This window comes from Scleropages formosus, chromosome 3 (genome assembly GCF_900964775.1).
Source record: "Scleropages formosus chromosome 3, fSclFor1.1, whole genome shotgun sequence".
Lineage (NCBI taxonomy): Eukaryota > Metazoa > Chordata > Actinopteri > Osteoglossiformes > Osteoglossidae > Scleropages > Scleropages formosus.
Genome location: NC_041808.1, coordinates 23,975,008 through 24,263,365, shown reverse-complemented (window position 1 = coordinate 24,263,365; position 288,358 = coordinate 23,975,008). Strand labels below are relative to the sequence as shown.

Below are 288,358 nucleotides of genomic sequence, written 5' to 3'. Positions count from 1 at the left end.
GGAGGAGCTCGGAGTAGAGCCGCTTCTCCTCCGCATCGAGCCAGTTGAGGTGGCTCGGGCATCTGTTCCAGATGCCTCCTGGACGCCTCCCTGGGGAGGCGTTTCGGGCTTGTCCCACTGGGAGGAGGCCTCGGGGCAGACCCAGGACACGTTGGAGAGACTACGTCTCCCAGCTGGCCTGGGAACGCCTTGGGGTTCCCCCAGAGGAGCTGGAGGAGGTGTGCGGGGAGAGGGAAGTCTGGGGGGCTCTGCTCGGACTACTGCCCCCGCGACCCAGTCCCGGATAAGCGGAGGAAGATGGATGGATGGATGTGTGAAACTTTTCTCCAAAGTGACTTGCGATGTTAAGTTACTTACACTGATTTACCCATTTATATAGGTGGGTCATTTTTACTGTACCAATTTGGGGTAAGTACCTTGATCAGGGTACAGCAGCAGGAAGTGGGAGTCAAACCTGGGTCCTTGGAGTGCAAGGCTAATTGCTGTGCTTACGTAGCTCGCTTAGAACTGTATGTAGTTACATTACTAGTGAAACAGCAGAGAAATTTCATTTTTTCCAGTAAAATGAACAAAAGCACGTGGACCGATGTTAAGAAAAAAATACATTTATGAACCTTCTACTTGACCTTTATTATCCCCGTGAGTTCTCGGAATGCATGTGCACAGTGAGACAATGAAAGCAACGCCAGGCATGCCTGTCCGTGAGCTCACGCCTGACGTTGGAGGTTCGATCATGTTTACTTTGAATCGCTCCAAGCTATGATTAATAAATCCTATCTGTTGCCTTTGGTGGCTTTAATGCATTCTACTGTTTAGTTTAGAACTTAGAACATAATCTACAAAACCCAAACATGCCAGCTGTGCTATTACATTATTTATTTGAACAGATGCCCAACTAGGTGCATAGTATATGTAGGGTAAGTTGGCCCGGTGAGCATCGCAGGTTTATTACACACAGTTTATTCGGGACAAGAACAGCAGCCTGAGAGCAGAGATTCACATGTTCACATTCCCTCTTGTAGCTTGGAATGGATGTCCTGAACTGTACTTTGTAATTTTCCTCTTCTTTATATCTGTAGACAATATATCCTCTTAATATTAAAATTATTTTTTTTTCACATTGGTGCCGTCAGCTTTGTAGACGCTCCTTTCTAAGTAACTGATTGTGTGCGAAGATGTGCTGAATCTCCATCTGCATGGAAAGAGCAAAAGTTTATTGCCTCAACAAATCTGTGAAATAATACTATTATTATCTGAAAAGCAATTTACAATCTAATTACCATTATATACAGGTATGTGTCACTTAACGTCCTTCCGCAGGACGTCCGACCACACATACGTCCAACGTCCCATAAGGTTTTTATAGAGTTGAAAAATCTCGATCGGCTAACGGGACGTAGCAGATGTAAGCGGCTGTAGCGCATCTTCCCGCAACGTGTGTATCCTATGTAAACAAAGCAATTGTGCTGCCAGGTGTATAACGGTACAGTACATATCGACACATAATACTCGATAGCGATATTGAACATCTATGTTACTGGCCAAGGCACGTGATCATCATGGTGCTGAGGGGGCCACGCTTCTGGATCTGGTCCTCACTCCACATCATTAACAATTTCTCCATATAAGATATAGGCACCTGTGGCACTTGTATAGTACATACTGTATGATGTTGGCACAACGTCCAAATCGCCTAACGTCCTGTTGGACAGAACGTTTCCTGGATGTGAAGCAACGCATGACTGTATACAGAATCTGTGAAATCAGTAAAAATCACAACTACAGAATTACATTTCCATTCGTCATCGAAGAAAGGTGCTCTGTTCCACATTGACTTGAGGAGTAGCCGATACCCCCATTGGCTTACCAATGATCTGCTTGAATTAAGTGATGAAGAGCTGTGGGCAGGATGGGGCAGAATGTCAACACTCTCATACATATGAAACACTGAGCACCTGCACTCATAGTACAGGTGGTGACAGCTGAACAAATAAGCGGTGGGAAATAGGTGAAATATTCCCTGCTTCTGGGAAGGAGGCCACATGTATTTTTACTCTTACTGTTGCAACAGGCACTTCCCTGCCAATTCTGAAAAAAAAAGTGAATGTCACACAAAGACATCCAAGCATTGATAATGGTGAAACTAATTTTGATTTATATCATTTAATAAGTTTATTATAGGTATATCCATGTTTTTCACAAACCCTAACTGGTATATTAACTGAGGAACATTTGTAGCTTTCCAATTGGAACTGATTGTGTTAATAATAAAAAGCTGGAAGTGTCCATAAGTTAATAAACATTGGACATAGTAACAGTGTAATGCAATGTAACATGTAATGTAATGTAATGAATGATGTAATGTAACAGTAATGCGATGGGTCAGTCAGATGACATATTTTTATATTCAGTAACTTTAAATGAGTTTCCAAATAAGATAATTGCGTATTGTATAGAGCATTTTTTAATTACTATTATTTTAGCTCTCTCTTTGGATTTTACTCCGAGGACATTTACATTTACATTTATTCATTTAGCAGACGCTTTTGTCCAAAGCGACGTACATCTCAGCAAAAGTACAATTTATGCATTACATTGAGAGAAGGAGACATAGCTGCAGAGCTGCAGACCCAAACTGTGAATAAATGCAGGAAAATCTATATTACGTAGCCTCTAGAAACTGCAAATTAACAGTACTGTGACTTGTTTAATTACAAACAAATTGAGTTACGAACAGACCGCCGGACCCAGTTGTGAAGGGCCAGTGCACTAATGTAATAGCTCATAAATGTGATTACTTAAGTACACACATATGTACAATATCTTCATGCTGCCCGCAGGAGATCCAGATGGGAATGTTTGAAAAAGGTGGGTTTTGAAACGTTTCCTCGACTTCTCCCTTCGTCACGTAATGAAATAGGAAGTGGTGAAAAACTGTTATTTTAAGTCGCTTCCAGAGGGATGCCGGGAAGCGCCCTCGTCGTGTTTGGGAGAAAGGAGCTTTAAGAGCAGTGGCACAGTCGCACACGTGTGCGCTGGCGGTAGGTGCAGGGCATCATTCAAAAAAGCCCTTAAATTCAAAAAGAGTTTTGGTTTTGTCCGTTGGAGGATCGGCTCCTGGCCCCTTTGTGGTCGGCCTGAGAAACCACCTCCAGGAACACATACAAAGCCTTTCTCTTCCCACTTTTCATGGTATTACCAATTTTCATGGACTTTATCACAAAGAGCAACTTGAATGACCGCTTTTCACGGTGGCTTAGGACCGTAATAAATTCCGATGGAAAGCCTCCCAGCTCTCAAGATCGCAGCGTTTTTTTTTTTCCGCTCGCAGCCTGCATGAATTATAATAAGAGTAAGAATGCTGTCAGAGATACAGAGAGCTTTTCACACCTTTCAGATTTCATTCAATATTATTACAACTTCTGGTTTTCTTGCTGCTGTCAGTGGTTGAGCGCTTACCAAAGATGACCCGTTAAAGATTAACTGTGAGCAGCTGCTCCTTCCGACTATAACCGAACATGCGATGGGCATAGCATGAGACGGGCCGCACGTTAAATTTTAAAATGAGACCACAACCGGCCCTCGAAATAGCATGAAAATTCAATTAAGGCTCACAATGAACCCAAAAGGTGGTTGGCTCTGTTGAGTGTGGTGCATCATGACATTTTGCACCTTAAAAGGGAGGAAAAAATGAAAGGCCTCATATTTCTTCGGCCTCCGCCGACATACGAAATGGCTCTGAAATGGCTCCCATTGTTGCGGGACTTTGGCGAGGGCGACCCGCTGTGCGCGAGACCACCAAAAGCTGTCAGGCTTCCCATACACATGGAGCTCTTACGGCGCAGCGCCCTCCTTCGAGTCGTTGGTGGTCCCACTGCACCATCTGGAATGTGCTAAAAGAGCAACCAAAAACCCAATGTTGTTACCAGTACGTGCAATTAGCTCGAAAAAAGCCGTGGTACAGCGTCAACGGTGTCATCATTTATGGAAAAAAGTATAAATCATTTGCAAATTATATGTGCTTCAGCTCTAATGGAGCCCACCCTCCAAAAAAAAGCCGTTTATGTTGGCTACCAGACAGCATCGGTGCATAAACTGCGGTTCGGTCTAAGTGGGGTCAGTGCGGGGCGACAGACAAGAAGTCATCGTCGCTCGATAGTGTAACACGCACCGCCCTTGTTTACACGAGCCGTCCTACTGTGCGCTTATGCGAAATGATCAGCAGGGTGGAGGCACTTGCTGCTGGAGACCCATCTCCTGGGAGGTGGACCATCGCTCTCCTAGCACCCAAGGCGAGTACACGACCGCGCTCGTACATCACTCTGACGGAACGGCAAAGACGGGCCTGAGCCGGGGGGCCGCCCCAAGGGAGGCCACTTTTGAAATCGCAAATTCACCAGCTCCTGTCAGCATGATACAAGGAGCCAAAATGAATATGCGCTTGCAGAAAGTTATTGAGGCGTGTGTGTGTGTGTGTGTGTGTGTGTGTGCGTGTGGTGGGATCGGGCAACGTCAAGTTATCTGAGCTGAATCAGTGAGCTCGATTGGAAGCAGGCATCATGGAAAGAAATCCTGTAGACAAAAACCCGGACAAGGCATGAAGAATGGTTCTTGTGCCTCTTGCGTTTCCACGCCGACAGCAACAACACAAATAAATAATAAACACACCGTACCGCAATTCAACAGGTTCTTCTTTTTTCGCCGCGTTCCAGCCGCGCACACTCACGCACGCCCTGTGCGGCCGTCTCCCTCCGCAAAACAGTCCTTTTTCGTCACGTTATAGTATCCGCTCTTTATAACGCACATACGGTGCCTCCGATTCGGACCTGAGATTTACGTCATTCAATCAACAGACGCTTTTCTCCTGAGCTTCTTGCAACGAACATTGCGTAATAACATGAGTTCACCTTTTCAACCCAAGGTGACTTACAACACTAGGCACAATACTTAAAGCAAGTTACCCAGTCACTCATTTTGTCCAAAGCAACTTACACTATTAAGCTACCTACAATTATTTACCCATTTACACAGCTGGGTAACTTTTACAGAAGGAGTTTAGGGTAAGAACATTGTTCACAGGCACTATAGCCAGAGGTGGGATTCAAACGTGCAACTTTTGGCTCCAAAGGCAGCATCAGCTTTAACCCCCTACACTACCAGCTGCCCCATATACCAATGGAACACACACTCACCCTGCGGGAAATTGTAGAAGGAGCAGTTCACTTGAAATCCACATCTTTGAGCAGAACTCCATTCCACACAGGGAACATGCAAACTTCACATAGACTGAGCGGGGATCGAACCCGAATCCTCTCACATAACCCAGACGCTGTGAGACAAGCGCATCGCTCACTTCGCCAGCGCGCTGCCCTATGAAGAGGGGAATCCATAGCAGCAGAAGTTCAAATCAAGGATTAAGTGCTCAGAATTAAGTCAAGTTCCCACAACAGTTTTCCTCAGAACCTTAGAGAAGAAAGTGGTAATATTTCATTTACCACCATGATATTGAGCCTTCAGTAAAAGGACTTTGTCTATAACTCAAAACTGCACATATTTTCTAAGAACTCCACAAGAGTGGAAATATATATAAATAATGGAATTGCAAATCAAATTGTGCCGTTTGTTCCTACTGGAAACTGGAAACGTTTAAGAACAATAAGGGGGGAAAAAGATGCATGCATCTGTGCTCTAACTCCCTAGAGACACTACATATTAGATGAAGCACAAGATCAAACGCAGATGTTAAAAAAAAAAAGATATTAAAAATTCACAAAAGAAATTTTATTTTTTACAATTTTTTTCAGATTCGGTTTAATACACCTTGCCTGTGGCTAAATAGCCTCCAAACACCAAATAAACAGTACATACTGAAGTTCAGCTGAAGGCTTGAACCACTATATGGCTTTTATAGGGATTCAATTATAAAGTACCTGCACATTCTCTGGGTTTAGGTTGATGGAAAATCAGCCCTCTGTGGAGATGAACTTTTGTTGTTCAGACTATATAAAACAACCAGGGAGCGCATTTAACATACTTTGACTACTTAACATCTTGTAGATAGTAAAGAGGCAAAATGAGCATTTTTAAACATGGGCCACATGAAAACCTTTGTCCAGACAGATATGTACAGTAGTATAGAGCTAGCTATCAATCATATGTATGGTTTATAGCAAATTATATAAATATATTCTTGACATAGCGTCGCTGCAAGTAGTACTGCCACCTCACAGTGCCTGGGTCACATGAGAGAAAGTGTGTTCGATTGCCTCCGCGGTCTGTGTGGCGTTTGCATGTTCTCCCTGTGTTTGTGTGGGTTTCCTCCTGGTGCTCTGGTTTCCTCCCACAGTCCAAAGACATGCGGTTCAGGTGAACTGGTGATTCTAAATTTTCCAGAGTGTGTGAATGGGTGGGTGACTGCATGTGTATTGCAACACTGCAATGGACTGGTGTCCTGTCCGGAGTGTACCCTCTTCAGCTGAACAGCCAGTTATTCTGGGATAGGTTTTGGTTCAACATGACCCTGCTCGGGACAAGCATGTATGGATGGGTAGAATAGGGGAGCGTGGTGGCACAGCGGGCTGGGCTGGGTCCCACTCTCCTGTGGGTCTGGGGTTTGAGTCCTGCTTGGGATGCCTTGTGATGGACTGGTGTCCCATCCTGGGTGTGTCCCCTCCCCCTCCAGCCTTGCACTCTGTGTTCTCGGGTTAGGCTACGGCTCAACCTGACCCCAGATGGGACGAGCGGTCTCTGACAGTGTGTGTGTGTGTGTGTGTGCGTGGATAGATAGATATTGTTAATTGTATTGGAGAAAAGCAATGACCAAACTAATTCACAGGGGGCTGAGAGAATGGAGGGCAGCAAGTGCGGTCCCACTATTTGTGCCACTGGTCATCAAACCAGTTCTAGGAAAGCTGTCACACTAATGATCAACCCGCTGGGCTCTGAACCGCTGTACTGGAAGAGCTGGAGGTGGACACTGGGCCTGGCTCAGTTGCAATTGCACTGGAGGCCGCATTTCTTTCATTATAGCGCATCCTGAAGGACATCCTGAAAGACCACTTCTGCTAATTGGTTACATGTTACATACAGGAAATACCTGATGTCAGAGGAAATGCTTTAAGAACCAAATCCATTTCCAAGAACTCTGTAAGAGTTTTAGGAAACTGGTTTGGTGACACTGCATCTTCAAATTGTCTTCCTGTAACTCTTAGACAATCTTAGAGGTTGTAATTTCAAACCAGTTCAAATACAACCTTAATTGTTAACCCATCCATTCATAGTCAAGAACCGCTTGTCCCGAGCGGGGTCGCAGTAAGCCGGAGCCTAACCCAGCAACACTGGGTGCAAGGCCGAAGGCGGAGGGGACACACCCAGGACGGGACACCAGTCCTTCGCAAGGCACCCCAAGCAGGGCTCGAACCCCAGACCCGCCACACAGCAGGCATCATGCCCCCTCAGTTGTTAACCCATGGCTATTAATTTGTTGCATATCAGATAATAAAACTGCAATTTCTTAGTTGCCAGCTGTCTTTGTCTGTTAGTGGCTAAAAATCCCAACAAAGACGAACATAAGCAATAAAAAACAAAGAATTTCTGAACCGAGATTACGTATTTCACATCTGAATGAGATGTCAAATTTAAAGGCACACCCAAGACAAAAACAGAACAAAAACATAAATTTTTGACCTCAACAGGATCTGTAAAGAACCCCATAAATTAATTACTAAGGGCAAAATGACCGTGTATATCCAAACTTTAGCAATGACATAATTCTACATTTGGAATTATGTCACTATTAAAACAAATGCGTGCAGTTACTTTAATTCCCACTTCTACACAGATCCATAAAAAAAGCCTTAAGGAGCCAAAAAATGGTCCCCTCATAGCAATTCTACAAGCATCATGCCTGGTATTCTTCATAAAAAGTGAAATTTATGACTGAATCAAAGTCAATTCACACAAACAGCAAAAAAGTTTAAACAATTCCAGAATCTTGCTTCTTTATTTTGATTGATAGGTTGTTGTTTTTCAGGCATATTGTTACAATTTGTTGCAAATCTATGCAGTACAAAATGCTTCAAATTGTAGCTTTATATCCTTAGTATAAAATGCAGTATATTCTTCCATTTTGGCTTAGATATTAGTTAGAAATTTCATCTACACGTCAATAATGTGTTTTCCTCCTCTCTGCCTTTTCGTACATTTAAATAGATGGTGTCTCTAGGATTGAGTTCCAGGATTCATGATATTTTAGTTTGAGCACGTGTTTTACGAGTCAAAGCCCCTTGTTCGCCATGGTTGTGAACAATGTAACTGACCCAGGTAAAAAAAAAAAAAAAAAAAAAAAAAGAGGTATACAAGGATTTTATTTGGGTGACAACCGTGATTACAGCATCCCTACATCATGAGTAGCTTTTCATGCCTTTGATTTAAACAGCTGCTGCTTTGCAGGATAAATCCTTTGAATCGCACACATACAGGGTCCCCCGCGAGGGTGGCACGGCAGCACAGCGAGGAGCTCTGCTGTTTCACAGCACCTGGGTGGTACGAGAGGACGTGGGTTTGATCCCCGCTCAGCCTGTGTAGAGTTTGCATGTTCTCCCCATGTTTGTGTGGGTTTACTCTGGGTGCCCTGGTTCCCTCCCACAGCCCAAAGACATGCTATTCAGCTTCACCCACAGTGTGTTCCTGGATGAGTGACCCAGTGTAAGTAGTGTATCTAGCAGTGTAAGTCACCTTGGTGAATAAGGTGTCTGGGCTCATAATGCTACATGGTATCCACTGGAAGTCACTTTGGGGAAAAAAGCATCTGCTAAAAAAATAAATGTAATATAATGTTATAGGTTTTTCCATACAACATCTGGTCCTGAAAGCAATCTGTCCATGATGCGCAACATGGGACTGCTGTGCCGGTGGCACTTCCCAGAGCATCGCGCTGCAGGAAGGCACTCGATGAGGTCAACACCGAGGTCCCACCCAGCCACCCACTGCATCAACGGTGCCTGTCAATGAGCCAAACAGCCTGTGCAGATAAAACAACATTATTACGGCGCAGCACAGGGTGAAGCCCTCAAAACGTGGCGACTCCTGATGTTCGTAGCCAAGTACGCTTTGCTGATCGATTCTTAGGGTGACCTTCCGAAAACAGCTGCCTTTGCACATCTCTCTGTTCCTGTTGTTGCGCTGAACCCTTGTCCAGACTGGTGGTGATACAACACCGGTTAGTCAAAAATCTTTTCTCAGCTGCTTTCTGTGCCAAACACACTTTACTTTACAAATGTCATGAACATGTCATGCATTTTTTTCTTTCTACTCACTACTGTCAATAATTTTCAGAGGACTGCGTGCACCCCAGCAATGGAAATCATTGCAATTGCATTGAACGTTGTGTAAATAAACGAGTAGTTGCTACTCTCTTCAATTAGCACGGACTGAAACAGAAAGGCGAACATCACATTTCAGCGCGCCTAGCGCACCGGCGCGATGTGGAGACGCCGAAAACGCGCGTGACTTCGCTGCGATGTCGGACACATGACTGACGCGGCGATGTGCCGCGCGCCGAGGTGACGTCATTGGAAGAGACGTATACATTCTGGAAGTGTGCGTTGTTAAAGCGTTGCTACGTTAAGTTGCGTAAACAGGAGTCACCTTTCTGTCAAAGACCGCGAAGGAAAATGAGAAGCAGTGTTTGCACCACGTGTTCTAAAATGCAATTTTTTCAAATATTTTAGTATTTCATACCTTAATTCCACTGAGGTATTTAAAGGTGCCGTTTCATCTTTAAATAATTACGTGTGAATTATGTACGAGTGACCCCTGGCACGGAGATAAGTGCTCACCGGACTGCGGCTGAACGTTGGAAACAACACGTGGGACGGGGGGGCGGTGGCTCGGCTCGCGAGCGCCGGTGCGGAGGTACGTCACAGGGCTCGCGTGCTCTCCTGTCGCGCGCGGCTTAAAAAGCAAGAAAGGGCAAAAGACACGCGAGTAATTCCTGCAGATCAAGAAGGACTCCGGCAGAAAGAAATCTTATTTATTTTTTGCATTTTGAAATTACAGGTCGCAACAACAAGGAGTTTGCAGAAACAAATTTTTAATAATGGGAAAAAAGAGAAAGGCAAACTAGGAGGATCAGAGAATGTGTTTTTTTAAAAAGAAACTTTTTTTTTTGGGTGATATAAACGATTAACTTTTTTCCTTTTACGGCACGTGTCAGTTGACGTTTACCTATTTCTTTCAAACGAACCTGGCTTAAAATATTATTATCTATCATTTCATTTCGTCGCCTGATATATTTTCTGTAAAAAAAAAGTATGGTACATACTGAAACATATGCTTCGGGATAACGTACAATAAAAGTTAGAAAGCAAAAAGAAAAGTTTTCGTTCTGCCTGCTTTGCTCCGAGATGAGACTCCTGCTGCTGCAGCTCGCGCTCGCGCTCGCGCTCGCCGCCGCCGCCGCCGTCGCCGTCGCCAACCTGTCCACGCCGGGCCGCGAGGCCGAGCTCCCCCCGAGGAGGAGGAGGAGGTGCGCGGACGGCGGCGCGCCCCGGCGCCTGAGGAACAGAGCCAGGGGGTCCCCCACGCCGGGACTCTGCCACGGGCTGTACCCGCGCGCGTCCTGCTGTCCCTCGTCCGGCGCGAGCGTCCATCATCATCATCATCGCAGCAGCACCCCGCGGCCGGACCCCACGGTACGGATACCGGCTTGGGTTGGCTTGGGCTCCCCTCCCCTGCGGCCCGCGGCACCACTTACTCGCTGCAGCAGGACTGCGGCCAGCAGGTGGCCTAGTGGTTAGGGGTTCGTGTGCCAAGTTACAGTCACTGTGGTGGAGGCTGCTGCAGCCAGTCCGATTCCTGCGATAATAATAGCACCCTGATGATCGAGCTACTTACTCTCAACTAACAGAGTAGAAATTACCCTGCTGCTGTACAAATCAAATGCCATGATGGGTAAGTAACTCTACACTACTGTCTCGAGTCTCGTCGTGAGTGACACTGCACAGAGGCGTAGTTAGCCGAAAGGGTTAATAATTACAGTTACGACGACTCGCGTTGCGTACGCAACGCACGGGGGCATGCGTGGCGAGGTTACCATGGTAATCCCTGTCTTCGGGTGTCCCCGGCTTAGACTGGACTTCAGGCTGTCTGAAACTTGGCGTCGATTCGCTATATAATTCACATATGATGATCATCATGTTTACAATATTATATGTGATAGCACCACAGAGTGTACCACTTGGCACAAATCCTGCTCTGTGTGTAAGAAAAACGGTTAAATGTGAAAGATGAGCGGCGTTTTTTATACAGCAATCATCGTTTTTGCCCAGCCAGGTACACCAGGTCCCATGATGATGGCATGGGTTTCGCGTCTGTTGTTGGGAAAAAAAAAACTGAGCGCATCAACATTATATAAAGAGCTGTGTACACCATCTGGGCTGTGTAGTCTAGTCCTCCTCCCGCACCTCCCTCTCCCTCTCTGCCTCTCCCTCTCTCTCTCTCTCTCTCTCTCTCTCTCTCTCACACACACACACAATCTTTCTTATGGCAAAACATTGAGAGCCTGTGTGTGTTCTGGGGTTTACAAACAGGTCAGATTGGAGACCATCAGTCCAAATCTGCGGGTTCGGGCTTCTCAGCCCCCCCAACCCTCATAAATATCTTTTTTCCCCACATGTACTACACTTTGTATTGTGTGCTTTTACTCACCACATTCTGGGGAAAAAGGAGCTCTGAAGGTATGAAAGACTGGTCTTCTTATCAAGTTCATCACATTCATGAAATCCCGCAATATCATTACGTAACACTCAGAGATTGCGCTCAGAGCGAAGGCCCATATCCTGAGCAGTGCTTCGCTCCGCTCTTTACTCAGTGGGTGAAGAGTTGCTGCAAGTCGCTGTTGTATGTAATTTCTAAATATTAAGATGAGCCGCAGTTTCATAGAGGGCAGCATCTTTTGCACCCAAAGAGACGGAGAGAGTGTGTTTCGCTGATGGATGGATGGATGAGCGACCCAGTGCAAGTAGTGTATCTAGCAGTGTAAGTCACCGCAGTGAATAAGGTGTGTGGGCTGATCACACTACATAGAGTTCATTGGAAGTCGCTTTGGAGAAAAGCGTCTGCTAAAAGAAATAATGTAAATGATGCAATGCAAAGGACCTAAGTTGAATCCAGCCTTCTGCTCCAGTACTCTTGAGCAAGCTACTTTTCTGAATTAATATGGTAAAATGTACCCTGCTGTATAAATGGGTAAACGAGTGTAAGAAGCTTACCATTGTAAGTGGCTTTGGAGAAATGTATCTTCTATGTGGATAAGGACATCTAAATTAAAAAAAAAAAAAAAAAAATGGAGTGGGAAGGACTAAAAGAAAGGCAGTCTGTGCATGAGGGGACTCGCAGTGTGTGTGTGTGTGTGTGTGTGTGTGTGTGTGTGTGTGTGTGTGTGTGTGTGTGTGTGTGTGTGTGTGTGAGAGAGACACCTCTTACTGGAGCATAAACAGTCCAGTGTCTCGGCTCATTATTGTCCCCACAGGTCCCTCTGTGGCCAAAGTATTGCTAGAATATTGTGATTTCTGCCTCGCTTGCATGCATTTCCACATCTGCTGGAGGGGTGTGCACGGAGAAACTCCTGGACATCTCCCGAAGTGCTCAGCGTGACGACACGGCTCCAGTGCGTCCCGCTCAGACATGGGCACACAGGCGCTGCTGTCCATGGTGCGAGACCGCACGCACGCCTCAGCTCCATCACCGAGCCGGGCTAGCCATTGTAATGGATAAATAAAATAAAAGTAAAACACCGTAATGGCAACAAAGCAAAGAAAAAAAACAGTAAAATAACAAAAAAATGAGTAATTAAGTGACTTTCCTAGAATTTGGGCTTCGTGTGTTTGATTGACTAGCTATCAAAGAGATAAATGATCATGCTGAGATGTCAACAAATCTGCAGTTATAATAAATTTTTTTTTTATTATTTTCTCATTGAAAGTTTTATGCAAACTTGCAATACTTCAGATGCTGAAATAGTGATAAAAAAACAATTTGAGGTCCATTTCCATTTTTTTTTTTTTTTTAATTCTGGAGAGCACATTCAAAAAACGTGATTGATGCTACACTGGACTGTCTGGTCATTCCAATAACTGGTCATGCGCAAAACTGTACAGGTACATATGGGATGGATATCGTTCCCCTTCTCCTTCCTGGAACGCAGATGAGCAGTGTGTGTGCGCTGATGGACTTGTGCCCCCTGCAAACATATCTGGTGTGTAAAGTGCCTAAAAGTGACTGACACGTAGGTGTATGAGTTCCACGAGTTCATGAGACGGGTCTCTTCGGGCGGACAGCGCTTCTGCTCCGCAGCTCCAGTGGAAAGACTAATCTTTGCACGCCTCGGCTCGCTAGCATTTCACCCGCGTGCCGTTTAAAGAGCTCCGATGATGAATTTGTTCTCCCCGTCCCCCGCCTGTGCTCTTCAGATCTTCTCGTCCAACGACACGCGGTGCTCAAAGTTCCTGGAGGAGATCGGGTGTGCCCGCTGCTCCCCGCACAGCCAGGCCCTGTTCCGCACCTCACGTGTCGCCGACATCCTCCCCGGGAGGCCCTTCCTGCCTCGGCTGTGCCAGGACTATTGCGCCAGATTCTACTACACCTGCGGAGCACACCTGCCAGGTAACAGCGCCGCCTGTGGGCCAGTCGCCGTATCGCAGTCATCGCTGGGCCTCGTGGTCGTTCGGGTGGCCGGACACGCGTGTCGTACGCGGTGAGGGCGTCCGTGCGTTTCTGCGGTGTCCTTTAGGCTCGCCGAGTGTTGGGCTGTTTGTTGCAGAGCGGAGCGTGACCTCGCTGTCATTCGGCGCTCCGTTGATCTTTTATTTTGGCCGTGACCGATGGAGCGGCATTCAGAGCCCACAGGTGCTTGGCTGCTATCCAGGGGTTCGACATTTATATTCACTGCTTCTTCTTTCAGCGCTGCCAGTGGAGAGCTGCCGCTCCGCCTGCGTCTCGCTCGGGGCCCTGGAAGTGTGTGTCGGTTCCCGGTTTGATAAATGCACCGCGCACCGTCTATTACAGGAAATGCTTGTGTCGTGGCTGTGCTGGTGGTCCTCTGGAGAAACCTCTGGAGAAACACAAGCCTTTTGTTTCTTATTTTTGGACTTGCAGAGAGCATGAGGTACAGCAGTACAATATGTTAAACTGCTATTACACACACACACACACACACACACACACACACACACACACACACAAGCGCATACTGTATACACACACACCATTTGTTTCCACCATATGCTCTCTTTCGCTGACCGCTTGTCCTGGTCAGGGTCACGGTGGTCTGGACCCTATCCTGGAATCTTGAAATCACTCGAGTCAACGCTGGTGAGGGTTGCATCCTGGATGGGACGCCACTCCGTTACAGCGTGGCCACACGCACACACACACTGACCCATTCACACTCTAAAGGCAATTTAGTGTCTCCAGTCCACCTAAACTGCATGTCTTTGAACTGTGGGAGGAAACCAGAGCATCCGGAGGAAATCCGCACAGACATGAGCAGAACATTATTCCATATACCTATAAATGCGAAACATTCATCTATCCATCCGTCAGTAATCGTATGCCCAATGTAGGGTCACGGAGGTCTACGGCCTATCCCGAAAGCAGGCTGTGAGGCAGGGTACGGGCCGGTCCGTCACGGGGCAATTTCGAAAACGGCAATACGTAAAGATGACGTCAGTGTGTCTTTTGGCGATTGGTTCGTGGTCTACCTGGAGAATGAGTGGCAGCAGGTGGCACGGTGGTTCGAGCTACCACCTTCTACTCAAAGCAGCCTCGAATCCCTGCTCTGCTGTACCTGGTGCGCTTTGCTCTCCTGCTCGGCAGTTTCGGAGCGGCGTAAAAGCGGACGCGAAGGCACGCCGTAGTAACAGCGATTTGTCACAGAGGTCTTTGATCGCGGACTGCCTTTGTGGCACTTTCCCCCTCGGATCGAGGATTTAGACTGTAGTGCAGCTGTTGACACGGCGTCCGTAAATGTTGGCCTTACACAATTCAAACGGCGCGGGACCGTGAAAAGCAAGGCCCCCCAAAAATAAGCGAGATAATCCAAAGAAAGAATAGAAATTAAAATGTCACAATCCCACCTGCATGCCAACACACACACACACACACTAAGACGTGCGCAAAATGATGCGGGCCAGAATCATCTGGCTGCCTTAGGGGATCGGGAACAAGGCTGCAAAGTGACGGCGCGGCGGGGGAAGATGTGAAGAGTTAATCCCCCGTCTCCGAGGGCAACGGAAGCCCGAGCCGGAGGTCTCGCTTCGCAGATCGGCGCGCGGAGACGAGTGACACATTTATTTTTCTACGCAGTTTGTGTACATGCAAAACTGCCAAAGTGCATCAGGAGGTAAAGTGCTTCGGCTGACCACCCAGGCTGTGCTGGACGGGAACCAGATGGAGTTATAACATTAGCCGTGGGCTGCGGACACTTCCTGGTGCTGAGAAAAAACAGCGGACGGCTCCGCTTTACCGTGCCGTTCGCTGCCGCAGTACGTTTAACTCGTCTTTCGCGCTCGCTCTGCGGTATCCGTGCAAGGTTTTCTCTTTACTCCATTTAGCTTCAAGCAAGGCTTTTCTTAGATCCGAGTTAGATAGAAGAGGTCCTTTTTTGGTGTGAAGAGGATGGCTTTGCTTATATACACACAGTTTTCGTTTTAAAATACCTTGTTCCGCAGATTTTGCAATATATCTATATAGTGGAATATAGAGTGGAACAAATTAAGGAATCTCATTAAAAAAAGTTATGCACGTTTATAAGTTCGCACAGCTGAAAGCTCACTTCTATTTAACAGATACCGACTTTTTACAGGTTAAAGGGGTATGCACTCCCTGTGCACTCCCTGGCCACTATATTAGGTACTCCAAGCTAGTATGTCTTTTGCTTCCGGAACATGATGTATTCAGAAACGAGGTTCTGGGCACATTTTGCAGGGTTCCTCCTCGTGCCACAGATGGCGTATTTCCTTGAGAGGTGGGGACTCTATAGGGTATTGGAGTAAAGTGAAAGCACTGTTGTTTATACAGCCGCCCGGAGATGCTGTGCACTTTGTGAAATGACTCATTCTTCTGCTGGAACTACCAGTTTGAGGGGAAGCATGCGGTCAGATATAACATCGTGCTACTTGGTGACGGGGGGCGTGGCGGCGCAGCAGGTTTGGCTGGGTCCTGCTTTCTGGCGGGTCTGGGGTTCGAGTCCTGCTTGGGGTGTCCTGTGATGGACCGGCGTCCCATCCCGAGTGTGTGTGTCCCCCCCCCCCCCCCCCCCCAGCCCTATGCCCCATGTTGTCGGGTTAGGCTCTTGCTCGCCGCAACCCTGCTTGGGAGCAGCAGCTTCAGCCAGTGTGTGTGTGTGTGTGTGTGTGTGTGTGTGTGTGTGTGTGTGTGTACTTGGTACTAAAAACATTTTCCAGTCTTCGGCCATCCAGTTTTGGTGACTGTGCATCTACCAGGACCTTATCTTCTTGTTTTGAGCTCACAAGAGATGAACGCAGCATGCTCCTCTGCGGCTGTAGCCCATCTAAATCAAGTTTCAACAGTTTTCCATCCTTTTACCCATCACATTACTCTCTAGAAATTCTTGATGGTGTAGCGTGCCAGAATCCCAGGTGAGTGGCCGTTTCTGACATGCCGGAACCAGCGTAACTGGCACCAGTGAATACGTCATGATCTGTCTACACAGTAATTCTGCTCTTCTCGTTCGCCCTCTTTGGTCATCTTTCTGTTCTCATTAAGAAACATAAGGGGTAGTAGGTCAGGTGCTGTCTGACACCTAAACATTCGAGTGTGCTGTTGATTGAGAGAAAAACATGTGGTTTGCATTTTTTTTTTTTTTGTTTCTAGTTAGGGGGGTGCGGTGGCGCAGTGGGTTGGACCGCAGTCCTGCTCTCCGGTGGGTCTGGGGTTCGAGTCCCGCTTGGGGTGCCTTGCGGCGGACTGGCGTCCCGTCCTGGGTGTGTCCCCTTCCCCCTCCGGCCTTACGCCCTGTGTTGCCGGGTAGGCTCCGGTTCCCCGTGACCCCGTACGGGACAAGCGGTTCTGAAAATGTGTGTGTGTGTGTGTTTCTAGTTAATCATGTTTGTCATGAAAGATTTCTAATATATGTGCTGTTACATTTATTCAATTAGCAGACGCTTTTCTGCAAAGCAGCCTGCAGTCCAAGTGGAGGCCAAGTACGTTATTCTCCGTGTGCACAGGGTGGTCTGATCTCATATGAGTCTCCAATATGTGCTCTCTATTCACACAGTAATCATTCAGTCCCCTTAGATGATATTACATTTATTTATTTAGCGGACACTTTTCTCCAAAGCGACTTCCAATGAACTCTATGTAGTGTTATCAGCGCACACACACACACACACACACACACACACACACACACACACACACACACACACACACCTTAATTACCATGGTGATTTATACTGCTAGATACACTACTTACACTGGGTCACTCATCCATACATCAGTGGAACACACTCTCTCTGGGTGAACCTGAACAGCATGTTTTTGGACTGTGGGAGGAAACCAGAGCACCCACAAAGAACAGATTGAGCAGGGATCGAACCCATGTCCTCTCACGTCCCCCAGGTGCTGCGAGACAGCAGCACTACTCGCTGTGCCACTATGCCATCCCACTATTGTTCAAAATGCAATATTACTTATTGTAGGACTACGATAGTATGAAGTTTTTCTCATAGTCCATGAAATCAGAAGTATTGTTGCAACATTTGATTCGTGGGCTCAGAGCTTTGCATTCCAGAGGCTTAAATTTGGGCTGTCGGTCATCATGAAAGTCAATGTGATCTCAGTTATTTCAAACTGTTTTTTTTTTTTTTTTTAAAACGTTTCTTCTTTTTGCTTTTAGAATTGTTCCAAGCAGATGTGGATGAGTTTTGCCAGTATTATGGAGGAAGAGAGCACAGTCTGTGCTTTCCAGATTTTCATCGAAAGCAAACGCGAGGCCCAACCTCCAACTACCTAGACTTGATGGAAGACTACGAAAATAAGGAAGACGTTAAAAGGTTTGCGTCGGTACACACGTCATTCTTCTTTCATGCGCGTTTGTGTTTGACCAAATGTGATCGTGATATCCGTTAAATGCCATCGATAGCGACTGGTACGTGGGCCCGATGGCTTTCGCCGCACTTTGTGTGTGGCAAAGAGGATCATTATTTCTGTATCCCCGTAAGAGTCTCACCGAGCAGCTGTTTTGACTGTTCTTATCATTAAGAGAGCAGCGACCAGCTAGCCCTATCACTCTCAGCCAGTTTGAGATTGCTAACAATGCGCTGGGGTATGGTGGCCTTCGTCCTGGGTCGTTCAAGAATGTGGTTTTCGTCCACGGAGAGGTCTGCTGCTATTTCGGTATTGCTGTGCGCTGTTCGACCGGAGTGCAGCAGTCGCACGGCTCTCCATCAGCCGCTTCTGGCAGAAGCTGATCATCTAGGGAATTTGTGCTCTCGTGAGCCATTGCTTATTTTGTTACTATAAAAGAGCACTCCTCTCAATAGCTCCGCATGTTTCCAGTTTTCAGCCTTGTTGAGGAGACACGCAGAGCCAAAGTGCTTGTGGGCCACATGTCCCCAGCATTCATTTAATCTGTGTAAACTGTCACTGCAAAGCGCCTTCTAACTCCGTGGCTCTTAATCAGACTATATGCTATACGTAACTAATTTATGAGTTACTCGACTTTTTCACACTATAAATAGAAAGGACTGTGGTAAGCAAAACGGTGCAGCCTGAACGTTTGCTACAAGACCAGTGTCATAAAGATCTAAATGCACTTCTTTTAAATGCCTATGGGTTTTGTCGTATTATTAAATGTAATGTAATGCTTCAGTAGGGGCCCGGTGGCGCAGCGGCTTTGGCTGGGTCCTGCTCTCTGATGGGTCTGGGGTTCGAGTCCTGCTTGCTGTGCCTTGTGATGGACTGGTGTCCTGTCCTGGGTGTGTCCCCTGCACCCCGTGTTGCTGGGTTAGGCTCCGGTTCACCGCGACCCTGCTTGGGACAAGCAGTTTCAGTCAATTTGTGTGTTTGTGTGTGTGTTTGTGTGTGTGATGCTTCAGAAAACAATTGTTCTACTGCTCTTTTCGTGATGCCCTACACAAGGCCTGAGTTTCTGCTTGCTCAATACACCTTTTGTGAATTGCAGTATAAAAAAATCAACATACTTTTATGCATTTGGCAGGCGCTTTTCTCAACTCTGTAGAGCTCTGAGGATGCAAGGGTGTAGTTCTGGACAGATGAAGAGGTTTAGATACAGACGCAGGATTATTAAATCACAGCTAGTTTGATTCCATTTTCCTTGTACATGTTACTTAATTAACTGCCTGCAGAAATGACGTACGCATACCTGTTATTTAGGAACAGATGCTGATGGACTAATTTACTCAAGCTATTAGGAGAGAAATGGCTCTGAACAGAAGGGTTTTGAGACCCTTGTTGAATGCTTGGTAGGGAATCAGCAGCTCTGAAGGACACAGGGAGCTCATTCAACAAGCTAAGGCTCAGGGTTTCAGTTTCAGACGTCTTGTAAGTGGAACCACCAAATAACCACATGTGAAGGAGCACACTGGTCTTGCTGGGGTGTAGGGAGGTATCAGGTCCTGCAGGTATGACGGTACAGAGCTTTCGACCACCTCGTAAGCTGTAACCAGATTGTTGAGCTAAACATGGGCAGTAAAAGGAAGCCAATAGAGAGAGATGATGAAGGGAATCTTAAAACAACTTATTTGAAAATCTAGATTTTGCTTTCGCCAAACGGCTGCTCTTGGTACCTGAACCATCGTGCTGTCACCACACAGGAAGCAGAAACCGAACTGCTACTGCGCCCTGGAAGTGGTGTCTGGCCTGCGGCAGCCGGCGGGTGCGGTGCACTGTGGAGACGGCTCGCAGCGCCTCTTCATCCTGGAGAAGGAGGGATTCGTGCGCATCCTCACCGCCAGCATGGAGCTGCTCAAAGAGCCTTTCCTGGACATCCACAAGCTGGTGCAGAGTGGGACAAAGGTGCTCGTTGCGTCTCGTTGCTCATCCATGCAGCCATTTGTTGGACCGTGTTACACAGAAGCTCCATTTAATTGCTTTGACAGAGGGCCATAAGAGGAGATAGCCAGTCTGATTTTCAGTTTTGTCCATTACAAATTGTGGTTTAATGGGAAACGGACCGCTCGGCGGTCTCGTCGATTCTGTTCCACAGCGTGTGTAAAACCGTGCGGTCGGATGCTGTAAAGTCAGCTGATCTACGCCAGTAGCACAGCTGCGTGTGTCCGCTTTACTGCGGCACCAACCGTGCCTCCGCCCTTCCCCGGCCTCATTTATACCCGATTCACGTGACGTGTCCAGCAGGGTGACATGGCTTTGAAATGACTTCAAGGTGTTTGAGAACAATCGCTACTCTCTCTTAATCAATGAGTCGATTTATATACTCGCTTATTATATATATATACCAGTTTAGGACGTGTTTTATCTAAAAACCCCGCTATTTGTACGTGGCTCCCGGAGATGAATTTCCACGCGCGTGCATATCCGGGTTGTTTTATTTTTCTTGTTTCTCTCCTCTTTTCACTCTCCCTCTGCTCATTAGCATCAGTTTGCATGTTGTTAGTTCTTTGAGTGGCTGGATGATGACACACATGCAAAAATGACAATGAGCAATAGAAACACACACACACTTTTTGAACCGCTTGTCCCATACAGGGTCGCGGGGAACCAGAGCCTACCCGGCAACACAGGGCGTAAGGCCGGAGGGGGAGGGGACACACCCAGGACGGGACACCAGTCCATCGCAAGGCACCCCAAGTGGGACTCGAACCCCAGACCCCCCAGAGAGCAGGACCCGGTCCAACCCACTGCACCACCGCGCCCCCAGCAATAGAGACATTAATGATTTAAAATAATGTACGACAGGAAACAAAAAAACAGGAGGCGGCATTAGAAGGAGACATTAACTTTGCGCTTAAATTGGAACCTGTGAAAATATTAAATTTAAATGACTTTGAAAGGGCAGCGGAAAAAAGAAATGAAATATTACCTTGCCGGAGAGCTAAGCGTGACACACACAGCAACCAGGTTTAGAAGTGGCCTAAAGGGTGTTGTTGAGTTCATACACTGTGCAAGAAAGTGGCCCTTTCCAAATTGGATAAAGGTAATAAGAGCTGGCAGCCCTCCCAGTTCTGAATTTATATATTTGTTTATTTGTTTAGTTTCCACATGGATTTACAATGATCGGACATGCAGGACTCAGGAATGCCTTCTGAGCCACTAGTGAGCAAATAAATTCTTCAGCTCCCTGAGTACTTTGAGCTGTACTCAAAAGTTAAGAGAGAATAAAAGCAAGTATTATACTTGTATTGTATGGTAATTATCTGTGTTCTTTATACAAGGACATTTAGGTCTCCTCTCCTGCCAGTGAAGTTTATTGTGAATTTGAAACCGAATTTGAATTGCAGAGAGGAAGAGTGAAAAGGCGCTCTGTGTGTGTGTGTGTGTGTGTGTGTGTGTGTGTGTGTGTGTGTGTGTGTGTGTGTGTGTGTGTGGTCACAGGGCACTGGGGGCCAGAGAGGCCAGGCGCTGCCCCAGGTTCGAGTCGCAACGGAGCAAAGGGCGTCATTAACTTCACCCTCTGGCGTGTTTCTCCTTCGACCGCAGGGAGCAGACGAAAGAGGCCTCCTGAGCCTTGCTTTCCACCCCGGTTACAAGGCGAACGGAAAGCTGTACGTCTCGTACACGACCAACCCGGAGCGCTGGGCTGCGGGGCCGCACGACCACATTCTGCGCGTGGTGGAGTACACCGTTTCCAGGTAGCGGAAGAATGCGTTTCGCTCCCTGGAGCCGCACAAATTGCGAAACCGTCTTGCAAAAATCGGTCCTGGAAATTGTTTTCGTAGGTTTTTTTCCAACTTATTATAAAGCACACAAAGCCAGTTCTTTCGGAGTGTGAAATCGCTTTTTATTTGTGTACTTTGCACGTGGTTTGGACCACAGTTAGGTGTTGAAACCATGGTTTTTTTTTTTTTTTTTTCCTATGTTTTGTTTTTGTTTGAAAAGGGAAAAAAAAAAAATGACAATGTATAATTACATGACTTCAACACTTTTCATTGTTCTGTTATTCTTTTGCTGTTTATAAATGTCATAACACCTCTTTTCAGGAATGAAAGTGTTACAGTCTCCAGTTCATTCCGTAAAGTGAATTGTGCTGTTATCATACATTTGGTTTTTAACTGATGCGTTTTTTGTGAAGTAAATAATAAGAAAATTATCCTTCACAGTTAATTTTATTCCGTGTACATAAAAATGTTGAATGTGACACGTCGTCATTTCTTGCCCAAGTGTAACTCGGTCGAGACAAAGTGTTTTAAATGTAAGATCTTTATTCTGGGAAAGGACTGGAACGATTAAAAGATAAAATGAATGATTTAAGGTTCTCGAAGAAAGCGGTGCCCTTTCGTAGTGAACAGGCTTCAAGAAGAGTCATTTTAGATCAGTGGATTGTGCTTTACACCCTATCAGATATCATTATTTATTGCATTGCTTAGTTTTTATTTTCATTTTGCGCATTATTTCCTGCATAGTTCTCCAGTTTTGTGTTATTAGGCATGCGTTTTGTTTCTGACTCCGCTCTCTGTGTTGGCCCAGGAAAGACCCCAACCAGGTGGACCCTCGGACTTCCCACATATTGATGGAGGTAGCGGAGCTGCACAGGAAGCACTTGGGTGGGCAGCTGCTCTTTGGGCCCGATGGCCTGTTGCACGTCTTCCTGGGAGATGGCATGATCACGCTGGATGACATGGAGGAGATGGATGGGCTGAGGTGAGCTCGAGGCTCCTCCAACGTCGCGGTCGGGATTTGCGTTTCAGCATCTTCATCCATTTGTTGAGAGCATCGCGTGATATGTGTCAGCTGGTGTTGCCTGGCAAAGCATTTTGTGCGCAATGTGGAGGAAAAGGTGACAACAGTCAACGTAATTAGTTATATGTTACATTTATTGAACAACGGTGCATCTGCAACGATGTCTCTATTTCTCCTAATGTAATGGACAAATTGTATTTTCTCTGGGGGGGGGGGGGGGGGTTCAAACCTGTGTCCTTCAAGTTGAAGGCAGCAGCTCTAACCGCTGCACCTCCAGTCTACGTCACAATCAGCTCTACGTATTCTGGGACAGACATGAATCATATGAAATCACTTATAAATCTGAAACTCTTTACCATTGAATTTCACGCACAACTGCCTTTGTAGCTGTCCTTTATTGAAATGTGGATACTGTTTTCAAAAGCATTTTTTCTCATGGGCTGCACGTTTCCTTCCAGCGATTTCACGGGCGCAGTCCTACGGGTGGACGTTGACACAGACAGTTGTAACACTCCCTACACAATACCCAGAAACAATCCATATTTCAACAGCACCAACCAGCCCCCCGAGCTGTTCGCGCACGGACTTCATGACCCAGGCAGGTAGGTAGATTCCCAGAAAATATGGGGGGAAAAATGTTCAAAGCAGGTCAACTCGGCCCTAGTTAAAATTACAGGTTGTGATAAAGAATATGTATTATGTATTATTATAAACATAAGTACAGGTCAACAATTTATCTTTTACATTATGTTTATAAAAACTAATTTATTAACCAGTGACATAATAACACATATGACAATGATAACATACATGATAACATATATTCTCATCCTGTTATAATTTAAAAAACAAAAATAATGTTTTAATTATTACAGAATATTGGTGTTTTGTTGGTGCGGAGAATATGACGGCATCTCATCCAAATTGTGGTTTGAGAGCATCGGTGAGAAAGCAGGTTCTCAGCATTGCCTCTCTTGCATGTAATAGGTGTGCCGTGGATCGACACTACATGGATGGAAATGGCAGTTTATTAATAATATGCACAGATTCCAGAGGCAGAAATTCTACCACGGGAAGAATACTGCAGATTCTAAAGGGGGAAGATTACGGTGAGTTACTGCGTCTTGATTATTTAAACCAACATGTTCGTCTAAATTATGACACCACAATAAGTCACATGTCCTGTGCTTACCTTATGTATATATATACACATATATCTATAAGCAGTATGATGAAGGGAGTTCACCAAACATATCTGTTCATGGGGCCCTTGTCTGTGCTTTTAGTGTTGAATATGTCTCATTGCGCAAAGTGTATTACTTAATATATATAATTACTTAATATATATAAATTATTAAAGCAGTTGTCTCCAAATTAATCGTATGTTTAACCGTTGGACGTTTTACGGGGACTGGTTTACACCGCATTTTTCTACCCAAAAAATGTTTTGGAAGTTCTTCGGTCCATCCACCAGTACATTACAGCAATATTTAAGAAAAAAGTGTTAATACATTTGTTTGTTTCACACTTTCCTCAAAAGTGACTTAGAATGTTAAGCTATTTAAAATGATTTACCCATTTATACAGGTAGGTAATTTTTTGCGAGAGAATTTCAGTCAGTACTTTACTCAAGGGTACAACAGCAGGGGATAGGATTCGAAGCTTCAAAAATCACAACACCTGCTGCCCCATTTCAGGCTATTCTGACACTAAATTCCAACAGCAGGAAAGTAGGGATTTGAGTTCCACATAGGTAATTAAATGTTAAGCACATACAGTGTAAAAACACTGTAAGGTGTTGAAAACACTGCCTGTTTTGTCACAGTGTACATGACAAAACACTGGGAAACATGAATCACATTTGCTGCTGACACTTCTTCATTCATGTTCGTTTCCAGAACATGCACCCGCGGTGTTCGAGCTGCCGCCCAGTTCTGCCCCTCCAGTAGGAGGGTTTGTCTACAGAGGCTGCCAGTCGAGGAGGCTGTATGGGAGTTATGTTTTTGGAGACCGCGGCGGGTGAGTACTGCGGAGGGAAAGGGCCAGAGAATGAGACAGCCATGATATTACATTACGCGGACACTTTTCTCCAAAGCGACTTCCAGTGAACGCTTTGTAGTGTTATGAGCCCACACACCTTATTCACCGTGGTGACTTACACTGCTAGATACACTACTTACACTGGGTCACCCATCCATACATCAGTGGAGCACACTCTCTCTGTCACTCACACACTATGGGTGAACCTGAACAGCATGTCTTTGGACTGTGGGAGGAAACCAGAGCAGACATAAGGAGAACATGCAAACTCCACACAGACTGAGTGGGGATTGAACCCACATCCTCTTGCGCTACCCAGGTACTATGAGACAGCAGCGCTACCCATGATGCCTTCCTTGGTGAAATGTAAAATAGAAAGGTTCTGCTCTGACCTCACAAAAACTTGACTTCGAAAAACCCTTTTTATTGCAATGAATAATTTTGATTTTTTTATAATAAATAAACCCCTAGTCCGCAGATTGCTCATCTTTCTGCTAAGGTCGGTCTGTTCCTTTTCGCACTGTCTGAAAGAGATGCTCAGAAAATGTGTTTCAGTCCCAAAAACCATCTAACATCCCAAGATTTAGCATAAAAATTCCCTTATATTTTTCTTCGGGTGCTCCGGTTTCCTCCCACAGCCTAAAGACAAGTTCAGGTCAACTAGTGACTCTGCATTGCCCATAGTGTCAGAATGGATGAATAACTGTGTGTGCGTGTGTGCGTGTGCGTGTTGCTACCCTCCGTTTGACTGGCATCCAATATGTGCCCTCCCCTTAGCCTTGCACCCAATGTTTCAGGGATAGACTCCGGATCACTCCAACCCTACTCAAGACAAGCGGTTATTGAAATTGGATGGATGGATGGATGGATGAAATTTTATTCATAAAATACCTAATTGGGAACTGCAGCTCACTGATTAACTATATGTAAAAGCTACCAGAGTCATGCAAATCCAGACCTGCTGGTACTCAGGTGAGACCTATTAATATAGATACCTTCGCAACGTCCAGCAAAAACTCCTATTACTGTATTTAACACAGTACTAAGTGAAAAAAAACAGTAGTGGAAAAAAAGAGCAGAATGATGGCTGATTTGGATTAATGAAGAAAAAATATTTCATCACACATGATCAAAATGCATAGTGACTCTGTGCATTCATTTGTCCCATAAAGCTTGACTTTGTACGCCGATGGTGTGAAAACACTGGCTGCGAGAGACAGATTCCCGTGGCCCAGCTAGGGAAACGCGAACACCTGCGTGAACCCGTGAGCGGAAAAGGTATCCCTCATTACGACGTGCCAGTGCGTTCAGGTTTAGGCCTTCTCTAATCTGCGTGACAATTTCTGCAAAATGCACGACTCTCGCAAAAAAAAAAAAAAAAAACGACGTAATTAAAAACACGTTTGAACGTGTCAGCCGGCGTTGGCGTGACTTTTTAGCCGAACGAGGGTCGCTATCTGTGTCTTTGATTGAAACGGGGCCCCCCTGGAAAAAGCATTGTTCTGTGTGGAGCAGGCGAGTTCAATTACATCAAGTAATAAATGACTTAACGTATCGTAATAAATGGGATTTACAGCGGTTTGGTATTTGAGTGTCTGTTTTTTGTTTTGCGCTTTGTTCAACAGTGAGAGCACATTTTCCGCAACTTTTTTCAGGCTAATGTACATCCCAGATAATGGAAGGTTCCCAAAGTTGGCCATACAAACACAGATGTGTTTGCAACTGAGCATTACTTTTGTAAACAATCGTTTTTAATGAGGTTGCCAATAGGAGGCCCTCCTAAGTGTTTTTCCATGCCGGCGTAAACGCTCCATTCACACAAAGGTGAGGTGAAGTTGACAGGCGAGCTGTGTCTCAATGATGTTGCGTGGCTCGACGAATCATTACTGTATGTGCCCGCATTGTTACGTAATAATTCATGCCTTTTTCTGAATGTAGTAGCTAATGCATGAGCAAATGGGGGGGAAATAACATGTCTGGTACATTTACTCTTTTAGCAGACGCTTTTTTCGCAAAGTGACTTCCGACAAAATCGATGTCGTGTTATCAGCCCACACACCTTATTCACCGCGGTGACTTACACTGCTAGATGGGTCACTCATCCATACATCAGCAAAACACACTCTCTCTGTGACACTCGCACACTATGGTGGAACCTGAAGAGCGTGTCTTTGGACTGTGGGAGGAAACCAGAGCACCCAGAGAACATGCAAACTCCACACAGACTGAGTGGGGATCAAACACATGTTCTCTCGCACCACCCAGGCGCTGTGAGGCAGCAGCACTACTCGCTGTGCCACCGTGCCACCCACTAAATAAGCTGCACTGATAGACTATTGCAGTAAGACCTGCCCTTTGCTCAGTTTTTCATATAAAATTCTTCAATGACGGTGCACAAGTCTTCGGTCTCACACAGACGCATGGATGCCGCAGTGCGTATCCAGTGTTCCTCACATTCGAGAAGCACTAACTTTCCTATGTGTGCTGCTACAGGAATCTACAGCTTCTCCAGAGGCACTGGGTAGGGCACTCCTGGCACGAGAAGCCGCTCTGCCTGGGCTCAGGGCGCTCCTGTTCCAGCACCCTGGTGGGCCAGCTCCTCGGCTTCGGCGAAGACGAGCTCGGTGAGGGCAGCAGTCGTGCGTCGGTTTCGTCGTATACATCCAGTTTCTCAATAACCAGGTGGTTTTGGAAAGAAAATGTTGAAGTCTTGATGGGAAAATTTTTGAGCACATATTCAATGCCAGTTATGCGTGCAACAAAAAGTAGCCTATAGGGTTCTTTTATCTCCATTTGGACAAATGTAGCACAGCAATTCTTTGCATTTTTTCCAAATTGGCAAGAAATTTTTTTTTTCAGCAGACAGAACAAGCAACGTATCTTTACTGATATTTGCTATCAGAACTTCAAAATGACGACTGGTAATAATTAAAAACTGCCGCTGAATGTGCTGTACGTTCTTGAAGTTGTGTTCCAAATCGGCTGCCTCATCTTACTGCGATTTTATGTGCTTTCATTGAATTATACGGAAAATTCTGCTCAGAAACGGTTCTTTGTCGTGTGAACGAACCGAGTGGCCACTGACATGGTGTATTTTTCTCAGTGATTGTCACACCATCTGATCACGGCGGCTTTTTCTTGCACAGGTGAAGTATATGTCTTAGCAACCAGTAAAACCGCGGCCCAGTCCGACAGCGGCAAGCTCTACAAACTGATGGACCCAAAAAGGTACGGTCCGGCTGCTTCCATTTGACATTATATACCACAATAATACACATTACTGTTTTCTGAGGAAATTTTTAATGGGACATTTACTCATTTAGCTGATGCTTTTCTCCAAAGCAGCTTATAACAATTGACCCTTTTATACAGCTGGGTAATTTTTACTTGGAGCAATGTAGGGCTGAGTACCTTGCTCAAGGGTACCGCAGTAAGAGGTGAGTTTTGAACCTGCAACCTTTGGATCCAAAGGCAGCAACGCTATCGACTTTCCGGAATAGAACGCCCGAAGAAAACTGAATAAATTCCAACGGGCTCTTCGAAGGGATATGTTCTGTATATAATGAGAGCCTATATGTTAATGACTATTCCTTGCAGAGCCAAGTTAACAGTAATAAATCCCAAGTTCCCCGGTGCACTTGGCTGCGTAGATTAGTCTACTGGGAGAAGCCGGTGTACTCTGGGCGCTTTCAGACCTTTGGCTGACATACGGGTAAAAGTTTTGATTTTATAGCATGTGTTGCATGGAGGAATCTGTGTAATTCACCTGTAAAGATGCCATGAGAGGGAATGACACCGTGATTGCTCCTTTTTGACTTTTGTTAAGACACTGACGGATTCAACTCACAATATTTAACTGGCGATATATGTTCTGCCGAAGAGGTTAGAGCGTAGAAATTGTGTTTCTCCTGTACCGCCTTCAGTAATGGTGTGATATTGAAAAGCAACCTCTAAACCCAGAGGGTTATGTTCCATTGGGGCTATGAGGGATACGGTGCTGCTTGAAAGTGTTTTAGCACAAAATGGTTGTTTAACGACAAGCAGTCTTTCTCATCTGACGTTATAGGTGTGCAATCACCAATTCAATATGTTGCTTTAGAGGAAATTGGGTATTGTAGAAAAACGGAAGTAGTGCGGCTGCAAAAATAAGTGAACCCCAAGTAGGTCGGTAGAATCATAATCGTTCATTCCTTTTACGAGTTCGTTTTAAGTTTTGGATATTTTGATATTTTGTACAAGCATAACGACCGTCCCTATAGGGCGCACATACTTTTGATGCATGTGTAAGCGGAAACCAAACAGGCACGAGGCTGGATGATGGACTTTTATGGACCATGTAATTGCGAACAGGGTGCCACAGCCAGTCCAGCAGAGCACACGTGTTGGCAAACCACGCTGCTAATTGATGAAAACATGTCTTAAGTATATTTATATTGAATATATTGTATATTTATATTGAGCAAACACTGGCATCTGTGCTCTCCGAACTGTGCAGACTGGTTTATCTTAGTGCATTGCAAAACAAGTCATGACGCTGATATAACAAACACTAACCCCGTCACACAGCCCCAAATTCCAGCACATGCTTTACGTGTACATCCCAAAAGCAAAAATGGTGAAGGGTAAATTCTGTGTCTCAGACTATCTGAAATGCATAGGTGCACTTTTACAGAACATAGTTCTGTTGCTGCACAAAGATCTTTATGATGTCTTCACCTATAAATAACGGCAACATCTGTAAAATATAGGTTTTTTTTTTATTGCACAAAAGTCATGTGGTTAAGGGTTCAGCTTAATTGTGCTACATAGTTTTCTCAGAATGCAACAGTAAGTCAAAATTACTGTCATAACCTACAAAAAGTGATTGACTGTTATATGGCCCCATACGTAAGCACACTCGGCAAAACACGAAATGAAATAAAAGCCAGACGCGCTCGATATTTAAATCAAGAGTAATGCACGTAAAGGGATATTCAGTCTTCTGACACATTGTGTTACATAAGATTAGTTTATTAATAAAGTTTTTTTTTTTTTTTTTACAAAAATGGACATTCAGAGTGTTCACTAGTACCTGCACTCTCATAAATAGCTGATAAATTTTGTTATTTCCGTTTCGATTTCACCGGATACGTGCATTATTCGCATAAGCCTGCTTTTCACGCCACCGCCAACTATTTCGGCAAGCGCGCTACAAATACACGAGATGTAAAAATCGTGGCATTTTTGACATTTGCTGCGGACACGGAGAATGTTCCCAAAGTGTGTCAATTCACAAAATCTCGTGTCTCGGCAAGTATGGCACTAGTAGTAGCAGCTACTTTGTTCGTAGCCTTGGGGGACAAATTAACTTGTTAGAAATGCGAGTAAAAATCTGTGTCTTTTTTTAAAAAAAAAAAAAAAAAAAAGGGGAACGACCGAAATGAAGTGATCTCGGTGAGGGACTCCGTTCCGTGCGCATACCATTCTCATTGAGCAGCCTATAAATTATAGACCCAAACCCCGAGCCTGCTGTCGGGGGAGGTGGGGGGCAGGGCAGGCGATCGAAGTGGCTGCGAGCGGTGCTGGGTGGCGAGCTTTAGCTCCGCTGCCACTCGAATGCCCTGTTAGGGCTGCGGGGGCCTGCGGGGGCCTGTGGGAGCCAAGTCCACGTCGTCTGCCTCCATGGCATTGTCAATCGCACAGCTCACTCCTCCCGCTTGGAGTGTTTAGTCTGCGGGTGGGAGATGGTTTTACGCCCAAATGCCATTAACAGGATCCCCTTACAAATAGGAAGGGGTTCGCTTGACCTCCGCTTGGAGCGATCCAGTAGGGTGGTCTCCGCCGTCCTGCCTCGCGTTGTCCGGGTTGCGCGTTCTGCACCGCACGTCGGCGGGGGGCCGAGAGACTTGACGCGAACATCGTGTTTCGATCACGAGCGCACGCTTCGGGCGCTCGCTCAGACGATAAAAATTGCCTCAAAACAAACATCGTCCCGCCGAGCCGACCGTATTTTCCCGTATTTATTTGTCAGTTGGGCGGCGTCGAATAATAAATAAGCCGCGGCGTTCCAAGAATTTTTGGGTCGCCGGCCCATGTGTGCAGAAGCGCTGTGACTGTTGCTGGAGAAGAGGGTCGTGTTCAAACCGCCTTTCGCACGTGTTCGGTCAAAGCCGTGCCGCGTGTCGCTGACCGCGGAGGGTGCCGACGGGGTGTCCGATTGACGCGCGGGGCATCGCTGGGATGGCCTTCTGTGGACTCCCTTGCCTTGCCACCCGCGGAGAGACCCCCTGTGGAACACAGGCGCCCCGTTACGGTCGCGTGTTCGTTCATTCTCGCGACGAAGCGTCCTCCCTGAGAGGGGCAGCAAATCGGCCGCCGAAATGCGGAGGTGCGTCGCAGCCTCTCGCGTGTTTAGCTTCGGAATTTGTCCGTTTTCCAGCACTTAATTCGTACTGTGTACAAAAGCCGGAGATTTTTTTTAAACAGAGCATGTGCTTTTTGTAAGTCCTGTTTCTATTCCAAACGCACTCAAAACAAAGCTCATGATTTCAACACGGTTCTGTGACTCTCTCCTTAGATGTAAGATACTTCTGCACATTGTCACATCAACCCCTTCTTTTGCCTTTCGATAAATTAATGCAAATGTCTAATGCTGCCGAGTCTTAATGTCAATGGCGTTGATTTCACACACACACACACACACACACACACACGTTGTCTGAACCGCTTATCCTATACGGGGAGCCAGAGCCTAACCCGGCAACACAGGGCACAAGGCTGGAGGGGGGCAGGACACACCCAGGACGGGACGCCAGTCCATCGCAAGGCACCCCAAGCAGGACTCGAACCCCAGACCCACTGGAGAGCAGGACAAGGGCCAACCCACTGCACCACCACACACCACATATAAAACACATTGAACACACAAAGTCTTGCAATGCACTGCAATGCAAGTACAAAAAAAAAAAAAAAAAACGTTTGTCATGAAAGTACTTGGCTTGTCAAGTAGTACCTGAAAATATCCACTTCCAAAATGTAGAACTATATGGACTGTCAAACAAGAATTTTCACGTTTTCTTTCCTTGACATACAGTAAGGCATCAGTGATTATTGAGCCCTTTTGTGGAGTTTAATTCCCTAAAAGTAAACGAATCTGCTGTTAAACCAGTTCGTTTTAGGAACACGACCGTACTGTGCGAGAGGTTAAATTTTGATTCATTTACACTTAAATTACACTTGTGTCTGTGTTCTGCCGGTGCAAAGTTTATAGTCAGTTTATCTGCAGTAATCATTGTCAAGCGTTTTATTATTCTGCAGTGGGCTGTCGGGAGGAATCGGGTCCGGTATGCACGCACATACGTGCTAGAATACGATTGTTCATGCGAGGACTGGAGCTAAAGCGGGGGGGGCACATCTTTCCTGCTTTCTAACACTTTGACCCACCCTCAGAAAGGCTCCACGCTTTTTTAGAATCGAGTATCTGCCCTTCCCATCCGGGCAATGGTTTCCCTCCCCCCTCCTGATCCTGACACACACTCCAAACTCCAACGCCCCGCAGGCCCCTGTTCCCCAAGGAGTGCCAGCGGCCGGCGGAGCCCCCCGAGCTGCTGGGGGCCGTCTGCGCCAGGCACTGCAAGAATGGCCGTTGCACCCCGACGGGCGCGTGCTGCTGCGGCTCCGGTTGGCACGGTCCCTTCTGCAGAACCGGTGAGCGATCGGCTCGCGGCGCTCCCACCGCGCTTCCGCTTCATTCGGATTCCTCTCCGCAATGCTTTTTTTAAAGCCTTAGAGGGCTAACTATTTCGTTAAATATAACCACGTTTTATTTCGTAACCCCAGACCCGAACGAGGTCTAGGGCCGCACCATGAGAGTTTGGCCTTTTCGGCCAACGCGATCAAGCCTCTGTTTGACTGTCTGACTTACGTTGTCCTAAGCTTGGGTGTCAAGTTTAAAGCATAAATTTAATTATAAATGTATAACTGAAGAGAAATTGAAAATGTATGAGGTTACTTTTTGAAGAAGCTAAGGTGTTTGTTGTGTACGTACTCTTCACGCGAATTCTTTTGTGTCTGTAATGTGTTCGGAGCGGATTGTTGACATGAGCTGGTGAATGCTGACCCTCGCCTGTTTGCCGGCCAATCCTTCACGCAGCTAAATGTGAGCCCGGCTGCCGCAACGGAGGGGTATGTGTGGAACCCAACAAGTGCCTTTGCAAGAGCAGCTTCTCCGGGGCTTTCTGCGAGAAGGACGAGCGCGGCGTGGAGCTCCGGGCCAGAGATGGCTTGCTGGACCAGATCATTGACATGACCTCCTACCTCCTGGACCTCACCAGCTACATTGTGTAGGCTGAGACCCCTGAAGGGAAAACCGTCTACCGATCCTGAAGCAACTGATCCGCCCGCTGCTCTTGAGCTTTTTCCTGTGCTGCCACCGCTCGTCCCAATGGGCTAAATCATCCAAAGTCAGACTTCAGAAAGCAGCAGGAGTTTCCTCTTCCGCGTTCTCAGCCGAAAGGTTGGGATGAAACAAAGAAAAGCTGTTCAGCGTTTCGGGGGCACACCTCCACACGCATCTTTCCGGTGCCTTCTTCTCGAAGGACTCGCTCTCGACGTTCAGCCCCGTCCGCCCACAGCGTCGCCACTTTCTTCGAGAGGGTCCTCACACGGAGAACGCTTGGCCTGCCTGGTGTAGTTCGCAGGATGTGACGCTTACCGACCTCTTCGACGCAAGAACGTTGCCGTGGAAATGTAAGCCCAACCACAGACACTTAGTAAGTCCACCTCAGCTCAGACCGGTCAACTTTTGAACTTCACATTTCATCAGCTGTTCAGCCACAGGATGCGGATGTTTGCGAGATCCCTCGGGACCAAGGGTGTTCCTCGTTTTGCTCGGGAGAACGTTCCGGTCGAACGGCGTGGCCAGCCGTGGAGAACGAAGGAGATGACGGCCTCCTCGGTTTTTCTCAGAAACGAATGAAATGTCAGCAGCGGTGACAGGAGGATGCGGCAGAACGTAAAGAGGAGGATGTGTTTCGGATTAACCGGCCGCAAAGGGAGCCGGACGGTCACCAGACTGCAGCAAAGCGGCGCGGGGCCACATCTCGCTCGCTCGGCTGTGGACTTTTAACTTTTCTGCCTTTCGGAGCAGTTTCCTCATATGACATCCTGTGGCTACACTACAGATAAATAAGACCTCTACGTGCAAAATAAATTAAAACTTTTCTTTCACCCAAGGCTTTGTGAAATGTCTGTAAAGTAAAATGTTTAGCTTAGCTGATGCTGCTTGTAAATAAATACAAAAATTTCGCAGATTTTTACTGAGCAACATTTAACAACTTTATATTGATTTTATACATAACAGATCATATCCCGCTATATATATGTAGAATGCGTTTATAGACTAACTTTGCTGTGCTTTCAAATGGCAGGTAAAAGTTGTAAAGTGCATGTGAAAGTTCTGTTTGGTCTATCAAAGACCCTTTTGCAGCAGCTTCAGTGCAGTTTCACTGGATGCGCCTCTTCCTTGGATTCAGCGAAGACCACACAGGCTGTTTTCCTGCTTCGGTCGCGCGTCTCGGTGCCCCGAGCTTCTCCCTGCGTACACGGGTGTTTCCGGCGTGTCCCTGCTTCGCCGCGCTCGACGCGTGGAGCCCTATCGGAGGCAGCGTCGAAGAGAGGGGACCCGGCGACGGGACAACGGCAGCGCGGCGCTCCTCCATCGGCCCCCTCATAAGCCCTCGCCTGCCGTTTCACACGGAAATGGCACTCTTGGCGCTCGGATGCTGACTTCTTACCAGCAGCAAACAAACAGGTTTTCAAACATGCATTGGATTGTGTACGTAATATAAAACGAAGTGTACTAATAATCTTCTTTTGTGGTTGGTTTTCTTGTGTACCGATGGTTCGAGCTGAGGGAGCGGGGTTCTTTAGAGCTCCTCGTTTGTTTCATTTTAATTTTAATCAAGTTCCTAGCTTTGTTTAAAAAAAAAAAAAAAAAAAAAAAAATCTATATAAACTTCTGACAGAAATAAAACCTGCAGTAAATAGACACTTTTACCAAGTTTGAAGCTCTAGATTTGGTCATTTTTCTTGATCCTTCCTGCCCATAAGCAGTGGGATTTTTTTTTTTTATTTTTTATATTTGTCCACATTAAAATACAGTAAACAGCAGCAAGTCTGTTAAATAAAAATTCTGTCAATTGTTTGTTTACCCAAATATACATCATCTTTTGGATAATGCAGAAAATGCATATTCTGTAAGAAGAAACCAACCTGTCTGTTCCATCCTTACTTAAAGGGGCCGTATATGTACCAGTTTTTATTTTACTATAATTAGCAATGCAGTGTTTTAATAGCTAATAATTTAGTCATATCAGATTTTATTGAAGCTTCTCCAGCGGACTCCTCCAATTTCATCGCTTTCTTTGGACACTTCAGGTCACGCCGCACTGGTGTACCGTTGCCAACTGCGAGGGTAGAGACAAGTAACCTGCAGATGCGTCGGTAGAAAATGCATTTAAGAACCTCCTTCAGTCTGAATAGTGTGCGTGCGTGCGTGCGTGCGTGCGTCACTGAATGTATAGCTCATAATGAAAGCTTTCTGTGAATAGTTTTCATACTTTTGGATAGTCTCACAAAAAATCGAGTAATATACATCCATCATTTTCTATTTTTGTGTCATGCTTTGATAGAAACGTGTAAATAAAATCAGACTTGAAATATCCTGGACTCTGTAAAGGTGTACCAGCAGGTTCGTAGATGTTTTCACTTTATGCAAAAGCACAGACGACAACGGGTGACAAGTGGAACGGACCCCTTTGGAGTTAAAAGTGCATCCCGAGTGAGAGCTGGTGAAAAGGCAGGCTTGCAGGGTGTCAGTGAAGGTGGTGGAGAGCAGTGCAGTACAGCTCGGCGCAGAGGCAGCCGTAGCCCCTTGGACGGTCCCGCCGCCTTTCCTCCCGAGCGTCAATGCTGAGGACCACCCACTGCATGTCTGAAACTTATTACTGGTAATGCACAAGGTTATTTGCAAAAAAACAGATGAATTCAAACCCCTGTGAAGTGGAACGAGGCATGAAGAGTTTGTTATCTGTGGAATGAATTTTTTTCGGGAGTTTTTGTCCACAACATACCCTGGGTAGAGAAATACAAGCTGTCTCTTGAGTATAAACATAAGGATCCTGGGTAATAAATATTTACACTGTTTCACTGGTGTGTACAATGTATACTACAATACTGCAGACCCACTGGCAGAACACAGTGGTAGGTAGGTACTGTTGAAAAGATGAGGAAATAAATGGTATCTTCAGTAATGCCTGGCCATCGGCTGGAATCCAGTTCGGTCTTTGTGGAATTTGCATACCCTCTCCGTGTTTGCGAGAGTTTCTTCTAGGTGCTCTGGTTTCCTCTCACAGTCCAAAGACATGTTTCAGGTGCCTTGGTGAGTATCCAATGCAAAGAGTACCTGTAGAGTATAAAGGAACGTGCGGCTGCCCTGCAATGGCCTGACGTCCCATCCAAGGTGCCCCCCCCCCCCCCCCCCCCCAGCCCTGCACGATACTATACTGTGGTATAGACTTCAGAGCAATCCTAATACTTTTAATATATGTTTAGTTTCATTTTTGGTTCAAAAATGCTTTTTTATTTAGCTGTTAATGTAACTCCTAAGCAACTTGCAACATCAGGTTTGTATACTAAACTGATTACAGTGATTGATTGATTGATTGATGGATTTCATATTTTTACTCTTTTAATATTTAAAATTAATTTAGTTCCCCGGAGTGACTTTTTACGCTAACGCTGATTTACTCGGTTTCGCTCGGTTGAGGGCAAGCGCTCTGGTGACGGGTACCATAAGTAGGAGGTGGATCCGAACCCGCATCCTTCGACAGGAAGGCAGCGGGTCCATCCATAGCAATCTGCTGACCTGTTAAACGTAGAAGTGATTTTGCACGATTTGAAACTTTTTACAGCGTGTGACGCACCAGGCATTCTGGGTTCAGGGAACGACCACGTGTGAGGTGATACGAAGTGGACTTACGGAGTGTTTTTACTAAAGCGGCAAACGCACGGGAACACGTCAGCAGACAGGACGGGGCGGCGTCTGCAGCCACACCGGTCTGAGCTTTGCGGTCTCGGTCCTTCATCACTTGGTGTAAATCCTGCGGCCGCACCTGATGTGGGTATGTCCGCGTGCCCCTGAGGGTACTGTCATGTTTTAGTGGTTAAAAAATACGACAGAACATTTGCAAAGGCGCAAGCAGGTGTGACTTCATTCACCGTGGGTGGCGCTGGTCCTGGGCGACAAGCGTGTGCCGCGTAAACTGAGCCCACCTGCGGAAGATTACATTTAGGAAGAGAAATATCCTGTTGTCGAAGACTTCCACGGCAACATATGAGCACGATGACAGGTATGTTTCGGCTGTTATGTAACCCAAGACCTACTTGTTGATAGCAATGCCTATAGGCCACGGCCCTCCGCCCGCTGACACCGATATAATTTCTAGGCACCGCGTAAAGTCTTCCACAAATATTTACAGTGGTTTCCAGTCATAAGAAAGAGCTCATCTGATTTCCGGTTTTGCTGCTCTGTTGGGCGTACATCCCTCTCTGTTTTTCCGTTTGCCGTTGCGTGTCCCAGCAGATGACACTTTGCTGTCCGTCCGTGACCGCGGATGGCGTACTTTGATATCTCCCCAGCGAGGCGCTTTCGTCCCCCAAGACCAGACCGCCAGACAAGCGTTCACGGCTGCCGTCCTCCCAGCTAGTTTGCCCGAACTCAAGCACAGAAGCCCCCGGTAGGTAGATGAGTGCGGATTAAAAGCGATCCGCACATATTGGTTCATTTAGGGATCGCCGCGAGGCCGGGTCACAGCTGCGAACCCATCTCGGCTTGTGGTTGTCACGGCGAAGACATTTCACCCCCGCTGTCTTGTTAGTGTGACATTCCACAGAGCGCGGTAAACAACCGATGTTGAAATGGACCACCAAGGCGTCGCTGCGCGGCCGAGGTGCTTCTCGACGCGGATACGGAGCGGGATCCTCCCAGACGCATTTTCGCGGTGCCACCGTGCGAGTTATGGAAATTGTTTGTTAGCAATTATAACACAAACTGGGTGCTCTTCCCTGCGCAGAGGGAAACATGCCAGAGTCAAAACAGACGGGCACACGCCGTCCTTGGGTTGCGCGCAACCTGCTCTGCTTAGATACACAGTTTAAACAGCTGAAAACGCTTCCCTCCTCACTCCTCGTTATTACGGAAAACAATAGACAGAGCTCCATACAGCTGTATATTTTAGCGAAGCCGCTCCGGTTCGGAACTTTTCTCAAGCGTGCGCCGGGAGAGCCCGATTTCCGAACCGCTCCGAGGCCCGGCGACTCCCTTTATTAGAGCCGTGCTTTTCTGACCCACATCTGCAGCGCTGAACCGCGTTACATAACTGGCTCGGAGCGCTGCGGAGCTGGAGGTATTTAAAGCATGTCATGGAACCCACAACCTGCTACCCGATGTACCTCATCTACCTAATTGCCTAATTTGGGACAGCAAAGCACCGTGCGGAAGGAGAAGTCGGGCCTCCCGGGTGACGCGCCACAGTCCGATTCCTCACACGGACAGAAATGCGGCACGGGAGATGCCGCTCCGCGCACACAAAGACGTGCGCCGCACACGTGCCCCCTGGGTTCGATCCGTACTCTTCAAACCGGATCTTTCCCCGCGGAGCCGGTCGGCATCTGCCCCGGCTACGTTTACGCGCGCGGGAGGATTCGTTTCCATGGCCGCTCTCTTGGGCCCCATCTTGAGGGACGCTGACTGTGTTTGGTTTAAATGTTTAGTCTTAGTCTTGCTTTATATCCAACGGTGTCCAAATAAATAAAGGAGCGGTTCTAGAAAATAAACCCGAGAGGCCGCAAAGGACGAACTGTATTCTTCCCCCGTCCGCTACGGTGGCCTTACGGCACGCGACGTTCTCGGGATCCCAGATGTAAATGGGCAAAGTTACATATGGAAGTCCTCGCACGTGCTGTAAGCACAAAGCAAGGAGGCCACTTAGTGTTGCTGGATGGTGTACGGGGGGACCCATCAGGTGTCCGCTTTTCCTCGTTCTGGCCATCGCCCCCTCGCAGGTATCCCGGCCGGCAAGTGTCCGCCGGTCCCCCAACAGTCCGTCATGTTGCAGCCACCTGCTGCAAACTTCACTGAGCCAGGAGCCGGGTGCCGAGTATCATGCCTCCTGTGAACCTCGGCAGTATCATCACAGCTGGGCGTCGTGCCACTTCAACGATACTAGCGTACACGGACTGTCAAATAAGTCTTTGCAACTGACAGATACATAGATAGACAGAAACAAAGTAAAACACGAAAGACAACAGGTGCTGTGCTGGATGAGACACTTGAGTTGGTAAAATGTGAGCGTCAGAAGCAAAGTGCAGCAGCCAGGCCGTGACTTGGAAGCGAGCGAACTTGCGCGCGGATTCCAAAATCCTCCTCGACTCCGAGCCTCCCGGTGAAATACAGCGGCGAGACGAGATGAGTGTATTTGAAGTACCAAACGAACCGTTCGGAGAGGGGGCCGCGCCGTCCGCTTGGATAAACATAATCACGTACGGAACGGTACTTAACCTCGAAGGACCCGAAGCCAACCGCGCCGAGGGCTTTCGGAGAAGGGGAAAGAAAGGGAGGACGGGGCCTGCGCACCGGCAAAGGAAGCGCCGATGGAGCCCCCGGCGCTCGCCACACACGGCGATGCACAACAACGCGAGGTCCGCTCCCTCCGCTCGGGTTCTAACGTTTCGCTTTTCAGCAGTCCGGCTTGTGTTTCGCTTTATGGCGGTGATGAATAGCGTCTGGGGCTTGGACACCAGTCAAGGCAGATCAAGTGTGACCGGCGAGCGGTCCCTGCTCGCTCCACTCTATGTGGCCTGCGATCGACAAAACCGCACGGCGCTGGCAAGGCTCCCCACCCCCCAAACCGTTAAACCGCCTCAAGCTCTTGCTGCTCCATCCTGCTCGAGAACTGAAATGTCCTTCAGAAGAGCGGCGAGGAATCTGGCGGACTGCAGTCAACGCGGCGCGGCTTCCTGCTACACAATCTCGCAGTTACGTGAAACGTGTGGCTCTCCGCGTGTTTTCAGGTGGATCGGCCGTAGGGTTCGCGTGCGCATGTCTTTGGACGTTGAGACACGCTGCAATACCGACCTCTTCGTCAACACACTCGCCTTCCGCGATTACCGCTTGCGTCCTTCTCCAGCCTAGAGGAGATGCTTCTGCGGCTGCGTGCAGCTGTATGAAACGCGAAGTATGAAACGCTGACTGTTACAGCAGTGGAATTCCTACATTTCTGTGTCACGAGGATCAGCAGAACAGCTTCCATTTCGTCACCTGAACCCAGTGTTGAGCTTCCATTTTTTTACAGGTGCATCTACTGAACACCTTCCATCCCTCCATGGCCCAAAGTATTGTGACCTGTGCACATTTTTCAAATAATGCAACATTTCCCCAAAAAACTGAAAATTCTTTTGGTTGTCTGGATGTACTGCTTTGGTTCGCAGACAAAAAACTCGGAATAATTTCTTGAACCGTAGCTTATTCCACAAGAGATCCTAAAATGGCCTAAGCAAAGTTGTTAGCACCTCTGCAAGCGGTTAGAAAAACTGATTTCAAGCAGGTGATTCTCCTTTATTTTGTAACTGAACTCACCTGTGGTGATATGCAATTGCCTGCAAAAGAAAAATCACTTTGTCAACTGGTTTGAACAGAGAAAATGACTCATTCTCCTGATTTTTTTTTTTTTTTGGCCACTTTACGTATGTACCACAGTGGAATGGAAAAGAAAAGAAAAGATGTCTGAAGACCTCGGACACAAGACTACAGACAAACGTCTCAAGGATACAAATCCATCTCCAGAGACCTTGATGTGCCTCTTTTCATTGCGTGTAATATTATCAAGAAGTTTAAAGATCATGGGTTGTAGCACACCTCCCTGGATGTGTGAAGATAGTACCTTGATCAGCGCTGACCTTCAGACACCAGGTACGACCGTCTCAAGTGGCCCCATCTGCCACCAACCCGGTGAAAGGGGGTTATATGCAGAACGACAGTTTCGCCAGCGAAGCCAGTCGGCATCTGCTCCGGTTGTGTCTGCGCATGTGAGGAGAACATCTGCAGCTTCTGCATCACTTCTTCCTGGAAGAGGGTCTTCGGTGCACGGGGAGCACATTCAAATAGCTTATTATGAGTAACTCCATTTCATCTTAATTGGGCTTAAATCCCCCCCCCCCCCAACCCCACCTTTCTGGGCACAAACCATTTAATGATGACCAGTTATAAGTGGGTCAGTCCTAGGTTGTGGCTGGCTGTGTCTGTCCGCTGTCAACACCTCCATGTACTTCACAAACTAATTCTGGCCTTTTACATAAATGGCTAAAACATTTATATAAGCCCAGGCCACTTTATAAAAATGTGACTTTTTTTTTTTAAATTAAAAAAAGGTAAAGCAGTAATTTTATCCAAATAAAGACAGGCAGCACTGGTCGACATCGCTGTGGAAAGGAGGGAAGTGCTCACTGTATCTTATACTGTTGTTCAAGAATTTAGAAAAGGCATTTGCATGGATAAATCAGATTCCATTTCAAAAAATCGAATGGTATTTTTTTAGGTGGCTCATAAGACGAAAGGCTTCATTTGAATCAGAGTAACTTTGGTACTTTGGATGTTTTTTAACACTTTTTAATCCAAATAAATTTTTACATGAATTTTTGGGGGGCACAGTAGCACAGTGGGTTTGACCAGGTCCTGCTGTCCTGTGGGTCCGGGGTTCGAGTCCTGCTTGGGGTGCCTTGCGACGGACTGGCGTCCCGTCCTGCCTTACACCCTGTGTTGACAGGTTAGGCTCCCCGCAACCCTGAATGGGACAAGCGGTTCAGACAGTGTGTGTATGTGAGTTTTTGAATAATTACTCTTTTGAAAGTCACAGTACTTTTTACCCACCTCCTATGTTGATTTGTACCTATTTACTTCCCATTAATTGGCTGATTAACCCATTACCGCATCACCGGACTCATTTCTCAGCATCCCTCCGCAGTTCACCACACGGCGCTCATAAAGCGATGGGACAGCAGCTTCCCGGACCAACTCGCAGTCCCTCCCTGTCGTGTCCCGGTCTTCCGACGTGACCGACCGGATGGTGACGCGCGATGAGCGCGTCTGAAGGCCGTACTTTCCAGGACAGAAACCGCGGTGCATTTACCAGGCAGCCGGCCCCAAGTAGCTGTTCCTCATTACGCTTGGCCCGTGTCTTAACACCTTCCTGAAAACAGACAGCTGTTGTTCACACACAAAGCCTCGCCATTTCGTCTTGGCCCCAAATGTGCTGGCCTTCACAGCTTGTAAGGAAACAACAAATGCTTGGTATTAGTGAGCAGCAATATTTTGCCAGACAGCATGTGCTGTGTGGGATTTTTGAAAGAAAAGCCATTTTAGTAGATAAGGACGTATCGCACGCACGGAAACCTTGAAGGAGACATCTGCGGCAGCACTCAATCACTCCATGTTACTTTTCTTTTTTACCATGCTGTGCCAGGACCAATCAGTCAAAACTCAAGTTTGATCCCAAAGACATCAATCAATCAGCTCATAGCTGGCCCCGCGCTGAATGGCGAACTATGCGCTTGTATGTGATTAACTCCTTAGCGCCGTACTGCACGGCACATGCGGCCGACAGACATAAACAGCGCTTTCGCTCTGGATCTCGAGGCTCCGTAAGTGGGAAACCCTTGTTCCTTGACCCATTTATACAGGCGCCTGTTTCACTGGTGCAGTTCGGGTTAAGAATCTCGCCCTAAGGTACAACGGAAGTTCCCTCATTATTCCTCAGGAAACCTTCCAGTCCGTTTCCAGCTGGACTACCTGTTCATGCATTGCGTCTGTGTGTGTGTGTGTGTGCGTGCGTATATATATATATATAAAACGCATCTTATAACACCCAGTAAAGCTGCAAATTACAACATGCTGTTTTTTATGAGAATCAATCTTTCTGTACTTCTTAATGGTTACAGGCAACTAACTGTACTGCTGGTACGCGCATGTAATTGTGGTGCAGGTCTAGCACCCTTTAATTTCCAAAGCGTATTTCGTTCCCATTCCTTCTTTCCTCTGCGTTTTGTTTTCCAGGGGTAATTAATGAAATGACCGTGTGCAGCTGTGTGGTCAGTTACCGACATGTTGGTGGGCCACGTCTGGCAGCCACTCTTATCCCGCTTCCAGCACAGACCCTTTTCTCCTTCAGCTTTTTGGAGAATGGCCACTGACAGACGCGCTCATGTCCAACAGGGTCCTTGAAAGTGCTGTATATCTTAGCGATGCTCAAAAATAATTTTACTCTGTTTTTTGACTTACGAGCAAGAAAACGGCGCAATAAACGAATCACGTAATTTCACCATCATTCAGCCCTTCTGTCTTCCAGCAGTTAAAAAGACAGCCGTCTCGTCGTACATATATGACATGTAGTTACAGGGGCTGGAACACGGCGCGCTACGTTCTGGAGAAGATGCTGGCAGCGGGCTGGATTTGGAGCTCGGTTTGTGGGCTTGAGCTCTTGGACATCATTGTTGTCTGCAGAGGTACGTTATTTTCCACTGTGGAGCAGCGGTTTGCTCCAGATCTGCACGATTCAGCTCCAAACCTACCATGCTGAAATAATCAACTTTTAATTCAAGGTAGCTTGAAAAAATGACCTACATTTCAGCACAACAAAAATGGAACATTTTCCAGTTACAGCAAGACTGCTTGTCAATGCCACTTCATCCATGATGCTGCGATACTACCACACCGTCGAACCAACTGTACAGTAACTGAAAATCAAATTTATACGTTGAGCATTTACTTCTAAAATGCATTTTTTTGGAAACGATTCAGAAGTAAATAATTCCTTGATTAAATGCTGACCTCTTGTGGATAGACCACAGCGACAAACACCACAGTACATGGGCACCTCGACTTAAGAATGCAAGTCAAACCGGAACTCTGCACGCAACTCAAATTGTCCTTGACTCAGTTCCTTCATAATTCCAAAGTTCCTTTGATCACTGAGCCACAATCAATAAAAGCTTCATAAAACAGACAGCCCTTGATTCATTCACTAGTTTGGTTTTGTGGAAAAGCTGTAATGAACTTAGAAAAAATTCAGCAAGAGTTCTTTTTGCTAAATTTAACAGAAGGAAGTGACTTTAATTACTGAACATTTTCTTTGTACACTCAATCATTTCCACAACCACCTACTCACTCCTAATTTATCCTATATGTGTGTGTGTGTGACGTTCATTAACTTCTGACTATTCGCAGGTACTCGTAAGGTTAATAATAGAAACATCCCTTGATTTATTTATGGGACAGGTTCTGTAAAAGTCATGGAGAAAGCTATATATATATTATATAGATAAATGTACATTTCTAATAGCACTTTAATTTTACACTATATTAAAACTAATTTGAAAAAACCAAATATCTTCTCTCCACAAACCCCTGATCATTTCTAGTTGTCGACTGATTTGTGCCACACTCATGCAACATTTGTCATCTTGTCACTGCTCACTAGTCACAAGCTGTAAATACTGTGAAAAGGAGGTGAGTAAACTGCCAACACCTGGAAACACAGTTCGCATTTGCTGAAGAGACAAATTCGAATTCGAAAAGGGATAAGTGAAGAAAATGCAATTAAAAATAATCAGTAAAAATGTCTGAAATTCAAAACTTGAATGTTCATAACATGAGAATCTAGTGCTCATTTTTATAAGATTAAAAAGAACAAGAAAAAACTGCTCAAAAGTAGTTTTAATTCAGGTCCACAGAATATTTCATAAATTAAAAGAACAACAGTTGTTGGCACATGATCACATCGTCATGCAAAAGTACAACTCTGATTTTATTACAGGAGTGAACAGTAGACAAAGAGGCAGGAGGCACCATGTCGTCCAAAACCGAAGGCATCATCTGATGGCGCGGTACATCATGAAGTCTACCGTGGTGCAACGCGGGAACTTGCCGACAGAGCTCTCCTCCACAGGTGTGTACACCTTGATCTGCCGCATGTGTGTATCGCGCCCATTCTGGTGGTTGGCCAACACGGCAATCTGGATCATGAAGGTGCGCACCGGATTGTTGGCCAAGTCTAGCAGGGGGATGTGGATCCATCCACTGGGCTCCACCATCTCTAGCTGCTGCAGGAGGTAGCGGTGAAAGAGAAGTGAAGGGATTACATACATTTACATTTATTCATTTGACACTTTTTCTGAAGTGATTTACGGTGCTCAGATACTTGAGTGGTTTTACCCATTCATACAGCAGGGTATCTTTTACCGTATCACTTGACTGTAAGCACCTTGATCATAGGTGATACAGCAGGACGTGGGATTCAAAACTGGCTCAGTCTAGTGCAAGGCAACAGCTCTAACCACTACGCCACCTACGGGCGCTGAGCCCCAGATGGATCCTCAGACCACAGTTGGAACAGACAGGGTCCAAAGCTCTGTTCCCCAAACCCCATCTCATCACACCACCCATGGAAAGGAAAACCATGGGCAAAGAAAACATCAGAAGTAACTTTTATGAAAGATTCTCAAATTAATCCATAAAAAGAAAAGCCCTGAAACCCCCGTTTCTGTCTTCTAAAGACAAGTCTGTTACACAAGTACAAGCAGTAACAAGTCAAGACTGAATGTTCAGACTCTTTTGGGTGGACCTCACACCAAGCTGAGGGTAATCTTTACCAGAAAGCTGTTTATTTATACATTCAAAAAAATCTAAATATTTATTGCTAAGTACTGCAACATACAGAGCAGTGGGGGGGGGGGGGGGGGACCAAGGGCTCTGCATGTGGTTACCAACCTAAGGATTCCCATGGTGCAAAACAAGAAGGAAAACAGTGCGTCTGAACGTGATACGAACGCGTTCGACTACAGCCTCTCGGCGCGCGGCCTCAGCCTCTGAAACCGGAACGCTGCTGATGTGTTCCAAGCCGCCGCGAGGCCGCTCCGGTGAGGCTCGGCAGCCAACTACAACACGGGAGACGATATTACAGGCTGCCACACACGTTGCTGAAAGAACAGCTTTCAAACACGTGTGCCCAACTGTGAAACCACCAAAGCCAGCATTACCCACAGTGCACCTCTCACTGTCGGGTAAAACACTGCCCTGTCCCCCTTGAATCCAGTACATGTCCTTCACTACACTGCACCACTCGCCATGAATCTTGGCTTTCATTACATATTTTATTGCACAAAGTGTAGCAAAAAAAAAAAAGAATTAAACTAAATGTCACTTTGATGGCCTTTTCTACATATTTTCACTGTGAATTCACCCACTTTACGTCGGTAACTGCAGAACCTGGATCTTGAGTGTTGATATGACAAGTTAATGTGGCCATGCCCATTGCCATCCTGACCCTATCTATTAATACTTACTTGTTTCTCAGTCCAGAATAAACAATCAGCACCACCGTACAGTGTGTGAAATACTTGGTAGGATTCCCAGAGCCACGGGTGCAATGTGGCCAAAGCCCCTGAGTGACAGATGACTCATTTCCCCACATCCGTTCACAGAATAAACCACTTCCCCTCCATCTCCTACACCAGTACTTTAGGATAGGGTTGGATATCGTGTGTCCTTTACACAGAATGAAGCCACAACTAAGTGAGACTGAAATGTGGTCGCCCTTCATCCTTCTCACACGTGAAGGCACTAAAGCGCTCAGCACAACACTGGAAGACAGGGGAAATCGTGGGACTTGTAATGCTGTACACACTCAGAATCACTCTAGTAAATGAGAAACCTCATTACACTGCTATGTGACTATATAATTAGTACTGTAACACACACACACACACACACACACACACACACACACACACACACACACACACACACACACACACACACAGGCTGAAGCAGCTGAACATCCTCCTTCACAGAAGTAGCTCACAGAAGGATTAGTTCTGAGAGCAGAGAGACTTCAGACTAATCTGGGACGGAATGCCTCTCAGCCACCGCTTTCCCCTGACAAAGGCAGGAACGCTGCTGCTCTTGGTACCCAACGAAAGCCATTAATTATTCTTTTGAGTAAAAATTGGGACACAGATGAGCTTCAGAGTAACATCTGCCATAAATCCATACTGCTTTAAATTACCAACAAAAATAAAGGTTAATTTCTGATATCTCCAAAAGCCATTTAAAAAAAAAATTTTATTGTAACTTTATTTTTAGTCTTCTTAATTCTTCAGGTTGTTGTCAAATCAAGTTTTATGACCTGAAGAGACTATAACTAATGCGCTTTAATGGGGTTAACAGCGTCTGTAATACGGGCCCAATCTGTACTTGTGCTTTTGGCAGCACTTTCCCCGCTATCCAGTGCCAAGTTGTCCAAGCTGTTCTCAATAGCCAAGAAACAAAACCACAGCAAAGAAGGAGCCAATTGCATCTCTTTTAAATTAATGGCTGAAAGGACGAAAGCAGTAAATTCACTCCATAACAAGTCCAATAAAGTCAGGAGAAATGTGCACTGGAGGCATCTGCAGACAATGCTGGGGTGGAACAGCTGGGAGCTATTTTAATCAGGTGCTATTGACTCTGTGGATTGTGGGAGCGCCGTCCAAGCACAATGGCAGAGCACGGAGATGGGTGCCTGTAATCTCTCGGCCGAAGGTACCGACTGGCCCGCTGCCACACAGCTAAACGGGTTCTACCTGCCGAAAAATTCTAGAGGCCTTCGCTGGCATCAGGCATACCGGAGCCACTTCTAAAGGCATTCATCTCTCTTGACCTGCAGAACCTTGAGCCAAAGCTTCTATGGTATGGGAACTCTGCATAGAGCATTTAAAATAATAAACAAACAGAAAATCACAAAAGACTAGACTGGAAAATTAACTTGTGTGAAATGCTGACCTCTGCTGTTAAGACTCGGGATTACAGAAAGTTGAAATTAATATAAAAACTTAAACCTAAAAATGAACACGTTTAAGCAGTTTAACCAGTAATACTAATTAGATTACTCAGATCACCTCATTTTTATTCCACTGAAAAACAGCGCGTGGCATTCTTACCCTGATTTCCTGGAGATTATGAAAATTATTTCCTACACGAACAGAGATCTTGCTTGGTGTGTAGCTCTCGTCTGACTTGTAGTCTGCATATATGCAGAGCATCTTTACGGTCGTTTTTCTCCTGTAAAAAACATTACAGGAAGCCCAGAAGAATTACACTTACTTACACATATGATTCTGAAATAGGAAACCACAATCCTGGCAATCAGCAGGATTTTCAGGCTTTTATTTCAGCCTCAACTCATTACAACTTTCAACCCATTCTGGGAGAAAGGATTTGGCCATATACATTTATATAATACATAATAGGTTGGTTGTGCCTTTTCAGGAGGATTTGAAGTGGGTTAAATTTTTATATTTTCATATCTGTTGGAGTACAATTGATTCACTCATCATGGCTGGCACAAAAGGCCAGACACCCTGTCAGTTGCTAAAAAAAGGGCTGCAGACCACTGCTGTTTCACAAAGTTCATTATTCCTGAAGAATTTAATTAGAGTGGTGCATTTTGGATTACGGAAATCAGGCTGCTCTATTTTAAGTGGACGCATTAGAAGTCTGCTATACAATGCATTACACTGTATCCAGAAAAAACAATCACTGACTGTGGCTAAAATCTTACTTCCCAATTGCTGTCTCAATCCTAAAACATGTTCACATTTATTAAGATATATATATACACACACACACACACACAGAACAGGAGTTTGGTAAGAAGGTAATCCAGACTATGAAATAAAGGCAATGCAATTTTTATTTAAATCACTGCATTTCAATATACAGGTAAGAGTAAAACTTGAATGCCTGCTAAAAAAAAAAAAAAAAAAAAAATGCAGTAGTTAGAAAATCAAAAATAATGCAGTATACTGAGCCACAGCTTGCAGGTGGACACCTCCCAACTACTATTCTAACAAATAAAGCAGCAGTCACCAGTTCTCACGTGGCTCACTTTACCTGAACTGAATGTTGACAAGGTGTGGCTGAGAGCCATCCGACTGCCAGTAAGTCTCCAGGTTGTCATCGCGAAGCTGGTCAACGCCAAAGCCTGAGGGAGGAATCGATACAAGGGCCGTGTTAGCAAAGGGGACATTGAAGAGAAGATGTCTGAGAAACACAGTGAGAGGTAACATCAAATGTCATGTTTTCAAGCCATTTTTATTTTATTATTCTTTATTTACCTGATGCCTTTGTCCAAGCAACTTACAATGATAGGTCACAGAAATTCGTGTTTGCTTATGAAATAATTATCCACAGAAATGTATCTGTGCACTGCAGCAAAGTGGTTAGAGGTGCCCGCCGAAAGGTCACAGGTTCACCACACCTCACCTACTGCTGCAGTACCCTTGAGCAAGGTACTTACCCCTACACCGCTCCAGTAATAATGACCTAGCTGTATAAATGGGTAAATAATTGCAGGCAGTTGAACAACGTAAGTCGCTCTGGAGGAAAAACGTCAACGGAATGTAACGCAGACGAGCGACTCACCGGGCTTACAAGATGATAAGGACCACACGGCCTGGGAGCCGATCTCTCTCACCGTGCCGGTGCGCTCCAGCTGCTTGGGGTCTGCACCCGGCGGTGTCTTGCTTACGGTGGTCATGTGCGTTTGTAGGCCCCTCGGGGGTCAGCCTGCCGCATCCGTCTACAGCCGTTAACCGTCCTCTCTCGGATCCGCTGGCCGAGAGCGGCGAACTCCACTCCCTTCAGCCAGAAACCAAGGGACTCCTCGGGACGGCCTGAGAGGTCAGCACAGCTTCCAGGAGCTCGCTTCCAAACCACTCACTGCACGGCAACAGAAATTTGGCATCGACTGCAATTCCCACCAAGTACTGCATTAAGTAAACATCACATATTCACAAAACGGGTCCCTTTGCAATCAATCTCGCACTGAGCATGACAACTATAATCTATCTAATAATAATAAATAAATCCAAATACATCATCACATCAGGCAGTCCATGATTGCAGACAAACTAGGGGACTGCCAAGAAGATACGAATTTCAAAGTAGAAAGGGCATCTTTAGACAAAATTCTACTGAAAACCAACCAGCTTTGAAACAGGTCTGGTTGGTTAGTAAAATGAAGTTTGCAAAAAGTAACTGGAGTGATGTGACACAGTCAGTCACTCACTGTTCACAGAGAGAGAGACGCCTGCTGCAGCAAGAGGCTGCGTTCTCGGAAATTGTTATGTAAAAATAAGTTATTATTATTTTCATTATCATTATCATCATCAGCATCACCTGTGTCGTCAGTATTCTCGCTGACATCGGAGTATTTACCGCCCGCTGACCCCGTCAGTGATACATGCTGCTAGCCGCATCTCCGCGCTCCCTAAACAAGCCTCACTTTGAATCTCCCACCGCCTCTTCCGTTTTGTCGCCTGAATGACGTAAGTCGAGTTCTTGCAGCCGCTTCCCTTTGAAGTCTGTCGCTTTCTGTGACGTCATTAAGCGCTTGCGGGGCAAGGCTGCCTTTTTCGGGGAAAAAAAATACCCCTTTCGACTGTGAAATGTTGTTGATTCTTAGTTCTCGGCATGAGAGTGAGTGAAAATATTACTAAAAGTTAAAAGTTCTTCGATTGTTATAACGTCGTTTAGGTCGCCCAGGGAAACACTGTATTTTCCTTTTTTCCTATATTTTGTCTCCCCCTGGCCTGGCCCTGTGTAGGAAGTAATAGTCAAAACTCCAAATGTTCTGGTGTAAACGCTCTAGACACTAGGATTTTACATTTTTATTGTTTTTAAGCGTAAAAATTATGAATCAAAATATGTGTTTCTTAATAAATCAATGTATAATCTTTGGTAATATCAATCATGCTCACAAACTAAATAGTCAATTTGGTAAACCCATATGTGAAAACTGAATAAAAAAGTAAGACGCTCTGTTGAGCTGTATGAACTAGGTTACGTAAAATGTAACTGTACACGCTGACAAATAGGCCAGAATAGGAAGTAAGGGAAGAGGGTTTTTTTCTCCAATGACTTGAGTAGCACTCAGCAGCGCTGCTGTCTCATAGCGTCTGGGGCCCAGGTGCGAGAGGACATGGGTTCGATCCTCACTCGGTCTGTGAGGAGTTTGCATATTCTCCCCGTGTCTATGTGGGTTTCCTCTGGGTGCTCTGGTTTCCTCCCACACTCCAAAGACATGCTGTTCAGTTTCACCCATAGTGTGTGAGTGACACAGAGAGAGTGTGTTCCTGGATGAGTGGTGCAGTGTACCTAGCAGTGTAAGTCACCATGGTGAATAAGGTGTGTGGGCTCATAACACTACATAGTGTTCATATGAAGTTGCTTTGAAGAAAGCGTCTGCTAAATAAATGTAAACTGTACACGAGTGATGTAATTACATATAATTGTTTGTTTTGGTGCTGAATTTTTTTTTTTTCCAGTGACGTCACCCCCGAGTCCTGGGGAAGCTCCCCGTCTCGCGTCGCTCATTTATGACGTAGGAGACGGAGTGTTCACGGAAGCGCGGGCGCTGCGCTCGGCTCGGATCCTCCAGTCCAGCTCGCAGTGCTGTTGAAGAGGAGGAGAAAAGCGCGGACGAAGTCCAGAGCTGAGTGTTTACAGTGAGATGAACAGGGTTGTCGGCAGGCAGCCCACAGGGACGCGCTCCCTCCTCAAGAAACTGACTGCCTGCTTCTTCTCCCCACAGTTTGACTTTGAGGAATCGTCTGTGTTAATAATATAGTATACGTGTCCACTTGTCACGGGTCCCTCAGCTGTGGCAGCAACGCTAACATAACACACTGACTGGATCTCTTGTATTTCCTTGAGTTGAAACCCGCTTATTGGTACCATCAGAGATATTTGTAGTCCAGCATGGCTTCATGATTTCTCCACTAACAATGTAGTTCTCCTTAACTTAATTTCAATTTTTTTTTTTTTTTGCTTGAATCCAGCCAACATACAGTATAAACTAGTATTAGTATCTCAGTGGTGTATTCTACGAAGATGTTATTTCGCTGAGGTATTTTCTTTTCAGACAGCTCTCTGACATCCGGTTGCATCTTCATAAGGGCAGGAATATGTCGTGTGCCAAGTCAGAGAAGCCCATCAGAATCACCGTCGACATCACGATATGTGCAAGTCCAAAAAATGCAGAGAGGAGTGGCAGCAGCAGGAGCTCCTAACACACACACACACACACACACAGAGACAGGGGAACAGTAGGGAATGCAGATGAGAGTGTACTGGTTAAGCCCCTCACCTTGTAGGCCAATGGTTCGAATCCCATGCTCTGCTCTAATTCCCTTGGTGAAATGCCTGTTCGGTGTTCTGTCCATCGTCAAGCTGCCCCGAGAAAGAGACGGCTCACAGATACTGCGGTAACTTCTTCGAGCTGCACGGGTGGAGTGTCTCATACATGGTGGATGTGAATCAGTCATTTTCCTCAAGTTTCCTTCATTACAGTCTGAGCTGAGCGTACAAGTGGCAGCACTCGGTGTCCTGCTCCAGTGTAACTTCATGTGAGATCCAGCAGCGTTGTACATATGACCACTGTCACTCTGCTCTTTAAACTCCCCATCTCAAGACCAGGAGACGTTCTAGGGCTGGTTGACACAAACGGGACTGGGAAATCAACAGCGTTAAAGATCTTAGCAGGAAAACAGAAGGCAAACCTGGAGAAGTATGATGTGAATTTAGATGTCCCTTTCCAGTCCCTCCTGAGACACAGAATTATACTGTACTATTTGTAATACACTAAAAAAAAAAAACACAAAAAACAACAGAAAAAACTGTTTTCTTCCAGAATATCACATAATCACAAAAGCCTGATGCCTAAAAATGATTTCGGTTGTCAGGCACCCCCAGACAGGCAGGACATTTTAGCCTGTTTCAGAGGTTCCTAGCTACAGGACTTCACTAAGATCCTGGAGGATGACCTGTACGCCATCATCAAGCCCAGTCAGTGGTCCAGAAGAAGAAATGTGACTTTAAATGTTGTCAGTTTTTTTATATTGTTAAGATATTGTGACAGCTAAGTCCATGTTGTGCTTGTTTTTAATAGTGGCTGTGTTTCTGAACCGTTAGGGGACTGTGGGATCCATTCTAGCCCGGAAAGATGATACCAAGACAGAGGATGTTGTCTGTGAGCAACTTGGTACGTGCTTTTGTCCAGCAGAATGACAAGAATTTGATATTGCGATATTAATTCGGGAGGCACGGTGGCACAGCGAGTAGCGGTGCTGTCTCACAGCACCTGGGTGGTGCGAGAGGAGGTGGGTTTCATTTCTGCTCAGTCCATGTGGAGTTTGCATGTTCTCCCTGTGTCTGTTTCCTCCTACAGTCCAAAGACATGCTACTCAGGTTCACCCATAGCGTGTGAGCGACAGAGAGAGTGTGTTCCACTGATGTATGGATGAGTGACCCAGTGTAGCAGCATGGAGGACCTCTCAAGAGGAGAGCTGCAATACTTTGCCTGTGCTGTGATCTGTATCCGAAAAGCAGACATGTGAGAGTCACCAAAGCAGTCTTTAAGCCTGATAAGGAGGTTAACAAAATATCTCAATCATACTGACTTCTGGTGTACTTCTTTATGAAAGTTGGTGGACCGTGTGGCTCTGCAGCAATGGGCTGTCTGTGTCTCCTTGCAGCTTTGTGTTGAAGAAGCCATCCACCTCCCTGGATGTGAAGCAGTGTCTGAAAGCAGCCATCACATTCGCTCCCTCATCACTCTAGATGAGCATGTGTGTGTGAAACGAGCTCACATCATCACCATCTCTGTTCACTGTACTCTTCGGTACCTTTGTCCTGTTTCTGGGGTGATGAGTTTGTGTTGTTATCCTTCAATGGCATACTGTGCAGGGCGTACCTTGCCTCATGGCATGTGCTTCCAGGATAGACTATACCTCCATGACCCTGCAGTGGACAAGCAGTTAACTTGGATGTATGGATGGATACTCAGCTAATGTCACATGTACAATATACTGTGTGTTAGTGTGCTGATCAGTACATATGTGTTCTGTTACTCTCGCAGCTACATCATTGTTGTTGAACATGACCTGAGTGTGTTGGACTACCTGTCTGACTTCATCTGCTGTCTCTATGGGGTGCCAAGCGCATATGGCATGGTCATCATGCCTTTCAGTGTCCGCAAAGATGCTTTTCCTCCTCACTGCAGAGGGGATTTTTTTCATATGTAGTCTGAATATTGGTTTAAGGAAATATGTGTTTCGTGTGTGTGAATGTTATAAGCAGCAATCAATGAAATGTAATAGTTGACTGGTTCCTTTTATTTGGCCTTTGTTCAGGGATCAACATCTTCTTGGACTGACACGTGCCCACGGAGAACCTGTGGTACCGGGAGATCTTCCTTGTCTTCAAGGTGGCTGAAACTGGCCCCGAGGAGAAGGTGAAGAAGCTCTGCCGCTACTAGTACTCCAGCATGAAGAAGTCCATGGGCTACTTCTCACTTACTCACTTACAGAATGGTAAGCATGGTTCACTGGGCACATTTTGTACAGCGCAGAACCAGCTGTGTGGTAATCCATGCACCGCAAATAGGTTTTCTGTTTTTCAGGAACTTGAAAAACCACATTCATCAGAATGCTGGCAGGTTGTCTCAAGCTGATTGATGGAGGTAAATTGTCTTAATTTGGCTTAACCTCACATACCTTTAACACCTTAAGATTATAAATTTGTCATGGGATTTTATACGCAGTGGATTTGTGGGACCTTTAAATGCGGTGTGAGCCACTAAAAGCAGTGGCTGATGTATTCGTTGTTAGTGCAAAGACAAAGAGGAGTTGGAGAATCTTTGATGGCTCTAACCTGTTTTCTTCCAGAAAAGCTAATTTTGTAACTAAATCTTGTCAAATGTGTTTTTTATGTTTCTCAGAAGACGAGATTATTCAGATCTGAGGTTTGAGCATTCAGGTATGCTCCAGTTACTCTACAGTTGTTGTTTTTTGCAATTCTCCTATTGGCTGTTCAGTGAATTTTTTCCATTATTAAAACTCCCCCTTCATCTCCAGGGGAGGTGCCCATCCTGAATGTGAGCTGCAAGCCAGAGAAAATCAGTCCAAAGTGTAAGGTAAGTGCCGTGAAATGTCGTGTGTGTGTGTGGTCTGTGTGTTAGGGATGAAAAAGTTGACTTGACCCTGTGTCCTTTCAGGGAAGTGTGTGTGTCTCTTCTTCATTTTGCCAATTTATACAGCAGGGTAACTGTTTTACTGTATCAATTCAGTGTAATTACCTTGGTCAAGGGCTCTACAGCAGGTGGGAGTTGAACCAGGGACCTTATTGTTACAGGGGAACAGCAGTGACTACTGTACTATACTTCCTGCTGCTCCAAAAAGTAGTAGAGTGAGTTGGGAGAGTATAGGTACTACACTAGGACAGCTCAAGGGAGTTGAAGCGGCAAAGCATGAGTTACAAGCCTGTGTCTTTAGCCACTACACCACCTTCTGTTCTATATAGCATTGCTGTCCCTCTCTTTTCCCCAGCATCTTCGCCTTATCCAGCCCATGTCTTCAGCCACAGGGGTGACGGCATTGCTCATCGGTTCTCGGGTTCCTTGCAGGTGCAGAACTTGTCTGGAGGTGAGCTTCAGCAGGTGCCTCCGGCCTTGTGCCCAGGGAAGTCGGCCGACAGACATCAAATGGTGTGGTGGGTTCCTGCCCTGCTCTTTCCTTGGAGCAGTGCACTTCCTGCTTAAAGTAATTTACAGTATATCCAGAACTGTAATGAAATACATTTATGCGACACTGATACTCATTGTGTCTGTGTGTTTGTATCCGACAGATTTATCTTCCATGCTAAGACAACGGCGTTCATAGTCACACACGATTTCATAACAGCCGCTTACATGGTAGACATCGTGTTTGATGGCATTCCTTCAAAAAGCATGACTGCACGCATGGAAGTAAAAGGCACCTAAACCCATGTCACCTTGCATGTCTGTTTTCTTTAAAGCACAAGTCGCACATTCCGCTCTCTAGGGCACAGAGGCTGCTGGCTGGAATGAACAAGTTCTTGCCCTATTTTGAGAACACATTCAGAAGGGACCCTAACAATTTCAGGCCAAGAATCAACAAATTAAACTATTAAGGTACAACAGTCACAGTTTATTTACATTGCATTCTGGTGATTTTTTTTTTTTTTTATATAAACAGGATGTGGAGCAGAAAAGTGGAAACTACTACTTCTTGGCTGACATATCACAAATGAGGTTTTGTGCTTCAAGAGATGTTCTGTTTACACAAACAGCATCACCAGTAGGGACAACTTTTTTCCTCAAAAGGAGAAGTATAACCATGTTAAGTGCATCTTATTAAACCATACATTGGACATAATGCGTTGGTTTTGTAAGCTTTGTTTGCAGTAACCCATTTTGAAAGTCATTTTTATTGATTTAATCAATTTGTTCCCATTCATATTTAGGAAACTGAACAAAATTTTAAATATACATTTCCCCCTTTTTCTTATTCAAGACAAATACTTTCACACCCTTATTAGGTGCCTGTGACTTGAGATGTGGAGAAAACTTTAAAAAAAAAAAAAAAAAAACCCAGAAGACACTGCCGCAGCTGAGAAAAACAAGCCTTTATTCTGTTTAAGAAACCAGCGTTGCTGTACTCAATACATCAGGCACAAAGTGGTAATGGAACAGAAATCAGAACTCAATCTGAAAAAGCCCAAGGTTCTTGCAGCTAATAGCAGAAAAACAAACACTTTTCAGACTATACAAGGCATCTTTGTCTTTCCCAAAGGGTTTCTAAAAGCACAATTCTATGAGGGGGGGGGGGGGGGGGGGGGGGGGGAAAGGCAAACATGCATAAATCTTGGGGGGTGGGGGACCTAACCATCCAAATAAATAGCAATGTAAACTCAGTCATGTAGGCTGGAACAGTTTGTGATTGTTCAGATGTGGGTCTTACTATAATTCCTGCAATGACTGGCAACTAGTGATGCCTGATGAAAGTATTAAGAATCACCAAAATGAAACCGAGTTCAACTACTTGAACCAAACAGGTACTATCCCGATACACATGTACAACAGTGAAACAGCAGCACGCTTCTGCGCCATCTCCATAGTCGTTATGATGAAATAACCACTGCGCATCTCAATCAACAGCAAAGAAGTCTTGAAAAGTTAAGGCCTGGTGCATAATTGAAGAAGAGGTAGTGTTCATCCACCTCTGACACCCAAATGCTCATCAGTGCCAGCAACTGCTCTTAAAGTGTGCATAAACATTAGGGAGCAAGGATTATGGATGTGTAGCCACATTGTATACAATACAGTGTTCACTGCTCTTTTCTAGCTGTGCATAAATATCGAATTGAGCCGACAGTAAAAGTCCCGGTAAGCCATTGAGCATCACCTTTAAAATCTGCACAAAAAGTACACCCAGAAATTCTCCATGTTCCCATTACATGGTTTTTATTGGATGAGGAAAAAAAAGAAAGTCTTTGGCTTCAGTCCAAACTGTATAACGAATTAGTTTTATAATCAGAAGCAAGTTCAACAAAAAAAAACTAAATTGAGATGTATGAAGTTATTCCAACCTCTTGAATGAGAATTTCAAGACAGAACTGCAATTCCTACATTAACATATCTCCAAAATGAAAGAATTTAAAAGAAAACCTCAAATAAGAAAGGAAAAGCGGTTTACAGCTTTGCATACTGGTCTTACGTGTAGTTGACTTCTCGACTACCACGGTACTGACTGTAGGCCCTCCCCCTGCCCCTTCCACTCTGACCTTTATCGAAGGACCCAGGATATGCCTCCACAGACCGCCGTTCTCTATAGTTGTAGTCTCTACGGGCACGGGACGCCCCCCTGCTGCTACCTCTCCAGCCACGACCGTCCTCGAAGCTCCTCCTCCCCCTGTACGGACCACTATAGTACTGCCTGCTGCCTCTGAAAGCCACCTCGTTCACCTCGCTTTCCTCGCCACAGAGCTCTCTAGGAGCACCATAGGACTGATGTGCACCCTCCTGGGGCACTGCTCCGTAAGCCAAAGGTAGGATGTTCTCGGTTCCTCCTGCCACGCCACCTGCTCCCTGAAGGTCCACATCGGACCGGCTGTGTTCTCCCAGAGAAACGTGTCCCTTGTGAGGCGTGCACACCCGCGTGTTAGCGAGTGTCACCTCAGCTCTGCTTGTTTCTACCGTGGTTTCACTGTTACTTGCAGCGGTCTTGCCTTCGCAGGGCAACACGACACGCTCGGCAGGAACAAATGCCTGCGCTGGAGAGGCTGCAGCGGAGACGCGGCCTTCTGCTGATAGCTCCGCCTCTGTGAGAGGCACAGGAACACTGTGGGCAGGGCTGTCAGTGCCCGGCCGACCCATCGTTTTCCCAATTTCAGCAACAGTGGTGTGATCAGCCCCGGCAGGTAGCTTCAGAGCCGAGTACCCTGGTAACATTGCAGGGTATGTAGCAGCGGAGAGGAACTGTGGAGGCAACTGCACAGGAGGTGGAGGTGGCGCAGTGGAAGAGATGGTCCCGGTGAAAGTAGCAGGCCGGGGCCACGGCATGCTCCCGGTGTGGGACTGCAGCTGCATGGTGGACTGCAGGCTGTACCCCAGTGCCGGCCTGCCCTCGGAGCAGAGAGCCAACCCCACCCCTGGGTGCTCATACTGGCCCATGGCCCTGCCACCCGTTGTGCCGAGAACAACCTGGCTGTAGTTTTCTGGCACAGTCATGGTACTACTGGGAATGGAGTTGACATGGAGGAGAGGTGTGGATGTGGGGGCATCAGAAACCCATGGGGGCACACAGGGAGCTCCAGAGGGCACTTTGGGCTGCATAGTATAAGCATTACAGTACGTCTGTTGCAGAGGGTAGATGTAGGAGTAGGGTGCCCACATGGGGCATGTGTATGCCTGCGAATTATACAGAGACTGCAGGTAACATGGTGGTTCCAGACTGTAAGGAGACAGCAGCAGGAAATGGCACAGAGCTCAAAAACTGTTCAACTTTCAATATAAAGTCCTTACCTTAACACCAAGGTTGAAGAAAAATCGGAGAACACTCTTGTCTATAAAAGAAGCATATATTTTAAAACCAGGAAACAACACACAAAACATAAGCGCCGGCATCATTCCACTTCTATACCTCTTGGGAGATCTTCTCCGTTGCGCATCAGGGAAAACTGTGGCACGAATACAGCCTCTTCCTTGTCATTCAATGGGAAACCTGGGTACAGGGGGTCCTGGTATGGGTATGGAAACTGGTGGAGGGGCATGGAGGACTGTCCCACAGAGCCGTGCGGAGGACAAGTGGAAGTGTGAGAATGGCTCTGGTGGTCAGACATCAGTGGCACTGTGGCAGGCACTGGAGATATTCTCATTTGGGGCATCGCACCTGCAAAGGAATCAAAAGACCAGTCGAGTAACCTTAAGTTTGCAGACTTCATGTGCTGTCAATGCAATCGAGCATCCAAATTAAGTACATCATTTTTTTTGCATTTAAAAAAAAAAGTATCCCCATCATTTCTTTAAATAAAAATGTCCTTACTGGTAGCCTCATATGGTGGGGTATCCGCAGGAAGCGATGGTGAGGAAAAGCTGGTGAGAACTGAGGGTCGTGTCTGTGGCACTGGCGTAGGAACCACATGAGACTGAAAAGACTGTGGCGTAGGAGTGGATGTAGGAGGAATGACAGAGTACTGAGGGGGATTTTGGGATGGTTGAGGACTATAGGCTGGTAGTTCTTGACCTTGCAGTAGTAGACTTGGACTACAGGTGGGAAGTCCAGGAGTCTGCTTTGGTAGAGTGGAAACTGAGGTGGGAGGATGCAAATCTTGGGCTAGTTGAGCAGGGCCAGAGGTGGACGACCCTGGAGCTTGAGCAGGTTGAGAGGTGGACGACCCTGGAGCTTCAGCAGGTTGAGCAGGGCCAGAGGCAGATGACCCTGGAGCTTGAGCAGGGCCAGAGGCGGATGATCCCGCAGTCTGAACTGGTCGAGCAGGGTTAGCATTGGGTGGTCGATTACCTTGGGTTGCCTGAGTGGAAGCAGACATTGGGGAGGTGGCAGCTCGAGTTACTGGAGATGAAGGTGAGGTAGGTGGCACTAAAACATGGGTTGGTTGAGTAGGACCAGCAGATGGTCCCAGAGCATGGCCATCAACTGAGGGAGGCTGTGCAAGAGTAGAAGCTGATAAAGAGGAGCTTAGAAGCTGCTCTGATGGTGAAGGACAGGCCTGGTCCGTCAGCACGCGAACAGGACTCTCCAGCTGGGATGTACCCTGAGGGAGTGGGGGGGAGGTTTTATAATTGTTCTTTTCTCCTTTCCAAGTTCTCACTACATATATGTAACAAAACATTTCTTAAACTCACTGAGGCCTTGTTTTTCTCCCGCTTTGCTCCAGTTTTAGGAGAATGAGCCTTTCTTTCTGCATGAAGAAAACATGAAACTAAATCACACACATCGTTGCGGGTATTTAGTAATTTACACTTATTCAGAAGATGCTTTTCTCCAGAGCGACAAATCTCAGAGAAAAATACAGAGAGTTCATTACATCAACAGAAGGAGTGACTTGGATGCAGATATGTGATTCTGAAGTACAGTTAATTTTTTGTTCCACCCTACCAATCAGTGTACATCACATGAGTAAGTCTGTTTAGTAATGGCCACCGAAAACACAATATGCTCGGTATAAGGGAGGACAGGACAGCATCAGTATTGCAATGCAGCAGATGTTCTGAACTCACCACCATCAGGTCGTTCCTGCAGGTCCCCCTTCTTCTTAGAGCCACGCTTCTCACCAGGCGTAGCTCCCGCCTTTCTGTTGCTCTCACCGCTTTGCCCACTGACCCTTCGCCCACTTTCACTGGTCTGGGTGGCAGGCTGGGGGATGCTCTGTTCAGAGAAAACAAGCACTGTCACACTCAAGTTTTAGACCTGTTCACACTGTTCAAAGCAAGCATGTGCAGTGTGCTGGTGCCAAGGGAAACTAAGCTTCCCAACACCAAGTCCTCAGGGTGTTGTATTAGTTTCCACTCAACCTCATACTGGAGCAGTTTTACAACCACCTTACCTGGAATGGTATATTAGATGCTAATTAAGATCTCCACCATGTAGGATTCCAGTTGAACAAGTCTTAGAACAATTGTACAGGAATAGGCTAGGTGATCCTGGTAGACTGAAGGAGGGGGGAGAGAAAAAAAAAAAAAAAAAAAAAAACCATAGCCAAATGCAACTTTGCCTTTGACTTACACCCAGTGCTGGAAAGCTCTTCTCATCCTTGTACAGTATCTCCCGCAGTGCCTGGGACTTTTGCTCTTCCTCCCTTGCAAGGCGCTCTTCTGAGGAAAGGCCAAAGCGGGTCTCCTGCGATGATGTGCCCGGAGCTCCTGTATCGTTCCTCCTGCAACAGTACCAGAAGTCATAATGTGACGGGGCAGAGCAGTCCATGGTCTGGGACAAAGCCAGTCCAGGAAGGTCCTCCAGCTCTCCTTACACCAGCAAGGGTGGTAAATGGGCTCATTCAAGACTACCAGGAGCTTCACTGGTCAGCAAGAACAAACACTGCTACAGCTCACATATCCCAACTCAGAACACCTTACCTGGCAGTGGAGTGTGTGCCCCTAGGCAATGCCTGCTCCTCTGTGAAGGTTTGTGCCTGCAAGGACCAGGAATTCTGTTTCTGCATTCTGCTGTGTGCCACTCGGGGGGCATTCTGCACAGTCGGTGACTGAACTTTGGCGGAGGATTTCTTCCCTCTGCTTTCCCACTCTGATCCTGCAGCAGTTGGAGAAGTGATGAGGATGTGCATCTCAAACTATCCAGGAGAAGAACTCACTGGAATGGATGGGAGGGTCTCACCAGAGCGGCTGCTGTTGGCTGTCCCATTGGCCAAGGCCTGGCGCTTCCCCTTCTCTGCCACGGTGTTCCACGCGTGCGGGTCATCCCCAGGAGGCCGCAGGTTCCACAGGGAGACAGAGTGCCTGCAGACAATCCTCTATGCTTAGCACCCTATTCAACCATGTAGCTACTAGCACATCTCCAACACTAAAACTCTACATCCATCCAGTGACACGGGGGGGGGGGGGGGGGGGGGGAACCACACACACACACACACACACACACACACACCTTCCTCCCGACTCTTGCTGTATAACAATAATTTGGGGTTGCCCAATCAGCAGAAAATAATTACAGGTTCCATGTAGCAGTGTGCTTTGCTCAAGTTATGCTGGAATTGGATCCTTTGATCCAATTGCTCTAGCTGCATACAGAAGTCCACAAATTGCTTTCTATACAGTCTGGGTGGCATAATCATAAATTAGCAGACAAAGAATATTTGCTGTAGGCAGGACCAAGAATATGCATCTTGCTGACTAGCATTACATACTTCTGTCCAAGCTCTTCGATGAAAACCGTGACTGGACCATTGTTGGGAGACACTTCCTGAACATACGCACTGTACATCTGCCCAGTTTTATCAAGACGCACCTGACATGAGAAAACCAGAAAGATGGGAGCAGGGGTGAGATTTTAGCAATTTCACATTCATTAAAAGTTACAAAATATATAGTAACATATGGACAAAAATAGATTGAATAAAGGTTTATTAAAGTCCAGAAGTACTATTACTCGCGACAAGTCAGTGTGCCACACCTTGCACTTATCTCCAGCAACATATTGCATTCCGGCAGCAATGCAAAAATCACGTTTTTGCTGAGCTGGGGGGGAAAAAAAAAAAAATAGGGCCCACATAAATGACTCAAGTCTATGCCATCATCATCACAGAGAGACCCAGCAGTTATGGCTGCCATGCTAAGCAGGTGTACAGTTTTTTGTACCTCGTTTTGACCTCAGCCATACATCATATTCCACATTTCTGAAGGTAAAGGGGTTGAGTGACATCTGTACTCTTGCGGACAGGACAGGGGGCTGCAACTTCCCCGATGCCTGTAAGGGAGAGGCAAATGCTATATTAATTTTCACATGCCTGCAGTGACACTAGCAACTGACAGCACATGCAAATCATATTCTGAATTTTATATGAAATATAAAAGTGAGCAAAAGCAATTTCAAATATTCCCCATACATAAGCATCAGTTCAACCAAACCATAAACCTACAGAACTATGATCACTTCTAACATGCATTTTGTTGTAGCATCGAACGTGTGGATCCTTTACCTTGTAAGGCAGGTTGCTGTTCGAAGACCTGAGATTGTTCATAGTGGTAGAAACGTCTACTTCCTTTGGCCTGTTGAACATGAGAGAAGAACGACCTCTAATCCACTGCAGGTTGTTAAAGTCCATTATTTTCAGATAACCGATCATAAAGAAAATTATCACAATAACTCAGTTCTACAGAACTGAAAAGCCACTGATCCGCATGGAATATAACCATATTAGGTAGAAAACACTAATATTTAGTTTTTTCCATAGGCATTACTTTCAAAATTAAATTTCTTCTGCCTTGTAATCACCATGTACCATTAAATTTAAAATGTAACAAATATATCCATAACATTATAATCAGACAGAGGACTGCATCAAATGAAAACAAAACTAAATTCTATCAGCTTGTATTTAAAGGGTGTATATGACCCCCCCCCCCCCCCAATTAAACAGCAACACCTGTCATGAGAAAGACCTGCTTTTTGCCCAGTCGTCATGGCAACATGTCCGTCTGGTAACTACCAAAAACCCCCTTCACATCTCTTATTACCTCCACTGGGAATTTGGAATATCACTGCAGCACTTCAAAAGGTCAGTTACACAGGTACAGGGGAGATTCTACTCAATGTCATGAATTAAATGTGTGAACACAAAAGGAATTAACTGAACTAGTGAATTTATGCAACAAAGAATCCTGTACTCTCTTCTAGAACTGAAGAGTCCAAACTCTGAATGAATGAAAAACAGTTTCAAATATGAAAATTACTTGTTATTAATAAAATTACTACTTGTAATTACTACTTTATGTAAAAATAAATGTATTCATTTGTTCAGAGGGCAAAAAGTGATATAGTATTTATAACCAGAGTCCTCTAATCAAATGACCTAGGTTCAAAACCCACCTCCTGCTGTAGTACCTGTGATCAAAGTATTTACCCTGAATTGATAAGTAAAATTACAGTAGTATAAACGGATAAATCAGTGTAAGTCACATTTTGTAAACCTAACTCTGAAAGCTGTTTTGGATTAATACATAAAACTTAATACATAAAATCCTAAATGCTCATACATCAGTAAACCCTTTTCAAGCAATTGTTTTCTAGATACTGATAAAGCAGAGTTTAAAATGTGTCTACATTTAAGTGGCACAAAAGAACCAGGAAGTACAGAGGCGCTCTGCTCTCACCAAAACATCTCCTCTTCCTCCAGATCAGACTCATCGCTGCTCCTGCACTCGGCCGCTACTTCCTCGTTGGCTTTGCCGCTGGCTTCCATGCAGCTGGCCACCACGCTACGGTCCACTCTGCACACTTTCTCGTACAGCAGCTCGTACAAGATGGCTGGGGAGAGATGCAACCATGATGGTGTCACCAAAATCCTGACAGTTATGGCTCCGAATCCCAGCTTTGCTCAGCTCTGTCCGTCCAACCACAATGGGAACACGGTGTACTATATTTAGATTAAAACAAGACCGATCCTAAAATGGCTAATCAAATTAAATACATGTCTGACCTCATTCTAAGCAATGATGTAACAGCCTTACAATCTGCTCTGAGAAACCGTGAAAAACACAGGAAAACTAAATTAGTCTTTTCACAAGTTCAAGTAGTCTACCTGTGTCCACGTGCTCACACTGTGATACAATTAAAGGGCAACCGGTCAAAGCGAAGCAAGTGATCAAATGAACACACACTTACACTGACACAGAGCAGCAACATTTATGAATTCTCGTGGGTACACACTGTCATAGTGATTCCCGTTCAGGAAACAGAGCCGGACCTACAAAGGAAGACATTTGCTGTGGTTATTGTGGCCAACGCAACGAGTTGGTAAGTGAGGTCATATAACAGCTCCAGGGCACTGTGTTTCTGTGTGTGTGTGTGTCAGAGAGAGACAGCAAGAGTGTGTCCTGAAATGGACAGCAATCTCAGTGGACCATGTTCTCCACACCAAAATTACAGTCACCAGAACCATAACGGCGCTGAAAGTGGACGGGAGAAATGACTGTTTCACCAAGACTGAACTGCTGCTTGGGATGTCAAGTATACAGTAACTGACAGATCACACCTGAATAATTTCCAACTTATGCAATAGTGCAATCACACAAACACACACACACACTGTTCGAAGCTGCTCGTCCCAAGAGGGGTCGCGGTGAATCGGAGCCTAACCCGGCAACGCAGGGCTCAAGGCTGGAGAGGGAGGGGACACAGCCAGGACAGGACGCCGGTCCGTCACAAGGCAACCCGAGCAGGACTCGAACCCCAGACCCGCCAGAGAGCGGGACCCGGCCAAGCCCGCCCGCCGCGCCGCTGCGCCCCCCCGCATAGTGCAATCAGAGGATGTATAATAAACAGCTGACCACCCTTGCAAACTGAAAGTCAATTATTTGTCAGCTCTTCTTACCTTATCACTGAAACTGTTTTCAGTTATATTTACAGGTGGTTTCCCAGGCTCTTGGAAAATGATGAAGTCATGCCTAGAACAATACTTTTACATCAGTATAATCAAAACATATGAATTTTTAAATAGGGAACTTTCTGTATTAGACAATCACCAGAGTTCATAATTACCAAATAAATACACACAGAAAGAAATATGCAAACTAAATAAATTTATACAAATAACTTACCATGGGTGTACAGAAATTGTGTTAAAACAAGAAATGACAATATATTTTTCACAAATCAGACAGAGCAGTTAAGTCTTACTTGTAAATGAGCGCCAAGGCACTGATTTCAACCTCACCGACCCAGTTCTGTGAAAAATAAAAACAGGTTCACATAAGCCTCTAGAGTCAGACACAAAAAATGAGCAAGTGACCGCTTAGATTTTAGAGCAGCAACATTATGCAGTTGAAAAATAAAATTAACTTCAAAAAGTCTCTAGGTATTATTTATTTTGAGAATTATTTTAAGACCAAATTGGGTAGCTGGTGGCATAGTGGTTAAAGTTGCTGTCTTTGGAGTGAAAGGTTGTCTGAATCTCACCTAGGGTTGTAGTACCCTTGAACAAGGTACTTATCCTGAATTGCTCCAGTAAAATTACCCAGCTGTATAAATGGATAAATAACTAAGTACCTTAACACTGCAATTTGCTTTGGAAAAAAGTGAAATGAATAAATGTAAAACTTCAAGTTGCATAATGGGGGAGCCTGCTTCGTTAACCACATAAACAGAACAAACACGAAAATGAAACCCTCAGAAGTATTTCATTTACCACAAGAGAATCTGATTTCTTACAGAACCCCAATGAGAACAGAGAGACATCTGCATTATCATCTTAAATTTTGTGGGGGTTTTTTTTTTTTGTAAAAGCGGGGAACAAAATGGGTTTCGGCCCACGCCACGTTCATAAGCTGAACTTGCAGAGTTTTATAGTAATAAAACATCCCCTTTAACACCGTGGTCATTAACATCTACCCTAATGTCAAGAAAAAGGGTGCAGAGCATTTGCAATACTTCCAAATTACGAAAATAAAGAAAACAACAACAACAACAACCGATTAAAGAAAGTAGTGCTACGAAATGCTTTTATTGTGTGGCTGTTCGCTGAAAGGGAAACTAAAAGTACTTATCGATAAGGACAAGCACTTTACGATCACGTGTCTGCATCCAAGCATCTCCTTCTGCTGATGCAGTGCACTTTCTGTATTTTTCTCCGAGACGTACGTAGCTTTGGAGGAAAAGTAAATGATGATGATGAGTTTGGGAACGCGCATCCCTGCTAGAGCGGGAGCGCGGACGTCACCTGCGGGTCCTCGAGGCGCTTCAGGTACTCATCAAAGTCTCCCTCGATGAACTGTGAGCAGAAGAGAGACAAAAGAAATGCGACGGAACTGCACGCTGCTTGCGTGTGATGTGCTACACGTGACTGTACAGCGAGCTGTGCTCCATGAATCCATGGGAAGAGAAGAGAAGAGGACACGCACCGACTCGTACTTGCTCCTGTTGCTCTTCAGATACTGCACACAGGTGGCTCTCACCTCCGTGTGGCGGCTCTGGCAGCGCAGCACCTGGGCGAACAAATTTAATGAAAATAAATATATAAAGAAAAAAAAAAAAAACCACAAACAAAAACGAAAGCGTCAAAAAAAAAATCTGATTATCTGTGACGACAACAACACGACGTTAACAAAGTTCAAGAGAGCAGAGCAAACTAGCTTCGGTTCGGAAGAACAACATGGGGGTCGTCGCTCCCCCCTCCCTCCTCCCCTCCGGGCGCGCACGTGCCACCCGGTGCTGGGCAAACTCTTGCAGAAAGAGGGGGAGAGAAGTTCCGCCAAGTAAGCGGACCCCGAACCCGAACCCGAACACACCCCCCCACACCCACCCACGCGGTGTTTTCGGTACCTGCTCGGCGACCGCACGGAACAGGCACGAGCCGTCCTTGGCGATCTTCTTGCGGTAGAAGCCCTGCGACCTCAGATACTCGTCCATGAGCTCCTCGAGCCCGCCGGGAGCGGAGCTTCCCGCGCCTTGCGCACCCGCGTCCATATCTCCTCTCCCGCCGGCCGCGCACCCAGGAAATGGCTCTCTACTCGAGTATCGCTTTCGTTTTCATGAAAACATTCGGGATTCTTTTTTCTGTCTCGCGAACTTTATACCCGACCGTCAGCAGGCGGTCATCAGCGTGCGACCCAAAGCCAAGACGGGCGCGCGCCAAGAAGCGCGGCGTTCCTCGCGCTACGCGGAAAATAGCTCTCGGTAACACTTGTGTCCCACCACAGACAAACGCACTCACATATACTCACAGCCCGGTGGTCGGTTTCTTACACCGTGTTCGCAGAAGAGAAACTATCTGGCCAGGCGGATCATGGGAAATGGAGTCCAAAATGGAGCCGGGTCACATAAAAGCAAAACGACAATTGCGCGACGAAAGTGAAAAACTACAGATGAGGAAATTACAAAGCACGACTGGAACACTTTTAAATGACATAATTATAAAACGACAAAAGTGTATCTCCAGGCCTTTTAAGATTATATATAGTACTTTTATTAATTTTGCAGAAGCTTTTTACTACAAAAGCGCCGTGCAGCTCGTTAGGCGAACGTGTGCTTCACGCCAGCAGCACTTTTTTTTTTTTTTTTTAAACATGGACTGCGATCATATTGTAGATATGGGCCCATGATTCACCAAAATAACAACAACGTGAAGTAATATAAAGCACCCAAAGTCTGTGTGCGAGCTCGCTTAAATCATGTCCTTCCCATATTTCAGTTGACCCCTTGCTTGCACGTATTCAGGTTCTGTTTTCCCAGTTGGCAGTGAAGACATTTTTACATTTAACTTTATTGACAATAACAAGCCGTTTCTCGTCATGTAACGAACAAAGAACCGCATACAGAAATATTACCGAAATAACAAAGGGAATGCAATACAGATGGAAAAAATAGATTAATAACTATACGGAATAAAAAAAAAATAAAAATGTATTGATCACAAATCGTTGTGATGCGGGTATGGTGGTGTAAACAAGAGAAGCACAGTTTCCATACTACTAGCTTTGGGCTTTTTCGGAGTTAAAATAGAGTTCTTGCAATCAATGTTTCATTTGTTTCGCGAACAGGAAAGAAATTTAAATTTATTTTAAATTTAAAATTTAATTTAACAGGGAAATTAAATTTTACCCTCATGTGTATTATTTGGCTAAGAAAATAATGCTGACTAGGTAGCAGCACCAGTATATTGTCAATATTGTCTCGCTCATATATATTCACAAAATGCAAGCAATTCATGTTTAAAAGTAAAGGGGAAGTGAAAAGAAAACCCAGTTTCCACTGCGTTAAGAAGGTCCGCTCGGAATTTGCGTGTTTGCCCTGCGGAGCCAAAACAAAAAAGAAGGGCCCTTTCCGAGGAATCTTCACATAAAGGGCGCATGGTGTCAACACCTCCCTGGTCTGTGAACGAAAGCATTTATTCGGATAAAATGTGCAAACTAATCTGCTGGAGGCTTCTTTCGCTTCGTTGGTCAGAGACGACAAGGGTAAAGTCCGCACCTTTTCCCAAGGGAGGCTGTCAGCAAATCCATTCCAACGCGAGGCTGAATTTAGCAAATGTAGCAACGTCCCTTCGAAACAAGGCCCCAGTGGCTCTGTTATTTCTATAAAGAATGAGTGACAAGTGTTTCTGCCCAAAAGCAGAAGACCAGGGATCCATGTGTGGATCAAGATTGTTGGTTTCTAACCACCTGAATGTACTGCGTTCCACAGACTATAGCTTATTCCTTTGGAGTACCATACTTTGTATCTCACTTGGAAATTTTTAATTTTTCACCCAGTTTTCAAAAAAAAAAAACATTTGTTTTTACATAAAATATACCTTCTCTTCCAAATTTGAGAGGGTATGTTTGCAAGGTGGAGACCAGACTAAGAGAATGTGCTTATGAAAAAAAAAGTTTGATTGAGAGTTGAGATTTAAATAATGTTATAGTTATAGATGAAAAGTAACTGAAAGCCACCTGTCTTAGACAAGACGAAACGTGGGATGAGATTCAAAAGAGAAGAAAAGGTAAGAAGGAATTGCTCAAGCCAGTTTATTTTGAAGGTGTTGTTCAATGTTGCAAAGTCAAGGACAGTCATACCCCCACATGCATTTGTGTTCATTCTAGTTTTTTTTTTTTTACATAACATGATCTGTTCTTGCGTACAAAATGTATTCAACACAATCTCGCCCACATCTTTAGCATCTTATCAGCTGTGTTGGCTATTGATTATAAAATCAAAAGCTATTGATTATAGAGCCATGCTACTGATCGGATATTATTTTATCAGAAGTGATAGCAAATACAGAGGTGGTTGCAACAGGTGATTGTGTGCATCATCTACATGCGGAGGTGGTGGTGTATGTAAATGGAAATGTATGTTAGTCTAGACAAGCTTTCTGCCTTTGTTAGATGAGTTCTTTCTCTTGATGACAGATCTGTCTGTAACCAGAAATTTTATTTCTTCAGACTTTTTTCAATAATCATGCACACACATATTTAAAGAACAACTTGCTTTATCATATTTACTCTCATGCACAATGTCACTTTTTTACTGTATTACCACATGCAGTGGACACTGTTAGTACATTTTTGATAGCCATTGATTCACTTTTGTTGATATTTAGGGAAAGTTCGGAAGTTTTGAAGAACTCTTTAATCAGAGCAATAGCTGCTGATATTTTTGGAGAAATCCCTATGGAAAACCAAAGTGTCATCTGCCAAATGACTAATGAGGATCTGTCGGCCAGCGATCAAAATACCTGTAATTGACTTTCCACCATGTGGGCTGCAAGCAGTTGAGAGGCAATAAGAAAGAGGATTGGGGAGCTTGGGCAGTCCAAAAACACAGTATTGTCAGCAGAACTGCACTGGTCTGGTCATTCCTGTAAGGAAATGTGAAATGGAAGAGTCAACCCTGAAAACATACTGTACAAAATATCTTAAAAAAATAGCTTTATTTTTAAATTTATAAGACTTATGATTTATAATACTCTCTCACATGCTTAGAGTTTCAGTGGTATGGAGTTATAATGATGAATAATTAATATTCAACTGAGAGTCACTGTAAGATGCCCACAATAACAGTCTGTGAAATCAACCCTGTTGGCAGAATTCTCGATATGAGGGGGGTCCGGTTACCTTTATTTCTTATGGCAAAAAAATTCTAGACCAAAAATATGTCACCTACAATTTATTAAAATAACAAAATGAGGTATGTTGATTCCAAAAGGCAGCAGCTTTAACCACCACACCATCTGCTTCACCAGCTGGTTTTATACCTTTTACAAATCTACAGTTTGGCAGTCAGTTTAATTCTAGTACCACACACCTGGTGTCTTCAGGATAGGCTGCAGATCACCACGACCCTGCACTGGACAAGCAGTTACTGATAATGCATGAATGGATAACACAAATACTTCTCGCTCTCTATTGTGCTTGATTCCTATGTCCTATCTGCAGTAAGGCCCCCCAAAAGGAAATTAAATGCAGAAATTGTGAAACGCAGCACTTTACAGATTATGTCCATAAAGGTGTCTCCCAGCTGTGAGGTCTCATTTTTTCAGTCTGTCGAATGCAGTTGGGACCGGTGGCAGGGCTATATATAGTATATATAGCAGGGCCTGTGAGCCCCCCTTCTGCCCCACTGCTGGAGGCCAGTTGTAAACAGCAGCTGTTTTTAGCTGCCCTTTGACTCCATGCATATAGCACCATGGGCGAGAACAGCGTACACCGAGAACGGGGGACTGAAGAGCACTTCTGGAAAGCTCATCCCTCTATGGGAGTGTTTCCTAAAGTTTCCTTAAACAAAAAAGTGAAAATTAAAATATATCTATGTTTACACCTTGCACCTGAAGGTCCACGGTTCAAAACTCACCTCCTGCTGTAGTGCTCTTGATACTTACCCTGAATTAGTACTGCAAAAATGGCCCTGCTGTATGAATGTGTAAATCAGTGTCAGTCACTTTGGAGAAAAGCACCAGCTCATGGAATGAATAAAGAAATAAATCTTCATTGCTCCCCGCCTAAGGGGGTGCGGTGGCGCAGTGGGTTGGACCACAGTCCTGCTCTCTGGTGGGTCTGGGGTTCGAGTCCCACTTGGGGTGCCTTGCGGCAGACTGGCGTCCCGTCCTGGGTGTGTCCCCTCCCCCTCTGGCCCTACGCCCTGTGTTACCGGGTAGGCTCCGGTTCCCCGTGACCCCGTATGGGACAAGCGGTTCTGAAAATGTGTGTGTGTGCTCCGCGCCTTTGGAAGCGGCCAGCCAAAATAACAGGCATGCTGCTGTTATTTCCACCTCTATACTTATATAGCCCAGATACACTCATGGGGGATCCACCGAGTCGAATTCCTCGTATGTGCAAACATACTTGGGCATTAAGGTCATCTTCTATCTTACCTTAAACATAAAATAACTTTTGGGTTTGCCTACAGAGAAATCAAGCAAACATAAACTTTTTTTTCTTTTTGAAGAACTCTTACATTACATTATCATATTGCACTTTCAAACAATTTCCATTTCTTCATTACTGATTGTGACTTGACAAATGAGAGCAGCGAGACCCTCGGCCTTCCAGAGGGTTCCGTCCAGGGCTGTGTTCACAACTTGACCAGCAGAGGACAGTAAAGCTGCTGAGTTGGACCCCACGGTGGCAGAGTTCACTTGGTGTGGGCAGGCGGGGTATCAGCGGGTCGCTCTACAACGTGGTCAACCGCAACAGTAATTGCCTCTTGGCTTTGCAAACTATGGACAAGAGTTTATGAAATTCACATTTCTACAAACCTTGTGCCTGGTGTCATTTTTTCTGTACACAGGGAATTTTGCTCACACTCCAGTAGTGTGCAATAAAGGAAGTGGTTGAGGGATCTTGTTTGTCCCCTGGAGTTTCACAGGGGAGAGACCTCATGCTGGACATTCTGATGGAATGATCTGGCGCTGAACCCGTGGGGGGAAGAATGAGACAAAGGTCATCGTGGCCGCTGCTTTACTACTGCATGGGTTAGGTGGTGTAAAAAGGCCCAGAGCAGCACCTGCAACCTTTAGGTGGGATGCAGATTGTTACCTGGACACAGCAGCTATCAAGTGAGCGATGAGACCCTGATGTGCACTTAACAGCCGTCTTTAAGGAAGGGATTGGCATGGTGGCACAGCAGGTAGCACTGGTGCCTCAGTTGGTGGATTCAAGTCTGGTTCACTTTGTGTGGGTTTCCTCTGGGCGCTCTGGTTTCTGAATCTGTGGTGAACTGCTGACTCAATGACCTCTAGTATGTGTATGTCATTGCCCTGTGATGGTCTGCAGTCTCATCCAGGATGGCCTGGCTCATATGCTGTGCTTCCAGGATAGACTCTGAGTTGGATCAGTGGATTTTGAAAATAGATGTTTAGGAGCATTCGTTTATTACGAGTCTTCAAACTTACCCCATTTATACTCTTGCTCATCAGTTAGTATTAATAAGAACGTGTCTGGATGATCAAATTTTCTTCGTGTGCATGACGTGGGTGAAAGTGAATATAAACATTTATTCATTTATCTGACACTTTTCTCCAAGGCAGCTTACTGTTGTTACTACTTGCAGTTATGTACCCATTCATACACCAGGGTAATTTTTACTGCATCAGTTCAGGGTAAGTATCTTTATCAAGGGTACTACAATAAGAGCTGGGATTCAAACCTGGGTCTTTGGAGTGCAACCACTGCACCCCCTGCTGCCCACGATATACATGGATTAGTTAAGTGGAGGAAACCAGCGTGAGTAGAAAGCAGCACAGGACACGACTCCTCCGCATGATCCATTATGTCCCATAACACTCTTCTAAAATCAAATCTGCCTTTTTCACATGATCACAATGTGTGTCTTTCATGCGTTTGCACAGTACGCTTTGAAGTGGCCCTTCCCTGACCACTGCCTACTCTTTACTGTGTGGATGACAGCAGAGAAAAGCTTCCGAGCACAAACAGCACCTCCCTCTGTACCGCTGTAAAATACAGCGAAAAAGGGGCCACCGAGGGAAGCAGTTGAGGGAGTGGTTTAGAGGGTGGCCAGGTCAGGGTGGGATGATGGGGGTCTCGCAAGGCCTCTTCAAGGACACCTCAGCGGCTCCGCAGAGGAGGCCCTCAATAATTCATGTGTCTTTGCATTTCTGTGTGTCTATATCAATGTATGTATGTAGTATGTACAGTTGCCTAATAAATAAAATTTAGATTAAGCATACGCTCTTCATGCTGTCTCCCTGCCATTGGTCTCTGTATACCGTGTGTGTGTGTGTGTGTGTGTGTGTGTGTGTGTGTGTGTGTGTGTGTGTGTGTGTGTGTGTGTGTGTGTGTGTGTGTGCGCGCACGCTTTTGTTGTCCTCCCACCTGCTTATCTGTCTCAGGTTGCTGAGAGCCGCCGTCTGGGAGATGAGCGTTCAAAGGCTTCCTTTCGCTGCTGGGACATCAAGGGGTCCCGGTAAGACTAGGCACGTCTCCACCGCTCCGGGTGTACCGGGGGGGGTGGGAGCTGTTCGGAGAGCCCCGCGACCGTGGTGCTCTTTTCGGTTTTTCGCAGTCGGCACGGTAAACACAAGAGCCGAGGCGCATTTCGCAGCGCGCCTCGCATGGCTGCGCCGCTGTGGCTCGGCTACGAACCAAACTCCGGGTTCCGAACGATCCTTTCCGGCGCTCGCCAGGAGAAGGGCTGTTCGCTCTGCATGTGCAAGCAGATTTTTAAGGATCGCTACCTTACTGGTGTCTACACTCCCCTTTGACAGCAGCTATCCTTTGCGGTCCAGCAGTGATTATACCACGATTATGCGCCGCGTGCGAGCGGCCTGGCGCTCCCAGTACAGCGCGGCCGCGTTCGGTTCTGCTCGAGGGCCCTTATTTTGGAGCTCAGAAACGAAGTGGGAGGCAGCTGGGGGAGGGGTTGTGGGGGCTCTCTTTTCTTCAGGATAGAAAATTGAATCGCTTCTAATCCAAGGCTTAATTGCTCGAACCGTCTGCCTAAGTGGATTCAGCTGCCCGAGCACCGAGGGCCAGGAATCCATCCGCAGGGAGCTGTAATCATATCCCGGCGACTGTGGAATTTCAAAGTTAAATAAAAGGAGTTGGGGCCCCCGGCGCAGGCCTGTCCAGAGCAGCAGCGGCACACATTCCTCCTTTGGTAACCCAGGCTGAGAGAGACATCAAACACGCTGCCCCTCGTCCCCGGAGCCAGCGGCTCCCTCCTCATTCTCCTCTGCCCTGTCGGCGGGACGCCGTCCCAGATAGGGGTGCGAACGGGAGAGACGCGTACCGGCCGTGCTGATCTCGGTGTGAGGTCCTGCTGCGAGACGGGATGGAATGGGGGCTGAAGTGTATACAGAAAGTGTCTATATGTACAGTATCTCTCTACAAATATGAGTACCTTGCTCAAGGGTACTTACCCTCAATTGCTCCAGTAAAATTACTCAGCCGTATAAATTGGTATCTTAGTGTTGTAACTCGCTTTGGAGACAAGCGTCAGGTAAACGTACAGGCACACAATGTATATTATAATAATAATTATTATTATATCATTATAATACTGCTACTACTACTAATAATAATAATTATTATAATTCTTCTTATTATTATTATTATTATTACTGTTGTTGTTTAGGGTCCAAGGGGTACCCCCCTCAGCCTTGCACCCAATAATTCTGGGATAGGCTCTGGTTCACCGTGACCCTGATCGGGACAAGCAGCTATTGAAAACGGATGGAACCGATTGTACCAAATTACAATCTTGGGTGCTGGACCCCCCCCTTCCGCCAACCCCGGTATACAGAAAACTAGGAAAAACGTTTTTGTCGTACTGTGCAGTGTTTTACTTAAGATAAAACATTTTGTCTTAATTAATATAACAAGGTTACTATCATGCCAAAGTGACGATACAAAAAATTACATGTATGATACATGGGAATAACCGGTCGATTGCACACTTTACGGTGCGCATCTCAGAATTTGATTTTACTTTTTAAACAAACCTAACGAAGAGGAATGTGCAGAACTGGCAAACTAGAACCGGTTTGGAAAGTTTGCAGCAGCAGTTCACAGGTTTGGAATTTCAGCCCAACTCTCCCCACTAGAGAACAGTAAAGAGGAGAGGAGTGGGTGTGTCCATACACTGGGGCCTGCGAGGTCAAAGGAGTTTGACGCTGGCTTGCGTGTGTGTGCGTGTGTGTGTGTGTGTTCATACCAGTCGGGGAGCACGCCTCCGCCCTCCAGCTTCCCCACAGCGGGGACCTTTGACGCGTCGCACCGATGCGTTGGGGAACCGTGCCAGGGTGCGGCGCTCTCTCCAGGGTCCCGGCCAACACGGCCACGGGATCTGCGGGACGGTTGCGTCGGTTGCAGCAGATGGGCCTGCTGCACCATGGTGCCAGGCGCCCATTGTCAACGTACCGCCACGGCCGGGGGGTCAAAGCAGGTGTTCCCACCCTGCAGCAGTAACAGGGTTTGTACCGGAGCGCAGAGCCGTGCTCCCACACGATGCTGACACCTTCCGCTGAACTCGGGCTCAGTCCCGTTTATTCTTATTACATTCATTTATGTGACACTTTTTCCAGCAAACATTTACCCCTTCATATAGCAGGGTAATTTTTACTGTATCCTTTCAGAATAAGTACCTGAATCGAGGGTACCACAGCAGGAGGTGGGATTTAAGACGGGGTCCTTCGAGTTCGAGGTGACACCTCTAACCACTGCGCCTCCTGCTGTCCTACTTCCTACAGCAGACTTTGAGCTGAGAGATCATTAAAGACGATTAAAGATACCGACTTTGAAAACGTCGCCAACACATTCGGTTCATAGGAAAGCAATAAATGCTGCAGCGCTCATTATATGGAATCCTCTGAAAAGTTATTGATTGCAGTAGTATTTTTTTTCTTTAGCATTCACGCTATGTATTTCATGCATGGCTCGTACGTTCCCGGCTCTTCTGCCTTGTTGTAATGACACGTCCAAGAACTGCTGAACCAATGTTTCTTGTTTAGTTGTTGCTCGTCGCACTAAACCAAATTTGCATAATGGCCCAAGAACCGGACGTGTCCTGCACTGATGTGGTAAAGGTCAGTAGCGAAGATAAGAGTCCCATGATAGTTAAGTGAAAGGGAGCTATAATTATATTTGCCGCATTATAATGTGGTGAAGTGTGTGCTGGAGATGTTTTTTGGTGACTTCTCCATTCGCTACATTCACTGGCCTGTTCAGAGACGCATGGGGTTTCATGCCCTGAGCCGGGAAGGTTTGGTCCTTTTGGGAAGGAGAGGAGATGGGACCAGGCTTGCGCAGCGGCGTTGCCATGACAACCGATGCTGAGGAGCCGGATTGTTTGCCACCTGAGAGCCGGCGCTTTATTCACGCTTCGACTCGTCTGTTGGAACATGCAGGTCGTCTGTTGAAAGCGATGGCAAAGGTGCGCAGACCCACAGAAGCACCGAGGGATACTTGCAAATCCTCTCGGGTGCGGAAGCGACCTGAAAATAATGAGCTGAATTCGCCCGGTGGCTCCTTGAAGAGCCTTCGCCAAAGTTTTGCGGCCTTTTGCAGGTCACACTTTATGGGGATCCACATAACGTCTCCTTTTTCACATGGTTTCCAAGTGTTTTGCTCTGGTTTTCTGGCGTTTTACAAACAAAAGAGAAAATTATGGTTCAACTAGTAAACATAACCGGTATCAGCAGCACACTTGTACACTGCATACAGGTATGGTATGGTACCAGTGTGAGGACACGACCTGGGCAACAGCTGTGTGGGACAACTCGAGCAGGGGTGAGAACAAGTGAAAAGGTAAAAAACTGGTTTCTAGCAAGTGGATTCGCACCGCACCCCTCCCCCGCCAGCCTCGCGCCCCGCGTTGCCGACTTAGGCTCCGGTTTGCCGCGCCGCGACGCGACCCCTCTCAGGACAAGCGGTTTCAGACAGCGTGTGTGCCTGACCAAAATGACCGCGCCGGAATGACCAAGAAATGCCCGACAATACCGAAATGCCAATATCCAAGTGTCGAATCGATCGTACCAAGCTAGAACATAAAAAAAATGACTCGGCCACATGTTTGTATTTCGCTGCAAAAATCGACCGACGAGGAGACGTTCGGACAATGCGCCACGACTGAATTTATGACGAATGTTCACTACTTTCAGCACAGCCCTCGTATTTGTATTTGTGCGAAAGCACAGTGTTATTATTATTTGTGCTAATAATAGTAATGTTGCCCCCGACCTCATTATACTCATAACTCGTGGTGATGGGGGTGTGTTCGTACATGTAACGTGTGTTAGGTATGTAAAAGAAACGAAACAAAACAAATAGTGGATTTGTACCTACCCACCCACTTGCCTACATTTATTTATTTAGCTGACACTTCTCTCCGAAGCAACTTATAATGTTAAGGTACCTACAATTATCTACTCATTTATATACACTTTTCTTTTTTGTACTGGTGCAATTTAGGGTTAGGGTACTACGGCCGGAGGTGAGATTCCATCCCGTGACCTTTGGGTCCAAAGGCAGCAGCTGTAGCCACTACATTACCGGCTGTCCACAGTTGCCCACCTACCTACTCACTTACCTACCTACCCATCCATCAATTTATCTACCTACCCACCTATCAACTTGTCTACCTACCTACCTACTTATCCACTTATCTACCTACTTACCTACCCACCCACCCACCCACTTATCTACCTACCCACCCATCAACTTGTCTACATACCTACTTACTTCACTTATCTACCTACTTACCTACCCACCTAATTACCTTCTTCCCCACTTATCTACCTACCTACCTACCTACCTATCCACCAATCAACTTACCTATCTACTTATCTATCAACTTATCGACCTACCTACCTGCCTGCCTACCTACCTACCTATCCACTTATCTACCTACCTACCTACCCACCTAATTACCTTCTTCCCCACTTATCTACCTACCTACCTACCTACCCACCCACCAACTTATCTACCTACCAACCCACCTAGTCAGCTACCCACCCGAGTCTCTGCAGACTGAACCAGCTGGACTGGAGCGCTGTCTCTCCGCAGTAATGTTGGCAGAAACACTGGTGACAAAACTCTGCCAGGAGATGGAAGAAGGTAGATTATTTCAGTTAATGGCTGCAGGTAGCGTAGCGACTAGAACTGCCACCTTGCAATCGGAGGACCCAGGACCGAGATCCAGATCTCACCTCCTGCTGTAGTCCCCTTGATTAAGGTACTTACACTGAATGCATACAAGAAATATGTCCCTCCTGTGCAAATGGTTATATCGCAGTGAGTTTGGAGGAAAACGAAAGGTAAAAGCTCTCATTAGCTGAAGGAGGTTTTTGATACACAGTTTGAAGACACCGAAGATGTCATTAGAGCTGGCTGTTATTTCACTTACAGGAAACGGAAATTCTGAGTCGGGGCTCCTGCGTCCTTCCGGACTCCCCCCATAAGCTGTCGATCACGGCAACGCGACCGCTCTTCATCCGCCACCTTAGCGAATGACTTGGTGTTGCAGGTTGGCAGCAGAAACCCCCCTCGCACTGCCTCATTTTTAGATGGCGTCGGTCCACTGCTGCTTGGTGTCCAAATGAATGACAGCTGTTGGCTGGCTTTCCCAGGACTCATTTTCGTTGCGTCCAGCTGCACAAGGTCCTGCCTTGTGTTCTCTCCGCGGGTCCACTTCAGTGATTTGGGACCGGGGGGCTTACGGTGAAACCGCACTGGGGGGTTGTTGGTCTGAGGCCCAGGCATGGCGCCGCATCGCAGCCCTGCTTCGGTAAAACAGGCAGCTGCAAATTGGTGGAGGAACAAGTGACTTTGGACAGAAAGAGTCGGCAAAGCAACGGCTGTTTTGCGCAACCATACACCCGCATGTTGTCTCACACACTTTCAGCCGCGCTGGTAAATGGATCTGACTTTTGGTTGCTTTGGTGAGCTGTAGCTGAGCTCCCATCATCCCACTCCGATGTGTGGTCGTGACCCTCCTAAAAGGGAGTCCTCGCAGACCTCAACATCAGCCGAATGCTCAGTTACTCAGCCTCCATCGGGACTTTCATACAAACGCGGCCCACCCGCTGACCTTGATGGGCCGGTCACCTTAGCGACTGTCTGGAGCGGCTCCAAAACACACCTGCATGGAGACACCAAGGTCATGTCTACCCCCACAAAGTGCCTCCCCCAGTGGGAGTGGAATTTGGCTCTTCTCAGACTCCCTTCTTGAGCAAAATGCCCGTCTCCTCGCAGGTTTTCCATCTTCTTCTTCGCCATTTAGATGTTAAGGGATCGGCATCCTGTGTTGCTCTCACGGCAGGTATTCAACCATGCGGCATCGTAGTTATTAATGAAGGCAAACTGCTTTTTTATAACACACACACATTGGCTGAAGCTGCTCATCCCGAGCGAGGTCACGGTGAGCCGGAGCCTAACTCGGCCTAGGCGATGTACATCTCAGCAAAAGTACAATTTATGCATTACATTAAGAGAAAGAGACATAGCTGCAGACATGTGACTCAAGTAATCCTAGTTTGTTGCCTACCACTTGCTGCACCGAGGTTCATCGTTCAAGTAGGTGCATAAAGCACAGGGTAGACAAATCCCGATACCCTCCTGTCATGGTGTCCTCCTGGAGTGGAAGTGCCGGACCCAAGTGTGGAGCACAAGAAGTTTTCTCAAGGGGAAATCCAAAAGACATGGTCGAAGAAAGAGGCAAATGATCATCGATGCGCTAACGTAATCCGAAGGAGAGTCCGAGAGTCGTAATCCAGTACGCAGGGAGGAAGTCGAAAAAAGCCAGGAAGATGTGGAGAGACAGGAGAAGGAACAGGGAGATGAGGACAAGGACGGGGATGGGGAATCTGTGAAGGCAGGAGAGCTGAGGTAAGTCACGCGAGCGAGTACTAAGGCTGAATGAGGTTCCGCATCAGCCTGGGCTCTGAGCTCTCCTTTTATGCGCCCGTCCCGTGAGCCGCCGCAGGTGATCCTTGTTGAGATGAAGCGGAGGGCGTGACACCTCGTACTTTTTTTAAAAATAATATTAAGATACACAAGCAAGCAAAAACAATGCCAGAGTAGTGGCTGATAAAAGGCTTTATCTGGTGATGCTCATGAAGTTACGGTGCATGAACATTTACACCGTACATGAGCTGGAGAGATTTTGGGCGAAATGGGTCAGGAAAAGGTGAGTTTTCAGACCCTTCTTGAATGTAGACAGAGTTTCCGCAGTTCTGAGTGAGAGGGGAAGGTCATTCCACCACAACGGAGCCAGAACCGAGAACCTCCTCGCTTTACCTTTTGCGCACTGGACCACCAAGCGAGCAGAAGTAGACGAATGAAGGGGTCTGGTTGGGGTGTAGCGGATGATTAAGTCTTGTAAATAGCTGGGAGCAGTTCTATTGATGCATTTGTAGACAGTAACTAGGGTCTTGAATTTGATTCTGGCAGCTATAGGAAGCCAGTGCAGAGAAATGAGTAGAGGAGATGCATGGGAATGCTTTCGCAAATCAAACACAATTCGTACAGCAGCATTCTGTAGAAGCTGCAGAGGTTTGATGGCAGTAGCAGGAAGGCCACACAGAAGAGAGTTACAATAGTCCAGACGGGAAGTCACCATGGCCTGGACAAGTAGTTGGGCGGAGTCAGTAGTGAGGTAGGGACGGATCCTATGAATATTATGCAGGATGTATCTGCAGGACCGGGTCGTGGCTTCGATATGTCGAGAGAATGACAGACTCTTAGCCAAGGAGCGAGGCGAAATGAGTGAGTTGTCCAGTTTGATCGATAGATCGCGACAGGAGGACAGGCCAGCTGGGAGGTAAAGAAGAACCCCAGACCCGCCAGAGAGCAGTACCCGGCCAAGCCCGCTGCACTACTGTACCCCCCCATTTCTATGATAACGACTGACGCAACTGTCCATTTTAATGGGGTTTGGTGGTATTTTAGCATAAACGGGTCTCTTCTGAGGCTAAGAAAACTATACAAATTTTTGGCATCGACACTAGTGGTAATTACATCTCCGATTAACGGGAATTCATCTTAAGATGGGTTTCCCTTTGTAAAGCAGGGGAAGACTGCGTGTGAGATATGCGAGCCTCGTGTTTGTGCTGTATGTGCTTTCCAACGAGTGCGCGTGTACATGTAAGGCGATGGAGCAATAGAGAGAAAAACAGCGCACCTGGAGCATTGCCCTCTGAGCACGCCCACTTTCCAACAGCTGCTTTTATCCACCTATCCACCTACGTGACACAAATGGTCAACGGGCAAATAGGTGACAGAGTTCTGAGAAGTACTTTGTCTTTGCAGGGGGATCACATATCTTACAGAAACTCCCAATGCACTAAAAACACTGACATCTTCGCTTAGGAACTTGATTTGTTTTTTGTATCAATTCAAATTTAGCCTCTGGCTGCAGAGGCACTGTGGGAAAGGTTACGCGGGGTCGCTACCTGTGGGACGCGAGCCTCTTTCGGAGGCGTCCGGCTCGGGGCCTTTCAGCGCTCCCGCTGCTCGGAGGAGCCACGTCGTCAAGGACGGGGAGCAGAGTGCAGCGCGCCCCCCGCCCTTCCGCCGGCAGGAACGGAGACCCTGCAGGAGTCTGAAGAGGAGCGGGTACAGATTGCGGGGTCGTGCCGAGGCCGGAAGTTGGCCAAAGGGGAGCGGTCGTCAAGGTGATCCGTCCGCAATTGGAGACACGCGGTCGACCGCAGAGCCCTTGAGCTCCTCACTGTCGCGGCATTTCAACAGCAGGCAGAGGTGTGGTTGGGGTCTGTGCGCGGAGATCGAGGGAGAAGCTGAAACATCGTCCCTCCGTTGCTGTCTTCTGCACGATGTGATCTTTTTCTGAGATTCACAGCAGTGTTCTGTGAGCTTCTTGTGATGCAGGCCGACCTGCTCTCCCATTCCAAAAAGACACGCTCGGTTTCCATAGGCTCACTGAACACGGCCCTCGGCAGCCTGTCTTTTACACCCTTTTGTTCTAATTAAAGGGGGTGCGGTGGTGCAGTGGGTTGGACCACAGTTCTGCTCTCCGGTGGGTCTGGGGTTCGAGTCCCGCTGGGGGTGCCTTGCGGCAGACTGGCGTCCTGTCCTGGGTGTGTCCCCTCCCCCTTCGGCCTTACGCCCTGTGTTGCCGGGTAGGCTCCGGTTCCCCGCGACCCAGTATGGGACAAGCGGTTCTGAAAATGTGCGCGGGTGTGCGTGTGTTCTAATTAACTAAATCCACCGATTAGCCTGCATCTCGAACCCATGCGGCCAAAAGGACGGTGATCGAGGACTGCTGGCATACGGTTAAGAAGGCAGTCCAAAGCAACGCCGGGGGTCACATGTTAACATTTACAGTCTGGCACTGAGAGTAGCAAAGCAGGTCCTTTACACGTTCCTCTGCTACCGCATTTACATTTATTCATTTAGCGGACACTTTTCTCCAAACCACCATACAGCTCAGTCAACAGAAGTGCCACGGCAACAGACGAAGAGATTCAAATACGGACATGATTGTTGAAGTCAGTCAGTTTGTCCAACAGCGCCGTTTTACACGAGTAACAGTATGCAGAATTGATAGGAAATACAGAGGTCATCGTGGCAGATGGTTTGACGTCAGGAGAGAAGTCGCTCTGAAAGAGATGCGTTAGAGACCATTTTTGAATGTTGAAAGGGATTCAGCAGCTCCGAAGGACAGAGGGAACTTATCCCAGCACAGCGGAGCTCCCACACAGCCCAGACCATTAACAGGCATCAGTTTATCCCATCACACGGCACCTTTTTAGGGTGAATCAGCGCGTTGTACAAAACACTATATTTTCAGTGAATGCAGTGTGTATGTCTACAGTGTGCTCTATCTGAACAATGATTGCCTGTTTCAACCGCAATGCCAAGGATCACATTCCCGGACGCTTTTTCTGGGCCGCGGCTCGGGGAGCTGCTCTGCGGAGCCCGGGCGTCCGGCTGGAGGAGGCAGGCGGCGGATGGGGAGGTGCGCCTGCCCATACGCCCTCCTTCCAACGGAGAGGAATCGCAGGGGGTGGCGGCGGCGGAATTCCGCTTTTGGCAAACGCGGGAAGGTCCTCTCGCGTATCCGCACGCTGCTCTCCCCCCCCCTCCTCCCGTGCCTCAAACCAGCTATAACAAACCGAGGCGCGCTGAACTTACAAATGGAGAAGAGCGCGCACTATTGATCGGCGGGTGCCGACCGCCACGAGGTGCGGCCAAAGGTCAGGGCCGCGCAGATCGGAGCGAATTTGGCGTAAATGACAGTGTCGAGGAGAGAAAAAAAAAAAAAAAAAAAACAGGGCTTCTATACGAGAGAAGAGCGGGAATCTCCACTGGAAAAAAAGCGATGATCTTGGTGTTGTTATAACCAGCATTCTAAAGCAGGTTTTTTTGTAAGGAGTCAGGCTGCGGAGGCCGCCACCAAACAACACACACTTAAACCAATACACACGTATTTTATTACGCTGTTACGATCCTTCCTCCGCAGCTCGTGAAACAGTTATTAAATTTCGGAGGTCCATCTTGCTGGACCAACAGCTGTGTGGAATTTTGAAAAGTTATCCATAAATGTAGCCGGAGAGCCGTGAGCACAAAGACGCCGCGTAGCCGCTGCTGGGCACCGTGAACCGGAGCGCCAACCTCGTCCGTGGGACGCGTGCGGTGCGGTGCGGTGCGGTCCGGCACCGGGGCGTCCGTTGGAGGCCTGATGTGATCTCCTGCTCCATAGCGCCTACAAGTGGTCTCACGAGGAACTACAGCTGCCAGGTAAGCAAGGCTCGTGGGTCCGAGCGCCGCGAAGGACACGTCGCGACCGAGCTGAAACGCGACTTTGTACCATGGGAGAAAACCCACGCGAACACGTAAACTCCGCACAGACTGAGCTGGAATTGAAAATGGGTCTGAACCCACAGCCCAGGAGCAGCGAGGCAAGGGTATGCGTGTTTAGATTCTCTCCCTTCAAACACACACACACACACACACACACACACACTATCAGCACCAGGCTTTGTGCTGTACAGTTTATACTATCCATATTCATGGAGCACATGAACATAAACAAGTTTTGACAAAGAAAGGGCCTCTGTGTAGGAGGACTGCCGTAATTTGGCCGAAACGCCGCTTCCCGCCTTGGCTGAGGTCCAGGCCACGCAGCGGCTGGCGGAGACCCGGCGCTCCGCTCCGCGGAGGGCACCACCTGGCAGCCTCCGCGATTCCCATCTGCCAGGGCCGGGGTCACGCTGGAGAACCAGGGTAACAGATTTCCAGATCCGCCCCGAGTGGGCGAGCCGTCCTCGGCGCAGGAAGTAGCAGTGCCGTACCCCCCGAGGTCACGACCTCGCCATCGACCGCAACGCGAGAGACCGGGGTGACCGCTCACCTGATTTCCGTGACCATCTGCATCACCCGGGCCGTGAAAACAAACGCAGGAAGCCGTCTTTTGCTACAAGTCCTTTTACTGCACATTTACTTCCCTGACGCTTTTTACTCCACTGCTACTTAACACCGATTTACCCCTTTATGCAACCTGGTCATTTTTACTCTTATCGATTCAGCACAGACACCTTGATCAAGGGTACAACAACAGAAGCTGGGATTCAAACCCACATCCTTCAAACCAAAAGGAAATAGTTCTAACCGCGAAATTAATGAAAGGGACTTTTTGACTCGTGCTAAACGTAGCCATTCTTGCTGCGAATGAACACGGGAGGCTGAATGTGAGCTTTGCGCAACTCTGACTGGATTCCAGCACCGCGTACAAAAGTCAGCGCGTTCCAGTCATCCAGGGTCCCCCAGGCAGAGCCCAACGGCTCTCCCAGCTGAACTGTGAAACTGCCAAATACGGCGCGTAGCGGAAACCGGGGGTTCGAGTCGCCGTGCCGGAAGCCGCAGCTTGCGAGGGTTTCAAAGGCTCAATTAACGCAATTAGGCAACTAACTGATTCGATCCTGCGCTTAAACACTTTTGGGGGAGCGAGGGGAAAACTGCAGACGGCCCACCGGGGACCAATACAAGGGCGATCCTCGGCCGGCGTGCTGGCTGGAGCTGCTGCCGTTGGACTTGTAGGAGCCAAGTTCAAATCCCACCTCCTGTTGCAACACCCTTGATTAAGGTATTTACCTAGAATTAATAGAGTAAAAATGACCCAGCTGTACAAACGGGTAAATTATTGTAGGGACCTTGTCGTCCTAAGTGGTTTTGGACAACAGCGTCAGGTAAAGAGATGAATGAATGTAAATGTGTCGTAGGTTCAAGATGTCAGGAATCCCACAGTTAGGGGCAGGGAGAAGACGTCGGAAGACGCGTACGAGCTCCTCACGGAAATTCACGTCCACGTACTGCCGAGGTAGAGCAACGGACGGGTCTACGCGCGGCTCGAATTCCGTCGACGGCTTTGCCGCCGGATTTCAAGGGTATCCCGTTACACAGCTTTGGCGGGGTGGACCAAGGTGCTCCGTGGCTCCAGGCGAACCGTGATAAATGGGCTCCTTAATGAGCGCAAACATTTCATCTGGTCTTCATCCGTTTCCATTAGCAGGGGCCCCACGTGCGGGCGAAGGCCGGGGGCCGCGGCTCTCGCTCTCGCGGCCTCTTCGCGAAGGCCGAAGCGCACGGCGGGACCCGCTCCGGCGATGAAGACGCTCACGGGCCGAGTCGCTCTTCGGGGCGTTCGCCACGTGCCCGAGACCCAGTTACCGCAAAAACGTGAGGGCCGGGGGCGTGACCCCACACCGGAAGGGGCGCGTTAAATGACATCTCGGGGAGTTAAAGCTACAGAAAGCACTTCATTCAAGTTCCTTTGTGATTTTTGCACGACTCTGCTAATTTAAGGTCGCCGGCACTTTACCTCTTGCCTCTGCAACGTATACCGGCCTTTGTGCGCAGCACCGAGAACAAAACGTGCAATCTTTGAGTCTTTAGCACATTGCTGCTTCCACACAACACAAAGCTGGGGAAAACGTGTAGCTGTCGTTTCTCAGATCATGCTGCAGGAACACTTAACTGCAGCAGAATGAAATGCGTTTAGCTGACAGAAGCGCTCCCAGGCGCATACTTAAAAATTTACGACAAGAGTGCTGTAATATGTGATGTAAGCTTTACTTCCAAATCCTGTTACATCAAGAACTGGCAATCGGAAAATAAAATAATGACAAAGTGTAAAAACAACAATAAAACAATGTACAAATGATCGTATTACCAGTCATAATCACAAACAACCCTGTACAGCCTTAAAGATGAAGTCATAAAAAAGCTTTATACAGTACATACCAATATTATACCAATATTACAATAACCAAAAGGTAAACATAAGACAGCATACTCTGAGCTTCTCTCGGTAATAAAACGCAGCAAAGCCGAATGACTGAAGTGCAGAACTATAAGTGCATAACCAAATGTTGCGTAACCAGTAAGATTTTAAAAAAGAAAAATAAATAAAAATAAAAAAAATTTGAAGAAAAAAAAAAAACATGCAAAAACTATGTGCTGAAAGCTTGAGTTTTTCGATACCATGCATCCGCTGAAGTGCTAAATCTGGCAGAGCATAACTGTAAAAATCACTTTGCTGCTTACATTTAGGCAAAGAAATTCAAAATCAAGTGTTTCGAGATGTCGGTAGGGAAAGGAGAGACAAACAGCTGCACGTTCCTCGCGCGTTCGACGCCGAGCGGAAGCCGTTTCGGGTCATACGTTACACGTAAAGGCAAACGAGTGCGGCGTCTTCATTTTAATTGTACGCAGTCTCACACTGCTGCCATCCACAATGTGGCACCAGAGCATCAAACATAAGAGAAATGGCTGAAAGGGAACCTCTTCGCCGCGCAAGAGCACCCAAACTAATAACAGGGTTGAAAAAAAAAAGAAAGAAAGAGACTCTGTGCTGCACATGAACAGCAAGAGGTGTGTGTGGGCTGGACGTTAACCACGTGGTGGCCCTGGTTTCCACAGCGTTCCACTTCCATCAGGACTTTACATACTTCTCCCAATACCTGTTTGAAACCCATGTCCTCTTTTACACAATCAGAATGATGTGTGTATGTGTATCTACAGTATACACACACACACACACACGACGGTCCCCGAGTTACGATGGTCCGATTTACGATTTTCCGATTTTACGATGGCGCGACAGCGATACGCATTCATTAGAAACCGTACTTCAAATTTTTATTTTTTTTCCTGGGCAAGCGATATGTGGTACGATACTCTCTCATGATGCTCCCAGTCTGCCATGCGGTCGCTAGCGTACGCAACCGATACTCCACAGCGTTTTGTGTTGCCAGCGTTTTTTTTCTTTTTGGATACCCCCTGTATCTACGTTGTGTTTTGTGCATCTATCATGTCTACGAAACGCCCATCTGTCTCCTGCTACTGGTGAGAAGAAGAAGAGGAAGGCAATTACTCTTGAGGAAAAACTGAAGATAATTGCCCAGCACGAAGGCAGCAAACCCGTAATGGCCATAGCACGTCAACTTGGACTTTCGCAATCGACAATCTCGACCATCTAAAAGGATAAGAAGTGATGATGTTCAGTAGGTTAGGTGTATTAAATGCATTTTTGACTCGCGATCTTTTTGAGTTACGATGGGTTTATCGGAATGTAAGTCGGGGACCGTCTGTATATAGTACACACACACACAAACGAACATATACATAGATACATACATAATGTGTACATAGACTGCATATGTGCGCATATGCAGAACAGTACAGGGGAGTATGCAGCAAATTCATTGGAAAAGAAAAGAAAAAACCCTGTTTGAAAGCCAGTTCGGATTTCTGGGGCTATTTTTTTCAGTGAACTCATCACTGCCAACAACAATTATCTACAAATTTGAGCCCGTTTGTTCATGTGGAATGCTGATCATGACTAACACCATGTTACTGCCCATCTTAAGGCTTACACCCTTGAATCAAGGAATAAATCAGTCCACGACTAAAGTAAAAGTAATATTATAGCATCCATATAACACTATAAAAAGAGCTGTGCAAATTTGCTGCGATTTTTTTTCTTTTTTAGCCTGAGCACTTGACCTCAGGGTCTGACCTTTCCTCTTTTGGGTACGGAAACGTAGTAGGACTTTGACTCATTTCTGCACTTTGCAGTGAGTCTCTGAAAAACTCAATTAGGCTTATTTTGTGTATCTGGACTTTAAATCGGGAAACAATTTTAATCCGCATTAATTTGCGAGACTACTTTGAAATTCAACACATCTCAAAGTGCTTAAGGAACACAAACGGAGGGAACGATTTTGCTGCGCTAACTTTCGAGCCCCTTCAAACCTAATGATGCTGAAATGTTTTCAGTAATTTATTTTAAACCATAATAATCTTCAGTGCGTGATCGTTATGGGAACAGGCAACGCGGTAATCGAATCGGGGAACAATATGAGTAGCACGGATGTAATAATAGAACGATACTAATAGAGCTACTCGCCTTTGCTCATGTACGTGGTTAAAAAAACTAAGTAAAAAATATGGTCCCTTATCCACAAGTACAATGAGTCTGGCAGTCTTGTAATAAATTCAAAATCTTTGCACTAATTTTTGCTTTACTACATGTGTCGGATCACGTTCACGGTGCATCTGGCCACCATACTGTCAGGGTTTACACCCCTCCTAACAGCACGGACTAATAATGAACGCACAGGGAAAAAAATAAGTGCTTTTCATGTTCTTAAACATGAAGACAATTCAGTTATGGTTCTGAACCAAGCAAGAGTAATAATAAAAATAATAACAACAACAATAATAATAATAATAATAATAATAACGAGGGCAGTACCAAGCTTGCCCACGGAGTAAGAAGTAAGAACCCATACAGCTACAGCTAACCCACAGCTACCGGGAACGGCCACTTAGTCATTGCATCTGCCCCTTTTCGACACGCGTTCTCCATGAATGTCGTTCTTTTAAGCCGCCATCACAAAGAAAAAGAAAAAGAAGGCCACCGGATAACCCGACTCTGTGTCACCAGTACATTCATTCAAGTCAATATAGTACAGTAATGTACAAAGGCTCCAAGGAGCACCGCTGTTGTACCCTGCGGCGACGCCCCGGTCGGCAACACGCCGCGAGCGGAAACGGCCTCCCGACGCCCCCCGCGGGCCGAGCCCCGCTCTCTCCGAATGACGGCGGTCCGCAGTCACGGCTGCGGCGGACGCGTGACCTTTAGGCACTCTGTCCGGCGACACCCAGCCCTATTTGCTTCGACCAACTAGGTACGTGCAGCGGGCCCACGGGTGACCTACTGGTAAAGGAAGCGTGTTTCCGAGGGCTACGCACCGTCACCTGGAGCACCACCCTTGGAGGCCGCGGTGTACCGACGGACCTCGGAACGCCCGGCTTCCGTAAGCGACCGTAGCACGAGCGGGACCCGATGCTCCAATTGAACCCAGGAATGTCTCCGTGGGAAGAAGACATGAGCTCGGTCAGCGAGACGCCCGCATCTGTAAACAAAGTGGAGCTCCGCCTCTCCGGGCGGTTCCAGGCTGCTGTCAGATAGAGGACCTGCCTGAGAACCCTCAAAAACACAGCAGGCAGTTCACCCCCACGTGACCTCACGGGACAGACCGCTCATCGCAATGCATCGTGTACGCGATTTTTAAAATCTTTCTCATCAGATGGTAATCTTGCATCATGTACGCAAAATTCTTAATTTTAACAATTTTAAATACATTTTAACATATTTTGAGCGTTGAGTCGTACGTTTGCAAATCATCGCCGCGGAGAAAGATGACCGATTACCTTAAGGAGAGGGAGGAGGCTGGAGCAAAGCATAACTCTGCATTTCTATTAAAAAAAAAAAAAAAAAAAAAAAAAAAAAAACCATCTTTTACGTTACGTACTTGTAAAACATTGTATGCTATAAATTTTTTTTGGTCAACATCCTGGTTTAATTTTCCTGATTAACTAACCAACCCCCCCCCGACATTTTTTTTTTTTTTTTAATATTTTGGAAAATATCTGAAAAATAATACTATGATGCAGTGGACTGTCCGGTCACCCGAAGTGCGGTCACGCGCAGATGAACTGAATGCCAAATTATGCCCTGCGTAGACTGGGACTTATTAGAAAGAAATTTGAAAATTTGTTCACTTTGTGTGTAAAGATCCAATCTTTGGAGCGTTAAATATACTTGTGGGACGTTTTGTATATTAAGCCCATATCAATAATCACACCAAAACTATTGGAACACATATGCGAGCATGCATCCTAATGCTTCCAGAAAGACGAACGCACAGAAACACATAGCGCTTATACATTTGCTTCTTCTCCTTCTTCTTTTCCTAAGCCGTTCGTTTTCAGTAAACGCAGTGGCTCATTCAGACTTTGAAAGACAGGTAACAAAAAAGAAAAATATATATCATATATTCATTGATATAGTGGAGGAGAAAAGCAGCTCTGATATAAATGCGTTAAGCACATATTTATAGCTTTTTTATACATTTATAAATGTGAATTTTTATGTACCTTGACTATTTTTCTATCCAGCATGTTATGTTGGCTTTGTTAGGGTCCGAGTGCCTGGGAGCACAGTGGGTGACGACCCCAGTCCGGGAGCGGGCGCGACTAGGCGCGGGGCCCCTACACGACCTTGGCCCGCTCCGTCAGCCCCAGGTAGGCCAGGAAGGAATGCTTAAGCGATGTGGGTGACAGGGGGTGGGATGGGGAGGAACAGCAGGAGGTGGGGCCAAGCGAGGAGGTTGAGTGGAACACATCCACTCCTGTAAACTGGTCCAGGGAGAAAAGGGTGGTGAGGGGGATCAGGTGGGCTGCCTCCAAGTTCCTGTACTTCTCGTAGCATGTGTAAAAGGAGGAGGATGAGGATGACGAGGAGGAGGAGTCCCTGGCAGAGAGGTAGCACGAGGCCGGCACAGCCCCCGCGCACAGCTGCTTCTCGCTGACAGACAGGGCGACGGAGCGCAGGGCGTGGGAAGCGGGAAGCCCGCTTTTCGTGGCGAGCCTGTCGCCGTGGTGACGCCGCACGTGGCGGCTGAAAGCCAAGGAGTGCGTGGTGGCAAAGGCCCGGTCGGGGCGGTGCAGGGTATCCCGTGTCGTGTGCCTCGCCCTCCTGCGCGGGCCGCCGTTGTTCCTGCGCTGTAGGCGCTCGCAGGATGAGCTCTCGGCGAGGTGGCCGCAGCGGAGATGGCCGTCCGGCCTGTGTGTCGCCAGGTGGATCTCCATGAAGGTCAGCTGGCTGGTGGTGAATGTGCAGACGGGGCACCTGGCCGCGCACACACACACACGCACATGCACACACACACACGCACACACAAGCACACGCACAGGAAGACAGGCTTAACACGGCTTACACACGGCACTCCATTTGAAACACATCCTGCGAGACGGAAGAAGGGGTAACTGGTGGAACCGGAGACACGGACAGACTGACCAAGGAAAAGGGTCGCCTTTTCCTGCATATTTATATGTGTATGTTTGTATGTACGTGTGTGTGTGTGAGTGTGTGTGTGTGTGTAGGTGTGTGTGTGTACGTGTATGTGTGTGTTTGAGCTTGTGCGGCAGTTAACTGAAGCTCAGACAGGATTAATGTGTAGGTAAATGAATAAATGAATGGCACTTACATTTAAATAGCACCTTTCATCTGCTCAGGAGCCCAAAGCGCTTCACAAACCCTGCAGAACAGAATCACCTGAGAAACCAATGATGAGACCCCCCTCTCCTGCTGCCAGCTCCCGTGTGGCCTTACCAAGGTTAATGCGGCTTTACCACCCCTCTGTACCTAGAGAAGTGCCCCACTGGCCTGCAGGTCCACCCCACAGATCACACCTCTAATCCCTTCGATAAAGACTATCCTGCACCTCCCTGGAAAAACCGCCCTTGAAGCATCAGAGGAACAACAGACTTGATGAAATGAGCCCTGGCACCATTTGGGCAAAGAATCAATGAACCCCAGCACTGACCGTTTGCCCCAACCCCCTCATAACCACGGGGGACGAACCACCCCCGAGTCGCATCGACGACAATTTACTAACAGCAGTAGAGCCAAGTGGGTCAAGCAGCTGACGGAGAGGGCGACCACACAGAAAAAGGCTGATGTCGGGTGCTGAACAGCCCCAGTGCTGCTTCCACTTTTCTTCTCAGTCTGCAAATCTACCGTTTGCCTTCTCTGTACCTGTCTTATATAGCTGATGCAGTGTGTGTATGAGCTGCTGTACCTGTGAGCAATTGCCCTACCTCCCTACCTATTCATCTACCAGTCCGTCCGTTCATCCATCCATCCATCCATCCATCCACCCATCTCTGTGCCCACAGATTGATGCCAGCAGCCCCCAGTGCCGGAGAGACTGCAGTCTGGTGTTGCTGGTGTATCCAGCACAGCCAAGTCAGAGACAAGAATTAAAAACAAACACTGCAGTGCTGCGTGGACACTTTTGGGAGGGAACACGGACAGTACTAGTTAATATATATGGAATAAAAGTTCTGCCGGAGGAAGCACTTGGTGCTGCTGCCTGCTGGGTCCACTGGGCTCAGCAAACGATTTTTTTTTCAGCTGCAGCTTGCGAATTGAATTAAAAATACTAGCAACTGGGATGTTAATGACCGAAACCTATCATGTCCTGTCATAGCCATCGATACCCAAAAGACAAGAATGTTGAGGAAAAAGAAACCTCAGACTAAATGTAGTTCTAAAACAGCAAACCATTTGTAGCAGTTACTCAGCCTTCCTCCCATTTAGATATCTTTGCTTTTATGGAACCATCTCGCTTCTGGTATGATCCAGTTTATCCTGATTTTCTCTGTCGCTCATTCCCAGTTCCACCGTATAGCTGTCTGCACAGTTGGCTAATGGCACAGCCCAACTGGAACTGGCGACGCTTGGCTTACTGGACCCAGTCTGCACTTGGGAAGAGCACATTTACCAGCTGAGCCATTGAGAAACCCTATAAAATACATCTTCACAAGATTTTTTTTTGAAACAGAACTATCCTCCAAATTGGTTCCTTGGAGGCATTTGCAACATGTCTGTCCCACAAGGTCTGCTGTGAAAAATGGTGATGACAGCGTGTTACTGGTGTTGGAAGGTCCTGCTAATTAACATAAATGGAAGGACATCTGTGGACAAAAAAGCAGAAAAACAAAACAACTTGGGTTTGATGAATTGTTTAAAATTTGTTTGGATGAGAAGGGGGGGCGGGGGGGGGGGGAAGCTTTGTGCTCAAGCGGACAGAAGTATTTTTGTATACTTGGACTCCTCATTATGCTCCTGGTGTAGGACGTTTTATGCGAGACCGGGCACTGTAATTTACCAGCTTCTTGGCCAGCTTTAGCGGTGTGGGTACGTATCTCTGCTCTAATGGGAATTTGTGAAAATAAATCTATATTTCACACACAGAAGAAAGCAGACACCTAGACAACCAAACAGCATGCAGTGAATCAAACAACTAATAGGAAAATTAATTAATTAAATTACTGAATGAATATTACATTTAAACATAACACAATACACTTGTTACTAGTTAGAGAGGTCACAAATGCTACCCTGATTGTGTGTGTGTGTGTGTGTGTGTGTGTGTGTGTGTGTGTGTGTGTGTGTGGGGGGGGGGGGGGGGGGGGGGGGGGGCACCGAGACAGGGTGGTAGACAGGGCAGCATGGGTAGCTGGGCATTGTTGCGATGCACAGATGGACAAAGTGGGGGTTTACAGATGACTAGGGTGGGTATATGGACGTGGTGTGTGCGTGGACAGAGCAGTAAAGCAGGAACCGAGTAAGTGGGTGTGGTTACAGTGCAGAGATGGAGGTAAGTGGGGGCGAGATTGGTGGCAGCATGGACACAGGATGGGGCTGCACAGATGAATGGACTGCTGAGGTGGATGGGTACGGTGGGTATATAAAAGCCAAGGTGGGCAGAATGTAAGTGGAAATGTGGGCAGATGAGTGTAGAGGAGAAGGAACTGGATACAGCTGAGTTGACAGTAGGCAGATTAGGTGGGTGGAAACCTGAGGGGGCTGGGCCAGTGGGTGTGGCAGGGCGCTGCCGGAGAGGGATCACTGCAATTAGACGGAGAAGGATTATGGGTAGGGAAGCTGGTCGGTGGGTGTGGTGCAGCTGTTGTCAGGTGGAGAAGTTGGGTAGGTGGGTATGGAGGAGGTGTAGGCAGATGAAGAAGGAGCGGCCGCTGTACTTGCTTTCCTTACTTGAGCCCTGCGGCGGCGACGGCGTGGCTCTTCTTGTGCTCCAGCAGCTGCTCGGGGCTCTTGGCGAACGTGTGGCAGATGTCACACTCGAAGATGCGCGCGAGGAGGTGGACCTGCAGGTGCCTCTCGTACATCGCCCGGGTCTTGCACGCAAAGTTGCAGAAAACACACTCGAAGCCTGCAGCGAGGGGGAAAATGGGGGGTTTCACAGGCGTCTCTTCAGGAAAGGAAGCGTGTCGCGTCCCACAATGCAATGCACAAGGTGCGATATCGGGAAGAAGCGGTGCTGCGCTGCCAGTCGCATGCATTAATGACGGTTACATTTTTTACCTTGTCATATGGTGCTCCATACACCCTCCGCTAAGTGAGTAAATAAAAAGCTTTGGGGATCCAAGGTTCTGGTGTATTAGGCTAAGTGCTCGCAGATGCGGTTAAGGACCCACCCAATTAAAATCCACTCCAGTGATGGAACAGATATGAGCCTGGCTGGGATAGATGCTCGCATTGTTTATAGCGGTGACAGACTGCCCCATTCCGGTTGTTATTTTGGCTGTACCAAGGGACATGGCCAGTTTGTGTCTCATCAGTCACTCAACATATTCACAGGTAATCAGACATAAAATATTGACATAAGAACCATTTTATTTCCCACTTCGCTGTCCCTTTGAGAGAGACTTTCTAGACACACACACACACACAATTATTCTAATCCTGTTTTGAATTTTGTCTAAGCAACTTATGACACACCTTTACACAGCTTTCTTCGTCAACTGTAACATTTTTTTTTTTTTTTTTTTTTAAAACTTAACCTCTTCTACAAAGTTTAGCTATTTCCAATGTTTTAGCAATTTATACAGTTGGGTAATTTTTACTGTGTAAATTCAATGAAGTACCATGACCAGAGGTACTATGGCAAGGAGTCGAACCTGGGTCCTGTAAAGTGCTGGCTCTAACCACTATGGCACTTGCTGCCCACCTGCAAAGATTAATTACCATCTCAAAGGTACAACAGCAGGGCCTCTCCTGGGACTACAGAGTAACCATGATGTTACATAGAGCACATGTCCTAGGACAGAAACATGAGCTTGGTACCTTTCTCCAAGTTTTCTTCGGTCCCTGATCCAGAGTGGCTGTTGGAACTGGACCGGCTCGCCATGGACGAGGGTGTGGCCAGCAGGCCCTTGAGCTCGTCGCTAGCGCGTGGGATGTCGCCACTCTCAGAGCCGCTCACCGAGTCGCTGAGCGCCGACAAGGATGAGGAGGTGCTCTTGGTCTCGCTCAGTGGGCTCCTGCAGCTCACACCTACTGGGCGCAAGAGGAGCAGACAATGAGGACCGATGAAACCCATCACACACTCCTGAGTAACAGGTCATGTTTCCTCTAGATGCATATCACAGACCAATAACTTACATTACATTTACATTTATTTACTTAGCACATGCTTTTCTCCAAAGCAACTTCCAATGAACTCTATGTAGTGTTATGAGCCCACACACCTTATTCATCGTGGTGACTTACACTGCTAGATACACTACTTACACCGGGTCCCTCATCCATACACCAATGGAACACACTCTCTGTCACTCACACACTCTGGGTGAACCTGAACAGCATGTCTTTGGAGGGTGGGAAGAAACCGGAGCACCCGGAAGTAACCCACGCAGACACGGGGAGAATATACAAACTCCACATGGACTGAGTGGGGATCGAACTCATGTCCTCTCGCAGCACCCAGGGGCTGTGAGACAGCAGCGCAACTCCCTGTGCCATCATGCTGCCCACAGTGGGTAGCAACTTTTAAAGTTGATACATCTATATCGACTTTGCACAAATATGTAAAAACACAGCATTCAAATAACGTAATGGGGTATCTGTGCTCACTGGTTCCTCAACACACAAGTAGGGTTAGGAGTGTGCTTGTCACTGAATTTGTTTGTAAAGCCAAAGACACATTTGCCTCTAATTTAGTCAATAAAGGCTTATTACAGAGGTCCCTTGAATTATTCACAGGTTAGGTTCTGTAAAAATCTCATATAAAGCAATAATAAATTTTTTTCTTTACAATTTCAGACAACAACATTAAAAGTAATTTAAAACGGGCTGAAAAAAATTCATTACTTCCACAACCTCCTAATCAATCCAGATGGCTGACTGATTCATCCTACAAGTGTTTCCAATATTCATTACTTTCAACTTACTTTATTATCCACACAAAAAAGTTAATAATACAAATGCCTCTAAGTTTATTTACAGGTTAGCTTCTCCAAAAGTATAACCAAACATAATTTTCAGAAATGCTGATTTAAAATTTTTTCGAACTTCAAGCTAATTTCAAATTATTTACATTTACTCATTTAGCTGACGCTTTTCTCCAAAGTGACTTACAATGTTAAAGTTACAATAATTACAGTTGTGATCTTACAATTATTTACCCATTTATACAGCAGGTAATTTTTAATGGAGCAAACCTACGAGCCTTGGATCCAAAGGCGGCAACTCTAACCACTACGCTACCAGCTGTCCTGTACGTACAAACTGCAATGTATTATTTAATGCCCATTTATCCCATAAGCATGTGCAACATTCCTCATCTAGGTATTGATCACGGACTCTCACAAACACCGGACACAAGTCGTAAACACTGGAAGGGATTTGAAGGAAGTCTCTTTACTCTTTATTGCCACCTAATGGCTGGTTGTGGAAATGCAAGTGGCCAACTGACAACCTGTGAGTGCAACTATTAAGCGTTTCCACCTTTCAACATGTCGAAGTCGACTGTATTTTTGAAACTGAATGAAGCCTGGTTTCTCGTGAGGTTTAGTAAACGGAGGCGAACTCTACACTGGGGAACAGGAAGATTAGCAGAAATGACAAGATTAATCGTACTATTAACTCTACACATCCACTTCACACAACCGCAATTCAGAAATAATTCCAAGGTCACTGACATGCACTTGCAACACTCAAGATCCACAGACTTCTTCCTCACAGAAAAATAATGAAAGTCTGCTCAAGCGTCACCTTTCTGCTGCTCTTATTTGCAGGCTTCTCCTACACTAATCGAATTACAGAGATCTCATGAATGCGTTTCGTCTCTTTTGGAGCGACTGTCTGAACAACGAAGAACTCCTGGCACGGTAAAGATGGTGTTGGAGGGACAATAACAAGTCTTTTTCAAGGCATCCTGGCAGCAACGGGGACACATCTATGTAGCTGTAGGAGGTACTGCTCAAACACCAACCTCAATGAGACGGCCCTCAAATGAAGGAATGTGCTGCCGAACGAGTTTATTTACATTTATTTATTTGTCTGTCGCTCCTCACCAAAGCAACTTATGATGTTAAGCTACATACACTGATTTACCCCTTTTATACAGATGGATAATTTTTACTTGAGTAATTCAGGGCAAGTACCTTGATCAAGGCTGCTACAGCTGGAGCTGGGATTCAAACCTGTCCGTTGAGTGCAAGAGCGCAGCTTTAACCATTACACCACCTGCTGATATTTCTCATTTTAGATAACACCCAGCCTCAACAGCAAGTAAGATAATCTCTTTGGAAAACATTCATTTGACGAAGCCATGTACATATACAAATGTGTCGGATTTTTTCTGTGTGCAGTCTGCATGTTCTCTCCGTGTTTGTGTGTTTCCTCCAGAAGTTGTGGTGTCCTCCTACAGTCAGCAAGACATGAGTTTTAGGTGCATTGGTGACTCTAAACTGAACTTTGTATGCGTGTGTGTGTGTGTGTGTGTGTGTGTGTGTGTGTGAGATTGCTCTGTGATTGACCGGCATCCTTTCCAGGGTGTACCTTGTCTCACACTCTATGCTTCTAGGATAGACTCTGGACCACCACGACCCTGGATAAGCAGTCATTGACAGATGGATGTTGGTATTTTTCAAAGAGGAAAAAAAACAGCAAGGATGCCTGGAGGAGTAGCAACCGGAGAGCTAAAGACAGGGATTCTGCACCCCTGCGCAGCTCCCGTGTCATAACAGTGTGAAGTCAGTGTGATGGGATGGGACGTGCAGCGTGGGCCGCTCTCACCTGCATGCTCGGCATGCACGTGCGTCTTCATCTCGCCCTCCTCTCCGCACGCGAAGTCGCAAGAGCCGCAGCAGAGCGAGAACATCCAGCGCTCGCTGTCACCGTGCAGCGCCATGTGCCCAGCGAGCTGCGCGCTGAGCTCCGTCTCCATCCCACACACGCGACAGCTGCGGGGACGCACACACGGAAAGATGTGGACCTCTGGTCAGGATGCAGGAAATGAGGCATCGACTTGCTCGCCTCCACTCGGCGCTAACGTCATAACAGGTGCAGCCCTCCTACCTACGGTACCGGTGTAAAGTGTGGGTCCACCTGCGGTAAACTAGTTGTCTACGTGGGCACTGAAGTGTGAGGAGATGATGCGCTGTGTCTTCCCAGCTCTCCTGCAGCAGCTCACACACATGTAGGACACCTGTGTGCTGCTTTTCTCTCACTCTCCTATACAGTTCCTCCCACACAGCTGTTACCAAAGTGTGCTCAAACTTTACACTGGTACTGTACCTCGAGGAGGCCACTCTCCAGCCAATCTCAGCTCCGTTTTTTGCAGGCGTGTGATGAGATGTTTTTGTATGGCAAACTCTTCTTGTGGAGCAAAGTGTCTCTCAAAGTGCAACCTGTCTGACATGACTGAACTTTCCCTCTGGACTCCGGTGCTGTGGACTCACGGCTGTGGAAAAGGGTGTGTGGCTGCATCTGTCTGTGTGCGAGTGTGAGTGAGAGAGAGAGAAAGAGGACAAACCTGTAGTAGTAGGACCAGCTGCCGCAGGCACTACCCTCGGCAGAGACGGCTGCATGGACGCTGGCGTGCTGGCTGAGGCTTGTACCGCACTTTGCCGTGAAGGGACACAGGTGGCACTTGTACTTCCGCTCTCCTGCAGGGACACACGCAGGGACACATGGCTCTATCGCAACACCAACACCATCTGGGAGGTTCTGGACCTCTGGACCATCCTGCCGTGCTCCTTCAAAGAGCCCCTTCCATCGTTTTGCTATGGCTGTGAAAATGCTGGTCAAACCCATACAATGAGAGTATCATTTTTACATTAATTATTTATATAATCTCCATCCATCCATCCATCCATCCTCAGTAACTGCTTATCCTGAGCAGGGTTGCAGTGCTGTGGAACCTATTGCGGAATCACTGGGTGCAAGGCTTAGGAGAGTATTCCCCGGAGAGGATGAGCTCATCTTCATTTAGATTTATTTATCTGACCCTTTTCTCCAAAGCAGCTTACAATGTTAAGCTACTTACAGTGATTTACCCATACAACGGTATTTTTTATGGAAACAAGTGAGGGTAAGTACCTCGAATACGGCTCCTACGGTAGGAAGCGGGATTCAAATCAGCAACCTCTGAGTCCAAACACAGCATCTTCCAGCACTACACCACATGCTGTCTGTACCTGAGTGCAGACACACTCCAGTTCTCTAAATTTTTCTGCACTTAGCTTTCTAGTGCTATGCAACAGCAGGTGGTATAGCAGCTAGAGTGTCACCTAACAATCAAGAGACCTGGATTCAGATGTCTGCCCTCACAGTAGTACCCTTGGTCAAGCTACTTGCCCTGAATTGACACTGTAAAACGTACCTAGCTGTACAAATGGGTAAATCACTGTAAGCAGCTTAGTGTTCAAACCTCACACTGTAAGCCACTCCAGGAAAAAGCACCAGCTAAATGAATTATCAATAATAAACAAACAAATAGCATTTACCGAAAACCCGGCAAGTATTACAAAGTGTGTTGGTATTAGTCCGGCTTCTGCACTCCACACTGTGTCCAGGCTCTAACCTATTACTTTTTTATTCAATCTAAATTTTGTGATCCTGTTTTGCTGTCATTTTTGTTTTCTCCCCAGACTATAACCACAGCGCCAACCTTGCGAGTCCTAATGAGATGGGTGGCTCTCTCATCAGGACTAATCACATGCATAATCTCCTTAAAGGAAGGTTAATCCTGTTTAGAGAACCTTATTTACTTATGAGCTGAAAAAATCAAATAAACAAGGGTGCCAAATGTCTAGCTTACACATCCGCACCGAACAACCTTGAGTGTTTGCGTCTCGCTGAAACCCTGAGCGCCGGTCCACTCACCTGGCTGTTGGCACTGGTGCTGCGACAGGGTGCGCCGGGTGCCGAACACCTTCCCGCACGTGTGGCACGGGTGCAGCTGCTCGCTCGGGTTCCACGGGGGTGTGCCGCCACCACCGCCGCCGCATTCCGCGCTCAGCTTCTCCCAGCCAGCTGCAGAGAGACAAACCCAGCCATCGGTCCCTGGGGGGTTCGAAGAGCATCCCCTCTCCATCGCACCCGTCCATCCCCATCGCCTGCGCCGCCGTGTGATGAGATCATCCTCCGATTGAAAGACACAGTCGGCCAAAGCCTGTCACTGTGCAGCCCTACGATGCAACCGGGGGACAGGGCGAGATGCGGCGTGCAGGGCGAGAGCCGTGTTTATACCGACAGCCTGACACAGAGCTCACCTGTGCGATGCGAGGCTACTTGAAATTACACAACATTGTGACGCCTTTTGTCACTTATCTGACCTTCTTGTCCAAAGCAATTCTCAGCGTTAAGCTACTTACAAGTATTGACCCGTTTGTAGAAAAAAAATGAGCAAATGAATGAATAAGGAAAAATAATCATTTGAAGCATGCAAGAGAACGCAAGAAGGGGGCGTTTTTAACAGAAATTCAGAGTAAGTGCCTTGCTCAAAGATAACCACGGTAGGCGTGCGGATTCGGACCCAGGTCTTTTGATCTCTAGGTAACAGCTGAGCATAATAGGAGCTATGGCACCTGCTGCCTTACATACATTTGGCTTTCTCCCATAGATCAATACAAAGCCCGCACGCACGCACGCACGCACACACAGAGTACACATACTGTACAAAAAATGTAAATTCCCATCAGTAGCCCAAGACAGAAAACTGCTATCACTTCCTAAAATAAAGCGTACAATATGCCAGAGAAGCGTAGCAGCACCTGACATCTCCACCTACAGACGAGCTCTCATGCCTTTGACGCTGAGCCACAACAGGCCGACGTCAACGGGCCCACGAACACGTCAACGCCCAAGAGCCTCATTTCGGCTGCAGTCCTACGGTGTCCGAGCGCCAGCAATAATCCCGTCATTCGGAGCAGGCTGTGTGACTTCTGGCGGAAACCGTAAAAGCTGCCCGCGCTCATGTCATCTTGTGTCAGTGGGAAGCGTGTAGCTCCGATGGACGTTTCTAAACACATCCTCGTGTTCGCTAGCACAGCCGTCGATTAAGGTAAATATCACAATTTCAAATGCAGATTCATTACTACAGAGAGAAAAGTGCATTTTTTAAACGCTTTTCTCCATGTCATCTTAAAATTTTAAGCTACTTACACTGCTTTACCCATTCATACAGCAGGGTAATTTTCACTGTATCACTTCAGGGTAAGTACCTTGATGAAACGTGCTGTACCTGGAGCTGGGATTCCAACCAAGGTCCTCTGAAAGGCAGAGGCCACTGACCACAAACCACTGCGCCACCTGGAGTCCTCCGAGCTAAATGAATAAGCAGTAATAACATAATTACGGCAGTCTGCTATGACATTAGATTTACCTTAAACGATGGCTGTGACTGAACTCTCATTGCGATAGGTAGAAAATAGTTGGAGCTATTCTGGAAGAAGTGCCAACATGTTAATGAGCTGCTCAATACAGAGGGGCTCAAACATTAAGGGTAATTACAGGAAGGAGGTGAGAAACATATAAATGATGCCATGTGGATAAGGGCTCTTCTAGAGACATGTGTCCTAACTCTCTTTGTTTTTGAATGAAGATGATGACCAACCGTCATGATGGACGAGACGTAACTTGCTGAACTGGGAAATCCAGCTACCCTACAGCAACGATGCCATTACCACCAGTAAACTGATTTAGAAGTCCTATTTAACCTAGAATGGCCAGGAGGGGTGGGCAGCCACTGGCACTTGGACCCCCAGAGGTTTTTTTTTTTTTCCCCTCCACTTTCAGTTGGGAGTTTTTGATCCTTTGCTCTGTGGCCAGTAGGCATACTTATAACTTTGTAAAAGCAATGATGATGCATTAAACTAGTTTGTAGTCAACTGTCTTCTTTGTTTCATTGTCTGATGTGTTTGTTTCTTTGCCTTATGCCTGTGTTCAAGTGCTCTTTGTCACTGCGTGAGAAGAGCGCTCTACAGAAATAAACTAAATTGAATTGAATTGTAAGATATGAGCTGACTGGAGAGAGGGCCGAGACCCCAACGGGGCAGACGGCTGGGCTTATACAAACAAACACACACACACACACACACACACACACACACACACACACACACACACACACCCTGCTCCACTGAAACACCATCACAACACCCAACAGCAAGACAGAAACCAAAAAGCAGTACGTAAAACGTTACTCACACTGGGATACCTTCAGTAAAACTCTTCTCTCCGAACCGGAGTGTAACGTGTGTGCTAAAGGACAGGAGTCTGTGGCACAGCAGGGTACAATACAAGAGCTGGGCGGTTCCTACCCTGCAGCGCCGCCCTGGTGGACGATCCGATCTCACCGGGCAGCGGGGGATTGGAGCCTGAGGTAAGCGGCGATTGTCTGCAGCGCTCGTCAGCGTACAGTCTGGAAGAGACATGCAAAATCATTTTTAATAACAATTATAGTTAATTGTGACAAATTTTTTCAACATCACAGTTGTGTTTGTTCGTGAACAGCTTACCTGGCCACACCCACCATATTGCTCACCTTGTCGTTCTTAGCTTTGCTTACTTTTTCTGAAAGACATGAGCAGAGGAACACAACAAGTCAACGGAAGAGTGATAAAATGCAGGGCAATGCGGGGGTCAGGGGTGCAACAATAAGAGCAATACCACTCGGCTTTGGACACGACACCAGTCCTGTGACCCCCTGCGAGAAACAACTGGAAGCCAATATCAATTTTCCTCTGTAGTCACGCTTGCCCGTCAAGCCTCTGTCGCAGGCCTGTTCTAGGAAGCAGCTTCCTCTGTGTTGTCATGACGATCGAACAGCACGACGGGTAAAGTGGCTGAAAAGGAAGGCACTGAAAACGCTCCCGACGGAACGCATTCCGTCGCTCTTCACACGCTGCACATACGACAGCGGTCGCCTTCGAACCAAGGTCAGGAGAGCGATTCAAGGCCTGCTCAAATGCAAGGCATTTTGCATAAACGTTACATCTCACCTTCTAACACCCAGATGTGTCTTTTTAAAAACTGAACTTAAAGCCTATTTGATTGAATGACAAATTCAATCCAGGTAAAAATTTGATCCAAACCAAATCAAGAACCGAAACAATCTTATGAAATAAATCCCAACAATGCAACATCTACATCCCAGCATGCACCGCTGCATCGACTGACGCCTTAGGTTCTAGATCCCACTGTATTTGGTTCAGATGAACTCTGGTGTTTATTCGCTGCTCGGCATGATGAGACACCACTTTGATCCAAACATGTAACCCTAAAAATGTCCTCATTAAAATGAATACAAAAGGAATAAAGAGAGAGAGAAAAAAAAAAAAAAACACACACAAAGCTGGAGGTTTTAAAAAAATGGGAACAGTGTGGAGGAGTACAAAACTGCTTTTATTGTAAATATAATAACGGGGTGGCAGCCAGACCACCCTCACAGAAAATATAAATCCCTCAAGACAACACACTTTCTTTTAATAGGAATTTAAAACGCCAAACTCGAGCAAACATTGTGTCACCTTCATTGACCCCCCCACACACACACACAAACACTTACGTTTGGTGGCATAAAAGGGACTACCGGCCCTAACAGAGGAAAAAAGAAACAAGAAACAGGAAGAACGCCATGCACGCCGATGGGCACAAACACTAAATCAGCTGCTGCTGAAAATGACAGGCGGCTTCTTAGCGGCCACTCTGTCCACAGCTGGGTCGAGCTCAGAATCACAGTTAGAACCCGTCTCCTGTCAAAGGTCCTTGAAAGGAGCGAGTTGCTCGATGGCCATTTCTCATCTGTTTCACACCATGAAAAACAAGAGGCAGACATAACTGCGCTCTTTGAAACATGGCACCCTAACCTTTCTTCCAGTTGATAGTAAATGGGATGGATGGATGGATGGATGCAAAAATCCAAAGCTGTGTTGTCAGAAACATGAGAAGCAGGTGTATTAATTGCACCCTAACCTTTCTTCCAGATGCCCCAGCATGTAAAACACCTGTAACAGTCCATCAATTAGCCCATGAGCTCAGTGAGGAAGGAGCCACTGATACAGGCGGCACTGCGAGCATGACGGCGACCCTACCTGACAGCTTGAACAGCAGTTCGGACGCCATCTTCACCGATATGTCCTGGGAGAAGAGCGTCTTCTGGGGGCAAAGCAGGCCGTCGGGGAGACCAGACGACCGCTCGCTCGTCTCGCACCCGGGCAAAGTGCTGAAGCCCAGCAGACGAGAGGGGGCCGGCGGACTGTCGCCGGGGGGCTCCACCTCCATGGGCTCTTCCTCCGCTGCCGCCGCCTTCGACTCCTTGCTGTTCTCTGCGGGTCAGAGGCACAAGAGCTACTCCGTGAGTCTGCAGCGGACAGAGAGGCGACCTGCCGAGTGCCTCCTCGGACAGGTGAGTACCTGTCCAGCCCAGGAAGACAGGAAGAGGGTGTCATGAAAGCAGAAACATGGCCAAGGCCTGTTCACACATAGGCCTACACGCAGGCGCACGCACACACTGACACGTGCAGATCTCCAAACACTCCATCTGGCTCATTAAAATTCAGCAGAAAACAGACACGGGAAGATAAAACCTCAGTTCCGACCGAAAATGAAAATGAAACTCATTGCCCACAAGCAGCTACCCCGAGAAAGACTTCTGCTATAGTTTTGGACAAAGGGGGCTTCCAGGATCGCAGGTAAGAGAGGCACGACTCTCCATTCCGTTCAGATCGGCTCAAGACCAAGCCTGGCACTAAAAATAGCTCCCCCTCGAGATGCCATCTGTTTTCCCAAAGAGAACGGATTTCGAAAGGAGCCACCCAGCGTGACGTCCGAACCACAGTTCGCCCAAAGCTAGAGGGCGAGGAGCTCTCACCGGGTGGCGTAATGGTCAGAGCTGCTGTCTCTGGACTTGGAGGACGCAGGTTCACATCCACCCTTCTGCTACAGTACCCTAATCAAAGTTCCAATCCTGAACTGTACAGTAAAAATTACCCTGCTGCATAAGTGATGCAGTATAACTGTACGCTGCTTCAGAGAAAAGCGTCAGCTACAGTAATTAATCGTAGGAGTGGGTCTGGCACTGATGGGGGGTATGTGTCCAGGGAGGTGGGACATGCACCCCGTTGTTTTGCGTGACTCACATTGCCATCGCTCGGCTACCACACTGACAACCCGCCGGCCTGCTAATCACTTAATAAGGTGCCCGTAGCCAGAGAGCACCACGGTCTGGGGTCAGCGGAGGGACACGGGCTCCCAGCCCACTTCTGGCAGGGCTGGTGTGTGTGTGTGTGTGTGTGGGGTGGTGGGAACAAACACATCCTAATTGCAGCAGCGCCTGAGTGCTCGAAGAGCTGTCTGTTTGAGGTCCCTCCGACCATGCGACCACACAAGCGTCACTGTTCTCCAGATCGGCTGTTCACACTTACGGACGACCGCTCGCAACCAAAAGGCGCCCCTCGTTCAAAGCCACGCTCACTCGGGCGTCCCGCAAGGCACGTCTAGCGCCAGCCCGAAGTTCACAGGGCCGAGTCCCACGAAATGGTCCAGCCCTCGTTGCGACACCGTGGAGGACGGTGCACACGGCCAACAAGGTGCGGTCAAAGCGGGTGACACTCCGAACTCTACACCAATACTGCACCTTTTGTCTGCTTTACACTAGTGCTGTAGCTGTCTCCAACGACACATTTCTTCGCCAAACTTGAAGCTGCAGTCTGAATATTTCTGTAGCTGAACGCATAACTAAATTAACATCCGAAACTCTTAAATTACCCATATTAGCAGCTACCGTGACCGAGATGAACTCTCCATTCCATTCGCAGACGGCCTCATCGACGGCTCAGTTTTACAGCTTTCAAGTTTTGTTCCTCATGAACGCTAGTCGATTTTGTTTGAGAGGCCCCACAATACTGGTTTTTTTAATAATTTTTTTATGATGATTTATTTTTTTTTTTATCCGACATTTTGCTCCAAAAAAAGACACTGTTCAGCTACTTACAGCGATTTACCCATTTATCCATCTGGGTAATTTTTACTGCATCAATTCAAGGTATGCACCTTGATCTGGGGTCCAAGTCCCTCTGGGAGGAGGGACTTGAACTGGTGTCTACCTGTGGAAGGCAGCAGCTCTAAGCACTACGCCACCTGCTGTCCCTCCCAGTCCAGACTGTAGGGGAAGTCTGTTCTTTTAAAGACTTTGCACAATAAAATATATTAAAAAGCAATGCATGGTGGCACAGCATCTCGACTTGGAATGGAGCTCTCTGAACCACTTTACCGCCCATTTGTGGCAGTTGAAGCCGTTGAGATCCACCTCGCAGCTGGGAAACAGGTGCAAATAATCAGTAGGTTCTTGGTGTGAACGCTCTCTCTCCACAGGCCCCGGGTTCCTCGTCGGTATGACACACAGACAATCCATTCAGCGCTGGGGGCGGCGCCAGCGATGGGTCAAAAGTTCAGCTACTTCCAAGCGCTGGCTGTGGCGCCGGCGTGTCACGCAGCGGTCGCCTCGACTCCGGGGCAAATGGCGGGCTGCAGCCCTTCGTCACAGGGCCCCTTTTGGCCGCCTTTCAGCAGCGGCAGAATTTCATTAGATGCTGCGCTTACATTCCTTGGCCGGGGGGGGAGCAGCAGGATCTCTGGGGCCAGGGACACGTGACACATCGGTGCAGCAACTCTCGGTGTAAATCGAACCCCGCACGGTGAAAAGGGTTCGGCACCGCGGCCCCTTTTGCCCGAGTGTGTCAGAGGGCCGGGTGGGCTGTCCCCAGGTGCAGGCGTGACACACATCCCAGAAAACCCTGGGGCTCCCACAGAGGTCCCACTGGAAATGCCATGGCCAGTGCTGATGCAACAGTGCAAATTAATAAATAAACACGAGTGATCAGCCACCTCGTGTGTGTGTGTGTGTGTGTGTGTGTGTGTGTGTGTGTGGCTGAGCATGAGAGTCACAGCGTGTGTGCAGAGAGCAGCCTGAAGGCCTCAGGGAGCTGACAGAAGCTCCTCCTCAGTGATGCACCATCCATGGACACACAGTCCGTCACTCACAGGAAATGGACACCTGGGCCACATTTAAAAAACACACAGCGACAGAAAGTGTTCAGGCAGTATAATAAATCCTGTGTTAGCTGTGCTGAGAATATAAACACACAAACACACACACAGAACAAGGGCGGAAACTGTCACTCATGTTGGCTCCCAGTCACCCTCAATGCCTCCTGTTCTCTCACACAGGTATCCCGCAGCTTCTAAACTATCTCCAAGCACATTTACATTTATTTATTCATTTATCTTACACTCCTCTACTCGCAGTGATTCAACCATTTATATAGCAGGGTATTTTACGGTATCAATTCAGGGCAAGTACCTTGATCAGGGGTACTACAGCAGGAGATGGGATTCAAAGCTGGTTCATTCAGGTACAAGGCAGCAGCTCTAACCACTGTGCCACCTGCTGCCCATTTTACTTCCAGTTCTTGGCAGAGGACACGTTGGGGGGTGTTGGAGTGTCAGATGTGTACCTGAGAGCTTCATCAGCAGCTCTGATGCCACCTTCATGTTGATGTCTTGGTTCAGCAGTCCGCTGCCAGCTGGGGGGCTCTCGGAACTGGGCCCTAGGGAGCCCTCCTGGCAGAAGGTGTAGCTGGGCTGGCCCTGTGTTAGCCGGGGGCTCGGCGTCTCCTCCGGACGGGTCTCCTCCTTCGCACAGAACTGGGGCTTCTGGATCTCCTTCTGGTTTGCAGCTGCAGGGGGGACAAGAAGCAGGGGGTTGGTTTCCTCTGGGTGCTACTGGCTAGGAGGAATAGCAGAGCAGGCGCATATTCCCACAACCCAACTCCAGAAGACCAGAGCCATAGGGGGGCATCGGGTGGCAGGGCGACCCAAGACCCTTCATCGGTCACGTGGGTCATCAACACCCACTGACTGAATGAGCAAAGAACTGTCACCAGCATTTAACTTCAACTCCACCAGTGACATTTAAATGTATTAATCCCGCAGACGCTTTTCTCCAAAGCAGCATGCAGCTCAGATTAAACAAAAGTGCAAGAAGAGCAGGTGAACAGCTTTAGATATAGACACGTGACTGTCAAAGCAATCAGTGTGTTCAATACCACAATTTTACGTGAATAGTTGTGTGTAGAATCGATAGCCGATACAGAGGTGACTGCGACCGATGGCGTGATGTAAGTTTATGGAGCAATTAGGAGATCAAAAGAGAAGTGGCTCTGAGATCGTTCTTGATCCTTGGAAGGGAACTTTGGAAGGGATTCAGCAGCTCTGAGGGACAGAGGGAGCCCATTCCACTACACCAAAATCAAAACCGAGACCCTAAAGCTTGTGATTTTGGACCCCTGTGGGTGGGACGACCAAGTGGCCAAAGGTGGAAGATCACAGCACTCTTGCTGGGCTGTAGGCAGTGATCAGGTCCTGTAGGTGTCGGGGTACAGAAGCTATGATGGTCTTGTAGGATATAACCAGAGTGTTGAACTCATTACGGGCAGTTACAGGATGTCAACGGATAGAGATGGGGAGGTAAATACATCTGAATCCTTTGATTGACGAAACCACTCATACTGCAGTGACTCATACTGTAATGACAAACCAATGCATGTTCAGAACAATCTATGGATACAGCACCTCAGTCCCAAAAAGCAGTGGGATTCGCAGGTCAGATTATCTACAGATATTCATTTCCCTCTTAACAGCAGCTTGCCTCAGAGACCTGCAACGAATGAATTAACTGAAGGTCCTGGGCTCCACACAGTTCACGGCAAGTGAAATTACGGGCTATAACCCCATTGCGGAAGTGACAGCGGCGGAGAAAAGGAATTTAGCCGTTAGTTCACAGATCGAACGCAGCCAACAACCTCACCCTGAACCGAGCAGCACCAGAACTACTCCAGAGCAGTGAATTTACAGCCTTCTAAACACTCTGCTGTCCAACTCAAAGTAGGACGTGGCGTTTACGAGCAGCCTCCAGGCAGAGGATTCGGTGCTCCATCTCCCTCGTGAACGCAGCAATGCGAACGAGTTCCAGGCCCTCGCACCTGTAGCGTGCTGGAAGTGTGCGACTGCCTGGTGCAGATGGTACGACCTCCTGATAATAGCGAGCTCAAAACCCCCCGGGGCACTGCTGCTTTCCCACGACCCGAGTCCAACTGGAGTCCAGCACGGAGTGTGTCCATGGGAGGGACACGTTTGCTTTTATTTATGTGACACTTTTCTCCAAAGTATCTAATTACAGTCATTTACCAATTTATACAGCAGGGTAATTTGTACTGGATCAGTTCACGTTAAGTGCCTTGATCAAGAGTGCTACAGAAGGAGGTGGGATTGAAACCAGGGTCCTTGGAGTACAAAGAGCAGGTCTTATCACAATGGCACCTGCTGCCCCTGTACTTAAGTAATTATCAGCGCTAGCGGGACAAGCAATTTTATCACCAGTGCAGGTTAATGCTATTTTCCCTTGGCGGGAAGCTGCGGGTGCAAACTAAAGGCAGTCTAATCATTTCCCAGACGTCGCTCACACTGAAATTAGCGCTGAATTAATCTATCACATCCCACTTGTGCGAGGCCTTTGGCCAACGTGCTAAGCGTGTGGCAACGCCCCACTGGGCCTGGGATAGATGCCTCTGGACACAGAGAGAGTGCGACAGCAGGATGTGGGATTCAAACCTGGGTCCTCTGAGCCCAAAGGCAGCATTTCTAACCACACCACCACTTGCTGCCCCTGTTACTGGTCTGTTAAGACCCCAGTTCAAACCCTTGACTTTAAGTCAGTAACTCCTTGCGTTTCCTAGAACAAACGATCCAAACATCCTTTAACATATCTGTATACGAATGGGGTGCAGGGCTTAGAGCTGACACCTTTCGTGTGAAGGACCTGGGTTTGAATCCCACCTCCTCCTGTAGTACGCTTAATCAAGGTAACATCATTTAAAGTAAATCTAATATCATAAATGAAATACAAGATTCAATTCCGCTATTACCACTATTTATTCATTTGACTTGGAAAGTAGGAGGTGGAGCAGTGGTTAGAGCCTCTGCCTTTGGACCCAGGTTCACATCTCAGCTCCACCTTCCAGCTGTAGCATCCTTCATGAAGATACTTACCCTGAACTGAAACATAGTTTAACATTGTAAGTTGCTTTAGAGGAAAATAAATGTTAATGTAATAGAGCTGCTCATTTCAAGCAAGTCTCCTTTCCCTGTGATAGTGGGAAAAAAATGGGTCACAATTCACAAGGCTCAAATGAGGAACAAATGTTTAAATGTGTAGGAAGAACGAAAGAGCCGCAAGGGAAGCAGCGGTGGAGGGGCCAGCGACGGCCGTGGATGCCGGGTCTTATCGCTGCGAGGCGGACTGATGCCCGGGACGGTTCGGCTGTGGCCACGATCCGTTCTAACCTCCCGCCAACCCTGTCCGACTGGGCCTCGCGCAACCGGGCCCCCGTGTCATCAATCTACACCGAGCGCGGCCCGGTGATTAATGATGATGCGTGTCTGACGAGGAGGCGGAGACGCACAGGCTGCCGCGCCCGGTCTTGCCGAGGGCCCCGGGGCACCAGGAGAGGGACGACCTTCACGTCGGCGGCCACAGACGGCCCTGGAACGCCAGCTGGAAATGTCACACCATCAGGTGTCAGGAGGGAAAGCTAAGTATAACCTGGTGGGCACCTGGAAGGACGTCCTCTAATTAAAAGCGTGTCGCACCTTGTAGGATCAGACGGGGGAGGTCTGGGGACGGGGCAGAACAACGGAGAAACACACAAAGTCACCCGTTCCCTGCTGACCTCCAGCTCGGTACCGCAGAGTCAAATCAGCTTCCATCGCGATGCGAGTCATTGAAAGCGTGCTAATAAAAGGTGGAGCATCTCTGCGTGAAAATATACAAGTTTACCTCCATTAGTACTGGATGTGGTATGTGCAGCAAGCAGAGGCGACATTTCTGGATGCACAAGTTCACCCAGAAATAATGTCAAGCGCAGTTACTGTCACAACAACAGGCATTCAAGGCAACATCAGCATAGTGAAAAACAGCTTCGGGGCATCACCAATCACCGTGATGTTCCTCTTCCGCTGGTTATGGAGTTACGCTTTGGTTGTTACGACACCTGGTGAACACACAGAGTATCGCCGGGACTCCACGTTAACGGCCATCCGACTGTCCGCAGGAGGACGTTTGCTTAAATTTTCATAATTGGACAGGTAGAACCACTCTGATACTTGTCTTATTGACGGGTGGACAAAAACATCGCAAAATATTAAGAAATTATGTAGAAAATGACGCCGTCATCATAATAAAGAAACTGTGCAATGTCACTAACCAGATCATCTGCATATTCATTTTGAAATTGTTTCCTTGTTAGAAAGCACCTAAATTCTTCAAAAATAAAGTGAAATATTAACATTGTAAGTCGCTTTGGACAAAAGCATCAGCTAAATAAATAAATGTAATGCAAATGGAAATCTCTTTCTGTTTTGGGCCATTTCTTTATACCGCAACTTTCCTTTCACGTAATTCTCCGATTCCCTCACATTTGTAAGCAATAAAAGACTGTGCGGAGTGTCTGCCAATTAAAGGACATTTAAACCTAGACATTGACTCCTTTTTGTCTGTGATATGTTCCAAAAATTTACCTGTCCTGTGAGCAACTAGACACACACAAAAAATTTTTTTTAAAAATATGTGAGGCCTGGCAGTCATTCATTCATGTTGGTACAGAATTTATCGGCGCCCTCCGTCTCTGTGGTCATGTGTGAGCAAGTTACGATCGCGTGGCCAGAACCTCTCGGCCCTGCTGGGTCCCCGCTCACGGGGCCCCGAGTTCCTCCTCCACCTCTCGGTTAGCTTCCCAGCTGCTGTCAGACAAGTTGATTAACTTTGCAGCTCTACCACGGCAACGGCTCTGGCTTCCGCCACTGTCTCTCGCTCCCCACGGTGGGGGAGGTGTGTGCTACAATAACACGGTGCTAATAGGTCGCCATGTGGGGAACGCAACCGGTATCAAAGACATCTCTCTGCAGGACGGGTACTATAAACACCTGATCTCCCTTCCCTAGAACGCTGCTTTGGCAACAACTCACATTACACACAGAACATGCACAAGGTATGGGGTGAAAGCGGATTAATGGAGACTCTGCACCCTGACAGTAAGCCACGCCCCCAGCCACAGACAGACAGCGTTTTTCACTTTTGAAATTAGAAACAACGGGTGGTGTCATCAAGCTCAAAAGCTCGGGCCAAACGGAGACAACCTCTCATTACTCTTGCTCTGGCTGCGGTCACGTTGTCACGGTGTCGCTGGAACTGGGACACCGCACACAGCCCTCACATAATCTGATTTTACAGACACAGACAATACTGAGAGAGTCATCTGGAAACCTGAGTTGAGCGTCAGATCCGAGAATGAAAAAGTGAGGTTTGGCTTGGACATCTGACAAACAAATCCGTGCAGAAAGAGGGGGGGGGGGGGGAAAAAAAAAAAAAAAAAAACTAGTATCTAGACATTTTGGTGGGAAAGACATTAACCTTATGAGAGAGCTTAGAACAAAAAAATATTGTGTTACAAGACAGGAAGAGTTCACCTGTCAGTGTAATGAAATGCGTTTTTGACAGGGATTAAAATATACATAAAAGCCTACTGAGGCCGGAGCAATAAATTCACTGCCTAAAAGCAGAGGGCTTCTACTTAAGGCCTCCGTTCAATAGCAGTTGGCACTAATGGTCAAGGCGGGATACGCTACATTAACAACTTCATTCCCTTAGTCCTTTATATGGCTTTCCTGCCAGCCTGCATCTCAGTACGGGCCTGTCCAGTTCAGACATTTCCCTCCTACCAGATGTCATCGCAGCAAAGAAGTCATGAAACACCGAGCGTTGCATGCTTACTGAACCCTTCTCTCCCCGTTTTTCAGGGAACCTGTTTTTTCTATAATTTGTAAATGTGTGACCACTGAGCACACACAGCAACAGTGAAAAGTCTGAGCACACTTTCTGGAAACTGGTGCTTCCATGACTGTTTGACAGCCACGTCATCAATTTGAGTTTTCCTACAGTTCCCAGTTGGCCAGATAGTTGTTACACAGCTTTGAGGTGTGTTTCAGTAACTTGCTGAAAAATAAAGCTCTGCCCAACTAGCCATAACCCCAATGGAATCGTATGTCTCTGAAGTATGCTACAATAGCCATGCTGGCTGAGACTGTCATGGACTTGGTAAACACGAGCAACCCTGAAACCAGCAGAGCAGCCCCACAGCATCACACTGCCACCACCACAGCGAGTGTCTGAAAAATGAAGACACACACACTGTCTGAAACCACTTGTCCCAAACGGGGTCGCGGCGAGCCGGAGCCTAACCCGGCAACACAGGGAGCAAAGCCGGCAGGGGAGGGGACACACCAAGGGCGGGACGCCAAAAAATGCTGATAAGTACTGCAATTCACTGGTTGACTAAAATTTACAAAAAAGTTCCTCAACTCCAGAAAGAAAATTAAAAAAAATTAAATACATTAATCAATTACATTACATACTAGTCAGATGATCTTAGATTGAAAGACATCTTTTATTCTGGTAGGAAAGTAATTCAACAGACAGACACCTGAGTGATCCCAAAAGAAAGAGCACAAAAATTCTTAGAGTTACAGACACGAACCCCACCTACCCTTGAGATGTCCCTGCCGTGCTACGCTTGCTATTTCACATTGCTGAAAACAAGTGTTGTGTGCTGGAAGGCGCGTGTCACCCTTGCTTGCTGCTTTAAATAGCGCTGACATTCTGAGGATCCCCATATTCCCGGTAGACTCTCTTGATTGTAAGTCTGAGAGGAAACCGCAATTACCACCTGGGGGCAAATCGGACCTGTGAAGGAGCACTGTGGGGGGGCGCTGCACCCTGACGTCTCCAAGGAGGGGGCACGGGGGGGGGGGCCTGCGGACACTAATAACCTTAAATTATCCCAAATTATGGATTCATTTTTAATTATGAATTATGCATGCATTTTTAATTAATCTAATGTTCTACTTCTTAGCTGTCTAATTACGCAGCATTACATGGGATAGGCGCAGCCTTGCCATCGACCTGCTTGGCGAGCGCATCCTTAATTGCATCACCCGCACCGTTACTTTGGAGGAATCTAGCAGAGAAAGCAAAACGAGGCAGTCCACTCTGACACGCTGACTTCGCTGTGTCCACACTCTGGGTGGACCTGCAAACCTCTGCCCCGGCTGGCATGGCCGCTACCTACCCGAGAGCTTGATGAGGAGGTCGGAAGCAGTCTTGGTGGTGATGTCTGGGCTGAAGAGCGATGCGGCTATGGGGGTTGGTGGGCTGGCCTTAGGCCCCAAGGGGCCCAGTGGACTGGCGCGACACAGGCTGAAGGGTGACAGAGCAGACAGGGTGCGCTCCTGGGGCTCCTCCTTGACGTAAGCGTAGTCGGCGACCCCATCGGGGGAAGTCTGGAGCTGGGTGTCTGAAGGAGCCGGAGAGCCCAGTCCTTCCAGAGGCTTCAGCTCTCCCAGAGCGAGAGGTTTGCTTTCCGTGTCGCTGGTGGGCTCCTCCTTGACCTGGAGTTCGGTGCGAGGGAAGTGCTGGTGGCAGCGCATGTGCAACTTAAGACTGAAGTGGCGGGAGGAAGTGAAGGGGCACAGCTCACACTGGAAGGTCTCGCCGCGGTCCTGGTGCTGGTGGACCTGTAGCAGGATGGGGGACAGCACACAGTCTGGTCTCTCCAGTACCTCCAATGGCATATATATTGGGGGTACCCCCTGCAAACTGCCCCAACACCCAGCCATACCTTCATGTGGGACTTGAGATTGTCTTTACGGGCGCAGCGGAATGGACACATGGGGCACTGGTGGCTCTTGAGGCCGGTGTGGATCACCATGTGACGCTTCCAGTAGCTCTTCCTCTTGATGACCAGGCCGCACACAGGGCACTGGAAGGGCTTGCCACCCTCATCAGGGGACGCTGTCAGAAAATGCAAGAGGCACATGGGCAACAAGCACCGACTGCAGCTTGGCAGACAAAGCACAACAAATCACTGAGTCTGCAGGTCACGGAAAAGGTTCCTCAGAACAAAAAGAGCAAGGAGAGGCAATTCAGGCAGAGAATAAGGTCACTCATAGCAATCGGAAGCAGAGGCCACCTTCAACACTCCTCAAAGTCCAAGAGTTTATCAGAGGGCTGACTTAACTGAACTGCTCTAAATGGAAAACTGGTCAATGAAACTTTTTCTATTATTTCCGGTCTCAATCGAGAATCCTTCAGACCTCCAACACGGTTAATTCGGCATAAGCGTACTGGCTCGGTAAGTCAGATACTCCGCTGCGTGCTGTATTCAAGTCTCGTTCCTCGTGAAGACATCTGGTAATTAGTGTTTGTGAAATTACAGCGCTTAGCCATTCGTTGACCTGGGGCGTTTAACCTCAGGACGACGCACGGTCCTACATTGGAGGAACACCGGAAGCTACGCTACCTCTACGGCTCCACTTGAGACAATCTCCAATCCTAACTTGCGCACAGGAGAACGCTGTGAGCAGCCCTGAAAGATGCCCGGACACAAAGTACAAGCCTGCTTAAAGACTTCAGTCCTCAGGTCTCAGAATAATAACAATAATAACAATGTACTTAAAAGTATTAAGAAGAGAAGTTTTCAGAAGCTCCAATATAAATGTCACTCACAGGGTTTTATTGATGGGGGATTTCACTCAGTCATGTAGCTAAACAAGCAGTAGTTCTGCAAACCTCACCAACTGAAATGGAAAAGGCGCTCTGACATTTTTATAACCTTTATAAATGCAGTGTGTGTCATCATCTTATTACAAACACATAAACCACAGAAAATAACTACGTCGAGCATGAATTGCGTCCGCTTAAGATCCATCTTAATAAATCTTGTGGTATTGATGCTGGTCACAATATGCGCTTATTTATAATCTCTGCGCTTGAGGGCAACGCTGCGGTGCGGTGGATGGTGGCGTAAAGAGATGAACTTGTAAACTGGAACGTGGCTTCTCCAGGCTGTCGGCTGGCGTCCGTTAGGCCTCAGTCGAGGTACTTCACCCAAATTGCACCTCGCTTGCTCCAACAGGGTGCAAAATGTAATGGAAAAATAAATTACCGCCAACATTTCCATTATATTTACATCGAAGTGCAACGGACAATGACATGGGAGAATGACAAAACGTAATTCTTCAAGTCAAGGAACGTTCCCTTGTGCGTGGTATTTTTGAGGCGTTCAGCATAATGACTGCCTTGCCTCAAGTTCTACTAGAAAGCGCCTTGAAGGCAGCAGAGCATCGCTCATGTTGTGAGAAGTCGACGACCCCGATCTTGGCAGACAACTCCTCTGAATGAAACGAAATTATCTCCGCTCTGGAGAAACTTGATATAGACCCCTGCCGAGACTCTGGACCTCTTCCACGCTGAGAAGGCCATTGCTGTGGAGCTGTTATAGACCCTGTCACCAAGGCAGGTCTCCTGACCTACTGGAGTAAATATTTGGGCCTCTGGGTAATAACCCTGCAGCATGGCGCACCACATGGTGTGACGTCACCAAGCCGCTCTGCAAAGCTCCGAAAACATAGTGACTTTTCTTAGACACCGTGCCGTCAAAGCTCACTGATATCTGTATGCTGCTTCCGATTTATTCCTGTGTTTTACCGTGACACCAACACGCATTTAGAAACGCTGAGCAAGTCTGCAAATACATGTAATGTGGCCATATTGGGTTCAGACAACCTTGGTTATGGATTTACTGTGGGTTACCACTGCATCTATGAGAGTCGCAGACCCTGTGCTGCTTCACCATGGGGGGGAGGCATTACGGATTCTGCGGGCACACTTTCATATGAAGAACACTTTTATTTACTGCAGTCTCAGAGGTAACAGCACAAGACATTTATCACAATGATAAATACTCAGTGGAGAGGGGAAAAAAAAGCGAGTGAAATCCGAGGCACTTTCAAGGGCCAACCGCACTAGACGACTTCCTTGGCGAGTGCAGTACCTCCTTGGCTGCTGCCTTTGACCTTTCCCTTCGGGGCCGACGGCAACAGAAGGTCGGTGGGCTGGCCGGGTGTGGCGGCTTTCTGGTTCCTGTCCAGCAGGGGCTTGCTGTCTTCTGGAGATGCCGGCATCAAGGGCTTCTCCTTCTTGTCGGTCACAAGGCTCTCGGCTGCCCGGGCCGCGACCTCCTTGAGCAGCGCTGCCGATGGCGCCATGGAGACGAGGGAGAGGAAAGAGCAGTTTGGCAACTGCTCCGCCGCCGGGCCCCCGGACAAGCCTCGCTCGCTCACCTTCTTGGAGAGAGCCGCCAGCGTGGAGCTGGCCGACTGCGAGCTGAAGGGGCTGGCGAAGGCGTCGAAGCGTGCCGGCTCCTCCGTCCGACCCCCGGTGGCAACTCCGGACAAGGAAGAGGCTGAGGAAGTGGGCACGCACGCCAGGACGTTCTTGTCCTGCCGCACAGCGTTCGCAGCCGCCTTCAGCTTCTGGATGGCAGAATCGGGAGATAAACTGCTGGGGACAGAGCTGCCGGCAGACAGCCACGCCTCCAGACCACCTCCCCACGTAAAGCCGCTGCCATTGCAGCTGGTATAGGGGTCACAGGGCTCCTGCTTGACCATGCCGGCCGGCGCCACGGGGGCAGGAGATGCTGCAGTGGAGGACGAGGAATTCTTGGCGACTTTCCGAGCGAGAGCGCTCAGCTGCTGGGCGTGGTGGGAGGAAGGAGAGAGGCCAGAGCCAAGGCTCAGGGGTGGGGAATCCTCACTCCCACCCCAGGAGGCCAACTCCCCTACATCCAGCTTCAAAGAGCCAGCCTCAAGGAGCCGGCGCAGATTGCTGCTCAGTGGCTTCCCCAGGTCCTGGGAAGGGTCTCCGTAGAGGGAGGCCACCACTGAGGACAGGGCATCCTGCACGGAGATGGAGTCCGTGTCGAACCCCAGTAGATCTACGGAGGCACGGGGCACAGGGGTGGGGCAGCCAAGGGAACTCTCCCCTGACGTGTCCGCATCCTGCGAGGGCTCATCCGGGGAGCCCTGAACGTCGTCCTGGACCCCGACGTAGGACGACTCAGAGGGCGTATCAGAGGCATTGCCAAACCAGGTGTCTTCTCCCACAGGTTCCCGTTCGACTTCTTCATCCTCAACTCTGTCCAGATCTGCGGATCAGGGATGGATTCAGTCAATTCTTGTGAATGTTTTAAAGCCAGAATCAACAGCTGGATATGAGCTTCATATCATGACATCAGTCTATCTGAAACCACTTCTACCCTTTCTACACTCAGCCCTTAAGATTTTTTCAGATTTTGATTTGTAACATACACAATGCAGATATGCAGCTCGAGGAACACAGAGACCCAGGAACAGAGAGGACCCCCCCACACAGAGTCCCATGGAGCTTTACAGTGAATTTAAAAAAATGCTGCATTAAAATAGTCTCCCATTCATCTAAAAAAAAAAAAAAAAAAAAAAAAAAATTAGGATGGCAAAAGGACAGCTCTCTTCCAGATCCTGCATTCATTTAAAGGCTCTCAGTTCTGATATTATCTAAATGTTTATTTAAACAATATCTAAATATATTTGACGTTTATCTAGGAAAGCCAACCATTTCTGTACAATTACAGCAGAAACATTATGCACACTTATCAATGCTTCTGGGGCACAATCCAAGGCTTTCATTTGCATGCCATGGCTACAGAAGAACATTTGGGCTTTCAGTCTCTTTTCAACCATATTTTTTTCCAGGGTTTAAAGGAGTTTAGTAAAAGGGTTACCATGGTGACAGGCCCTTCTGGGAGGCTAGACAGCAAAGATTAGGGTAATGGAGGTTACAAAGCTAGATTAATATTCATGAGCCTGCAGATACCAACAGGGAGCCAATGAAGATAGGGTTAAGGTCAGAGGGGGTCATTAATATACACTCCATGTATCAATATTCATAAGCAAAACAATACTGCTTGCCAGACAAGGGCGAATGGAGAAAAGAAATATTACTGATAGCCCATAAATATTAACATACTAAGTAGGAGAAGAAGAAAAAAATATATGGAGAAAAAAAAAATGTCTGCTTGGTCAAACCTCAAATTTATTTCATAAACCACAGCTGTTTTCAGAATAATTATAGTAAATGACCATATCTGCGCAAAACAGAGCAAAATCAAGTGTGTGACTCGAAGGAGAGAGTAGGAGCGCAGTGTGATGTCATCGTTTCATTCTGCTCTTGCTGAAATAAATCAAGGCCGTCCTCACTCGGGCGGACCTGCAAGCCGGCCGCAGGGCTCTTTCGGGGGCCTTGAGGAGAAAGAAAGGCGGTTGCCGGGCAACGGGACCCCGCGACCTGCAGGGCTCGCCAGTCGGTGTACATCTGGCCGACAAGGTTGGCAATGGCCTGAGGGTGGGGGGAGTTCATTACCACAGTACAACCATGACACTGACAACTGACAGTGTGCGTGTGTATGTATGTGTGTCTGTGTATGTTTCGGTCGAAGTCTCAAGCACAGTGTTTCCACAACACACCTCAAAGGGCAATAGGGAATCAGTTCCATCAGTGTGCTGCACTGACTTGCACAAAGACTCAACATGGATTCTGTGTGTCAGACCAGTGCTCCCGTGGCACAGCTGGTCACCCTGGTTGCCCCAGTCACCGGCACTGCTTGTCAAGGAGCGTGCTGCCAACAGGAATGTGATGAAGCGTGCAGCTAGGCTAGGGACCCGTGGTCAGCGATACAAGCCCCATCTGAAACCACCGGCCAGCCAAAGGCTTCCAATACCGAAGTACCCACCCGGACGACTGACATTCCCATGCGGTTAGAGTTTAGCAGAGTCCAAAGGGATTCATCTGACCATCCTTAAACCAATTATTTCACACCACTCAAAGCGGTACACATGCAGAACAGACACATGGTTATTTGTCCTTCTGACAAGGCGGCCAAAACTGGTTCCATGTCACTCCTCTAAGAGACTCCTTTTTTGGCTCCTGTCCTCTGAGAACACACAGGATTAGGGTGGTGAGATCAGTCTGAATAGAAGAGGAAAACAGAATCAAACCCAAATGCATTTGTTTTTTCAGACCCCTTGTAGGCAGAACAAGGTAAACAGGAGCATCTCCTCGCACCTTCATCATGTTCCAGCAATATCAGAATATGTGCGTTCAGCTGTGTGAAAGTGACAACAGGACCATAACCTAAAGGCGGTTTGAGTTGCTGCCTTTGGACTCAAAGGACCTGGGTCTGAATCCAACTCTGCCACTCTGGCAGTATTCTTCTTGATCAAGGTACTTAACCTGAACTGATACAGTGAAAATTACCCAGCTGTGTAAACTGGTAAATCAGTGCAAGTAGCTTAACACTGAAAGTCGATTCGGAAAAAAGTGCCATAAGTAAATGCAAAAATCTCACAAGGAATCGTGGTGTAGCAGTTTTCAGAGCAGACAGAAAGAGTGAGAACATGTCTTTAGCACTACAGCAGAACAGACCACTCAACTATGAAAAACACATTGTCAAAAAGAGCAAGAAGCACAGACGTATCCCATCAGGCCTGGGGCCAGAACAGCAACAGGGGGTTCAATGAGCCTGGATTCATGCAAGGTGTTTGGCTTCAGCAGCTCACTCTCACACAACTGCACGAACTATAAAACAAATAAAAGTCTGTTTAATTAAAGCCCATCCTCTTTAAACGAATATACATTTACATTTATTCACTTAGCAGACACTTCTCTCTGAAGCGACTTACAATGGATACTGTGTAGTGTTGAGTCCACACACCTTATTCACCGTGGTGACTTACACTGCTAGACACACTACTTGCACTGGGTCACTCATCCATACATCAGTGGAACACACTGTCTCTCTCCGTCACTCACACGCTACGGGTGAACCTGAACAGCACGTCTTTCGACTGTGGGAGGAAACCAGAGCACCTGGAGGAAACCCAGGCAGACACGGGGAGAACATGCAAACTCCACACAGACTGAGCGGGGATCGAACCCACATTCTCTCACGCCACCCAGGCACTGTGAGACAGCAGCGCTACTCGCTGTATAAGTGTATATACGCCATTGGACACCAGTATAATGGAGCGCCAATGAAAACGTTAATCGTTCCGAATCGGGTCTTGATTACTGGCGTGAGCCTCGGGCAAGTTTATAATGAAACTGTTTTGCATTTACACACACAGTACATGGCACATTTTCCATCACCGACCATCTAATATGTGATACATCTAAGTAATCCTGCTTCATTCAAAGTTCACAGGTGACCCTAAAAGCTGCTTTACAGTCAGTACCAACCCACCCTAATTCAAGAGTTATTCTTTGTTTTCAAGTAATCAACTCTGAATATGTATCGCATGACATTTGGGTTGTCAGTGCTCGATTATGGTTTTGTCTGCAGTTGCTCTGAGTTTCGCAGCCCCGGCGGTGATCAGTGAGAGAGCCCAACGGTTCTCCTCGGAAAGTGTAAACCAGCCGGCGGGAGACCGAGGTCGTGTCGGAGGTTACTGGACTCAAGACACGCACTAGGGTGAACAGCGACCCATCAGACCTCTCGCCAGCTCACAGGGGCTCCACTTTAAGCCAAGCTGGGGTCAGCGGCAAAACGAGACACACGTCTACAGCACCGAGTACAGAGGGAGAAGGGAACGGCCCGCTCCGAATGTATCCCACGCATATTTACATTTATTCATTTAGCAGACGCTTTTCCCCAAAGCGATGGACATCTCATTTAAAAAAAAAAAAAAAAAAGGCACAAAATTAAGTGCAAAAGGGCCGAGAAAACTCGTTACCACGATGGTACGCAAAAGGATGCTATTCCAAAGTGTTGTAACCATTTACACATCAATTTATTCATTTAGCTGCTGCTTTCCACCAAAGGGACTTAAAGTGTTTTGCTACTTACAGCGATCTCTGTAGTATCTCTGTAATACTGGATTGATAACTAATAAAATTCATTACTAACACTGGCTCCTTACCAGTTCTGCATTTAATTAAATACAGTACATACACAGTATTTTGAGTTGTATGCAATTATATCACTATTTTCAAGCAATTTCTGTTCCACTCTGCTAATCTTTTCAGGTTTTTGTCATTCCCGGAAAGAAATATTAAATAAAAACAAACAAACAAAAAAAATCATATTGTGATGCACTCAACTGTCCAGTCAGTCCAACACCTGATCCTCGAGGTTAGTTCATGTGCCGGTGAACAGTACGTCAACTACGGATTACAACGTATCGTGCCGTATATAGCATGCTACAATTGCAAAAATTTGTGTAATTCTCCAAAGTATTTACAGTGTTTAGTGACGGGCCATGTGCTTCCTGCAGGAGGCGGACTGCTATGAACACACTTCGTTATCCTGTTTGTTTCTAAATGAGCCGTTATGGATGTCTGGCATATTGCCTTATTAGCGTCTCAGGGCACATTTCAGACCTGCCGTGCACCACGCAGCTGCTGACACGGCCTGCGGGGGGCGCCACGGTCGGCGGTGACGCCGGCTTTGCCAGGAAGAGCTCGCCCCTGGCCGGCAAGGGCTAATGAGGGCACGGGGGAAGGGGAAGCGTCCGTGTGAAAGAGCGCAGGAGCCACTGGCACGGAGAGCACGGCGATGGCGCAGGAGAGCACGAGCAGCCAGGAACAAACAAACAAAAAAAGATGTCACGGCAGCACCAAAGTGACAGCAATTTGGCAGAAGCGGCGCTGGCCTTCACGAGACCGTCGCTCTGGCAGGAAGAAGGGCGGCCCCTGATCCCGTTTGGACCGGCGGAGCAATTTGCGAAGATGCGAGTCGCGGCACGACAGACGTCCACGGAAGCTTGGCAGCGGATCGGCGCGCTTCCGTTGGACCACATCTCATCTCTACAGCACAGTGAAAATAAACACGCAAAGCCCTGCAAAGGAGCGGCATTCAAGTGGACTTCACACAGACTGGTTCTGGCCATCACCTCACCATTTAGCGTCGGCGACACAACACGACAGCACTGTGGGATGGATGTGCCGCAAAGCAGCACTCGGCCCACAACTTTAACACCAAAGACAGGAGCGTGTGATGCTCAGCTGGAAGAGGAAAGATGGGTCCAAATGAACTGCCACATGTCTTTGGGGTGCCATCCCTAGAAAAACTCCTTTCGGAGCCCTTTAATTGTGCTTTTTTTTCCCTTGAGAAAGAGAGAGAATTTAAAAAAAAAAAAAACATTTACAGGCAGTCCCTGAGTTAGAAATGTCCGACTTGCAAACAACCCGTAATTACGAACCACCCCCCTACTGACCGGAAGTTAATTTTTTTTTCCACCCTTAAGTAACAATCAAATAAAAACTTCATAATTAAGCCAATTATATTCAAAATTTGACTTACACACATGGTTTGCAGTAACAAACGGGCGTTACTTGACGCGCATCAAAACATTGCACGTCTACAGCGGTTTGTCGGCTCGTGGGCGGGCACGTGAGCCTGAGGTAGGACAGACTTCCTTCTTTTCCCATTAATAGCGTCTCGTGTGTTACTGCATTTGACTTTCATTTCTTTATTTTTACCCTCCTATAACCACATGGCACCAAAGTGGAAATGTGATGCAAGTGATAGTGATGCATCGAAGAAAAGGGAAACGATCGTGATTGAAACTAAAGTGGAAATAATAAAGCGAAAGGTGAAATGCCGAACAACACTGGAAAACGAACATTAAAGTTTCTGTAATGCTTTGCATATACGCGCACACACACACACACACACACACACACACACACACACACACACACACCGTCTTCCTCTCTGTCGCTCAGAGAGCACTTGGTTACAAAAGACACTTCTTTCCAGTTGCGGAATCTCACTGCCCCTTAGAAGGAACTTACAAGAATCGGTTCGTACGCAAAGCTACTTGAAAGTATTTCACCATATATACAGCTGGGTAAATTTTACCAGAGCAACTCACTTTTCTCCAAAGCAACTTACGACGTTAAGCTAGTTGCACTGATTTACCCATTTAAAGAACAGGGTAAATACACTGACCAAGGGTACTGCAGCAGGAGGTTAGAGTCCAGTCTCTGGTCGTTCAAGTCGAGATGTGGTGCTCTAACCACTACTCCACCTGCTGCCACACCTAGGAAAGCCTTAAACGAATCCCAAAGAAAATGATGGGCTTTACAACACAGTGAAAACATCATTCATTCCAACTTGGTGGTTATAATTGAACGGCAGCGAGACGGACGAAGGCCGAGTTCCATCGATCGCGCCGAAACAATCAAGTCCTTTGTTTATTGCACTCGAGCTGATACGTCAGCAGAAAATGTAAAGGGCATTTAATCATTAACATTTTATTTCTGTTTTTGTGCCACTTTCTGCCAAAAATCATTCAGACAAACGGAAGTGGTGGGGAAGGGTCATATCAATCGTAAGTCATTTCCGCTACGCTTCAGAATGACAGTTACAGTGTAACAGTACCATGAAGCTACGCGGTTTCCTCGCATATTCAACTCAATTCATCACAGCCGAAAGAGCAAAGCAAAGTCCTAACAAGCTCCAGGAAGACAGTGACCGCGTAGCGTCAATAACGCCGGACCCTTTTCCAAGATGAGAGCGCGGCACTAGTACGCAGCGGTCACTCCGGACCCAAAATACTGGAACTACTGTCCTGTTTTTAGTAACTGTTGTACTATATAGCACTGTTTGCACAAGTCTTGACCACGTGCACTTTATGTAGTCCTGTGTAGGAAGCTCCGTTTCGTTTTATGCAGCACCATGGTCCTGGAGGAACGTTGTTTGGTTTCACTGTGTACCGTACCAGCTGTATATGGTTGAAAAGACAAAGCCACCCTTGTCCAACTTCTACAGAACCTGACCTGTCCCTACTCTCTACCTGAGCTCCTCCACCTCTGGGCGCTGAGGGGTGTTCCCTCTCACAAGGGTCCAAAACCTAACTCCGCACGTTCTCAGATTCGGCCCTGATGTCGTTGAATGAACCCCCTCTGAGCTGCCGAACCCCTCCTGGCAATCGAAAAAGGTCTCAAACACATCTCTATCAGACCCACTTCTCTCCAGATTGCCTGACTTTCATTCATTGATTCATTCATTTCGCTATGCTTTTCTCCAAAGCAACTTACAATGTAAAGATACTTACATTTACACAGCTGGGTAATTTTACTGGAACAATTTAGTGTAAGCACCTTGCTCAGAAGTATGACAGTTGGCAATGGGATTCAAACCTGCAACCTTTGGGTCCGAAGGCAGTGGCTGTAACTACTACGCTACCAGCAGTTAGTCTGACAGCGCCTACCGCTGTTTATCTACAATTTTCGTATCTGTGCATTACTTCTACAGGCAGGTAGTGAAATACTAGCACTATGATGACTATTGAACGAACAGGCTGCGCTACAACAGTCACATGTCTATAAAGCCCCCTGTCTGCTAGACAAATAAATGTAAATGTAGAACTTTCGCAGAGCTGTCATCTTTGAAGACTAAACCTTTAACGACATGCTGCAATACTGCTACTGCCAGGTCTGGGCTGCCGGCGTTGGCTGATGGACACAGTGTGTTACACATATGTGCAAATTGTACAAAAATAACATGATGGTCCTTACAGGAAGCTTAGAAAAAAATCCTCAGTTATAATGTTTTTCAGATTCCCTTTACAATTGTTTAGTATCTGAAACTCATCTCTCACAACGCCCAACTCAGCCGTGATGAGTCAGACCACCTGCGAATGTATCCAGGGTATCTCCAGCGAATCGGATGGCGCGCTCAGAGGCGTCGCGTAACGCCAGCCGGGCTCCGGCGAGCTGGTTGCAGGGCACCTGACCAGCACCAGTTAATGCTTTTCTCCCTGACCACTGGGGCATCAAGAGTGCTGCTCTTCAGCTTTGTGCAGCAGCCAGGGCTGGCAGTGCAGTGACGGCGCCCCCAGGACAGCTGGCCGAGCCTGAGGAAGTGTGTGGCAGCAATCACTGCAGCAGGGCCTTCGCTTTAATGGCTCGGGAAGCAGAAACTGAAACAGACGTGCCGGCCCACTGCTCCACACGGGTATGGAACCACTTAGCGGACGGGGCGAACAAGGCCGCTGCTCCACATCTGGCTGCAGAGCACCGGAGGAGGTGATGTGAGGCCCTGCCTCTTCGAACCACCCAGGAAGTGAGGGCATTTCCTGACTGCTCCACCACGCCAGAACGGGTCCAAACGGCCCCCTGGCTGATGCCAGCAGGTTGTGTCAATCAAAGCCAGTGAAACCTGACTGCAGCCCCCCAATCCATGGCCCCTCACTCAGAGGCCAATTGTAGAAACAGCAACAACTTTTTATGAAAATTTAAACAGACTTCCAGGAAATTATGCATTTACATTCATCCATTAAACAGATGCCTTTGTCCAAAGCAATGTATAACTGGGAATGGACAAAAAGTGCATCAAAAAACAAATGAAGATGTGCAGGTGCAATTCTCAGAGCACAGTCAATCTATCCAACATCACTGTTTTTGCCGGTGCTAATTGCAAAGCTTTTTTTTGACAGGTAATGTGACCTATGTTCATGGAGCAGTTAGGAAATCAGGAGAGAAATGGGTCTGAAAGAGATGGATTTTCAGGATGCTTTTTAAAATCAGTAGGGGGCTCAGCAGCACTGAGGGATAGAGGGGGCTCATTCCAATACAGGGGAGCCAAAACTGAGAACTTATAGGCTCTTGATTTCGAACCCTTGTGAGCAAAAGTACCAAGCAGCCAGAGGTGGAGGAGCACAGCACCTTTGCTGGGCTGTAGGGAGTGATCACTTTTTGTAGATACCAAAACCTGTGCTGGACTTGATATTAAGCTACTAACCATGATTTACACATTTGGAGAGCAGAAGAACTTTTACCGTATCAGTTCAGAGTAAGTGCCTAGATCAAAAGAACTACAGTACGAGGTAAGATTCAAACCTTTCGAGTGCAAGGGAGCAACTCTAACCACTACGCCAACTGCTGCCCCTTAACCGGCACTAGCGGGACGTGCAATTTTATCACCGGTGTACAGGTTAATGTCATTTTCTCATTTTGGGAAACTGTGGGCGGAAACTAAATGCAGTCTAATCCCCAGCCTTCCCCAGCCATCGTTCAGATTAAAATTAGTGCTGAATTTATCCACCACATTTTACTCAAGCAAGGCCCTCTGGCAACGAGGTAAGCACGTGGTAATGCCCCACTCGTTACGGGGTGGATGCATCCGCGTCAAAACGCACAGAGGAGCTGGGCACTCACTGCTGCCTCTCTCTCCACCCCGATAAAATGGCAGACTTGTCCCTGTGCATTTCTGCCAACTCTGCGCCTGACGCCCCTGAGAGTCGCGCTGCTCCGCACCGGGACCAGTCGCCAAAGGGCTGCTTCTGATCCTGATGCTGCAGACTTGTTAAGATGCTGGAAATGTATAGTGGGGAGAAGCACACCAACTTTGCACAGGGCTCAACCAGGAAGAACTTTTTTTGTGCTGAGCGCGCAAATAAAATGCCTCATTCCGGTACTTTCCAGGTTATTTAGGTCAACGGGAATTGGAAAGTAACTTTGCTAAAAGGGAAAAAAAAAAAATCTGTGCAGCAAGAAAATGTTTTGGAGGAGGGGAGAAAAAAAAAATACAATTTTTTTTGCACTATCGAGTACCCAACACGGATGCAAATGACCCCATTTCATCTGAAGGTGGAGTCATTTGGGGGATCGGCATTTCCTGCACCGTTCGCTCAGATAAATTGATCAAGTGGAAGTCAAACATATCTCACAGGCATTGCTCGGCCTGCTGGTGACAGCTCATTAAACTGATGCAATAGAATTAGCTGCAGCCGTGCTATGCAGGCTTTGAGCCCCTTGTGAGAGGTGTGCTGGCAAATCCCGATAGCCCAAACCCTCTGGGTCGGGGTTTTTTTTTCTTTTTTTTTTTTTGCCTGCACAGTTTTTACACCAAGGAATGCATGGTGTGGCATCTTTAGTCGAAAGATCAGACCTGAATAAGACACTACTGAACAGAAAAGGACATAATACATTCATTAATTTAGCAGATGCTGTTCTCCATGGCAACATACAACTGAGTAAACAATGAGCATCGGCAACAGATGAAGAGCTTTAGATAGACGACAACTGTCATAGTAGTCGGTGGGTCCAAAACCACCGTTTTACACCAGTACTTTCATGTGGAATTCTTAGGTGTTTGCGGCAGATGGTGTAACGCAAGTTCATGGAGCAACTGGGGGATCAGCACAGAAGCGGCTCTGAAAGACATAAGTTTGAGACGCCTCCTGAATGTTTTAAGGGATTCAACAGCTCTGAGGGACAGAGGGAGCTCATGTTACCACACTGGGGTCAAAACTGAGATCTTACGGACTAGCGATTTCAGATCGCTCGCGAGTAGGACCACCAAGAGGCCAGAGGTGGACTGTAAGTGCAGTTGGCGAAGTACAAAAGAGGAACAGAAAGACACAGGCACACAGCAGTACGATAGACACCTGGTACTCTTCAGAGTACCGCACAACGCACTAGTCGTTTTTGAGCCCTCCTGCCCTTACGATCCAGGCTCCTCCGCGGATGTGTGCAGGATGCTAACGCATGCAGCTAGCACCTTCCTGTTGCCCTTTAATTTATATTTAAGTTAAAAGCCGGTACATTATTAGTCACTCGAGCTCAATTCAGCCGCCACGGTAAGAGAGTCTCAATCTAAGTTGGTTTTTGGCAGGAGTTCTGCGCGGATCGGATGCCAGCAGCGAGATGGAAAAGCCCCTTATGTTTTCCTTTCTCCCCCCCGAACGTGGGGCTTTTTCGGCCCCAGGCCAGCCGAGGTCATTATAATCACCGAGAGGGGAAAGGAGCCAGCGGACCGACATTAAAGAGCAGCAGAGAGCCTCGAGGCCAGGCCACAGCCGCTGGCGGGTAAGGAGATACCACGCTTGCTTTCCGCCGCGCCCGAACTCCCACGTCTTCCAGAAGAACTGCAGCCCAGACAAAAGAAACCGAGCCACAAAAAAGATAAAAAGTGATTCATTTCTTTTTTATTTTAGATTTTCATGATTATTTGTTGATTAGCTAACACTGTTCTATTAGGGCAACTTAAAAGATAGCCCACTTACCAGTTCAGAGCACGTACTCCTCAAAGGTACGACAGCAGGAGCCAAGAAGCAACTATTAAGCGTTCTTGCTCTCTACACGAGCACAGGATCAAGATCCTCATACTGGCATCAGGATTTCATTAGCTCGGGGGGGATGCAAGTTCGTTCTTAAGATGTAGGCTAAATGACCTTTAAAATACTTAAACCACCCTAAGTAATTACGTGAATCTCGGTGCATCGCTTGCTTACGCTCCACGGTTATTTATCGCATTGTCTGCTCTGTGTCAAACTGCAGCTGAAGGAGGGCCGAAAACTAGACGATATTAACGGGCCAGACCTTTACTTTATTAGACCAGTAGCGCTGAAAGAGAACGCAAGGGGGGAAAAAGTGCGTCGTGACAGCTGTTTGTCGTTTTCAAGAAGTCCGCTCAGAAACGGCGCTGCCAAGAAAATGTTTTCGACTGGAAAAGCACCATGTGTGTTCCAACAATACACAATTACCCTTCGCTTCGAAATGGTGACCCAAGCTCTTCAGGCATTCAACTCGAGGAAGAAAAAAATAAAAATCTCAAACAGATATTAAGATCAGACCACTACAGGAAGATAAAACGTTATAATACAGCAGTTTTTAATATGGCAGTCCAGAGTTCAATAAAAGGTTACACATATTAAAGATAAATACGATTATGATTATATGATAAAGTCAGGGTTGTCCGCTCAACACAAATGGGCTGCAGCCCTCCTCTTTCATACTATTAAAATGTAAAAAACAACAGCTATTAAGAGAGGAATTGATGGGGCAGCAGGTGGCGTAGTGGTTAGAGGGACTATCACCATGCGATCAAAGCACCTGGGTTTGAATTCACAAGGTATTTACCCAAAGCTCACACGGAGAAAATTACACACAGAGTAAAGGGGTAAATTCAGCAGAAGCTGGTAGTGTAGTGGTTAGAGCTACTGCCTTTGGACCCAAAGGTTACAGGTTCGATCCCCACCTCTGGCTGTAGTACCCTTGAGCAAGGTACTTCCCCTAAATTGCTCCAGTAAAATTACCCAACTGTATAAATGGGTAAATAATTGTAACAGTGTAAGTCGCTTTGGAGAAAAGCATCAGCTAAATGAATAAATATAAATATAGTACACAAACCTAACAATGCAAACTACCTTGAACAAAGACATCAGCTAAGTAGTGGCTAATAACAAGAAAATGCAAAACATATGTCTCTGGAAGAAATACTAATACTTAGGCTGCCCTCATGTCAAGAAAGTCTATTAAAACTAGAACTCGGTAAACATTTCGTTTGGACACACTGAACGTCTATCAGGCCGGGGCTGCAGAACACTTGGACCATCTCAACATTTGAGTCAAGATTCCGAGAATAACTCTGGAGCCCCCGGAAGCTGCTTCGCGGCAGCCATCAGATATTTCCAACTGTACCTCACCGAAACTGACTTGGCTTTTCAAAGTGTGTTTCCCCCATCACCACTAAACTGTTTGTAAAACGATCATTTTGTACTTCTCACGGCAACGTTCCGAGACCACGGCACAGGAGCTCAGGATGCCTGGACCATAAAACGCGGACTCGGAACCCCTCACAAATCGGTACAAATGATGCATACGTTAAAAGAGTCGTGACGCTCAGTCGTATCACTTGCCAAATACGGACCACAAATGCGAACTTGGCGCTCTCTTCGTCACTGATCCTTATGGAAGGACAACATCTATTGCCTCGGCGTACGTCATACCCCCACACAGAGATACACAGATTTGCGTGCGTGTGGCGGGTGACGCCAAGGCTCCGGCGACCTGCATGAAGTCACCGCTCCTCCACATCTGCCAAATGCCCCAGAGAGCGCCACCAGCAGGCCAGGTGCCCTGCTAAGCCGAGACACGGAGCAAGCCGAAGCAGGAGGAGGGCACAACTTTTCCCAAGATCACGACCACTTTCTTCCCTGAGTGAGAAATGCACTGTCTCTCTGTTTCATGTAGAGTTTTTACATAAAAATGGAAGTTCCCGAGAAGATAAAAACAATGGGTGCCGAAACTCCAAACACCTCTGCTTTGCATAGATGGTTAATTTTTAACAACGTAAGTTTCATTCTGCTAATTAACCAACCACTAAGAATAAATTACAAACAATTGTGACGCCATTTATCATAAAATACTCTAGTACTCTTTTCTGTGAGATGTACATTGTTTTGAAGAAAAGCATCTGCTAAATGAATAATTTTTTTTTTTTTTTTTTTAAATACCTGTCCAAGTATCACATCACATCATCTGAACCGCTTGTCCCATACGAGGTTGCGGGGAACCAGAGCCCAACGCAGCAACACAGGGCGTAAGGCTGGAGGGGGAGGGGACACACCCAGGACGGGATGCCCATCCGTCGCAAGGCACCCCAAGCGGGACTCAAACCCCAGACCCACCGGAGAGCAGGACCCGGTCCAACCCACTGCGCCACCGTGCCCCCCCGTCCAAGTAAATTACTGAAATACAGAGATTTTCAACAATTTGTATGTTGCATTTTGCTGATTTTCTCTTTTTTTTTTAAATTCTGGAACATATTTTTTTAAAAAAGAGGATGCACTGCACTGCACTGTCCGGTCATTCCAGTCTCTGGTCACCTGAAGTCCAGTCATGTACTGATAACACATATATGATTATTCAGCTCAAACGTTTGCTCAAGGCAGCATGCAACGGTACATCATCAAGTTTAAAATTACCTAAACAACATTTACTACAGCTGGTAGCACATCGGTTAGGGCTTCCACCTTCAGATCCGAAGGTCGCAGGTCTGAATCCAGCTGCCTACTATAATGCCCTTGAGCAAGGCATTTGCCCTAAATTGCTCCAGCAAAGAAATGACCCTGCTGCATAAACGGCTAAATTGTTGTAAGTAGTTTAAAACTGTAAGACGCTGATGCAAAGCATCAGCTAAATGAGTGAATGTAATGTTAACAGCAGGGTAATTTTTACATCACCAATTCAAGTACTACATCAGGAGCCTGTGCTGCGCAACCCCCGGCCATAGTACCCTGATCAAGGCACTTACTCTGAACTGATACAGTAAAAATTACTTTGCTGCACAGATCTAAAGCGGTATGCACCGTGCAAAGGCGTTGGCCGATAAAAGGGTAAAAACGGCGGAAACGCAACGGAGAGCATTCCGGCAGACACAGCAGCGATCACCAGCGACTTCGCAGTTATACAATAAGGACAGGGCGAAATGTGTACGCCTGGAGCGGTCGACAGGGCTGGCGGGGGGGCAGGCCGCTTCCCGTTCTCTCGCTTTCATCGGGACGGCGCCTTGGTCCCGGGAGTTGGGCCGGACTCTCCGGACAGAGACGGACTCGGAACAGCCTCCCGTCCGCCACGGGCGACGGCTCGCACGCACGGCCCCCTGGGTAAACGGAAGAGCACCTCCAGCAGCAGCCTGGTCCAGCTGAGCAACCTGAAGTCATTCCTGCCAGCAGCCACGAGGCTCCTGGATGACTCCTGTCGCCGCGCCGCTGCTGACGAGCTCACAGATCAACGCCGGCGCTTTATTTACTACGATTTGCGCATTTCGCTCCGCCAGGCACACAGACACCGTGCTTCTTCCACGACAAAACCACCCGCCGTACACACTTCCTGCTTCCTCTCACACTGACGATCGCAGCCAATCAGAAGCCTCGATGAAGGTAAATCTAACACCTCACTTGAAAGGGCACATTCAACACAGTCGCTATAGTATATAATTTTAAACACATTTTGTCCACGCAGAGCCATCGGGCGCATACGGAGCGCTCTCGCCGCCACGGAGGAACGGACCTCTGCTCTGTCTGTGAGAGTGGACCTGAGCCCCCAGTGCTACTTTTCCCTTATTATTTGCACACTGTTATGTGACCTCTTCTTGCCTATTAACTCCAGCGAGTGTCACTCCAGTGTGTTTCTCCTCCTTCCTTGTGTGGTGTGCGGATCAGCTCCAGCCGGGCATCCCCGTCCCCGTCTTCTGGGGAACCTCCTGCGGACTCGATCCCGGCTCCCGGAGCCCCATTTTTCCCCTCCGCGGGCACACTGCCGCGCGCCACCGCAAAGGCGCCAATCGATCGGCGCGCGCCTGCATCGCGAGGGGTGGGGGTGCAGGCAAAAGCCCTGAACTTCAGGTGACCGCGCGCGCGCCGCCGACTCGCTCCTCAAAAACAGGAGACGAGGCGCAACATCACGCACAATCCTGAATTTCGGTAAAACGGAACAGCGCCGCAGAGAGTGTAGTAAAACCGCCGAGAAGACCGAGTGATTTGTACAAAAGCAGTTGTGTGGAGGTTGCAAAGTTAGCTGAGCTCCGAGGGGGGGGGGGCTGCACAAAAACAGGAAATAAGTTGCCTTTACTATTTTTCTGTGCGTGCGCGTGTGGGGGCACGAGACGCCTGCAGCGTCCGTCTGCTCCCACTGACCCTCCGCTCCACTGCGGCCCGCTGCTCAGAGTCAGACCCCCTCCGACACACTCTTCTTCCGCTTGCTGACCTGCACGACGGACGGAAGACGGTTTCTCTCACGCACGCACGCACGCTCGCGCCACCGTCCGCAACCTTGAAAACGCTCCCCCCCTTTCTCCTCCTCCTCCTCTCCTCCCCGACGGCCGACGGAGAGGAGAGCCACCGAACGCAGCGCCAACATGGCTGCCCGAGCCGAGCTCGGGGTTCGGATGGGGGGGACGACACGGAGAGACACACACACACACACACACACACGCTGCGCGCCTTTTGTCCGCTTCCCGCCCGTGAGAGCCGCACTTACGCGAAGACAGGCGCCTCGGCTGCTCCTGCTTCCGGCGGGGCATTGTCCGTCCCGCGCGCTCACATCCTCCTGCGGCTCTCGGCGGCGGCGCTCCTTCCCATCCACACGGAGAGAGACAGAGCGAGCGAGCGAGCGAGAGGCGGAACACACACAGCGGAGCGCTCGCCCCGCCGGGCGCCCGATGGCGGGGGACGCGTCGCGCACCTGAGCGCGCTGCCGCTGCTGGGGCGCGCGCGGAGGAGGACGGTGCAGGACGGACGGAGGTGCGGCTGCCGTGCTGCTCCGTGTCTCCGCCGCGGCCGCGCGCGCTGTGTCTGTGCGCCTCCGAGCCCCTAACTAACACTAATGCCGGGATCAAAGGGCAGCAACAGCAGAGCAGCGGTGGCGGCGGCGGCGGCGCGCGCGCGCCCGCGCCTTCTCTCTCCTACACTCACTCACTCACTCACCCTCTCGCTCTCTCTCTCTCTCTCTCGCTCTCAAAAGCACATTCACCGAGGCGCGCACATTATACACGCACGCAGAGGAGCTGCTGCTGACTCTGGTGCCCTCGAGCTCTCGGAAGAAACCGACGAAAATTCTTCTAAATTTTTGATTATTTCATACGCATAGCTACTTAAATGATTGTATACAAAAATGACACATACATTACTATATCTACATGGCAAAAATAGTACCTACAGGATAACTGTTGTATTTTCAAAAATGCCCTGTATTTTCCATTTAATGCAAATTAAAAAAAAATAGATAAGAAAAAATTATTCTGAAACAACCGGACATATCTTCAGCATAAGATTAATAGTTATGTGACATGTCATTTGATAACTGCATTTTAAACCTCTTTTCAGAGTAAATTCAGGCACAAAAGGAAGGTGACAGTCACCTGTTCTGCTTCCTTTGCTATTTTCTAAGTGAATAATTTTGCAAAGTGAGACATGGTTATTAACACCTATCTTTCACTCATGAGCAATAACCACTTGTCCAGGGCAGGGTCACAATGGTCCAGAGCCTATCCTGGAAGCATAGGGTATGGAGAAAGGTACACCCAGGACAGGACTGTGGGAAGAAACCTGAGCGCCTGTAGGAAACTCACACAAACATGGGATTCCACACAGAATCCACGTTCAAACCCACAGCCCAGGAGCTGTGAGGCACCAGTGTGACCCTCTGTGCCACTGAGCCATCAACCAGCATTTAGCTGACAGCTTTGTCTAAGACAACTCACCATGTTAGATTTGTATCCTAATTACACTGATTTCCTCTTGATAAAGCAGAGTAGTTTTTATTGTATCAGTTCAGGGTTAATCGGGGGAACAATAGCAGGAGGGAGGATTCGAACCTGAAACCTCCACATTAACCCCCCCCCCGTGAAGGTAAACCAGTGTCCTGAGAGCTGCGGAAGCATCTGTACTTCAGCAACGCATGTGGAGCTGAAGAGTTCATATTTCCCCCGCTAAATATAAAAGCAGCCATTCGTCCTGAATGCCATCGATAAGAAAGGTGTGGGCTAATTTTGCAGCTCCCTTTTCTGTGAGACAAACCAGTTATGATGTCAGTAATATTGCTCGCTGTGCACGTCCTACATCAACAGCAGAGGCACACGTAAGGAAGTCCTGCACACTAAAGAGCCAAGGCAGGACATGGAGGAGAATCCCTTGCCTCATGTACCTCACTTCTTCCCTGTTTCTATTTTTTTTTTTTTGTTTGAGATGCTTTTTATTATTGACAGGCATGAGGGGAAACCACAGGTGTATTGACAAAAAGTTTGATCACACGTGCAACGAGGACGCAGCAGACATACATGTGTGAATCATCTTTGATGCATACGTTACAAAAATACATATACGGTATAACCAATATATTAATGGGATAAAATCATGACAGTGGGAGTCAGGAGCTCACGGGGTTTGCTTGTTTTAGGGCGGGGTCGTGACTAAGCGTGGGCTGTCGTGCATGACGAACAGTGGCGAAGCTACAAATGCAGGGAAACAAAAGGACGTTTTGCCGCGAGGCCCCTGTAGGGCCCCGGCGCGCTCATAAACGCCGAATGATTGGGGGCGTGAGGCCCGTGTGTGCGGAGGCGCCTGACCCGCGGGTCACCCTGCTGACTATCAGGAGGGGAGTCGCTCAGGGGTCAGCAGTTGTACCCTCTCGAGCCGGACAGGAGCTTGTCAAAGCGCGGACCCCCAAAGGGCCGTCTACACACGCTCTGCACAACAAACACACGGTTCGGTGCTGAGGCCAGAACGGCAGGAGAGAGCAGAGTGAGCAACAGGACTCGCCCACCGCTGAAGGAAATTACAAACCTGAGTAGGACAACTGAGTAGGAAATTATTATTATTATTATTATTATTATTCATTCATTCACTTTGCTCACACCTTTATCTAAGGCAATTTATAATGTTAGGCAGCAGGGTCATTTTTACTGTGCCAATTCAAGACAAGCACCTTGGTCAAAGGCACGACAGAAATAGCAGAAAATTGAACCCGTGTCCTTTGGGTGCAAGTTTAAAGTTTTAACACCTATGCCACCTTCTGGCCCTAAATCGAGTAATGATGTAATTACTAATAATTCTTTTAGTGCACATAACCATGAATTTCTCAATGTACCATGAAACAATACTTGGTGAAGCAGGTGGCATAGCGGTTAGAGGCATCACTTAGCAGCTGAAGGGTCCAGGACCGAACTTCTCCTCCTACTGTAGTACCCTTCATCGAAGTACTTATCCTGAACTGGTACAGTAATAATTACCCTGTGTATAGGAGGGTAAATTGGTGTAAGAAGCTCAACGCAGTACGGAGAATAGCACCACGTAAATGAATACACGTAGACGAGGAATTCCAGCGGACCAAGAACCCTGCGGTTTTCCGCACCACGTCGACTGGATGGTAAGGCACACTGCAGCCTTCAGACCTCAGCCAAAATTCATACATGCGACTCATTTTGATAATAGTTTCATTAATTTTACAGCCAGCCCCCCCTCCCCCCAAAGCGCACACCCCGCACGCCCATTTTCTCGGTAGAAGTGGATCTCGGTTTTGTCGCCCAAAAGGACGAGAAGGCGCGTGGAGCCAACTGCCTGTTCGGAGAGCCGCGTCCGAATGTGTGTGTTTTCACACCTTTGTCGTGACGGCACTTGTCGCCGTTGTGCTGTGACTCAGACAGAGGCACACGCAGCTCTTCATGACTGCAATTAGCCGGCGCTCTCATTATTCCTCTGAGCGCACAACTGGTGACAGACCCGCACTTTGCATATTCTTAATTAAAATATAGCACAACATAATTAGAATCCCCAGTGAGCCCGGTGGGATTTTGGAAAGGCGAACGGTCAAGCGAAACGCAGGAGGCGACCGTTTCCCGGGCAGCTCTTGCAGAGGCCCACAGCTTGCGCCGCGTTCCAGTCTAGACCGCGTCCGCTCCGGTTAGAAACCCAGCCTTCGTGCTCATGACGATCGCAGTATACCACGGTAAACACGGTGCGTGAGGCGGCACTTGCGGTCGCACGCCAACGTACTTTGGGGTAACTAGTTCGCCTGAGCAGCACCTCTGAAACTCAGGAACGCCGTACTAGTTGGAGCGGCGGCCCACCGGCTGGGCTGCGAGCACGCTACCTGCTGAGCCGCTCTGCTGCAGACAAATGTTAGGTGTGCTGTGAACTTCCTAGACGTGTTAGGAAAGCTGTCATGTGAAGACATTTATCCGGTCATTTCCAAGGATCTGTTAATGACCTGTTAATGGTGTGTGAACAAAATGCACAGTTAACTTACTAGATGCGTTCTTTCCTCTTGATTCAGAAGTTCACTGGCGATTACCTGCGAAGAACAGATGGGCCAGTGCGTTATCAAATGGATGCATTACAACTTCTGTTTTATATACTCCAACAAATACTGAATATGTTTACACTTATCCAGCACTTTTCTCCAAAACAACTTACAGTGATTTACAGGTGATGTCGTGGTTTGGGCTTGATGGATCTAGGCTAGCGGGGGGGCATTGTGGTGCGGCGGGTTCAGCCGGTGCCCGCTGTGTGGTGGGTCTGGGGTTTGAGTCCCGCTTGGGGTGCCTTGCGATGGACTGGCGTCCCATCCTGGGTGTGTCCCCTCCCCCTCTAGCCTTGCGACTTGGGTTGCCGGGTTAGGCTCCGGCTTGTCTTGACCCCGCTCGGGACAAGCGGTTGCTGACGATGCATCTAGGGTAAAATCCCACCTCCTGCAGTAGTACCCTTGCTCAAAGTACTTACCCTGCATTGATACAGTAAAAATGACCCTGCTCTATAAATGGGTAAGTCACCGTAAGTAGCTTAACAAGGTTTCTGTCTGAAACTGGGTGGTAGAATGGGCACCAGTGCAATCCTCCTGATCGCTGACTCCTCTGCATCATTTTCCTCTGACATACTGTACATTTTTGGGGTGTTTCTGCGTGGGCAGTCTCGCTACTAGAAATGCCCCTGGTTGTGCCCTCTGCATTTAACCTTCATGTGCACCAGGGGCTCAAACCAGCGACTTTCCGGTTAGAAGGCTGTGTCTGCGCTACAGCGGTCGCCGCAGGCGAAAGCTAACGGACGGCTTCCAATAGCCGAAAAACACTGACACCGTTGTGCTGCGGGGTGCTTCACGTACACGTGGTGGTAATGAGCCGGGGAAGGTCTGCCGAGCCCCCTCTGCTCGGGCCCAGCGGCAGAAGCGGAAACCCAGCAGCAGTGAAGGACGACAAGCTGCTTTTCTGGGATCTGTTTTGTTTTTTTAAATCAGAGACTCTTTGCCACCTTCTCATCCCTTCTGTGTCCCCCGCCACCTCCTCCTCCTCCCTCTTCTTTCACTGCTGAAGACTTTGCTTTGTGTTTCAGAGACAAAGTCAAAGCGATCACCGATAAATTCTCACCATCAACATGCCCGGTTCACGCTGGACCTCCCTGCGAAGCTATCCTCTCCAACTTCAAGCCGCCCTCCGAATCTGAAGTCGCTGACCTCCTAATATTGCACAGAGCCACCACCTGCTCATCACTCCTTCAGAACATTTCCCTGCAACTCTCCTCCTTCATCTCTTCTAGCATCAGCTCCTCATTCTCCTCTGGCTGTTTCCCAGCTGCCTTCAAAACTGCTCTAATTTCACCTCTGTTAAAAAAATCCTCCCTGGACCCCAATCTGGTTGAAAATTACAGACTGGTCTCTCTCCTCTCCTTCCTGTCCAAAACCCTTGAGCGGGCAGCCTGTGATCAACTGTCTGATTTCCTCATCCGGAACCATCTCCTTGATGGTTATCAGTCTGGTTTCAAAGTTGGTCACTCCACTGAGACCGCCCTTCTGGCGGTATCTGACGCTCTCCAAACTGCTAGAGCTGCCTCCCTCTCCCCGGTCCTCATCCTCCTCTATCTGCCTGCAGCATTCAACACTGTAAATCATCGGATTCTACTCTCCTCTCTTAATGAGCTTGGGATCAAAGGTGTGGCACTAAGATGGTTTGAGTCCTACCTCTCTGATAGATACTATCAAGTGGTCTGGTGGAGCTCTTGTTCTTCTCCTCTGCCTCTCTCAACCGGTGTTCCGCAGGGCTCGGTATTGGTTCCTCTTCTTTTCTCCATCTACACCTCCTCCCTCGGTCCGGTCATAGCCTCCCATGGATTCAAATACCACTGCTATGCTGATGATACCCAGCTCTTCCTCTCCTTTCCACCTGGTGTGTCAGACATCTTTGCACGCATTGCTGCCTGCCTGTTGGACATCTCTTCATGGATGTATGATCACCACCTCCAGCTCAACCTCTCCAAAACAGAGATTCTTTACCTCCCAGCTGGCCTGTCCTCCTGTCATGACCTGTCGATCAAACTGGACAACTCAATCATTTCACCTAGCTCCTCTGCTAAGAATCTGGGAGTAACAAGTGATGCGAGTCTGTCATTCTCTCAACATATCGAAGCCACAACCCGGTCCTGCAGATACATCCTGCATAATATTTGTAGGATCTGTCCCTACGTCACTATTGACTCCGCCCAACTACTTGTCCAGGCCATGGTGACTTCCTGTTTGGACTACTGCAACTCTCTCCTGTGTGGGCTTCCTGCTAATGCCATCAAACCTCTACAGCTTCTACGGAATGCTGCTGCACGAGTTGTGTTTGATTTGCCAAAGCTCTCCCATGTATCTCCTCTACTCATCTCTCTGCACTGGCTTCCTATAGCTGCCCGTATCAAATTCAAAACCCTGGTCACTGTGTACAAATGCATCAACAGAACTGCTCCTGGCTATTTACAGGACTTGATCAACCGGTACACCCCAGCCAGGTCCCTTCACTCATCTACTTCTGCTCGCTTGGCGGTCCCGCGCACGAAAGGCAAAGCTCGGAGGTTCTCGGTTCTGGGTCCGTTGTGGTGGAATGACCTTCCCCTGTCACTGAGAACTGCGGAAACGCTGTCTATTTTCAAGAAGGGTCTGAAAACCCACCTTTTCCAGATCCACTTCGCCTGAGATCTCTCCAGCTCATCTATGGTGTAACTGTTCACGCGTCATAATTCCAGAAGCATCCTCAGATACAACCTTTATTCAGCCATTACTCTGGTATTGTACTGCTCATTTGTGTATCTTATAATATTTAATAAAATTTAAAAAAAATGCTGTGGGTATCGGGATTTGTCTATCCTGTGTCTTATGCACCTACTTGAACGATGAACCTCGGTGCAGCAAGTGGTAGGGAACAAACTAGTTTACTTGAGACTCATGTCTGCAGCTGTGTCTCCTTCTCTTAATGTAATGCATAAATCGTACTTTTGCTGAGATGTACGTCACTTTGGACAAAAGCATCTGCTAAATGAATAAATGTAAATATAGACTGGATGCGAGTGTAGGGACTTCTGGCAATTCATACAGCGTTCGCTTACCGTGTTTTCATGCGCACACACTTCCGGCCCCATTACCACATTATGCATCTTACAAAAAGTAACGTGTTCCCGGAAAAACCTTCGTAAGGTCAGTTCTCATAAATCGACAATGTGAGTACAATTAGTTCCAACGGTAAAAATCTGTACGCATCCCTGAGGCCGCAAACTCACACACGTTTATCCGAAATACACCAGATCCCATTAAAATGGACAATTACAGCACTTCAACAGTTAACTTTATCATGACACCACATAACAAGGCAGCTGCTTTAATTACGCTATAACTCCGTACGGATGTCTCACTGCACTCGTTCAGCCCTTCACATTTGCGTTCGTAGCGATTACGTCCCGTACACTTAACGCTCACGAACATGACATACACACGTGGCGTCCAGTATTTATGCATTAATTCAATCTTAATGGGAAAAAGTAACAGAGAACAGTAAAGACGATAGAAATCAATGAAAACGAGGCCTGATGTATGTTGAGAGCTCAATGGGGCGGGAGCCAAGCGATGCCTGAGAAGCCGAGCATATTAAAATATAGACTGGAAACTCTCACGCCGCCCGGATGTTGGGAGGAGCGCAAAATACCAATTCGGTCATGGTGAGCGCAAAGAAACACCTCATGAGTCGAGCTGGGTGTATTAAAAGCGGCTGCATTTAAAGCCGAACGGGCGCACCTCGGGAGATGAGCGCACCGACCCTGCAAAGGAATGACGACGATTATCTAGGGTACCGTTGCTCTGGCGCGTGGCCCGCAGCTTTGAGTCTGACAGCGGAGACGTACTTTTACCGTGGTAACCGTGCCCTGTGCGTGCATGCATGATTTGCGCTCTTTATGGCAGACGACGCGCCTGCTGGTTTGCGGGCCGAGCGCTCGGCCTGCAGAGACAGTGCTGAAAGAGCGCAGTGGGCAGGCGGTTAGTCAGAGGGGCTGGGGCGCGAGGAGCTGTGAGAAGAACAGAAGGGGCCGAACGTGTTATGAAATTCATGTGTTACAAATCCTGTTTATTCTCCCGAATTATGGTAATAAAGCGATCGCCTGGAAGACGTCGCCGGTGTCCAGAAAATGCCCCCTGGGAAGGGAAAAGGAGGGGCCCATTCTTAGCAGGGATAATTTGAACAGGGCGGTTAACAGGTTCGTTCGAACCCACGGCACGACCGTTCACTGGGCACGGAATTAAGGCATTGAGTACGCAAATTGAATTGGAAACGGTGTCCAAAACGCAGCACACACCGACGGCGTGCTCCCGCCGGCCGTCCTCGCCGAGACGGCACTTGGCAGCGCTCGCTCTGTTCTGTTCTCTTCTGTTCACACTCTCTCCGGAGTGTGAGAACGCAGAGTGTTTCAGCGCCCAGCAAACACCAAATCAATTCCATTTCCACCAGTGAGATCTGCTCTCACAATTGAGCAGCAGCGCTGCACGGACACTTCTCATTGTTACCGCTCACTTTTCACGTTTACGTACATGTCGCTTCCTATGTAATCGCATCGCAGACTCATTTTTTACTGAAAAATACTGCATCACCTTATAAAATATGAAACACCTGTGCGATGCGGGGCTGCTGCTTTCATCGTATATTCTGCAAGATAATAAAGGGAGATATCATTTTAAACAGTGTGGTATGTGCAGTGCTGGTCATCATCCTTGTGCCAAACATTAAAACACACACACACACACACACACACACACAGTCTGAAACTGCTTGTCCCAAGTGGGGTCACAGTGAACCGGAGCCTAACCTGGCAACAGAGGGGGCAGGGCTGGATGGGGAGGGGACACACCCAGGACGGGACGCCAGTCCATCGCAAGGCACCCCAAGCGGCACTCGAACCCCAGACCCACCGGAGAGCAGGACCCGGTCAAACCCGCTGCGCCACCGCTCCCCCCACACATTAAAATAAACATTTAAAATCTAAAACTTAAAATGAACTCATAAAAGGAATGAACGATTATGATTTCCACACCTGATTCTACTGACCTACTTGGGGTTCACTTATTTTTCAGCCGCACTACTTCTGTTTTTTACGATACCCGATTTCCTCTAAAGCAACATTTTGAACTGGTCATTGCACACCTATAACGTCAGATGAGAAAGACTGCTTCTCGTTAAACAACCATTTTGTGCTCAAACTAAGGGACACACACTTTCAAGCAGCACTGCACGCGCTGTGATTTTTGCTGTGTTCAGAATACCGAAATGCTGAAACTTATGGTGACGTTTATGCAAGCAAGGAACGATCGCAGTCCTTCCTGCGAAGCCATGGACTGCAGCCTGATGAAACAATATTTTCAGAAGACAATTAACAGATAGAAGAAATGAAGGCCAGTATGTGACCTTACATACTTATACCATCAGGTCATCACCCTGACAACGGCATATATTCCCACATTAGCAATATGTAGGACAACAACCCCCGCCTAGACAAATAAATTTATTCTAGTGTCTTCACACTTACACCTTATACTGTATATACCTGGGACAATTACAGTGTTTTCTTGCCTTCAAGCAGCCTGCTTTTTTCCAAAGCAACTTTCAATGAACTCTATCATAGAGTAGTGTTACCAGCCCACACACGTGGTGACTTACACTGCTAGATACACTACTTACAATGGGTCATTCATCCATCCATCAGTGGAACACACTCTCTCTGTCACTCACACACTATGGGGGAACCTGAACAGCGTGTCTTTGGACTTATTTATTTCATTTAATGTAGAGGTGGTCCCCGATTTACGATGGGGTTACGTTCCCCGAAACCCATCCTAAGTCAAAAATGCATTTAACACACCTAATACACACCTCCGCGAGACAGACTGAGAGATGCGGATTGCTGCCGCTGCCCAGCATCACGAGAGAGAATCGCATCGCATATCACTTGCCCAGGAAAAAAAATCAAAATTCAAAGTACGGTTTCTACTGAATGTCTATCGCCAGCTCACCATCGTAAAGTCAAAAAAATTGCAAGTCGAACCATCGTGAGTCGGAGTCACCTGTATGTTTTTCATTCTTGATCCTGGCTAAAATTTGCGTTTCAGTGATTTACAGAGCAACATCTCTCGCCAACTATTTATATCACTTTTTATTATTTGTTCTAAGAAGTTCACTTGCACGGCGGTGCGTCTATCCCATAATAAGAGTACAAGAAATTTAACCTGTGCGTTTCGCTAATATGCATGAGTCACTTTATTTGGGGAGAAGTGAAATGGCTCGAGTTTCATTCTGCCCAACATTCCCATTTTCCCTGTTAAGTATTTTAAAGGCTTGAAATTTAAGGTTAGAGATGAAATAAATTCTCCGCAAGATATAACCTTTAGCGTACGGACCGAACGGTGCAATTATGAGGGGCCTTTGAATAGAGAGCTTTTTTGGTGATATTATTACTCATTAAAATGGAGCCCCAGAGCAGCGCAGTGATGACTTCTCTACATTAATTTCAGGCACTTCACCGGCAGATAACGCCAGTATATAAAGCGGAATAACAGCCACAAGGCATGGAGCGAAAATCTGCTCTCCACGTGTTTGCTCTGCGACTCGAATTCCTCATGTGTGGCTAGCAGCCGTTTTTCACCCGAAGACAAAGGGGGAGTCTCGTGCGATACTTAGAAAACGGAGCGTGAATCCAGTAGGACACATTTACTGGACACACAGCTGGCTGAAAGGAGCCATAACTGTATGATCACTGAGCTCTGAGCCACACAAAACTGAGCTCATAAACAGAGTGGGACAAGTGTGGGAAGAAAAGTGAACGGGATTGCTTGTTCAGTCAGGGCCAGTAGGTGGCGTAGTGTTTACCGTTGCTACCGTCCACCTGAAAGTCCCAGGTTCGAAACCCACGTCCTACCATAGCACCCTCAAGCACGGTGCTAACTCTGAACTGATATAGTACATTTACATTTTTATTCATTTAGCCAACACTTTTCTCCAAAGTTGCCTACAACTATTGACCCATTTATACAGCTGGGTAATTGTACTGGAGAAATTTAGGGTAAAATACCTTGCTCAAGGGGGTGTGGTGGCGCAGCAGGTTTGGTTGGGTCCTGCTCTCTGGGGGGTCTGAGGTTCAAGTCCTGCCTGGGGTGCCTTGCAATGGACTGGCGTCCCGTCCTGGGTGTGTCCCCTCCCCCTCCAGCCCTGTACCTTGCTCAAGGGGAGAACCTCTGTAGGTGAGATTCAAAGCAGAAACCTTCAGATCCAAAGGCAGTCATTCTGACCCCTACACTGTCAGCTACTCCTGCCCCAGTCAGGATTACCCTGCTGTACAAATAAATGGGCAAGTCACTGGAAACAGCTTAGTGTACAGAGCTAATGTTTGTAAGTTGCTTTTGAGAAAAGTGTGGCTCAGTGAGTAAATAATAATAGAATAATAATGCACGGGAAACTCCTAGAGCTGGGGAAGACTGAGCCTGAGGGCTGATGACTGGGCAACAGAAAAGTTGTTGCCAATCTGACATAAGTGAACTATGAACTAAAGTAAGCTCAATTATTTCTTAAAAATAAGCAATTAAAGGTGCCCTGTAGCCACAGGGCATATCTTGCACCTGCTCATTCCCAGAGGCATGTGCCATTCGGCTGTGACACAAAATCACCGGCATGCAAGAGGCTTCCTCCTTTGTGAGCCGTGCTGAGCGTCAGCTAAAAATGCACTTCACCACCTTGCTCTCGAAAACATTTTCTAGGACTTTCACTTAAGGTGAAACCGGGTGCGTGTTGATGCATGCCACGCACGGCACCCGCGCTCATCCCTGGGCTCCGTAAGTGGTCACCGGACGTGACCTCACCTGGACACAGCAGCCATCCTGCTCCTTGCCCAGGACTCTCTCTCGAACCCTCGGCACGAGGGCAGGAGGAGAAGCTCCTTCGGACGACAGGTTCGGAGCAATGGCCCTCGTGCTGTGCTTCACATGTTCCCCGCTGGAAAGTCTGCCGCACTCGCTGTTACTTCTCATACATGTTATGGGGTCATTGCACCGCTCACACGGTTTGAGTTGGGATCCTCGATGCACCGAACATGAGGAGATGTGAATCGATAACCGAAACCATCAATTGCTTTGTGGGCCAAGGTCAGGTATGCTATCGGTGTGACCGCCAGCTGACGTGGAAAGGCCATTCGAAAGGAGAGGTTACTGCCTGGATTTACCGTGTCCCCGGGTGACCTCAGGAGGGTTAGCCTGAGCAAAGACACCAAGCATGTTACATTTACATTAATTCATTTAGCAGACACTTTTCTCCAAAGCGACGCACATCTCAGAGAAAAATGCAATGAGTGCATCACATCAGCAAAAGGAGAGACATGGGTGCAAACACATGATTCTAGAGTACAGTCAATTTGTTGCATTCCACCATATGAACCAGTATACATCACACAAGTAGCTGCGTAAAGGTTTATGCATTATTCAACAATTTATAATCACAAAATTATTAAAAGTAAACATTTACATATTTCTCATGCTATTTTAATCACCAAATTACATTTTTAGCTATTAAAATTATGGGTCCCATGACATTCTGTGCTTTCCTCTCTAGTGGTTAAATCTGTTTGTTGTATATGTAAATATGCAAAATGTACAACCACACAACAAAACACCACTTTCAAAGACGCAGCGTGACACAATATTAAAAATCAACATTCTGGGGTTCATCTTTAATGCTGAACAGCAGCAGGCAAACCAGAGCCCACATGTTCACCTTTTTCAGCTCTTCCAGTCAGTTTCTGGAAATGTGCTTCTAAAACAGTTTGAAGTGTCTGGTTTTATATATAAATATATATATGTACAGTATCCCAATCACCCAAAACATTAAAATCACTGAGAGGTGAAGTCAAGGGGTGGGGTATATTAGGCAGCAAGTGAACAGTCAGTTCTTGAATTTGATGTGTTGGAAACAGGAAAAATGGACAAGCGTAAGGATCTAAGCGACAAGGGCCAAATTGAGATGGCTAGATGACTGGGTCAGAACATCTCCAAAAGGGCAGGTCTTGTGGGGTGTCCCTGGTATGCAGTGATTAGTACCTACCAAAAGTGGTCCAAGGAAGGACAACCGGTGAACGGGGGACAGGGTCATGGGCGCCCAAGGCTCACTGATGCGCGTGGGGAGCGAAGGCTAGCCCGTCTGGTCCGATCCCATAGAAGAGCTACTGTACCACAAATTGCAGACAGCCTTAATGCTGGCCATGATAGAAATGTGTCAGAACACAAAGCGCATCACAGCTTGCTGCGTATGGGGCTGCGTAGCTGCGGTCCGGTCAGAGTGCCCATGCTGACCCCTGTCCACCACCGAAAGCGCCTACTATGGCCAAATGAGCGTCAGAACTGGACCATGGAGAAATGGAGGAAGGTGGCCTGCTCTGTTCTTTTAGATCATGTGGACGGCCGGGTGCACGTGCATCGTTTACCCGGGGAAGAGATGGCAGCAGGATGCACTATGGGAAGAAGGCAAGCCGGTGGCGGCAGTGTGATGCTCTGGGTAATGTTCTGCTGGGAAACCTTGGGTCCTGGCATTCATGTGGCTGTTACTTTGACACGTACCACCTACCTAAAGATTGTTGCAGACCACGTACTTCATGGCAACGATCTTCCCTGATGGCAGTGGCCTCTTTCAGCAGGATAATGCGCCATGCCAAAGTGCGAAAATTGTTCAGGGATGGTTTGAGGAACATGACAAAGAGTTTAAGGTGTTGACTTGGCCTTCAAAGTCCCCAGATCTTAATCCGATAGAGCATCTGTGGGATGTGCTGGGAAAACAAGTCTGATCCATAGAGGCCCCACCTCGCAACCTGCAGGACTTAAAGGATCTGCTCCTAACGTCTTGGTGCCAGATACCACAGGACACCTTTAGAGGTCTTGTGGAGTCCATGGTTCTACAGGTCAGAGCTGTTTTGCTAGCACGAGGGGGACCAATACAATATTGGGCAGGTCGCTTTAATGTTTTGGCTGACCGTGGTATATATAAAATGATATAATAAACGATTATATAATTAATCCTGTACTGCTGGCAGGCAGTGAACTGCAGCTGTCAGCTGCATCTGTATTTGTCTGAACTGGGAAGAACTGGATCAGCTTATTTATCATTATGACAAACATTGGGGTCATTAAAATCTTCGCATCAAAACACGATTTTGATACTTCAGCAGCAGCGTTGTCCGAAAAGGCAGCTTTTTCAAGGTTATTCCACGGCTTCGCTTTCCAAAGCAGCGCACAGTTTTGCCTATTTGTGCAGCTGGATTTTTTTCCCCGGAGTAAATTAGGTTAAGTAGCTGCTCAGCGGTACTACAGAAGGACCCTTTGCGTGACACCGCCATGCAGCTCTCGTGTTACAGGTCCGTACGCTGTGCGCAGCGCTACCCGCCCGCTGCCCATGTTCAGTAGCAGCTTGAAATAAAATAAATGTTAAATAAGTTATTACAAAGGAACGCTACACCGATACGGGTCTCTAGCGAGTTTACACATTTCCCTTTGGCTCTGCGTTACAACCAGCACGTCTGATACACAACATCACTATTTGTGCTAATTTGTTCCAGCACTTCGGTACGTTACGGAACGCCGGCAGAGGTTATTACAAAATGACGTGACGAGTGGCTTTATTCGAAACGCTGCCTGCAATGCATCCTCGTGGATGCGGCCGAGTGCTCCCGATACAAGTGCCATTCATGGAACTAAGCTCTGTTAACGGTGAGGTGTGTTTTAAATATTTAAGCGCACTTTGTGCTCACCCAGTGATCTAATTTCACATTTTCCAACAGTTACTTAACAAGCAAAAAACAATCGTGTCTTCAGATGGTTTATTCGGAACTGTGCCTGAATGGTGACCGGCCAGCGTTTGGAGTCACATTCTCAATTAGCCACCAAACCCAATCATAGCTCATAGACTCACATTTACATTTATATTGTATTTGCTTAGCTGACACTCTAATACAGAGAGAATTGATCAGTACATGGACACCACTGCTAGATAATACGTAGCACAAGCCACAAAATGGGAAAAGCATCTTTATGCCATCACTTCCCATATCCTTGAGATAATTAGCTTGTTGTTCTGCACACGGGGGGTGCGGTGGCGCAGTGGGTTGGACCACAGTCCTGCTCTCCGGTGGGTCTGGGGTTCAAGTCCCGCTTGGGGTGCCTTGCGGCGGACTGGCGTCCCGTCCTGGGTGTGTCCCCTCCCCTTCTCGCCTTACGCCCTGTGTTACCGGGTAGGCTCTGGTTCCCCGTGACCCCGTAAGGGACAAGCGGTTCTGAAAATGTGTGTGTGTGTGTGTGTGTGTTCTGCACACCCAGCTGTCAATAACTGCTAGTCCAGTGGAGGGCCGTGGTGGTCCAGGAAACATAGGGTGTGAGGCAGGGTACATCCTGGATGGGATGCCAGTCCATCGCACGGCAATCTCACACACACACACACACAGAGTATGGGCAACTTTGAATCAACCATCCAACCGAAACATATGTATTTGGACTGTGGGAAGAAACCAGAGCACCTGGAGGAAACCCATACAAACACAGGGAGAACATGCAAACTCCATGCAGACTCTGGATTTGAACCTACAGCTGATCAGCCCCGATGCTGTGAGGTGCCAATATGGCGCCCACATTAAAGAGAATTAAACTGAATTTTCACCGTTCGTGGTTATGTTGGCACTGTAAGACTTTTTCTCTTAAAGTTTTACATTATTCGGTAACTGCCTTCAAATATCTCCGTATTTTAAGTTCAAACCCAAACCGCTTCTTACGGCGCTCGTTTGAAGGCCAGTATCCTGTCCTCACACCGAAAACCCGGCGAGTGCGTGGATTGTCTACAGTGACTCAGAGGCGGAAGAGAGGAGAACGATCGGCTGTTACTCCAGGGCTGGCGAGAGGGTGGACAATGTGATCCCAAGCTCGTGCAAGCCTGAGCATTTCACATTTCGAGTGGGCTGCTTTGGGAATCTTTTTTTCAACAAAGAACCAGGAGATGTTCACCTTAAAAACCTCCACATATTATCAAACAAACAGGAGAAATGATTTCTTCCCTCCAAAGCTGTGCTGTAAAGTGGAGACAAAGGATGGAAAATAAGTGAGAAGGCGAAGAGGGGACATTCCATTAATAAAGAGCTGTTTTGTTAAGAGACCCTCTCCGTAGGGGTGCGGATTCTGGCCCGAACTCTCTCGGTTCATAGCGGGATCCTGATATGCTATCATCTCCCAGGGAGCTGAGGGATCCGGGGAATTGAATGACTGAAGGTTCCTACAACGGCTGCTCTTGGTGGACCTGTGAACAGAACCCTGACTTTGGACAAGAGAGGGAGAGCCGTCTTCTTCATCACTCACCCCTCTGGGAGCCTCCAGCGGGGACACTTGTACTCAAGGCCGGTGCTGAGATTCTTTCAGTTAAGATGACCGTGAATAGGTTCCATATCAACGTCAGTCATCAATGCGGTGAAATGAGCTCTTTCTGTCCCTCGGAGCTGCTGAATCCCTCTCAGCATTCAAAAAGAATCTCAAAACACATCTCTTTCTGACCCACTTCTCTCCTGATCTCCAAACACCCCACCCCATCCTTCATGATCACCTCTGTATTTCCTATCACTTCTATGTGCAGCTGCTGATGTAAAACGGTGGTATTGGACAAACTAACTTTTCTTCGACCATCGGGTGTCTGTGTCAAAAGCTCTTCATCAGTCGTTGATGCACTTCTGCTTACTGAGCCGCGCGTTGTCTTGGACAAGCGCGTCTGCCAAACAAATAAATGTAAACGTGGAGCAACGCAGGGTTCGAGAGACAAAGATACGATGTCCCCCCTACCATCGCCCCTCGTGTGGAAAATGTCTGGAATGACTTTATCCATCTGACATTTTTCCACTTCTGCAGGAATATATGACTCAAGAGAACCCCGCCACGGGCAGGCACCCACCTACAGCGGAGCGGTGAGAACACGCCAAGATGTGCCTTTCTGATCCAATAAACCCCTCTCCAGCAGCACCTTGGCGCCCCTGTACTGTAACCTTCAATAATGGCTTTAATCGGGACGTACGCTATAATCCCAGAGGCGTGCGTAGCGGCGAGCGGTGGGAATTAACGCTACGATGCGCACGCGCCGACGCCAGCTTTGTGTTGCTCAGCCCCGTCGTGTGGGAGGGATCCTATTCATAGAGCCGGGCCGTTCGCAGTGCGGCAACAACGCAGGCGCCGCTCGGAACAGGACAAACCCGTCGTCATCGCCGAGGCGCAGATGCCCGTCAGCGGCTGCCAACGCCACGGCTCTGCGTTCGCTCTTTAGTCCGTTAGGGTGGCGCCCGAAATAGCAACGAGTGACCGGCTCTCCCTCCCGCAGGCCTTATCAAACGGGACCAAAAATATTTCGGAAAAAAGCTGCATTGGCGTTTCTTACGTGCGGTTGTGAATCGAGGGGAAGCTGACATCCATTTCTCTTCTAAAAATTCCCTTCGGGTTTCTCCCCGCCCCCCCCGGCACAGCGCTTGAACCCAGGGACAGGCTCCTCCAGCGCTGCGTGACGTCAGGTCTCATATTAACAATCGTTAACACCTTGAGAATACAACGAACTGGAGCGATAGTTCCGGAGCTCAAACGCAGCGCGAAGGAATTCGTTCCATTTGTGGTCCCTGAGCCGCTGCGGGGGGTTGGGGGGGTTGAGTGACGTCTCGGCCTGGAAAAAATCCTCGCCATCGTCTAAAACGGCACAAATTCCGTGTTTCACAGCACAAAAGCAGCACTGGCGAAACGCGGGGATCTTTTTGTTCTTGCTCTCCGTTGGGGGGGCAGCTTTGCACAGTTTAACCTGCAGAAAAACGCTTTGCTTCCGGAACCTTCCGCGTACCGCAGCCGCCTTCCTCGCACAAAAGGGCTCCCAGTCAGATAAAGTTGCCCGCAACGTGGCTTCAGATCTCGTGTCCTGCTGCAGAGCGTGGACGAGGGTACTTACCCTGAACCGATACAGTAACGCTTACCCTACTGTATAAATGGGTAAATGAGTGTAAGTTACTCTACGCGCAGAGAAAAGTGTCGGATAGGCGAATAAATGTGAATTTAACGTGTGGAATCCCACCTCGACCTCCACCTCCGGCGCCAAACAAGAGCGTGACAAGCGGGCGTAAATGATTCATTGACTATTTATCAGGCCCCAGGTGCGCACGACTCGAGGGCAGCACCCTCGATGACCCCGGGCCTCGTACCCAGCGCCCTCAGTTAGCGCGCCGCAGATAACCAATTAACCTCGGTGCTCCGGGGCGGGAGGAGCCGCGCTAACGAGCGCAAGCCGGGCCGACGGCGGCACCGCCGCTCCCGAGGCCTCTTCCTTCCGCAAAGCCGAGGCAATAACACGGGGCCCCCGTTCCCTCCTACGTGCCGTGCTCCGTCTCCCCCGTTTCACCGCCGTCCCTACTGCTGATTTTTTCGGGGCCAAAGGACAAGGGGAAAAGCGGAAAGCGAAACGAGGAGGCGACAGGAAGCCGGCGGCAGAGAGCCGAGGCCCGCGCGTCGTTTCACACGCGGGGTCGGAGCTCCACCAGCGTTGATGACGACCACGAGGACATTCGGAATTCGTGCACATTCTCTCCCATTCCTCATATTCCTCACGCGTGTTACAGGGAGCGGCACAGAGTACCGCAGATGCCGCCCGTGAACGCCTCCGATACGATGCGGAGTCCTTCATAAAGCGCCGTCGGACACAAGTGACGCTGCTGTAACGCCGCGTCCGTGCGTAGAGACGACGGGCAGCGTTTTGTTTTCGCTCCACAAATCGTCGTGTCCGCACACCGCCTTTACGCGGAAGGGGTGCGAAACAGCGAGGAGATTTACACAGCTTCACACGGCCTCAGTCCGCTGCGCTCCTTCGCTCTCCGGGTGTGGAGACAGTGCAAAAGAAAGATGTGTGTGTGTGTGTGTGTGTGTGTGTGTGTGTGTGTGTGTGTGTGTGAGCCAGCATCACCGTGTCTTTGTTCCCTCTTTTCTGGGCCCTGCGACAGACACCCAAGGACCCCAGTTCAGAAGTGCTGTCCTCGGAGACCTGAATAAAGGGCGTGTGTGTGTGCTGAACCTGCGTTCTCTTCACGTTCTCTGTGTGTAATGTGTGCATACGGGAATGTGCGTGTGTGTCATTTTCAGCGAAGCTCAGTGCCTTCATTATGACTCTTAATGTGGTTCAAAGCGAGATCATGTGACCCGCCCCGGTCAGCAGGCGGCTGACAGCACTACTCTGATGTCCCACAAGTAGCGACATACTACATATTTGAATATTTGACACCGAAGCGTTGAAATCCGACATAAGGGGAGGTCGTGCTTTGACCCACCAATAAGCGAGAGGGAAGAGAGCTCACCGACTCTATCTGCGGGGCCCCCGAAACGGCCCTTCCGCACCGACGGCGCGGATTTCTTTAAAGCCGCTTTTCATTATGCGCTACACGGTTACGTGTGCCGTGTTCTTGACGTGTGAGTGCTGGGGGGGTGCGGTCCGTAAACAGTCATATAATGGCGCGCTCCGCACACAGCGATGCTTCGCAGCACCGCAATGGATGCGGGACAAATGAAACGCTTTGCTGTCCTCCTAATGAGCTCTTTTCAAAGCCGCCTGTTGCCGGAGGGCGGCGCGACGAGGGGCCTCGGCGACGGGACCGAGCTGCCATGCCATGCCCGCGCCGCCCGGGAAGAAGACGGAGGCTGCGAGGTCAGACGCGAGCCGGGAATGAAGGACAAGTTATTGATCAAACCCGTGGAGCGAGAGCGGCTCAGAAAGGCCTGAGGCTCAGCCTCCCGAACAGCGAGTCATTACAGCAGCGCTGGGCGCACATCATATTTACCGTCTGTAATTAAAGTGGCCTTGACGCCTCCTTAGGTGTGTGTGTGTGTGTGTGTGTGTGGGTGTCCAATTAATATCACTGACACAAGTGACCGATCTTCGTTCTGCGTGCTTCCTAAGAAAAATCCCGCCTGTGCCCGTGTTTCCCGTTGTCCCTCAGAGACCCAGAGCACACGTGTCTTTGGCGTGTGCCGTGTTTGGCTGCTGGGACGAGCGGCGCGGGAGCCGGCGGAGACATGAGGCACCCATGTGTAGACGGTCCACTGGGTGACGCCACCGCCAGGATGATTCTTACCGAAATGCTCGGTCCCCCCGATCCCGACACACGAAAGACCCACCGGCAAAAATCCCAGCAGCCCTCGGTGTTTGTCTGAGCAGCGAGCCACCGCCGTTCCCGACTGTTCCCAAACACTGATGCAAAAACACGATATTGTAACGACCCGCGTTACCAAGAGTTTGAGTGGGAAATGGGTCTATTGTAAATAGTTGGATTCTGGGTAAAATGCGATTTAGCTGTTCAACCACTATGGTGACTTACGGGGAAAATAGTGGGGTAACTGTGTTTGCCAGTGCGAGAAAGAACATAACAGTGTTAAGCAGGCTGGGAAGGCTGGCTTGAGGCGCAGGTCCTTCAGGAAACGAGGTCCTCGGACCGAGAGCATCATTTCCCTGCGCGCTGACGTTTGCGTAAGCGCTCGTCATGAATGATGCCTATGCGTCCTTCTTTGCCCCACTGAACCCAGGGTGCTGAGCGCCACAATATCAGTGCTACAAACGAGAGCAGTCTTATTGCTCGACTCATTTTCACTCCATTTTTCCAGTGCGTGTCCACGGTTTCACATCCATTGTCATTATTGGGCATTCGTGAAGGTTCTACAGCTCCACCAGCAGGTGGATGCTGGAATTACACCCTTCGGGGCTCTCCTGTCCTCACACCCAAATTAAGAGAGATAAAAAAGCACAGGCAGTAGCGAAAGAGGCTCTGTACCGCTGTAAATGGGGGTTTAAAACCCACCTACCCACCAACGATCATGCTAGTTAACAACCCTCAGGTGGCTGGCAGAGTGGTTTGAGCCACTGCCTTTGGTTCAAATCCTCCCTCCTGCTGCATTACCCCTGATTAAGGTACCTACCCTGACCTGACATGGGACAAATTACCCTGCTGTATAAATAAGTAAATAACTAAAAGTCACAGTGTGAGACAAAACACCTTTCAGAGAGGAACTGACACCCTGTCCAGAGTGAACCCTGCCTCACACCTTGTGTTTCCAGGATAGGCTCCCTACCATGATGACCCTACTCTGGACAGCAGATAGTGATAATGGATGAACGTAACTTTGAGAGGATGGGGTCGAGGCCCCAGTGCGAGTTGCTGTTCTGAGACCCACGGCCCTGACAACGAGCCCCTCTGCTGCGGTCTTCGTAGAGGTATTTGGGGTCAGCTCGGCCCAGCGGTGCGTCCCTCATTCCGGAACCTTCTCACGTCCAAAGAGCAGAACAATGAGCAGGAGGGGGGAGGTGAATAAACTGTTCCTACATGATCCCCAGCAGCTCCTCTGTCAGCCGCATGGCAAAGGCAGCCGTGAGAGCCAGGGACTGTGTGTGTGTGTGTGTGTGTGTGTGTGTGTGGGAGGGCTGCAGGACGGCGGCGGGATCACCGTAGCAGGATGAGATGTCAGGAAGTTCCTGGAGGTGTGCGGCCACAGCTGTCGCACTTCCTGGTGGGGAGGGGCCGCGACGCCTCCGGCTGCGTGTGGGCTCACGCTGGACACACTTCACACATCAGCGCCGAACTGAAGACACTGCAAAGGTAAGACTCCTTCATTGCGATCATGGGAATTAACAGAGGCCGTCAAAATGCTGAACGCTGCAGAGTTCTTAGTCCGAGATAAAATATTCAGTTACGTTCACCCTTTTACGATTATGTCGACTGTATGAGTAAATCACGTTGAACAAATATGGGATCTTATTTAAAATAAGTCAGTGGTCTGTCAGCATTAAAATAATCAGACACAGACCACACCAGTTATTGTCAAATTATTGCACTTTTTTATGTTGCTGTATTAATTATGTAGTAATTCTGAGTAATTACTCACTGTTGTGCGCCGCTTCGCAGAGCAGCTCCTCCACGACTCGGCCACACATAGCTGACCTTCAGGGCACTCGCTGCATGACGGACTGTCCTCTGCAGAGGACGTTCAAAAGTCCAAGGTGCGCGCTGCGACGGAACGGTTACCGTCGGCTGCCGAGCCTCTCCTTGTCGTCAATATCCCGCTCGAATCGGGCGATGGGTCCATTTCCGACACGTGCAGTGTGCGCGCGGCAGGTGCCGGGGAGCGTTTTGAGGGAGACGCAAGGGGGTAGGAGCGTCACGCACCGTGCTGCGTGGGAACGCTGGAGAGCTTCTGCTGAGCTGCTTTAGTCACCTTGGACATGGGATGAAAATATTAATAATCGGTGGGCAAAAACGGACACGATTAATGTTAATAATGATGATTATTGAAGGCGAACACCATCTCTGAGGTTCAGTGTCTGAGCAGCAACAAGCTGCCAGTGTGGGAGTGAGGACTGCTTACCCTCTGCTTGGGCTCTCAGTCTTTTCCTTTGCGTGTGTGTGTCTGTCGCAGGCAATGAAGCCGCTCCTGTATGTGGCGCTCACCCTCAGCGTGACCGTCCCGGGCCGGGCCTTCTCCACGGGGGCCGGTCGGGCGTCCTGCGCCCACATGAAGCCGGATCACATCCGCGCCCAGCCGCAGGACCCGCGGCGCACCTACGTCACGCTGCACACGCACACGCGCTCCTACCTCCCTGGGGACACGGTGGCGGGTGGGTGTCCGAGCCTGCGGGGACAGGAGGGACCTTCCGCACCGGGACCGCCAGGCCAGCCGCCCGGAGCGCAAAATAAACGCAACCGTTTCCGTTACTTCGCTCGTGCCCAAACATTAGGACACGGTGACTCGCGTACGCGGTTTAGGCCCCGCGACGTGACGTTTGGTTGGCCGTGAAATTTCAACCGCCCCTCCGTGTCTCGAAAGAGCCCGATGAGGTCCACGCAGCCGGGGTTCAGCCGCGTCGCACGTTTCCATTCCAGAACAGGCTTTCGCTTCAGCTCGAGCTGGAGGGATCAACAACGTGGCATTTCACGCTGGCCGGCCTTCCGGGAGCGCTCGTTGCGGTGGTGTGAACCGACGTTACCGCGGTGCTGCCTAATTGTGCCTGAACATGCAGTGAATTAAGGATAGGTGAGAACAACAGGCGGCACGGTGGCACGGTGGCACGGCAGGGAGTACCGGTGCCTCACGCGTCGTAGGCCCTTCAAACTTGGGTTTGAATGCGGCTCAGTCTATAGCGGGTTTGTGTGTTCTCCCCTCGTTCGTGTCGCTTTCCTCCTGTAGTCTAAAGACACGTGTCACATGTGAATTGGTGACTGACATTCTCAACTGTGTGTGTGCGTGTCTGATTGCCCTGTGATGGAGTTGCGTCCTTCCTCACGCCCTGTGCATCCAGGATAGGCTCCGGACCTCCACGACTTGGGCAAGCAGTTGTTGATAATGGACAGATGGATTGACGGACAGCGCGTGTAGAAGCGCTGTTCCTCGAGATTCCTGTCCGAAAAACAAACATTCCTCCCCCCCCCCGGTTTCACTGGTCAGTCCCCATCCCCCGCCCGGAAAAAGGAATCCACCATCCACCTACACCGAGATACGTTGGTCCCGTGAACCAATGTTAACAGTATAATATGAGGCTTTGTGAATCTTTGAGATTTTTCATTTTCTTTCTAAAGATGGGCCTATAATTAAGAACGACATTAAATATGAACTTATGTTGCACTCAGATAATTAGTCTCCATTAGGATATTCCAAGTGCCAATTTGCGCGCGGTGATAGATGGTGGGAAGTGCGGCTGGCATTTGGCCAGGCTCTTAATGCGATTGCCTGCCTCTTTTCTCCTGTTCTCTCTTACATGTTTACTGATTTCGTCTGATGTATTTTTGATTTATTGGTTTGGCAACCGCTTTTAACAGAAGTGACTTGCTTTGCTTAAAATTATAGAAAAAAAAGGTGGGGGGGGAGAACTGTCGCACGTAATTTTTGGTCGCCCGTGTAAAACAGATGGCTTCTGGCTCTAATTAGCATTCCTGCTAAGTGCTTCTGACCTTTTTAACTTTCTAAATGGCAGTGAGAAATCCACAGCACAAGTAAACAGCCGCAGCTTCGCAACTTCTAGATGGGGAAAAAAAAAACCTCGACGCTCATTCAGGTGCAGGAGCGTCCATCGCACACGCAGGACGTGGTGCGGGTTTCGGTGCGCGGGCCTTCATGTGTTTGCCTGTCTCTGGCCGTTGGGAGGAACCGAGCTAATGCCTGTCGCATGGGACCCACCTTTAAAAAGATCCCCCTCCTGAGAAACACACACACACACACAGAATCTGAAACCACTTGTCCCACGCGGGGAGCCTGAGCCTAACCCGGCAACACAGGACGCAAGGCTGGAGGGGGAGGGGACACACACCCAGGACGGGACGCCAGTCCATCGCAAGGCACCCCAAGCGGGACTCGAACCCCAGACCCACCGGAGAGCGGGACCCGGTCAAACCCACCGCGCCCCAACTGAGAAACAGCTGTTCATTTTTGTCCACTCCAGAGGACATTTGCTTTTGCAGCGTATCCCCCGAACTGTACGTTCCGGTGCCGAGTCCTGATGCACCTTATAGAAGACATTCCGTTCTCTTTAATTAGTCCACGTTTGAGGGTGGGACTTGGACAACATCCTCGAAATATATCCATAAATAAATTATTATTATTATTATTTTTTTTTTTGCTGGGCTGGGCGATGGGAACGGCTATGAGAATGCCTTCGGGTCCGAGTGGATTCAACCCACGGATCCGGTCCCGTGTAGAGAGTTCAGGGACAGCAGAGTTCTGACTTGTCCTTGTCTACGCAGTGGCCCTGAGGAGCACACGAGACTTCATGGGCTTTCTGCTGCAGGCGCGCAGCTTGGCGGATGATCGCGTGTCGGGCGCCTTCGTGCTCACGCCTCCGGGGTCGCGGCTGCTTGGCTGCGTGGAGGACAGCGACACGGTGACCCACGCCGACAAGCTGCTGAAGCGGAACCTGTCCTTCGTGTGGAAGGCGCCGGACTGGCCCGTTGGGGACGTGCGATTCCTGTAAGACCATTAGAAAGACGGGTGGGGGGACCGTGGGCCTGCGCCGCAGCACGGTGGATGAGGACATCCTTTATTACCAGAAGGTTGTTGGTTCGAACCCAAGTAGGGGTCCTCTTGTTGTACCCTTGAATCAATACTTACCTTTTTAAACTAGTCAGGTGTTAACACACTTTGAATTTCAGCATTAGAAATGCAATAATACAATAAATACGTTGCACAAGAGCTTAATGGTGCAAAAACCATTCAGCTGCAGCTATTAGTGTCTCTGCTGCTTGTATAATAACAACAACAACAATAACAACAACAACAAAGTGAGGACTGTCTAGGGACGAATGGGATTCTGAGGACACTGAAGGGCCCCGACACCGAACTCTTGGTCCATCTTTGTCTGTGACTTATTAACTAATCAATGTCAATTGTCAAAATATTACCCGAAAAACATGTAGGGTGTCGAACATGTGATGTGAAATATGTCTGCCTCGCCTGTGTTCCCAGCACAGCGGTGTACTGTAAATTACCACGGTGAAGTTTATCTCAGTCCTGAGGCCAGGAGAGTTTGAAACCCAGGACACGTGACAAGGACAATGAAGAGTTTCAGTATAGGATGAGGAGAAAGCCTTTCTGTTGCTTGTTGTTATTATACTGCTTTCGTATGTTGGCGTTTTGGTATGGACTGTCCTTTGGACTAGTGCGTGATGTGTGTTTCATTCTGCACCACGCTGAAGATCCAGGGAACTGTTGAGTCCCACGCTGACATTGAGTGATCACATCATTTACACTCAGCCTCAGTCACTTATTTAACTTTCAACTACAGGGTACAGACAGGGGTACAGGTGAGGATACAGGTGGAGGGACAGATAGGGGTACAGATAGGGGTACAAGTGGAGTACAGGTGAGGGTAGAGGTGTGTTGTGCTTTGAAGAAGTGTTGTGTCACCTGTCTGACCTCCTTGTTCTGCAGCGTCACGGTGGTACAGTCCTACTTCGTGTACTGGGCGGGCGTGGAGTCAGCCGCGGTGCGAGACGTGACGGCGCAGCCTGCCGCAGAGGGGGACGCCACCGGAGCCACGCCGGGAGCCAAAGGGGGAGCCTACAGTAAGGGAACGCATCGTGCCATCACCGTGACGACGCAGCCGGGGGAGGGGAAGACGCTGTGGCTTTCAACACCTGGCCAAACATCTCCGTTCGAAAGTAGCGCTGTTGCTGATGGGAGTTATCATTTCTCACCTTTAAACTCCTCCGAAGGACAGTAAACGAGGGATAAGCAGCACATTCGTTACATAAACCTGGAAGAACGTTTAGTAAAGTCAACATCTATGCAGTGAACAGATCGATCATTATCTGCCTTCATTCACATGACTTACCTAACAATGTAACTTCACGCTGATTTATCATTTACATAGCAGGGCAAATTTTACTCTATCAATTCAGGAAAAGTGCCTTGATCAAGGGTACTTCAGCAGGAGGTGGGACTCAAACCCAGGTCCTTTGAGTGGAAGGTGAGAGCACTAAGCACTACGCCCCCCTCCTGTCCCACTGGACCAGCTCCGTAATACTCTCGCAGTTTTCGACTGCGTTATAGAGCATTACGGACTCTGTAAGAGTGAAACTACATACTAAGCAGACGAGCTTTCCGTGAAAGGGCCCACGATGAACCAGTGTGAGGACTAGACGTGGGGGTGTGCGGGGCGCCCCCTGGCGCCACACGCCGCTACTGCTCAACACCGGTCGCTGCGCTGCCGTTCTCCGAGGGCCGAAACACAGGGAGGCCTGAGCTCTGACAGCAAATCCCCGCGTTCTTTACACAACCAAGTGTGAGGCATCACTTAGATTAAAATTGAAACCAGAGCGACCGCATGGTCCCGCATAAATCATTAACAAATGGCAGCATTAAATAAAATAATACAAAGAAAAAGAATACAAATGGAATTAAAACTATATTTTTTCTTATACTGAAATTTCTTCATTATTACTTTATAATTTCCATATCTTTTACAGATATACTTGAATGGGTCTCTGCATTTTATGCCCTTCCTCTGATATAGCAGTATTAAATTTTAAATCAACATATTTTATATGACAAAGGACAAGCAAAATATCCACTTTAAAAATGAAGTAAAGGAAAATGCATGAAAAGAACAATATTAGACTTTGACATCAGACAGGAAAACATCTGGGTGCAGTGATGCTGTTTTCATCAATTCTACCAGCAAAGGGTCTCTGTTCACATTAATTAAATACATGTATCAAATATATATTTAATAAAACAAAAATGACACCAATTGTGTATTCAGGCCAAACCAAAATGGAGCAAGTGAAGTTAAAAAAGAATGTAAAATAAGACTGAATGAGTAAAAGATGCCAAATGGTAATGTCACATAGTGCAAAAACAGTTGGCTGTGTAGCAGTTCGCAGGCAGAGGTTGCCGGTTCAAGCTGCACTCCCCGCCACTGCTGCAGAACTCCTGATCAAGGTACTTACCCTGAATTACTGCGGTAAAAATATCCCAATGTATAAATGGGTCTCATAGTAAAGTCACTCCAGATACACGTCAGCTCAGCAACGACATAATAAAGTAGCGTGCCAGAAATTAATATAGTGCAGTTATTCCTTATTCATAGGGGGGCACAGTGGCGCGGTGGGTTGGACTGGGTCCTGCTCTTTGGTGGGTCTGGGGTTCGAGTCCCAGTTGGGGTGCCTTGTGATGGACTGACGTCCCATCCTGGGTGTGTCCCCTCCCCTTCTGGCCTTTCGCCCTGAGTTACCGGGTTAGGCTCCGGTTCCCTGTGACCCCGTATGGGACAAGCGGTTCAGAAAGTGTGTGTGTGTGTGTGTGTGTGTGTGTGTGTGTGTGTGTGTGTGTGTGTGTGTGTGTGTATTCCTTATTCTTGAGGGCAGTGTGTGGCTGCACACGCACAGAGGACATGTGTGGACTTCATTGTTAATAAGACGAGCAGAAGCCCTGAACTTAAACACCATGAGGCCTCCAGGCGTCCTGTGGACCTGAGCGCTTCCTGTCTGGGTAAATGTAGACGGGCCTTGGCTGGACATCGCCGGCTCCCGTTGCCCTTCCCGCGTCCCACTGTGTGTCCTCCTGTGCGTCCACAGCTTCCGCTCCTCTGTCCTGGGGGGTGCTCCTTGAGGGAGGGGCCCCCGGGACACCTGAGAGGAAGAACAGGACGGAACACCCCACGGCCCCCTGGGAGGACCCCGTCCCGCCCACGGTAACCCCCAACCTGGAGCCGGCAGGGTGCGTACTTCTGCTTGTCCAGATCACACGCTCCCACCCTCCATGGGGGCCACCGAAGACCTGGCATAGCAGCTTGCTAAACTCCTCATGGCCTGCAGGGGGCGCAACACACTAGGGCAGTTGTACCTTTAACCCATTTTTTAGAGCATGCGAGAGGCAGAACAGAGAGCGGCAAGACAGGCATCTTGGCTACATTGGCTCATACTACAAGACAATAGAGTACATGTTATTTTTACACTGTTTTTGTTACTTTCAGCAATATGGATAAAAGTCTTAAGGTTTAACGTGTGTCACCAGTGGTGGAAGAAGTGGAGATGTGGTGAACACTGGAGTGCTCAGAGCGTTCAGATCCCACCTCCTGCTGTGGTACCCTTGATCAGGGTGTTTACCCTGAACTGACACAGTAAAAATTACCCTGCAGTAAAATGGGTTAAAAATTGTAAGCAAACAAATAAATTGTTGGGTATGTTGGGGGTATATTATTGCTAGTACTCCGAAGACTTAGACAAATACTGGGGCGTGCACACACACACACACACATCCCTACTGTTACAGAGCACTAAAGTATTTGCTGTCCAAAGACACACATAAATTCCTTTGTCTTTGTTGTGTGTGTGTGTGTGTGTGTGTGTGTGTGTGTGTGTGTGTGTGTGTGTGTGTGTGTGCGCGTGCTCTACAGCACTGCTCCTGGGGACCCCGTGTGCGTTGGGCTCCTTCCAGCCGAGCTCTTTGTTCATTATGTTTGGCTGAGCTGTTAATCGAAATCCTTGCATGATTTTAAAAAATACTTAAAGCAAACACTTTTCTAAGGAGCCCTGTCACTGCTAATTGTTAAGGCAAATTTGTGTGATATGAACACTATCTGTAACAGCGAAAAGATCAGCAAATACTGTTTCTTAATTTTTTAATCATACAATGAATAATTAAGTAGTCATTACTCCAATTAAACAGTTATTACCACAATTATGGTCTTAATTGTTGAAAAGATAAGAGCGATTAAGTAGGCCTAAGGGATCAATTAATCCAGGTTCACTTCTAACTGATTCAGTTTGGCTTCAGTTTTAGGAACAATTCAATAAAACACACTGTAGGCGTCTAGACGAGCCTCAAACTGTTTGGATAGATCAACATTAATTTTACAGCTCAGTGTAGCTCGTAATATGGTGCACATTTTTTCCCCCCGTTTTCAAATGTTTTTAAAACATTTGCTAATTTATACAGCGATCTGGCTGTTATCTGGCAGCTCAGTGAAGGGAAATACATGTTATTTTTTCCTCTGAGACCGACTGGTCAGTTTAACTGACCAACAAGACAGCATGTGACTAAGTGTCTGTCACACAAACGTTCATTTTACAGCGCCGAGCTCGTTGTGTCCTGCTTAGTGTAAACAGTGTAAAAACCTGCATATAAACGATGTCGAACACACACTCGTTCGCTTGGCTGAATGACCCAGAAGTCACAATGTCACTCTTTGAATGTGTCCACCGTTAAACTCTTACACTGATATTTCAATGTGGCCCCCAAAAAGGATCGTTGCAGTACCATTGACACTTGATCAACACCCACAATGCAACACTCTGAACACCGACAGGTGACAGCGCTGCATCCTGTAACCACGAGTCCTTAAATGCCGCAGGCCATAAAATAATCAGCGGACAAGTGTTTTCTGTGCGTCGCTGTGATCGAACCGCCGAACTGCTCGCTCAGCACCTTGTGCTGCTCTTCTGCAGGGTTCACAGCCCTGGGTTCGACACAACACCGCAGCCGTGTCACGAGTGTCACCGGGACAGAGGGGTAAGCACCCGGGGCACAGTAACTACCTCTGGGTGGTTGGCTGTATAAAGCTGAGAAAAGGCTAAGGTGTGGAGCACATACAATACTTCACAGTTTTTACCAGGGTACAGACAGTCATTCTTCTGTGTTTCTTTTCTCCCCTTCTTTGCCTCCATTATCTCTAAACATTATTGCATGTATTATATGACTATTTACAAAATAGGGGGGCAGAACTCAGCAGATCCTGGGTTCAAATCCCACCTCCATTTCTAGTGCCCTTGACACGGTAAAAATTACCCTGTGATATAAATGGGTGAATCACTGTAAGAAGCTTAGTGCACAAGGTTAACACTGCAAGTTGCCTCGAAGAAAAGTGTCAAAGAACAACAACAAATAATAATAATAATAATAATCCATCTATCGAATTTCAGTAACCGCTTGTCCTGAGCAGGGTTGCAGTGCAATGATGATGATGATGATGATGATAAGGAAAGATGAATCTTGTTACCGGGCTATTGAGGTGCACATTTCCAGGGCAATATCTGCTCCGTCACTTCACTTTAGCATCACACTGTCTCAGAGTTCACGGCCCTTCAAAGGAACAGGATGTTTTCCACAGGGCTCGGACACAGAGGAGCCTGTGCTGACACCATCCAGCCCACAGGAGGGCGCTGCGGAGCCCTGGCTAGCCCAGCACAGCCTGCTCATCGCCACCCGCCCTGAGGCTGACACCTCCACCAGAATGAGGGCTAGACTCACTTCCCGGGCCACCGAGCCACCGGAGCGCTTCCATTCGAAGCCATTGAGCCCGGTCACCAAGGCCGCAAGGCAGGGCTCTGGGAGGCAGAAGACCGTCGTTTTCAACCAGAACATATCCCAAGGGGGAGAGGTGGGACCACCCAGGGAGGGGACGGGAGTAGGAAAGGGGGACGGGATCCCTGGGAGGAACCCCTGGCCGAGCGGCACGGAGCTGGGCGTCCTGCTGGGCCTGGCGGCCGGCCTTGGGATGGCGCTGGTGGCCGGACTGCGGTGCATCCTCAGCCAGCACTGCCGCAAGCGTACGGTCGTCTCCCTCGGCAACCAGCCCACCGCTGGTGTCGCACACATGCAGGAGTGTGGGGACCTGGTACACGTACGCAAGATACGCCAGGACAGTTTCGCCATGCTGCAGGCTGAGTACAGTGTCCTTGCCCCTGTGGGTAACTGACACACACACGCACACACACACACACACACACACACACACACACAAGACGAAGATATTCTTTACTAAGGCAGAGATGGTCCCTTTACTTATATAACATCCCCTGCTGTCCACTTACTGGTGTCTCTTCATTGGCTTCTCAGTGTGTTTTAACTGACAGCAGCCCTCGCCTGCCTGTCCAGGTAACTACACACACTCGCTGTATGAATAACTTCAGTGACATAGACTGCATTTCCTGTAGTAGGAGAGAATGATGTGCACTGATTTTTTGATCAAAAGCTTGCCTTACTTTTGCCTTTCTTAATAAAATTATGACTTTTTAGTTAATAATGATGTTTTTTGCTGTTTGCTTATTTTTTTGTTTTGCTCCAGTGAAATAAACATGCATGCGGGGTGTGGTGGTGCAGTGGGTTGGACCACAGTCCTGCTCTCCGGTGGGTCTGGGGTTCGAGTCCCGCTTGGGGTGCCTTGCGACGGACTGGCGTCCCGTTCTGGGTGTGTCCCCTCCCCCTCTGGCCTTACGCCCTGTGTTGCCGGGTAGGCTCCGGTTCCCCGCGACCCCATATGGGACAAAGCGGTTCTGAAAATGTGTGTGAAAATGAAAATAAACATGCCTTATATTTTTGATTTAATTTTTTTTTTCCAGCTAATCCAAAAAACTACCCAAGAAAGGCGGTGATTTCTGGAGTCTTTCATGGATATCATTTTCATCAAAACACACTTTGAGAGACTTTGTGTTGTGGGAAATTAATTTGTATGTCCGATTAATTTTAGATTAATTTACAAGACATGTGTTACAGCTTCCATTTATTTATACCATTATTTCAATAGGAGAGAACCCTAACCCACAAATGTTATTTTACATTTCTTTCTTTCACTGCTTTTAGTATAAAACAAAGTACTTTTGCATTTGTCATAACTCATCTCAAAAAATTCTCTTTGTGCTTACAAAAATACAAGGAATGAAAATCAACAAAGATGCTATGGCTTCATTAACGCACCAGCCATGTGATGGTGAAACACTGCAACGCCGAACTGTTCAAAGTTTGGTCAGTAGGGGGCGCATTGGTACAGGGCATCAAAGTGCAGCGCACACACTGCCTCTTTGTCCACATCATTTCAGTTCAAACACACAGACCTTGACAGCAGTTCTGTCCGGTAACATCTCTACTTTAGCGGAAGGCTCGATAAAACAGAAAGGGAAGGAAAAAAAAAAAAAAAAAACAAATTTCACACTCTCCAAAACATGTTTTTATGAAGTTTATAAAAAAGCAGTAGCTCTTGAATTGGGAATTGAATGGAAACTACATTCATATAGATAAGACAAACAAATAATAATTAAAAAAAAAAAAAACCTGTTTCATCACACACTCCCTTCATTTAGGAATATTACTTAAAAAAAAAAAAAGAAGTAAAACAGACCTTAGAAGAGTCCATGGGGTCTTTTGGTTTGAGCATTTGGGTGAAACTCGGGAACATCCATAATCAGGAAATAAGCCACATTTTATATCTGTAATTCATAATTACAGTAGAAACTAGCTGGTGGCTGCGGCCTTTTATGTTCTTAAACAGTACATTCTAAATCTTTCCATCCTTAGAAGTTTTGCAGTACTGGTGAGAAAGACGTATGTGCGTGACCAAATAAACACTGAGTTTCTGTCACACACACTAGCAGCCAAAGTAACACTTTTCTGTGGCTTAGTGCAAAAACAACCGCTCATATGAGTCTCCTGGAAGTACATTGTCCGTTCAGGAACATACAAACAAACAAACATACATAGAAGAAATGACTTTTCACCGAGCCCCTCTGAAGAATAAGGTGTGAAGTGTAGGATTGTGAATTCTTTAAGACGGGCTTACAGACGAGGAATGTATTAGCAGGAATGTTTTTACACAAACAGTCAAATGGGAAGTGCAAGTTCAAGGTGGATCCAAAAAGCTGATTCCTTGAATAGACGGTGTCATGAAAGCGTAAAAACACATAAAAGCCCAAACAGGCCTGTTGGCACCGGTGTTTAACTGAATCATCCTTGCAGAACCAGCACTGTGAATTAGAGGGGAACATTTAATAAGTGTCTTTTTCCAACGAGCACCATGACACCACATACAGGTGGAGCCCAGAGATCCTTACTTGTAAACGGAGCGCAAACCAAGCGTTTTTCACCTGTGCACAGACACGCTGTGCACGAGAGCGCCCCTTGCAGGAGAGGTGCGACGAGTCTATCCCATCGCCCACCGGTCGCTGCATGGACACGGAAGGGCCTTCTTGGATGCAGACTTTCACGCTTATCTTTCGTCGCCAGGCTGGACCACTGCTCCTCCATTGAACCCGACCCTCCCTGGTCTTAAAAAACTAACGGCACAAAAGAAGTTTAAACCTGACAGACTTCTTATGAAATAATTATACTAACTTGTTCAAATGGAATCGGTGGGGGGTATGGCACCCCTGCAGGGCTCAGCTGAGAAACTGAGGCAAAACATCCACATGTATTAAGAATTAAACAAATTTTAAAAAAGGCAAAAAATAAGGCAGGTGCTTGGTGGAGGCTGTTTGGTCACGTACTCCCTGCAATGAACAGTGGCCTTGGGGGAAATACATACAGATACACATATAGATATTAACAGACAGGTCAAAGACTGGTCCTCTTCTTCAAAAAAAGGTAGCATTTTCACAGTGTTATGATATTTATCTGCAGTAGTCTTTATACAGCAAAAATGTAATAGAGCAAAGTGACTTTTTCCATCTGTCACCTGAACAACTGGATTTACATGATGGATGTCCTTTCAGCCCAAAAAGAAAAGGTTCATCTGGCTGTGACATTTTATAAAAAAGAAAATAGGAGAGAATTGTGTGCCAATCAAAAGCAAACCGTTCTGAGGTCTAAACAACACCAGAACTCATCTTTACTTTTACATAATACTATGTATTCTGTCTCTCTTCCCAAGCTGGATGAGCAAATATTTAAGGTGGAAACAGGGTAAATTTTATGCTTATAACTTGGGCTTATTTTAACAGATGGTAATTAGGAATACTAAATGTTAATAGCACTACAGCAGTATTACTATTATTTTTCTGCATAAAAGACTGACATTCTTCACATGATGAAGACCATACAGTTGCTGGAGGCCTTATACACAAACACAGCCTCATTCAGTAAATAGGTGGCATTACAAGCTGTACGGAAGGACACGAGAAACATCACAATGTCACTTTTCCAGGCTCAGTGTTCCTGACCTGGGGTTGTTAAAACAGTGTGTGAGGAGGCACACTGTGTACCACAGTGCCGTTTTCACTGAGCCGCGTTCCCTCTCGCCTCTGTGCTGCAACCTCTAATGGGACACACTAATGCTACTGCTGCTTAATGCGAAGGGACTCACGTGTCTGAGAGCTGTAGGGAGGAATGTCCAGCTGCTCTGGTGCAGCAGGTTATAAATACAGTGACTAAAGGCAGGTGACACACCTTCTGTCCTCCCATCCTGAGCTCTAGAACAACTCCTGCTACATTCAGTGAGCTGTGCAAAGCTATGTGGGGTAACAAACTTTTATTTGAACCAATTTTGAATTTTTATGGGAGGGTTTGGGTTATTTGAACAGCGAATTGATATGTTTTACCAGTCGCAGGCAGCTTTGTTTAAGGGTCACAGAATTTCTGAGGAAAAAGAAGGAGCCAGAATAACGCATCACAAACGGGGACAACCGTCTGCTCATGGTGTGACCAGTCACAGACATCCAGCCTGCAGCTTTCAAAAGCCACCAAATGTCACATGAACCAGCGAGGAACTGCATGTGATGTGATGGTTTTACAGATGAAGAGATTGTCATATAGAGACAAAAAAGTAGAAAATGAAAAAAAGAAGAAAGGGTATAAAAAAAATCCCCTGCCACAAGTCTGTCTCAATCAGAGCGCCGAGGACGGTGAAAGCGATTGGTGTTGAGCCACTAGTTAGTTCACAGTACGGGCTCATCAGACACTTCACTGTTGCCCATCACTCATACATGAGCATATGATATCAAAAAGATGTGTTTCATAACTGCAGGAAGTGAGAGAGTTTGTCATCGAACAGCCTAGCCAGGCCAAGGTGAGGTGAGAGGTGTCCCAGAGGGTCGGGAGAAGGCACTTGAGCAGCGGTACCCACTTCCGCTCGGAGGCAAGGCGGTGGCAGGTTTAGGATTAGGCCGCTTTGGGTCAGACCGTTGGTTCGGCTTGTGCGAGAAGGTATCTTCTGTCAGATGGGCTGCAGCTTCGTTAATTGTACAGCCTGCACAAGACGTGGGAAAACAATACGTAAGCAAAGATTCAGTCATGTTCCACAAGAGGAAGAGACAGAGAGGGCCCACGTGCCAATTGCTCCTCAGTCCCAGAGAAACACACCACCACCAGTTCCTAACACCTGGAATCCCACCTCTGTCTGCCACCAAGTGAGCTTTTTATTATCATTTCACCTTTTTGTTAGCTTTTCAAAATGAGTCAATCAATCAATTCACCCCCAAAAAGTGAAATGATAACAGATGTACTTTTCATAATCAAAACTCTCTGACTGAATATTGATTAATTCATTCTGCACCGCAGCCAGTAAGGTAATTTATTTATGGTTGTAGGGACCCCTTTTCCACATCTTTACTTACACAATGCTTCTTGTAGTGCTGGAAAACATTCCTATCTCAATAAAACAGTTGGCTAAGAAAAAAGAATAAGAACATCAGAAGGAAAAGACAATGTAAGACTCCACAAAATCAAAGCTTTAAGTTTCTGCTCCCCTAGATTCTGATTATGGCCCTTCTCTGTTATTAATATCCTTATGGTTACTTTTATACTTTTGCTGCCTAAGCAATAATTAGTATAATACAGTAGTATATTAGTATAATTTATACAACTGGATATATTAACTCATCAATGCAGGGCATCCTTCTCAAGGGTACAACAGAAGGCGCCCAGGACTCTTGACAACCAGTTAATCGGTTAATCAGTTCCTGTCCTTAACCATCACGCTGCCTGCTGCCCTTAGTGGGGTCCTCAGCCTATGACTTGAAGAACACATTTACACTGAAGGGCATTAATTGAATCTGAAGGGCATTTAAGATTGTACTCAAACAGAAAGGAAAAACTGAACCATGGCTCACATGTGCTAATTCAGGTGATTAATACAACTGTAATTAAGACTTTAATTTTTAAATATGCATTAATCGTAGTCCACCAATATGACCCTCCTGACCTACAGCAGCTACACTGCAGTGACACACTATGGATCTGTTAAGTGAAATGAAGCAGGAGGGACATTAATAAGGGCAGCACTGAATTGTTAAAAAGGAGAGCGCAGCAGCGACTACCATAAAACTATCGCCTAAGAACATCTTGTATGCAAATTAACAACTTGATAGTAATACTCGTTACACTTAACTGGGGGAAACATTAACAATGTAAAGAAGAAGCACCGCAGCTTACACTAAAATATTACACCATTGGAAAATAATAAAACACTGCACACATTGTTGAAAAAAGAATAAAAGTGAATAAGTGAACTTGTTTTCTATATACACAAAAACAATCCACAATGCTGTAGCATTGTGTTTAAAAGGGTAAATAATTATTGGTATTTTAACACTGTAAGTTGCTTTGGAGAAAAGCATCAGCTACATGAATAAAAGTAATTGTCTGTGTATCTCTTACTCTTTGTCTGGTGATCATCCAGGACTTGATGGTTGGGACCAAGACACTACCCAGGAGGATCTGGGCAGGGTGGTAGATGAGTAAAGGCACAGAGATGAGAGAGAGGTGTTCAAAACCCTCAAACACAATCTTCAGCATGGGAATCCCTGCAGAGAGATGACAGTAACTCATTGTCCAGTGTAGGGTTGCAGTGCTCCAGAGCCTATCCAGGAAGCCTACAGTGTGAGGCAGGGTACACCCTGGACGCCAGTCCATCACAAGTCAATCAGATGCAAACTACAAGCAATATTGAGCCACCACTTCCCCTAAAGCATATGAACACTTGCCTTTGGACTGAGGGAAGAAACCCATGTGAACACAGGGGGAATGTGAAAACTCAAAAAAAAAAAAAAAGAAATGAGCTGGATTTGAACCCACAACCCAAGAGTGGTGTGTTGTCATTACTAACTAGCTAGGGTTTAAGGACATTTATTTTTTTCTGAAGGACACACACACAGCTAACACAAATATTGCTCTGCAAAGTTGCTGAGACAACACAGGTTTACATCCAAGTTTAACAGTCCAACAGCAGCTCATCTGGTTGGATTTGAACTTAATCATTTTACGGGTCACAAGTTTGGCTCTTTCCATTCCTGAAAAATTCCAACAATAAAAAAGGCCAAGCAATATTATCCTGCATTTTATTTCTCTGTCTTGAAGTGAATCCTAAAATGCATAAATTATTCAGCAATAAGAATTATTTATCTAATATTTATATATTATTTATATTTATACAAGAGGTTGTGCTCCAGTAGAATCAGGTCTAATTTACAGAGCCACAGTTTGTAAACAGACTGTCCCACAACAGACAGTTCTTATTATTCAAAGAGACAGCAGGGCTTACAGAATGTGAAGCATACTCTGAATTCAAATGGGACATAATCCATTTTTAATAAAGTCAATGTGTTATCTGCGTCAGCTGCCTCTAGATTTCTCATTCTGCAAAAAAGAACCTACGAAAAAACCTACACTGAGGTTTATGTAATTTACGTATATTTACAAAAGCTATAACATTGTTAAAATTTATACATTATAATACTGTACTTATTACTGCTGATCCACGTGTACTGCACAAGCTACATAACTTTGCAGCAGGCGGCGCAAATTATCTGTGGCTAAAAACAATTTCAGTCTTGACGAAACTAAGCAGGAACGAGACAGAATTGTAAGAATTGTAGTGAGCGTAGAATGAAATATTAACATCCACAATTTCATCAAATACATTCACTGTACAAATGCACTTTGGCTCTGTTCATCTCTGGTTCTTTTCCAGTTTGGACAAAAAGGGAGAATTTCCACAAGTGAGGAGCGCACAAGAGCTGCATCCCAGAGCACACCATGAACGAGCAGGGCAGTTTTCAGAAGCCGGCGGAAACGGTTTTACAGAGAGACACTTAGCTAATAACAGAACACAGCAATCAATAAATTCTCAGTGTAACTAAACAAATACAGGGTCTTGTTGTGTGTTCCATGTTTTTCTTTGGGTTGATGTAAAATACCATTAATATACTGTAGCTTCTATTTCAATACAGGAATTAAATTAAGACAAAGTGGGATTAATGTGGCTCCTCCCATTTTCTCACTAGTACACAAACTGAGGTATACTGGGATCAATGCTATTCCTACCATTTTCTCGCCAAGAAAGAGGCTTTGCTCCTCAGTCTGGTGGTCTGAGAGTCCATCCGCAGACCAACTATGATGTCTTATTGCAATTATTACACACAATAAACCTAGGGGAATGACCTCACGTCTGAAAATTATTAAACAGTATACATTTAACACAGATTAAAATGAAGCTGAGGACAAATCTACAGAAAATGCAGTAAAAGTGAACGAAAAGAAGCGTGTGAAGATGTCAAAGTGCAGCCGAGCACCGGTGAGGACAGAACAGAGATGTGTTTGAAAGAGACAGAGAGGGGGACAGGACAGACACATTTCAAAGGAGGGTTTCATTGCGCTATCACTGTGGTGCTGCGACTCGCACATTAATTTTAATGTCCCCACACCACCCCGCATGTCACTTCCTGTCGCTCCTCGAAGTGACGTGTGGCTTTGGAAGGACACCTAAAAAAAGTGGCTATGAAAGATTAATAAAAAGGGTGTCTGTGACGTGCAGTGTAGTGCTGAGAGCCGTTACGGCCCGCGTGCTGTAAATGGGCTCTACTTTTCGGACGGAGGCGGCGGGTAGCAAGCGGCAAGCAGATGAGAGGCACTTTCGGAGCGCTGGGGAGCTCTCTAATGCAGGGCCGGCCACATTTCCATGACATCTGTCTGAAAGAGCCCAAGCGATGTTGACACAACCCCCCACCCCCATAGCAGGGCTTCTAAGCGACATCTGTCAAATGTGTCCAAGGTCTAACTTTCTTAGATGGTGTTCTCCTTCCAGCTCGAGTCCCTCCTGACCGGATGTGAAACAATGAAGGTAGTTTATATCAACACTGGCTGGCATCCATGTTCCAGCCGTGTTAGCAATTACTGTCCCCCCCATCATATCTAGTTTCAGAAGAAAAGTGAGTCTAAACTGAGTTCCAGCACCAATAACTGGACCACCTCCCCATACTTTGTTGTTGCAGTGTTTATAGCATTTTACACCATGGTAAAGTATAAATGGAATGAGACAAAAGACACAGGAATGCAACACTTCCCAAGTCTATTTAAATATTTCTATGACATTTCTAAAAAATATTTTTAAAATAGAATACATTAGTAGCAGATACAAACTGCACGTCATATTACATCCTGAGAAGTTAAAAAAAAAAAAAAAAACAGGCATCCCTGAAGAGCCAGATGGAAATCCATTGTTACCCAGCCAAATACGCATAAAGAACAAATGTACTTCTGTCGCTTCGGTCATGTTGTTTGTGGTTCTTCTTCAGCTTGAACTGACATGCAGAATTATGCAGCTCACAGTGCCTAACTAGAGCACCGGGCTTTATAATTCAGAGTGCTACATGAAAGCCTGGGAACCCCAAATGCCATCCTACAAGTGTCACTCTGCAGCTATAAAAACCTTGTTTAACCAAAAATGTTTAAAAATGCTTCCCGAGCTTCTCTTCACACCACAATGTGTTGTGTTACACTCACCTGTATGGATAAGATTAAACTGAGAAGGTTCCTGAACCTGGTGTCAGGACTGCAGGTGTACGTGGCCACCGTCTTTACAGAGTATGTGTCACACTGTGGTATTTTAGCTTTGACTGACAGAGCACATCTCAGAAATGCCAGCTGAGAACCTGAAGTGTCTGAAAGTATACAATACAGCACTATTCACAACTGTTAGAGACAGCATACACAGCATTGTGGACAGAGCTGTTACAAAAGAAGGACCCACATTCTAATCCCACCTCCTGCTGCAAGTACCCTTGAGCGTGGTATTTACCCTGAACTGACCCAGTAAAATTTACCATGCTGTATAAATCGGTAAATCACTGTATGATTTACTGTATCAGCTAAGTTAATTAATAATTAATCTTCACTGCTAGACTGAAATTCAGATATTAATGACAGACAAAGTGTTATGTGTAAATTGTACTGAAGAACAGATATGTTAGATATATTTATATGATTATTAAAACAATACAGCTTTCCACAAGAAAGCCTACTATTTAAAACTAATAATAATCAGGCTGTTGAAAAGTCTGTTCTCTGTTTGCTAGTGGCCAGGGTGTCATGTGGTGGCTGTTGTACAGAGTACGCTCACTGAGTGCTACTTTCCTCCTGGTGAATGTGATGCACTTTTCATACCCTCTCCAACTGCAGCTCCCACTTCCTGGCAATTAAATCGCAATGAGCTGTCAATAAAGAAAAAAATAACAACTTGATGGACTTTGCATGTTCAATTTATTGTCTGCTGAAATTTTAACAGGCCAAAATAAAAGAAGCAAGGAGGGGGGTGAAAATGGATGTTTGTTATTCACCCTTGTCATTATTTAAAAATGGAGAAATCGAAGGCTGAAGTGCTCCGCCATCAAATGTGAGAGTTTATCTGAGTTCAGGGTAAATAGCATAGTCCTGAGCATGAGTAGGGGCGGAGCAGGCATGAGTGCCCTACTGTGTGTGTGGCTCTGGGCTACAGGGAACAAACTGACCCCAGAGACGCTGTACAAGGTCAGTGGGGAACTCCAGGGCTAGACAAGGAGTGCTCTGATAACACCTTCACCCTCAGAAGGCACTGAATGTACATTCACACTGTAAACCTTCTACCAGTAAGATGCTTTGTGTTTAGCCGGCTGTCAGATCAGCAGGATACATCCCAATCAGGTCACTGCTTTTGTTATCACATTGCACAATAATGAACTACACAGTTTACATCAAGCAAAGACACACAGACACAGTATAAAGAGTATAAACACAATATAAACTTGTCACTTTCCTCTTCAAATCCCCCCCTCTGGGTACAGGAACATATTCCACTGGGGGAGACAGCTGACATCTGCATACACACATGTACAAAGCCACAGCTATATGTGCCGGACGCATGCGCTCGCACACACACAAATTTTGTGTACATATGGAAGTCATCCATTAACATTGTGGTTCAAAAACTGTTCCTTTAAACAAAATCTGCCATTCCCATCTAATGGCTGAAGGCAACAGTGTTAATATTAACTGCAGTGTAATTATAACTTCAATATAACAATTAACTAATACAAACGACACATTACGTTTTTAATTACAGGGATAATCTGCATTTGAACCAAAGCCCTCATCTGTACTGCTGTTCTGCAGCTTCAAAGTATGACTCTCAGAAAGAGTGACAGTGCAGCCCACCAGTTATAAACCAGAATATGAAAGCATTGTTGGCCACGTTACATGTCAAAGATGAGTCTCACATCTTACATTTATTCATTTGGCTGACACTTCTGTCCAAAGCGACTTTCAATGTGAATGTTACAATTAGTACAAGCACACAATTATTTACCCATTTTTACATCTGGGTAATTTTTACTGGAGCAATTTTTAGGGTAAGTACCTTGCTCAAGGGTACCATAGACCACCTTTGAACCTGCAACCTCTGTATCCAAAGGCAGCAGCTCTAACCTTTACGCTACCAGCTGTCCCTATAAAATTTATTCATTAACTTCAGAACTCTTTATTGCCAGTATACTGGAATTGTGTACAATTCATACTTACAATTATTTGCCCATTTATACAGCTAGACGATTTATACAGGAGAAATTAAGTGTTATTACCTTATAAATGTCTATTATACCTTGTATTATAGCAGGATGTGTGATTCGAACCTGCGATCTTTGAGTCCAGGGGCGTTGGCTCTAACCACCACGTCACCCGATGCTACGTCTATATAAAGGTCATGCAGGTTACAGTGAAATATGTCATTTTATTTTTTTTTTCAGCCAGAGGTCTTGGAGCAGTTCATCTCTGATTCTTTTCTACACAATGTACTGATGCATTCAGGAATAGTTGTGATTCAACTGAAACATGTGTGCACACTTTACATTATATTTACATTTATTAATTCAGCTGACCCATTCCTCCAAAGCAACTTTCGGCATTACGCTACACTGAACAGCCCATTTATACAGCAGGGTAATTTTTACAGTACCAGTTCAAGGTAAATATCTTGATCGAGGGTACCACAACAGAAACTGGGAGTTTGAATTTGGATTGTTTACCTGCTGCCCTTCCTCTCTTCACATCATCATAAAGGTTAGGAACATGACAGCACAAAGAGAAACTACTGTCTGACACACTACATGGTCATCACTTACATTTACATTTATTCATTTAGCAGACACTTTTCACTTGTCCGCTCACTGCTTAGGTGGTCACAGTGTGCCATGTTGTGTAGGGGTTTATAGTGTGGTAACAATTCGGGGGTTAGGTTGATACTGACTGGTTTAGCCTTTAGCTAGGACACAGAAAGCAGAGCCCACAGTCTTACCTCTTAAAATGGACATTCCTTGGTTTACCGCATTACTAAAAGACCAGCGACCAAGTCAACCGGCAGATCTGAAGATGCTACTGAGATAAACTGGATCATGGGAAGGACCTTCTGCCTTAACCTGGTTTGCTACAACGAGACTGAACACCAAGACCTCTGGTGATCCAAGGAGCGGTCCAGGAGTCCCTCGAGCAAGACGCAGAGAAGCATGGCTGTCAGGGGAGATGGTGGGGAGTCTGCTAACAGGGGTCTCAAACAAGGCAGAATACATCCTTAGCCCTCATATCATTGAGAGGATCCCGCAATACACACACACGCAGCCTTCAAAGCCCACTGCTGTGATTAAGGGTCAGCGCGCCACCTCCTCTGCAGCCCATTATTAAAATACGACCGGGGGCAGGCGGTGCTGGGGCGCAAAGACACCTCGCACAAGTACTAATGAAAGTCATGAATCAAATTTAGCTTAAGAACATATTAGTGCCATCATTAACTCATCAGAGACAGAGGGCCGGGATGAACGGACCCCTTTCCAGCAAAATCCCATCAAAGCGCTTGTGTGAGGGGTGCCCAGTGAGCTCCACCAAACTCCAGGCACCGAGAACTGACAGCTTCTCTGGAAGCAGTTCTTCCAGGAAAAATATACATAACTAAGGGCTTATTGGACATGGTTATAAAAACTACGACACTTATCTGAAACCATGAAGAAATTACTGCTTCGCCTTAAGTCTGAACAATGGCACAGCAAAATTTAGTTTCAATAAAACATACCTTTTAAAATTTGATGAAAACAGGACAACATAATGGTGCCCTGGACACTTAATCAAACTTCAGCTGAAGCATGTTTGAACACGACTGTGAGCATCGTTTGCAGTCTTCATAAAACCTTTGAAAAATTGATTTTGTAGACAGTTCGAGCACAACCAACAGATAGCTCACAAAATTAACCAATCTGCACAGTCTCTCTACAAACGATCCAGAAGTCAATACTCTGCTTACACTAGTAAAGAAGAACCCTAACAAACAAAACAGAATACTATCAAACCATAACACAATTTATATGGGCAGTGATTCATCACACTGCAACTGTATGACCCGGGTTCGAATCCCACCTCCTCAGTAGCTAAACTGATACAGTAAAAATCACCCTGATAAATGGATAAGTCACTGTAAGCAGCTTAACGTTCTAAGCCATTTTGGACAAACCTGTCAAATAACATTCATTTAGCAAAAGTCTGTTTTCAACTAGACATTTATGGTTTGTTTATGACAAGAATTCTCCTACAAGGTTGGGCTCTGGCAAACCCACAGTATAATTTTACATTTATTTATTTACAGATGCTTTTCTCCAAAGCGACTTCTAATGAACTCTATGTAGTGTTATCAGCCCACACACCTTATTCACCAAGGTGACTTACACTGCTAGATACACTACTTACACTGGGTCACTCATCCATACATCAGTGGAACACACACTCTCTGTCACTCACACACTATGGGTGAACCTGAGCATATCTTTGGACTGTGGGAGGAAACCGGAGCACCTGGAAGAAATCCACGTAGACACAGGAAGAACATGTAAACTCCACATAGACTGAGCAGGGATTGAACCCACATCTTCTTGCACCACCCAGGCGCTGTGAGACAGCAGCGCTACTTGCTGTGCCACCATGCCGCCCAGTTCTGATATGGCCTTGTTTTTTGAACTGTGAGATGTGATTGTTGGCCAGGGCTTAGAAGGAGCAGTTTTAGCTCTCGAGATGCAGCTCTCTCTCCATTGGAAGTGCTGTAAACTGGGGCGATGGACAGCGAAAAGCATGTCGACCTGTCAGCTCAATACCCTGTGGTGGTGCTGGGCTCCGAGGAGGTGAGAGACCCTGCAGTGGCCCTTTCGCAAGGGCGCCTCTCTGGCTACCTGACACCTTGCCTGGACGGCAGGCCGAAGGAGCCCATCAACCCCCGCCGCAAGTTCCCCACACACCATGCACCCACCCCTGGCCTGGGCCACCGTGCTGAGGCCCGGCCTCATTAGCTGAGCCATGATGAAATTAGCTGAAATACCCGCCGTCGGCGCCTGGGAGCAAGCCTTTCTGACGGCCCGGGGTTTAAATCATGGATAAGCGACGCAGCCGTCCGCCCTGCATACGAGTGCCAGGGCTGGGGCCAGAATACATGCAACTGCCGTCTCGCGGGAGGTGTCGGGGGGATTTACACGCACAGTTCGGCTTTCCCCAGGACCTGAACAACAGATTGGCCTGCTCCCCGCCCCCTGCCGCCCACCCCCGGAGACCCACGAGCCGCTCGCCAGGGCCGAGATTACAGCAAAATTGCAGCACTGTGCCATTAAGATTTAAACCCCATTCTGCACTCAAACGTCCTCGGGCAAATGGCTAATAACAGGGATCAGACGCAGGCCGAGGCCGAGATACCAAAATGCTCCTTTTCTTTGGTGTGAAGGTGGGGTCTCAGCTGGGCACTAGTAGCCTGTGAGGAATTACACTTGGTGTACAGCATTACAGCAAGTAATAATGTTATGTGCTGAAAACAATAAGCATTTCTGGATGGCTTTGTGAGTACTTATTTCCACTGAAAATTCAACGAAACAGGCATCTGGTTAATTGGATTAATTAAATAACTGAGCAAGATAATAGGATCAAAATTTTAAAGAATTAAATTAAATGTCCTAAATTACATAATTCAAAAAGTATTTTACAGTACGGTCCTAGTTTACCATTATAATTTTAGTTATTCAGCATCCAGTGACTGTTCATGCCCCAAAAGTTGGCAATCCATGATGCTGTGAAAAAAATTGTTAAAAAGCCACTATCAAAACAAAGTATGGACTGACGCCAGAAAACACCACAGTAAGGACAAAAACAGTAAAGCAGCAAAATCTTTTTTTTTTGCTTATATAACTGAGCGTGATGTTGTGATACTTATATTTCTCTAGTAATCTTCAACAATAAATCTCAAAAACCAGCTGAAGGCACACACTCAGTTTTTATTATTCTGATAAACTGGGATCTGGAGAAAAAAAAACACATGGTGCACAGTCTCAGCTACTTATTTTTTCCACACATACGCAGTATTTTACCTTGTATTTCACAATGTACTGCTACTTTACTGAACTTATTTAACATTTACAATTTTATTTCAGCCATTTCTGAAGTTGACATCTATCAAGAACTTTGGTCTTCCTGTTCTGTCTGCCCCTATTCAACTCACACTTAACGCCATAAAGGGGAAAACAGACGCCGCTCCTCACTGGCGTTTTCCGCCATGGGCCAAATATGGCACACCGCCCCCACTTCCCGGTACACTGACAGGCCGTCACAAACATCACTCTCCCCACCGGACGCACTCTCTTAATTAACATGAGCGTGGTGTGTTATGATACCATTAATATTTCAGAACACACTTCCCTCTATTCTGCCACTTAAAACAACTGCAATAGAGGGGTAACCTAGTCAAGTACAATGGTCATGTGACGCGTGGAAAAATGGCACGAGGCACTTAGAGTTGGCGGCCAGTCGAACGGAGATAATGGACCACCTCAGAGGGGCTGTACACGTATAAAGTCGAGGGTCGTGTTTTTACTTTTTAACCACGAAAACATCCGTGGAAACGCTTTTTATGTGACTAAATGAGAAAGTTCTCCTTTTAAGTCAGACTTTACTCTTATTTCTCAAAGGAAGATGGTCTAAAATTACCTGAATGCTTAACACAGTGGTAAGTGGTCCAGGTTCCTGGGGTGGAAGAGCGCCTTCTTTTTATTGCACTCAAACCCTTAATGACTTAACTAGATGAAATATTACACTCACTTAATGTAGGTGACTGTGGACTCATGGCACTCGAGGATTGTCATCTAGAAAGGCCCACAAAACTGGCAGGATTGGAGGAATTCAGGAATAGTCCATCCTCAACTGATGTCCACATAATTATAATTCGCCTGGTGTCTGTAGCCATGAAACGCTGTGCTTTAGTTTGAGTTCACACCTCCTTTGAGCCTATCATTCTTCTCTGTAGCTCAAAAAACCATTCTTTAGAACCCTTCACCAGACAGATCACATCATCTTAAGTGAGCAGAAAATCATTATTCGAAAAATGTCACAAAGAATTATTTCAAATTAAAGATCCATAACTCAGAGGGTGGCTAATACTGCCACAGGACAGATGTAACTGTAAAAAAAAGACATCCACCCACCTAAGGTCAGTGATTTGTGTGTAGAACAAAACATAACGGCCACTGTGTCCGCAGGTGTGAATCCAGAGTTCTTTCTGGAAAAAGTGGAAAGAGAAACGTTGCCTAAGAGAAAGCAAGGTATCAGCGTGGACCTCACTGACAAGAGGGGAATGTGTCCAACAGGAAGGTTTGGTGATGAGTGGCTCTCAGCTCAGCGGGGTGGTCAGGATGCTAGAAGAGGGTCGTTGAACCAGATCACTCACCTTGTTGTGATGACGAATGTGAGCAGCATGAAGCTCAGCTGGATGGATAAAACTGTGGAAAAAGACAGAAAGTGTGTGACAAAAAAAAAAACTAAGTCAACTCAAATCCTAAAGCAATACGCAAATGAGATGAGAGGAACCTGCATCAGACCAACAATTAAATAATCAGTTTTACAAGCACAAACACAAAGACTTTACTGGGATTAGTTTCGGGGTATTATTTCCTTCCAGTCACTGTTGTGATTCACACCAGGCCAGAATGGACCAGTGGCTGGAATATCTTTTGGTACGATATCCACATATCATTCTGGCAGGGTTTAACAACTACAAAGTTACATTAGTAATACAGTATTTTAAACATCTGCCAAGCTCCTGTATGAAAGCAGCAGGGAAGATATAAATTTACTTGAATTTATATTTTAAATTTTTCTCCTTTTTACAGTTACAGATGTTGCTCCACACAGTATTTAATTCATTCTGAAAGAATTCAGCAGTTGGTCCCATTTGATTATAATCTCGATATAGTGTGCTGCTACGAGTACTGAGCTATAAATGCCACAAAGAGGACCCTGCGCATAACCAACTGTGCAACAAAGACTTTGGTTCAGCTACACATATTTTTAGCCCCGGCGACTCTTCCCACAGGCACCATCTTCGTCTTTGTTTCATTAACCAAGGAGAGCACGGAATATGCATCACTGGACCACAAGCGCTGTACTGCGACGGTCCGGAGGGGTATGCGATAAGGAATCGGCTGGAGCTATTTCTGCAGCCGACAGGTGAGCTATCGTCCCAGTGACTCACTCGCCCCTTCACACAAATGATGTGCCCTTAACCCAGGCTGATGAACTCAAGACAAGGCGCTAAAGGCTAACAAATCGCTTTAATACATAAAGGAATAAATGTAAGTCTGGACAAGATTAAAGCAGTTGCTGACTTATAATTAGCCCCAATCGCCCATAGCTAGGGATCACTATTACATCTCTGCCAGCGGTGATTAACTGGGTACGTCGGTGGAGCGGCCGAAGCACAGTGATCGGGCTGCCACTTGCTGGAGGGTGGGGGCTGATCGTTCACAAATGCGGGGCAGTGCCTGGTGCTGGATGGCCACTTACTGATGAAGACCACCAGCACGAGGCTGAAGCGGTCCAGCTGAATGCCTGGGTTTGAGAAGGTGTCGCAGAAGGTTGTGTAGATAATCATGAGCAGCACACAGCTGCTGATTGCGCCAAATGGTAGCTTCCTCCTCTCCAGCCAGTCCTTGACAAAGCGCCGGCAGACCTGGGAAGACACAAGAAAATGGGCTTTTGGAGGGTGTGGGAAGGAGTGCTCGGGCCACTCGGGCAACAGGTTGCAGCATGAACCAAGCTGAGCGGAACAAACGGGGTCTGACATGCGCCCACTGGGCGGGGACCGAGAACCATCCCCAAGAGGTGGAGGGAAACGCGCCTGTCCTGCCACTTACAGGCCACCAACGAGTGGGGAATCTCAAAACAACTTCCGGGGGGGGCGTGATGCCAGGCAGCGTCCAATAGCCATGCTAATCGCCCCGGACGCTCGTCGCTGGCTGTCAGCAGGACGACCCCATTAAACCTCCCTTGAGCTGCGCTCCTCTGCTGATTCTAATGGATGCACGTAATTACTGCACCCCCCGCTTCCTCCAAACCCCCCGTGTGCATTGACAACAGCTTCCAACACAACTAGGCACTGGAGGAAGGGGGAGAAGGGCCCGTTGACATTTGAAGGAATTTCACTGGGGTTGCTAATCGAAAGTGATCAGCGGAACACTTTAATATTTAAGCAGGCAGTGAGCGACACACCAGAAGTTTCTAATTAAATTATAAGTCATGCTTAAAAAGCAAGTGCATGTGTTGTGGGAAATTAAATAATTAATCCCCCATCTAGTCTTTATGTTGACCTGAAGACAAATGGCATTTGCACTACAAGGAGGAGGAACAACAGGATCTTGTAAAGATTTTATCAAGCCGAGTTCAAACAGGCTTCTCGCAGAGGTACCAGTTGAGAAAGTTGGAGGTGAGAAGGAAGACATTTTCTCACCAAAGTCAATGTTGCTGTTCACAAATCTTATACGCACATCAACCATCGACTTAAAAAAACATAAACTGCTATACTATAATGTTTTGTTTTCAAATAGTTTGGGTGTATAAAGAAAATTATAAAGCTTTGTCTACATTATATAAATGACACAGAAATTTATAAATATAAACTGGCATTTTTTCTCAAAATGATACTAATATAAATGTTAGGTAGATACAAGATATATGAAAATAAAATGCCTTTTAACATCATTAAAAATCCAAAGTACAGATCAGGTATGCAATTTTTTCCTAAACAATACCAGTGATAAGCTGATATATACACCAGGTATATAAATGTAAAATGGCTCCAGGGAATGTCATCTGTTAATTAATTAATATTTGCAAAGTTAGCCTCTGACCATTCCATTCCCCTGAGGCGTTACTTCAGAAAATAATTACATATTTGATGAAATCTTGCTTTTTTAATTTTTTAAAATATTCTGATACCCTTCCCTAGAAGCTCAAGCTTGGCCAGGATGTAAATTTAGCCCCTTTGATGGTCTCCGCCTGGCAGCACCTCCATTTGTACTTGAGGAAAGCCAAGACGCTCTTTTGCACTGGCCAATTTGGACAGCTCCAAGCAGGGCACATTTATTACTGTTAGTGTTGCTTAGCCAACGGTTTGGTCCAAAATGACTGGAGCAGCTCAGGGGAAGCACCGCACTTAAGTGCACCCCAGCACTTCAAGGGACACCCTCGCATTAGTCCATGATGTTCACTCTCATGCAACCTTGTTCCTGTGTGAAAACACAACTAGCCATGATATATACTAGCAGTATACAGTTTAGGTTAATAGATGTTTTGTGCTAAATGCTGTGTGGGACGGCACTCTACATAATAGTCCTGGCGACGATCTGAGCTCCAGTGCTTCCCATTTGGGGAGAAGAACAGGGTTGGGTACGCTGAAACTGTACAATTCAATATTTTTGTCCAAGGTGACGCACAATTGTAGGGTTGTACACTAACCAACAAACAATTACTTACCAATTTTTTAGCATACAGCAGTGTATTTTTACTATTTCAAGTCAAAGTAACTTCTTTTCCCTAGCATACTACGGTGGTAGCAGGATTGAAACCCATGACCTTCAAATCACAAGGTGATGGCCCTAACCACTGTACCGCCTGCTGTCCCCAGGATGAGATACTTCAGTACATACATTGCTACCAGTAGCTTCTATACTGGGGTTTCAAAAAGCCATCCATCTACTCAGTTATGTTATTTACATTTACAATTACATTTATCCATTTAGCAGATGCTTTTTTCCAAAGAGATGTACACCTCTCAGAAAATACAATTTGTGCATCACATTACGAGAAAGAGGGACACAGTTGCAGATGTACAGTTAGTTTGTTTCTTTCCACCATATTTTGTATATGTCTTTTAAAACGTGACTTCTAATGTTAAGCTACTTACAACTATTTACCAATTCCATATAGCTGGGTAATTTTTACTGTTTCACTTCAAGGTATGCACTTTGATCAAGGGTATTACAGCATGAGGTGGGATTCAAACCTGGGTCTGTTGAGTGCAATTTATTGGATCTAACCACTATACCACCTGCTTCCCTTTCCATCCAATCATTATTAGTAACCAATTGTCCAATGCAGAGTCGCAGTGCAGAGCCGATCCCAGAAGATATAAACAATTACAAAAATTCCAATTTGAGATGTTCAAATGAAATTAAAACTTCTGTTCGTATGGGCCTTCACACTTGGTCTCCTGGCATCTGGCCCTTCCCTGTGACACAACAGGACAAAGAGCACAACATCTGGTACTCATGAAATATTTGCACACAAACACAAATAAACTTCATATCTCTTTACTTCCACACCACTCATTACAAGAGGAGTCACTGCTGCCAACTTCACTTAAAAAGTGGCTACAGCAACCCGAAAGGAGCCTTCCAAAGGAGTCGCAGGCTGTTTGCATGACACCTCGCATTCGCAGCGCAGACGGCCCCCAACTGTGAGACAGGCACACGACCAAGGGTGGATTTGCAAGTGAGGGTCTGATTACTCTGCCCATTAGCTATTGTATATTCACTGACAGCCATTCTGACTTCAAAGTGTTGCCCTCCTTTTTTTCCATATTAATAAAGGCACCATCTGAAATAGCTGAACCATCTATTATATTTTAGCTCTTTAAAACTTGTTACAGCGGATTTAATGCTACTAAAATGAGCAGGTGCTCAGAATATACCCTGAGCAATAAGCAATAATATTTACCATAAAAGTATAATTTTTAGAAATGCTCCACTTACAAGGTGGAATCTAAACAATCAGCCGCAAGAGAAATTACCAAGTGTATTCCTAGTTTACATTTCTCCCTTTCAAGTTCAGTCCATAATTCTCCCTTATTAATTATTCTTTACCATTTAAAAAGATCATTACAGTCAAACAATTATCATGAAAATATTTAACAGAACAAAAACCAGGAGGTAATCGCTGTTTATATTTTTCCCTTACTAATTCAGCCAACAAATCTCCCTTATTAATTACTGTATAGCATTTCAAATGACACAATTAGAAAATACATTTAACATTAACAGTAATACTACAAAATAAAAGCATTCAGTTTGCCACTTCAGCATTTGAACATACTCAGAAGACAAATCAATGTGCACAATTTATAACACTTAGAAGATTAAATAAAAAGTTTCAAAGAATATATATGTGAAACATGTTTTGAATTAATTGGAGAGGACACAACAGAAGGGAGAGCAACGTGACCCACTGAGCCTCTTCAAAGACAGGCAGATTCGGAGCGGGGCACATACGATATGTGGGTTCGAGCTTGCCAATGTTTATTTTACAGCTTGGCTACGACTTTCAGAGCAGGGAACAAAGCCCTATCTGATCTTTTGTAGATCACAATGCCTTTGGTTTGCAGTGGTCACCCCGGCCCCAGTTGCTGTGTCCTACATGATACTTTTATTTCGATATAAATAAAAGTAAGAAAGAAAAGAGAGAACGGACAGGGCCGTCGCACACAAAATACATAAGTCTCCCCCCAGTGCTAGATAAGTGCTAATTGTTCTGATCCTTTTAAAAAAAAATACCTTTCAAGTATCTTCTACTTGAGCGGTGCTGATTAAAGAATGCATGATACTTCAGTGACAAGACTGTATCATTAATTCATTGCAAACAGTGGATTTGGGTGTGTTACTTTGAAAAATGTTCAAAACTGGCGGCATGTAATAAGATCACTAAGAGGAATTCTGGCTCATTAAGATTTTATCGTAAAATTCTCTTTCATATGAAACACCCAATATAGACTGTCAGAATCCATCAGGTCGGAAGAAAGACGGAGCCCGGCCGGCGAGGGAGCGCGTCAGCCGCGGTGGACTCGGCTCCTTCTGTCTGTCACAGCACCACACGACACCGGCTGGGCTCCCGCTTCAACAGCTGTTCTGTCACTGCATGAAGTTTCAAAGTGGGGTACGTGGCGTCTGGTGGCGTGCGAGCATCACTCTAAGGTAAGGCCTCCGTTTTTTGGTGGGTCTCCGAAGTAATGGAGCTGAGCCTGTCACAAGGGCCATGCGATTCTGCACCGAATCCTGGGCCCTGAACACACGGCCTTCTCATTCGCACACAGCCAGCCTCATTAAGGCTTGGGCCCGGTGAACGCTGTGCCTTCCATCGCTCGGACTGCTGCGACCACCCCACTGAGAAGCAATGAATTCCCTTTTCGTTTGCCAAATACCAAGCGAGAACATCCACACCACACCTGTTCAGCAGGGTTTTCAATTACACTCTATACAGGTCCAGTTTCTTGGAGAGATGTGCAGCATCTCTCAATGCCCTCATGAACATTCACTTAAATCTGATAAAGAGCTGTGTGAGCCATGAGTGCCATTCCACAGCTCCACAGAATCCAGAAGAGAAAAAACAAGAGGGCAATGTGAGAGGAGGTTACCCTCTCAGGTGTGTCGGGCTCACCTGCATAGGGCCAAATATGATTACTGGACTCTAATAAGCTGTAATTGGCACAAAACTGTTGGTTGACTGCACCCGTTGCAGAGGACTGCGATGAAGAGAAAGGGTCTAGTACGACAGAGACATACAGCAGACTCACCTGGCCCACGATCAGTGGAACCACCACCGTCATGAAGAGCTGCGAGAAAATGGAGGTAAAGGGCACGGAGGAGGAGGAGCCCAGCTGCAAGAGGGAGACATGCACAACATAACACACATGACCGGACCTTGGGTGACTGAACAATGGAACAACAGGAGAATCTAGTGTATCACAATATTATCTTTAAATTAAATTCTTCAGAAGTAAAAAGAGTCCAGGGAAAAAATTGGAAAAGTGGAACACAAAGTTTAACAGAAAAACTTTGTTTTTAAATCTAGTCACTTAGTTTACTAGATCTACTTGCATAAAATTTTTCATAATAGCACACACACACACACACACACACACACACACACTTTCTGAACCGCTTGTCCTATACGGGGTCACGGGGAACCGGAGCCTACCCGGCAACACACAGGGCGTAAGGCCAGAGGGGGAGGGGACACACCCAGGACGGGACACCAGCCCGCCGCAAGGCACCCCAAGCGGGACTCGAACCCCAGACCCACTGGAGAGCAGGACCCAGTCCAACCCACTGCGCCACCGCGCCCCCCTCAGCATAAAAATAATTTATTAGGAATGCAGATTTGTTAAGGAAGTGTCAAACAGTGTGCCATCTTCCAACATGTCATCATAATGGGTAGTTCGAGTGGTTGGTTAATCAGTGAAATAAAACCCAAACTGTTACACTGATTTTAAGAAATCATGAATGAGATAAATTGTAATGACTGGACCTACAAAGTCAAAGGATGAACTATACATGTATATTATTCATCAGTCAAGGTGATCTATATGTGCCACCACAGGTAAACAGACAGCAAAAGGTAGCAATTATGGGGCAGGCTGTAGTTCTGACATTAAACACAACATTAAGAGCTCACAGCCCCACCAGAGCAAGGGGCACAAAGTAAAAACTTGTGACGCTCTTATGGTTGTTGCCATGAAGTGGCCTGAATAGCGAGAGGCAGCCTGGGACGGCAGTACCTTCCACTGCTTAGAAGGATCAATTAGGTCAATTAGTGGAAACTGTTACATCAACCAGGCGCTTAAGCACAGTGAGAGCCCACCGGGCAACCAAGGCCACGACTGGTGACAAACAGGAGCGCACAGAAGAGGAGAGGACAGCACACAGAGGAACAGCCTGGCGTCCAGCACAACAAGGTCAGCTCGGACCATGCAAACTGCACTACAGTAGTATTGGTGCAGATGCGTTTACCTTCAGCCACAAGGTCATTACTCACCAGACAGGTTAATATGAAGGATACATTAATATTTGCACATAAATACAGCGTTTTGGCCTTGGGACGAATATATGCTGCACATTAAAACTCAGGGGAGGTAACGTGGTGTTCTCAGCGCTCAAGAGAACAGACCTTCCTCGACTTGGACTAAATAAATAATACATATTTATACACTGGTTTCATCAATACTAATGCTTTTTAGTTATTTAAAAAAAAAAAAAAAAACATATCACAGTCACATTTGTAGAAGCAAGTAAAGAATGGCGGTGCAAGCCTAACAAGCTTCAGTGTGAGAAAGTGTTCATGACGAGATGTGCAGCAGTGCCAGCATGTGGTCTGTAAGGCTGTGTGGGGTATGCGACAGCCAGAGGAACGGGGCTTACGGACATGTGTTGCATTCTAGGAAAGGGAACTGAAGCAACAAAATTATATATATAATATAAAAGGCATATATGGCAAATCAACTACATAATTTATACAGGGGAATAGAGCATCAACTGGTGGATTACAATTAAGCATTACAATTAAGCACTGACGGTATGAATAATGTTCAGTATTTTCCGGCAGATGTTGGATGGTGGAACGCCCATTCTTGTACTCCTCAGGTCAACAACATTCACTGAAAATATAGTGTTATTATAGTGCACTGTTCATTCTGCGAGGGGGACGCGGTGGTGCAGCGGGTTTGGCCAGGTCCTGCTCTCTGGTGAGTCTGGGGTTCGAGTCCTGCTTGGGGTGCCTTGCAACAGACTGGCGTCCCATCCTGGGTGTGTCCCCTCCCCCTCCAGCCTTGTGTCCTGTGTTGCCGGGTTAGGCTCCGGTTTGCTGTGACCCCGCTCAGGACAAGCGTGTGTGTGTGTGTGCGTGTGTGTGTGCGTGTGCGTGTACGTGTGCATGTTCATTTTGCATGCCATTAGAAATCCTGATGCTGCCATGTCAAAAAGGAGAGAGTGGAGTGCTCTTGATCTCTGTGGGCAGCCAGTGGCATAGTGATTAGAGCTTCCACTTTGCAATCGGAAGGAGCTGGATTAAAACCTCACCCTTGAAGCACTTACTATGAATTGACACTGTAAGAACATGTGGCTGGACAAATGGTACAATTTTGTAAGACTGATTAGTTAACATTGTAAGGTACCTTTAAAAAATGTGAAAGTACAGAAAAAAAAAATTCTTAATAGTCTTGGCCAAACAAAGAGTTGTGAGAATTGCAAGGGGTTTGATCTGAGATTGACTGTTCTCTCGCACTGTTAAGAGTGTGCAGAAAGGGTGTACTTACAAACAGCAGCAGCAGCAGAGGTGTCACCACAATGCCCTGGAAATGAGCATAAGACATGGACAGTTATCTTCCAGCAGAAACATTTTTACTATCAAACCCAGCATTTTTCAAAGTAACACAATTATCCACGTGGGAAACTACACTGAGGACAAAAACAAGACATCAAATCATGAAACAAGTTTAGTTAAAAGTAATCAAAAGCTACTTATTTGTTTCATAAAGGCATGAGAACAAAGATTTTTAGAGCAATAAAAACTAGTTATTTCAATGTAGCTTAACCAAAATGATAAACTTTGTTTTTGTGCCGTATTCATAACATGCATAGTGGGTCAAGTCAGACAAACATGTTCTTCAGTATCTCTACTCACGACAAGAGTTTTTTTTTTCCCTGGGCTGTTTGTTTTGAATCCAACTCACTCAGTGCGTAGTTTACATTTTCGCCTCACATTTGTATGAATTTCCCCCAGGTGCTCTGGTTTTTTCCCCATAGTCCGAAGATGTGTTTCAGGTGGACTGGTGACTCTAAACTGCCCATTGTGAACTACATTGCTCTACTACATGGATGTGTGAAAAACTATGGACAGTCCAGTGCAGTGGATCCAACACTCTTTGCGTAAAGATGTCTGACAATTACTAGTTAATCATCCTTCTGTATCACTTTGATGAAAAGTATCTGCTAAATGAATAGATGTAACTGTAAAAAAGTAATTAACTTGCTGAAATAACTTGTTGTTATTAGCTGGACAATAGGCTACTTTTTAAATTGTACACTATATTTAACTTGTGGAAAAAACATCTTGGGCTGCATAAATACACATGTCATTAGGGACACAGAAAGTGTGTGAATCAGACTGGGTTGCCATGGGCTAAAGCATCCTTTGACCCCAAAAACCATCAACAAAATGCTTAATGCACCTTGACCTAAAATGAAAACCCTTCTGGCTATATACAGAGAGAAGGAGAAATTGGTGAATACATTTCTTACTGTACAACAGCTGGCAACAATCAAGCCTTCTTTTGTACAAAAGTGTCCTCTGAATGAGGAAAGAGCTAAGAGTTTGCCCTTTGCCACCACCATTCTCCGGGCGCTTCAATTCGTGCCACATGGGGCTGAACTCAGGAGAGGAGCGCTTCCTCAACAGGAAGCTTCGGCGTCTGCAATTAACGCAAGGCCTCCGATCTGAGCAAACAACAGGAGGAGAGATGCTTACCCCACGACGGAGCTCACTTCCACCCGTCACACTTTCCCTTCTCAGTCTATTCGCCGATTCCGTCTCATCAGCCGCATTTAGCATATAACGGGCTTCATAACAACACATATCAAAGCGGCACTTTCTTGTCATGTAGCTGTGGGATGTCTTCTTCCTCCCCCTAGATCACACACACATCCATTTTTAAATGTGGAGTGAGAGACTACTTGAAATATGAAAGGTATGTTTTCTCAGAGCCTTTGTCAGTCAATTTCTAAGCAGTATATCCGCCTCATATTATCCAAACACATTTATTTTCAGCTTTATCAAAGCTGCATACCTGTATTCTGTCTGACTTCCTAGCCTGGGCTGTGTTATTCACTCAAGTTTGGAAGGAAGAAATAAAATTAAATAGAATAAACTGAATGTGACAAAAGCTGTTTGGGAGGATAACTTTCCCCCTTTGCCAAATTAAAATGGATTTATTTGGATGATTATTTCTCCCTACGAGACTCATCCCTAATTGTGTTTCATAAAAATGTTGATATAATGTTAAGTGCATGGTTACATTACAAACAAAAGTACAAAATCTATTATTGCAAAACACATCAGTCATGTGAGTGAGATGTACCTAGGCCTCTGGGTTCGCCCATAGGTTCAAATCTGGTGTTTATTTGGGTTACCTCCAGGTTCTCTGGTTTCCTCTCAAAGTTCAAAGACATGTGATTCAGGTGAACTGGTGACTCTAAACTGCCCTTAGTGTGTGAAGGACTGTATATTAAATATTGCTCTGTTCTGCTGAGAGGTAGATTTATTAAAGGAAATATCACGAGGAGTGAACATAATTCAGCAATGACCATTTAAAAGAAAAAAGCAATTTTGCTAAAAAAATTGCCTGTTTGTCAGTAAGGAATGTAAATTCACTAGAGCTGCTCTCTAAGCTGCTCTCTTAAATGTATAAAAACTGTTGACCTACAATTTATCAGTTCAGTATGAGCAGTTCTCCACTGACCTTCATTCCCCAGAGTACACATGAGTATTTATTCTAATACCCAGTAGATGGCGCGCTTTTCAATGTTTTTATAACTAATAAAACCTGAACTTTTCTCATGCTTACCAGACACACAACAAACTTCTGGGTTTAGTGTATGATGACTGAATTCATTTTACTTAAAATAACTCTACAAGCAATTACAAAAGCTTACCCAAAAAAATTAAGTAAATACATCATAGAGAAATTAAAAGCTATAAAGGTCCAAACTGGACACATGTTGGTTTAACTTTAAACACTGCAGAGACATCGGGTCAGTTAGGTTTCCTTGCTTTGCCAGACTGGTGTACAGGAGCCTCTTTCAAAAGCCTTGTTCACCCCTTTCAAGTCCTGCACAGGGAAGCAAGTGTACATAAGCAAGCCGAATGTTTAGCATTATTACGATTAATTGTTATTTAGCTAGGGGGCACGGTGGTGCAGCGGGTTTGGCCGGATCTGGCTCTCTGGCAGGTCTGGGGTTTGAGTCCCGCTTGGGGTGCCTTGCGACGGACTGGCATCCTGGCGTCCCGTCCTGGGTGTGTCCCCTTCCCCTCCAGCCTTGCGCCCTGTGTTGCCGTGTTAGGCTGCGGTTCGCTGTGACCCCCGCTCGGGACAAGCAGTTTCGGACAACGTGTGTTATTTAGCTGATGCCTTTGTCAAGTTTGAGTCGCAATGGAAGACAATCATCTCCACACTGATTCATTCATTTATACAGCTTGGCAATTTTTATTCTATCAATTCAGTGCAAAGGCCCTGATTAAGGGCACTACAGCAGGAGGGGATCTGAATCTGGAAAGTCGAACCAGCAACACCACAGCACATGTAAAGAACTAAGTTTTGTTCCCTGAGCTCCAGCTGACTGCCCTCTCATGTGTCTTATTGCTGGAGTAACACCTTTCCACTAGGTGGCGCTTTTGTAATTCAATTTCAGCCCAGGTGCGCTGTGTTCTGTTTACCTAGACATGCTCTCCAAGTAAATACTGCAGCCAAGTTTCAGCCTTGAAGGTTTGTCATTTTAAATGGCATGCAACAAGGAATTAATGCAAAGAAAATTGCATTTCACACAGACATTTTATGCAAGCCTAATTGATTTAATGCTAAAAAAACTGAGGGTCACCACTTTTATAACCTGCGGTAAGAGTGTGCATCCATCACTTGCCGCAATAATTAAAACATGCCTTTAATATTTAATAATGACGCTTACCCATTTCCTGTATGCTGCATTATCATGACAAAAGCCCTAATGAAACTGACAGTAAAACAACACAATTAAAGGCAACGTCCTTCCCTGCACTTTAATTTGAGATTAAACACCTCTGTGCTATTACCTGCCTGGCAATATCAATAAACAGAAATAAGAAGCGGGTGACACAGAAAGACACATTAAGGAGTATGTGAGATACTCCCCTCCACGTACAACACACCTATAGGAGTCAAACAGGCTCTTCCTGAGAAGGTCAGGGAGGGGTCACACTGAGTCTAGACCCAACAGACTCCAGGGCCATGGTGGGGTGGGACACTTTCCACAGAGATACCAAAATATTTATTCATTTAACTGATGCCTTTCTCCAAAATAAATTAGGATGCTAAGTTTGTACACAAAGTTATTTTAAGTTATTTACATATTTATACAGATGGGTAAAATTTACCCTGTTTTTACTAGGCAATTTTTACTTCACAGGCTGAAGGAACAGGAAACAAATAGAGACCGAGCGATTACCTCTCAGAGACAGGAACTTGCCATAAAAAAGCACAATGAAATAAGCTGTTTCAATATGTATGGCAATAATCATCAATGAGAAGACGATCTAAGTCATTAAAGCAGTAATTTGACCCAAAGCACTTTTAACACGCAAAGCTCAGAATTGCTGCGTGTGTTGCTTTGCGTGCTGACACACCCGTTTCCACAGAGATCATTAGCTCCACAATGTGGGGAAGCAGACCTAGCTTGGTGGAAAGACCTGTGGGTCCAACTTGAGCTACCCGACAGAGAGGAAGATGAAAAGAGGAAGATCAATCCTAACAAGAGAAGGAAACGTACACCTGCCCTATGGGACATCTGCAGCATTGAACGTCCACGCCACCCGTGAGTGCCCCGCAACCTATCGCTGGTCAATCATGTTTCCTCTGAATCCAGGTGCGATCACCGACTGCTGCAGGAATGCGTTTCACCTTTATTTCATTCCCCGTTCCCGATGCTCTTATCCAAAACAGTTGGTAAGTACATTGCTCAAGGCGGCAATAGAAGGGATCCTCTTTGGACCTAAACGGGTATCTTAAGGTCTACAAACCTAAATCCCATCCTTCACTGCCTTGCCCCCTGTGGCTCCACTCAAAACTGAGAGTGCTAATATGTGTGTGTGCAAGCATACAAACAGATGTCTGTCTTAGCCGTGGAATTTGCTACATCTTCTGTAAACAGACAAATTAAACACAACATTATAAACGGGTGAAGACAATAAAACAAAGACAGACCACCATGTGACACTCTATCTCAGGGAAAACACAGAACATGACTTATAAATATATAAATCACCAAATATGAAGAGGAGTATGGTGCACTGGCAGCTGTTGTTGTACTTACCCTGAACTGATACAGTTAAAACTACCCAGCTGTATAAATGGATAAATCACTCTAAGTATCTTCGTACACAAACTTCACATTGCTGACTGCTTTGGAGAAAACCGTCTGCTAAATGAATAAATATTAATACTTTCTTTGCACTGGGGTTTCCTCTGGTAAGCTTTTGTTGTCTGAACTGGGGCTCAAAGAACAGAGCATCTGTATGGATTCTGGTTTTCGAGCTACAGCCAGTCTGACTCAGCCTGAGACACAATGTTATTAATCCTGTACAGTTATACTCACATTTACATTTTTTCCATTTATTGACATTTTTCTCCAAAGCAACTCACAATGTTAAGCTGCTTACACTAATTTTTCCATTTCTACAGCAGGGTAATTTTTACTATATGAAATCGGGATAATTAACTTGATCAAGGGCACTACAGCAGGAGTGGGATTAAACCTGGGTCCAGCAGCTCTAATCACTATACCACCAGCTGCCCGTACTGCTCTGTCAGATGACTGTGGTTGGGGGTCCTGTTCAGGGGTAATGAGTTAGTTGATGGGTTCGAATGCCCACCTTTCCTCTGCAGCTATTTGTTGCAAGTAGGGCCGTGTTCCTTCGGGGGCTGAGAGGACTAGACTGAGGTCCCTCACCATCACTGCTCTCAGCATTGCAGTACGGGCTTACAAGGTCGCAGGTGCAATTGGAAAAATGGTGCACAGGCCACAGAGCAAAGAGAAGCAGGCTGAGGTTTGTGTTCATGTTCAGCCCTCACACGGGGCGATGGCAGTCATGTTTTGAGGGGGAGATGCTGGAATCGAGTAACTGGGAAAAATCCATGTACAGCATGCAAAAGATTACAGGTGGTAATAAATGTGCAAATCAGCGTGTCATGTTGAACAGCCCTGCAGCAACTCAAACTCTGATTTAGGGTGCAAAGTGTGCTGCTGACTGGAGCAGCTGACCTCCCTTTGCCTTTCTGAGCAGACATCTGGGGGAGGCCCTGCGGCAGAGCCCTAGGGCACCCCCTCCCTGTGGTAACAGCCTGGTGTGCTCTTCCTTCGACCACCACAGTGGGACCCTCAAGGGGCTCCTCACTCTGTCTCGTTGTCCCACTCCTGCAGCAGGACAGCTTGACGTCACCCTGGCCATTAGACGGCAGAAACTTGTACCAATTTTATTGATTTCAAGCAGCACAGTCACAGCTCACCAGGTTCAAAGGTGGTCCTGAGATTCCCCAGACTGGATCTTGCACAGTGTACAAAAAAAAAGAACCATATGAAGGACAAACAGAATGTAAATGGTAATTATTATTAATGTTTCTATCCAGCCATATACACTTGTCTGATTCAGGGTCTAGGTGGTCAGGAGTCTTTCCCAAAAACATGGGGTGCCAGTACATCATAGAGCAATCAATCACCAGTTCACCTGAATCACATGTCATTGGGCTGTGGGAGGAAACCCATGCGAACACAGGAAGAAGATGCTAAGTCTGCAGACTGAGCCAGATTTGAATCCACATCTAAACCTATAGCCCAGGAACTGTGAGGCACAAGTACCACCCACTGCGCCACCATGCTGTTCTACAGATTTTGTTTTTACTAAATAACTGAACATTACATTACATTCTAGCAACAACAAAATAATAATCTTATACATCTTCCACTTTTCTTTTCACACTGAAAGTAAAACCATCAAATACCAGGTAACTCAGAGAACAAAAATGAAAGAATTACACTATAAACACGGTGGAACAAAATCTAACCATATTGCCATGAGAAGAAACACTTTCAGTGACACACACACACACACACACACACACACACACACACACACACACACACACACACACACACAAGGCTTTGGTGCACATACTGCCAATGATGAACAACAAAGGCAATGACTCCATAAACCGCTTTCATCGGTCACAAAAATTCACCGAAATTACCAGTCCTCTCTTCATTCTCTCCCTATACCTTTGTGTCCCCGGTTAGTTGTGAGGTTCAGGAGACCCCCGGAGCTAGTGGGGGCTGGTCGGCAGGCCGCAAGAGGGAGTTTAGCACGGTGAGTGAGTGGGGCTGAGGAGCGCAGCCATCACGGTGAGGCTGAGAGGCGCTGGGGGCTAGCTGCGGGCGGCGCCTGCAGCGAGAGGGGAGCCTGCCAGGCGGACGCACTTTCTGTTGACAGCTGAGAAAGAGCGTCTGATGGTGGCGAGAGGCGCCCCGGCAAAGCACTTCCCTCCCCTCGTTTGTCGTTTTTATTCAGCGCCTTTGGCACACGGTTTTCCACGGATTTGTAAATACGTCAAGTAAGCGTTTGCATTGCCACAGCATTAGAATTCAGGTTTGCTGCACTTTATCTCAGCCTTTCCGTGACAGAGAGGAAAGGCTAGGTAACAAAGCTTATGACGACATTTATCTCGTTTCATACAAAATCAAAAAGCATACTGTTACAGTGAGTGGATGTGCCACAACACTGTTCCTCGGGGAAAAGACTTTGCTTTTCTTCCATGGTTCGGTCAAAACAACTGGAGCTGCTCCTGGAGCCGGACACAACAATTGGCCTAAAAAGAATTTACAACAAAATGTGTTCAAGTAGTTGCTATGTTTAAGTGATTAATATTTACTTCTTGTGTGATGTCAAAGATGAGGGGGTGTGGTGACGCAGTGGGTTGGACCACAGTCCTGCTCTCCGGTGGGTCTGGGGTTCGAGTCCCGCTTGGGGTGCCTTGCGGCGGACTGGCGTCCCGTCCTGGGTGTGTCCCCTCCCCCTCCCGCCTTACGCCCTGTGTTGCCAGGTAGGCTCTGGCTCCCCTCAACCCCGTATGGAACAAACGGTTCAGAAAATGTGTGTGTCTCACTATCATGATGGCATGAGGTAGCCCTGGAGCCCCTCCTGTCTTCCGGGCTCTAGGTTTGAATGTGGCTCAGTGTGGGCAGAATTTTCATGTTTTCCCCACGTTTGTGTGGGTTTCCTCCCACAGTCCAAATGCACAGGTTACAGATGGATTGGCGACTAAATTGCCCTTAATGTGTGTTATATGTATGTGAGACAATGATTATGTGTGATTGTCTTTCCCAGGGAGTACCTTGCCTCGTACCTTATGCTTTCAGGATAGGCTCTGGACCAACACTGCGCTGGACAAATGATTATTGATAATGAATGGATGGATGAATGTAACAGACAGACTGAGCAACTAAGAAAAAAATCGATGTAAACAAGCTCATGAGGCAGCTAACACACCATCTCTGGAAGTTGTTTGATGCAGTGTAATATAGCCAGTGTTTGTGTCAAGGCAAATGAATGGGTTTGGCCACAGCAGACTTAGAAAGGGTGTGTGGTCCCCAGAGACCTGCTTTTTCATCAAAGTCATTAAGTAAACGATAGCTGGGGGTCAAAAGTGATGCCGACACGTCAGCTTGGGTCCCCAGTCAGAGGCGCAAAGGGGTCTGTTTACACGCACATCTATGAGACATGCCGTGACCTCGGCAGGGGTGCTGATTTAAAGATGCAGGGGTCCAGGTCTGACAGACATTGGAGGGGTGTGTGTGCTCAGCACTGAGAGCTGCTCTCTCTGTACCATGGCTGGGGTCCGTCTGGGATGGTAACTGACAGTATTAAATGAACTTGTTATCTGGAGGAGGGAAATGCATTTTTTCCCCACACTGCACTTTTTCATCCTGTTGACTTCTTTGAAAACCACTAATCAATCTACCAAAAACCCAACCACAGAACTGCAATGTGTATTTTTATATATCACTTATATTCTGATTACGTTTCAGTCGACTTAAATCATACAGCTCACGTGCTTTACTTGGTGCTGCATAGTAATACGACCAATAACGGTGCATACAAAGGCAAGATGTGCAGCAAAGGAATGAAAAAAATCAGAGGGCATTTGTTGTGGAAAGCCAAAGATGAAGACGTGTCGCAGGTCTGCTGCTGACAGCAGCTAGCCCGCAGCGCTGGAGCTGGAGAGCCCGCACATCGGTTGGAAACAGGCCGGCCTGGATTATCCCGCGGACTTGACCGGAACCCTTGAGAATTCTAAACTGATGCCTCCAGCTCTTGCTGCCCAGAGCTCGGACACATAGACACTCACTCACTCACTCACATAACCGTGCGCATACGTGAGCATGAGGGCTCAAACCTGATATTCTGTGGCATAAGGACCTTCAACCAAACTACATATTTTGATCATATTATAGATGGGATAATGGTATTTTAGTGACACACCAGATCACACTTTCTAAGTGCACAAAAGATAAATTAAAAAATTTCTACAGCTATTTCTGCTGCTGGAACAATGAGCCACAACTCTGACAGATGGTGGTGAGTCAATCTGGCTACAGGGCCCCATCTAGCTGAAGGTATCTGCCATGGGCCACACAAACTGGATGGATCTTGAGCTTGGCAGGGCAAAAGAGCTGCATCTCGAAGCCATGCAGAAAGAAGGATAGCAGAATGGGGCCCATGTGGGTGCTATGGAACTCAGCTGTGTTTGACCAAACCCACGTGAATGGCAATCACATTACCAATACAGTGTTAAGATTTCTAAAGCTGCAACATAACGCTCGCTTTTCAGTTCTGCACGTCTGTTGACTCTTGTTGGTCTTTCCCAAAAAGCAGACGAGAGGATCATATCAATGGGAGACAGCAGGAAATGTGAATGAGAGCTGTACGCTCTTTATAAGCATTATACAGGCAGCAAAATGGCAAAAAGCCAAGAACCATCCAAGGGGCAAAAAACAAATCAATATTGACTTGTGAAACTTTTACCCCATCATAAATACAGGTTCATACATCTCTATATTGATCAGGAAGTAGAAAAACAATTTCTAAGCACCATTCTTTTCTAACCACTTTTTTGGCATGTGTTCTTTTAAAAACATTTATGTTTTAATCACTTTCAGTCAAAATATTCACCTGAGGGTTTTTAAATCAACTGCCAGCTGATGCGAAATCTATTTCTCATTTTCAGGTACTGTACCTCCAAAGGAGGGGGGGAAAAAAAAAAAATCGTAGCCAGAGTAATTCAAAGTAACTCAAAGCCACAAAGACAGTCATCAAAAGGCAGTATTTAACTCCACTTTTATGAGTTATCACTAAGGCACTGTACTGTGTGGTCCACACAATTCATCAAAAGTAACAAACAAAACAACATTTTTCTTTTTTAATTAAAATGTCAACATTTACACCTCACCTGAAATAAGAAACTAAATCTGATGATGAAACTAATCAAAAGACAAATCTTACTGGTCTTCATTCATTTGATCTTTCAAGTTCGAAACCATAGTGAAACACTACTTAATTGCTATATTTATCTTTTTATAACAGTATAAATATACTTTAAACATTTTTGTTCAATGTCAAAAGCAGGCACTGTCAAGCCGCTGCACTGATGACGTGTTAAGAGGATGGAGCCACCACATTGTTGCGGTCCGTTTCCTGACTTGAAAGACAAGCCAGCGGTCATTTGGGAGTAGATCTGAGGGTTGTGCGGCAGTCCAGGGGTGGTCCCACAGCGGTCCCGCAGTGATCGTTAGTAAAAGGTGTGATCCAACAGCAGCAAAGTAATGAGGCGCTCTGCCCTAGCTGCAGGGCCGAGTGCTGCTCGCTGCTGGAAGGGTCAATAAAGCAGCAAAAAATTTGGTTTAATCACCTTGCAGATGCATTTTGTAGGTTGGGGACAAATTCTTTCTTGTAAGTTTACCATTTTTCATTTAGAATTATTTATTTATTATTTTTTTTTTTTTAGATTTGGTCTAAATTTAGCATTTAAAGCCCAATAAGCAAGAAATTTTTTGCAGATCTGTACACGTATCAAAACGAATATTAGCGTGTATTCCTATGCATGTACGTGTGTGTTTGTGTGTACGTCTGAGCCAGATCTGCAAAATCCACATGTAAATGCCCCTTAACATAAGGTGCTCTTGGTGTGCGTGGGATTTGCCGAGAGCGGGCTGCTCGCACTCAGCACGCGACAGGATCCTGGCTGAGCTACACAAGGAAAAAAAAAGACAGCGACTTTTTAATGAAGCTCCGCAGTCCTCGGCCATCGCTTTCAAAGGAGCGCGAGATTAAAGTCAAAGGGCCCTCCCGATGGCTTCCAGTCTGCGTCTCTTTGAAAAACACCCCAAGTGTACAAAGCTCCCCCCTTTTTTCTTCCACAGCATCTTACTTCTTTCAAATAACCAAGGAGGCACTTCAGCCACCAAACCTCCCAGTCCCGTCATCATGTTGGCTTGGGTAGGAGCTTGTGACCTGGCCTCCGAAAAGCCTGCGCAGAAAACAAACGTGGGGCCGCCCGCCATTTCAACAACAACATGTACCTTTCTCTTCTCGTGTGGGAATAACACACACACAGACACACACACACACGCACACAAGCACAATGCTATGAATAATTAATAGGCCCCGGGCTTCCCGTGTTAAGAACAGAGATGGCGCGCCGGTAGCGTTTTCACTTCAAATTTGTACCGTCTTTAGTCTCCCCTGTTCATCTGCATTTCTAACACCTGCTTCAGTAGGATGTGCAGTACTACGCAATTCTGGAATGATCTTTCATCTTAACACTGCCACTGGAACCAAAGCGGATCGTGCCAAGATCATAATCAACCCTTACCCGGGAATGAGGACGCCATTTCGGTTTTTTTTTTTTTTTTAAAGAGCTTTTTCATCATTCCACCAGCTAATCTAATCTGTTGGAATTAGTAATACACCGACTCCTCATCTCATGTACACAGGTGGGACGGAAAATATGCTCGTAACTCACAATCACGAGCTAAATAATAGAGACATACCTCAATTTATTCACTGGTTAAGTTCTGCAAAAGCCCAAGGCAAAGCTATAATAAAAAGCAGTCTAACATTTATTTCATTATTTTTATCACCTTTAAATCTATCTTAAAATTACTGAAAATAAAACCCCATCATCATTTCCATAACCTCCTATTTGCTGACTGAATCATCACACAATGTCTGTCAGATTCTGGACACTTTCAGCTTTTGTAATGCACATAATAAAAAGTTTAAAATACGGACATTCCTTAAATTTTAACAAGTTAGGTTCATTCAAACTCTTGGATACAGATATCATAGTTCCAAAATGGGCATTTCATCTAGTACAGCCTGTATGAAACGTTTTGGGACAGAAACACACTTGTTGTGTGAAACCCAAAAGGTTTTAGTCCCTCGGTGGGATTAACTTGGCTAATTTCTGGCTAAATTTAGATTTACATTTATTTATTTAGCAGATGCTTTTCTCCAAAGGGACTTCCAATGGATACTATGTAGTGTTTGAGCCCAGACACCTTTTTCACCAAGGCGACTTACACTGCTAGATACACTACTTATAAATGGGTCACTCACTCACATAATTTAGTGTATTAACCTCTACATTACACTGGAAACAATTACCACTAGTGTCCAAGTTGGACATTTTTGTACAAAGTAAGTTGCAATGTTAAGATACATACACTGATTTACCCATTTGCACAGCTGAGTAACTTCTTCGTGCATCGCTACAAGGTAGGCAATTTGCTCAAGGGTACTACAGCAAATGCAGGGATCAAATATTTCTTACCAACGTTACACAGCACATCTAAGAGCATAGTATCTGCATGATTTGCAGAGCGAAAGACATTAGATACTCTGTAAAGTTTAATTAAGCACTATATTTAAAAAAGAGAACCATTTACTTACAGCACATCAAATAAGTTGTCAGTGAAGACCAAAGATGACTACTGATCCACAGTAAGTTACAGTTTGTTACACTGTAAAAGGAAGTGTTTCAGGGGGAAAAGTGTTGGTCCATTCAGACTGGGCTATGGCTACATGATGACTCTGACCGTCAACCCACTCTTGATCATCCTGAAATCAGTACTCTGTAACCAGTGTAATTGATGACTTCTCAAACTCACCTTGCATTAATCACAGCACAAGACTTTTTACAAGACTGCTGTCCTCCACATCAATTTCAATATTTCACCTGCTGTTATTTGGGAAATCCCACACTGAGATATACATATGAATGAAATACAGTGTGTGTGTGTGTGTGTGTGTGTGTGTGTATATATATATATATATATATATATATATATAGATATATAAACATTAAGCCAGTAAAATACTGATTTTCTCTCCACTTTACAGGTTCTGTTAAGCATCTGAAAAGCACAATGTTTTTTAAAAAGAACTTCCAAATGTTTTAAAACTTGAACTGATGCTTTAAGCGGGAAAAGGCGACGAGGGTTACATTTAAGCAAACCAACACAATACTGAAATCCTCCCTGTTGTGATATTAATATTTTTTCCTAATCCAGCACATCCGACTCCTGGTGCTGAGCGCACTGCCTATGGGCCATCACCATGAGCGACATGCAGCGTGGATATGTAATTGAAAAAGCCAAGTGGAACCATGTGCCAGTGCTGAGGGAATATGTTTGGTTGAGGGTCTGAATCACGATATAACGACCTCCCAGAAGGCCAGCAAGAAAATGTATCAAAGGCACGATAGGATATGGTTCCTTTGCCGAATTTCATTCATCAACAGAAATATTAAAACAAGTAATCCCCTCTGAAAGTAAACACTGCTTTAAAAATGATGTGCTGCTGGCAACACATGAGACAGCACAACTAAAGAGAACATCAAAAAAGACTACGCATAGTGAAAAAGAATATAAGGGAATGTGAAACTGCAAATCTATACAAAGTCCCTGTATAAATGTTTAAAAAAAAAAAAAGAGCAACTAAGTAATATATGCCCTCATCTAGATGTAACATCAAGTATCACTCAGTAAAAAAGACCTCCAATAGTACTGCTGCAGGTGATTCTTCAAGACAGTTATTTGTAGTGTATTTGCAGACAGCGTCACAGCAGTTTTGGGAATATGAGTGAAGGAAATAAACACTTACAGCAGCTCTCATTCACCTTTACATATTTAACTGATGCCCTTGTCTAAGAAGACTTAAAATTACAGGTTTGTACACTGTGCTACTTGCTACTCACAAAATCATTAGGTTTACCCATTTATACAGCCAAGTAGTTTTTACTGTATCAGTTCAGAGTAAGTACCTTGATCAAGGTTACAATACTGAGAATGGGGATTCAAACCCAGGTTCTTCAAATTGGAACGAGGAACCTAATTGCTTTACCACCTGTTTTCTCTGTTATCTTTCGTTCTAAGGGAATAACAACCTGTCAGGTATTAGGAGGAAAAAAGTATTAGGAGGAAAAAAATACAAATAATATTAGGGTAATAAAAACATTAGAAATAATATCAAAGCTAAAGAAAAGATTAGGTTTGCTCAATCATTGGTGGGCACACTCCTTATGTTACACCTATGATTCAAATCTCATCAGATGTTTATTCTAGCAACCTTTGCTTCGCACTAAAAAGTTTAATACATTTCACTCAAAACTAAGGAATTTTCAAGTCAGTCATCAAATCTGTTAAACTAAACGCACCAGTGTAATGTTAAATAAGGAAACGTACTTATTGCATATGTGGGCAATTCAACCCATCCGACTGAACACAGTTCAAGACCAGTAAATCTAAAACAGGACCACAACCGAGCGTGTGGCCATCAAAGGGTTTAACAAGCCTTGTGGTGACCAGAGAGTACACTGCAACATCTAACCCTGAGGGCGTCTCTATTTGTCAATCAGAGATTCAAATAACAGTATTGAGCATGTTCTTATAGTTGTATTGTTTATTTATTTACTGACTGCTTTCAAAAACCCCTTATGAAGGAAAAAGCAAGGCGTCCGTTTACCCCGCCCGGTATGGGGTCACCGGGGCCCCACCCTGGAGCCAGGCCTGGGGGGGGGGCTCGCATGCGAGCGCCTGGTGGCCAGGTCTATGCCCACGGGGCCTGGCCGGGCTCAGCCCGAAGCCATAACGTGGAGCCGCTCTTCGGTGGGCTCACCACCTGCCGGAGAAACCGTAAGGGGCCGGTGCATTGTGAGTTGGGCGGTGGTCGGGGCCGAGTGCCCGGCCGACCCAAACCTCGGGCGCCAACTCTGGTTTTTGGGACTTGGAATGTCACCTCACTGGCGGGGAAGGAGCCTGAGCTGGTGCGGGAAGTTGAGAGATACCGTCTAGATATAGTCGGGCTCACTTCCACTCACAGCTTGGGTTCTGGAACCACTCTACTCGATCGAGGGTGGACTCTCCACTATTCTGGCGTTGCCCAAGGTGAGAGGCGGCGGGCTGGTGTGGGCTTATTAATAGCCCCCCAGTTCAGCCGCCATGTGTTGGAGTCTACCCCGGTGAATGAGAGGGTCATCTCCCTACGCCTTCGGGTCAGGGAACGGTCTCTCACTGTCGTTTGTGCTTATGCGCCTAGCGGCAGTGTAGAGTACCCGGCCTTTTTAGAGTCCTTGGGGGGCGTGCTGGAAAGCGCTCCCACTGGGGACTCTGTCGTTCTACTGGGGGACTTTAACGCCCACGTGGGCAGCGACAGTGATACCTGGAGGGGCGTGATTGGGAGGAACGGCCTCCCTGATCTGAACCCGAGTGGTGAGTTGTTATTGGATTTCTGTGCTAGTCGCGGTTTATCCATAACGAACACCATGTTCATGCATAAGGGTGTCCACCAGTGCACTTGGCACCAGGACACCCTAGGTCGGAGGTCGATGATCGACTTTGTAGTCGTTTCTTCTGACCTTCGGCCATATGTTTTGGACACTCGGGTGAAGAGAGGGGCTGAGCTGTCAACTGATCACCACCTGGTGGTGAGTTGGATTCGATGGCGGGGGAAAAAGCTGGATAGACCTGGCAGGCCCAAACGCATAGTGAGGGTCTGTTGGGAACGTTTGGCGGAGGCCCCTGTCAGAGAGGTCTTCAACTCCCACCTCCGACAGAGCTTCAACCAGGTCCCGAGGGAGGTGGGGGACATTGAGTCCGAATGGACTATGTTCCGCTCCTCCATTGTCGGTGCGGCGGTTCGGAGCTGCGGCCATAAGGTCTCCGGTGCCTGTCGCGGCGGCAATCCCCGAACACGGTGGTGGACACCGGAAGTAAGGGATGCCGTCAAGCTGAAGAAGGAGTTCTATCGGGCCTGGCTGGCTCATGGGACTCCTGAAGCAGCTGACAGGTACCGACGGGCCAAACGGAGCGCGGCTCTGGCAGTCGCCGCGGCAAAAACTCGGGCTTGGGAGGAGTTCGGTGAGGCCATGGAGGAAGACTTTCGGTCGGCCTCAAAGAGATTCTGGCAAACCGTCCGGCGACTCAGAGGGGGGGAAGCGGTGTTCCACGAACACTGTTTACAGTGGAAGTGGTGCGCTGCTGACCTCAGCTGAGGATGTTCTCGGGCGGTGGAAGGAGTACTTTGAGGATCTCCTCAATCCCTCCGACACGCCTTCCGTAGAGGAAGCTGAGGCTGGGGACTCGGAGGGGGACTCGTCCATTACCCTGGCTGAAGTTGCTGAGGTAGTCAAAAAACTCCTCGGTGGCAAGGCTCCGGGGGTGGATGAGATCCGCCCCGAGTTTCTCAAGTCTCTGGATGTTGTGGGGCTGTCTTGGCTGACACGCCTCTGCAGCATCGCGTGGAGTTCGGGAACGGTGCCTCTGGACTGGCAGACCGGGGTGGTGGTCCCTCTTTTTAAGAAGGGGGACCGGAGATTGTGTTCCAACTACAGGGGGATCACACTCCTTAGCCTCCCTGGGAAAGTCTATGCCAGGGTACTGGAAAGGAGAATCCGACCGATAGTCGAACCTCGGATTCAGGAGGAGCAATGCGGTTTTCGCCCTGGCCGTGGAACACTGGACCAGCTCTATACCCTCACTAGGGTGCTGGAGGGTTCGTGGGAGTTTGCCCAACCAGTCCATATGTGTTTTGTGGACCTGGAGAAGGCATTCGACCGTGTCCCTCGTGGCATCCTGTGGGGGGTACTTCGGGATTATGGGGTTCGGGGCTCGTTGCTACGGGCTGTTCGTTCCCTGTATGACCGGAGCAGGAGCTTGGTTCGCATTGCCGGCAGTAAGTCAGACCTTTTCCCGGTGCATGTTGGACTCCGCCAGGGCTGCCCTTTGTCACCGATTCTGTTCATTATCTTTATGGACAGAATTTCTAGGCGCAGTCAGGGAACGGAGGGTGTCTGCTTTGGTGGCCGCGAGATCTCGTCTCTGCTTTTTGCGGACGATGTGGTCCTGTTGGCTTCATCAAGTCAAGACTTGCAGCGTGCACTGGGGAGGTTTGTAGCCGAGTGCGAAGCGGCGGGGATGAGAATCGGCACCTCCAAATCCGAGGCCATGGTTCTCAGTCGGAAAAAGGTGGATTGCCCCCTCCGGGTTAGGGGGGAGTTGCTCCCTCAAGTGGAGGAGTTTAAGTATCTCGGGGTCTTGTTCACGAGTGAGGGAAAAATGGAGCGGCAGGTTGACAGGCGGATCGGTGCGGCGTCCGCAGTAATGCGGTCATTGTACCGGTCTGTTGTGGTGAAGAGGGAGCTGAGTCGTAAGGCGAAGCTCTCAATTTACCGGTCGATCTACGTTCCTACCCTCACCTATGGTCATGAACTCTGGATCATGACCGAAAGAATGAGATCGCGGATACAAGCGGCAGAAATGAGTTTCCTCCGCAGAGTGGCTGGGCGCACCCTTAGGGATAGGGTGAGGAGCTCAGTCACCCGGGAGGAGCTCGGAGTAGAGCCGCTGCTCCTCCGCATCGAGAGGAGCCAGTTGAGGTGGCTCGGGCATCTGTTCCGGATGCCTCCTGGACGCCTCCCTGGAGAGGTGTTCCGGGCTTGTCCCACTGGGAGGAGGCCTCGGGGCAGACCCAGGACACGTTGGAGAGACTATGTCTCCCGGCTGGCCTGGGAACGCCTTGGGGTTCCCCCAGAGGAACTGGAGGAGGTGTGCGGGGAGAGGGAAGTCTGGAGTACTCTGCTCGGACTGCTGCCCCCGCGACCCGGCCCCGGATAAAGCGGAGGAAGATGGATGGATGGATGGATGACTGCTTTGTCCAAGATAACACCTGACTTGCATTAGGTAACTAACTTTACAGGATTTACATTTATTCATGTAGCAGATGCTTTTTTTTCCACATAAACGACATACATCTCAGACAAAAACACAATCAGTGCATTATATAATTTAAACAGCTGGGTATTTCAATTTTTTTTTCTTGGAATAAGTACCTCAACCAAAGGTACCACTTTCCATCTCCAAAGCAACACTACATCACATGCTGACCCTCATAAACACGGTGAATATTGTTACATATCACAAACTCTGCTTTACATTTTTTCTGCCTTTTCACACTGATAGACATTACAACAGCTTATTTAAAATCCAACTGGCCACCAAAACAAGCAGTATTAAAGAATGGTATTAATTTCTCCCAGTCTTACACATGCAGTCCTGTTCTTGGCAAAGCAGCCCCAGCTGCCCAGACGTTCGGAAATACAGACAGTCCATTAACTGCAAAGGAAACTTTTTCCCATTTATTGACTGCAATGTGGCTCGAGGAAACCTCTAAAAGACAACATCAGGACTCTCCACAGGGGACTACAATATCAAAATTCAAAGTATTCGCGTTTGTTAGCCGCCATTGAATTAACTCCACTGAATCAGACAACTTAGCCCCGCTACAGGAAGTAAACTGCCCCGTAGCCATTATTAAGAGATGAGTCCTGCATGGCCAAGTGTAACAGGCATGAAAGCTCATGAGAGATACCCGAAAAGCATGTTTTCCTCCTCCGACATCATTATACTGGGAGAATAATGGTGCAGACACACAGAAACCACTATTGATAAGAATAAACAGTCGCTTACGACAGCAGAAATCCTCACACGCGCTTCACACACGTTCGGCTACACCAAGGAAGCTCTCTGCAACAAAGTGGCGGTTTGAAGGCACAGCAGAATTTGCTGAGCAAAACAAGGGAGTACTGTGGAACCTGTCCTATTTAGATCACAAAACCATTCAAAAGATGTTAATGGGGAGAACACTCAGCCTACAAAACCTGAAGCTTACTCACAAAAATTTGTGCAATTACAATTTTGTTTCACCACAGGAGAAGAGCAACTGATGTCTTTTATTGGCTTCAGCTGAAGACAACATAATTTAAAAGAACTGAATTCATCTAGACAGAAAATCGAACCAATCAACACTTTTATCATAAGAAATATGCCTCTAATGTCGACTGAGGGGACGCAGTGAAATGTATTCATGTTCCTAGAGCTCTGACTTCACACTGATTTTGGTTTGGATATATTTCTGTACAGAAGAGTCACCACTTGTCAGGCATTGGAGGTGCAAAAAATATCATCAATAGTACTCTAGTGTCTAGTCTATTTCAACCCAAACCTGCCATTACTACTGTACACAGAAAAAAATACATATTTATCTGTTGTATTCCACATGTATTCAAAGAAACACTGAGTAGTACTTTACATTTATACTTAATGGTTTAGACCAGGTTTAAACTAGCCCTTCAAATTAGATAACATGGACTCACCTTGTCAAATGAAACACATAGTATACCGTGGAATTCCATGACCTTGTGCAGATTAATATTGTTCTACAATTTCCACCCACTGTGGAAAACATACTAGTCTAATTGTATTACAGCCCATCACGAAGTAAAATCTAATCTTTTATTCTGTTTCTCAATTATTGTCAAACTGTGGGCTTAAACAAGGGGAGGAGATAATGAAATTAACTTCCTAACTTAGAGCAATTCTCTGTGGCACAATGATCAGATAATCTCAAGCTCTGAAATGTATGTAAATTTTATTCATCTATCATTAGTTATTACCACTACAGCTACACACATACAAAACAATTTCTTAGAGAATTACATGTTAAAATCTTGCTTATTAATTAGCCAAGGGACATGAACAAACCCAACATGAATATTTGATCTCATTGAAAACACTACAGTTTTTACATTTATGGCATATACATGATAAATAATAACAAAAGTACTGTATGTATTCACTCTTAAGTTAATCTTACACTCTAATACATGTACTATCAGAAGCAAAGAGAATGCAACTTTGGAAGTTCATAAAAATAAGTATTAATGGATCCCAAAAACAGTTATTAATGGTTCCATCAAAACTTAAGATTAGTGGAATATGTTTATGAAATTCCTCACTGAAATATGATAGAATTTCAATTGCTTGATAACTTCAACACCAACTTCTGTCCGACTGTCATGAGAATGAAAAATTACCTCTTCTTAGGATTTAACTGGGGAAGAAAATAGGCAGACGTGCTTTGTGTTTGACTGTGTCAAAGATTAGCTGGGTACAGTAAGCTCTTCAAACCCTCAGCATGGCAAAGTCCAGCCTTGTGGGGAAAGCACCCTTTCCTATCCCTCTTGCAAACCATGACCCTGGACGCCCTTTAATTACTGCCAGAGCACCCGAAACACAGCAACTATACATCTGCTTCCTGCACACCATCTATCAAGCCCAGCACACTTACAGAACCCCAGGCCCCTTTGTACAAGTAATGGCTGTTTGATGGACCTCATAAAAAGAATCAATATGTGGGCTGGGCCTCTTAAGACTAATTTCTACAGCAATCAATTCTGTGAAGTCACAGAAAACAATAATTAGTTAAGGGGTGTTAATGTGTTGAAAAAACTTTTTTTTGTACCAGGTTGCTTGTTTTTCCTTTTTGCAACATACAGGAACATATGAATTGTACTATACAGTATGTACATATCAAACTGAAGTGTGAATATATATATACATATATACACACACACACACACACAAGCACACACATTTCACAGTATCCTGTATTAAATTAATGAACAACACTAAATAATCACAGACAACACGGTGATTTGCTTTGACATCCGTCACAACAAAACCCTGTTCCTCATGCTTTATTGACACATTATTGCAAGAGTGCATGAAATCTCAAAGGTCTATTTAAAACAGGTGATTTCCACCTGCTGTGATCAACTCAGCTCAATGTGTCAGAGACTAATAAATAACACATCAGAACAGGAAACAGATGAGGAAACTCACCAAGAAACTTCCAAAGGCAGAATTGAATATAGCAGCAGCCTGCAAAAAAAATGAAAAGGAGTCAGAATTGGTGAGTATGAAATACTTTACTCTCCTCTTACTGTGGGCTCACATTGCACTGGGATTGTTGCGCGCATGTTCCATCAAGTACAAATGTTCAAGTCATAAATACACAACTGATTACTCAGCTCCTGTGAGGAAAAACTGCGAACAAATAACCCTGATAAGGCCAAATACCTTGCAGTAGACTGTATTTGCTGGCCCTTTTCCAGGCATAAAGCAGAAAATGGAAGAGCACAATGTGCCCCAGCATATGCGTACCTGACTTCATCCAACAGCAGATTTCCATTGCTTTCAGATGACCTTCAAAAAGCCTTTCAGGGACATTTATTTTGACTAAAACAAAAGTGATGAGTTACATTGCCTAAAAATCACACAGATTTGCAACCACATCCCAGTGAAAACCAAATACTGTATGAAGGATGTAAATGTGAATTTATTTGACTCAAATAAGGCCATTCTGCGTTGTCTGATTCTTCAGACTTCTTGTCATCAATCACCAACATACACACAGTTCTGGAGTCATACAGCAGCTTGTTTTCCTATACAGATTTATATATTGGTTGTACATCTGCTTACCTTGTAATGTTTCTTTTTTGTTTGTTTGCTTGTAAGTATTGCACAACCTTTGCCCAGCACACTGACACACATGCCATCTGGAGTGAAGCCCGTAACATCCAAAACCAAGAACAAAGAAGGATGTGAGGCACAGCTCACACCAATAGCAGGGCCCCAGCTGATTCCTGGGAGAGAGCAAAAGCACACACAGGGCTTGGCGGTGGGGGCAGGGTGACGGAAAAGACGACACTCAATTCCCAAGACCTCTCATCTTTCCAAATTTGTAGGAGTAGCACAGGTGAGACCAACGACAGCAGTCGCAAAAGTTTGAACGAAGTCCAACGGCTCCCCTCCGCCAGACGCTGGGAGCCCTGGTGCTGAGGTGCTCCAAAGGGGCTTTCGAAGGGACTGAATGGCTAATAGGATCTCTGGCTCTAGTGAGCCAAGCTTTCTTATTCGTGCTCATTACTAATTCAGCAACGTTGATAATTTCATTGGATTATTAGTTTCCAAGCTTTATCAATTAATAATGGCCACTGGATGGGAAAAGCACTGAGTGCAAGGGATGTGGTTTAGAACCATTTGGCATACCAACAGGGACACAAACATATGGCACGCTGGACTTCTCAGCCACATGAAACATCCTCTTTTTGGCAGTTAGAAAATCCAAAAATTTAACTGGTCTCTCCCAAGGTATAGTGGAAAGAGACAGGCATTCACACAAAAAGGCCTACAATGGCTTCTTCTGAACATGGAGCAAGAATGCCTGAAACACTGAGGTGTTCTTTCATTCATAATTACTTCATTAACTTATATCAACTAATGGACAACAAGCTTTCCATATTTCCATCATAAATTGCTAACTGATCAGCATCGATATTATGACTAATTTCTTATGAGTTACAGGGAATTACTTGACATTTACCATACGTGGAAAAATACACTAGAAAACCTCATCGTGACTAGATGGTTTTGAATGTGACACAGCAAGACCCTTTGAGATGTTTTTTTTTTTCTTCAAACAAAGCTGCAATGAAATATGTGAAAATGGACTTCATTAATGTCCACATTACACCTTGTGTGGAAACGGCAGGGTTTTGTGCAGAATGGTGTGGAAATCCACTGAGAAACAAACTCTTGATCATTCCGCTGTTACTGTGGAGAAGCCGATCCACCTTGGGCTGTAAACAAATCAATCCAATGAGTGAAGAAATAAAATAAAAACAGGCCTTAATATAATGTCAAATCTCTGGAACACAACAGGCTACAAGCATGAATTTAAAAAAAAAAAAAAAAAAAAACACATTATCCACGTTATACTTGAACATAGAAAATGTGTTTTCAAGAGGTGTTAAAAACACTAAAGGCACCTTGACTGAAACTTTTCTGCAGAGAAATGCTGCAGTATCTTCATTAACTGTCTCCATGTATTGCCCATTATTTAGCTACACAGCAAACAACATACTGAGAAGTACAAGAAAATCCTTAAAGGGTCTCTGACTCCTTTGGTTCCTTAATTTGATTCTGGCACCATTACATACACAGCTCATGACACAGCCTATGTGTCGAACTGTCATTCATGGAGATTTCACACTTTCTAATGAAAAAATAATTGCACTGGAAAAAAAAAATAAACAATATATCACAACGCATTTTTAAGCCTAAGACAGCACACATTATGTCCTCATAAGACTGCATGTTGTCAAAGACACGCCAAATCAAAACGAAATAAAAATAAAGGCACTCTCCACTTTGATGAGGACGTGAGACACTTCTGCAGCAACGGCGACATGACTAGTAATGAGCTTATTACCTCTCAAATGGCATTTATGCAACAACAAAGGCGGGAATTATATCAGTGAAAAACTAAACCGCCATCAAGGAAAACTGAAGGTTTATGGGAGAAGCCTTTGTCTGAAGAGGATTTGTCTGAAGAGCCATTAGATCGCTTTGAACTCATGAGCACTGAATGAGCTATGCTTAGATGCGTAAATGGGACCCTTAGCAACATGCTAATATAACATCCAGCTCCCTCCCCCTCTCTTGCTGAGCTCCACAAGGAGAAAACCGTGACTGTCACAGAACTGGTGCCCCAGAGCTCCTGGGTTGAAAGTCTGACTCTGAGTTCAGATGCAGCTCAGTTTGTACAAAGTTTGCATGTTGCATCTTCATATACATGGGTGTTTCTTCTTGCCATCTTCCTCTAAATTGCCACTAGCGTGTGCATGTGTGAGTGAATGAGGATATCTGCAATGGATTGGCATAAACCCCATGCTTCTGGGATAGGTTCCAGACCACTACAACCTAGCATTAGGAAACTCAGTAATCAGTAATGAAAGAATGAATTGATCAACTTGCATATATATGTACAGGCAGATTTGTCTGCTTCAAAGTACAAGGTAGTTGAAATGCACAACATACCAACTTGTAACTGGCAGACAAGTGTTTACTGTAATGACAGTCACATTAATTTTTATTTATTAACAGCATGTAAGAAGATTAAAAAAATCCTTAGGACACTTGGCAGACTGGATACAAAAAGCAGATGTGAACTACACTCCTCCCTTGATCCAGTTGCATATTTTGATCCTCTGGCAGCTTCTCAGAGCCCCCTCCTACAAACAGGTGACAACCTAGTCGCAGCAGGCTCATCAGAAGCCCCACGTGTGCCATTGTGTCCCACTGCGTCCCAGTGGGTTTGACGCTTTCAAGAGCATGAGCCATGCTGTGTGTGATGATGTAGATCAAGTGCCATAGATGGCCTTGAAAACCACAAGGGACCCAGGGATGAATTTTCCCATGGAAAATGCTTAAAGCACCCCTGGCATAACAGTAGCCATGCTGAACAAATGCAGCACAAAAGTTCGCCATCAAGTTCAGTAATAATTCCTTTGAAAGATATATAAAATTCCTGTGGCAGGTCCTGCAACATACATGCACCTGACTACCCTACAAAGCACGACATGCTTGTACTATGCACTGTCTAGTGGTAGCGTACATACGTACCACATGTAGAGTGAGGTGGTCTGACAACCATAGAAGCTCACCAACACAAATTGGGATTATTTTACTTCCAGCAAATGACTAATTTCATTGAACTCAGCTAAGACTTCAACTTCAAAAGCAGATAGCCATTCACGATTGTCTTCTCAACAAATGCATGTCCTCAATGACTAGAGTAAACATTATACATTCTGCTAAACATTTACACCAGATTACCCAGTTCCATCTATAGACACTTTGGAGCTCTGGGTTCAGCTAAAAAGTCATGAGGCCAGTCTACTTTAATTGCACTTAGAATGTCACAAATGGACAATTCAAATATGACACACAGCACTGTCTGTCAGAACAGCAGTTGGCATTGCACAATAAATATACCATGATCAAGATATAAAATTCTGTGGGGAAAATGTTTCACTTGGAAGTGACATCTTTTCAGTAATTAAACAAGAGTCTGGTGGAATATGGGGAAGAAAACCATCAATATATTAACACAAGTCCCTTTCTTGTTTGTGAACATCTGGTTTCAAATACGCTCCCACAATGGACAGATGAAAGGCGTGACAGAACAATTACCGCTCTGGTCGCAGTTAAAAAAGCAGCAGCTACACTGGAGAGCGGGCAGCGTCTCTGGAGTTTGACTGATGAACACAAACAAGTGGCTGGTCCAGCCGCAGTCCCAGGCCCTGGCTCTCCTGTCTCCCGCTGTTTTCAAACACAACTCGCAGAAGGCACGACTACAATTCCCTTTATTTATTTTATTTTTAACAGACTGCACATCTATAATGTATGAGGAGTTATGTCATACAAATATCATAAGAGGCTTCTTTCCAGTTGGGTCGCTTCTGTTGCTACAGCTTTATTAGCTGCATTGACTTTACCACAGCAGAATGTAACCAAGTATCACTAGGATATCTCAGAAGATACCCTCTGTTGTACAAGAATGACTAATTTAGATGCTCAAAAAGGACATTTTGAATGTTTTTACACTAAAGAATGAATCCAAATAAAACTAATGAAGAATGTGAAAACAGATATAATAGATTTAAACAGATGAGAAATGAAAGAAATGCTATATTCTGTTCTGCAGGCTGATGTCACTAAGGTTAGGAATGGACATTTTGTTCATATTTAAATACATTTTTTGTTGTTCCTTCAAGGGAAGGATGGTATGGTACATCTCAATGCAATGGGAATTTGTAAAAATACACTTAAAAATTAAATCTGATGTCTGTTCCTCTTAGGGAAACTAAGCTATATCTGTGAAAGGGGCATTTATAGTACTGGGACTATCTGGTACTGATGAACTGGAAAGGTGGTACGGGTTTACGCAGGCCATCAGCATGATACTTCGCTGCCATTCTTATTCCCCAGCCTTTTCTCCCCAGCCAGCAAGCAGGGGAGCAGTCTGCCAGACAGTTAGGAAGCAAACATTTTTTCAGCAGCTAACGAAATAAGACAAGTCAGTTAATAAAAATTAGCCTTATGCACTGAGCTATATTTTTAAATTCCATCACTGTCGTGCTCTGGTACTCACAGCTCCATGCCAGACCACTGAGGTTCCTGACCCAAACCGGTTCCAGTGCCTAATATCCACAGGATGGGTCTCTGGCAGCCGATACCCTATTTATAACTGCTCCCATTTCCTCCTGTTTAATAATGCAGTGTGTGATGGGAAAACACTGGCCCCATTTTAGGGTCAGTGCCACAAGATCCCATCATTACAGTGAATAATAGCAGGGCAAAAAGATAAGTGTTTTAGATTCATAATATAGGGATCGTTTTGTAAAAAATATTAAATAATACTCCTATGTACTTACACACTCAAACTTTGAATAGAATCATAAGTTCTCTTCATGTATAAAAACTCAGAAGACAGACATAAAATAAACCAATGGCAAATAAACATTCCAGTTCACTGGTTACTCATATTATTACTCCGTATTACTCTAAAATAACATCACTTTTAAGTAATCAGTTATCAGTTTCATCCTCACCATCATCATTTAGTTAAGCATTACACACTGTCACCGAGAATCCTTTGAATAAAGGTATTAGGATAGCTATCAGATTTAATCTTACATTGCTTTACCACTATGATGTTGACAGATTATTACTCCTGTCTCCAGCATTATCATCAGTTATTTTAGGGCTTCAAAATCTATTAATAGTAACAGATTTCATTAATTTTAGTATTTTTTAAAACGCCGTAAATTTTTCCCATATTTACTTTTTAGGAGCAGGTGAACACAATTTTCTCAAACAAAAATATGTAAATGGCTTTACCGTTTAACAGAAATTCATGTACCGGACAAATTTACGAGAACAAACTGCAAGCGCCAAGCAGAGGAAAAGCATACAATCAGCAACATTACCAGTTTTCTTAGCATCAAGTGTGGTGTGATGTAGAAGGATGGGTTTTATGTTGGCAAAACTTTGACATTACACTGCATTTTTTGCTAGGTGCGAAAGAATACGTTCTTGATGTTGGGATACTTTTAAATCTTTCAAAACATACAACAGGCACTCTTTCCAGGACCCTCAAATCCTTATTAACTGCACTATCTTCTGTACTTTTTTATACTGAGAAAACAAACCTGCTCAGAACACACAGTTTGTACAGAACTCAGTATATTTTAAAGGAATAAATTACAGCAAAAAATTAAAAACAGCATTTGTACAATTAGTTGTGCTACTGCTCAAAATAAACAAACCAAGCAAAGTAAAATCCTCAGGACAAGTAATTAAAGCCAGCCTGCAAAAAGGGCCACATTTTCTTAATAAATTCTCTCTTTCCGAATCCATAGGAATTGCTAAATGGCTCTGAATTTCTCTAGGGTCCTCACGTAAAGTCGCACTTTTTTCATATGTATATCAGCGTGACCCCTGTACTCTTTAATTCCAGGTATTCCGCCCCATTTAATCATGAAGCATATTACTGCTCTGTCAGAGAGAGGCAGGTCCTAGCGACAGCCAGGCCGGCTGGGATGGAGAGAGGGCAGCAGGCTCATGCATTAACATAATAATCCAACTACGCTCCCACAGGCCCTCAGGCCAGACAGCATATTAGGCAGGCCCCCCATGCGGGTCCTAGCCAGAGCTGTCTTTTCGTTTGCCTGTCAGCCTGTGGCATTCGGTGCCTCTTAAACAGTGTGAGATGCTGAAAACAGTTGCCTATCTACAGGCTTTTCTTTGAAAACACAAAGGAATTAGATCAATCTGTTTGGCGTTTCTTGAAGACACACTGCAAAAACAGTGATAAATCATGGCAACAAAATGCAATACAATAACTGAAGTAATTAGCATTAACAAGACTAAAAGACTAATAAAAAGTCTATGTATAGAAAAACTGGAATGGAACTCTTAACAGGTTTTAAAAAAAAATTCACATCTGAAAGTCAGTTCTATTACACTAAGAAACAGAATGAACTTTGATGAAAGCCTGCCAGTCACTCCTGGAAAAAAGAGGAGTGGTCAGACACTTGGGGTATGTACAGACAACTACAAAGAGTCAGCACGATGCACACAACTATGGTCTGTGGGGTCAGAGGTCGCGTCAAGCGGATAGCCCAGTAAAAACTCATGGATACACCTCCACCTGAATGAGCGGTGTGAAGACCTCCAACCACCCCGACCCTCTCCCCCAGGGAGCACTTTTTAATTGGTTGGAGAGGGCAGCCCAGTGTCTGTGCCTGCTCGCTGTCTCCCGCCTCTCCAAGGACGTTCCCGGCCGCACGCCAATTACTGCCAATTGCGGAGCTGCTGGTTGAGATGTGGACAGTCGTCCACCAGGAATTGGCCGGAGAGAAGCTGCATTCCTGAATTGTTAACAATGAAATGCAAGGCGGGATCCTTCCTATCATCGCCAGGCTCCCTGCCTGAAGTTCCAGAGGCCTTTCAGGTGATCCTTTGGCTCTTCTGACCTTTTCTGAAGAATGCCAATACAGGATTTTCGTAAAATGACTAAATTAACTTCAGTTTTTTTCCTGATAAATAAACTGTAGTACAGAGGGAGAAACTGTTGTCTCTACTTTCATAGCAGAATCTACATCACCTAAAATGTTGCCCAAAGCGCCAAAAAAAAAAAAAAAAAAAACAACACTCTTGAATGGTAATCATGTTAGCGTACCATTTAATTCTAATCATAGTAATTGTATCCATCACATACAAAATTGTTTATTGTTCAATTGTCAGTTCCATTATAAGTTGACGGAATCAGGGCTGTACAGGGCAGGAGGTTGTTCATACTTACCAGTGATTAAATTTCAGATGCTTTACATACCTGCCATTAAGGATACATACTCATTCATCACATTACATTAATTATGAGTTATTTGCTCTGTGAAGTCACCCAGTTTTGATTCTGTGGAAGCTGAATTACCATTATTTGTTTTGGAATTTATATTTTAAAAAACACTTTCCAGACAAAAAAAAAAAAAAAAAAAAAAAAAGTGTTTCTAAATGATCTCAGTATTACATATTTTAGTTTCAGTGCATCTTTCTCTGCCTTTATAGCTTTTCCCAAAGTCTTTTGCACTTTCTTTTCAAGATTTTCAGGAATCATTTTGATAATTAGGCTCAGGGATGTTTAGGATATAAAAAAAACCGCAACATCACTCACTGCCTATATCTTTCACTATACAAAGCATTTGGACACTGTGCTGTTAGAAGCACTGTGTAGTATTACTAACAAATGTTTGACATTGGATTATCTTAATCTGATCTCTAGATAAAGGCTTTATTTATGTTAGCAGTCATTGTTTCCTGGGTAATTTAGAGATTTAGCAAAATAAAAAATAAAGACACCATGTGTGCGTTTGTGCTCCAAAATGTCTGATATAAACAGTAGTGCCATGGTACAGAATAAATATTCAATGTGGAAAAAATGTTGCTGTATCGAATGATAAGACAGCTATATAAAAAACTATATATAAAAGCTGCTCATGTGATGTATACTGGTTTTCTCTGAAATGTACATCGCTTTAGAAAAAAGCATCTGCTAAATGAATAAATCTAAGCCTTTGTAATAGTTTTTCATCATATGTGACCCCATTATTTAACAGTTGAGTATACTGTATAATCAAAGTACAAAAAGTAAAGAATAAATTTGGAATGCAAGTAAATGCTTCCACTATTTTTGGAAGACAAAGACAGAACTCAATCCCCTCTTCTGTTTGCCAGATTCCTAACTAAAAAAACCATACTCATGACCAAACCGAACGTGCAGATCATACATCATTAATCGACATCTGAGTGAGAAAAAGGAAATGGAGTCTGAGAGCGGTATTTCCTCAAGGCAGTAGTGCACCGAGGGACCCTCGGTCTGCATTTGTCACATTATTAAAAAGTCGACAGCCCCAGATCACCGCTAAGACCTCCTGCCATGTTAACAGAAATAAGGTCCACGACATTCTACTGCTGGCCAGCCAGGCCTGGTGGAGCTGTTAAAACGGTGACATACAAGATGTTAGGCAACCACAGGTGTAATACTGATTTTCTATTAGGCTGTTTAAATAGTTTTGCTTAGAAATCCACTAGATACAGTGTTTATCAAGTTACTCACTATTTTCTCAGCAGAAAAGAATTTTGCAATAATTATTAACCATTTGTACTATACCTACAAAAATGATCCATAATTGGTTCCAGTCACCAGGTCATTGGTACCATGTTGCTTGTTATCCCAAAATATCCTACTCAATACACAGCACGTTCAATGATTTGACATCTCATTTTTTTTGTATTATACTCTATACAAAAGCATCGGTCACTATAGCAAAGCAAGCACTCAGCAGGAAATAATTATACCAACACACAATTCATATGAGTAGCATTTGTGAATTTTATCAACAATCTTTAGAAAAAAATGAGAAAAAAATTGTCAGGCTACATTTGGAGTACTGCTACACTATGAAGACAACATTTTAGCCAAAAAGGCCATATATTATGTTAATATGGGAGTTAATCAAGTGTGTTGGTTTGTTTAAGGGAAATTTACAAAAACTAATTCAAAATTAATCATACATTAACACATGTCAAAATTACAGTGAAGATAAATTCCTCATTTTAGGAGCAATATAGTTATACCTTTCTGAGTTTTAATGAATATATTATTCCAGTCCCTCACTTACTCAATACACTGTCAGTTTTCAAAGCAGATGAACTGGTGCAAAAGCCCAGTTCACACTGGAGCCCTGATCTGACAATGCACATCAGATTTCCTGTTATTCACAACTTTTCCCTTTTTTGCCACAACCATACAAATCCTGCAAGCGCATTCACGCTGAAAGAAAGAGTTAATTAGACAGACAAATCCTCCCCGATCGTCATTAATGAGAAGTGTAGAATAAGCAGTACGTGTTTTGTGCCCATAAGTAATTCTCAGGTATCTTTGATCTGCGGCCCGTGGCGGATGCTGCCGTGCGCCGCTGCCTGGCTTCTGGGAGCCTGCCAGAACCAGACATCTGGCTACTTTGTTCCCATTGGCTGATCTGCTCCCAGGCGGCCGCTCCCGCGACACTGGGCGAGAGAGTGTCCTGGCAAGAAAGATCATCAGCACATTTTGAATGGATTAGGGTGCCAAAGTGGTCCTCATATCTCTACAGGGGTCTTGCGAGCCATCTTCTCTTTGGGAGGGGGGTTTCCTGGTTTTATTACGTGGACCCGGAACTTAAATGGATTCACGTAAGAGCAATAAATGAGTCTTCAAGATGTCACCCACCCCTTTTGGATGATTATTTACCAATATTAGAAATCATACTAGAAAATATGCAGACTTTTTTCTAAAAAAAGTGATTCTAACTTGCCAAATGCATTTTAACTAGCCAATAGAAAAGACTATTTTGTTTTGATATACTGTAAATCATAAGTCTTAACCACTGCAATATTACATTTGCAACATGCAAAATTTTGAGTAACGATGGTTATCGCAGTTGTACTTTATAATTTATTTGCTGGGGTCTGACTGCAGTTGCCAAATAAAATGTTTGTACCAAATATTTTAGTGATTTTTTTCCATTTCGACTTTACACACCTATCACACAACTCTCAGTTATATTGCTTCAACCACAAAAATGTTGGTCAATAAAGTCCCATTCATTTAGTTTCTGAGAGTGAGAAAGACAGTACCATTACGTGACCTCTGAAGTCAACTAGGTTCTACTGTCTCACCTATTACCTGTGAATTTCAAACCTCTTTAAACACACTCCTCTGTGTAGTGCGTACAGAAAGACACTTGGGACTATTCAGTCCTCAGTTCAATTTTAACAAAAACACTAAATGGAAGTCACAAATGCCTTAAATATAAAGACAAATACAGTACAAAAGTCAAGTAGAAAGCTTAATGACATAATTCTGTACAACCAAAGGTATGAGCACAACACTAAGTACAATGAACTTGATTTTTTCAACACATCAGCTGAGACCTCCAAACCTGAACTGCTCCCGCAGAAATATCTAACTGTATAAATGCTTTTAATAAAAGCGTCACCTAAGCAACAAAACACTAACAACGGTATACAACACTGGAGCGATTACATACTATTACGTACAGCAAGTATTCAAAGCAGGAACATTAGACTCTCCAAAGGAGAGCCAAGGCTCTGGCTAGCCTTGGACTCCCTGCCAGCCCTAGGGCCTGCCTGCCAGCAGTCTTGCAGTGATATCAATGTGCAGTCCACTTGAGCTGGAAACTCACTGCACGCTCACTCTCCAGCCACCTACTGTTAGCAGCATTTCCCATGCTGTCACCACAACACCTTCAGTTTCATCAGTTTCACCGGAGGAAGACCTTTTTTCCCCCCTTAAAATCACAGTCATTGTCAACTAGCCTCCACTGCACAGTTTCTCAAACTAGCATGACTTTACCAAGAACGAATATTTATTTGGTCCTTTTACCCTTTTCTATAGAAGTCCACGTTGTGCTTGCAGGATCAGTACACAGCCTCAAGGGGGAGCTGGTTTAGGAGTCTCACTCACCACACCCACCCACCCACCCACCCACCCACCCACCCACACACACACACACACACACACACACACACACACACACACACACACACACACACACACATCAGGGCAAAGTTTAAAGCTGAGCCCATTATTCTCCCACACTCCATTCAGTCAGCCTTCATCCACACAGCCTTGACCAGCCTGTCTCACAAGGCTTTCCTGCACATGTGGCTTTCTAAATAGCAAGGGCAAACTGACTAATTATAAAGTCACACATTAAGAAAGCATAATGCAATTGGATTGGACAGGCCAAATTATTTTGTGATATAAAATAATCTGAGGGCTACAGCTAACTATGAAACTTTGTGGACATTCTTTGTATTAGAGTTCATGAAGTCATAGATAGTACACTTTATTAAACAGGAAATTCTAGTTTTTTTTTTTTTTTTTTTTAAAACTAAAATGCTACTTAGGCTATTTCTAAGTAATTTGTAACCCAGTAAGATAAATTTAACTGGCCTGACTATCAGGTTTGCCAGTGTGCAAAGAAGAAATCTCCAAGATTTACAAAAAGTGGATTTGATGCATTGTAAAGATGATATCTGTGGCATAGGTATCTGCTAGGGGCTACTTTACACTAAATGTTTGACACCTGCCGTAAGGTTGTCCATTAAAAAGCATTTCAAATGAACTCTTACCTCATTCCCTCCAACTGCTTTGGTCAAGATGACAGCTGACGAAACAGGCGGAGGCATGCAACCGACCGTCTGCAGACTGAGAACCACAACATTATGATCATAAAAACGTGGTGACCATAAGATGACAGAAAGACTGCCTGCAGAAGAACAACACATCATGCATGCTACAATAAAGGGTTCAATTCCATGTACTTTTATATAGCACCCTTCCCAACATGCCTTGGGTCAGAAAAACACAAACATTCAAGTTAGCCATAAACTTCAAAATCAACCATTTTTAAATAAGCGTTCTGCATTTCAGGCATTGTTAACTTTTAAAAACATAAATTAATACAATCCATCAGTGTATACACACACAAGGCCAGCAGTTGAAACTCTAGTGTAAAAACAATTGTACTACAGCAAAATTAAAAGCTTAAGCAACAGGTCTTAAAAATTAAGACTTTGTATAAAGTCTACATTTGCCTTCAGATAAAGTGGGTTGTGAGAGAGAAAGTGACCAGAAAAAGCAGACATCAGTTGAAAGGTTGTAAGATGCATGGAAGTAAGGGAAAATAACTGCTTTAGGGAGGGACCATTAAGAGCATAAAGAGGACATTGATGAACTCCTGGCAGTTGGGAGACGGGAGGTGACCCTCAGTCACTAGACTTACCACTCTGCCCAGGGAGAAATGTAGCTGTATAAGAAGTCTTTATGAAAAGTACCTGGCAGCTTCAAATGTGTAAAATCAATGTGTTATACCTCACATACCCATGGAAATCTGCTTAGATGTGTTTGTCACTGGAGTATTTTTGCCTTAAATCATTTGTTTAACTGTCCTCCACAGAATAAAGTGTTCTTCCACACTATGCACTTCAGAAAGGTCTTTTATACATGAAAATTACATTTTATTTCACTTTGAATACATTTTATAAGTGTTATGTTAAATGTTGTGGCAAATCTATGGACCTGGAATTAAGACCTCGGCCTAAGAATAAAAAAAAAAAAAAAAGTTGTTTTTACAACTAGCTCATAAAAGCATGAAATTTGATTTACAAATTCCACAATGCCCAAGACAAAGTAACATGTACACTGCAAAAACCTCATAACTCAGCTGAAGACAGGGAATAAACTTGTATTGAATCCAAAGTGCAGTACCCCAGCAGCTCATTCCAATTGTCAAAGGGAACATGAAAGTTATGGTTTCGGGGTTGTGGGTTTGTATCTGACCGTAGTTTTTCCAGAATGTGCAAGTTCTCCCTCTTTCACTCAAATTTTCTCCAAATGGCCTGTGTCTTTGTATGCTTGTCCTGTGAACCACTGCCATGGTATGAGACGAATGAAAGATTCTGATCACTGAAGAGCTCACCTACCCTTTGAGCAGCCACTCATTAATGGAAGTTAATGCCAGAAGCTTGAGGAACAGCCACACAGCGACTGGGAAGAAGGTAAGCGTGAAGATCTGCACAAAGAGGTGGAGTCTCACATGCATCAGAGCACTGGTCAGCTCCTGCAAAACAGAGCAGCAGCATCACATCAATCTGTAATGACAAGGCCAGATTCTGCAGCGGGAAGCTTGAGCTGGAAATCATTTAAAATTCTTTCACTGAGGCTTTATCCAACGTGAAAACCAGCATTTGACCTATTTATACAGATCAGTATTTCTACTGGAGCAACTCAAGGTAGCTCACTGGTGCAACAGCAGCAGCAGGGAATAGGGCTTGAATCACCAACCTTCAGGTTACAAGGTCATGTCCTACCTATTGAGTTATCTGCTGAATTTACAGAAATCTGACCCAAATGCAAATTTATGCAATTTATTTAGGAAAATTATCTAAACAAAACAAGGTCTTAATCTCCCCTCCATCCATATGAGCACCTGGTTCCACAACGTCATTATTATCATTTCACTATTTAGCCGACACTTCGTGATGCATTTTAATATCAAGGTTTTGCAAGCAAAAATTTGAAATTACTACTAATAAATGAAAGTAAGAAAAATTTAAAGTAGAAAAAAACTTAACTGCCAGTGAATATTTGCAACTATGTTCATGAGTATTTATTTACTTTTATTTAAATTAGCAGAATCTAAAGTGAAGACTCAATATCTAGTTAACTACTGATGAGAGCAATGACACTTTTAAATGACACTACATTTTCATTATTAGACATAATCAAAATGTTTTAAAGACCTGAAATCTGAACCAATAAAAACGACTAAAACGTTACCAAAAGGTCGTACATATTCAACAGTATATGACAAGCAAATATATCACAAGAATAACCTCTGTAATGGGAAAAGTAGGAAAGCTAACACGGATTAAGACACAAAAGCACTGTCCTGGCATGATAATAGTCTGGTTCATCTGATAATGGAATGTGACAAATTGACTGTACTCTAGAATCACGTATCTGCATCCATGTCTCTCCTTTTGGTGACGCAATGCACTCATTGGATTTTTCTCTGAGATGTATCGCAGTTCTGCATCTACTAAACGAGTAAATGTAATACGAAAAGCATTCAGTAAAACAACACAGCATTCATTGTTAAATGTGTAACAGTAATAACATCTATGTATCGTTTTATCAATAACTATATTGTCCAGTGCAGGGCTGTAGTGGCCCTAAGCCTATCTGATAGCACAGAGTGTGAAGCAAGCTACTTCCTGGATGGGATGCCAGTCCATTGCAAGGCAATCACAAATACTCATTCACACACTCATTCTCTCTCACTCACACACACACAGGCAATGGACAACAGAGTGACTAATACATACAGTAATTTACCCATTTATACAGCAAGGTCATTTTTACCCTGGCAATTCAGTGTAAGTACCTTGAACAATGGTATAACAGGAGAAGATGGGATTTGAATCTGGGATCTTTGGATGCAAGGTAGCAGCACTAACCACTATGCCACCTGCTGGTACCAGCTATGCATTATTTACCTAACTGTTACTTCTTTCATCCATCAATCCATCCATATCTCATCTAACTGCATAAAGCCATTTGGTCCTGCTGTGTTCTGTTTATCAGTGCAATACTGGGTAGAAAAATACACACACACACACACACACACACACACACACACACACACACACAAACACACAGACTGCCTGAACTTGTTCGTCCTGAGCAGGGTCACGGTGAACCGGAGCCTGACCCGGCAACACAGGGAGCAAGGCTGGAGGGGGAGGGGACACCCCCAGGACGGGACGCCAGTCTGTCGTAAGGCACTCCATGCGGAACTCGAACCTCAGACCCACCAGAGAGCAGGACCCGGTCAAACCCCCTGTGCCACAGTGCCCCTCAGTAAAAAAAAATAAAAATAACAGAGCTTTTTACAAATAACCATACTTTAAACCAACTTTAAAATGAGATCAGCCCATGTGCTTCAGAAGATTGGAAAGCAAAAGTTCAGCGAAACATTTCTGCTATTTAAGTAGAAAGTCAGCTGCAAATAGCTGAGAACACAAACACATACATTCACTAACCCAAACACAACAGTATGCGAAAAAACACCACACATGATAAAAGATGGAATAATAACAACACAGAAAAGCAAGAGATCAGTACCTCTGTTTTTAGGGAGAGCCCACTGTTGAAGAATATGGCGGAAACAGCAATGTATGTGACGGTGACCTCTGGTTTCAAGGGTCCTGTATCATGGAAAGCATCACAGACAGGGCAACATAAGCTAGTTTACTCAAGGCGTCATCTCCACAACATGTGAAACACATCATCATCACTCTTTTGTATTATCATCATCTAAGCAAACTGAACCAGCAGGTGGCATAGTAGTTACAGCACCACCTTGAAGGCCCCTGACTGTGAATTCATGCTTCTGCTGTAGTCCCCTTGGTCATGATACTTTGCCTGAGTTAATACAGTAAAAACTACTCTGCTGTAAGGGGTAAATAAACGTACAAATCCGTATGGAGTAAGTGTCAGACAGATAAATGTAAATTTGTTTCCTCTGACCAATTTACACAGCAGGGTATCCCAGCTGCTTCAGTTCACTGAGGTAACTGAAGATTAACCTTTTTTCCCCCACACCCAGGCTCGTACTGCCTTGCCTCACCTTCGCTCAGATTTTTGCCACTTCTGCCAATTAAGTCAAATTTCATTGATACACACCGGACAAAAATTAATAAATGATAATAAAAATTTTAAATTAAAAAAACAAAGCAGTCTAGTCTGGCGAAAATCTAGAGGAGTCGCAAGTTCAACACCAACTCGCGCGCACAGTGGACCCTCGCGGGGACTCGCGGCGACAGGCGGCAGTGCCGGGCGGAAGTGAGCGCGCGTGCCTACCGGGATATAGTGCAACGTGTCACTCCGGCAGCGACAGCATCGGCTGTCAGACCTGGACGCACCGATTCCCAGCTACTACGTCCACTGCGTGGTTGACACGAGGGCGCGGCCAAGGGGCATTTTACGGAATTGTGCGAACCGAGTGATATTAACTGCTGTAGACGTGTTGCGCCAGACAAACCAAACGAGGTCTCCTGCCACAGTGACCACCACCAGCAGTAGTAACCAGTACAGTTACCTGAAGCAGTGAAGGGCACCTAGCAAGTCCTGCTACTGCTGCTTTCGTATGTTTTTGATACTTATTATTCTATTGCTGAAATGTAGATTTCGTGCCTCGGACCCGTTACTGGCTGTAAATTTACCTTGTTTCTGCACCAATTGAAATCGTGAGGTTTTCAAGTACCGGTGAGTGAGAGACGAACTCACCTCCTTTCACCCCAATCGAGGGCTCCAGCTTGGCAAACGTGATCACGAGCACTATCCCGATTATAAACCATTCTTTTCGTATCCTGTCAAATAGGGCCATCCTCGCCTGATCAGTTCCTTTTTGAGGCGTCTATTTTTTTATTCTTGGTAGACCAGTTGTAGTCCACGTTTAAAGTGCAATCCCGCTTCCATTGGGCGAACGGACGATTGAAAGCCCAGTTGTTTTGGCAGTTTCCTCATACACAGAAGGCCGCCATCTTGGACGTAAAGTCCCTAATACACGCGCAGGAAATTTTTGCATAAAACCATTAAGCACCAAAAGTGTTAAATGTTTTCAGTCTTCCTATGTTCAAATGTATCAAGTTATCAGCAATAAACTGTTTTAGTTACTGCAAACTTCTTTGTGTACTTGTGAACCGAAAAAAAATCTATTGGATTATATATTCTTTATTTTACGGTGTCAAGGTAAATTACGTTTTTGCAGAAATTCTCACAGAATTAACTCATCTCCTGGATACAGTGAATTGGTCAAAGGGTGAACTAAGTAAATCAAACTCAACTTAAACATCTTTGATGTGAAACCAACTGAAGAAAATGAAATAACTGCTCGTTCCGTGCCATGAATATGATAAATATGGAACTTCTTTTGCCGTTAAACTAAAGCGTTTATGAACAATTTTGGGGTCATAATTTAAGTGACACCCTTCAGTTTGCATATATTGTTTTATGCTTAGTCACAGTCCTTTACAACAATATCAAAACTGTATACAAATGAGCAACCATTTGAAACTGATTCTTTGAAAATAATAGCGTTTGGTCTAATAATTACCAAATTAAAAATAATTTTAAATAATTTAAAAAGCAGTGTGAAGATAGATGCTGGCAATCCTGAGAAATCAGCATGTTGTAACTCAGAGATCTAAAGGGCTCAGTTTCTTGTGTTTTATAAGGCAGCAATCTAACTTCAATGGGTATAAGAAGGAAAAACATGAATAAAAATGCTCTCCATTGAACAGCAAAGTAACTAAGAATGCAGTAAGAGTTGAAAAACAAATGAATAACAAAATCTCCAAAGTCCAGTTTCTTAGCTTCAGTGGTAACCCCAATAACCATAACTGGACAACTCAGCAGAGTCCATAGATCATGTAATTTGGCGCTTGCTATATTTGAATAGCATTTTTATTTGCCCTCATTCTTTAATTCAGTTCTACATGAGACACATTCAGGTATTTCTCATCTTAGGAGCCAACATGTTTATGTTTATTACACATGGAAATCTTTAAAAAAAAATGTCTTTATAATAAAATGCTTTTGCCTTGAATTCCATTCCTTTGTGTTTTTAATTTGTTTGTATTTTAATGTCCATTTCATGATGCTAAGACAGAAAAACCACTATTAGAAAGTTTTTTTCTTGTTATCTGTATTTCGTGTGGGAGGGGTGTGGTGGTGCTGCGGGCTCAGCCGGTGCCCCCTGTGGGGTGTGTCTCGGGTTCGAGACCTGCTTGGGGTGCCTTGTGATGTACTGGCGTCCTGTCCTGGGTGTGTCCTCTCCCCCTTCGGCCTTGAGCCTTGTATTGCCGGGTTAGGCTCCGGCTCGCCACGACCCCGCTCAGGATAAGCAGTTGTTGATGTTGGTTGTATTCCATTTGCTAAAATTTGATGTAAGTTCCACTGCTGTGAAACATGCAGAGTAAATTAGATCTGGCTACATTTATACGTTTATACATAAATACATGCTACATTTCTACATAAATTAGATCTGGCTACATTTTCTCAAATTATAGTAGGCCTCACAGATTATCACATCTTCTCTGTAAAACACATACCACTGTGATATTCTTGTAACCTCCACAACCTCCCTCGTTCCATCCTCATATTCCTCATTGTACTCGAAAGGAACACGATTATTTCTTATTCATCATCGACAGCCAGTTGTCCCATTGTATGGTTGTAGTGGTTCAGAGTCTATCCTGAAAGTATGGAGTCTGAAGCAGGATTACAGTCCAGGACAGACACAGGACCACCACAACCTTTCACTGGACAAACAGTTGATGAAAATGAATAAAAATGCATAAAGTCCTAATAATAAAATATATAAATAACAGTGAATTGTAATTTTGATTAAATGTGTTGGAGTAAATATGACAAAATCTGCTCAGTGTGCCTCTTGGTCCTGTCAAATCTGTGCTGCCCCGTGTTCAGTAGCCTCCAACCAACATGGAGAAATGGTGGTCGACACAGTTTTTTGTTAAAATTTACTGTGACTGAGCCTGACTGATACATATCCTTATGTTTTTTTTTGCAGGACTGAAGTAATGTTTTTACCTGAATGACTTTCAAACAGTTTCCTATGAACAACTCTTATCCATAGTTGAAACTGGAGATATAAAAGAAGTGCGTTCTAGAGGTAGTTAAAAGTGTAAAAAAAAAAAAAATCAGCTAGGGATAAAAGGAGACCATTTGTCAAACGACAAGTTTCATTAATACCAGTCTGATTTCATTGAAGAATGCAATGGGAGAAGCATTAACGTCAAACAGTTTGGAACTAAAATTCGGGAACCTGGAGGACCCTGCGAGTCACTTTCAGCACTTGCGAGACAATTCAATAGATCATACAGAAATAAATTTCCATAGCCAATAGAATATATGGGAAAACACTTCTTTCAATATTACCCGTGGGAAAACACCCAGTATCAGGACTTTCACACACTTTCTCTTAATTTAAAGTATTTCATCTTTTAATATCTACTAATTCCAGAATGATATTATCCTCCAGCTGAATGGGTGTATTAATCTTCAAATTTCTCCATTGACTTCCTATGCTTTTACAAATCGCATACGTATATGAACTATTTCTAAGCGTTCAAAATATTTCAACTACTTGTACAATTTTCCAGCATGCAGTCAAATGGAGGCGTCTTTGATTTATGTGTATTGAAAGATACCCTTGCAGCAAAACATGCTTTATCATAACAGAAGAATGTTTCACAGAAAAGGCAGCTTTGCCTTGTCTCTGATGGTTTTCTGCAGTGTAATTGGCCCTGTTAGCATGTAATGCTCCAGAGGGACCGAATCATACCTCAGAATAAAGCAATCCTGGAAAGGAAGAATAACCTAGCGCTTTTGTACGAGGAAAACAATAGTCTCTGGTGATACATCACTCTTGGCTTTTTATTCTTTATTCTTTCTTTATTGTGCAATACATAATTATTTAAATACACAAGCTTATAAAGAATTATTTAAACCAAAAAATTGCTAAAAACTGTTCTAATTCCAATGCGCCGTCAGTGACCGAAACATCGGGTCATGCTGCAAGGACGTAGACAACGGGCAAACAGAAAAGTAAGGAGTGCACACACAGGAAGGTATGGAAATACCACCCAAGGAGGTGTAACGTGCACCAGTAAAGAGCACAAGGGAGCAGATGATTTAAGGGATGCTGCCTTTTCACACTTGCGCTCTCTTGTATGACCTACATGTAAGCTGCTCCCTGCCTTGTTTACTGGCACAAGCTCCTCCTATGGATGCAAAGTAAACTCAGGCTTGATGTGAACGCCAGGGAGAGCGGCTGCGCGGTATTCTTTAACATGAATGGAAACGGCAACGGAGATGTTTAAGCGACATGAGCACAAGGCCAGAACAGCTGGAAAGAAGAGGATCGGACTTGTTTTCCCCCTATAGCTCTTGGGTCAGCTAGGAGGTCAATGACCACTGCCCAGGGGCGCAGCTGACATACACACTGTGACCTGGGAGTACTGCCAAGGCCATTATCTTATCTGTCAAGTCCTCTCATTTAATTATTTAAAAAAAAAATAACTTTCTGACATTTCCTATGAATGGCTCTTATCCCGGTGGCACAGTGAGTAGCGCTGCTGTCTCACACTGTCTGGGTGGTGTGAGAGGACGTGGGTTCGATCCCCGCTCAGTCTCTGTAGAGTTTGTGTAGGTTTACGCTGGGTGCTCTGGTTCCCTCCCAAAGGCATGCTGTTCAGTTTCACCCATAGTGTGTGACTGACACAGAGAGAGTGTGTTCCTGGATGAGTGACCCAGTGTAAGTAGTGTATCTAGCCGTGTAAGTCACCTTGGTGAATAAGGTATGTGGGCTCATAACACTACATAGTATCCATTGGAAGTTGCTTTGGAGAAAAAAGCATCTGCTAAATAAATGTAAAAAAAGTAATTGAAAATGTTCTTCTAACTTAATATTTTCTGTTTCTTCCGAGTTCACTTTCAGGACTATGTGTGTCTTGTGCTGCTCTTTTTGCACTTTGCCTTTTCCACTGATGTTTCAGATGATTTACTATATAAAAACAGGCCCATGTTCCTGTTCTATTTCTCACATCCCAATAAGAAAACTCCTTCACAAATAAGGAAAAATATGATCTGCAATATACTAAGTTGTCCTGCAGTTCTAATCGAGTAAAGCAGGTAAAGATCCTCACAAAAAGGCAAAATAGGTCCTGTTTTAGAGGATATATATAAACCCATCTGTGTGCATATCTTTCAGTTCTGTTAAATACCGTATGTTTATTCCCATTGCAGGCGCCGAGATATTGTTGTTCGGAGAGAAGAAACGCGCGCAGTTTCACTTCCAAGAGGTTCTTACCAAAATATTATCCCTCAACACTGCGCGTTTCCTCCACTTGTTCACTTTGGAACTGGATTCCTTTTTCCATCTCAAATCAGTGCTTTCTGTCTCATCATGAATTTCTCACAAGTGTGAGGTGACAGTCTGAGCCCGGCACGCAAACACACACACACACACACACACACACACACACACACACACACACACACACACACACACACACACACACACACGTGACACGAAAAAGAGTGTGTTGTAAATAACTTAGCGGGAATCACTTCGGTTATTGGTCGAATAAGGAGAAGCTGGGAAAGGCGCTTTGGAAGCCACCTGCCACCTCCGGTGTACCTCACAGAAAGCAAATGTGTGAAGCACTGAAGACAAGATGATCATTTTCGCAGCGGATCTCCATCGTCCAGCCGCGCAGGACAGGAGTCTGTACGGAAAAGTGCAACTTTTATCCAGGAATCTGGACGCAACGGCTGCGCGACCGTTGCAGCGGCAACTTGGAACAGGACGTCGCTAATTTATTACAGCTTACAATAATAAACAATTTCAGGAATCTTTGTCCTTTACAAGAAGGAATGTTAAATTGTCTATCAATATTAAAATTAGAACCACAGAAATTGTACAAATTGCCTCCTGCAAGGCTCTCTATTAAAAACAACTTACATGTAGTAAAGATTTTTTAAAAATAAATTATGATTAAATCAGTGCGCTCTTAGCCCAATGCACACGGGGCTAATTTTCACATTTAAAACTTTTAAATGTTCTTTCAGATGTTTACATAACCATATGTCTTTTTATTTATTTTAAAACCATTAGAGATATGTTAATCCAAATATTTGTCCTAGGGTCTGGTTCCTAATATCCATGAAAGTAATAAATAGCTTACATTAAGGCACATTAAGCGTGTAAATGAAATAGTGCGGAGTATGAATTAGAGTAATGTATTAATTTCGTACCATCAAATCATAATTTGCGCGTGGGGCTTTCATGCGTATTAGTGAGCGCCGTTTTAACAAATCACTGTGATTTGACCATGTTCTGTTCCTGGTTGTACACTGCAGAGTCTCGTCCCGTGTGCCTGGAATGCACTTTGCAAAAAATTTCCACTGATCTGTCATTGTGGTCTTTATACGCGCAACAACATCTCAGCGAGAACAGGACAATTACGTGTATCTGTGGCACGTGTTAGGGTGAAGGTGACAGACAGGGAAAGGTATGAAAACACACTCCAGCAACGGAGACCAGAACATAAAGAGGAGTAACACACGCTCCCATTGCCCTGGAGCAGGTGATCAGCAGTCCGATTGGTTTAATTTATAAGTAACCCAGGAAAAAGAAATGCCATGGTGAACTCGCGCCGTGGCATCGCAAAACCTGCGCTGCTGATCAGAGATGCAAGGAAGGAGGAGGTGGGCAAACGGGTTTGACTCTTTTCTCATTGATGCCACGAGGAGCCACTTAAATTCCTCAACGGCGACAAAACAAAGACCGTAAAGTGGGATGACGGTGGCGGTTGGGGGGTTGGGGGGGGGGTGTGAAAAAAAATACACTGAAATGCAATAGGGTAGGAGGGCGGGCATCAATTTCGAGGCGTCGTGCATGACGGCCGAGCCATAAGAGGATGCCCCGAGCTCGAGGCGCGCGCACTCGCACTCGCACGGCTGCGGCAGCGCTCGCGACACCGCCGCACTTTTCGCCTGGCAGCAGGAGCGCCGCGCGCGCTCACTCCCCTGCTCTTTTTTCTTTCTTCTTCTTCTTCTTCTCGCCACGAACAGTTCTGCGGAAAGGAAGTTATCAGACGGCGTCTCGGGACGCGGAGCTTCCAAAGAGAAGAGGCGGAGTCTGAACTTAAAGTCAGAAAAGCGGCGATCGCCTCCAGTCGGCGGGCCCGCAAACATGATGATGATGCCTCTGAACGGCAAGCAGGCGTTCAGCCTGGCCGAGCACAAGTACTCGAGTCTGCACTCGTCCTCCTCATCCTCCACTCTGACTTCGAGCGCGCCGTCCTCCTCCTGCTCCTCTTCCTCCTCCTCCTCCTCCAGACACAGCAGCACCATCAGCATCAGCAGCTCCATCAGCAGCACCATCAGCACCATCAGCAGCTCCTCCAGCGGCTCCGAGGCGATGCGCCGCGCGTGTCTCCCAACCCCGCCGGTGCGTATTCCTGCATAATCACCGCTCAGAGGCACATTCTGACAGCCCACTTTCTTTCATTATTTTTTCTTGATGTTTTTTTTTTTTTCTCTTTTTTTTTCATGCATGCATTGCAAATCACCCAACACCTCATTTTTTTCCCTCCCCTTCCAACTTATGCATTCAGTCAGGTTCGTGCTTTTGTATTAATTTTTATGACCTGGGAAGGTTGCATGCCTTGTTTCGCGCGCGCGTGTGCGTGTGCGTGCGTGTGTGTGTGTGTGTGTGCGCGCGCGCGCGCGCGCACGCTCGCTCCCTTTTTAACATTTCATTTCATTTTCTTTTACATTCTGGAAGTGTTTTAATCCGAAGGCTGGGAAGAGAATTCCCCTTCGAGAATAATGTGTGCTTTCTGTTTGCAAATTGCAGAGCAATATATTCGGGGGTCTGGATGAGAGCTTGCTGGCGCGCGCCGAGGCTCTCGCGGCGGTGGATATAGTGTCTCAGACCAAGAGCCACCACCATCATCACCCTCCTCACCACAGCCCCTTCAAGCCGGACGCGACGTACCACACCATGAACACGATCCCGTGCACCTCCTCTTCGTCGTCCTCCTCCTCCGTGCCCATCTCTCACCCCTCGGCGCTGTCGGGCCACCACCACCATCACCACCACCATCACCACCACCACCAGCCGCACCAGGCTCTGGAGGGCGAGCTCCTGGACCACATCACCCCCGGACTGGCACTGGGGACCATCTCGGGACCGGATGGCTCTGTGGTTTCGACCCCAGCCCACCCTGCCCACATGGCGGGAATGAACCACATGCACCAGGCGGCCCTCAACATGGCCCACGCGCACGGGCTCTCCTCCCACATGAGCTGCATGAGCGACGTGGACGCAGATCCCAGGGACTTGGAAGCCTTCGCGGAGAGGTTCAAACAGCGGAGGATCAAACTCGGAGTGACCCAGGCGGACGTGGGGTCGGCGCTCGCCAACCTGAAGATCCCGGGCGTCGGATCCCTCAGCCAAAGCACCATCTGTAGGTTCGAGTCCCTCACGCTGTCGCACAACAACATGATCGCCCTGAAGCCCATCCTGCAGGCCTGGCTCGAGGAGGCGGAGAAGTCGCACAGGGAGAAGCTCAACAAGCCCGAGCTCTTCAACGGGGCCGAGAAGAAGAGGAAGCGCACGTCCATCGCGGCCCCGGAGAAGCGCTCCCTGGAAGCGTACTTCGCCATCCAGCCGCGTCCCTCCTCCGAGAAGATCGCGGCCATCGCCGAGAAGCTGGACCTCAAAAAGAACGTGGTTCGGGTGTGGTTCTGCAACCAGCGCCAGAAGCAAAAGAGGATGAAATACTCTGCGTGTGTGTAGCTCGAAGGAAGGAAGGAAAGAAAGAAAGAAAGAAAGAAAGAAAGAAAGAAAGAAAGAAAGAAAGAAAAAGAAAGAGGAGACTTGTAGCCTACAGTACTGTACCGTGTAGAGACTGCCGGAGACGGGGGCTCCATCTGTATCATAATGTGTCCACCGTCCCCCACCTACCTTTTCAATCATGGACAACTTCCACATCAGAGTTCTTATATAAGCTGGACTTGACTGTGACTGAAAATGAAATTTTAAAAAAAAGGAGAAAAAAAAAAAAACTAACAGAAACCACCTGTCACTTCTGATCCCCCGAACGGATACGGAGTCTTTTTTCGAGGGATCCTTTGACTGAACAAGTAAGATCATATTTGCTTTTTATCCACACCGTTACTCCATTGCTGTAATGGACTTCACCGATTCTAGGCGCGTCTCGTTTTTCATTCAGATACAAATTATTAGGGCAAGCAAATGTGCTTCTGCTTTGAAAAACTATTTCTAGGTTGCAAGTTCGGAGGCGGGCAGACTTTATGATTGTTCGTCTCTTTATTGTTGTAACATAACCTTCTGGGCGGTGCAGCGATCTCTCCGGGAGCTGTCATTAATCTGTGGTCAAACACGCCTATTAATTATTCATCATTGATTATTAATTATTGATTTAGCAGTCTACGAATTTGGTTTTTCGCACTGTGTAATAAACATCACCATAAAGTGTTCCTGCAGTGTTGAAGGGACCAGACATAGAGATACTTCTGTGCTTTAGGGTTAAACTTTAGTGAAACTGTCTACAGGTGATTATTTCCCGCCAGTAACGGTAATCTATAACAGTGGCAGATGAAGAATGGACTATATATTAATTTGCCAGTGTTTCTTTCCTAATACATATCTTTTGGTTGCAGTACTTGTCTCCAGCACCAATGCCAGGATTTTCAGCCTTATAAACTATTTATTGTGTGAGGTAATGTTTACCTCATTACATATTTATTGGGATTCCCTTTTTGACTGTAGATAATTGAACTCGAAAAGTCAAACGTGCAGATTTTTTTTTTTCTTTTCAAAGTAGCCTACTGCTAAAATATGTAAAAAGAAAAAAAAAAAAAAAAAACATTAACTTAGAAAACTCGATATATTTATGCACTTTTTTTTTGGTTTTATGTCATCGGATATTTGTATGAAATGTCTATTAAGGCGTTGCTTGTTGAGTCACTTTGTTTAATATGTTTATTTCTGGAAGAGAAAAGAAAAGAACAATGTAAATATGTGAGGCCACGCACATAAACCCACACATGCACACTCGTACAAACACGCACCTATATATTCATATATATAAAGATATTCTTACATATTTTTGCTGTATTGCTGTTTTAGCAGAGATATTTTAAATATTTACTTTATGTAATGTATGTTGCTTTGATTACTTGTCAAATTATATTAATTTATGACATCAGTGTATTTTTTAGGTAACTTGACTATTGAACTGCAAACTGTGTTTCATTAAAGAACAAATTTGAACAGTTTCATGCGATCCACTTTTCACTGAGTTATTAAAATTAAGAAGGGTACGACACAGACTGTATTAATCCTCCACAGAACAATGCATAATTCGTCACCGGGCCGAAATACTTTTACTGAAAATGTTGCGGTGCATTTTTTTTTTACCAGTAACACTAAATGTGCGTAAGGGTTGTAGCATCAGAAAGGGGGAGTGGTATGTTTGAGGGGGGGAAAAAAAAAAAAAAAAACAGAACTGTTGGCTACACGGGCTGTTGTTTTTGAAGAGTGATGAAGGAAGGAAGGAGGGAAGGAGGGATAGAAGGAAGGAGGGAAGGAAGGAAGAAGTGAAGGAGCGAAGGAGGGAGATGAACTTATCTGAGGGGAAGATTGCTGGCACATCCGGGAACTCTGGGTATCCAGGACCTGGGAGTAAATGCTAATATTCTATTAGTCTAATCAGGGTGTCTGTGGGGATCTGCGCGGGTCCCTGGAGCGCATCCCTGCCAGATGTCGGAACGCTAGAAAAACACCTCTCGTGCCAAGCAGGCTATCTCTATTTAAATCGGCAGCCAAAGCCCCCTGTTCTCACAGACATGTGAGCGAGTTCGGAAGAGCACCTTGGGACCTAATGGCATCGTGTACCGAGACAAAATAATGTGACCGGGCTGCGAGTTCAGAACCATGGAGAGCTACTTTCCCCATCGCCTGAGCCGCAGCAGCAGCAGCAGCAGCAGCAATAATAATAATAATAATAATAATAATAATAATAATAATAATGTGATATCTCCGTGTCTGTCCCAGGCTCACGCTCTTTGTACGGCGTGGTCACCTTTAGAACGTGGCGTTATTTGGCAACTTGTTTAACCCAGCAGCAGCCGCACCGTTTAGCGCTCTTCCCCGGCTTCACCCCGAGCTCTGGCTCCAGATGAATTATTGAAATAAGGACACTGCGCTCATGCATTTTTAACGTGCGTAGTTTCGATAGGAACTACCGCGTGAAAATAATTAAAAATAAATAAATAAATAAATAAATAAAGAGGTTTTTGTCGCCTCTCTCTCTCCCCCCCCCCCCCCCCCCCCTCCAATAGCCGCATCTTTCCCAAAGTGGAAAAATTAAAGAAACGTTAAAAAAGATCACCGCCGTGTTGCTGAGTTAGAAATGGTTTCTCCAAATTATTCCAGCGCTGAAATCAAATAAAAAACAAACTGGTACGGGGCATTTTGTAATGTTTGTCGTTATTTTGGAAATGTTCAAACAATGCTAGAGCAATCCATACAACAGCATTTCTCAATCAGAAATCGGGTAATTACCATTTAAAAGGAGCTATTTATAAATATTAATACATTAAGGGGTGTAATAGTAGGAAAAATGGCACACAATACAGATATCAGAGAGAGAGGCAGATGGTTTATCAATTAAGTGTCCTCTCTGCCCAGCCTCCTAAATGAGCCATTCACTTGTAAGATAAAATTCGGGAATTAATAAATTACACAGAGAATTATGAAAAGTAGATAATTACACGGAGCAAGTAAGTGATCATCCGTTATCTCTGCTAATTACAGTGGGTCAGGAGGAGCTGCCATGTAAAAATTCTCCTTGGAATTTGAAATTAGCAGTGAGTGGTGACTTTCACCATCTGATATCCATGCGCTCAATTTTCACTCATGTGGAACCACGATTAATTCAGCATAAAATAATAATTAAAGCAAAATGTATTGACGATGTTCGCGATGTCATTACAACACACACAAACACGTACATATAATATACATTTAAAATGACATATATATGTATACGGTGATCTAATACTGCAATTCTGATTACAGTGTATATTATATAGACCGAAACATAATGTCTAAAGTTAGGATTGCATCTTGTTTTCCACTTCAGATTTTCGATTTTAAAATAATGGTGTTTGTAAATGTTTCCTCATTCTGCCTGTATCTCACACTAAGATGTTACATGGGTGCTTAGAAGAATCGGCATGACAGCTATATTAATAATAATAATACTACTAATAATAAGAGTAACAACAACAACGGTAATTTATTTATATTGAAGAAACAATTGTTGTGGTTGTTTCCCTTTGTTATAATCCAGCACCGTGTTTTATTCCTTCTTGCCCCTGATCATTTTTCTCCTTTCTCTGGGACCCTGATGAAAATTTAATGAAGCCAACGGCTCCGCCGGGGGGACCTGGGCATATAGAATATTTAACTGTACTTTCGCACCATGTGTCCGCCTTCAAAGGCACCGCTGCTTTTAATCTCAAATTAGGGGAACCACAGGCCACAGATCGGAGACACCGAGGCCCCGTGTGCGACATCACCGCTCCACGTTCGCTGCTGCTGCTGGGCAGCTCTGGTCTGGATAAAGCCAAACTGATCATGAGCCAATACAGTACTGATTGATCGATCCCTGCGCGATCGCTCCCTCTGGCATCTCCCCCAGTTCCCTTAACTTACTGTTTGTTGTTAAACACGGCGGCCACATATTTACCTGCATCGCAAAACACATTTCCCCTCATTTTCCACTCATTATATATATTTTTATATATAATATTGTAATTGTACACGCCAGCAGGACTCGGGCGCGGGCATACTGGACGTTCTGCTGAAAAAAACGACTGAAAAAAAAAAAAAATCAAAAGCATCCAATCCAAAAAAAAACAGAAAAAAGAATTAAAAAAAAAAAAAAAAAACTCGCAGCTCATTGATTGTGCTGTTTTATGTGCGAGAAATGAACCAGAGAGCTCATTTGTCGTGATGACGAAAGAAAGCGGGGAATGGTATTACTACAGTATTTCTAATAATATAGTGCACCTGGGATCGATTCAGAACCAAGTCGCTGTTTTATAATGATATATTATAAAATGAGAAATTATGTGTGCGACATTTTATATTAAAACTTATATTTACACAAGACGGGTGCGGATTGCACGCGGTTAAGTATTAAAACTTCTTTAAATATATTGGTGACCACTAACTTCATAACGCTACTTTTGGTCACGCGGGAATACTAAGAACAGTTTTAATTACGGAGGGGTAAACGTATGTATGTAAGGGCTGTGGTAAAGATGGTAAAGATGCAGGCCTGAGATATTTCCCGATTTTAGCGAAACTGCTTGGAAACAATATAAATATTTGCCGTTGGCCTGAAATGCTGGGAGCTTCAAGTCCAAATAATAGGATATGTGTGTGTGTGTGTGTGTACACGTGTGATGGTGAATGGATGGATGACGTCACGACGATATTTCGTGACTCTGATAGAATAGAAATATGGATTTCCAGCCTCCCCTCCAGTTACTGACAGTTTTTGGCGTTTTCTTTCCTTTCAAGAGAACTTCTTTCGCGGGGGCTTCACTAAAACTGACATTTTTCACCACCACGGTTCCTGTACAATAAGAAAAAAGGCCGTGTTCCCTGAACACAATATATTCTCAGAGTGAATAATTATCCGAATTATTATCAGAATAATTTGTCAGGAGGAAAACGAAAAATAAGCTTTCGTATGATATGTGAGCTTTGGATTTATGAAAGAGCAACAGTGCCACAATCCTTCCGTTTTTGGTCAAATTTTAACATAAATTATTTCCCAAAAACCAAAGCGTCCTCACGAAACTTAAAAAAAAAAAAAAAAATACCGAAGGCACGCGAGGGAGTAATAATACAAATTTTCATTGACAAGCTCCAATGAATGAACATTTTGTGACCAGCGGCCTAAAACACAAAAGTTTTTAATTAATCGATTCCAAAGACGACACCGCATGAATATTCGGCCATACAATTATTTGGCCAGTCGGAAAGAATCAACAAATTGCTGTGTGTGTGTGTGTGTCTGAGATGTTGTTTCTCCAAAGAAACGGGCAGCAATCTGTGTAAAACGGGGAGTGAAGTTGCGTCTCCCTCTCAGAGCGCGTTTGGCAAAGACTTCGGGAAAAAAATCTCAGTTCTTTTTGACAGGGAAATGTTTGCACGTGAAACTCCAAACGTGGTCTGTGCGCGAAGACGAGCTGTTGATGAAAATGACAGAAAAAGATTATTATTATTATTATTATTATTATTTGTTTTGCAGAAGGAGGAGGGCGTGGATGTGTGTCAGTGTGTGTTCCTCCATCAATCACAGCCAGAAGGAGCACCGCCTTGGCTTTGCTTTATACCGAACAGGATCATTTACATAAAGTCCTTAAGGCAAATAACTGTTGGGGGCTCTAATTTATATCTGATCGAAAATTAGCCGTCATTATGCGCTCCATTAGCACCGTCTTTAATGTGCTTCTAAGCGCCATTTGTCAAGCAGCTTGTTAATATCCTTCCAGTCTTTAAAGTTGAAAGCTCATTAAAGACCATGTCTTATTTTTGCGAGTTATTTTGTGAGTTTTCAAAAGCACATGATTACAAAAGCTCTGCCCTGCCTGTGCGGGCAGGTTGTCAGCTTTGGCGCCCGGGCCTTTCCCACCCTTTTTCCTCCACGAAAACAAACAAGTGCACGACCTCTGCCGGGTGATCTCTCATTTCTTGTCAAAGGGAAGAGCGCTAGGAAAAAATGCTGTGGCGATGGAAATTCGTTTACGTTGGAAAGCGCGGGCAGTTGTCGAGCACGACTTTCATCCTTAACTTTGCGTTGAAGCGGTTCTCCTAGAGACAGAAGGCGACGCAAACCGTTTCTCGGTCGAAAGCGTTTACGCATCGGTAGGTCTGCGAAGGGAACCGGAAAGGAACCCGGGGCCCTGGGAGATGCAAGAGGTCGCGTATTTGCCCGCAATCCATAGGCCGTAATTAGGAGGCAAATACTTAGGAGTGGTGGGTGGAAGCTCTGTTTTTATTATGGGCTTAAAAAAAAAAAAAGAACAAAAACCTGGTGTCCTTTAGTTCTTGTGTCGATTCCTCGAGGCTACAGCAATAACGAGAGTAATTAGAATGCTAAAGCTAGATGTAAATAAAAGCAGAGACACGGTGGTGACAGATGAGGCGACCGGGTCAGACCCCCATCGAGGGGCCTCGGCTGGCCGAGCGTGCCAGGGGCCTCGGGCTACGGCAGGACAAACCGCCGGCTCAAGGCTCCAACGGCAGCTCTCTAATAATGCGCGGGCTGCAGCCGGACGGGAGGCGTTCTCACAGGTAACAAGCGCAGAATGTGATTCCTATTAACATTATCCAAGTTGTGACACTGGCCAAACTCTCGAGTTTACATGTTTGAGCTGCGCTACCATTGCCCTGATCATTATTTGGTGTTGACAGGTATACACATGGCAATGGCAATTAACATTCGAACAGTTGGGCTTTAATTCATTTCCGGTACTATTTAGAACGCTGTCTTTCTATTCCTGCTAAACTGAAGGATATTTGCACATCCTCACATTGTACAATTATTTTAGTCACTTTTAACAGCTCTATCAGTGAAGCGGACAAATAAGCGTTTGTATGTATAACTAAAGAGCACCGCAACTCACCACAGCACCCTTTCGCTGCTGGCCACATAATTTAGATGTTACATGCGTTGTTTTTAATGGTTTATTCTGAGCGACCACATAAATCAATCACTGCTGCGCAAGTTGCATGTAGCGTTTGGTTTTAAATACACCAAGTCGTTAAAATGACAATATATGCATAATTAAAGGTTAAGAAGTTAAATCCGAAATACGTGAAAAGAAGAGCAGGTCAAATGGACACCGTTTCTGTTACCTGTGGCGTCAGTTTGGTGATGAGCAGCTCCTGTAGGACTCAGTTGGCTGGATTTCACAACGCTGAAAGGTCCATATAAATCGTACACTCCAGTCTCGAGGATTTTTACACAGGGTGAGCGGCAGGATTTAATTTCAAATGGCATTTATTTAAAAATCATTTGTTTACTAAGTAGAGACATCTAACTATGACAGCGAGGATTTTCTGGACTTCTCAAGTAGGCAACTGACAAAATTATTTAAAAAAAAAAAAAAACAGCACAAGAGCAAGAAAAACACATGTAGGATTTACTACAGCAATGATTTTTTTCAACAAATCCCAATTGAACAGATGAACACACATTTCACACCACAACTGATGTACATTGGTGTCCAGGGTGTCCTTCTCCACGTGCCTCCACGTGTAACAGGCGCAGTTAAAAATACAGCATAAAGTAAACTTGTGATCCATTGGTACCAAAACAGGGTAGTCAATCTAATCACAGCGATTAATGCAGTTTTACAAGCATATATTACTTATGTATGTTACGTATCTGTTAAAACTACCCTTTTTAACAGATTTCACCTATGCATAAGCTTTAAAAAAATAAAACCTGTTGCTCTTCACTGCATGTGGAAAAGAGGAAAATGGTTTTACTGTAAACAGAGGTAAATGATACACTAAAATACATTATGACTAAGTGTTGTGATTTTGAAACTGTCAAGACAAGTGAACAAAATCAAATAAAGACAAGAAAACACTGTGTTCGAGATAAGAGATGTTTGTTTTCCCAATCTGCTATGCTGTGATTCATGTGGTAACCAGAGGTCCAGTTTTTTTTTTCCATCTGATGTGTAGTTGTTCATTTGTGTTTCCCCTTCATCTGTTCTCTTTTTTCTGTGGGAGACAAAGGAAAAAGCAAACCTGTAAATACACTCTGTCATGGACCTAAATTATGATTTGCTGTATCATTTTGTTTTTAAACTTATTTTGGAACATTTACAAACCATGCTGAAAATATCTTGATGGTTCAGAAAGGTTAAGAAAATGTTTGTAAAATGATGGGATTATGATGGACTGCACTGGCTGCGGACCCACTAGTGGCGCACAGGGCCCTGGAAGCCGGGGTCACCGGCCTTCGGAGGAGCGCATGGTCTCAGTCCAAGAGGCACCGAGCTCCTGAGGCCCCTCGCAGGGCTACCACATGCACGGCCAGTGGGGCTTCCACAGGGCCACGACCCGGATCAGTGAAGCCAGACCCCGCTGGTCACGGAGTTGCCATGGCGATTCAGAGGGTGGGAATGGAAGCGATGGAGCCCAAAGGGCTGAAGGGCAGAGAGCGACCGAATCACCCATTCAGGCTCAAGACCCTCGTGGGTCATGTTTGTTACAGTAAAAGCAAAGCTTTTAGGGGCGTTCTAGCACATTCGCATCTGGGGATTGACTTACTAAGGTGTCATTTAGTTTGTTTATTCGTTCATTTAACAGTAAAATGCTGCTGACTGACGACTATGTACCATTTTCTTTCTTTTCTGCTAATGACTGTTGCAATTTATGCATTTTTTTGGAATAATAAAACACAATAAAGCACCATCTATGAAGTACAGAACTGCAGTTTGTTTGACAGGTCGAGCTTCAGTCGCAACGCAACATTTAATACATGCTCTTGATGACACATTTTAGTTACGTATTATCAGCTCAAAACAAAAATTTCTTGGAAAAAGTGTTTAGCAGCTTCGCAAAACTGAAAAACAACACAGCATCAGGATAGGAAAACACTCACAAAGCCAGACGCCAAAATTCCTGGTTCGAACTGACTTTTCAAGACACTGAGCGCGAATACACCATGAATTCCCCTACCTAAGGAACCCGGTTAACTTTTTTTTTTTTTTTTTAACGCAATTTCCTTAAGCAATTCCCAAAAGTGGGAGGAGGGGGGGGTGGAGGCAGATCTTTTGAAGTGGCACCCCAAGGGGAAAACCTGGGATGCTTTATAAACCAGGACACGAGGCTGGACCGTGTGCCAAGTTCTGCTGAATCCGCTGAGCTCGGGAGAGAGCGCCGCAGCTCCGTAGCCAGCCCGGGGAGAAGCGGCCCAAGCGCGGCCGCGGCGAAGGGCCTCGAGAGGCGACCCGCGATCGCCTTCGTCCCACCACATCGAGGCCCCGCCGGGAGGTGACTCGGGACTCTCTGCCCTTAACTATGCCAGGTCCCCTGAGTAAGATGACAGGACGAAATGCCAGGTGACAGGTAAGCGCCGATGGGAACGAACCTGCCGCAGAGGTAGCGCGAGGGCAACAGCAGGTACGTCACAGAGGCGGGCTGGGTCGGAGTAGCCAGTAAAAAGCTATAAATAGCAACGCGTTCCCAGTGGGACACTGAGCAGAGCTGGCCACCAGAGTTCTGCAAGGCCCCTGAGGTGAGCCATCGCAGTTGGGCTCCGTTTAGCCAATAAAGGTCGAGAAGACCCGAAACGTGACCCGTGTCCCTGACACAGCACTCACTCATCTATCTATGTTGCGATAACTTAACCCATAAATGTGCCGCTTCCTTCCATTACACCATTACGATTTACGTGAGGGCTCTTCAGATTCACCATTTTAAGGAGGTAGTCTCTCGGCCAAAACCGTCCAGGCAAAATTTCAGCGTGCGATTTTCCTTAGTAAAACGTGGTACGCGAAGGCCAAGCGAAATTACTTCTGAAAAATCTTTGCAAAGGTTGATTATGTTTGTAAATTATTTAGCTGGTGGCTCGAGGCTAGCGTGGAATTAAAGTGGCAGATTCCTCTACAACTTTGCCGGTCAAGTAGCGGTGTAAGATGTAAAGCTCCTGGCTCTTCATACAGAATCCCTTGACTGGACTCAGAGAAAGGTTAATCTCCACCCCCACCTCCTCTCGGGGAAAAAACAAGGCAACAGTACAGCTGACAATTTACCTAGTGCATTAGCGGCATACAGAAGTAATGGGCCAAAAAGAAGAAAGCGAGCAATACGCGAATGACAAAATTACTGCCATTTACAGCGATAGCTGATGCATAACGCACCCGTTTCTCTGTAAAATTGTCATTTTTCCAGCAAAGGAGCATCGCAACAAAGAAGTGATGAAACGCAGAACCCAGAAGGATTGCAATTACTGCAAATGCAGGACGGAGCGCGACGCTTCAGCTGCACGGGATATAAAAGCGCCTTCAAATGTGCCAGCTCACCAGCTAAGTATTTTGCTGCAAAGTCAAATCTCTGCAGCATAAGCCAAGTGTTACGTGCACGTGCCATGAAAGCCGCTGTATAAGCAGTGTGACGCGCAGTTTCTGAACGGGACCCTGGGGAGCGAGCGAGCGCCGTACCAGTGGGGAACACGAGGATGAGGACTCGGTGCAACCGCTGCCACCGAGCTGTGCACCGCTGGAAAGACCTCCATCGCTGTACAGCAGGGTGGCGCTACAAAGGAAAAGCACTGGTGGGCAAACTGTCACCACTCGCAGTTTGACAGATGAAGCTAGCACCTGGTCCCACGTTCATAGATCTACGTTCGTATATCTATTTTTTGCTGGCGCTAATATTAAAACCTTTGCACGGCAGAAAAATGGGACTTGAAGAGCGATGGTAATTGGCTCAGCTTTTTGGAATTTATTACCGGAACAAACAAAATTTCTTTCAGTCGGAATCATATTTCTGCTGCGGGATAATCTGTAAAAGGGAAAGGTGATTTATTTCATTGTGGCTTTATAAACCATTTACTACAAGCAAATGTAACAAACTCAGAACTTGTCCTCCAACAAGATGACTAACATTCTCTTGCTTGATTAAAATTACTGCAGAGCAAATAAATATGTGTATGTTTAAAGTATTTTCCCGATTATGATAATAAGGTAACAAGCATGCCTCTGTCATGCCGCCATCCTACTCCATCGGTGCCCTTTTTAAGAGTTAGATGATATGCAGGCAGTATTTTAAGAGAGGCCTTAAGGCCTCAGGGATACAAAACAGATACACGCAGTAAGGCAGTGAGCTCCCAAACTGTTCAGATGTCCCACTTGCTGTGATTTCTCCTGCTTTTCCTTTGACTTGTTGCCAAAGAGTTGCCCAAGGACATCAGTGATGAGAACAAAACTGTACAGAAACATTTGTTGGCAGTGACATTAACATCCTCTTCGGCAGCAAGTTGAAAGAAAAAAATCATTGCTAGGCCATTTATGTTACCTGCAATAACATTTATACTAAATATTGGTTCTTTTCAGATTTTCTCACTCAGCACAGGACATTTCTGATGGATTCAGTCGAAAACAGGGCGCCTCGGTTCACGCTACAGCTCACTGGAGCCCCACGCTTTGAGTATGTAGAGCAACTTTAAGTCACATGTACTTCGTAACACATGGGCTTGATCATTTCAGCCAGGGGGTCAACTTGGGCCTGAAGGGGCTACGATCCAGAAGGACTAGGAGAAAACATTTTAATTGGCAATCTATTCACACCAGGTGAGTTCACAAACCGTCCAAATATTTACTTTGATAAAGCGATGAAGAAGCTGAGATGCAGCAAAAACCAGAATACGCTGCAACCCTGCAAGAGATTAAGATACTAAAAACGTCAACGCCGCCTACAAAATAAGCTCAGCTGTCACAAAAGAAGTAATTTCTCCCGGAAAATACATTAATAGCCGTCAGGACGATGACAAGCCTTCTCATCCTTGTGTTTCTGTCAAGAGACCAAAGAGGTGTGTGATACCTGCTCCAAGTGCACCTGCACAAGACTCTCGTACCATGGTAAACGGGATAGCTGCCCAGAGGTTCCGCTCGCAACATGTATTTTCCCCCCCCCACTGCATTACATACTTGTGAAACACAGATTCCCAAAAGAAAGAGCATCCATGGCAGCGGTCAGTAACATTAACCTATGGTCTACACTTTACTTTAATCTCACCTCACGCAACGGCACAGTTACCGCAGTTAATTTTGCGCCGAAACGCTCGCATTCATAGAGCGATGAAAATATAATTGTCACCTCGCCCCTTGTAAAAAGTACAGTTCTACAATCGAACCCGACTCCCACTTGCAACGATCATTATAGTGGTTCTATTTTTTTTTTTTTTTATTTTTTAATACAACAAACAAAACTCGGCAGCGTGCGCCGGGGCACGGTGGTCTGCTCCACGACTGTATGCTGCATGTATAATCAATATTTAAATAGGCCCAGAGCTGGAGCCTCATGTATCATATTATTTTTCCAAGGGTCAAAGCTGCTTGTATTCCTCTGGGTGGGATTCTGGGAGTTGCAGTAGATTTAAGCAGAGTATTACCCCAACGCAGGGCTTTCGCACACTCCTGTCTGTTGTTCCCTGCTCATTTACTTCATCAGTGCGCTGGTGTAATATACATAATTTAAGTGACCAGGGAACGCCTCTGGGCTCTCAACCACCTGCTGGCTTTTATTAGCTAATTAATGGTGATTTATCAGAGTTACTAATTTGACTGGCGCTGACTACTGTCAGGAACCTTAAGAGCTCTGTAAGAATACTGATGATAATTATGCTCATTTCGACGGGCAGCCTGCTAAAACAAAAAGTTATGTCTCGTGCGCCCCAGAGTGATTCATATTCTTACAGAAATGACCTTGCGCTATCATTAGCGGCTATGAAATGCGTTTTTTCCCCTACAGCAGAAATTTACCTCCGAGTTAGTCATCAAGGGTTTCCTTGGTCAAGCCCACCGAACAATGAGAACCGAAACAGGTCTGTGTCTGACTGCACATCCTGGGCAAAGTACTTAAAATGCTGGGCTCAACATCACTTCTCAATATACATCAGCTCAAGGCCCTGGACGGCAGATGCCAGCTATTTCCAGGTAGACGGATTAACGGTCTGAGGGGCCCTGAAGATGTTTAGAACTGGGCCCAGTACGTGCATATACAGAACGTGTAGCACATGCGTTTCCATTTTTACCTTCTTAAATAGGTAGATACAAGCAGCGCGGCACGAGTACAACGTCGTACGATTTTTCATTTAATAAAATGTTATTCATGGGAGAAAGAACACGTATAACAGTTTGTTTCTCAAATTCTTTGAGAGCACTCACATGATATCCAGCTGTAATGAAGAAATATGGAACAGACATTCCTTCTTCCCCAAGAAAGCCATGTTTCAAGAGACGCTGATGAAGAAGAGAACTTGCACATGGCGCACATATTCTGTTCAAACAAGATAGTAATGTCTTTGGGCTACCTCCGCGAGTCCCTTTGTAGTCTTTGAAAGCTGACAGAAAATCTGTAGAGATCTGTTTCCAAAGATCTTCCCCCCCTCAAGTTTACAAGATATATTCCCTTTCTTGAAGGAGAGCCAGGCACAACATGGAGAGCTGTCCTGCAGGACACGTTTTCTCTGGCGATGTTCTGTGCATTGTGTTTATATTATGTGTTCCTTCAGCCAATGCCGAACGCTTAATAATCCACACTGCTGCACTGCGGTTGCGTGTGGGGGGTGATAAAGGAAGTCAAACTCTCGTTTTCAATTATGGCAGATTATTAGTGGAAACAAAGTAGGGCCCTCGCGGAGAGCGCTTCTTTGTAAAGACCACCACTTAGTGCGCGTGAAACCGAAAATTCCCACCGTAACGATGCCAATGTACTTTTTATGCATGCCATATTTGACAAGGATTATTAATCAGACAGCGACGAACCTCGAGAGAGAACGTTGAGCTGCGTGTCATCGGTGCTCATTCAGCAAGCTCGGAATCACATTAATTAGAAAAGCTTTCACGCTGCCGTACCGTTTAAAACACTCCTATCATATCCATATGGAGAATGATAAAAATTGATTCATGAAATGTGAAAGACAACATGCTCGCTTTCGAGGTCAGGTCTGCTTTACATAGAATAATGGCTAATAATGGCTAATAACTATGAACCTTTCAGTTAATGCCTGATGGAAAGAGCCAGATAGGAAAGTTATGGCTCTAAGTATCTACCGTATTTTTTTACAATACCTTTCTCAACAAAATCCATACAACACAAAGTCATTCTTCACATATTTGAGCATGACTACAGGAGAGCACTTCTCTTATGAAATACTGTTTCCCGTTTCAGTTTTCTGGAAGTGATTTACTTCTCCAAGACAACAAAAAGGATTATCTTTTAATGAAAACCACATTATATATTGATTAATTATGTGCCACACAAATTTCAACAGAAAAACATACACATGGGGAAGAAGTTGCATGTATTATTCAAGTATGGCATAGTGTGTACATAACCCAGCTTTGAAGAATAGTGCAATAAATCCTCCTTTACATAGGTTGGGAAAAATAAACCTGTTCTGATATGCTCACATTACAGAACTGTTGGTTAATGACTTGGCTTTTTAAGCGTGATGCAGGAAAAGAGAGACAGAATAACTGTGTGCCGTTGCAACGAATCAGCCTAACTATGAAAATATCAGAGTCGCTGTCCCTGAAAAGTGCTTTTATCATTCAGTTTCCCCTGCTTTTAAAATGCCCCAGGGATTCCCGAAACCAATAGGAGCAATAAGTTCACTCTGAAGAATTAATGCTGCAATTTTTTATCGTGAGAGCTGAGCATTACCTTGGACTTTTTATGCGAAATGGTTTGAAGCCTAGTTTTTTTAATGATGGCCCTAATTTGTTAGCTCCCTCTAAATTATTCATTTCTTTTATATTCCAGTAGTTATTACATGTCATAACTGTGTATCTATGGGGTGAAATTTAATAGCATCCTCTGGACCCTAAGAAAAGGACCAGCATAGAACGGTATTAAAAATGTATAATTAGCCAAATATTTTCCTTTGCACAATATAAGAAAAAAGCAGCATCGCCAATTAGCAGGACCAGTGGGAGAAGCAGAGCGTTGAAGTCCATTCACGCTCCTTGATTACCAAATACGCAACCGTTATGGAATATGGACTTCTCTGTCGGCAGTTAATCAATAGAGCTTTAAAAAACACATTCGCTGCTCATGCAAAAAAGAAGAGAGAAGGAAAGAGTAAGTGCAGCAGGAATGTATTAGTAGCGCTTGGAGGTGTCACGGTATATCTCGAGGTCTTCATTGAGGCATTTTACCCTATATTTGCACGTAAATGATAATCATGCAGAGCTAAATGAGGGAAATATGGTTCAATAAGGAGGGGATGCAGCACCTGTTTGTGAAGCATAGAGATCCATCAGCACCACATGGAAAAAATGACCCTGGACACAGCTGTGGAACTGCCAACCGCATCAGTACACCATTTGACAAACACTGACAAGTAGCAAGGCTGCTTCCTGACAGTGAGGGAAGCGTCCTTGAGCAGGTTCAGCGCTGGCTGGATTCAAAACAAGGAAACGTAACGACAATTCGAGAATTAATTCCTTAAAGCGCGACTGCAACATACAAAAGAATACCACCATGCGCTAAGATGATATTATGGATGAGTTCACGTTGGGATTCTGAATAATTGGGTGGGAATGCTTTCTTAATTGGGCACTAATTGCTGCGTTACCTAGTCTATCACCCTCCGTGTTCCACCAAAGCTCCTTCTCTATTGGTCAGCAGCATTTGGCAGGTTGTCCTGTGACTGTAAACCACTGCTCACAGCTTTCCTTTAGAAACAGAAGAAGAAAGCATGGAAGAAAAAAAAAAAAAAAAAAAAAAAAAAAATCAGGACTCCAAGGGTCTCAGCTGCTGGGCTACGACTTGCTCCTTGCAACGGGTAGCAACTGTCAGTTTGTTTCATCTCAGGCTTTTCATCAGTGCACTGGAACTGGCTGGAGAAGGCCACCTGAGAGCGCCACCACTCTGACGGCTACAAGTCATTAGCCAGGACTGCTCAGAGATTCAGGGAGGATCTCTACTGAGTATCGGCCCACAACTTCAGACTTTTTGATGGGCAGACCCCTTCTTTTTTCAAGAGCCGCCAATTCCAATAACAGACTGCTAATACATGACATGTATGGTCCAATACCTTTCTCGATGAAGCACCATACACACTAGTGTTTGGAGGACAGCCTGGTCTTTTCTTCCCTGATATAAAAGTCTCACAAATTAAAAATAATACTGAACTCCTAATCAGTAACCAACATGCTGAATGTAGTGCATTAACTGATAAATGTATGTAGTATGCACTATGGTATTCTGAACTTTTGGAAAAAAAAAAAATAAACCTGATGATTATTCAAACTAAACCAGTTTTTTTTTTTTTCCCCTTTAATGTGGCTACTGCTAAATTTTTTCAGTCACTCACTGAAAGTACCAGCACAATCAGAAAAAAAAACCTTAAAAACAGTTTGAGAAACAGATATGAAACAAATAATGGGGATTTAAAGTCCACTTTAAGAAAAAAAAAATCAGCTCTTTGAAAACGATTTACTCCAAAGTTTGGACATTATAAACTGCAAGCAGTTCCAGGAGCAAAATAAGACTGTGCAACCTTGAGAATGTGAGCAGGACTAATGTGATTTCCTGACTAATAACTCACAGTCTGCACTGTAGAAATCGTTGCTTCTGCTGTCCTTCCATGCCAGGAGCTTCCTTACATCCAGAGGCTGGGCTTCTTCAACGTGACGGCTATATGCCATCATCATGTGGTGAGCCCGTGCACTTCCCAGGTGCACCTGTACTTTTTGCAACAACGGCAAGTCATTCAGGCCACATCCTATATCGTAGGCCCTCTGAAGGTACGTGCAGCCTTTGTCGTATTCGCCCTGTGAGACAAATCAGAGCAGAAACAGTGTTAAAGACTAGCTCTTTCGTACTGGATAAAAGAACTTCACAATCAGTGCAGCGAATGTATAAAAATGAGGACGTGCTTTTACTTAGCTGAGAATGACTTGAAAATAATAAAATAATTTAACCTCACAAATGATGATAATAATAATAATAATAAGAAGAATAATAATATCAAGATGCAAACTCTAAGCTGGATGTGAGGCCAAGTCCAAGCCCACAGCCCAGCAGTGTGAAATACCGTTTATACCCCCTGTTCCACTGTGTTATCCTTATAAGTAAATAATTTCACACATTATTCCGATAAGCGCCGCATGCCCGTATGACCCTCTTGAATTCGGACTTCCACGTGCATGTCAGTTATTTTGTTGGTCTCACATAACTCTATTAACAGACCGCACGTACACACTGAATGACAGCTCTTACTCTTGATCTGTAAATCACTCCCAGGTACATGCATGCTTCCACCAGGTTACGATTCTGGCTGTTCCCACTAGACACTTTCACAAATTTCTCCAGGAACTCCGTCAACTCTCCAAATTTTCCTTCACTGAAACCATGAAACACAGTAAACAAACATGGTCATTGTTCTGCAGTATTAAATGTTATTACAGATTTAGAAACTATTCCCCAAGACTTGCATGCACAATATAACAATAAGCAATATCTTGTGGTAAGGGTGTAAATACACTTTTTATAACTGAAAGCAGATTTTAAGTATATTTTATTTATTATATGTCGCGCAAAACATATGCTGTGTTTCAGGATGAGTAGCAGATATATCTATAAGCAGAGGAGTCAGAGTGAACAGAATCAAATGGATGAAATACCCAGACTAAATACCGGAGTATTTGTATACGAAGGCACTGAAGATTGTTAGCTTCACCCATTCTGGACACTTGTTTCTTTGTTCACTTTCATAACTGTTGCATATCCCATGACTAAAAAAGGTTATAGTTACGTGAGCGCAGATATCTGACCATTTAGCTGCAAGCATACTACCCACGAGATTACTGTGAGTGACTGTCATCCGTTTTACAATTTCCATGAGTTCTTGTACCTGAAGACACAGTCATTTACAGTAACCTCACGGAGAGCAAGCAATTTACAACATACAGTCTTCTTTGGGTGCAGCACAAGTTTTCCTTCACTATTTCCCAGCACTTCTGCACTACATAATCTACTGTATATTCTGTGTAAGTATAGAGTATACAGATTTTACAGTGCATACTGTACAGATCTGCTGTATAAGTCTTGTGGTTCAAAGCAAGGCATCTCTACACAGAGGGGTCTGAATTTGTTAGATCTCACACCCTATGAACCCAGTAAAGTGCTCGATGAACTTTTGCGGTTTGTTTCTATTATTTTTTCTTGTATTACTGTGCTGCAGATGCTAAAATGCACATTAGAAAAATAGCTGAAATCAGTTGATGTCTGAATATGAGCTGTAATATGGTATTATGTACAAGGTTATACAAGTCCTTAATGGTCAAAAGAATATTTAAAATAAAATAAAAAATAAAAAAAATCACTTAAAAAACCTATTGCTTAATTGAGGCAACCAACAGCTTTAGATCCTATTCTCATCAAACAATTCAAAATATAGTGGATACACCAGATACACTGTAATCCCTTCAGAATATTTCAGAATTTAAATTAAAACCTGCAGCGCCCGTTTAATAAAGATACTCATCCTACTGAGGTATTTAATTTCCTGGAAAGTAGTGACAGCAAATTTGAATGGATCTAAATGACCAGTTAATAGCTCCTAGCACAAATTCAGCGGGACTGCTATTTTCCATGATATTACTGTACGTTACTGCAGGTAGGATAGTCAAAACAATCAAAGGCCCGGGGTCTGAATTCCACCTCCTGCTGTCATACCACAAAGCAGCGTACTTGTCCTGAATTGTTCCCGGAAAAATTAGGAAATGAGCAAATGTGTAAACGGGTAGATGTAAGTAACTTAGTGTACATACCTAACATTGCCCGTTGGCTTTGGAAAAGACTTCATAATGGTTAAATAAAAAAATGACTGCACCAAAACAAAACAGTATTGCTATTTTTGCATTGCACTTTAGAGTTTTATGTGTAGTAAGAAAACTGAGACTATCAAGAGACACTTACAGTCAATCTCAGCGCACGCTGGTTTCAATATCGTTACAATGCTTTGGGGTAGTCATACCTGACACAAATGTTGCCTTGTTTGGATGGTACTGTAAGAAGAGCAACAGCTCTTTGTCAGCAGTTGTCAAACGAGCGAGAACCTTTCAGTGGAAACAAACTCGAAGACAGCACAGAGAACACCAGCTGCTCACCTTTCCAGAGACTGAGCAATTGCTTTGTAGGCTTTTCCCAGACTCTCATGATCTCCCAGTGCTGAGGAGATTTCCATATATATATGTAGGTACTGTCAAAAAAAAGAAAATATTTCAGAAAACTTCTTCAGTTCATAAGTGTTACACTGCAAACAGCGCATAACAGTTTATGCTGTACTTGAATTTCCTTCAGGATCAATAAAGCTCTAACTGTATGTCTATATGCTGCATTATACATGCTTACATTACACACCTAATCACTTTATTCTGAAAATAGCACAGAATGTTGAAAGCTGTAAGCAGAAAACAAAGACAACGGAAAACTTTTTACTTTTTAAAAGGTCATCCGTTTGTTCTACGGATAAATGGCGTAGTTGTGTGCGCCAGTGGGGTTTATCTCTGCGTGCTGCGGAAAAACGATGGAAAGTGCCGTTTTCGGTCAAAATGCAGACGATTTCTGCTTAGTAATGCTAGATTTCACCGAGCAAAGGCATTCCTGGAGGGCTCCGTTTGGAACTACCGTGACGAGGTGCCCAAGAACCCGTTTGCTCTGCATCCTTACAGCAATTTTTCCTGTCGTTTTCTCCTATTTTGTTTGGCTTTTTCTTACATTTCCCAGTAGACAACCGAACAAAAACCTGTAATAAAACTGTGGGCCAAGATTTTATTAATGCTGAGCATGTCACAGCACTCACAAACTTGATTCACATACGTTTACAAGAATATGTCATTCAAGAAGCTTCAGCGGCTCAGCTGTTCCGAATGGTTCTGCGGCAAATCTTTTTCGTATCGAAATGGCTCCATTTTCAAAACACTTCAAATCTCAAACCATAACAAGGAAGGTGAACGCACGCAGACACGCACATAAAAAATGAGGAGGATAATCAGTACATGCAAACAGAATTTAATGAGCTACGCTCCAAACTTAATGAGACTCACGTCTTGGGTTGGAGCAGAATGCCCAAAGTTGCCTCTATGCGTTATTCATGAAGGAAGAGGGAGCAAAAGAGAAGAGAAAAAAAAAAAAAAAAAAAACTCCACATAAATGGACTCGGTGCTATTTGTTTGGGGAGAAAGATACTTCATGCATTACAATGTCATTAACCATACCGCTGTGTAATTACTGCTCGGTCGCTAACCATACTAACACATTGATCAACAAGTGGTGCGATAACTGCCTTCATGCAAATTTGTACCACCGGAGCTGCTAACTGCTATCCCCTTCAATAAATAAATCATTCCATAACTCTTACTTATTTTGCTTAGCTGACTCTGTTCTCCAAAGAGACTTATTATGAGCTACTTACAATGATACGCCCATTTATAGAGAAGGGTCATTTTTCACTGCATCCATTCAGGGTTAGTACCTTGACCAAGGCTACCACAGCAGGAGGTGGGATTCAAACCTGAGTCCTTCAACTGCAACGCAACAGTTGTAACCACTAATGCACCTGCTGCCCTATAACTACTCTAACTGCTATAAACGCTCGCATGCATTTATATTACAGCCGTGCTGATGAATATACTACAGAGTTTGAAATTAATTCATTATTTACAGCATCTCATTATCAGATTGGCGGACACAGGTGGAAACAATTCGGCAATACCAGTTAAGACGTGATTTATGACAGTACAGAATTAGGGAGTGAAAAACTCTTTTCGTGCAGGCAAATGAAGTAACCTCAAAAGCAGAAGACTTTTTGCTGTAACTAATTACTTAAAATGGAAAAAATACAGAGGAGCTTATTTTCTGATTAGTTCTATTTAATAATGCAGCACACAGAAGGGAGTGATAAATTGACTCTTGAGATATGTAGTGTGTTAAATACTTGGCACAGAATACCCTATTAAATCCCAATTTTAAGGCAATATTAAAAATTTCATTCGGCGCACAAGTACGACAATTGTTTTAAAACAGGACTGCGAAAGGATGAATATTGGGGGTTTCAGACAGTAGAGTTGCTTCTTTCACGCACGCAGTATAGTTCAATATCTTACTGCGTGCATAGAAAATTCTTGTAGAAGGCCTTTTTTTTTTCAGAATTTCAGACACATACATACAGCAGCAGCTGTTTGCCAAGCAATCTTTTCTTTCCCTCAGTGAACATATTAGAGTCCCAAAGGTCCCATTGATGATCACTTTTCCCTTTGACTAAAGGTGTGCTAACTAGTTAATTACTCTGTGCTAATTACATTACATTGCTTCTGTTTCTGGATCATTAACCGATGACGGCGACTAAATGGTATGTCCGCCTGCCGCCGTTTGCAGTGATTTCTACGCAAACAAGTAATTAGTATAAATAATTTCTGATCAAACTCTCGCATTGCTAGACACAATTCAAGCTGCCTGTTGATCGCAGCCAGTTGCAGTAACTCCTCCCGGCCTCCCCACAAGAGCTCCGGCCTGACAGTAAACAACACTTAAATTCTTTGTCTAATCCCAGCCAGGAGGTAAGTCCGACGGCATGCTCCTGCAGAGGTTCGCGTCCGATCATTTATCCATAATTGATGAAACAGGGAGGTCAGATGTAATGGCTGCTGCGGCTTCGCCACAAAATAAATGGTTATTGACAAAATGAAGCAGAGTGGCGCACGGTGCTGAGAGGAGAGATGAGTGCGAGGCAGTGCTGAGAGAGAGAGTGAGAATGAAGAGAAGAGAGCAAGACAGAGAGAGGGGGAGAAGGGGAAGGTGTTCTCTCTCTCCCCATCTCTCGCTCTCTCCCCATCTCTCGCTTTCCCTCCCTCTAAGGCTGCGGGACGGACGAGCTCCACATTTCTTTGGCGCTTTGTGTGCAGCGACGACCCAAAGGACATGTCCGCATCCACAGTGGCGGCCCTGCTGGAAGATGAGAGCCCCTCTGACAAACAGAATAAGGAAGAGCGTGGGGAGAGATGGGAGAGATGGGAGGGAGGGGGGTGGGGAGGGAGGCGAGGGATTGGGGAAGACCCCTCGGCTGAGGTGAGTGCGAACGTACGAGCCGCTCTGAGCGGAGCGGGCCAGCTGCCTGCTTTACTTTCTGCTTTCATCTCACCGCCGGTGTCTGCTGTAATACGCCCGGTTGTCAGGCTACAGAATCCTCCCAGGAAGCCCGTGCCATACCGCATGCATGAGCTCACCTCGCCGTCCTCCGTTACAACTGGAAGGATTCCATCACTGAGCCGCCGACGCCCCCCTTGTACTTTTATGCTGCTGCATCAAAGTCTCTCTCTCTCTAGAAATTTACATAGAGGGTCGAAGGGAACGACACAGCAGTTTTAAATGCTTATGTTTACTGATGTATTGTGCCGTCTTAATGAACGGCTGAGATTTTAACGCCGGCTGAACGTTTGAAGGCTCAAGTCACAGCTGTTGTTTACAGTACCGGTGGCAAAGATATAGCTGCAGATTTTATTTCTTTCACTGTACGAGGGACTGCGTGGTGTAAATATTTCTTCTGTACATAACATTTCTTGCGCTCCTCTAGGTTCGCCTCATCAAAGTATTTTGTTCTTGTTCCAAGTTCTGCTACATCAGAATGTGCCAGTTCTGTGATATCATAAACAGCAATGGATGTGCAATAGAAGCAACAACCGCCACGTGAAACAGCTCATCCCAACAGTGAGCAAGTACAGAAGATGGGCAGCAATGGACACTTGTTGAATTATTTAAAAAACACTATATAAGAGAGGAAATAATGGATTTCATATTTATTCGTAGAGGTTGGTACTCTTCTCCAAAGCAATTGACAACGCCAGGTTTGCGCACTAAGCAATTTGTAATGATTTACCCATTTTGCAGCAGGGTAATACTGCATCGGCTCAGAGTAAAGAGCTCGATCAAGGTACAAGCGAGAACCTCGGTTCCAAAGTTACGGCTCTGACCACTACTGCCCGCCCTCGAATTCCAGTAACAGAAACCTTATTTTTGTTAGAACGTTAAACGAATGCATGTGATAACTGGCAGCAAAACTTTCTTTCTTATACTTATCCCCAGTGTTTAGAAGCCAAGGCTCGTTGGACTACGACGTGGCTCCCGCCCCGTTTTAATCCATGTCACCTGTCAGGCGTAACATGAAGTGCCGCAAAAAACAGAAAGCAACTGTAGTTATTCACTGCTGACTGGCAGCTGACAGCACTAAGCCATATGTTGTTGTGATATGATTACCAATCAGCAATGCATCTCCAAACGCATACTTACAATGTGAAAAAGAAAGCGATGCATCTTAGTGGCATCTACATGTAGGTGGATTTGGGTGGAATTTCAGAGGGACACGGCTGATGTAGAATTCTAATTAATTAAACTGATATGATGAAAATTAACAAAAAGGTAAAATAAAAATCATTCTTAGATACTAGCATGCCTTGACCTTCTGATTAGCTATGTAAATGCTTATTTAAAAAAAATTTAAAAAAAAATCAGAACGATACATTTATTTCGGGACGAGCGGTTTAAGACAGTCTGTGTGCATATTTAACTCACTCACTTTTGTTAATAAAACACTTGTCCTGGGAATGAAGTGAATTTTGTGTCATGCCGAATTTCATTTTTTGGAACTTTGTGGATCCCTTCATTATTACAGTGCAGCAAACTTTAACACTACAATACTGCAGAATGCTACATATGCTATAAACCAGAATAAAGTTTTCACCCTCATTGATAAGGTCAATTTTCTCGTTAAGAACGCCTTATATTTTAACTACCACAATTAATGAGAAATATTCCACTCATGCTTTCCTGCTTTGTTCCCGTTTGTTAAAACGACGAAAACAAGCTCATTTGCACAATAATGTGGGGTCAGCGTCAATGTAATGACAGTGGGAGGGGGAAACGGCACTGTCGCTCCTCCCTTTCAATCCCCTCTAAACGGGTTGTCCGACCCGACGTGGGCCTCAACACAAAAGGGGATAAGTGAGATATGAGTTTTTAATATAAGCACGACAACAAGCCGAGGCCTGTCAGCCCAAAGCCTGCAGAGTGTCAGCCATGTGTCAGGACCTCCCTAGTGCTCCCATTTGCACCACGCAGGTGGACTTCCAGTGGCAAAGCAAGTGGCGCATAATGAAAGGCTGATGTCCAGTTGGAGATGTGGCTCTGACTGAAGTCCTGACAACATCTGAGCTCAGCTACATCGATCCAGCCGTTAAAAACCTACACTGCTGCACTTAAAGATTAATACTAACAGGTTCCATGCCTTCTGTGCTTAAAAAAAAATCTAAAGATCTGTAGAAGATTGTCCAGATTAAAACAAGTAAAGAGATTAAACATTTACTAATATTTACTAAAAGTAAAATGCATCTAGGTAGGAAATCAAGGTCTTTGTGATTTCCGTACAATCTAAGGACGTAAGGTTCAAGACACGGTACACCCTGGATGAAACACCAGTAAAACGCTAGAACGCACCAGGCCCGTCAAACAGATGCACAGGAATAATAATTTGGAGTCTCAAGTTAGTGGAAAAAGAATCACACCGAACCACCAGCAGAAAGCTGACGTCCCTCCCACCGCTCAAGCCAACGTAACGTGTCACCACAATATCTGTGTACAACCCCACTGAAAACCACTGGTCATATTTTTGGTCTCCTAATAGCTGACACCAAGCTGTTACACCACATGGTAAAAAAGGGAAAACATGTAGCTCTCACCTTATCAACCTCAGCTAACACTTTCCTCAGCGCTTAGGCAGCACTCACTGTTACACTATCCATTTATAGAGCTGGGCAATTTTTACAAAGCAATGCAATCCAAGTACCTTGGTCAAAAAACCACAGCAGGATGTGGGATTCAAAGCTGGCCATTCCAGTTTAACACAGGGGCTGCCATCACTATGTTGCCTACTGCAATGCAATTGACCACTTTTTAGAAATCTAACGCAAATTGTTTTCTCACAGTGAACAGATTATTGTTGCCTCACTCTGTGACATTTGTGTAACATTTAAAGAAGTTTCGTCTTTCGGGTCTAAGCACGTTACAAGCGGGACTCGGAGAGAAACCAGTCACAACCGAGGGCTAATTAATTTGACATTTCTTTCATAATTATTGTGCAGTCTTCCTCCAAAACTCTACAGTCTTTAAAGAGTGACAAAATTACTTGTTTTTTCACCCACTGGAATATCGATATGCAGCAAAACATAAGCTGAGTAAAACTGAATAACGAATGTCTTGGTGCCTACTATGAATTTCTCATCATGCCTAGACAAAAACTGCTATGACACTTACACTTCTAGCTGTTGGATGATCTCCAACACACTGGTAGCCCAGTCCCACTCGGTATGCCGCTTCTCCTTCTATCTTTTTATTCCCCGCTGGATGGACAGAAACAAAGAAAAAAGGTTGTTAAAAGCAAAGACGAAATTAAATCCGCACCTTGATTTGAGATTCATGGCACTACTCTCCCTGTTTTTTATCGCACTGGTGTGATATTATTATACTTTCAGCGGAAGATTTAACCATTGGGCACATAGGCCATTGCCTCAGGGAACCCCTGTTCAATACAAGTACTTTCCCCTGGTTTATTGCTCTGCATTTTATTCTGTAACACAGCCACACTGACATTGAGGGGCTCTTAAATAACTTGCTCCAGGCTATCCCCAGACCTTAAATCAGCCACAGTATATAGGTTATTCCAAAATGAGCCAACTTGTGGATGATGCGTGTTAGAAAATAAAAGGACTCTGCAGCACAAATTACTGAAAACTACATGAGACACTCGAGGGGGAATCTCAACAGTATCTATGTTTATCTGTTAGTCATCAACACAGCGGCAGTTACATTGGACTCTCCACAGTAATGAAAGTTTAAGATCAGAAGAAATGCTTGTCTTGTTAATCAAGTATTTTGTGATTACCTGCTAAATGGACCACTTAAGTCATGGGAATAGTCTTGTAACAAAAACAAATACAGCAACTGAACGCATGGCTTTTCAATCTGACAGAACGAGATGAAATCTTCCAAGCAAACACACAAATAATTGTGCAAAAAAGTATACATGAAAAAGCAACTCCTGGTCTCAGGGTTGCGCATGCGGCAATTTGTGAATTATTATAAACATGTCAAATGTGTGATTTGTAGTCTTCCTGCTCTTTGCAGATCACCACCTTCTTGTGCCATTACGAACGCATTCACCAGGGTTCCGATGGCAGACTCATAGTCTTTGTCTGCTAGCATTTTCTCTGCGAGTAATGTGTAAGTCTTCCAGAGGCCTTCGCAGGCGCGAGCTGCATAGCTCCGTCCCGTTGCGTCCAGCCAGGCCTTGCTGGCTGACAGACGATGGAATGCCTCGTAGTGGTCACGGGCTGCCTCCAGGTCACCTGAAATGCACATTTAGTCTTCCAGTCAAAATATCCCCGCTACCCCTCCTCCAGAAAAGGCAAAATATATATTTTATTGCAATAAAACTGGTATCGACATTTTTTCTAATACACAAGATTTATACATTGGAACGGGGTAAGCGTTTGCTGTTGCTCCTGTTAACACTGAGCTGTATTTAAGACAGTAACGCTGAAGATGTACTGCAGTTTTACCATTTGATATTTGCTATATTGATAACAAATACAATGTGTTCATTCATTCAACTGCTTGGGCAATTCAGGGTCATGGTGGTCCAGAGTCTAGCCCTGACACAGGATATGAGGCAGGGCACATCCTCAATGGGACACAAGTCCATCACAGAACAATCACACAGACTCATTCATTCAAAACTAAAAACAGTATAGGCAATTTAGAGTTACCAATTCATGTCTTTGGACTGTGGGTGAAAACCAGAGCACCAAAAGAAAACCCATGGGAACATGGGGAGAACCTGCAAACTATATACAGGCTGAGGTGGATTGAAACCCACATACCAATGCACAGCCAAAGAGCTGTGATGCACCATTGCTACCCGCCAAGCCACTTTTTTGCCCTTGTGTTCATTTTTTTTTTTTTTTTATATATTGCAAGTATTTATCTGACTTGTGTTCTGCTGGTGTAACATAATAATTTCCCTTGTGGGATCAATAAAGTATATCTAGCTATCTATTCACTCTTTCAAGATCACTTAAACTACACCGTGGTAAATTATCCCTCACATCGAAGGGTAAAACCAACTGTGACTATGGAAGCATTTGGAAAATTTAAAACATTTTTAGCCAGACATAATTGGAAAGAAATTCCGCTACTGCTAAGACTCACTCACCGACTTTGTGACAAACAACATAAGACTTGCACTGGCATAATTAAGAGGTGTTCCGTGGCATTTTTAAAATAAATTTTTTTCAAATAAAATTTTTAAAAATTTTTTTGCATAATTTCATGTTTGCCTTTACAATATGACCTTACACAAGTACCTTGTATACTATCATAAATTATATGTTTAAATACAAATAATTGCAAATACACATCTGGCTGCGGAAAAGAAATACAAATGTAATTCTCCCAGACCCTATTTTGATGTCATTTTTGATTCCATTAATATTTTATGAAATGGTCCAATCCAAAGTCATATAACATTCCTGCATTACTGATGCGTGTGCCCGTGAGCTACAAACATTAGAGCATGATTGAGTGCATTAAAATGAACTCGTTCCACAGCATATTGATTACCTGGTGGAGAGAGATGCTCCTCTCAAACTAAATATCAGAGGATTCTGTGTTTTTTCATTAAATATGATGACAGCGAAAGAAAAGTAACCTATTTAAGGGTAATGGTCCTGTATCTATCTTTCGATATTAAAAAGGTAGGATGTTAATTGTAAAGCTAGCAGAGGATATAATTCTTTATATGAAATGTAGCAGAATACTGCAAGTGCATCTGCGGACAACTCCACTTCCACACGTCTGCAGTATTCATGGTAACCAGTCATTCCATCATTTCTTGCCTGGAAAAGAATAAATAAAATGATCATGAAGATGAAAAATTAGGTAAGTGGGCAATGTGTAAGAACTGCTAGAGTGGCATTTAGTGTCAAATTCAGCTTTCAGTCATATTGCTGTGACCCAAACGGTGGTTGAAGAGTTTTAAAATGATCTTTCAATTTAAATCCTAATTCATACGCTCCTTCCTGTGTACACTGCAGTAGATCATCAGAAAAAAGGGGGAAAAAAAAAAAATCCTGCACTTGACAACGGGCCAGTCCTCCAATAATCTAACACATTAACACATCTGACTGATTTGGTTTTGTTGAGACCCTTTTTTTTTTCTCAAGTGGAGAGCAAAATGCTTAATGAGGATAAAACTACAACAATTACCAAATTTCAAACAATTAATTTCAAACTGCTTTAATAGTTTAAACTATACAGTACGTTTGTTTAATTTGTATGAAATAAATACACAGGCAGAGAAATTATTTGGTTACTATGATTTCTAAAGCTTTTGGTCACTTTGTCATTTTTATTTCTACTTAACTACTAAAATCCCGGGGTGCGGTGGTGCAGTGGGTTGGACCGCAGTCCTGCTCTCCGGTGGGTCTGGGGTTCGAGTCCCACTTGGGGTGCCTTGCGGCGGACTGGCGTCCCGTCCTGGGTGTGTCCCCTTCCCCCTCCGGCCTTCCGCCCTGTGTTGCCGGGTAGGCTCCGGTTCCCCGTGACCCCGTAAGGGACAAGCGGTTCTGAAAATGTGTGTGTGTGTGTGTACTAAAATCCCATAATGAATTTTTAGTTACTCATACAAATATATAAAATGTTCATAGCATCAAATTGTATCAGGAACAATAAAAACAGCTCCACTAATACTGGAACATGAATGTGAGGAAAAATAAGTGGTCTTAAGAAGGTGGGGTTCGGGATGGGGCGGCTGTGATGTACCTCGCTCCATGCAGACGTCACCCATGTTTCCGTTGGCCTCCGCCTCCCTTCTCCCCTCGTCTGAAGCGACCAGACGAGCCGACTTGAGGCCGGCTTCGTAGAAGTAATGGGACAACCATATGTCCTCCGGGTCCTTAAAATAATGTGCCAAAGCCACCTGGTTCTCATACACCTCCTCGTACAGGCCTTCACAATGGACAAGAGTTTATTACAAAAAGAAACGTCCAGCTAAGGAATTAAGTTTGAGTTTATTTACAGCAAAAGACTGCCATTCAGCATATCGTTTTGTTCACAGTATTCATTACTTCCGTGTTAAAGAAATTAAACATTATAACCCAATAGACAGTTCTCATCAGAGTGACAGTACTTTTAAATTATACACAAAAAATACAGTGATATAGTACTATGATATCCTGGAAAAGTTGACTGAGCTTACAGACTTAGCCTTCCTTTCCAGCAGTTATGCAAAACAGGGACATGTATAAAAGTTGCTTCTAGCAAGTGTCACTTATCACAAACATCTTAGTAGCACACCTTTCAGAACACAACACAACCCGGGAGCAATTCTGATTCAAGCAAACAACAAACGCGAAGCCGGAAGACGCACAACCCCACACAGAGCTGCGGCTCTCAGTACCGCTCTTCGCAAGCCTTGGATGCTACATGATTTTTATTTTGAGATATTGTAAAAAGAAATGCTCAAGCTGCACCATGCACTCAACCACTCAATGCCTAATGAAAACACTTTTCATGGCATATAGAGTTGTGTTGGAGTCTTAAATCCTTTCAGTGTCATGCAAAAAAAAAATAAAAAATTTGTCCTTAATCGATGTAGCAGTAGCATCTCCAAATCAATTAGTAAGAATAAAGGGTTTATTAATCTTTGTAGACATTATCACAGGTATTTGACTGCCAGAGAATTTTATCCGTTTTATAAGGAATACAGTTAAAGCCTCATTAATATACTTATAGGCAAGTTTACAGGTAAAGATCCTTCGCAAAAGACTCGAACCTACACTGCCATGTAGCTCAAGGGGCTTCATTCCCTTACTGAATGTGTTGCAGCATGCCAGATCTATCACTGACAAGTCACAGCACTGCTCCACATGTTTCATATCCTCCTGAAACCCAGCCATTCATTTTTATCCACTTTAGGGGACATATTTTTAAGCATATTATTTCACAAACTGTACATGCTCCACTGTTAAATCTCAGTGCACCTCACAGAGGATATTATATGCATTTAAATGATATAACATTTTAGGGGATGGGGCTTGGACCACATATTAGAAATCCTAGAAACATACGCAACAGCCTTTTTTATGGGCTTGAGAATCTGCTTTGAAAAGTTACCTTAAGAATCAACAGAAACGATGTCCGACGTTAAGACAAACTGTTATGTGTCAACAGAACATCATGTAAAATTCAGCCATAGAGGGAAAGGCTGGAAAGCAGAAAGATAAGTGTAATACACTGAAGGGATTTAACCAGTACAATGTGAGGACTCGACCCGCTGGAGATCTTATGCATCAGTCTCGGGAAATGGAGCAAACTTGTAAGATGAAGGAATGTGTTCCCCTCCGGGCGCCGGCTGCGTACCAGAAACCCTCGGTTTTACCTGCTCTCTGGGCTGCCTCAGCCCTGGTCAGGAAGCGCCGGAGCTCGTGGAGCTTACTGGGCTGCTCCTCCAGGGGCCTGTGCTGCCATATGGCTGACCCAGGGCCTGCAGCCTCCCTTGAGGCGTTCCACTTCTGGATCAGAGCGAAGAGCTCTGAGAAGGATGCGTGGTAGCCCTCGCGCAGCATGTCCACACAGACGATGTGCTTCGGAGAATTCCGGATACTGGACACGGATGAGGGTAAGGGGGGTGGGGGGGTAGGCACGCCAGGCACGCCGAGGTTAACAGTAATACATCAGCTATTAAACGCATTCACTTTGAAAGCCAGTAATAAACGGTGGCACATGCAATACCTTCCATGCAAATGGGCTGCAATTCACTCCTTCGAACAACGAGCTGAATTACAAATGAAACACCGACACGTTTTACATATGTACTTTTAATTAAAACTTAAAAGCTCAGAATCTGATTGGAAAGTTAACGCGCGAAAAAAGACGACGTACGAACATCTTTAGCTCCCTAAAGTATTTAACCCCCCCCCCGCTCAATCCCTGGTAAAAATTACCTTTGAGCACTTCTACCAGCGTAGCAAGTTTTCTCTATTATTCTCGACAAAACTTCTCATGTAGGTTGAGGATGCTGAGAGACAGCAACTTCACATCCTGTCACACATTATTTTATATCCGATTCAAACCAGGACTTTAATTGTAATGTTGCTTTAAACAGTCGATCAGATTGGCCACGCTTTTACGCAACGTTTGCATGCATTTCACTCTCGAGCTTCTCATGAATGGTTTCCTTTCTGCCACTTCCAAGGAGGCCAGCTTTTTCGGAGGAACCAGCATGCCTCATTTTCTCATGTGTCAGCCACTGACATCTGCAGCTCAGAAAGGACAATGTGATCTAAAAGCTGGAAGGGGCAGCCTGCTCGAAGCTTCGTGCTGGTGGGGTAAAACACCTTCCATTTCTTAAAGCTCAATTTCACCATGCCTGAAGAGATACTGAGTGCCTTGGACATTTTTATATTCTCCCTCTCTAAGTTTCTCTCTCTACAAGCCACGAAGTAAACAAAATTAAGTCTGTCAAATTTTTGGATACAGGTCACAGGTTTGATCCCCACCCCTGGCTCTTGTACCCTTGAGCAAGGTACTTGCCTTAAATTGCTGCAGTAAAATTACCCAGCTGTATAAATGGGTAAATAATTGTAACCTTGTAACTAACAATTGTAACCTTAACATTGTAAATTGCTTTGGAGAGAAGCATCAGCTAAATGAATAAATGTAAGCAAACTAAAAAAAATAATAAAGCAGGATTTTCCAACAGCATTTCTGAAAAGTCTCAGAAATTCACAAAACCCAACAATGATGTCTTTAAAAAAGTCACTAACATCCCCCCCACCTTCAAATTTTAAATTTTATAAAGTGCAAAATTATAATACCAAAACAAAACATGTGAAACTAAGACTTAAGCACCAGTAAAAATATCTTTTCAATAAAATAACAAGTAATTACAGTTCATTCAGGATCACAATAATAAACCAAAGGACTTCATCATGAGAAGAGACACAGCAAAAAACAGAAAACAGCATATAGTGGTTTTGTGTGGTTTGTGAGGACACCTATTGGCTTGAAATACAAATTACAAGAAGGGCCCAGTAACGTACTACAGTAGACAGTTTTGAAAAAAAAAAGGGGGGGGTGATAACACACATCATCCTCTTCTGAACTGCTTGTCCCATACGGGGTCGCGGGGAGCCGGAGCCTAACCCGGCAACTCAGGGCGTAAGGCTGGAGGGGGAGGGGACACACCCAGGACAGGATGCCAGTCCATCGCAAGGCACCCCAAGCGGGACTTGAACCCCAGACCCACTGGAGAGCAGGACCTGGTCCAACCCACTGCGCCGCCGCGCCCCCGCAGGGTGATAACAAATAAAGTTAAAATGTTCCATGAGATCAACATTATGGTTGGTAAATGGGGAAAAAAAGGTGTTCTATAAAGTGCATCTTGTAATATACGCTGTTGCACAATCTCTGATCTAAAGATCATTGCTAATTTTATAAAAAAAAAAAAGAAGAGGTTCTTGTTGCCATGAGGATTGTTTTGTATGCTTTTTACCTCTATATTCAAAAGTGTATGAAAATAGGACTCGACAGATTCAGAATTCACAACTTTGTAATTACTCAGAATTCAAGACTAATACAGTGATTATGGAGCGTGAAAAGAAGTACACATTTAAATATCACAAAGACACTGATGGATGTGACTTGGAGAGTATGAAATGCTGGCACTGGAGGAATGTACCAGGGAAAACTTACAGTGCAACATCTTCTTTAGATAGGTTGTGGTCTTTAACTATGTCCTTCGGGCTCTGGCTTGACCTGGTGGGACTGCCACTCCGCTGCATCCTAAAAACATCAGTAGATGACATTAAACTAAATCTCCTGCAGCTTACTTAAGCACATAGTCTGTCCATCTGTTCGTCCATCCATCCATCCATCCATCACCACTTGTCCAGTGCAGGGCCACAGAGGTCCAGAGTCCATCCTGGAAACATAGGGTGTGAGGCAGTGTACACCCTGGATGGGACCTCAGTATATCACGGGGGTAATCATACACTAATCCACCCCGAAACACATGTCTTTGGATTGTGGGAGGAAACCAGAGCACCTGGAGAAAATGCAAACGACACACCGACTGAGCTGGATCCAAAGAAACAGCCAAGAAAAAAAACATATGTTGTAGTGAGTGGAGACGTCAAAGAGCACGTCTGCTTCACTTGCTGTTCATCACATGTGTGTAGTAGGTCAACTGAGCTGGACTCCAACCCAAGTACTAAACACACACAGCCCAGGAACGTGGGGCACCAGTGCTACCTGCTGTGCCGCCAGCTCAAAAAAACGTCCCATTGCTGAAATATCATTCACCATTATTAGTTGCAGGTCTAGCGACGTGCACATTTTTAACACCAAGTTCAGCGCACAGACTTCAGTGTCTCAGAAACACGAAGTTAGGTCATAAAGTTATTTGTGAAATGAATCTGATCGCAACAGAACACCGACCTGTCCTGGATCCCGAGGCCTTCGGCTTCGCTGGGTTGGGACGGGTCAGGAGCGCCTCCACACACCTGTTGTTGTATCAACATGGACATGGATGGAGCCACGGGTTCATTTCTCACACTTAGCAGTGAACATCAGCAAACGCCAAAACTTGGCGAGAAATAAATAAAGCGATCTGAGTAAAGAACGATAAATACTCGTCACTTCACTTCACTTCAGCTCAGTTCAGTTCAGTTCCTTCCGTGCTGCTGCGGCCTCGACGACGTACGCGACGGTTTTCTGCACGGACTTACGTACAGCTAGTCACTCTTTAGCTGCTTAATAATGAATGTTTGAAATGCATTCCGAGGGTAGAATGCCAGAAGTACCGACCTAACTGTTTTCATGTGAACAAAGAAAAGAAAGAGGGAGAAGTTGAAGACCGCCGTCGTCGTCGTCTCACGTCAGCAGCGACACAAACATAACTTCTAAGAACATACACAGCCACAGAAAGAGAAACTGAAGTGGAAACCGAAACTAAAGGCGGCCAAACTTGTAACTTTAAATTTTCAGGAAATAGTCTTTTGCAGGACAAAAACGTTCGAAGAGATTCAATAGTTTAAACATGGCTCCATTATTACGAACTAACCGCGGACCGCCCGCCTACGCAGTCTCCGGCAGCGCGAGGACGCCGTAACCATGGCAACGCAGGGGGCGTCCCATAGCGCGCGCGCGCGCGCGAGAGAGAGAGTGCTGTCTCTATACGAATGAAGCAGCAGGGAGCTTGCGTCTCTTACTGGGTGTTGGACTCCGCGTTGTATATGTGAGTGCTCCATGTACATTTATTCCCTTAGCAAACACTTTTCTCCAAAGCCACTTGGATGCGATGGAGTGTGAAGCCCACACACCTTATTCAGCTAGGTGATCTACACTGATAGATACAGTACACCGCACCACACACACCAGTGGAATACACTCTGTTTGTGACACACACACTACGGGGAACCTAAACAGCATGTCTTTGGACCGTGGGAGGAAACCGGAGCACCCCCGCGCAGACACGGGGAGAACATGCAAACTCCACACAGACTGAGCGGGGCTCGAACCCATGTCCTCGCGCACCACCCAGGCACTGTGAGACTGCAGCGCTACTCGCTGTGCCTCCGTTCCGCACTCTTCTGACTTTTTTTTAATGGTTTCTGAGAAAGTGCAATTCCGCAGATATTCAGTTATTTTGTAAAAAAAAGTGTATTTTGTATATATTGTATGTATATAGTGTATTGCAATGTAAATAATTTCATCCTCATAATTATATGAAAAATATGTAAAAAGTGCTGCTCTGGATTTACTTTCACTTCGCACAACTGTGGAAGTCTATGAACCGCCAAGTACAGCAGTATGTAGAATGTAGCATTGGATATTAAAATATGTTTTTAAATATGATAATTCATTAAAAAGTATTAAAAATAATTCATTTGAAGAGGCTTGATGTTCATCCCATACACAATATTTAAGTGAAAGCTTGTACACCAAATATACACAGTATCAGCTATTAAACACAAAATGATTCCAAGGCAGGCAATTAGTATATTCTGTTGTCGTCACCTTCCATTGAAACCTTGAGCCAGGTTATTCCGTCGCACATTTGTAATTTCTGTGACAGTTCGTTCTGTAGAAGGGAACTGCAAAATATGATTAAAATGTTTCAGCTCTATTTGCACATGTGACTAAAATTAGCAAAGGATTGCACCTGGAGCTTTTCCCATTTCTAAAGGTGTATATTTTTGTAATAATCATTTTGGTTGCAACTTGGTGAGGTTGCAACAGGAGGACCCTTCCGCGGCATCACCTTTAACCTCTTATTAACATGTTCCGTATCATCCTCAATCCTTTCGCCAGTGCCTTTTGCCTGTACAAAATAAGTAGAAGAACTGTATGGAAACTCCAGTACAAATAAAAGCTGTAAATCAAAAGTTAACTTCCAAATCTACTTTCTGTCACAGCAGTAAGATTAGAAAATGAAAGAAAAAAAAAATGGTCAAAAGTGGAAATCTAGTTGATGAAACCTGGATGAAAGATATGCTAGTATTCCAGTACGTTTGTTAAAAAAAAAAAAAAAATTACATTGAACTGTCTGCAGCTGGAAACCATGGGCCCAATGTTAATCAATTATTACTGATCTATGAGGTTTATAGAAACAACTTCAGAAGAGTTTTTTTTTACATATCATGAATTTTACAATGCTTGGACCAATGGTGCCTTTGTAGACAGCTCTCCGTGGAAAGAGTTGTTCCTGATACTCTCACATCCACATTCGCATTCAAATTCTAATAGACTAATCATCTTTAAATGCAGCGAAATTGCTTGTTGTTGTGGCACTGGTGAGTGGAATTGGGAAAACTATCGTGTGTAACGTGGGAGAATGTAACAAGGAAATTTAAAGGTAAGCCCTTCAACCAATTTTGTAAATGTCATAATTAGAAGCCTTTTTTTATTCCAGTGGCGAATAAATACCCGCACTCAACGTGTATGGACAGACTCCAGGCTAATGTGGTATACTGATAAAAATTTTGATTTCTATAAACAATTAATTGAAAAAAAAAATACATATTCATTTGCCAGAAGACACAGGAGAGCTTTTAAAACAGCTTTGACATAAAATAACTTGGACGGGGGGAAAAAAAAAAAAAAAAACCATAGCTTATCGCAGTCGTTCAAAATTTCCTCCCGTTTTCATCATTTCGTCAATTTGTGCTATGTTAATTTTATCGTGGCGCAATGCTTAATGTCTCTGTTTTTGCGAAGATGACGTTCGGTGAGAGGAAGCGATTGCTGCTTTCACAACCTGTGTCTTTCTTGCTGATCAGAACCGCCATCCCGGACTGCGAGAGTGTGCGGTTGCCCTGTGATGGACTGACGCGCCCTCCAGGACAGCGCCCTGTCTAACACCCTATGTTTCTAAGACTTGTACCCACCATGACTTTGCCACGCAGCAGCTGTTACTGATATCAAACGGACGAGTAGATGCTGCCACTTGAAATGGAGCTTGACTCACATGGCCCCAAGCAGCGAAAGAGATGCTCGTGTAATAATCGTAAATGACGAGACTTCATCAGATTCCACCACTGATCTCATGCCTTGTTTTCACTCTCGCATTTGTGCTTTTTTGTGTATTTGCTCCTGTACCTGTCAGATAGTTATATCTGATACTGCTTGTGGATGGAGGGGATAACTGCATTTTGCAGAGAGACTCTTCCTGCTATGAGAGTGCACCTGAGACGCGAGATTATCATCCGGCCTCTGCTGAAGTGCACCGCTTGGCCTTGGCACCGGGTCCCGGGGAGGGCGCCGTTATTACGGCACGCAGATCACGCACCCTCAGCCTTCAGCAGCCCTTCAGACAGAAGTTTCATTCATTCGCTGCCACCTTATTGTACAGCGGAATGCTGCACCGCTGCACGGCCGTGGCAGTGCAGTACCCTTCAGGGACTCTGCAGCGGGGCGCACGGTGGCGCAGCGGCTCGCGCGGCTGCGAGTTTGGATGTGGGTTCGAATCTGGCTGTCTGTGCGGGGTTTGCACGTTCTCCCCATGTTTGTGTGTGTGTTTCCTAGAGACGCTCTGGTGTCCCCTAAAGACGCGTGTTTCAAGTTATATGGAGAATCTACGTTTCCTGTAGCGCGTCTGTGTGAAGGGGGCGCGGTGGCGCGGCGGGTTTGGCCGGGTCCTGCTCTCTGGTGGGTCTGGAGTGCGAGCCCCGCAAGAGGTGCCTTGTGATGGACTGGCGTCCTGTCCTGGGTGTGTCCCCTCCCCCTCCAGCCGTACGCCCCGTGTCGCCGGGTCTGTGTGCGTGCGTGTGTGGCAAGCCTGTGTGGGACAAGGGGTTGATGGAAATCAAAAAATACGTATAATAATAATGCAAAGAAGCATAACTGGTGTGGGAGCACATCAATACTGTGATTCTAATTAACTACAATAATGCCTGTAATTCATTTGAAGTGCTTTGACCATTTTTGCAGCATGGTATAATTAAAGTCTCTTATCCCAAGGCAGCCTTTTGCACAGTTTTATTCTCTTTTTCTTTTTTTTTTTTTTTTTTGCCCCTTTGTTAACAATAATTCAGCTGCTATTTGAATATTTGTTTTGCTTTAGCTGTTGAACTTATAAATGTACTTTTAACATTTCGCTTTCATGTAATGAAAGGGAATCTGCCGAGGGTTTTCCTACATCCGCTTGTATCAAATAGATCCTGTTCTTTTACACCTACGCAGAAATGCAGCGGCGAATAAATGTTTCCTATCACCACAGCAGCACTTTGTGTGTAAACAGACATGTATTCCTCAAGGACTGCTTTGATTCTTATGTGCATGCTTTTTGTTTTTTTTTTTTTTTCCCCCTCCCTCTCCCGCTATCGCTCCCGCTCCCATTTGGTGCAAACTATAAGAAGTGTCGAGAGGATGATTTTTGGCTTTCCGTAGGAAATCTCTTCAGGTTTCTCGCCTGAACCTGTGACATTTCAGCGCCGGGTGTGTTGAGACGGACTGAAATACAAACTCATCCGGAGCCCTTCCCGTGAACTTCCATTCCATGTGGCCCGGTTGGTAGCATAGGGGTTGAACCTCTGCCTTTAGGCCCAATGTTCACAGGCTTGAGTCTCGCCTCCAGCTGTTGTACCCTTAAATGAGGTATTTACCTTATTTTGCTCTAGTAAAACAATCCAGCTGTGTAAATAATTGCAGGTATCTTAACATTCTAAGTCACTTTGGTAAAAAGCGTCTGCTAAATGGAAATACTTATTTATTCCTTCAGCAGCACCTCTGACCACTACGCCCCCTGCTGCCCCATGTTTTCCAGCACAAATGCAGTTGTGCGTTCCCTTTCTTAAAATAGTTCACTTATTGTAACTCGGACACAGACGTCTTTCCAGATCACTTGAAATGAAGGACTCTTACGCTGCTACTGATCATTTCACAGTTTTTTCCTGGCCCTAGATTTGCACGTGACTTTAATCCAACCTGTGCAATAATGAATGATCATTAAATGCATTTGCTTTCAGGTAAAATGATAAACGAGTGTTATTTATGCAAATGTTAAAAAGATTTGCCCTTAGAGAGTAATATTTGCTTGACGTCTTTGAACTGCACTGCATTATTTTTTCCGTAGTGATTAAGGTAATTATAAAAAACATAAGAAAAAAATGAATCGGCGCACCAGCAATTCTACAGTTATCTGCTTCCAAATAAGGAATTTAAAATACAGTTTAACACTCTTCTCTCTCATGAAGCACAGAGAAAATTCTTACTTTAAGAACACACTTCTTGGAGCTTTGTAAGAAAAGCCTGAAAATTCATTTTGAACTGTGATAATGGTGGTAATTGAAGAAAGAGCGTATCTCTGATATTTCCTGAGCTGTTTTTCTTTTTTTTTTTTTTTTTTAAATAAAACTGAAAATTCGGTTTGATTACATGTGTTTTTCCGTGTTCGCGGATGTCTCCGCTTTAGCCGTCAGAGAAAAAGATCAGAACCTTCCCCATCCCCCTGAATTAATATCTCTTTTTCTTACGTGGAGAATAAAAATGAAATAATGAAGGGAAGTTGGGGCAATCAGCAGGAAATGTGGAAGACCTGGAGACGAAAGAGCGAGACTCCTGGGCTCCGTGGGATTTCTTTACGGTCCCATCCTCACATTTTAAAGGGAATGTATAAGGAGCTGAGAGATGAGTTTCGATCTTACACTCTTGATAAGGCCAGGCACCATTCGCAAATATATGATTTCGATGTTTCTGGCCGTCAAGATCAACATCCCGAAGGATAGTTTGTGTTTTTGTTTCACCCTAAATAGCCTACAGGTATTTCCCATAGAGGGGTGCAGGGGCACAGTGGCGTAGTGGGTTGGACCACAGTCCTGCTCTCCTGTGGGTCTGGGGTTCGAGTCCCGCTTGGGGTGCCTTGCGATGGACTGGTGTCCCGACCTAGGTGTGTCCCCTCCCCCTCCGGCCTTATGCCCTGAGTTGCTGGGTTGGGCTCCGTGACCCCGTATGGGACAAGCAGTTCTGAAAATGTGTGTGTATTTCCCATAAATAAGAGAAAGTACATGAATTAAGATGGTTGTGTTCCGCATTTCTTACAGCTTTCAAATACTGGATTAGTGTGAGGTCCTCGTGTGTGAAAACTGTGTGGTATTGCTCCACATGCTGAATCAGCTAATTCTTGAACGCGTTGCGATGACGTTAAAACTCGATATGTTTTCACGAATCGTTTGTACGCCGTTCGTCCGTCCGAACTCCATCACAGTTTACCCGCTCGTCCAGTGCGGGACTGCAGCGGTCTGGAGTCTATCCTGGAGGGACAGGGTGCGAGGGAGGGTACAACAGTCCATCGCATTGTCCATTGCATATGGCGCCAGCCGAGTGGCAGCTTGTTGCAGCAGCTTGTTGGATTTCTCTTTTTTTTTACTTGTTGCTTGCCGTGGTCTGCTGGGGGAGCAGCATCAATGCCAGAGATGCGGGCAGGATGAACAAACTCATCCGTAAGGCCCTTAGCATCATCGGACAGAACATGGAGACGTTTGAGTCGGTGAGGAATAGGAGGTCACCGAACAAGCTGCTCTCCATCACGGACACTCCATCCCACCCGCTTCACAGCACGCTGCAGAGACAGCGAAGATCATTCTCTAATAGACTCATTCGGCTCCGCTGTCGTAAAGAACGGTTCAGGAAATCGTTCCTACCGTTCGCAATAACGTTGCACAACAGCTCACCTCTGTGTGACAGATGAACTATTCAGCACTATTGTTAGTTCATTTTGTTACTACTTCATAATGATTATATTACCATTCTGCACAACTTGCACTATATACTGTTTTGATTTATTTATTTAATTTACTTTTTTATTTTTTTATTCTTCCAACTGTATATATAATGTACATATTTTTATTTTTATCTTGTATTTTTCCACTTGTTTTATATGTTTTTATATATTTTTTTATATTGCAAGTTTTTTTCAGACTTGTGTTCTGCTGCTGTAACATAATAATTTCCCTTGTGGGATCTATCTATCTATCTATCTATCTATCTATCTATCTATCTATCTATCTATCTATCAGTCCATTGCATGCACACACGCACGCACTTGCTATGGTCAATTTAGAGTCACCAGTTCACCCGAAACAAATGTGTTTGGACTGTGGGAGGAAACTGGATGTGCATGTCGTATTTTTACCAACCGGTTTCTTTTCTCATTCTTGCCTATGGAGAAAATGATGATGCTAGATGTTGCTCTTTGGTTGTCAGGTCTAACTTTTCAAGATTGTTTTTTCATGAAATGGTAATTTGTCAGTTCATTGCAGACGGATGCAGGGATGCAGAATGACTGGAAGAATCGAGTATTTTTTTCTCCATGATGCCTAAGGTAAAAGGAGAAGAGCCAGAGGCAACAGAAAACCCCCCAGAGAAGGAAAGGCCTTATAAACTACAAACTGACATCTCTCATCTGCTGCCGCTGCCGGCTGGGCCTTTACAAACCTTGACAGCCTGCTTTTTCGCACCATTTTGGGCTTTCCTTTAAAGGGTTGTAGTTTCATCGATTCAAGGTGTTCTTTAGCATTCGCAAGTTATGCTGAATCAGACGTTGAGGTACATAATCATGTATCAAGGTTGGTATTTGGACAAATCCAAGAAAAAGGGTCGTGTGTTTTCCTGTGCATTGCTGATGTATATGTGTGTCAATATGCAAGTGTCTATATGTATGAGAACATGTAGTGTGTGCGAGTTTTCAAGTGTGAGAGTGTGTGCACTGTGATATAGCGTGCGCACACACACACACACACAGTCTGAACCGCTTGTCCCATGCAGGGAGCCGGAGCCTAACCCAGCAACACAGGGCGTAAGGCTGGAGGGGGAGGGGACACACCCAGGATGGGACACCAGTCTATCATAAGGCACCCCAAGCGGGACTCGAACCCCAGACCCACCGGAGAGCAGGACCCAGGCCAACCCACTGCGCCACCGCACTCCCCCGCTACTGTGGTATAGCCTCAGTTGTTAGTCGCTTTGGAAGAAAAAGTGTCTGCTAAATGAATAAAGAAAAATGTAAATGTGCATGTGTGTGTGAGGAAAATTTCAGCTATTGCTTCCTGGCACTGCTGACTCCACTGAGAGTGAAATGAGCCCTGGAGGGAGCTCGGAGAAATATAAATGACACACGCACACACGCACGCGCGCACAGGTCAAGCGAGGGCCGGACAAGACGGCGGCAGCTCAGCTTATAAATGTTGTTCAGAAACACCAGGAACCGTATGTGGTTAAACAACTGTTAGTTTATAAATAGGCCGACTATATACCGGATGTTACGGTACATTTTGCTGCCATACACGGAGATGCTAATACACACCGCCCTGTGGAATATGCCGGAAAGAAGTGGCCAAACTGCTGCTTATGCGCAGTCTTGTCGAACGAGACCCAGAACAGGTGTCCTTCTCCGACACAGAGCCGGGGCTCGAACCGCTCCCCCAACCCCGGGGCTGCGGCGTACCGGCGCCTCCTGCCGAGCCGCAAAACCACCCCCGTTTCCCCAAACGTGCCGGCCCTGCTTCCAAAACCTGTCTCGGTTATTTTTTCATGCGCTGTTTCCAAACACCAACTGGTGCTGTTGCAGTGCAGTTGCCACAAGAACCAAGGTTTGCGCACGCTCCCTTGTAGGTGTTGCGTGTCTTCATTTTCCATTCATGGGACCTGCAGGAAACATCACCTTCGAAATATTTCTCCAACATTTAAAATGCATTTGACGGCGAATGAATTTCTTCTGATCTGCAGAAAGACCACTGTCTGTCCGAATCAGTAAATTAATACTTATAACAATGATTATGTAATGTGCCGAGTTAAAAGCCATAATCTGATGAAATGTGCCTGCTGACCACAAATTAAAAAAGGTTCATTTGCCCTTGTAATTATTGCACTGTTAACGGTGGAAGTGCAAACGGTTTGTGATTTTTTCATGAGATGCGTTGCTACGGTCAGTCCATTTTTAAAATCCAGAGTATAAATCTTTCAAATGGAATATCTATCTATCTATCTATCTATCTATCTATCTATCTATCTATCTATCTATCCATCTATCCACCCACTGACCCATCCATCCATCCATCCATCCATTCATCCATCCATCCATCCATCCATCCACCCACCGACCCATCCATCCATGCATCCATCCATCCATCCATCCACCCACCGACCCATCCATCCATCCATCCATCCATCCATCCATCCATCCATCCATCCATCCATCCACCCACCGACCCATCCATCCATCCATCCATCCATCCATCCATCTATGTAACACATAGAACACAACATAAAAGACTCCTCCAGGCACCTCCCAGCCAGAGCACTTCCAGGGCTGTGCTACGGGTGGCCCTTGACCAGCACTCTGAGTGGCCCCTGCCCGCCTCCCCAGCCCGGAGAGCCTGGCATTCCCCACCCCCGCCCCCCCCTGCTGCGGAGCAGCCCACAGTCGCCTCCTGTCAGGCCCGACGGCCGCGGCCCAGCCTGCGGCTCCACTCCGCTCCTCCGCTAATGAGCTCTTCGGAGACCCGTCTTTACGGGCGGAAGCCGCCGTCACGGAGGACAGAAGCTGTTCAAAAGTTTGGATGTGTTGAGTTTTTTTTTTCCTTTCTCTCTCATCCGGCTTCTCTATAGCCACAAATGAATATTAAAGTGACAGACGATTCAATCGGAGATGAAAAAGCAGCGTTACAGACAATCGGAAGATGAGACGCGCGGATTTGCCCGCGTTTCCGTTCCTTTCTTGGTTTAAACATGAGCGACTGGATCAAAATCCATCTTGACTTTTGTTGTTTCAGTCCCGAAATAAGGGTGAGTGGAAAACGAAGGCAAAGGCACGACGGAAATGTTTTTATTTGTGCTGCGGTGGGTAAATACGCTGCCGTTCATGGGAAATGGGCAAGGGCGGTGGTCTTAAGGCCGGGGAACACGGGGAACGAGATGAAGAGCGGGTCCGGCTGCACGGGGGGCCCCGACGACACCTTTGTCGTTAGCTTCAGAAGGGAGGCGAGGAGCGCGGGAGTGTCCCGGTGCAAGAAGGAGGTGCCGGGCGTGCTGCCGAAGGGCCGAAGCGATCGGGATCCTGAGAGGTGCTGGCCTTCCGCCTCGGCTCCGCGGAAGCGCGCTGCCGTTCCAGCCACAGGGCACGAGAGAACAAACGCAGCGCTCGGGTGCCCCCGCTCAAAGCTTGCCTTGCAGAGAGTGTGTGTGTGTGTGTGTGTGTGTGTGTGTGTGTGTGTGTGTGTGTGTGTGTGTGTGCGTGCGTCTAACAGATCAACAAACTCGATGACAGAAATAATATCCAAAGTACAACAGAAAGGCTACCTGTGGACTCACAGATTCCTGCTGTAGATCACCAGCCTGGTTTTCTTTTGTTCACCGGGTTACCTGCTGGCTCCAGCGGTCCTACCTTCTCTAAGTGTCACTCATCAGTTCCTGTCTCCTCATCCCACCCTTCGCTGCTCTCCACCCTTCGCTTACCCAGCATCCCGCCTTCAGCGCAGACTCTTAACCGTTTTCATGTTGGTCTGGAATCCAAAGAGGTGACAAAAGTAAGACCATCCCGTGAGTGGAGCACCGCTGACAGCACATAAGCACCTGCTGCTCATCACTGGGCATCACTGGGCATCACTGGGCATCGCTGGCTCTGATATGGGAGGGTCACAGCCTGCTGAACTCTGATAAACGATCCATATTGCACCACATGTACAGTACGTTGGTTGGTTGCTATTCTTACAAAAGTTTAAAAATGGGCAATGACAACAACAATAATAATACACACACACACACATTTTCGGAACCGCTCGTCCCATACGGGGTCGCGGGGAGCCAGAGCCTAACCTGGCAACACAGGGCGTAAGGCCAGAGGGAGAGGGGACACACCCAGGATGGGGACGCCAGTCCGTCGCAAGGCACCCCAAGCGGGACTCGAACCCCAGACCCACTGGAGAGCAGGACCCAGTCCAATCCACTGCGTCACAGCGCCCCCTACAATAATAATAATAATAATAATAATAATAATAATAATATGGGAAGCATAGTGGTTACAGCTGTAAGGCACTTACCCTAAACGTGCACCGCTAAAATTATCCAGGTGTATACTGTAAATGGGTAAACAGTTGTAAGTAGCCTAACGCTGTACGTCGCTTTGGAGAAAAGCGTCCGCTGAATGAATAAATGTAAAAAAAAAAAAAAAGAAAATGTACCAAAAGCTCTTTGTTTGAAACTCCGTGTCGTTGGCTGAAGATCGTTCCCACCGGTTTTATAACACAGCAACATTATTGCAAAGTGCTCTGAACGGCCGGTGGATCTTCCGGGTTTGAATCCCACCTCCTGCTGTAGCACCCTTGATCAAGGTACTAACCCTGAACTACCCTGCTTCACAAAGGGGCAAATCGGTGTAAAGTTAATTATCCAACATTTAATTAACATGATAATTAACATCGAAAGGTAGTCGCCTAGCACAGGTGGTATGGTGGCACAGGGAGTAGTGCTGCTATCTTGCAGAGTGAAGGTGGTGTGAGAGGACAGGGGTTTGATTCCCTGCTCAGTCCATGTGGAGGTTGTATGTTCTCCTGGTGTCTGTGTGGGTTTACTCCCACAATTTGAAGAGCTGCTGCTCAGATTCACCCATAGTGTGTGAGTGACAGGGAGAGTGAGTGTGTTCTGCTGATGTATGGATGAGTGACCCAGTGTAGGTAGTGTCTCTAGCAGTGTAAGTCACCATGGTGAATAAGGGGTGTGGGCTCATAACACTACATAGAGTTTGTTGGAAGTTGCTTTGGAGAAAAAAGTGTCTGCTAAATATGTAAGTCCTCTTGGAGAAAGGTGTCACCTGAATGATGGCCCCTCAGAAGAAACACAGTGTCCCAATGTGAGTAGAGATGCCAGTCCAGCTCATTGCTGCCACCCTTTGGCCGCTGCGCACAAAACACTGTAGAAAACACACAAATTCACCTTTATTAGTGTCTTTGCAACAAACCAATTTGCATCACGCGCATTTTCTGCAGCTGCTGTCGCCGTCTTGCGAAACGTTACTTATTATTACCGTTACTTGCGTTAAATTTAATAAGAGCGGCTCCGCAAGAGGCCAGTTGCCGCAGGGGCCTTGCGACAACGCGGTACGCTGTCGCCCTTCGGAAGCGGCTTGGCAAAATTGGCCCGGATGCTCGATAAACTCAGCTCCGCGTCGTGCAAAGTTAACTTCTGGGATCTTCGTCCTCTGATTTCAAGCTCCTTTAACATCAGTTGTGAAAAGAGCGGCTTTCCATCCAGGAGGCTCGACTGAAACGCAAACCTCAGTCTCTTGCTCCCTCGTGAGCTGCTGCCGTTAAGATTCAAACCGGGTTCGAGGGCGGGTCGATAATCTTATTAAATCTGCTTTGAAATGCATTTTACGTGCGCTTTATCCTTATCCCGTTTTAAAGACACGCGCTCTCGGATGTACTCGAGCGACCCTCCGGTGGATGTAGGAGAGCGCGGTGCTCCCTGTGTCTCGGCGACCCGGCGTGTCAAGGCTGAGCCAGGCCGATAAGCCGTCATTCGTTCTTTAATAAGCGATCACATCTTCTTTAATTTGCCACAAATTGACAGTTTGCGTTATACAGCCTCCGGCAGAGAGAAATATCTCTTATTTGGTTTGTGGAACTTTGTTCTGATGCTTTGCAAACAGCCATCTTCAGTTCAAGGTTAGAAATTGAACATTTGTGAAACATAAATGCATGCGTAAATGAATAAGTGATTGCTAATGCATCGATATCTCGCCCAGCGGTGCCGTTTAATATGAACGTTAAAGGAGGCTGCATTTCCTTATTTGCAGTTTCCGGGGGGAAAAAACACGGGGATGAAACGCCATCAAAATCCGATCGTTTTCGATCGTGTTTCGAAGGCAAGGCCGGCGTGCAGCGTGGGCAAAACGCACGAATAACCTAACAATGACTTGACTTCAGTATTGTTAGCTATCGGTACAAATCGGCACCACCAGATCATCATATTTCGAGAGTTTCCTATGAAAATGTCTGGAAAAAATGAAAGCTGAAGGCACGTTTAGTCAAAATGTGCAAGTCCAGAAGTCAATCTGTGCATCATGATGGTGATCTGATGGTGACAGGAGGGGTTAGGGTTAGAGGCAACAGCGACAACAATAATACTACCACTTATAATAATAGTAATAACTTTAGGAAAAAAGACAAAACAGAACCCACAAAAATTTTTACATGCATAAAATATATGTCTAATCCATCAAATAATCATTACTGAAAAAAGTTATCTGGAACTGACTCATATAATTCAGCTCTTGAGCTTTTTTGGCGCTTACCAGCTTTATGAGAAGATTAAAGGCTCACTACCTAAAGGGTATTGGAAACATACAGAAATAAAAGCAACGATTCCAGTTTGAAACCTCCTGGCTGTGCGTGTAATTGGCAGAGTGTTACACCGGGGTAAATTAAACATGTTGGAAGGAATTATTTAATAATCGGATCATGTATCATTTATCCATTTACCGTAGAGGAAGTTTTCTTTTCAAGTTCAAGCTAAAGTAGGGGTAAACATAAAAAATCTTAACGGATTACAAAGGCGGTTATTCGGATGGCGCTTCTGTCCCGAGCTGACTGCAGTTCCCTCTCGTTCGTGGAGGAAGTTTCTGGTACCGGAGAAGCTCAGAGTTGGGACGCTACTCAAGTTGAACGCAACAGTTGTTGCTGGGATTTGAACCAGCAACCCTCCGGTTACGCCCATACCTGCAACTGCCAGGCTGCGTGTTGAAATGATGTGGACGATATTAATGAATGTAGCAAAGGCTGTGATCATCTGAAATTATATCTGAAGTTCAGGTCACGGCAAAGTGACGGTGACAACCGATGGGCTTCGGTTCAGAAAACAGAGCTCAAAACATCTGCAAAACTCGCTCTTCGAATCGCTGTAACCCCACAGTTATGGAACAGGCATCAGTTCCCCGAACTTACAGTGGAGAAACGTTGTGTTATTTACGGTTCAGTTCAGGAATTCACACCATCCTGTTTCTTGTGTCTGATATGAGGAGCTGATGGAGCGTTTCCGCCGCCTACGAACAAGGCCCTGTTTAACTAAGAGCCGAGCAGCTGTGGCTTCTCGTTCACACTCGCTACCACCCCGTCTTATACTTTTCCAGGAAGGGGGTGCCTCCCTTGCAACACATTAACACACACACATTTTCAGAACCGCTTGTCCCAAACGGGGTCACGGGGAGCCGGAGCCCACCCGGCAACACAGGGCGTAAGGCCGGAGGGGGAGGGGACACACCCAGGATGGGACGCCAGTCCGTCGCAAGGCACCCCAAGCGGGACTCGAACCCCAGACCCACCGGAGAGCAGGACAGTGGTCCAACCCACTGTGCCACCACGCCCCCCCCAACACATTAACAGTGGTGGCGATTTTCCCAGTGCACGTTGGGTAGTGATGCACGCAGGCTGCCGATAAGCAGATGTTCGCTGTCCGAACAGTGGGGAGTGCAGCGGTTAGGGCTGTTGCATTTGGACCCAGAGACTGTACGTTCAAGTCCCACCTGGAAGCTCCCCAACTACATAAATTGGCAAATAAGTGTAAGTAGTTGAACATCTTAAATTGCTTTGGAGAAAAGTACCAGTTAAATGAATAAATGTAAAAAAAATTGTTTCTGTTAATTAACTGCATGCTTTTGTCCAAGACCACTGACATTATTAGATATTGAGCTCTAACCAGGACATCATCTGCTGGCCACAGCTTGCATGATGTTTAGAAGTCACACTTTCACCTGATGCATTTCTCCATAGCAACTCACAGTTATTTACCCATTTATGGAGCAGGGAAATTTTTGCTGGAGCAATTTAGAGTTGAAATCTTCTTCAATCATCCTACAGCCAGAGGTGGGATTCAAACCTGCAACCTTTGGGTGTAAAGAGAGCAGCGTTAAGCCCTATGCTACCAGCTCCCACAACGACCACTTTCCTTTGTGTAACATGCTTTTGAGGAGGAATCTTTTCGTTGCTACTGGTGAGCTACTGCTTCCTGTGATTCTGTAAAATAAAAAAAGTGGGATTTTGAACTCAGTGGGATTTTCGGATTCAGGAGGAGCAATGCGGTTTTCGCCCTGGCCGTGGAACACTGGACCAGCTCTATACCCTCACTAGGGTGTTGGAGGGTTCGTGGGAGTTTGCCCAACCAGTCCATATGTGTTTTGTGGACCTGGAGAAGGCATTCGACCGTGTCCCTCGTGGGATCCTGTGGGGAGTACTTCGGGATTATGGGGTTCGGGGCTCGTTGCTACGGGCTGTTCGTTCCCTGTATGACCGGAGCAGGAGCTTGGTTCGCATTGCCGGCAGTAGGTCAGACCTGTTCCCGGTGCATGTTGGACTCCGCCAGGGCTGCCCTTTGTCACCGATTCTGTTCATTATCTTCATGGACAGAATTTCTAGGCGCAGCCAGGGAACGGAGGGTGTCTGTTTTGGTGGCCGCAGGATCCCGCCTCTGCTTTTTGCGGACGATGTGGTCCTGTTGGCTTCATCAAATCAAGACTTGCAGCGTGCACTGGGGAGGTTTGCAGCCGAGTGAGAAGCGGCGGGGATGAGAATCAGCACCTCCAAATCCGAGGCCATGGTTCTCAGTCGGAAAAAGGTGGATTGCTCCCTCCGGGTTAGGGGGGAGTTGCTCCCTCAAGTGGAGGAGTTTAAGTATCTTGGGGTCTTGTTCACGAGTGAGGGAAAAATGGAGCGGCAGGTCGACAGACGGATCGGTGCGGCGTCCGCAGTAATGCGGTCATTGTACCGGTCTGTTGTGGTGAAGAGGGAGCTGAGTCGTAAGGCGAAGCTCTCAATTTACCGGTCAATCTACGTTCCTACCCTCACCTATGGTCATGAACTCTGGATCATGACCGAAAGAATGAGATCGCGGATACAAGCGGCAGAAATGAGTTTCCTCCGCAGAGTGGCTGGGCGCACCCTTAGGGACAGGGTGAGGAGCTCAGTCACCCGGGAGGAGCTCGGAGTAGAGCCGCTGCTCCTCCGCATCGAGAGGAGCCAGTTGAGGTGGCTCGGGCATCTGTTCCGGATGCCTCCTGGACGCCTCCCTGGGGAGGTGTTCCGGGCTTGTCCCACTGGGAGGAGGCCTCGGGGCAGACCCAGGACACGTTGGAGAGACTATGTCTCCCGGCTGGCCTGGGAACGCCTTGGGGTTCCCCCAGAGGAACTGGAGGAGGTGTGCGGGGAGAGGGAAGTCTGGAGTACTCTGCTCGGACTGCTGCCCCCGCGACCCGGCCCCGGATAAAGCGGAGGAAGATGGATGGATGGATGGATGGGATTTTGAACTGGACTATAGGGTGGTGTCTCCATGTGGGCTAAGAGCCTGTTTTCCCTGAACAGACATTATAAATGTATATTATATGTCTATATACGCACACACACACACTTTCTGAACCACTTGTCCCATACGGGGTCGTGGGGAACCGGAGCCTGACCCAGCAACACAGGGCATAAGGCCGGAGGGGGAGGGGACACACCCAGGATGGGACGCCAGTCCATCGCAGGACACCTCAAGCGGGACTCGAACCCCAGACACACCAGAGAGCAGGACCCGGTCCAACCCACCGCGCCCCTATTGGCTATATACATATAAATAATACATAATATTATAAATGTGTGGCGCGGTGGGTTGGACCGGGTCCTGCTCTTCAGTGGGTCTGGGGTTCGAGTCCCGCTTGGGGTGCCTTGTGGCGGACTGGCGTCCCGTCCTGGGTGTGTCCCCTCCCCCTCCGGCCTTATGCCCTGTATGCCGGGTAGGCTCCGGTTCCCCGCGACCCCGTATGGGACAAGCGGTTCAGAAAATGTGTGTGTATTCTTTATATGAATGGTGAAAAAAGATTTCGTTTTCAGATTCCAAACTCTCAACTTTCATTGTTAGAACAGAGAAAACGGAAACGCTAAGCAACCGCGCCCCCTAATGGCGATTCAGCCACACAGCGCAAAGAGTTCATTCTGCACTTTCTCACACACACACGCACGCACGCACGCACGCACGCACACACACACACCGATTGAGCATGTCCTGGATGGGTTTAGGACAGTGTTCTTCTTTCTGTTTCTTCATAGTTTTGCCCGTGATGTAGATTATCTGGCGATGTTACAGAGGCCCAAATCAAGCTTCGAAAGTATACATTAATATTTACCCTGAATTAATAATAATCAGCACTGATGTACCGCTGTTAATTTTCAAAGTCTTCTTTTTTTTGATCCCTCATTTACTGGATAACTGTTTCATATCAACTCAATTATTTCTTTACCAAATGTCAGTTTGAAACAAGAGAGACCAGTGGAAAAAATTCGGTACAAACGAGAAACATAAATATTTACAGGACCCAGAGACCAGACTCTTGTGGGAAAGCTGAGTAACTCCTGGGAAAACCGGCTGGGTCTGTGACCGTCTCAGTGTGTGAGCATCACCTGGGGGTTGTGGCTCTTACTGCCTGGCCTGTCACACACACAGCCTCTTTCAGGCTTGACGTTGTGGCCCTCGGTCCAGGATGAAAAGAGAACCGTGGCCTTTAGAGGCTCTCTCAGACAACCGCATGCCAGCCAGAGTCTGTGTGTGTGTGTGTGTGTGTGTGTGTGATCAGCAAATGCAAAACTAGAAGCGGGGGAGGCCTTTTCAGATCTCAGTTAAATAACATTTATTTCCCAGACAATAAAAAAGGGGCCCGCAGAGGATAAACACACACACATTTTCTGAACCGCTTGTCCCATACGGGGTCGCGGGGAACCGGAGCCTAACCCAGGGCGTAAGGGGACACACCCAGGACGGGACGCCAGTCTATCGCAATGCACCCCAAGTGGGACTTGAACCCCAGACCCACTGGAAAGCAAGACCTGAGCCAACCCACCGCGCCACCGGATACCTACCTATAATTCAGAAATTATAACTCAAAAATACCGGTGGAAACACAACCAACCACTTTGTGAGGAAGATAAAAAGAAATTTAAGAAAGTGGAATCCACGAAAGTTTGTCTTTGCGCTTGATACTGTACGTCCGCAATCCCTCCGAACCGCAAGGACCGACGTGGTTGAGACGACGTCATGAGCGACGCGAGATTTAAACCGAACATCCTTCGGAGTCTCACATCAGTCTCATAATATGCACATGGTGCGAAAAGTGCATTTAGACCATGGGAAATGCGAGACTGTCACCGCGCTTCTGAAAGCGTCTTCATCGCCGCCTCTCCGGCCTTCTCTCCAGCCTTCTCTCCAGCGCC

At 45.8% G+C, this 288,358-nt stretch overlaps 8 protein-coding genes and 1 long non-coding RNA gene across 18 annotated transcripts; 4 read left to right on the top strand and 5 right to left on the bottom strand.

Moving 5' to 3' along the window:
* The first annotated feature begins 9,864 nt into the window (after positions 1-9,864).
* Positions 9,865-34,565, top strand: LOC108936669 (hedgehog-interacting protein-like). Of its 2 annotated transcripts, XM_018756179.2 has the most exons (13): positions 9,865-10,694; positions 13,473-13,665; positions 17,921-18,077; positions 19,860-20,061; positions 21,703-21,854; positions 22,690-22,863; positions 23,361-23,504; positions 23,890-24,011; positions 24,801-24,921; positions 27,436-27,566; positions 28,089-28,170; positions 32,480-32,628; positions 33,074-34,565. In XM_018756179.2, the coding sequence occupies exons 1-13, from the start codon at positions 10,407-10,409 to the stop codon at positions 33,265-33,267; spliced, it is 2,109 nt and encodes a 702-aa protein (XP_018611695.2). In that variant the 5' UTR covers positions 9,865-10,406; the 3' UTR covers positions 33,268-34,565. The 2 variants fall into 2 exon arrangements, with proteins under 2 accessions (XP_018611695.2, XP_029106558.1); XM_029250725.1 differs by lacking the exons at positions 9,865-10,694; positions 13,473-13,665 and adding an exon at positions 15,305-15,403.
* A 10,178-nt stretch (positions 34,566-44,743) lies between these two features.
* On the bottom strand, positions 44,744-50,376 carry anapc10 (anaphase promoting complex subunit 10). The gene is made up of 5 exons (XM_018756196.2): positions 50,252-50,376; positions 49,496-49,792; positions 48,965-49,055; positions 48,013-48,133; positions 44,744-45,135 (listed from the first exon to the last, which is right to left on the bottom strand). Exons 2-5 carry the CDS (start codon positions 49,608-49,610, stop codon positions 44,905-44,907), a joined length of 558 nt encoding a protein of 185 aa, XP_018611712.1. The 5' UTR covers positions 49,611-49,792; positions 50,252-50,376; the 3' UTR covers positions 44,744-44,904.
* Positions 50,377-53,043: 2,667 nt separating this feature from the next.
* On the top strand, positions 53,044-55,692 carry LOC108936668 (uncharacterized). Of its 2 annotated transcripts, none has more exons than XR_003797572.1 (6): positions 53,044-53,114; positions 54,265-54,444; positions 54,534-54,593; positions 54,852-54,889; positions 54,988-55,046; positions 55,536-55,692. It is a non-coding gene; the product is annotated as an uncharacterized LOC108936668 (long non-coding RNA). The 2 variants fall into 2 exon arrangements; XR_003797573.1 differs by lacking the exon at positions 55,536-55,692 and adding an exon at positions 55,459-55,525.
* A 1,080-nt stretch (positions 55,693-56,772) lies between these two features.
* Positions 56,773-67,953, bottom strand: otud4 (OTU deubiquitinase 4). Its single transcript, XM_018756134.2, has 20 exons — positions 67,447-67,953; positions 67,026-67,109; positions 66,845-66,895; positions 65,806-65,852; positions 65,501-65,573; positions 64,792-64,873; positions 64,281-64,434; positions 63,107-63,176; positions 62,766-62,874; positions 62,581-62,645; positions 62,315-62,415; positions 61,786-61,907; positions 61,527-61,701; positions 61,177-61,327; positions 60,672-60,819; positions 60,297-60,352; positions 59,476-60,205; positions 59,074-59,322; positions 58,956-58,996; positions 56,773-58,841 (listed from the first exon to the last, which is right to left on the bottom strand). The coding sequence occupies exons 1-20, from the start codon at positions 67,588-67,590 to the stop codon at positions 57,645-57,647; spliced, it is 3,849 nt and encodes a 1,282-aa protein (XP_018611650.2). The 5' UTR covers positions 67,591-67,953; the 3' UTR covers positions 56,773-57,644.
* Positions 67,954-89,123: 21,170 nt separating this feature from the next.
* On the bottom strand, positions 89,124-135,228 carry LOC108936667 (zinc finger protein 827-like). 4 transcript variants are annotated; one of them, XM_029250566.1, is made up of 15 exons: positions 134,786-135,228; positions 117,972-119,123; positions 115,758-115,930; positions 115,209-115,653; positions 108,483-108,704; positions 105,060-105,293; positions 103,485-103,539; positions 103,287-103,387; positions 100,849-100,998; positions 99,497-99,629; positions 98,758-98,924; positions 95,803-96,015; positions 94,711-94,888; positions 92,135-92,185; positions 91,660-91,776 (listed from the first exon to the last, which is right to left on the bottom strand). In XM_029250566.1, the coding sequence occupies exons 1-14, from the start codon at positions 134,826-134,828 to the stop codon at positions 92,137-92,139; spliced, it is 3,315 nt and encodes a 1,104-aa protein (XP_029106399.1). In that variant the 5' UTR covers positions 134,829-135,228; the 3' UTR covers positions 91,660-91,776; positions 92,135-92,136. The 4 variants fall into 4 exon arrangements, with proteins under 4 accessions (XP_029106397.1, XP_029106398.1, XP_029106399.1 ...); XM_029250567.1 differs by having other exon boundaries at positions 95,803-96,012; XM_029250564.1 differs by lacking the exon at positions 92,135-92,185 and having other exon boundaries at positions 89,124-91,776.
* A 20,989-nt stretch (positions 135,229-156,217) lies between these two features.
* On the top strand, positions 156,218-165,845 carry reeld1 (reeler domain containing 1). The gene is made up of 7 exons (XM_029250167.1): positions 156,218-156,258; positions 157,076-157,274; positions 159,394-159,616; positions 160,577-160,710; positions 162,724-162,865; positions 164,596-164,659; positions 165,258-165,845. The coding sequence occupies exons 2-7, from the start codon at positions 157,079-157,081 to the stop codon at positions 165,843-165,845; spliced, it is 1,347 nt and encodes a 448-aa protein (XP_029106000.1). The 5' UTR covers positions 156,218-156,258; positions 157,076-157,078.
* Positions 165,846-167,271: 1,426 nt separating this feature from the next.
* On the bottom strand, positions 167,272-228,631 carry slc10a7 (solute carrier family 10 member 7). Of its 3 annotated transcripts, XM_018756269.2 has the most exons (13): positions 228,353-228,631; positions 227,189-227,271; positions 224,986-225,122; positions 223,633-223,708; positions 211,369-211,407; positions 190,590-190,625; positions 188,073-188,156; positions 183,014-183,179; positions 181,899-181,950; positions 181,657-181,730; positions 171,512-171,657; positions 170,470-170,521; positions 167,272-170,102 (listed from the first exon to the last, which is right to left on the bottom strand). In XM_018756269.2, exons 1-12 carry the CDS (start codon positions 228,450-228,452, stop codon positions 170,501-170,503), a joined length of 1,014 nt encoding a protein of 337 aa, XP_018611785.1. In that variant the 5' UTR covers positions 228,453-228,631; the 3' UTR covers positions 167,272-170,102; positions 170,470-170,500. The 3 variants fall into 3 exon arrangements, with proteins under 3 accessions (XP_018611785.1, XP_018611784.1, XP_018611786.1); XM_018756268.2 differs by lacking the exon at positions 170,470-170,521; XM_018756270.2 differs by lacking the exons at positions 167,272-170,102; positions 170,470-170,521; positions 171,512-171,657 and adding an exon at positions 180,890-181,408.
* Positions 228,632-234,632: 6,001 nt separating this feature from the next.
* On the top strand, positions 234,633-236,725 carry LOC108936665 (POU domain, class 4, transcription factor 2-like). The gene is made up of 2 exons (XM_029250571.1): positions 234,633-235,103; positions 235,512-236,725. The coding sequence occupies exons 1-2, from the start codon at positions 234,846-234,848 to the stop codon at positions 236,454-236,456; spliced, it is 1,203 nt and encodes a 400-aa protein (XP_029106404.1). The 5' UTR covers positions 234,633-234,845; the 3' UTR covers positions 236,457-236,725.
* Positions 236,726-243,820: 7,095 nt separating this feature from the next.
* Positions 243,821-270,719, bottom strand: ttc29 (tetratricopeptide repeat domain 29). 3 transcript variants are annotated; one of them, XM_018756138.2, is made up of 11 exons: positions 270,691-270,719; positions 270,066-270,130; positions 269,322-269,411; positions 267,007-267,230; positions 265,389-265,574; positions 262,703-262,915; positions 261,825-261,910; positions 255,629-255,720; positions 253,737-253,860; positions 253,063-253,288; positions 243,821-244,499 (listed from the first exon to the last, which is right to left on the bottom strand). In XM_018756138.2, coding segments are annotated over exons 3-11 (1,242 nt in total). In that variant the 5' UTR covers position 269,411; positions 270,066-270,130; positions 270,691-270,719; the 3' UTR covers positions 243,821-244,497. The 3 variants fall into 3 exon arrangements, with proteins under 3 accessions (XP_018611654.1, XP_018611653.1, XP_018611651.1); XM_018756137.2 differs by having other exon boundaries at positions 270,435-270,699; XM_018756135.2 differs by lacking the exon at positions 270,691-270,719 and having other exon boundaries at positions 270,066-270,223.
* Between the last annotated feature and the right edge of the window lie 17,639 nt (positions 270,720-288,358).

Coding starts and splice junctions, on each gene's coding strand:
- LOC108936669 (XM_018756179.2), top strand. CDS start 10,407: ATGAGACTCCTGCTGCTGCAGCTCGCGCTCGCGCTCGCGCTCGCCGCC. Junction 10,695..13,472: donor CCCCGCGGCCGGACCCCACG/GTACGGATACCG, acceptor TGTGCTCTTCAG/ATCTTCTCGTCCAACGACAC. Junction 18,078..19,859: donor AATAAGGAAGACGTTAAAAG/GTTTGCGTCGGT, acceptor GTCACCACACAG/GAAGCAGAAACCGAACTGCT.
- anapc10 (XM_018756196.2), bottom strand. CDS start 49,610: ATGACCACCGTAAGCAAGACACCGCCGGGTGCAGACCCCAAGCAGCTG. Junction 48,134..48,964: donor CTTGTCAACATTCAGTTCAG/GTAAAGTGAGCC, acceptor TGTTTTTTACAG/GAGAAAAACGACCGTAAAGA. Junction 45,136..48,012: donor ATAATCTCCAGGAAATCAGG/GTAAGAATGCCA, acceptor TACCTCCTGCAG/CAGCTAGAGATGGTGGAGCC.
- otud4 (XM_018756134.2), bottom strand. CDS start 67,590: ATGGACGCGGGTGCGCAAGGCGCGGGAAGCTCCGCTCCCGGCGGGCTC. Junction 64,435..64,791: donor TGTTGCTGCTCTGTGTCAGT/GTAAGTGTGTGT, acceptor ATCTCTCCCCAG/CCATCTTGTACGAGCTGCTG. Junction 61,328..61,526: donor GGCACACACTCCACTGCCAG/GTAAGGTGTTCT, acceptor GTACTGTTGCAG/GAGGAACGATACAGGAGCTC.
- LOC108936667 (XM_029250564.1), bottom strand. CDS start 134,828: ATGCCCCGCCGGAAGCAGGAGCAGCCGAGGCGCCTGTCTTCGC. Junction 105,294..108,482: donor GCTGCTGATGAAGCTCTCAG/GTACACATCTGA, acceptor TCTGACCCGCAG/AGAACAGCAAGGAGTCGAAG. Junction 94,889..95,802: donor CGAAGAAAACTTGGAGAAAG/GTACCAAGCTCA, acceptor CCCTCGCTGCAG/GCTTCGAGTGTGTTTTCTGC.
- reeld1 (XM_029250167.1), top strand. CDS start 157,079: ATGAAGCCGCTCCTGTATGTGGCGCTCACCCTCAGCGTGACCGTCCCG. Junction 160,711..162,723: donor AGCCAAAGGGGGAGCCTACA/GTAAGGGAACGC, acceptor GTGCGTCCACAG/CTTCCGCTCCTCTGTCCTGG. Junction 162,866..164,595: donor CCCAACCTGGAGCCGGCAGG/GTGCGTACTTCT, acceptor GCTCTTCTGCAG/GGTTCACAGCCCTGGGTTCG.
- slc10a7 (XM_018756268.2), bottom strand. CDS start 228,452: ATGGCCCTATTTGACAGGATACGAAAAGAATGGTTTATAATCGGGATA. Junction 181,951..183,013: donor CGTGCTGGTGGTCTTCATCA/GTAAGTGGCCAT, acceptor CTTTTTCCACAG/TTTTATCCATCCAGCTGAGC. Junction 170,103..171,511: donor GGATGATCACCAGACAAAGA/GTAAGAGATACA, acceptor CGTCTTGTGCAG/GCTGTACAATTAACGAAGCT.
- LOC108936665 (XM_029250571.1), top strand. CDS start 234,846: ATGATGATGATGCCTCTGAACGGCAAGCAGGCGTTCAGCCTGGCCGAG. Junction 235,104..235,511: donor CGTGTCTCCCAACCCCGCCG/GTGCGTATTCCT, acceptor TGCAAATTGCAG/AGCAATATATTCGGGGGTCT.
- ttc29 (XM_018756135.2), bottom strand. CDS start 270,154: ATGTCCATGTTGATACAACAACAGGTGTGTGGAGGCGCTCCTGACCCG. Junction 265,575..267,006: donor TGAGGCAGCCCAGAGAGCAG/GTAAAACCGAGG, acceptor TCCATTGTGAAG/GCCTGTACGAGGAGGTGTAT. Junction 253,289..253,736: donor GAGTGATTTACAGATCAAGA/GTAAGAGCTGTC, acceptor TTTGTCTCACAG/GGCGAATACGACAAAGGCTG.